Consider the following 288,358-nt stretch of genomic DNA (forward strand, 5'->3'; position numbering starts at 1 on the left):
GCAGCACAGAACTCAGGATATCACTACACTAGAGCTCAGGATGTAATCACACAACCCATTATTCAAGTCGTTACAACACAAAAGACTAATGGGCACACAGCCTACACCTCAGCCACACAGGATGTTACAAAACAGCTGACTAATCTGCAAACAACAACTCTTATCAACCAATCAAAATGTAACAACACAGCCAACCAACCCGCTTACAGCAACAAAGCCAGCACCTCACACACCCCCATCCCCACCAATATTTATAGAGAGACGGCAGCTCCGATCACGCTTTGCTCGCACAAGCACAAAGCCGAAGACACCAGCCTGAAGATGACAAGTGGGACCTCGTCGAAACGTCGCCAAGACACTCCACTCTCAGTCTTACACGGGAAAAGACCCGAATACGCCAACACACACAAACACACACACATATATATGTAATGTGTATTATGTATGGGTAGAGATATATATACTTTCTTTAGTGAGTAGGCAACAGAGCAGGCAACAGTAAAAAGACAATAAAGGTTATATATCTTATAATAGTAGATAAGACATAATAAACAATAACAAGCACACTGAATTATGTCCAGAAGCTTATTAGCAAACCAGTGCAACAGCTGCAGAATAGGTGCAAACCTGCCACAGTATGTTTCCTTTGCTATCAGCCTGACTGTTGTATTAGGTGTTAGTTGCAGCATCTGATTTATTTTCAAAGGCATCTTTGTAGAATGTATTGCCAAAATCCAGCTGTGGGGTGATGGTGGCGTAAGTTATCATTGCCATCCTCAACCAAAGGTCTCCCTGGCTACAGCTTCTGCTTGCTGCACCAAATCGTATATCAGCCCTTTCCAGGTGAGTGTAACCCTGTCAAAAGCAACTATGCGTGTCTTTCTTTCAGAATGTCATAGATATATGCTTATAGTCAGCAACTCTTTTCCTAAGGTTTAGACTGAGCTTGTGTATCCCTACTGAATCTCTGACAGCCTCCAGGCATTGGTTCAAGATTTGTAATGAATATAGAGCAGGGCTTTTCAACCTTTTCACCTATTGTACCACTTTTAGGATATGGCAACATCCGAGTACCACCAGTCGCATAGCAAGGTGTCAAAAACATGACCAAAAAAAAAAAAAGGAAAAAAGTGATGAAGTACAGGTAGTCCTCTACTTACAACAGTTCACTTAGTGACTGTTCAGTTACAATGGCACTGGAAAAAGTGCCCCTCAAGCCACAGCTGAGCAAGACACCTGCCTGCCCACCTGCCCGGCGGCGCTCTTCCTCCTGTCTGAGGTTTTCATTGTTGTGAGCATTTCTGTTGAGGATTGGCAGCGGGAGTGGGGTGGGGGGGTGTTTGGTTTTTATTCCCCCCCCCCCGTCTGCTGGGTGGTTGCAGCAGGTTTTGGTCACTTCACATGACCCTGGGACACTGTGACCATCATAAATAGGAATCAGTTGCCAAGCATCTGAATGTAAATCACAAGATCCTGGAGATGCAACATTCCAGCTGATCAGTGCTTCTTCTGGGCTCAGCAGAAGCACCGGCATCAGCGCCGAGCTCCAGCTGCATCCTGGCGCTGATCCTGGCGCTGATCCTGGCGCTTCCACTGAGCCCTGACAGCCCTGCAGCACCAGCCATCTCTCGCTCAGGCTTGTGCTGTGCTGCCACCGATTCAGCTCATTCCCCTCCCCTACTACCACTTTTCTAGGATGGCCACATACCACCTGCCAGGTGCCAATGTACCACAGGTGGTACCCGTACCACTGGTTGAAAAGCCCTGATATAGAGGATGGGCTTGGAAGGACAGAGAAAAGATCTGTTGCCAAGGAAACAATAAAAAGGTGGGAGCCCAGAACAAGAAAATGGTTTATGAAAACAACTTAGTTCCCCACCCCAATTCACAAGAAGATAAAAGGCAAATAGGCACTTTTAAGATTATTGTCAGCCCTATAAAATAGGCCAGATTATGAAAAAAGTAGATCTAAAGCTGCTTTTATTAGAACACCTAAAGTAACAGAAACTTTCAAATTTTGAATATGTATTTCATATTTAAATCAGACTTGGATTTAAATATCCTGGATATTTTGAAGAGAGGCTGCTGTGTATCTTACAATAGGGTGGGCCTCTATAAAAGTAAGACATATGACCATACTACCGGTATATGAGGTGGATAACAGAATCAGGTCTACAAATTTTGAATGAAAATACATACTAACTCTTTTCCCATAGCTTTCCCAAAGGAAGCAAAAAGAGAGCAAAGAAGGGGAAATCTATATGTGAAACAATGAATTTATAGAGGATTTTTGTTGACTGTATCATGTCAGGATAAATGTATGATAAAAGCAGATGTGGATAGCTGAATTTGAATATTCTCCAGAGGCTAACAACCAGAATTTTGCCAGAAAGCAAAACAGAAGACACGATAGGAACTGTTTGCTACCTTCCTCTATACCAGAGGTGTCAAACTGCCAGCCCACGGGCCGGATGCATCACAGCGAAACTGCGTCCACCCCATTGCCAGCAATGGCAAAAAAGTCGCAATAAGTCACGTCATGTGACATTGAGAGTTTGACACCCCTGCACTATACTATCCTAATTATGCTGCTACTGCTCATCTGTCCTTTGTAACAGAAGCAAGGAGTTATAGGAACTGTCAAAGGTCCCCAGATGAATCTAATATTTTTTCTTTATAATAATAATAAAGTTGGAAGGGACCTTGGAGGTCATCTAGTCCAACCCCCTGCTCAGGCAGGAAATCCTATACCATTTCAGTCTCTTCTTAAAAGCTTCCAGTGTTGGAGCATTCACCGCTTCTGGAGGCAGGTTGTTCCATTGATTAATTGTTTTGTCAGGAAAATTCTCTTTAGTTCTAGGTTGCTTCTCTCTTTGGTTAGTTTTCATCCATTGCTTCTTGTCCTGCCTTCAGGTGCTTTGGAGAATACCTTGACTCCCTCTTCTTTATGGCAGTCCCTGAGATATTAGAACACTGCTATCATGTCACCCCTCGTCCTTCTCTTCATTAAACTAGACATACCCAATTCCAGCAACTGTTCCTCATATGTTTTAGTCTCCAGTCCCCTGATCATCTTTGTTGCTCTTCTCTGTACTATTTCTAGTCTCTCAACATCTTTTTTACATCGTGGTGACCAAAACTGGATGCAGTATTCCAAGTGTGGCCTTACCAAGGAATTGTAAACTGGTATTAACACTTCATGTGATCTTGATTCTACTCCTCTGTTAATGCAGCCTAGCACTGTGTTGGTTTTTGGGGCACCTGCAGCACACTGCTGGCTCATATTTAAGTGATTGTCCACTAGGACTCCGAGATCCCTCTCACAGCTGCTACTATTGAGCAAGGTACTACCTATATTATACCTCTGCATTTGTTTTTTCTTGCCTAAATGTAGAACCTTACTTTTTTCACCATTGAATTTCATTTTGTTAGATAGCGCCCAATGTTCAAGTCTGTCAAGATCCTTCTGTATCTTAAGCCTATCTTCTGCAGTTTTGGCTATTCCTGCTTGGTGTTGTCTGCAAATTTGATGAGTTTCCCATCTATCCCCTCATCCAAATCATTGATGAAGATGTTGAAGAGCACTGGGCCCAGAACAGAGCCCTGGGCACCCCACTACACACTTCCCTCCATGTAGATGCAGTTCCACTGAGGACCACACGCTGAGTACGGCTTGTCAGCCAGCTACGAATCCATCTGGTGGTGATGCTGTCTAACCCACATTTTTCTATCTTATCAAGTAGTAAGTTGTGGTCTACTTTATCAAATGCCTTACTGAAGTCCAAGTAAGTTATATCCACAGCATTCCTCTGGTCCACTATTTTTGTCACCTGGTCAAAGAATGCAATAAGATTTGTCTGGAATGATCTGTTTTTGACAAACTCATGTTGGCTTTTGGTAACGACTTTGTTTGCCTCTAGGTGTTCGCTGATTCATTGCTTGATTAACTTTTTCAAGATCTTCCCAGGTATTGAAGTCAGGCTGATAGGTCTGTAGTTTCCTGGATCCATTCCCCCCCCTTTTTTTTTTTTTTGAATATGGGAACTACTTCAGCTCTTTTCCAGTTCTCTGGTAGTTCCCCAGTGCTCCAGGAACAGCAATCTCACAGGAAGTCAAGGACTCATCTTGGGTAGAAAAGAAACTTTAGTGAAACTTTAGTTATAGCAAATTGTTTCCACTGAGGCTCAGATTCTCCTTATATTCATGCACAAAGTTTAAATCTTGAGTTTCTTTCCCTGGCCTTTTTGTTGCAAATAAGTTGTTTGCAATCTGTTCCATCATGTTGGCTTGGAAGTAAGGGAAACAAAATGTACTATAAAATAATACTAGCCGGCCTGATTCAGTGAGTTTCTTAAGTTTTATATTTGCTAATAGCTAAGAAATGAGCTAGGGGGAGGTTAGGCTCCATATAGGAATTTCTGTAGAGAAAACAGGAAGGTTAAGATTGTATGTTGAAGAATTCAGACTGATATTCTGTCAAAGCTGTTCTAATGATTTTCCACTACTAGGCCTCCACACCAAACCAGTTTTGTCATGCATATATCATAGGGGATGATTGCCTACTTTCTCAGACTAGCCTTTTCTATCTCTACGAGATGAATGCTTACAACTAATAAGTCTACATGTCATTCTGTTGCTTCATCAATCAAGTGTGGGTACATTTCTATAAGATTCACATTTCAGCTTGTGCATACTTTACCACTTAATGGCCTGTCCTAGCAGCATGTGGAAAATGAAAGTATCAAGAAAAGAGTTATTCCTTACTTGCTAAATTTCTAGGTGCACCCAGTGAAAATATAAAGAACTATACATAAGCTACTATATGTATAGAATGGTTAAAATACAGGAGGCAAGGCTCTCTTATAGTTTTGTTCTTGGCAATACTTTCAAAGATGTGGATGCCAGAGAAATTAATTTAATTTGTCTAGATTCTAATAGTTAATGGAAACTTCATTCTACTCTGGTTGTTTCACATCAACAGTGTCTTTAGAACAGGCATGTTAAACTGCCGGCCCACGGACCAGATGCATCACGCCGAAACCGCGCCCACCCCATTGTCAGCAATGGGGGGAAAGTTCCGATACGTTGCGTGATGTCATGTGACATCGCAAGTTTGACATGGCTGCTTTAGAAGGATCCCAGGAAAATAAAATAATCTCAAGTGAATAAAATCATCCCTGGAGAAAAAGATAAAATCATAATGACACCTTGAGTTTGGCATTAGTTCTGCAAATTAAACATCGACCTGCTTTGTGTAATTCAGTCTACTTATTTTGGTTGTGAGGGGAGGAGAAGAGAATTTGCCAATCTGAAATGAAAGTGACAATTAGATTAGACTGGTTGGACATGCAAATACATGAAGCTACCACTTACTGAGATAGGTTGAAAGATGCTCTAGCCTACTATATATTGATTTGATTGCCAGCGACTTTCTAAAATATCCAAAATAGAAATCTTGCCTAATCTTATAGAAATCAGGATCACTTCAGGATCTGGATCATTTCAAGATCAGTCATATCATCAAAGCAAAGTGAGGTGATTACCCCAGACCACAGAGATTTGAAGGAGTGACAGTGACAAGGGGGTTATCCTGTATTTTCCATTTTCTGGCTAGCATAGCTATATAGTGGGAACTGCTAATCTGTTACTAGGGTTGTCTCTTACTAGTGCTTGCAATTATGGTGTAACTGGAAACAGGTGACTTCTGTACAAAGAAACGGAGAAAGCCAGATGCTGCAACATTATGAGGCATTCCAGAAAAAATGCACTAGTTCCTATATTAAGATTTACTAAACCTCCCTTGAGTTCAGGGCAGGGGGAATTCTGAAGAACCTTGTAGTTACATGGTTACATGTCATGGCAAAAAGTTTAGGAACCTCTGATATACTGGATTTCCTAATATGTATTTGTCAACTTAGAATCCAAGCTTTACTCCTTACATTTCAAATGGATTAATGCCAAGGAGGAAGGTTTCTTCAACGTGTTAACTTTTTGTAGAGCCTGTCACAACATTTCTATCCATTAAACAGCTTGTGCTTTGGTCCTTTCCTGTGCCATTTAGACCTTAGCTCCCTATTCACAAAACAACTTTATTTCTAAACTTGCACTCTTCCTTATTCCTTGGAGAACAAGTGCTATTTAAATGACAGCGTGAGTTGACAGCGGGTAACTCAAGGTCTAACAGATTACCCGGAAAGCTCCTGTGAAGGAAAAGTGTCATGTAGCTGGAGTCAGGATCCTAAATGTAGCTTCTTCTCTGTTCTGTCATATAATCTCTATGCTGGCCTTTCTCAGTGTGCTAAAGTTAAGAGGGTGGTTGCTTTGAGGACAGAGAAGCATCCTAACTACTGAGGCCTAGTTCACAGTCCAGAGTGTCTTCAGCTGATTCTATTCTTACATGCAAGATCTTAAATGCAGAAATGTATTGTTGTTCACTACTAATATGCTATAATTGTTCCTGAAACATGGTAAGTCCATGAAATGCAATCCAGTTATGGAATTTATCATGGCAATATAAGATCAAAGAGAATAGGATCCAGGGGATTCTTTATGATCAGCCTGCTTAACCTGATAGAATGGCTTCTGCCAGAGCTAGGTGTAGTTGTGGGCTTGTGGTTCTACTCAGTGCCTTTCATTCTCATTGCTACAACCTGCATAGGATTGATTTGTAGTGTCATAGTTACCTTATTCTTAGGTATTACTGGAAAATTAGGCTCACAGGCTGCACTAGGAATTACCAACAGATACCATCAGCATCTTTATTGATAAAGCTTTAAACGTCAAGGTTCTTAGGCTTCTATCACAACATTATTTTATTTTCAAAATGAATTAACTGCTCCATTCAGAGTCTTCGTTTATTCAAATCTATTTCATTTTTAAAAACTTACTCTTTCACTGTCCAAACAGAAGGCCAAGAAGCAAATAAACTGCAAGTAGTTCCTCATATTTTACATAGGACAGCAGATTTATAAAGTTACATTTCCAAAATATAACATGTGACTGGTAAAAGTTATCACATATGATCAGTTAGATTGCTGACATTAAAACCAATGCACTCTTTTGGTAAAACTTGGTAGAGGATTTACACACGATTCTTCCTATACATTATTACCATAGGTGCAATTTGCAAAACAGAATGAATTGTTTGAAATTCCCTTACGAGGAGATCTTATATTAATCCCATTGGGGAAATGAATATAGTTATTTCTGCGCTTTTTATATAATGTTGAAAGATTAGAGGCTCTGACAAGGTCAAAGCTACAAATGAAGTGATTTACCGTAATTCAGTTTCATCCAGCTCAAGCACTCTTCCATAATTTTAATAGAGAGGAGCCCCTAAAGGCAGAAGGCTAGTGGTTGGTTGGGAAAGAAGGTCTTGGTGAGGTCACTGGAACAAGTAGGAACTTTTGGAGAGCAAAGCAGAACAGGGAAAGTCAGATGAGAAGGATATAAGGAACTGTAGATCTTTCAAGCTTAGAACAGATATTGAAAGTGAGGAGAGAACACAGCCAATGACGGAGCACATACTCTGCATGCAGCAAATCCCAAATCCAATCTCTGTTACCTCTAGTCTAGTGAAAGGTCAAATAGCAAACAAAAGGAAATATTTAAATTAGAGAACTGGGAGAGTTACTATCAATCAGGATATACAATACTGGGAAAAATAGACAGATAGTCTGCTTTGGGTAAATCTGCTTCCAATCTTACCCATATACACAGGTACCTTGATTGCCTCCTTCATGACAAATCCATCCTGGCAGCCACTACTATGAACTCTGGTAACCTTGCAACCAGATAGGATCTGCAAAGCTTCTGACCTGAGCGGTACATCAGAACATTAGTATGTGAACAACTAATGTGAAATGATTCTGCAGTTTATTACAATTATATTTCAAAAGAGATCAAAATTGTATCATTCCCTTAGCTATGGGAACAGCAGCAGAAAGCTTTGTAACTTTTTGCCTATTTACAAATGAGAAATAGACATACTAGCTGATAATTTGGAAGGAATCCAAATAACAGAAGTTGCTGGAAAAAGTCTTGGTATTCACTGAACCTACTCAGCCTATCAGTTGAGACAGGCTCTCTCACATGTTTTGAATCTAATTTCCCACCTTCATTCTTTTAATATCTGTAAGTGACAAAATTATATTTGTAACCTTTGGCTTCTGTTTAAGTGATCAAAGTATACAACCTGGCATAACATGCTAAGTGTTCCAATTCTTAATTCAGCAAATTTTCCTTCAAATCTCTTCCTCATTCTCTGATTTATAACATTCTTGTTCAATATCCCAGTTTTTGTTATCAGATGCAAAAAAAGTCTAATCCCCCTCCATCTAATCAACGTCAGATGTACTCAACAGTACATCTAATCAACTCCAGAAGTACTGGCCTAATATTTCTTCATCTCTGCCTGTGTTGCTGAGGGATTATCTGGGATATGCCATGTTAAAGGTAAAGGTAAAGGTTCCCCCGCACATGTGTGCTAGTCGTTTCCAACTCTAGGGGCCGGTGCTCATCTCCGTTTCATAGCCGAAGAGCCAGCGTTTGTCCGAGGACGTCTCCGTGGTCATGTGGCCGGCATGACTAGACGCCAAAGGCGCACGGAACGCTGTTACCTTCCCACCGTAGTGGTCCCTATTTTTCTACTTGCATTTTTACGTGCTTTCGAACTGCTAGGTGGGCAGAAGCTGGGACGAGTAACAGGCGCTCACTCTGTTACGCGGCACTCGGGATTCGACCCGCCAAACTGCCGACCTTCTGATCGACAAGCTCAGCGTCCTAACCCACTGAGCCACCGCGTCCCTTTATGCCATGTTAGGGAGGTATAATTTAAGATTCAGTTCCTGATATGTTTTGCTGCTTTTTATGTGTTTTTCCTTTCTTCCTTTTGTTGATGAATTGATAATGTGCCAGCAAATTGTTTTCAGCTCTTAGCGAGCACACAGATAGATTTTCTCCATGACAATCTGTCCCTAACCTGATACTTTGGGTCTTTCAGAGTATACCATTGTAAATAAGACCATCCATTTTACTGCTGGTTGTCCTCTTTCTTTCCACCTTTCCCAACGTTAGAACCTTTTTCAGAGAGTTAGGTCTTTGCACAATGTGTCCAAAGTTGGATATGTTGAGCCTGGTCATTCATGCCTCAGGTGACAACTATGAGTTGATTTGTTTGATAATCCATTGTTTGTTTGTTTGTTTTTAGCAGTCCACAGTATTCTTAGGAGTCTTTTTCAATCTTCTTCAATCTTCCAATCTTCTTTTTACCCATATTTAAAATTTAGTAAAAGTTGTTTCATGCAGAATCCTCTTCATTTTTGCTTTTGCTATTTTAAAGGGTACTATACTCATAAGTAGTAAAAATCATTTCAAAAAGCATTAAATTGTTGTCAGGTGAAATTAAGATTTAAGATCTCTTGAATCAATTTAGACCAAATTCCTAAGAACTATATTCTAAATCTCTTTCAGTGGATCTAAGTCCTTATTATGTTTGAAATCTGGGTTTTCCTTCTTATGGCTGTATGAGATTTCTATGAAACGTATGCTACCTTAGAGTTTGGTCCACACTGATTTTTTTTTAATAAGGGCTCTTTTTCTTCCTTGATTTTACTGAATAATTATTAATTATGTTGATAAAGAAGCACTAGCCATTAGACAATATGGGCTTTCAAGCCTATATTTGGTCTTATTCATTCTTGAGGGAGTCAATTTTGAACTAAAGCATCAAATATTTAATTCTCATCTTTAGAATGATTGGAACATCATTCTTCTACACTTGATGGGCTGAAGATCAGTTGACTGTCTAACATCTTGTGCTAGCTGACAGAGCCTTCTTGCTTCTGTGTACCTGGAGGAAAGATCCAGCAACACGCCAATTCAGGATTAAATGTGCTCTTGCCAGTGAGAGATCCAGAGTCTATCACTTATATTATATGATGCTGCCCTTTTTTGGAGAGTTGGTGCTCAAGCTTAATAATACCTTATTGTTAAATTGCTCTAGCAGGTCAGTTGAGATTTTGGCAAATCTGAATGCAGAAACCTTGACAAAGCCATGTTTGCCATTATTGCATGCAAATATTGTGCAACAGGAGAGATACTTATAAGCCATCAAGTGAAATAACAAGAGATAGCAATATGTTAATGCCATTACCAGAATGTATCCTTGACATTTTTCCCTGTGGGAATTTAACATAAGTACTTGTTGCAAACAATTAAGTGTTACTGTACAACCAGCCTGAACATGTATATGAACAGAAACTAAACTCATGCCCCACCTTTCTATAGCAGGTTAATCTAGTTCCATGGAAGATTAGCTTCCTGCAGTTATACAGAATTCACAGGAATGCAAGAGTTCACTAACATATAAATATACTCTCGCTTATAATTCTAAAACAGATCACAATTGTAATGCTGTTAAAAACATGGATAGTAGAAAATGAAAATTCACTTGATTTTGTTAGGGAAATGGGGAGGCAATCCTATGCAACAATTACTGTATAAATTGCAGTAAATCTACTAGAATAAATCTCCCAGAACTTTCTAATATACTTATGAATTTAGGCTTCAAATGTAGTCAAAATTACTGGGCTGAATATAAAAAAACCCACTTACGTCTCTTTGTAATCAATAGACGAGTTTAATGATCTGTGAATTGCACCAAGCCAAATTTTCTGCTTTTTATATTTATTGATAGAGAAAATTGTATCCTGTTAACGCTAAATACAGCTTTGTCTATTCTTCAGGCTGGTATCATCCCTCCTCACTGTGGTTCTTATGCTTGCTCCAGTGTTCTGACTGCAGATGAGATACAATATAAAGTTGAGTAAGAACATCTGTAAGGGACGCGGTGGCTCAGTGGGTTAGGATGCTGAGCTTGTTGATCAGAAGGTCGGCAGTTTGGCGGGTTGAATCCCGAGTGCTGCGTAACAGAGTGAGCGCCTGTTACTCGTCCCAGCTTCTGCCAACCTAGCAGTTCGAAAGCATGTAAAAATGCAAGTAGAAAAATAGGGACCACTATGGTGGGAAGGTAACAGCGTTCCGTGCGCCTTTGGCGTCTAGTCATGCCGGCCACATGACCACGGAGACGTCCTCGGACAAGCGTTGGCTCTTCAGCTTTGAAACAGAGATGAGCACCGGCCCCTAGAGTTGGAAACGATTAGCACGCATGTGCCGGGGAACCTTTACCTTTACCTTTTAAGAACATCTGTAAAAGAAAGGCTAAAATGTTGGTCTTTTTGGCAAGGAAAAGCAGGTAGGTATAATTGGCAGACTATGGAAAACAGATGTTCTTTCGCTTTTGGATTATTCAGATCCATAATCAAGGGTCTCCATATCTCATATCAGGGCTGCAGATATTCTTGTGACTACTAGACAAAGAGTGAGCATCTGAAGGTTAAAGAAATGGCATGAGGGACCTGTGCCATCCAATGAAGCAGGTTGGAAGGAGATTTAGAAAAAACCCCCAAATAAAGTACTTTTTCATACAGCATATTATTTTTCTGTGGAATTTATTATCACAACGTGGTGATGGTGATAATTAAAAGAGATTGGATGCATTCATGGAGGAGAGGTCTTGTGAGAAAACAAAGTTTTTGCCTTGATTCAGCAGGTCTGTTCCTATATTTATTTTACCTACTTATTCCATTTATAAGATGGAGGTTCATGCTTCTTTCTGTGCATGGGTGTGTCTGCTGACGTCATTATTTATTTAGGGGAATTTTATCATAAATGTTGCTCTTAACATCCTGTTTTTTTCCTATAATTTTATAATTATTTTTCTCACAGACTGATACCTGGAAAATTGCAACAGACTTGCTTCTTGATTGCTTACCCTATTAGCAGCATTCTTAGGTTTAACAACTTTTGAAATAAAACCATTCTAGCAACTGAACTGGATGGGAGGTTAGAGCTTAGAGACTGGAATGGAGTTAAGGGCAGAGATCAGGAACTTCTCACTAGGATGGACTGAAATTTCCTGTTGCCTTACATAGCTCTACTTGAGCCACAGAAAAATATTATTTTTGTCCCCATTTGGCCAAACTTACTGCTGTATTACTAAGGGACATATGGGGAATTTAAAGAAAATTACTGGTAGGTTGTCTTAGTTTCGGTAGTTTCTTACCCTCCAAATTTGACCCCTTCTGTTTTATATATGCCCACATACTCTGGATTCCATTAAATTAGTTCCAGCAAATGGTGAGTGCTGAGGCAGGACCTCTCTGATTTGGATCTAGATTTTCCCTCAGGAGATTTGACTGCCTCTCCATACATTCAGTGTTATCCTTGAAGGAAAAACTACATATTAAAATGATAATACATTGATGTATGCTGAGCCACTGGCGGATCAATAAGACTCCTGTTCCAAGGACCACATAATAGAAGGATGGCAAGTGCAGAGCTGCTGCACTTGTGCCACCAAAGGATTGCAAGCATGAAGATGTTTGACAGCTGCAAGAATCTGCAGGATCAAAAGTACAGGAATCTCCTGGTCATGGTTTATTTAAAGATAAATAAATAAAATAAAAGTATATCGTTAACATCTACTTTCAGTGTAGCAAAATGATACATGGAGTCCATACCAGTTGAGCATCAGCAAGCAGCAAAAATGGGAACAGACAGCAACAAGGAAAGGCAATCTCCTTGTCCATGTGTTTTGATGCACTTGGGCTTGCATAATGGATGCAACGGAGCAATACAGGCATGATATTTCCTGGATAGTCATGAGCCAACTTTCATTTTGTCATGGTAGGGGAGACGAAAGAGGCAGTAAATATACTTATTCCTCCCATTGTCTTCTTAGAGGTTGCACTGCTTCACTGATAGAATTGACAATTAGTCTCAAATTTTTTTAAGCCCACAAAGGAATATAGTTGCTTGCCAATGGTCACTAATTGCAGTAGATTGTTGGCTTATGGGTCACAGAGAGCCTTACAACATGATTTGTAGGAGGGTGTAAGAACAAATCATGCTAATAGACTGTATCGGGTCATTATCAAATACCTGACATTGAATTGGTGAAGGTTGATAATGACAGCATTTAGTTGTCTTTTCTTCTCTGAAAGAAGTGATAAAGAAGATTGTTACTTGCACTCCTTTTTTTATAATGTAGAGTTTTCTTGTGTTGTTTATTTTGCTTTTCTCCACAGATTGTTTTTACCAGAATTTCCCCTTATAGTTCTAAATCAATATGACACAAGCCAGACATACAGGTCTCATTGCCAAGGTTATAATATGACTTTTGTAAAATCAAGGAATGGTGGGATTTGGTGAGGTTTTAATTTATATCACATCCTGGGCTTATTCAGTACAATGTACCAGAGCTTTTTAAAACATTTCCTCCTCTTGTTAAATTCACTAAGTAAAGATGATTGTAGCAGGAGCATTTAATTATATTAGCCCTTGATAAGGGAGAAAAATTCCCAAATGTCTCTTTTGAGAGGACCATTGGAACATTATTAAAAGCTTTTGTGGAATAATGTGTAAACAAACATTTTTAAATGTTTAAACTCAGCCCAAGATATAAAAATTATTTATTCATTAAATTTATATGCCACCAATCTCACTAGCCAAAGTGACTCTGGGGGCATTATAAATTTAATAAATAAATGTTTAATATCTTCTTTAAAAGCTTAATAATAGCTTAAATTTGGCTTCCAACAGCCTTAAGTAAACATGCTGCAATTTCTGATAATGAATTGTGTTCATTCTTATATGTACTACAATAATAACTCTGCCTTTACCAATATTATTTTGTCTACATTCCTCTCCAAGTGATCACCTATATAACCTTTTGAACCATCATAGATCATAAATCAGGAACTATTGGCTAAGGGCGGTTAATGGGAATTTGAAATGGAAAGGCAAAGTTTTAATGCGATCTGTGGCTTTTCCCCATGACCTACTTATTCCCTGCCTCCCTTTCTATATCTCTATGAAGCAATGTTCCCAATCAAATGGATTTCTTGAATGAGCTCTGAATTAATAGAGACCTGCGGAGAGAGAATTAACTCTATGAGAGGATTCTTTCTGCTAGTGGAGCATGGGCTTTCTATAGCATCCCAGTCACGCTCCAATTAACAGGATTTAAATTAGTAATTATATCTTGGAGCCCATATGATTATATGTTGTGTGTTGTATAGAACATGGTGCAAAGAGCCATGGAAAGATACATCCTCGACATTACAAGACAAGATTGAAAGACCTGCACATAGATTAGACAACAAATGAAAGTATACGATATCATCAAGAGAGTAAGACAATTGAAATGGAAATGGGCTGGTCACATAGCAAGAAGAACTGATGGCAGATGGACCAAGGCAGTCATAGAATGGAACCCACTTGATAAAAATCATCCATAAAAGAGACCTAAAACAAGACAGATCAACAACATCAGCAATTATTGCGGGTCCAATTGGCAAATGAAAGCTCAGGACCATATTGGTTGGAAACGTGGAAGAGATTTTCATTCTGCATCGGATAGAAAATGGCTAAAATTATGATGATGATTGTATAAAATGTAAAACATGAAGGAGTTTTGCACATTTTTACAAAGTCTTTGCAAAGGTTTGAAGTTTCAGGCAAAGCCTTTTAGAGCTTTGAAAAGATAGCACAGCTGTAAATCACATTTCTCAGCTATATTGAATTATATTTCCTATCATCTATTTTTATAAACTCCAATTAAACTTTCTGAAGGCCTAAAGTCAGCCCAAAGGGACAAAGGTTGCAATCCAATGTATATTTACATGTTCCCCCTCACATTACTGCTTAGGAGGAAATTCAAAATGTTGCAATAGAGCAAATTATTAACTCTGTTTCATGAAAATTATTAAACAACTTTTGTGACCTAATAAATAGTAACCTTACTAAATCAAGAGAGAGAGTGCATTCATCTAAGAAAGATGGTAGAAGCTTGCTGGCTTCTGTGTTAATGTTCTGAAGATGGTGCAGAGGAGAGGGAATCCAATTCTTAAAATTTCTAGTGTACACTGTTTCTTCCAATTGAAGGTTACAATCAAACAATCAGACACAAAAGTTTTAGTAGCATATAGATTTGGGATGGGGGAAAAAAAACCTTTTCCTGAATTCCTCACTTGATTTCAGGCTGTATCCACCAGGTTACAAAGTATACAGATTTTAAAAGGATGAGAACCTTTCAGGATCAAAGGAAATAAAAATGATCTACTAAAAGGCAGCCATATAGACAAGCTCAACAAGTGTTGAGCTTCAGATTTCCTTGTAATACAGGGAAATGTTCTCATCTTTTTATTCAACATCATTACCGTATTTTCCGGCGTATAAGAAGACTGGGCGTATAAGACGACCCGACTTTTGAGAGGATTTTCAAGATTTTTCGTCTTATATGCCGGAAAATACTTACATGCCAGTTGCCAAGTGTCCGACACAAGCCCGATTCAGACCCGTCTGATGCAGATGGTGCAAAGCCCTGCCGGTTCCCGCCCGACGCCGGACGGCTCCGCCAGTGCCGCCTCGAGAGGGAAGGACGTGAGGCGCCTGCCACGGCTCCCTGAGGACTCCTTAGCAGCCGGGGAGCGCGCGTGTGCGTAGGACTGCCCTGCCGGCTCCCGCCCGACGCCGGACAGCTCTGCCGATGCCACCTCGAGAGGGAAGGGCGTGAGGCGCCTGCCACAGCTCCCCGAGCAATCCTTAGCAGTCGGGGAGCGCGCACGTGTGCAGGACTGCCCTGCCGGCTCCCGCCCGACGCCGGACGGCTCCGCCGGTGCCGCCTCAAGAGGGAAGGGCGTGAGGTGCCTGCCACGGCTCCCCGAGGACTCCTTAGCAGCCAGGGAGCACGCGCGTGCGTAGGACTGCCCTGCCGGCTCCCGCCCGATGCCGGATGGCTCCGCCGGTGCCGCCTCGAGAGGGAAGGGCGTGAGGCGCCTGCCACGGCTCCCCGAGGACTCCTTAGCAGCCGGGGAGCACGCGCGTGCGCAGGACTGCCCTGCCGGCTCCCGCCTGACGCCAGCCTGCCCTGCTTCCTCCACAGTGAGAGGGGAGGGCATGCTTTCCCGGGCTCGTCGACTTGCAGCCACGCCAGAGCCGAAAGGGGCTTTTCCTTCCACCCACCCTTTGGAATAAACGCAAGAGCTCCCGGGGTCTGGCGTTTGCAAGGGGGAGGGGAAGGGGCTTACAGGCTCTTGGGGGTGGGGAGAGTCACGTTGGAGGGGGGATTGGACTAAGGAGGCTTGAAGTTGCTTTGCAAGAACGGGGGGGGGGCTCGATTGATTTATGTACTATTTTCCGGCGTATAAGACGACTGGGTGTATAAGACGACCCCCCAACTTTTGAGAAGATTTTCATGGGTTAAAAAGTCATCTTATACGCCGGAAAATACGGTAATTGTTCTTCAGGAATGCAACTGCCAATTGCATCCTATTATTATTATCTGAAATAATAAGATTTAAAATAAAATGGTAAGTTTTGTTCTTTGCAGCTGCAATCCAGTGAATGCTTTTTTATTTGAAACTGAAATATTTCCACTAGTTTCAATTGATATTTTTAATGTCAACAGTTTTCGTGTGGGCAGGAGTGAAGCAAATTCTATTCTTGTTAATTCCTAGTGTGAACAACAGCATATTCTCTCAACTTTCAGCTGTAGCCTAACCAAGCACGTCTACTCTTGTCATTTAGCCAGACAGCATGGTGAACAGACCTTGTGGCAAGTAGAGCCCTAGATATCTAGAAGTATTAAATGGGAAAAGTATAGTCTGTATAAACCTCTCTGGGGGAATGGAGTAAAAAATGGTAAAGATGGCAGCTCTAACCCATGCTAAAAGTTCCCCCTTTTTTTAGTATTTGGGACCCTGATGCACATACAGATAGTGCATCTGTGGGAAGTCAGCCCCCCAGAGAAGGAAATATTTGTTAAAAGGGCAGAAAAGTATATTTCCTCAAAGGATCTTAAAGAGGCAGAAAAGCATGTCCAGTTTTTCTTAATAGCCCCAAGTCTCCCTCCCCCAAGCAGAAACCAGCTCTATAGAAATGCAGATGTAAACCATTGGGGGTGGGGAGAGGAAGTTGAAGCTAGAAGATTAAGAAGACAAAGACACCTAAAATCTACATACCCTACCCAAAGTCTAAAACAGGACATAATAGTATTAACTCACAGATGCCAAAGGGACAAAGGTCAAAATACATGACACAGGAAATACAAAGCCTCAAAACAGGAACAGGAAACAACTCCAAACAAAAGGCTCCAGAAGGTATTAAAAACCCACTCCCTATATGTGCTCACTCTCTTTTCTTCCAGGGCCATCTTTCTGTCTGGCTCTCCTCTTCAATAAACTGCAACCTTTTTTCTAAAGCAGCCACCATGTTGTTTATCCCCGGCTTGAACTGAAACCAGGATGAAGACTTTTCCTTCAACACATCTTGGTGTACAACCGTTATTGAGTCTGGAATTATGATCGTAAGACATTGCAGTCATAATTGAGGCATCATGGGAATGGATTATGACAATTTAAGAGAACACCAGGGTTATTAAGTGAATGCTATGGTCATTAAGCAAATATGATGGTAGTTAAATGAATCCATTTTCGCTATTGGCGTTTTTGCTGGAAACCAGAAATAAATATTGGAAACTGGCAAAAAAGTCACAAATCATGGTTATGCTGCAAATGGCCATAAAAGTGGGCCAATTGCTAAATACCAAAAATATGACCGTGGATGTTTGTTTGTGGCTGTTGTGATTCTAAAACTGGGGCATAAGTTGTAACTTTGAATGATCATTAAGCAACTGGCTGTAAATTAAGGAGTGACTGAATAAAAGTAGCAGGGCTTTGATTGAGCAGTTGCAACTACCAACTTTTCACACACACACACACACACACACACACACCCTGTACTACTGATACCAGGAGGAAATCTCATGCTGATTTTGAATGACTGATCCTGACAAAATCTTGTCTCAGAAAAATATTGATCTCTGGATCCTCCCTAACGTCTAGTTGATACGACCATGTTGTTGTTAGTTGCGAAGTCGTGTCCGACCCATCGCGACCCTATGGACAACGTTCCTCCAGGCCTTCCTGTCCTCTACCATCTTCTGGAGTCCATTTAAGCTCACGCCTACTGCTTCAGTGACTCCATCCAGCCACCTCATTCTCTGTCGTCCCCTTCTTCTATTGCCCTCAATCTTTCCCAGCATTAGGCTCTTCTCCAGTGAGTCCTTCCTTCTCATTAGGTGGCCAAAGTATTTGAGTTTTAGCTTCAGGATCTGGCCTTCTAAAGAGCAGTTAGGGTTGATCTCCTCTAGGACTGACCGGTTTGATCGCCTTGCAGTCCAAGGGACTCGCAGGAGTCTTCTCCAGCACCAGAGTTCAAAGGCTTCAATTCTTTGGCGCTCAGCCTTTCTTATGGCCCAGCTTTCACTGCCATACATTGCAACTGGGAAGACCATAGCCTTGACTATACGCACTTTTGTTGACAGGGTGATGTCTCTGCTTTTTAGTGTGCTGTCTAGATTTGCCATGGCTTTCCTCCCAAGGAGCAAGCGTCTTTTAATTTCTTGGCTACAGTCCCCATCTGCAGTGATCTTGGAGCCCAGGAAAATAAAATCTGTCACTACCTCCATTTCTTCCCCATCTATTTGCCAGGAATTGAGAGGGCCAGATGCCATGATCTTGGTTTTCTTAATGTTTAGTTTCAACCCAAGTTTTGCACTCTCCTTCTTCACTCGCAACAAGAGGCTCTTTAGTTCCTCTTCACTTTCTGCCATTAGAGTGGTATCATCTGCATATCTTAGGTTATTGATGTTTCTTCCGGCAATCTTAATTCCAACTTTTGATTCATCTAGCCCTGCCTTTCTCATGATGTGCTCTGCATATAAGTTAAATAGGCAAGGCGACAGTATACAGCCTTGCCGGACTCCTTTCCCAATTTTGAACCAATCAGTGGTTCCGTGTCCAGTTCTCACTGTTGCTTCTTGGCCCGCATATAGGTTTCTCAAGAGACAAATAAGATGGTCTGGTACTCCCATCTCTTTAAGGACTTGCCACAGTTTGTTATGATCCACACAATCAAAGGCTTTAGCATAGTCAATGAAGCAGAAGTAGATGTTTTTCTGGAACTCTCTAGCTTTCTCCATGATCCAGCGTATGTTAGCAATTTGATCTCTAGTTCCTCTGCCTCTTCGAAATCCTGCCTGTACTTCTGGTAGTTCTCGATCCACATACTGCTGGAGTCTAGCTTGTAGAATTTTAAGCATAACTTTACTAGCATGTGAAATGAGTGCTATGGTGCGATAGTTTGAACATTCTTTGGCACTGCCTTTCTTTGGAATTGGAATGTAAACTGATCTTTTCCAATCCTGTGGCCACTGTTGAGTTTTCCAAATTTGCTGGCAAATTGAGTGTAGCACTTTTACTGCATCGTCTTTTAAGATTTTGAATAGCTCAGCTGGAATACTGTCACCTCCACTAGCTTTGTTGTTGCTCAGCTTTTCTAAGGCCCACTTCACTTCACATTCTAGGATGTCTGGCTCGAGGTCAGTGACCACCTCATTGCGATTGTCAGGGACGTTAAGCTCATTCTTGTATAGTTCTTCTGTGTAATTTTGCCATCTCTTCTTAATCTCTTCTGCCTCTGTTAGGTCCCTGCCATTTTGGTCCTTTATCATGCCCATTTTTGCATGAAACGTTCCTTTCATCTCTCCAATTTTCTTGAAAAGATCTCTGGTCCTCCCTATTCTATTGTTTTCTTCTATTTCTTTGCACTGTTCATTTAAGAAGGCATTCTTATCTCTTCTAGCTATTCTTTGGAATTCTGCATTTAATTGGGCATATCTTTCTTTTTCTCCCTTGCCTTTCGCTTCCCTCCTTTCCTCAGCTATTTGCAAAGCTTCCTCAGACAGCCATTTTGCTTTCTTGCATTTCTTTTTCTTTGGGATGGTTTTGGTTGCTACCTCTTGTACAATGTTGCGAACCTCTGTCCATAGTTCTTCAGGCACTCTGTCTATCAGATCTAATTCCTTAAATCTATTTGTCACCTCTACTGTATATTGAGCAGGGATATGATTTAAATCATACCTGACTGGCCCAGCGCTTTTCCCTACTTTCTTTAATTTAAGCCTAAACTTTGCAACAAGAAGCTCATGGTCTGAGCCACAGTCAGCTCCTGGTCTTGTTTTTACTGACTGTATAGAGCTTCTCCATCTTTGGCTGCAGAGCATATAGTCAATCTGATTTCTGTGTTGTCTGTCTGGTGATGTCCATGTGTAAAGCCGTCTCTTGGGTTGTTGGAAAAGAGTGTTTGCTATGACCATCGTATTCTCTTGACAAAATTCTATCAGCCTGTGCCCTGCTTCATTTTGTACTCCAAGGCCAAACTTGCCTGTTATTCCAGTTATCTTTTGGCTTCCTACTTTAGCATTCCAATCCCCCATGACGATAAGGACATCATTTTTGGGTGTTAGTTCTATAAGGTGCTGTAGGGCTTCATAGAACCGGTCAATTTCATCCTCTTCAGCACCGGTGGTTGGGGCATAGACTTGGACTACTGTGATATTGAATGGTTTGCCTTGGATTCGAACTGAGATCATTCTGTCATTTTGAGGATTGTATCCCAGTATTGCTTTTCCTACTTTTTTATTGACTATGAAGGCTACTCCATTTCTTCTGAGGGATTCTTGTCCGCAGTAGTATACCTGATGGTCATCTGAATTAAATTCACCCATTCCTGTCCATTTTAGTTCGCTGATACCTAAGATGTCGATGTTCAGTCTTGTCATCTCTTGTTTGACCACGTCCAGCTTTCCTTGATTCATGGATCTTACATTCCAGGTTCCTATGGAGAAAAAATCTTTACAGCATCGGACTTTCCTTTCACCACCAGACATATCCACAGCTGAGCGTCCTTTCGGCTTTGGCCCAGTCGCTTCATTCTTTCTGGCGCTACTAGTACTAGCCCTCTGCTCTTCCCCAGTAGCATATTGGACGCCTTCCGACCTGAGGGGCTCATCTTCCAGCGTCATATAGTTTTGCCTTTTGGTACTGTCCATAGGGTTTTCATGGCAAAGATACTGGAGTGGTTTGCCATTTCCTTCTCCAGTGGATCACGTTTTGTCAGAACTCTCTGCTATGACCTTTCCGTCTTGGGTGGCCCTGCACGGCATAGCTCATAGCTTCATTGAATTACGCAAGCCCCTTCGCCACGACAAGGCAGTAATCCATGAAGGGGGATACGACCATAGTTCCAACTAAATTAAGTTAATGTTTTCCAATACTGGCCCATCACAAGTTGGTGACTGGTATTTTTCCCTGCTGTTGTGTGTTGAGAGGAAATACTGTCTGGGAAACAACTGCTGCCCTCAGTTATGCAATGAACCTAAGCAGACAGTAACCTAAGCAGCCCAGTACCATTTCTGAGGTTCAATAAATTATCCTTTGGGAGCAGCAGAGTCTGTATCAGTTTATTTTTCCTCCAACTTCATGACAGCAGGAAAACATGAAAGTGCCTGTCTACTAGACCACAGCTTTTCAAACTGGGAAAACTGCAACATTCGAATTACAGGAAAACCTGATTGATTCTAAAAGGGAAAACAAGTTCACATGTACAGTGGCAAGGGCAAAAATGACGGCCTCCATCTTTACCAGGAAAGGTGCCTTGGCCATGGAGCATTCAAGAAACAAACACATTTTGTATACGATTGCCCAGCCCTCCCTACCGCTTTCTCTGAGCAAAGTCAGATGGAGGTGGGGGGGTGGGGAGGCCGGAAGAACAGGAAGTTTCCTTATCTGCTCCCCCCCCCCTTGCAATGGACCAATAGTTTTATTTAAATTTCTACTGGAAATTGGAACTTTATCTTTTGATCAGTTGTCCGCCTGGTCTAGATGAGGTACAAATGAAGTAGGTTCAGTTACCAGCAGCTTTCCCGTACACGCCGCATGCAAGATTTCCTGCTGTGATAGTATCAGGAAGAACTGAAGGATTGCAACCTAAATCCCACCCCTATCTATGGTTATGTGGGAGTAAGCCCCGCTGTACAAAACTTACTACTTCTTCAATTCAGGGAAGGCATACGAAGGGACCTTTTAGTGCTTGACCCATTCATTTGTTAGGTTTACATCCCCCTTTCCTACGAGAAAGTTTATTGTAATTCGAATGTCCATAAATATGACCCTTCCCACGTGGCTGATTAATGGGAAACAAACTGCTAAACTGGAGTGTGAAAACAGCACGTTCGCGCGCTCGAAAACCAGTATTTGGCGACGAAGAAGAAGCAGAAGGCGCTAGGACCCTCTCGGTTTCTAAAGCGCGTCGCGGCCGCGCTCTGCCTGTTGATAAAAGGCTCGCGGCGGCGTTTTGACGTCACGGGGAGTTAATTTTAAACCTGGACAAGATGGCGGAAGGAGACGCCGCTCGGTACGGGCAGCGAGAGGAACAGCCTCGGTTTCAACCGGACTTGACAGGTAACTAACCGCCTGCTTCAGCGATAAGGAGCGCCGGCATCTCTGTTGAAGGCAGGGATTTCTTCGCTCCGGCTTCTTTTTTCCCCGTAACGGCTGAGGAGGGCAGGAATAGCTTCCCTCGGGGGTCTCCGCGTGCGGGCGACGGGTGTCGCGCCAATTGCTGTGGGCAGAGTCTGGGCGAGCGAGAAGACAGCGGTTCGGTCTTCCCTCTCCCTTCTTCCTTCGGAGCGACCGTTTCTCACGCGACGGTGGAGTAGGAAGAGGGAGGTTGCCAGAAGGCCCCGTCCCACTCCCTGTGGGGAGGTGGGTGGGTGGGTAGGTGTCTTCTCGAGAGGGGCGTTGGTCCGTGAGTGTAGACCAGGGGTCGGCAACCTCGGCTCTTTTATGACTCGTGGACTTCAACTCCCAGAATTCCTGAGCCAGCTCTGCTGGCTCAGGAATTCTGGGAGTTGAAGTCCACGAGTCATAAAAGAGCCGAGGTTGCCGACCCCTGGTGTAGACTGTGCCGGTGGGCAGCAAGAGACGGGGAAGCGGAGAGGGGGAAAAAGCCAGCAGGCAGAATGAACCAGCGTGGCAAACGGCCGCCGTGACTGCAGCTGCAACGAGGGGAAAAGACCTGAACTGTCTCGTTGGCCTATTTAGCGGTAAAGGGGAGCGCCGTGGTATATATTTTGCCACTGGGCTTCACCACTAAGGAGGAAGAATAACGTATGGATAGGCAAGCGTGGGCGCGTGTGAACTTAACAGAAAGGGGGCGGGGGGAGTCTCTTCGGTCAGTGATCCACAGACGTGGGATCTCAGTACCCACGAGAGTGGGTTAGGAATTGCTAAAAGAGGCCCGACTCTTTCCTGTCTTCACTACTATATCCACTTGAAGTCGGGGCGGGCGTCCTTTGCAATGCCTCTGAGCTAGATTGTGTGGCAAGCATCAACCAGCGTGTCAAACGAGTGAAAGAAGGCAGTGTGACCCACGTGGTAGGGCCGGGCTGGTCCACGATGCCTGCCTGATTGTAGCTTTCATGAGGAGTACTTCTTGAGTAAATGTAAATCGTTTCAGAGCCTACTCAGTGTCACTGCTGTATTGCATTAGACTAGGAGCCACCAGTGTTTAATAAGGCTTTCAAGTCTCTTCCCTAGACATGGGTGATCAAACTTGGGTGTTTTTTTTGTTTTTTGCATGCAGAACATATGCTCTTTGTAATTAGAATGGATTTGGTTGGGTAGCTGAGTTAATTACGCAGGCTTTGTGCTGTTATTTAATAGTACTGAAAATAGTACAAATGACATAAAATAGTGGACATAGTGGGTTCTAGTGCATTATATCATGTAATATGGCAGCGTAAAGTATTACAAGTAAATTATGGTGCTGGACTATACATTGCTAAAATGTAGCGAAGTCTAACAGATGAAAGGAACTAACTATTTAAAGCAAGTATCTTCTGGTTGGCAACTCTGATAATGGTGGTTGCAGTATTTTATGAAAGGATTTTTTGAATGTATCCTTTACAGCTGGAATATGTGACCTAGTTTTAAATACTTCCAAGAATGTTTCTCCTTTAAGTACTGTTTGTGTGTTTTGTTGCCCTCTGTTTAGTTTTTGCAATTTGTTTGTGGCAATCTTTGCATGAAATAGAAAACAGAGGAATATGAACTTTAATTAAAAACTGGTGGCTTTATTTTCCCAACCAAAATGGTCTAAATTGAGAAATAGTCAAGAAGTTTTGCTTTTGTATTTGCCATGTGATAAATGTGTATGCATATTTGTTGTCAAGCCACTAGGGGAATATGCTTGTATAATGCTTGTTCCACATCTCTCCATAAATAAATGTGACAATTGATATTGAGTTGACACTGGGATTTGTAAGTTAGAGAACATTTCAGTATAAATTTTGTCCTACAGTAAATTAATTAAAGTGATTTTTTTAAAAGCATCATAAAACTCCTGGCCAATATCATTTTTATAAATATTTTCCTTTAGAAAATTTGTAGTGGTATATTTAGCTTCCTCAAAATGTATCTTTGTAATGTAGGTATGCTTTGTATCACTTAATTGAGAGTTGATGAATTTGCATTTATGGTTTTATTTAAAAAAACAGTATTTGTAAGCCTATGCTCAGCTCACATGGATAGGCCGTCTTGAGCACAGAGGACTGACTTTTCAGTAAACAAAATTTAACAATTATGTTCCCAGATATTGTTAGAGGCTATTCTTCTAAATTACTTATTGCTACTGCACAGAATGTATAAGAGCGGATAACAAGGTTATTCATCCCATCAAAACATATATGATTTTTGTTTACAAAATAAGTATTTGAAAATTAAATTAAATTCTGTCATTGTTTTATTTAACGTATACTACAACATGAAATTTAATTATTAAAAGTATTTCTTGCCCAGCTCTTATGCCAATAAAATCATTAATTTATTCATAAAGTGGATTGCATAAATTCATTTTTTTAGGAATCACAACTTTGTTTCAGAATTGAGAACCTCTATAGTTAGTTTCATTAATTATAGGTAAAATGAGTAGTGTTTTCTAGGTTTAAGAACATAATTTGTTGACTTGAAATTTTACATTATGCCACTTTTTATTAATATTTTGAATTTAACTAAAATTTAAAAATACCTAAAGATTGTAGAACTCATTTTTTTAATGAAAGTTTGAACAATTTTTTAAAGTACAGGTAGTCCTCTACTTATGACTACAATTGAGCCCAAAATTTCTGTTAAGTGAGATAGATGCTAAATGAATTTTGTCCCATTTTACAACCTTTCTTGCCACGATTAAGTGAATCACAGTAGTCGGTAAGTTAGTAACACTGGAATTAAGTAAATCTGGCTCTCCCATTGACTTTGCTTGTCAGAAGTTCGCAAAAGATGAGTATATGGTCCTGGGACACTGCAATCCTCATAAATATGTTCCAGTTGCCAAGCATCCAAATTTTTATCATGTGACTATGGGGATGCTACAAAGGTCATAAGTGTGAAAAATGGTCATAAGTCACTTTTTTAGTGGCGTTGTAATTTCTCTCACTAAATGAACTGTTAAGTAGAAGCCTACCTATAGTTTTAGTTTATATACAATATAAACTAATTATGTATGTCAAAATAGATTTCATATATATTTGTAAAATTAGATGGTAAGCAAATCACTTTTTTTTAAAAAGACACTGAAATGGTGAACAAATGATATTGTGCAAAAGCATTCCTGATCTTCAGTTGTTACTTGACTCATCTGAGAATAAGAACATGATCAGCTATAGGTAGATTCTCAGTTATAGTTTTGAGCCTTTTTTAAAAAATAGGGTAATACCATATCCAAAAAGTTATATAATAAATCAGTTATGTTTGTGTTGGTCAAATTCATTTATATTTTATCAGGATTATCAGTTCGCTATCTTTCATTTATCAATTATTGACCTAAAATATGAAGTCAGATGACCCTCTCTAAGAGATCTGTACTGATTCCTAATTAAGATCAACACAGACTTAGGCAGCAGGCCCTGTACTGATCAGGCAGTTAAAAATAAACAGTTGATGATGAAAACTAACAGGTCCAGCAGAGCTAACTAATAATCCATCCTTTCAAGTTCTTTTAGTAAATCATCCTCCTAGTGAGCAGAGAATAGTCTATATATTTACCACTTGTTTGCTGCATTTACTTACATACTTTGCCCCAAAACAGGAGTGAGCCCTTTTTCTTAATACTATATTTTGGGAATTAATGTCCTTTTTTTTCCTCTGCCAGAAGCCAGGCTATAAAGAAAAGACAGAGACGTTTTACTGGAAGTCTGATCTGCTCCCTTCTACAAAGGTTTTGAAATTAGTCCAAAGATCACATGAAAGTAGCTCAAGGGCTGCATGCAGCTTAAGATTGCAAGTCATCCATCCCTGTGCTATGTAAAAAGAAATAATTGTTTCTTAGCCTGTCACATATTGCAAACAGCTATAGAAAAACTGCTTGTTAGTTAATGCATTATTATTGTGCTTCAGAGCCTAGGAACCTGCCTCTTTTTTAAAGAATAAGCTAGGATGGTATTAATTTAGAAATCACTAATAGAGGAAATTAGGGCATATGTGAGGCATGGAAAGGAAAGAAACAACATCCAGGGAAAGAAAACAGGAATAAAGTTAGCTGGAAAGGAGGAGCAGGGGTTGTCATATGTTAGGACAGCGATGGCGAACCTTTTAGAGACCGAGTGCCCAAACCACAACCCAAAACCCACTTATTTATTGCAAAGTGCCAAGGCCGCATAAGCATTGTGGTGCCCTCAGGGGGACCATGGGGGCGTGGCCCACTGGGTGGGTGTGGCTGCAGTTGTCACAGCAGACTGGGTAGGCATGGCTGGGGTGGGCATGGCCACCTCGCTGTTGCTCATGGGGGGATGCCTGTGGGGGTTAGGCAGGGTTAGGGGAGATCTAGGGGGTCTCGAGTGGGGCGGTGGGCAGGAGGCCCAGCATAGATGGAGGAGAGGCATGCAATCCTAGCCGGGACTGGGGGGCCATGGTGCCGATGGGGATCCGGCCTTCCCTGCCCGGGGTGACCTTTGGGTTGCTGGGTGTGGGCATGCTCTACCACCTCTACTTGGGCTTGCTGGCCGGCCACGTCTTCTCCTTTGTGCTGGGTGGGGCTGCCACTCCGGGCGGCAGCCCAATGGACCTGCACAACAGTCATAAGTCATTTTTTTCAGTGCAGTTGTAACTTCAAATGGTCATTAAATGGACTGTTCTAAGTTGAGGATTACCTGTACTTGCAGCTAAACAATTACATTACCAAGAAGTATAATCCATGTAAGCCTTAAAATTGAATTCAGATACTTATCGTAGTTTCCGGCGTATAAGACTACTTTTTAACCCATGAAAATCTGGGTCGTCTGGGTGCTGAAACTTTAGGGACAGGGCTGGCTGGAAAACCTGGAGCGGATCTTCCATTTAGTCTGCGCAGGGAAAGCGGGACCAATTGGAGTAGAAGCTGCAGTCTGTGATTTTTTACAGGCTGGGGTCTGGGCGTCTTTCCTTCTAAAGTTGAAGAGCAGCTGTAGGCAGGTGGGGAATGCAAGAGCAACTTGAAAGGCAGGTGGGGAATGCCTAGCCAGAGCAGCTGCTTAGCTCTAAGGACACATTTGACTCAGGAACTGGGCGGGCTGGCTGGAAAATCTGGAGTGGATCTCCCATTTGGTCTTTTTTTTTTAATCCCATTTATATCCCGCCCTTCTCCGAAGACTCAGGGCGGCTTACAATTTAAAGCACAAATCAATGTGCCTAGCAATAGCCTTCATTCTATGTATATGCCTGCTTATTAGAGCTTTCACCCCCCCCCCCAAGCAGCATTATTAAAAAGTCAGCTTATTGCTCCCAACAATCTGAGTCCTCATTTTACCTACCTCGGAAGGATGGAAAGCTGACTCAACCTTGAGCCTGGTGGGATGAGAACCTGCACTAATTGCAGGCAGCTGGTGTTACTTAAGGCTCTGTGCAGGGAAAGCTTTAGAGTGAATTAGGAAAAGTGAAAAAGTGAATTAGGAAAATAGGAAACGGTTGCTGGAATTGGGTATGTGTAGTTTAACGAAGAGAAGGGTGAGGGGTGACATGATAGCAGTGATCCAATATCTCAGGGGCTGCCACAAAGAAGAGGGAGCCAAGCTATTCTCCAAAGCACCTGAAAGCAGGACAAGAAGCAATGGATGGAAACTAGTCAAGGAGAGAAGCAACCTAGAACTAAGGAGAAACTTCCTGACAGTTAGAACAATTAACCAGTGGAACAACCTGCCTCCAGAAGCAGTGAATGCTCCAACACTGGAAGTTTTTAAGAAGAGACTGGACAGCCATTTGTCTGAAATGGTATAAGGTTTCCTGCCTTAGCAGGGGGTTGGACTAGATGACCTCCAAGGTCCCTTCCAACTTCTTCTTCTTCTTCTTCTTCCTCTTCCTCTTCCTCTTCCTCTTCTTCTTCTTCTTCTTCTTCTTCTTCTTATTATTATTATTATCATTATCATTATCATTATTAAGTTTAATCCACTTGCACTGTTTTATGTTTACATGTTTGATGACAAACAGCCTTATGTTTATAAGTGACAGTTTTCCTACTAAGTACCTGCATGTCATAAGCATTTGAATTAAAATTACCATATTAAAATCAAATCTGATGTTTTTTAATTTTTATTTGGTGTGCATTGGAAGAGGGGTAGTCTTATACGGTGAGTATAGCCCAAACCCTATAATTTAACAGGAAATGTAGGGGGTCGTCTTATACTCTGGAAAATACGGTATACAAGAGATGGGCAAAACCTAATTAATTTTTTTAATTACAGCCAAATCACTTACTTAGGTACAACTGATGCAATCTTAACATGTACATAATTTGGGAGTGAATCTCGCTGGTTTATAACTTCCCTCTGAGTGGGAAGTGATAAGACTTGTAGTTTTAAATGCTGTGACATCCAGATACAGATAGTCCTAGAGTCATAACCATAATGGAGCCTACTCATCATAAAATGACTGACTCAATTTTATGACCTTTTGGTGGTAGTCATTAAGTGAAATCATCACATTCACAAGTGAATCTGCAATCATTAAGCAAACCAATGGTTTGCTATGGATGTGATTTTGCTGAAAACCGGAAGTCCCGATTTTTGGCAACATTGCCATAAAATGTTTTCATGTGACCGCAGGTTGCTGCAAATGGCCATAGATGTGGCCTTTTTGCAGAGCACCTAATATTTGATCACATGACCACCAGAGGAGTGACCATCAGATCTTTGAATCACATAAGTAGCCCCAAGATAGGTCCATCATAACTTTGAACAGTTGCTAAATGTCTGGTCATAAGTCAAGGTTTACATATAGATACAGTTGATCAGGCATGTCAAACTGCGGGCCAGATGCATCACGCCAAAACCGAGCCCACCCCATTGGTAATGGGGAAAAAGTTGTGATACATCATGCAACGTCACATGACATCGTGAATTTGACATTCCTGCAGTAGATAAAGAGAATAAAGACAATCCTTGGGTTTGTGATATTCTGTTATTTACCTTTTGTTAAGGTTAAATTCAGGTTAAGTACTTTAAGCATCTGATTTTAATGTGGTTTGTTCAAGTCTCATAGAGTCAGCAGGTTTCAGTTACAGGTTTCAAAAACTGACAATAAGCTACTTGCAGATTATCTTTATACTTGGAAAAATCTAGAGTATTTCTAGTCAATAGCCTGTATTGGATAAGATAGTACTCCCCTTGAAAATATATATCGGTTGTCTGTAGTATACATTTTAATTAACAAGAAATTTGATTAAACTAGGCTTACCAAAGATAATGATAAAAATAGAATTGAAATAACAATAATTTCATAAATAATGGTGTAAATGTAATATGTAAATGAAGATTTTATAGCTAAGTAGCATATATTTGTTTTTTACCTTTTTCCTTATGCTTTTGTTACACAGTACCAATCTGTATGCTTTTGGCTCCCATATCTGAAGTGAATGTTTTTAAAATATTCTGATATGACATTTTTGTTGTGAGTAAAGTCATGAAAATTAGTGTGGTAAAGAATAAGATTGTAGGTCTCTGTCCACTGGATAAGCTTGCCTTCTTTATGTTGTTTATTACCCCATTTCTATCCTCATTAAAACATATGTAAGCCAAATTAATTGTCCATTACTAATCATTTAACTTCTCATGGAACATATGTACATATATAATTTATTTTGTAGAAATAATTTTTCTAACAGTATATGTGATTAAAGGCATTGATTTCATTTAAGCAGCAAATGATAGTACTAATATGCTTATGTTCAGATAATTGTATATTAGCTTAATTCTTTGAAACAAGATTATGGCACTCTTAAAAGGATTTGTATCTATTCTGCTGTCCTTGATCTGTCTGAATCTAATCCTAAGTAACAGCTATAGCCAGGTGTATCTTGGCTTCCTTTAGACTGATGTGTCAGTAGTGTCAGAGGCTATAGATTAGTTTGTGGATGCATATATCACATTTTTTGTTATACATGTGATATATTTTAATTATATTTGAAGAGAAGCTATGGGATATTCAAAAAGCTATGTGATATTCAGTTGGCCGGATTGAATTTCAATTTGTTTCTGATTCCAGTTCAAAATAATGGCAATGATTTTTAAAATATTTTCTATTTAGGTCTGAAAAAACTCAGCATTTGTTAATTAAAAGAATATCCTTAGTTTCAAAGAGACTTGAATAGGATCTTTATGAAGTGAAAAGAATTTGCTTGAAGGAGCAATTTAACTTGCTCACTTAATGGCTTTATACTGCATGGTATCCTTTGTAAAAAAAAAGGTAAAATCCCTTGGATCAGGTACGCTTCAACTTTGTGGGAAATACAGGTAGTCGTCGACTTACCATTCATTTAGTTGACTTACAGTTCATTTAGTAAGTCATCGACTTACAGTTCATTTAGCTACAACGGCACTGGAAAAAGTTACTTATGACAGTTTTTCACACAACCGTTGCAAGATATCCCCATGGTCACATGATCAACTGACTAATGGTCATGTGGCAACTGACTTATATTTATGATGGTTGCAATGTTCCAAGGTCATGTGATCACCTTTTGCGGCCTTCTGACAAGCAAAGTCAATGGGGAAGTCAGATTCTCTTAACTGTGTTACTAACTTAACTATTGGAGTGTTTCACTTAACAACTGTGGCAAGAAAATTTGTAAAATGGAGCAAAATTCATTTAACAAATGTCTTACTTAGCAACAGAAATTTTGGGCTCAATTGTGGTCATAAGTATATATCTGTACTATTGCTCTATGTATTTTCATTATTTAATTCTGTTCTATTTTGTTAGAATTTTTTTTTAAAAAAACTGTTTCCAACATTTGTATTGATTCAGTTCCACTTTTGGAGTACTTGTTCCAATTCTGGGTGCCTCACTGGGAAAGCTGGAGTATCTCTGAAAGGATTACCAAGATCATAAGGGATCTGAAAAACGAGGCTTGTGAGAAACTATTATAGAAATTGGCAACTTCTAGCCTACAAAGGAGAACATTGAGAGAAATATGATAGCAGTTTTTGAATATCTAAAATGCTCCGACATACAAGAAGGGGCAAGCTTCTTCTATATTGAAAGTGAGGGCAGACTAAAGAATGGAAATGAAAAAAAGGGGCTTCCTGGGTGCAGCAGCTATACGCTATGCTGCTGGCACATTTCTGAGTCACACCATATTATTTCCCCAGTTTCCGTGAGCTTGTGTCACTTTGCAGTAGCCCCCCCCAACTTGTCCATGACCTGCACAGGGCTTCCCCCACCCCTCGTTACACTCTCATGCTTCTTACTTGGCATTCCTTCCACTTTCCACTTGCACATCTGGAGTTCACAAGCAGAACTGCCAAGACTGCTGTCACTCAGGGATGTCACCGTGTGACATTGCGCTTTATGACCTCATTGCCTAGTGATGGAAATTCTGGTCTCAGTTGAGGTCATAAGTCAAGGACTAACTATTTCTTGTTCTGTAAGGAACAATAGAGTAAACATATTACCGGTAATTTCTTTTGTGCTGCTTAGTTGCCTTGGGTGAGATGGGAGGCTACATAAATTTGAATATAAATAGTCTTCGACTTAAGACCGCAATTGGGACTGGAATTTTGGTCATGTTAAGGCATTCACATGATGGACCCAACTTTATAACTATTTTATGGTGGTCAATAAGTGAATCATATGGTCATAAGTCTGAGTCACATAGTTGTTAAGCAAATCATGTGGTAGTTAAGCGAATCCATTCCCCAAATGGGCAGTTTTTGCCAGAAGCTGACAAAAAATTGTTGCAAATTACAGTTTGAAATCAGTGCTACTAGTCCTACCTGTAAGCTGGCTGCCAGATGCCCAATATGCAGTTATGTGACTGTGGGTGGGGCAGTGCAACATTTTAAGATGGCTAGAAGTGCTTTAGGGCTGTAAAAAGTACCCTTTCTGAGGCTGTTGTGTAACACTAAACAATCATTAAGCAACTAGTTGAAATCGAGGGCTACCTATAAAACCAACTAATTTTGTAGAAGCATACTGTACTCTACATGGGGCTACCCTTGAAAAGTTTCCAGTAGCTTCAACTGGTTCAAAATGGGGCCGCACAAGTCAAGGTGTTGGTTATTATCTATAAAGCCTACATGGCATAGGGCCAGGTTAACTATGAAACTGGCTTCAGCCCATCACATCAGCCTGTCCCACTCAATCAGGCAGGGAAAGCATGCTACAGACTTGATCACTCAAAGAATTTTGACTGGCAGGGTCTAGGAAGAGGGCCTTTTCTGCCGCTTTCTCTTCATTGTGGAACATCTTGCCTTCAGAGATAAGGAAAGCCCCTAGGGCAGGGGTAGGCAACCTTGGTTCTTTTGTGACTCATTGACTTCAACTCCCAGAATTCCTGAACCAGCCAGTAACTTTGAACATTCAAAGTTACAACAGCACTGAAAAAGCTGACATCAGTCCTTGCTCTTATGGCCATTGAAGCATCCCCATGGTCAAGTGATCAGAATTTAGACTCTTGGCAACTGTCATGTTTCTCCAACATGATAGGTGGAGAATCCACGAATGGGTTAACTCTGTCTTCCTGCCCGATTAGACTAAGTCAGTCAAACGTGCCACGCCTCTCCTGGGCCAGGATACCTCCCAATCACGACTTAGTCTGTGCCCAGAATAGACGTGGTAATTTTGGCTCCCAGAATCTTGCTGAGTCATCTCTTCTGAGTAATTGAGTAGGTCGTATATATTTTTTCCCCTTCGTGGATTCTTCAATTAGATAGTATTCTTTTCAGGATATGGAGTTTGCTTTTCTCCTTCCAGCTGTAGCTCTGATTGAGCTTTAGCCTTCTGGACAACTGTTTCACTGTTGCAAGTCCCTGGGGAAGGTTTCATAATTAGATAGCATTTGCTGTAGTTCTTTTCAGGATCGAGTTTGCCTTCCAGAGGTTTCAACTGTTTTCACTGTTGCAAGTCCGTGGGGAAGGTTTTTTCAATTTGATAGCATTCGCTGTAGTTCTTCTCAGGATTGGAGTTTGCCCTTATCTTTCTCTCAGAAGCCCCAGGCTGTTCTTTCCTGACACCATAGTTGTGGCGGCCATTTTGAATTCTAGTTTACCAGCAGCTGGCCGGGAGGAGGCTCTTCATCAGAAAGTCTCTGCTGCCTTTTTAAGCATGCGGATAGCATCAGAGGCACGTGAAGACTCTCAGTACTGCCTGCCTTCTTTCCTGAATTAAGGGGGAAGGACAGGTTGCTTCTTTTTTCACCACCAGCAGTAGCGGCCGCCATTTTGGGCGCCACGATCACATTGCTTTTACTCTGAAAAGGCTTGTGCAGCCTTCTTTGCTAGCCTCTGAGAAGGGGGGGTAGATTTCAGCCCCCTGCCCCCCCAAAACCCCACAGACTTCAAAAGGGCTTACCTTGCCTTCCAGCTCAAATTGAAAAAACCTTCCCCACGGACCAAGAAGGGCATGGCCAGCACACATCTTCTGTTGGAATGGACAATGAGACAGCTAGGTTGAGGCCTAGAGCTACAGTTGAAGCCTCCTGTACTTGACCATCCACTTTGAAAGGTTTCGGGCAAGGCAAACAATGATTGTGCTACAGTCAGAAGGGATCTGAACTCAGAACCCTCTGCAATGATTGGGAGTGGAGGAGCCTGAAAAAGGACCCCTGTGACTGACCAGAGGCTATCTGGACGACATTCTCATCCAGTCCCTATTAGTCCAGGCAGCTCAATCGGACCTGGCTTTGTCTATCAGGACTCTCCAGGACCATGAGTTCTTGGTGAACTTTCAAGAGTCAGACAGTTCCCTCAACCCACCTTCTTCATTTGGGTGTGGTCATAGACACCGAACTGTGCAAGGTCTATTTATCTCAGGACCGTCAGGACAGCATCAGAGCCCTGGTCCTTCAGATCCAGAAGGAGCGTGTAGTCACCCTGGCCGTTCTTTCCCAACTGTTAAGGAAGTTGGTTTCCTGCATGGGAATAGTCCCATGGGCCAGACTACATTCCAGGGACCTGCAATGGTTTTTGCTCCCGCTTCAGAGACCGGGCACCAGCTCCTCCAACCAAAGGGTAAGGGTTCTGTCTCAGACCCTAAATTCCCTCCAGTGGTGGACCTTGCCAGCGGTAGCCAGGGGCTCTTTGTTCCAGGAGCCTGTTCGGTTCACCCTGACTATGGACGCCAGCCTGTTTGGCTGGGGGGTGCATCTAGGGTCTCAGTTGGCTCAGGGCCGGTGGTCCCGGTCCAACCTGAAGCACACCATAAATTGTTTGGAGCTCAGAGCCATACATCTGGCTCTACGCCACTTCCACAACAGGGTGGTGAGACAACATGTCCTGGTCCTCACAGACAACGTAGCAGCAAAAGCCCATGTGAACCAGCAAGGGGGTACCCGTTCCAGGTCCCTTATGGCCGAGGCCCAATTGTTGGGCTCTTGGGCAGAGACCAACCTCTCATCACTCAGGGCTGAGCACATCTCAGGGGAGGCAAATCAGCAGGCGGACTTTCTCAGCAGGTCGACAGTGGATCACTCCAAATGGCGCCTGCATCCCAGTCTCCGAGGAGATATCGGAGAGGTTAGTACTGGATCTGTTCGCTTCTCCGGCGAATTCCCAGCTTCTGAGGTTTTCCTCCCAGTTCCCCTCTCCGGGGGCAGTGAGGACGGATGCCCTCCACAGCCCTTGGCCCGGGGGGCTTGCTGTATGCCTTTCTGCCTCTCCCTCTGATCCCGGCAGTCATCCACATGTTACTCCAAGAGCGGGCAGAGGTGATACTTGTTGCACCACACTGGCCAAGACAGCCGTGGTTTGCCGACCCTGTGAGTCTGTCAATCTCTCCCCCGTGGAGGATTCCTCCAGATCGCGTTTCACTCAGCCAGGGAGTTCTGCATCATCCAGAACCCTAGTGGACCTCCTGGCACTTGAACGGTGGCTCCTGACACATGAGTCTTATTCATCGGAGGTAATTATGACGTTTCAGGCCTCCAGACAGCCTACAACAAACAGGATCTATGACTCCACTTGGAGAGTTTCTGTAGTTGGTGTGCAAAGAACCAGTTAGATCTTTCAGCTATTACTATCCCAAGGATCTTGGACTATTTATTGGAGAGGCTTAACAAGGGCTTGGCGCCCAATACCATCCGCCAACAAGTAGCAGCTGTCTCCACCGTACTTACTTGGGGCAATTCAGAGGCATTGGCTCAACATCCTATGGTACGCTCATTTCTCATAGGAGCGACCAACACCAAACCTCCAGTGGTTCACCGGTATCCCTCTTGGGATTTGTCACGGGTCTTGCAGGTCCTTACCTCTCCTCCATTTGAACCCATCAGGACCTGTACTCTGCAGTTCTTGACAATTAAGGTAGCCTTCTTGATAGCCGTCACATCGGCTAGATGCATTTCTGAATTGGCAGCGCTCTCTGTCAGACAGGACTTATGCGTTTTTCATGCTGACAGGGTAGTCCTTCAATTGGATCCCTCCTTTATTCCTAAGGTCAATACTTTGTTTCATAGAGTGCAGGAAGTCATTTTGCCGGATTTTTGTCCTCATCCATCTCATGCCTTGGAATGGCAATGGCACACTCTGGACGTCTGCAGGGCTTTACGCCACTATATTAAGCGGACAGCATCTTTTCGCAAGTCGGAAGCCCTTTTTGTTTCCTTTCAACCATCTACTATGGGGCGGAAGGTTTCTGCCTCCACTATAGGCAGGTGGATCAGGGCTTGTATTGCAGGGGCGTACCACTCATTCCCTGTCAGTTCCCAGGCACATCACTGCTCACTCCGCTCATAGTGCTGCAACTTCTGTGGCTTGGGCGACACAGGCATCCATTGAGGACATTTGTAGGGCGGCGACATGGTCCTTGCCTTCCCCTTTCATGAGGCATTATAAACTGGATAGGTATGCCTCTGCAGACACCTCATTTGGCCGGAGAGTGCTGCTGCCACAGGGTGGGATACGGCCCAGACTGATTCCCTCCCATAGGGACAGCAGCTTTGGTATGTCCCATTTGTGGATTCTCCATCTATCATGGAGAAGGGGCGTTGTCTTACCTGAACGCCTTTTCTCAGCATGATGATGGAGAATCCACACCCACCCCTTAGTGTCCGTCACGTCCTGTGTCAAGGGTATGGGAGCCAACACATCGGACTGTCGTCATTTGCTTCACCTTCATTGTGACTGGGAGGTGTCCTGGCCCAGGAAAGGCGTGGAAAGTTTGACTTAGTCTAGTTGGACAGGAAGACAGAGTTTACCCATTCGTGGATTCTCCATCATCATGCTGAGAAAAGGCATTCAGGTAAGACAACGCCCCATTTACAGCAGCTGCAATGTCTTGAGTTCATGTAATCACCATTTGCAGCCTTCCCAGCTGGCTTCCAACAAGCAAAGTTAATGGGGGAAGCTGGATTACCTAACAATCATGTGATTCAATTAGCAACTGCAGTTATTTGCCTAATTGTGACTGCTGCACCACCCCAGTAATCATGTAATCACATTTTGGGTGATGGCAACTGAGTCTCATTTATGACCGATTGCAGTATCCTGTGGTCATGCAATCACGTATTGCAACATTTGGTGCCATTTCCAGCAAAAAAAATCCCATTGCATTAGCTGGATTATGATTTATGACCATGTGATTTGCTTATAGACCACTTGATTCACTAATGACTTCAGTGAGTCCCTTAACCAGCATTATAAAAGTTATAAACTCAAGTTTGGTCACATGGTTGCTCAACTTACGACTGCAGTGATTTACAACCAAAATTCTCGACTCAGTTGTGGTCATAAGTCAAGGATTTCCTATAAATATTTTAAGACTTGTAACTTAATGCACATATTTGTATCTCATTCTATAAAAAACACCTAACACCTCAGGCCACAAAATGTACCTGTGTTCCCTGCTGGTTTTGTGTAATTATTATTCTGTCAGCATTACTTGGAGATAAAGAAAAGAAAGACTTGAGAAATGTTTGGCCTCCTAAAGCAGAAAGTTTGCTTTCTATGACTGCTTGATTTGCTTTTCCTCATAAGGTTTTGCTCCATAATATCATACAATTGTCCTAAAGATAGTTGGTTAACATTATGATTCTTAGATTTTTAGAATCCATATTTCAAAATTGGAAAAAAGTCACATAGATCATTGAATCCCATCCCCTATTCAGTGCAGAATCCAAATTAAAACATCCCAGGTAGCTATCTATCCTCAGCTTAAAATTTATCCAACAAACAATGGCCTAGCCCTAGCTCTTCTTTGCATAATTGGTTTCATTATTGAGCTGTGCTTACCTTTAGGAATATTTGTGACTGGAATTTTTTTTACGAGGCCAACCAGATTCCATCTTACATTTGGAATTAGTTGAAGGAGCTGCTACCACCGAAGCCATGTTATGACTTTTCATACTGTTTAAGTGATCTTAGTTTAATTAATACGTATTCACTATGCTGAGAATTGTAAACTAACATACTTGAAAGATGCCAGTATTTCATTTAGCTTGCTGCTGTTACAGCAGGGGTGTCAAACTGCCGGCCCATGGGCCGGACACATCATGTAGAAGCTGTGCCCACCCCATTGACAGCAATGGCAAAACTGTCCCGATACATTGCGCAATGTCATGTGATGTTGCGAGTTTGACACGTCTGTGTTAGAGGAAACGCATGCTTTTTCCTCACACTTAGGCAACGTACCCAGCTGCCTTGAAGCCTTTCTTTCTTTGATCTCGGTGCTCTCTACTCAGGGTAGGAGCTAGCTGGTAATTGAGCCAGTTGTCAGGTTAGTAAAATTACTTTTCCTCTCCTATGTTCTGATTTAGCTTCTGGAGGAGGTTTTTGGCTGAACCTTGAACTAGAACACTCCTGTTAGAGATGGTGTTGTTGTGAAAGCCTTGATAAAATTCCACTGAGCTATAAAAGCAGAGGTGCTGAGTAGCTTTAGAGATTATCTTTTAATATTTTATTAAATAATAGTAATAATATATTACATTTATATGCTATCTGACTCCCAATGACTATTTTTATAATAAAAAATACATTATTATAAAATGTATATCTTTTTATAAAATTATATTTAAAAAATTGCTTGCCAAATGAAATGCATCTATCTAATTTAGTAAGAAGTCAGTTTAAATGTAAAATAACAGATATGGTCAATTTACATGCAAAAAAATTAAAAGAAAGCATTTCTTATAATTTTGAAAAGGAAATAGAGATAATCCATCCTTCCATCCACATGGCAAGGAATATACGCTTGTGAGCAGCAACCAGTAAAAACATAGAACCTGGAATAACAGAGTTGGAAGGGAACTCTTGTAGTCCAAGCCCCTGCAGGAGACCCTATACCAGGGGTCAGCAACCTGAAACAGTGAAAGAGCCACTCGGAACCGGTTCTCTCACAAAAGGAAAAACTGGGAGCCGCAAAAAAATGTGTGTGCATGAGCGTACATGCGCAGAACAGGGTTTGACTGAAGAGTGGAGCCAAGGCAAGATATGCACCTACCCTGCGTATTTGAATTGATTGGTTGAACCTTTTTAGTCCCACTTTTTTTTTGTTTGGACTACACATAGCAGAGGACTGGGAGTCGCAGGAGACGGCTGAAAGAGCCGCATGCGGCTCGAGCCGCGGGTTGCAGACCTGTGCCCTATACCATTCTGGAAAATGGTTATCCAATCTCTTCTTGTAAACCTCCAGTGATGGAGCACCTTCAGTTTCTGGAGACAAGCTGTTCCACTGGTTAATTGTTTTCACTGTCAGGAAACCTCTTCATTCTAGATTGGGTCTCTCTTTGATAATCTTCTACCTATTACTCTTGTCCTGCTCTCAAGTGCTTTGGAGAATAGGTCAACCCTCTTCTCTGTGACAGCCCCTCAAGCATTGGAAGACTGCTATCACTATTATGATGATGATGATGATGATGATGATGATGATGTCACCATATCCAACTTTTTGGATAAGGTATTACCCTATTTTTTTAAAGGCTCAGAACTATAACTGAGAATATACCTACAGCTGATTATGTTCTTATTCTCAGATGAGTCAGATAATAGCTGGAGATCAGGAATGCTTTTGCACAGTATCATTTGTTCACCATTTCAATGTCATGCCACCAGTAGTTGTTCTCTTCGTTAGACTAGACATATCTTGTTTCTGCAGCCGTTCATCATACTGTACAGTTTAGCTTCCAGACTCCTTATCCTTGTTGCTTTTCTCTGCACTCTTTCTAGAATCTCAACAACTTTTTTGTATTGTAATAACTAGAACTGGATCCAGTACTTCAAGTGTGGGCTTACTTACTAAAGCGGTACTATTATTTCACGTGATCTTGATACTATCTCTCTGTTGATGCAGCCTAGGACTGCATTGGCTTTTTTGGAGCTGCAGCACACTGCTGGTTCCTATTTAAGTGGTTGTCCATTAGAACACTGAGATGCTTCTCACAGTCACTACTGTTGAGCCAGATACCCATTTTATACCTGTGCATTTGGCTTTTCTTGCCTAAGACCTTTTTTCACCACTGAATTGCATTTTGTTGAATGTTAAAATCCTTCTGCATTTGAGCATCTTTTCTAAAATGTTGGCTATTCTCCCAGCTTGGTGTCATCTGCAAATTTGATGACTTCCTCCCCTATCCCCTCATCTAAATCGTTTTTGAAGATGTTAAAGAATACTGGGCTTAAGACAGAACCTTGTGGTACCCCACTGCATGCTTCCCTCCATGTAGATGTAGTTCCATTAAGAACTACATGTTTAGTGTTGTTGGTCAGCCAATTACTAATCCAGCTGGTGGTGATGCTGTCTATCATTTTTCTATCTTACCAAGAAGCAGACTGTGGTCTTCTTTGTCAAATGCTTATTGAAGTCTAAGTAAACCACTTCCTCAGTATTTCCCTGCTCCACTAATTTAGTCATTTTGTCAAAAAAGGCAATAAGGTTTGCCTGTCATGATCAGTTTTTAACAAATCCATGTTGACTTCTAGTAATAGCTTGTTTCTAGATGCTTGCAAATCTGCTGCTTGATAATCTTTTCTAGGATTTTCCAGGTATTGATGTCAGGTCAATTGGTTTGTACTTTTCTGGATCCATTTTTTCCCTTTTGAAGATTGGAACTACATCAGCTTTTTTCAAGCCTCTGGAATTTCCCTAGTACCCCAACAGCTTTGAAAGATTTTGTTCGGTGGTCCCATGATCACGTCTGCCAGCTCTTTCAGAATTCTGGGATGTGATCCATCTAGTCCTGGCAATTTGAACTCGACTAGAGTGGATAGATGTTCTCTCACCACTTTCTTGCCTATTTTGATTTGTATTCCTGTTCTGTCTTCTATGGTACTATTTTTTTATTGAAAAGTTTTACAGTACATTTTATCTTTAACAAAACAAAACAAAACCCCTCCCAACCCCCTCCCCTCTTCCCAACCCTCCCCAACACCTCCCTCCCTCCCCCTTCCCCCTCCCCCACTTCCCAGAGCTAAATACAAGGTATAAAAGTAGAAACAATCATAATCTAACATATGCAAACAACAATAAACTATTAAATCTATCGCACTTTAACTCTTATAAAACAACTACAAGCAATATAAATATCACATCAATACTTATTCAAATGCTAAATGAAACTTTTTAGTCCCATATTTATTCTGGATGTAATCAATCCATTCTATGGTACTATTTTTGATAGGTTGGGCTCTTTTCCCCTTTTATGTAAACACGGATGCAAATAATGAATGAAATAGTTCCCCTTTCTCCCTGTTACTCATCACCTCCTTTCCATCTTCTCCCATTAGTGGACTGATAGTTTCTTTGACATTTTTCTTATTTTTCACATGTTGAAAGAAACTTTTTAAATTATTTTTGGCATTTCTTCAAATGCCAATTGTTTGGTTTAAAGGTGATTTCTAGACTTGAAAAGATTGTAGAGTCTTGCCTGTTTCATTTGGCAACATCCTAAATATACAGCTCTGAATTTTGAAATCCATAGAACAGTTAATTTTGAATAATATTGTCATTCAAACTGTAGGAGGGGGTACCAAATATTTTTTTTATGTTTTAGGCTTAATGTAGAATTAAGGTACTATTAGATTGAGTTGCTAAGTAGAAATGATTTTTTCCCAGCGTTCAGAAACAGAGCTCTTTATGATAGGAAGAGGGAATCCAATTGAAATGGTAATTTGCGTGGCTTATGCAGATATTCTAACTACCAAGTATATCAAAATAATATTACAAAGTAGTAATAAGCCTGCATTTATTTATTTGTGTGTGTGTGTGTGTGTGTGTGTGTGTGTGTGTGTGTGTGTGTGTATTTTCGTAGATTTTCAAGGGGACAGGTATGTAGGTCTTGGCGTATTTGGGTCTTTTTCTGTGTAAGATTGATAGTGTCTTTTCGAGGTTTTGAGTGGGACCTTGTCGATACGTTGCCAAGACACTATCAATCTTACACGGGAAAAGACCCAAATACGTCAAGACCCTTATGTATGTGTGTGTGTGTGGGTATGTATATATGTATATGTGTGTGTGTGTGTGTGTGTGTGTGTGTGTGTGTATACAGAGAGAGAGAGGATATCAAATGGAATGATGTATATAATATTATCCAATTATTTCCTAGGAGAGAGCTATGAGGATGCAGAAGAGGATGCCTCTTTGGATGCTGATGAAGTGACTACTGAAAAGCCATGCCCAGTACAGATAGTTCTTGCTCATGAAGATGATCATAACTTTGAACTGGATGAATCAGCATTGGAGAGAATCTTGCTTCAGGAACATATAAGAGACCTCAACATAGTAGTAGTTTCTGTTGCTGGTGCATTCCGTAAAGGCAAATCATTTCTCTTGGATTTCATGCTTAGGTATATGTATAACAAGGTGGGTAACTGAACTACTTTGAGAATAATTAACAAAAGTGTATTCTTCTTAAGATTTGTTTTATTGTGTTCCAAATTGTGTAAGGATTTAATATTTCTAAACATTATTGAGGGAATTTGAGGTATATATAATTAACATAGCTAATTAATGTTTATATTAATTAACTTTATAGTTGGTAACCATATAATAGAACTAAAAAGCAAAACAGTATACATATGCCAGGAATTATTTGTAACTACCGTGTTTTCAGGAAAATAAGACCTACCTGAAAATAAGCCCTACTTAAGAGCCTACGCAGCCATCCAACCTCCCATTCTGTCTGGTTGCCACATATGAGGTGAGATGGGGAGGGGAGCTGCCCCATGTGCCCCGCACCTGCTTAACTTGCCGCAGAGCACCCGTAGCCAGGCTTCCCATGCCCCGACACCTGTTGTGTCTTGCAGCGGAGGCACCAACAGCCCCGTCAAGGAGCCTGGCTGCTGCCCCACTTCTTCTGCGACCGCTTGCTGCCGCTCGTGCACGTCATTCCCAGCCTCCATTTCACCAGCAGATGCCTTCAGGAAAAGCCTCTGGAGCCCAGAACGGAACTCCGGGAGGATGTGCGCATCCCTCCCCCCCCGTCTCCGTTTCACCGGCAGACGTGATTATTTGAACTTATAATGGTTCTGAATTAGAGGTTTTGAGTTGTGCTTGTGTTTATGTCAATTGCAGTGACCCTGTGGTCATATGATTTCTATTCACAAGCTTTTTTGTTGGTTTCCTATAAGCAAAGTCAATAGGAAAGCAGGCAGGATATTTTAAATGCAAAGGTGCAACTATATGAATCCTTAATGATCTGCTGTGATTTGCTTAACAATGGCAACTGGGAGTGCTGGAATTTGTGTTGTTAAGGTGTAGGGCCACATGACATCGTGTTTTACAGCCACATTGCCGTTATTAAGTGAGGATTATCTGTAACGTAAATTGTTACTCCCGTTAAGACACCTAGTAACTTTCAAATAGACTACACTTCCTTTGACTTACCCTATCTCTTCTGACAAGAGACAGGCTATGTGTCATAAAGACTGTGAAGGATATGTTTTTCAGGTTCCTTGCCAATATTATCAGGAAAGAATTAAACTAAAGCAAAGGGGGAATGATGTCAAAAGTCCAAAACTAAATGTACTGTGAAGGACTGGGGTCAATAATGCAGGAGATAGAGGGAGAAGTATGAAGGTGGGAAGATTCACAAATAGAGCAAAATCCATTAAAAAATTGCCTGCATTGCTCAATTTTTAAGCTTTATAAAGCATGTGCCCTTTGTGTAATAGTATTAAAAATGGTTATCATAAATTTTCTTTCATAAACAGGACTAAAAATAGAACTAGAATAGTTTGTGAGCTAAGTGTGATCATTTTTAGGCCTCAGAATTATGACTACTCCTGGATTCACGGCTCAGTTTGGAAGATCATATTGGAGCCGTGACCAGGGGGGCTTTTGCCCAGGTTCGACTGATGCGCCAGTTGCGGCCCTATCTGGACCGGGATGCCCTACGTACAGTCACTCATGCGCTCGTGACCTCCCGGTTAGACTACTGCAATGCTCTCTACATGGGGCTGCCCTTGAGGACCACTCGGAGGCTTCAGCTGGTGCAGAATGCAGCCGCGCGAGTAGTAATGGGAGTGTCCCGATACTCTCATGTAACACCTCTTCTCCGCGAGCTGCATTGGCTTCCAGTTGCCCTCTGGGTGAGATTCAAGGTGCTGGTGATGACCTATAAAGCTCTAAATGGCATGGGTCCGGATTACCTTAGGGAGCACCTGCTACCAGCATCAGTCTCCCATCGTCCTGTGCGCGCCCACAGGGAGGGCCTCCTTAGGGTTCCGCCGGTTAGAGATTGCCGGCGGGTGATTCCCAGGGGGAGGGCGTTCTCTGTGAGTGCGCCCGCCCTTTGGAACGAACTGCCGATGGAGCTTCGGACTGCCCCCGACCTTCGCTCTTTTCGCTGGGACTTAAAAACCTGGTTGTTCGAATTGTCTGGCCTGGACTGAGGGATTTTAAATTTTAAAGTATTTAATTAAATTATATTAAATTAATTTTAAAATTTTAATTTTATTGTTATTAGGAATTGTGGGCCTGTACTAATTTAATTCCATTTTATTCTTTTTTGTACTGTTTTAATTGCTCTGTGAACCACCCTGAGTCCTTCGGGAATAGGGCGGTATATAAATTCAACTAATAAACAAATAAATAAATAAATAAATAAACTAAAATCATGAGCATGCTTAATGAGGGGGACTTTAAATCAGTCCATGAAGCTGCAACCACTACAGTATCACCATAGTCATATAATTGTAATCTGTGCATTCAGGTGCCCAGTTCGTGATTATGGCATAGCAGCTATATTGAACTTAATCCTTACAAATACAGAAGAAGTGATAGAGGGAATTGAAATTGCCGGAATTGAAATTGAAAGTCACCATGTCATACTGGAATTTAATATACTGCAAACACTAACAATAGAAAACAATCCAACCAGTGTCTTAAACTTCAAAAGAGCTGACTTTAATAAACTCAGAGAGAACCTAGGAAAGATCCCAAGGATGAAAATCCTAAAGGGGAAAACAACCCAAGAAGCATGGGTATCTCTGAAAAATGTGATCATAAAAGCCCAGTCCAGCACAATACCATTGGGAAAGAAAAACAAGAAATCCAAGAAGAAACCAGCATGGCTGCACAAAGATCTCTCCGACAAACTGAAAGACAAAAAGGACAATTACAAAAAATGGAAAGAGGACTACTTGTTAGTAATGATGCAGGTTTTTCATATTAGTCAAAATTAAGCATACAATATTAATGCATGATTGCCTTGGGCCTCCCACACTATTAAATATATACGTATATGCGTGTGTTCTGTTAAAGGAGTCATCTTCTTGGATAGGTGGAAATAGTGAACCTTTGACTGGCTTTACATGGAGAGGAGGGTGTGAGAGAGAAACAACTGGCATTCAGATTTGGAGTGAAGTATTCATAATTCCCAAACCTGATGGGACAAAGGTAATCCATTAAGCATCTGACATAATGCTTATTGACTTACTGAACAGAGCAAGCAAAAAGTGAATGCAAAATATTTTGATCCCTCTTCCTGATATGAGTTGATGTGATGTTTTAGATACCTCTGAAATAGATTGTCAGGATTCTCCAGGCATGGAATTTCATGGACTCAGCATGGCTAGATTGCAGACAGAAATAAGTTTTCCATACATGTACAGTCTACCTCCTGCTGCTTGAACTTGATGGGCGCTTGGCTGTTCTTTTCCTAGCTATAACAACAGCAATACTTTTTACATAATGGCCTGAGAATCATTGACTCATCAGTTTCAGCCTTACTGTATACTTGTTTAGTGTTGTAACTAATTGTAATGTTAAGAATGTCTAATATTATATACAGTATAATACATGGAATTGAGCTTTTGAAAATACCCAGTAACATTTATTCTCAGAATGATTTGTTTTTAACTCACTTTTATTATTTTTGTACATAACCCAAGGCAGAAAACATGCTCCTTCCTCTTCCTATTTTCCTTACAACAACCCTGTGAGGTAGGTTCGGTTAAGAGAGAGTGAGTGACCCAGTTGGCTTTCATGCCTAAAGTGAAACTAGAGCTCACAAGCTTCTGGTTCTGTCCTGCTGCCTTAATCATTAGATAAAGCTGTGTGGTCCATCTTCCCTTCAGAGAAATATATACAGATATACATATGTTAAATTATGCCATACTTATGTGTACAAGGTTTGACATTATTTCCATCCATCCATAGGAGGAATTTTTTTCTCTTTTTATATCATGTATATCCTATGAGGTATTTTCAGTTACATTGACCACCTAGAGGCAATCAAACCACCTTTCATTGGTTTCCCAGTGAGATGTTATTCTGTGGTGCTCAGAGTCTCAACCAGGAACTGATAATACCTAATAAGGATTAAAGCAATCCAGTACTGCCTCTTGGTGGTCTGTATAGCTAGTAATATTTATTAGCATAAACATGCTTCTTATACCCAATGACACCATATAGCATTATGCACATTTTCACTTATGAGGCTTTTTGCTTCATATTCAAAAAAATGAATACTGAGCTATTTGGTGACTTTTTAAACTTTTGACTGTTAATTAAAGTGGTTGTGAAGGTAAGTGTACATTTCCTGGTGGCTGAATGGAGGGAATGAAAATATAGTGAAACACTGCTGGTATCACACCTGCGTTGAACTCAATCTTTCAAATTTAAAGTGAAAAAAATGTTAATTCATTCTTTTTTTCTTAAAAAAATCCTCTGTAGGTTGCTGTATTACTAATGGATACCCAAGGTGCTTTTGATAGTCAATCAACTATCAAAGACTGTGCAACAGTATTTGCTTTAAGCACCATGACAAGTTCAGTCCAGGTAAGTCTGTAGTCATATCAGATGATGGTAGACTTTAAATATTTTCCTTATTTCAAAATACATATGTCACCTGAAAATATAATAGTAAAACCATTTATTGCTTTCTTGTTTTATGTTTTTCCCCACTGAGAGTTATTTTGATTATGACAGCATAGAAATATGTTTAATATATAAATCATGTATTATAGAAAGAACCATTATGCTTAATCTTTCGGTTGCATTACAGCTTTCAGACACTTAGAACATTAAGCTTCAAATATAATCTGAAGTATGATACAGATTTTAAAAGTTCTTTGTTTAGCTTTAAAAAGCCAATGCAGTGTAGAAGTGGATGATCTTGATTACAGTGTGGAAAACCAAGATACAAATATCCATTCGGTCCATATTTTTAATTTCAGTCTAATATAATTATATATTTAAAAAGATAAAATAGGGTCTGAAGTTCAAATAATGAATGAATGGTTATTAAATGATAATGACCTGTACAGGTTTTTCTGGAATGGAATCTGTTAGCAAATGCATGGACATTGTATATATGTATAAACCTAATTTAACTATTTTGGAATTTAAAAAGTCTCTCTGCAGAGGTGCAGAGGCAGATGGTCCTCACTTAAATGACCACTCATTCAACAACCATATGGACTTACAACAACAATGAATGAGTGGTACTTAAGGCTGGTCCCTTAAGTTGCATCTGTTGTCGTGTCCTATGGTCACATTTGCAATCTTCCTGTCAGCTTCCCACAAGAAATTCAGCGGGCAAGCTGGCAGGAAGTCGGAAGTTGCAATCACATGAGGTCCTCACTTAATGACCTTTGGTAATTCACTTAAATGATGATAGCCGGAGACTGGCAGAATTCCCATCATTAAGTGGCACATTCACATGACATTGCACTTTAGGGCCACATGACTTTAGTGACATAAATGCTGGTCTCAAATATCATTATTAACAAGGACTATACTCCAGCTTGTAATCAATTTCTCCCTAACAATATATTGATTATTTTAATTTATCAATAAATTATCAATACATCAATATATATTGATTATTGATTATTAATAATATATTGATTAATTTCTCCTTAGTAATATATTGATTATTTGAACGAAGCCTGCCTCCTAGTGATTGTATGTACAGATGCCCTTCATCTTCAATATCCCTAGTGACAGTTCACAACTATTTCAAGGACTTCGGAAGCACAGTCATTTTTTCTACTACAGTGAGTTAATACTCACTTGTAGGCTCTTCATAATAACTACACTGTGTGTAGAATATTTTTGTGCTTTCTCCAGATTTCAAGACCTTGGGCTGTATGTGAAAGTTATTAGTTCATCTCCAATCTGAAATGTTCACTATTGTCAATAAAATCCATATATATTTATTGCTGCTGATAGGGTATTAAAATATTCAAGAAGAAAAGTGATGTTCTTTACCAGGTTCTCCGGTAATAAAATGAGATACAGTTAGCAAACTAATTTAAATTAAAACCCCGGCTTGCTACTTCTGGGTATTTAAACATTTTTAAATTGGGCATCTTTAGTAGTGACATCCAGTGTTAATTACAAGTTCTAGCCTAAATGTCTTCCTCTGTTTTATTTTGCTAGGATTTTCTGATTGCTACAGTTGACCAGAAAATTCTGTTATCATAAGCATTCAGCTTTAATTATGTCTATGGTAGTTCTCACTTAACACCCCTAATTGGGACTAGCAATTCCACTGCTAAGTTAAGTAGTGGCTAACATAGGAAATCCTGTGACTGTTTTCCCATTGGAAAAAGGCAAAACTAGGCAGTTTCACTCCTTCAGTTTTTGTTTGTCTCCTAACCACTCTCCTGTTTGCTGTCTATTACACATTAAAAGCAATGGGATTATGACAGTAGACTGGGACTTGGAGTTACGAGCATGCTATGCAAGCAAGTTACAGCAATCTTGTGAAATCTCTTCTCCAATCTGTCCATTCCACTCTGGGGGGGGGGAAGGGAGGGAAAGTAAAACAAGAGATTTCTGTAAGCAATCTCTGCTTTTCCAGACCCTTCACTCCCTCTCACAGAGAGATTGAAGAGGAAATACTTTCAGTTCAAATTAGAGATTGAGGGAACTCTCCACCTAAGATGCTGCTTAGTTTGATTGGCAAACTGTTAAAAATCTAAAAGCAAATCACCTAATAAGTTTAATTAGGGTTTGGATCGTATGGCTGTTGCCACTGGGGGATGGAGTGGCTATTTATGGGCTCTTACACTGTGAATTTTTAATATCGTAGCTTCCTAGATTCAATATATGTGAGTTGGGCAGCCATATAAATTTGTTTAATAAATAAATAATTAATGTGAAAACTATTATATTTTATAGGTGTACAATCTATCACAGAATATCCAAGAAGATGATCTTCAGCATTTGCAAGTAAATATATTCTGATACGATACTAACTTCCGTTGCTAATATTTTAATAAGCTCTTTGCACATGAAAGATGTCAAGGGTCAAAAACATACTTTGAGAACATTTGTGCCTTCAGGGGCTCAATTTTGAAAGGTTCCCTATTGAGGGAACTCTTTAGGGAATGCAGGAAGTTGATAGAAGTAAGATGATGGGGCTAAATCCTCTTTAAAAACTTCATGTACATGATTTTTAATTACTGTTATTTGAAATGCACTTACAAACTTTTTTCCTCTATGGTTATACATTAAGTATATATATTAAGATTTGTAGTCTGTATTTGCTAAATTATTTTCCTAATTTTATCCTATAAAATTAGGAAAACTGTTTTATAGATGTAGAATTTATAATTACTATGCCACTGAAACTTTTAACTATATTCACTGGGGTCATTAGCACTCTTTCAACACTTATTGATTATTATCAATATTATTCTGCTGTTGAGATTCTTGAATTCAGAATGTAGGAAAGTATTTGGTTATTAATTGGTTAGGTTAATAATTAATAACCAAATTGGTTTGTTTAGATTTCTAAAGTTGTTTTGTGCAGCTATCTAACTTGATAAGTACACCACTTATACATGAGTAAATGTTTATTACTGTGTTATATATATTTTTGTCCTTTATGTATACATTCTTAATTTTGTTTAATAGCTTTTTACAGAGTATGGAAGGCTAGCAATGGAAGAAATTTACCAAAAGCCATTTCAGGTAATAGTATGATTATGATTGCTGTTTCCATGTTTGTTTATCTCAGGGAAGTTTCATATACTACAACAGAAGTTGTAAAATGTAATTGCATCATCTACCCTGCATGTGGCATATATACATAATTTTTAACCACTACCAATTTTTAAGAGTCCATTTTTTCATATTCATGTAACAATAGGTTTTCAAGTGTTGTAAATGTTAATTCATTTCAACTGCAGTAGAAGTGCTAGAATAGAATTGTATGCTTTATAAGATGGCAGGTTGTTCTAACAGGAAGTCCATGTATACTTAAGCAAACTGGTGACGATGGGAGGTTTAGTGTACATAATTTGCTGTTCTGACCAAGAGAGGGAGGGATGGAGGGACAGAGAGAGAGAAAGAGATCTTTGCCAGTTTACTGCTTTGTAGAAGTCATCTTTCCACTTCAGCAAATTGGCTAATAGTTTACACTTCTATTTTGTCTGAGGAGAAAGAGGTGGTTGTATTTTAATTCTTATACTTACTGCAGGCTAATAATTTTTATGCAGGATTTTTTCATGATTTAGCTTGCTACAAAACCCTTTTTGTGACTGTTGTAAAATAATATGTAAGTGTATTAGGAATGTGCATGAAATGGCTGGTTTCAGGTAGCCTATATCTGAACTGAAACATTACGTTTTAAGTCTTAACATTTATGAAAGAGATTGTTTTGGTTCAGGGTTGGATGATCGATAGAAAAAGCCAAGGACATTAATAGTTGAGGAAAGATAGAAAATTGGACAAGGAGGGAGTGTAGTGGGATATATTAGGCTAGGACACTGGTGTCAAACTTGATTGCGTCATGTGACATATAGTGATGTATAGTGACTTTTTTGCCTTTGTGCAGCTGGGGTGGGTGTGGCCTGCACATGATGCATCCGGTCTGCGGGCTGTCAGTTTGACACCCCTGGGCTAGGACATCAGCAATGGTGATAGAGGGAGGGAGGAGGAAAAGTGCTGGGAAGATCAGGTGATCTGGTAGGGTGGAGCCTTGGTGGAGCAGTGGGCTAATGCCTCCATAAGTAACACCAGCTGCCTGCAATTAGTGCAGGTTCGCATCCCACCAGGCTCAAGGTTGACTCAGCCTTCCATCCTTCCGAGGTAGGTAAAATGAGGACCCAGATTATTGGGGGCAATTAAGCTGACTTTGTAATAATGCTGCTTGGGGTGTGTGTGAAAGCCCTAATAAGCAGGCATATACATAGAATGAAGGCTACTGCTAAGCTTGTAAGCCGCCCTGAGTCTTCGGAGAAGGGCGGGATATAAATGGAATTAAAAATATGATGGCCCATCGGCCTCAGCAGAAGGGTGAGAGGGAAGGAGAAAGGTTGGAAAGATGAGAGCTAGGAAGCTGGTGGGATACGCTTTACTTACCTCATCTGGATTCGGTTTGTTTGAAACCCAGAATAACCAAAATATTCTAGAATTTGGTTCTGGCAAGTTATGTCTGATCAGAAATAGTTCAGCATAACTTTTAGAATGTGATGGTTTTCTTCCAGGGTAATGATTTTACTCACATTCTACAGGATAGATATTTTCAGAAGAAGCTGAGGTAGGTTGAGTTTAGAGTATTCTTTGCTGATTCTGGTTTTATATTAATAATATGTAGAGATTAAAAACATGCTTGTTGAATTATGGATAGTAAAGATTTTATAATGATGTATTCAGTGGTGTGGTGGTATGTTTGTCAATAAATAAGGTTAACTCATATTTTTGCATTTCTACATAGACTCTTATGTTCTTAATTAGAGACTGGAGCTATCCATACGAACACGCATATGGTTTAAAAGGAGGAAAACAATTTCTAGAAAAGCGATTGCAGGTAATTCATTATCATTAATAGTTGATTTTTGTTTAAGGGGAGCTAAGCTAATTGGAACATGCAAATACTTATTTTTGTGTTAGATTAGTTCTGATTTGTTGCAGAAGAATTTCATGTTCTAAAAATGTATGTTGCTTCTAGGTAAAATTGCACCAGCACGAAGAGCTTCAGAATGTAAGGAAGCACATTCACTCATGTTTCAGTAACCTAGGCTGTTTTCTGTTGCCACACCCTGGTCTTAAAGTTGCAACTAACCCAGATTTTGATGGGAGGCTAAATGGTAGGAGATTTTCTGTTTTATATAGCTAACTAAGAGGTGTTACTGACTTAAATGTTTTTTAAATGATTGCACTAAAAGCAATCTATATAGTATAGATCAGATATGTCAAACTTGAAACGTCACGTGATGTCGCACAATGTATCAGAGCTTTTTCCCCATTGCCGGTAATGGGGTGGGCACAGTTTCCTGGTGACGGGCCAGTAGTTTGACACTCCTGGTATAGATGAATATTGATGGGATAATTTAGATGGTTGTTGAAGGAGTATCAGCAGCATATTAGTTCTGTATAAATTCTTTGATTAAGAACTGTAGACAGTTTTCAGAAGAAATGCTATACATATGGAGGAGTGATATATCTCTTGTCAAACTTCTAAAGCAGCCATATCTTTTGCAAGACTTACAATAGCCACTTTGGAAGTTGCTCCTAGGTTGCCTCTGCAAGCTGCTTTGCTTTATTGGGAAGGAAGTGAAACAAAGTGGTTATGTATTTAGAAGCAGGAGCAATAGATGTGCCAATACTGCAAGTTTGATTCCTCTAATAATGAAAACATAAATCCTTTGTTTGGCTTGTACATATTGCAAAGTTCTTTCAATTGGCTTTGAACAGCGCTATTAAGAATACAGTTATATAATAAAAATGCATATGATACAAATTAATATGACAGGTTTGATACTGATTGATTAATGTTTCTGATTGAATACTGAAATTGATGTTGCTTGCCAACTTATAGAGCAGGCATCCTATCAAAGTTCAATGTTTTTTTAAAAAAATTATAACTTAGCTGATATTGGATAAGTAATCACGATTTCCTGCTGTGAAAATGAAAATTCCAAATTGTCTCTTCTCCCCTTCAACCTGTTTGAACAATTCACTACACTGTTTCCTGCAAAATAAGTTGGAATCTGAAGCCTGTTTAAACAACAAGAAGCAACGGTTTCCCATATCTTTGTTATGGTACCAAAAGATAGTTGTGAGAGGCCAAAGAATATGAAAGCCAGTTTTCCGTTTCGTCTGAATTAGGCTTTGGATTTGAGACCATGACTAATCTGGAAGTTTATAAACACTGTCTGCAGTCACAAAATGGCCTCTTAATAAAAGAAAACTAAATAAAAGAAAAGCCGCTGGGAGAGATCATCCATGGCTTCGGGGTAAGGTATCATCAATATGCTGATGATACCCAGCTTTTCATCTCCACCCCGAACCAACCCAGTGATGCCCTCAATGTGATGTCCCGTTGCCTGGAAGCGGTACAGATTTGGATGGGAAAGAACAGGCTCCGGCTCCACCCGGCCAAGACAGTGGCTTTACATACCGGCATCTCGTTTAGTCCAAGAGGTTCCATCTTTGGTTATAGGAGGAGAGATGTTACCTCCTGTTGATAGAGCACGCAATCTGGGCGTCCTCCTGGATTCACGACTCAGTTTTAAAGATCATATTGGAGTCGTGGCTAGGGGGGGCATTTGCCCAGATTCGCCTGGTACGCCAGTTACACCCCTTCCTGGACCGAGATGCCCTACACACAGTCACCCACGCACTCGTTACCTCCCGTATAGATTACTGCAATGCTCTCTACGTGGGGCTGCCCTTAAAGACCACCCGGAGGCTTCAGCTGGTGCAGAATGCGGCTGCACGGGTAGTGATGGGAGCACCCCAATACTCCCATATTACACCCCTCCTGTGTGAGCTGCATTGGTTACCGGTTGCCCTCCGGGTGAGATTTAAGGTGCTGGTACTTACCTTTAAAGCCCTACATGGCTTAGGACCAGGATACTTACAGGATCATCTGCTGCCAGGAACGAATTCCCATCGCCCAGTACGCTCACACAGAGAAGGCCTCCTCAGGGTACCGTCGGCTAAACAATGTCGGCTGGCGACCCCCAGGGGGAGGGCCTTCTCTGTGGGAGTGCCAGCCCTGTGGAACCAGCTCCCCCATGAGCTTCGAATGGTCCAAGATCTCCGGTCCTTTCGCCGCAGCCTCAAAACACTCCTTTTCCACCTGGCTGACCTGGACTGACAGGGATTTTAATTATGTTTTTAATTTTTAACTCTAACTTTTAATTTATTTTAATTTTAATTTTAATTTATTGTACAGAGGCCCTTAATTTTAATTTTTATCTTAACTTCTGTATTTATTATATGTTACTGTTGTTAGCCGCTCTGAGTCCTTCGGGAGATAGGGCGGCATATAAGTCCCAATAATAAATAAATAAATAAAACTTCAGTAAAGTGATGACCATCCTTAATGCATAATTTGTAGGTTTGCATTTTTGTAATAATTTTATGAATTAATACAATTTCAACTTACATACATTTTAAACCAAATTTATACAAACACACACACATTGTTCTCTTTTGTGTTAAGTCATGTGATACAAAGTACAAAAATGGAGTAAGAAATACTAAGCCAGATAAATTAGAATTGTGAGATAAAATATCTAAATCTAGATTATAATACTATTCATGATATCTTTCCATCCTCCCTTAGCTTTCGCCATAATTTTATACCCCTTTATATCTTTCTTTTGTTCTTTAAACTTTACATTTCTTTTTTGAATATCTCATCTTATGATCTCATCTAAATCTCATGATTCTAATCCTTCTCTCAGTTTTCCTCTTCCTATTGATGCATTCAATGTTCTTTCATAGAATTTGATCCTGATTTAGTTTCTATAATACAACGATCTATATTTACTATTTTCATCCTGGATGTTCAGTTAGTTTTCAGTCCTAATTCATTCATTTGCTGTTCATCCTTGAACCTTTCTCTTTTCGTTTTATCACATGCATTTCTGAAGGGTATTATTCCTACTTTATTTACCTTCTAAGTTTTTCCTGACATGCCCAACATTCACTTCCATAAAACAAGGTAGACAGAAGTATATTCTTATACATAATGGTTAAATTCACTAATTTTTTTTATAATTTTTGGGTTTTTTGGCTAACATTGTCTTTTTTGCCAATATTTACATAACTTACATATTATTTTCTATATATTTTCTCATTATTGATAAGCATCCTGTAAAGATATGCAGATATATCTACTTACTGAACTTGATGCATAACTTGCATTCACATGATTTGTACTTTCTTTTTCTTCAGGCATTCTACTTTTTGTCTTACTTTCTGAATATAAAAGATACTACATACCGTAAATATTTATGGGTAAGCCAAAAAGTTTAGGTATTAAAATATATCCCAAAAATTGGATTTGGCTTATCGATGAATGAGCTTAGCTGCAAGTATGTATAGTACCACTTTTTAAAGTACCCAGGTATTCCATATATACTTTTGTATAAGCCATCCATGGATAAGCCAGCCCTATAATTTTTAACCAAAACAGTATGAAAAATGTTTCATCCTTGGGTAAGCCAATTGTGAAAATTGAAACATGAACTTTGTGCTCTCTTGAGCTTGGTTATTTTCTTATAGACATTTCATTATTCAAACTAGGTAATATCAGTGCTAGTAAGGAGCTTACTCTGCAAGAAAACAGCCAAGCTCAAAGAGCACCAAGAACCCCTCATTTCAATCTTGAGCCACAAATATTCTCCTTTACTGAAACATGAACATTATGAGGCTCACCTTATCTGTGGGTGGCACATTTTTCTTGATATTTTGGTTAAAAATGCAAGAATTGGCTTATCTTGAGTTTATAGAGTATATATAGTGTCTTCTGATGATATATTTTTTAATGAAGAATACATTGTATATTAATTCTTTATGAAGATTTAATGTTTCATAAATTAGCAATCCACATTTGACTAAGTTTTCATGCTTTGGGGATGTTTTTAACAAAGTTAGGATAGTTCCATTAATATTACCTTGGTGATTTTGAAAAGAAAAGAATTTGCATTAATTGAATAAAATTTCTTACACCATTTTTATTAATTCCACCAGATATTGATGAAGAGTTTAAGAAAGAGTTGCGGAATCTGATTCCTTTGCTGCTTGCTCCTGAAAATCTGGTAGAAAAAGAAATTAGTGGCTCAAAAGTGACTTGTAGAGATCTTGTGCAATATTTTAAGGTACAATCATTACTCCATGCTTTAAATAAATTTATTTTCTTGTAAATTTTTAATCATGAAAGGATTAGATATGCTGTAGTATTCCATTATTCACATACTATGGTTAATATATTCAAAGCCAAGCCTTTCTGAATGCACTGTATATTCACAAAGGTACATTCTACTAGAGCAAACAATCAAAGAAATTGGTCAACAAAAAACAATAGACAACTATCCATACTTGAGAAAGTATTCAAACCCCCTTCACTTTTGTCATTTTTGTTATGCTACAGCCTGATTCTACAGTTGTTGAAATTCATTTTTTCTCATTAATCTACACTCAGTACCCCATAATGACAAAGTGAAAACAGAATTGTAGAAATGTCTGTACATTTATTAAAAAGAAAAAAAGTGAAATATCAGGTCAAAGGAACTGCATGCAAAGCTCAGAGACAGGATTATTGAAAGGCACAGATCTGGAGAAGGCTATAATATAAGAAGATTCTCTGGTCTGATGAAACCAAGATTGAATGGTCTGGCCTCAATTCTAAACATTATGTCTGGAGGAAATCAGGCACAGCTCATCGCCATCCCAATATCATCCCAACAGTGAATTATGGTGGTGGCAGCATTATGCTGTGGGGTGTTTTTCAGCAGCAGGGATTGGGAGACTGGTCAGAGTTGAGGGAAAGCTGAATGGAGCAAAGTACAGGAATATTCTCAATGAAAACCTGTTCCATAGCGCTTAGAACTAGGCCAAAGGTTCACTTTCCAACATGACAATGATCCTAAGCACACAAGCAAGACAACACACGAGTGGCTTAGGGACAACTCTGAATGTCCTAGAGTGGCCCAGCCAGAGACCTGTCCTGAACCCTATTGAACATCTCTGAAGGGACCTCACAATGGCTGTCAATCAGTGGTCACCATCCAACCTTATTGAACTTGAGAGGCTTTGCAAGGAAGAATGGCAGAAAATCCCCCTATCCAGGTATGCAAAGCTTGTCGCATCATATCCAAAAAGACTCAAGGCTGTAATTGCTGCCAAAGGTGCTTCAGCAAAATACTGAGTGAAGGGTCTGAATATGTATGCCAATGTGATATTTCAGTGTTTTCTTTTTAATAAATTCACAGACATTTCTAAAATTTTGTTTTCATTTTATTATTATGGGTACTTAATGTAAATTAATGAGAAAAAAATTTCAACAACTGTAGAATCAGGCTGCAGCATAACAAAATTGACAAAAGTGAAGGGGATCTGAATGCTTTCTGAATGCACTGTATACTGTTTTAGGATAATCTATAATGTACTTCAAATATAATTATCAATACTGTCTTTGTTGCAGCATTTGTCCCAAGGTTAGGCAATAATAACAATTATTAATCATTTTTTATTACAGTCACAGACCATCATTATTAATAACAATTATATGCAGTTATCCAAAAGAGGCAGATTTGGGGTGTTAACTGCCTTGAGTTTGTGTGTGAGAAACTTTACTATTTAATAGAAACTCTTTCAAGCAGCATACTAAGTACAGCAACATTATGAGAAGCAACTTTAATAAATCATAATTTTCTTGTATTCCTGCTATATTGTATATATTCAGTTTATGTTGACTATTATTAACAACACATTAAACTCTTGATTTGTTTAAAATAACATTGGTGAACTACTTTATCCAGTCACTTTCATTTAAATACATTTGAATTTAAATGTAAATTTAAATTTAAAAGATTTAGATTTTTCTTTGTAAAAGTATTGTTTTTAAGTCTAGACTGTAAAATACTTATTTCATTTTCAGGCTTATATTAAAATCTATCAAGGAGAGGAATTACCTCATCCTAAATCAATGCTGCAGGTAAAATTTTATATATAACTATCTGTGGAAGCATGTAATGTGAAACAATTTATTCATGGCATACCAAGGCAAGCTAGAGACATTTGAAATCTTATTCAAGAACAGGGGATCAGTAAGGTTAAATCTGATATTTCAGACTTGACTGTAGAATGTATTATGCCTTTCACGTGGGACTAATCCACATTTGATTACAGTTTTTAGTCTAAGCTTCAAATTGTAGGATCGTTTAGTTGTATGTCATTGAATTCTAGCTGCTTCTGGCATACTTGTAAATTTAAAGGAATGGCTGGATTTTTCACTAATTAATGTAGGATCTTGACAGAAATCTTTTCCAGTCTGCACTTTTAACTGAGATGCAAATATTGAAGAAAGAGTACATAGATGCCAATATTGAGCTTTGACTACCAGGACAAACATTGAAAATGTAATTTACAAGATGGCTTTCTTTGTGAAATCCCGTCAAGTATATTGAGATTAGAGATAGACAAAAGATAGATAAGGATCTTTACTTTGATAGCTAGTAGTAGATCTGTTCTGTTCCAGCCTACGACCGGCCCTGTTTGAATGTCAGGGACAACTCCTTTTTATAATCAACAGGCTGGAAAAAACCCAACCAAATTTTACAAAGAGTTCAAACAAAAGTTAAACAAAAAATTCAAACAAGACTTAAACCAAAAGGTTAAACAAGAGTTAAACAAGAATAACAGACCAGGACTCTAGCAGAAGATCTTCAAACGGTTGCTTTGAGCAACCAGCACCTCCCACACATTCCCCTTTTATCAGCAATCCCAAGGCATGGCTTCTCATTGCCTTCTCCCAAGTTGCCTCATTGCTTTCCTCTGTTCTGCTCTGCTAGATTGCCTCCTACTCCTAGCGTCCCTGAACAGAGCCAGCTGTGGATCATCTTCTTCCAATCCCTCGTGCTCACACAGCTGAGTCTGAGGAGGAACAAGACGAGAGGGGCCAGGCTGAGAGTTCTGCACTGCATCAGAACCTTCCTCTGACACCAAAGGCTTTCCAAACCCCTCCTCCTCCTCCTCCTCCTCCTCCTCCTCCTCCTCCTCTTCAGAATCATCAGACTCAGTTGCCGAAACCACAGGCTGACGCTGAATCACAACAAGATCATTAAGGATCTCTGGTCACCAAATTCTATAATATCAACATATCTCTCATTAACAGCAATGCAAATATCTCTTAGGTGTAAATGGCTTCCTGAATAATAGGCTTAGCCATAATTTTGAATCTGTCCCTAGTCTTCAGTAGTTTAGTAAAAAGGAATGGAGATCTTGCAAGCTTGAAGTCTATCTTTCTCTTCCTTTCAAGAAGTCTTCCTGTAAGGACCTACCTCAACTAAGCCACCCAAGAAAGCAGAACGCTTGAAACAGGCATTGTCTCAAAAGGAACTTTTATTAGGGGCTAGTGGCAGCAGGGAATCAAGGCGAGGTCTGAGATAAATACCCACAAAGCAGTATATTAAAAGCAACATTCAGTACTTTTCCCCCCAGTGTCCCATTGAATCCCAGCCAATCCACAGGTGGCATGGTGTTTTGGTAATTGGTCTTTTCAGCAGGCTCCTCAAGGTCTTTCTCACTTTTTTCCATCCCCTGGGGGAAGGGCATCATAGTACACAGTGCAAAGCAATCCCAAAGCTCCCCCCTCTCATCAGAATGGCAGGTCACAAAGAAAGGCTACAGAAGTAGAAAATAGGCATAGGGTTAAAATACATTTCTTTGGGGACCTGACATTTCCCCAGTTGTGGGGATTTTGTTGTTGTTAGTTGTGAAGTCGTGTCCGACCCATCACGACCCCATGGACAAGACCCCAGGCCTTCCTGTCCTCTACCATCTTCTGGAGTCCATTTAGGCTCACGCCTACTGCTTCAGTGACTCCATCCAACCACCTAATTCTCTGTCGTCCCCTCAACCTTTCCCAGCATTAGGCTCTTCTCCAGTGAGTTCTTCCTTCTCATCATGTGGCCAAAGTATTTGAGTTTCAACTTCAGGATCTGGCCTTCTAAAGAGCAGTCAGGGTTGATCTCCTCTAGGACTGACCGGTTTGATCGCCTTGCAGTCCAAGGGACTCGCAGGAGTCTTCTCCAGCACCATAGTTCAAAGGCTTCAATTCTTTGGCGCTCAGCCTTTCTTATGGTCCAACTTTCACTGCCATACATTGCAACTAGGAAGACCATAGCCTTGACTATATGCACTTTTGTTGGCAGGGTGATGTCTCTGCTTTTTAGTGTGCTGTCTAGATTTGCCATGGCTTTCCTCCCCAGGAGCAAGCGACTTTTAATTTCTTGGCTGCAGTCCCCATCTGAGGTGATCTTGGAGCCCCAGAAAATAAAATCTGTCACTACCTCCATTTCTTCCCCATCTATTTGCCAGGAATTGAGAGGGCCGGATGCCATGATCTTGGTTTTCTTAGGAGTTGTAGTTTAATATATCTAGAACCAAAGTTTGATAAAAGCTCCTTTTTAATTGAAAAATATTGGCATTCTAACTTACAAAATTACTTATAAACTTATTAACTGATTATTTATAAATCTGAGATTGCAAAGTGGCTATCAGAATTCACAGTGTAAAACTATAGATCATAAAATTTTTAAATATATTTGCATTTTTAAAGGATGTATGAAAACTATTACAGAAACTCATACAAACTGTCAAAAGTGGGGGTTTTTGTTAATATTATTAGCATTATTACTACCTTTTGTATTATTATTACCATCACTACTTTTATTACTACTGCTATTATTACTATAGGCAACAGCAGAAGCCAACAACCTTGCTGCAGTAGCTGGTGCAAAAGATACTTACAACAAAGAAATGGAACAGGTAGAGTTTTTATATGAATTTATTTGAAGTTATAAGGTAAAGGTAAAGGTTCCCCCGCACATGCGTGCTAGTCGTTTCCAACACTAGGGGGCGGTGCTCATCTCCGTTTCAAAGCCGAAGAGCCAGCGCTTGTCCGAGGACGTCTCCGTGGTCATGTGGCTGGCATCACTAGACGCCAAAGGCGCATGGAACACTGTTACCTTCCCACCGTAGTGGTCCCTATTTTTCTACTTGCATTTTTACGTGCTTTCGAACTGCTGGGTGGGCAGAAGCTGGGACGAGTAACAGGCGGTTACGTGGCACTTGGGATTCGACCCGCCAAACTGCCGACCTTCTGATCAACAAGCTCAGCGTCCTAACCCACTGAGCCACCGCATCCCTTATTTGAAGTTATAGGCTTAGCCTAATCCAGTCTTTTTCTGCTGGAATTCTGCAAAAACCCAGAGTTCTGTGAGAGATTGCTAGTTCAACAAGAGATTGTGATTTTTTTTATTACTTCATGTATTGTGCAGTACTTGCCCTCTTGGTAAGAATTTTAACATGCTGTGACCCAGCTACTTGGCTGCTGCTTTACTGTTGTTGTAAATGGTGGAAAGTGTTTTAGGTTAAAAGAATTGTGTTGAGAAGTTTTCACATTTTTCCCCCTATTTTTATGGAGGGATTCCCTGAAGCCTGAAAATTACTTCAAGGGTTCCTTCAGATTATAAAGGTTGAGAAAGGGTGGTCTAATCTAGGATATGGTACAGAAATAGGACTGTTCTGGAAAATATTATGAAATCAGCACTATAAACTGGATTATTAACTATTTTGTAAAGAACGCAGAGCAGTATAGTTTGGGTTCAGAAATTGATTTAAGCCATAAAATAACGTGTTTTGCTTTGGTTTAAATGTTTTTTGTGTTACCAGTCATATTCTCATTGAGGTCACAAGTGTACCTTTGGCATTTTAAATAAGGGTCAGATGCTGATTTGTTTTGGTTTGTATAGAAGCAAGAATATTTTTTTAAAAAAAATAGATTTGAATTTGTTATAACCACCCATTCTGGTATACTCAGGATGGCTTAAGGAATCCAAAAACAATAAAAACAGTTAAAAGCATACACACCTAGATTCAAACAGCTATTATAATAACAGAGAATAAAACAGGGACCCAAAAATACATTAAACCCAGGCTTCAGACTTCAGGACTTTTTGGAAATCCAGGAGAGAAGGCACTATCTGTATCTCTGGGGAGGGGAATGCTGTTCCAAAAGGTGGAGCCATGACAGAGAAGGAAGCTTCCTCTGTTCCATAAAATTAAATGGAAGGCATTTGCAGTGTACTCTCTGCTAGAATGTATAGGCCAGGCAGAAATAGTTGGAGAGAAATGGTCCCTTAGGTATCTAAATCTTATGACCAGAAAGAGTTTTAAAGATAACTGCAGCATTTTGAATGGCACCAGGAATCTAACTGGCAACCAGTGCAGCTGTTGGTCAGCTCCTGGGATGCCTTAAACCAATAGGGGCCAGATCTAACAAACAAGCGCCCCAACTAACAGACAGGAGGATCATATCCATTTCCTCAGGGGTCCAAATTGAACTCAGATAACATTACAAGATTGCCTAGGGAACTCGTTTACTTGCCTAGTTGGAGTCCAACTCTGAATCTGATTGACTTTATCTACCAGATAACATGACTGTTGTTCATTGTGGCCCTGCAGATGATCCTGCAGCCCAGCCCCTTCCCCATCATTCCAAACAGGGCCATTGGGTCACTATTAGCAGACCCAATAAGGGCAGAGAAATAACGTTTTGCCATCCTCATTACCACAGTGTAGGCTCTTGCTGATATTCAGATTCAGTTTTTAAACCAAAAATTTTATTATGAACAGAACATGGCTGGGGTTAAAGAAAATGAAAAGTGCCTCCTAGCAGTGTTATTAGAGAAACGTGCAACCCTATGTTTTATCTATAGTTAATGACTATAACTGTATCAACCCCTCAGATAACTTCCTCAGGTCATGCAGTTCTGATGGATCTGGATTGGCTATTTTGGTGATATTACAGATCTGTGAAATAAAATGTGCCTTTATTTTACAATGCATCCAATTGATTTAGTCAACAACAACTGTTTTTTAAAGTGCTCTCTGAATTTTCAAGCAATTATACTATGCTATGTTATGCTATGCTATGCTATGCTATAAGGGCAGTAAAGGAAAGCTTCACTCCTTTATTATTTTTATTTATTATATTTCTATCTCCTTAAGAACCTCATGGTGGCTCACCTGGCTTTTCACCTGCAGTTTATCTGGACTATGAAAATGGCTACAGATAGTCCTTGACTTACAAACATTCATTTAGTGACTGTTCGAAGTTATAACAGCACTGGAAAAAGTGATTTATGACTGTTTTTCATACTTACAACCGGTGCAGCATCCCCATGGTCACATGATCAAAATTCTGATGCTTGGCAACTGACTCATATTTATGACAGTTGCAGTGTCCTGGGATCACCTTTTGTGACCTTCTGACAAGCAAAGTGAGTGGGGAAGCCAGATTCACTTAACAGCCATGTTACTAACTTTACAACTGCAGTGATTCATTTAACAATTATGGCAAGAAAGGTTGTAAAACTCACTTAACAATTGTCTCACTTAGAAACAGAGATTTTGGCTTATTTGTGGTTGTATTTCGAAGAATGCCTGTACGTTGAGAGATACTGATTGGCCCATGATTCTGTACATGATTAAGGATTTGACCTTGGATCTCCACAGTCTTAGTCCAACATATTAATTTTTAGTGGTACTTAATATTTTTAGCAGTGCTGTAATTGTAGAACTGTTCTAGATTCTGTAAGCTAATAGGTCAATTCTTCCCAACAGGTTTGTGGTGGAGATAAGCCTTACATAGCACCTGCAGACTTAGAACAAAAGCACCAAGATCGTAAAGGATTGGCAATCAAACATTTCCGTTCTGTGAAGAAGATGGGAGGTGAGGAGTTCTGTCGTCGTTACCAGGACCAGCTTGAAGAGGAGCTTGATGAAATCTATGGAAACTTTGTGAAGCACAATGATGGCAAAAACCTCTTCTATGCTGCTCGTACACCAGCGACTCTATTTGTTGTCATGTTTGCTATGTATATAATCTCAGGACTGACTGGATTCCTTGGCATGAACTCCATAGCAACCCTGTGTAACCTTGTGATGGCCATAACACTTGTCTCTCTTTGTACATGGGCATATGTTAAATACTCTGGGGAATGCAGAGAAATTGGAACACTCATTGATCAGATGGCAGAAGTACTATGGGAACAGGTTGGTATCCATTTATCTACTCACTTGAAAAAAACAGAGTTTAATTGTTAGTACGCAAGCATTGATATAAAAGCCTATTCAATATGAATGTACGCCAAAGATAGAATGCAAACCAGGAGAAAAAAACCTTATAAAAATAACAGTTGAAATCAATTTAGAATATCATTCCTGGTGCTTAAGTATGTACCTAAGAAAACCTTAAGAAAAGAGATTCATGTATGTTAGTATAAAGAATGGAATTTCTGGAAGCGGACATTTGAAAGTCCATAATTGTGAATCCTTATCTAGTTATAGATCATGGTGTACAATACCCTCCCTATCTAGTTGGCAAGACTAGATATTGCAAGTCTAAGCTTTGAGAAAGTCATCAAAACGCTGCCCAGTACCTAGGTCTAAGAAGTGAGCGAGGGCAAATCTACCAAAAACAGCTGAGAGAGAAGGAAGAATGGTTAGATGCAGTAGTTGGTTTTTGTCTTTATAAAAGCTTCTTTTTGCATCTGCAGTAAAGGTAGAGCCCTTTCTTGAATTATCCATTGTTACGCTAATAGACGCATGTTTGTCTTTCTAGAGGAAGAAATTTATTGCTATGGCCAGCATGATGCTCTGAAGTGAAATCAAATGAAAATTAATGTAGTTATAGAAGGATCAGGCATCAGGGTAGCGAAAGATTCAATTCCAGACCAATTCTAACTTCTTTACAAACGTTGAAATTATTAACCTTTCTGCTTCTGTTCAAAAAATATTTATGTATTCATTTTAGTCCATCCAAACAGTACCTATGTATTTGTGTCATGGGTAAAGAATATTCAGAAGAACACATGAAGTCCATGAAGTCATGATAAATTGAGCAGAATTCTGATCTTATCTTTTATAGTGAAACCAGGGAATCGATTGTGGCATTTCAGAGACAGAATTATATTCCAGATCAGCCCTGGAATAGTTATTCCATTAACTTTGCATTATTTTTAGAAATTTGTTAACCTGTTTAAGAACCAGCCTGCAGAATTATTGTATTAAGTTTCAAAAAGGAAATTTATTCTTCTATAGTGTCAAACACACATATACGCTAGGCTATTAACTCTAAATCATCTTGTGTATTTTTTTCCCTTTCTTTTTTGCTTCAGAGGAGTCCCAGGAAGGTGAGAAAAATCAATGGAGGCTACTCACATGTATCTTTTCTGGTTTCTGCCAATTGTCTTTCTAATAACCTGCTTCATATTTTAGGTGTGTTCCAAACTCTTTGAAGTTGTTAGACGTCGAATGCTTCGCCATGCTCTTGCCTCAGCACAACGGCAGCGACTCTCATCCAACAATAACAGGAAGAAAAATTAGCCAGTATTTTTACCTTTTTCTTTATCTAAAGCATTCACAATTCGTAAGCAGGACTGTGCTGGGGCAATTTACACAAATGCTATAAGCATACCAGGCTGATGCTGCATTATAGGGTATGAAACTACACCTGCTCTTCTAGGAGCTATAAAGTTACATGGACTGTGAACTACCCAATGGAGGAAACCATTTATTGCTCTGTAAATTATTAACTGTAAGCTGGTAGCAAAACTCATTTTTTCTCTTGCTTTGGTACTTTTGCACTTTGGATACATTTCATACTCCCATGATTTTAATTTGTGTTTGTTTTCCATCTGAGATGCTTTTAGTTAATTTATTTTTACGCATTTCTTGTACTGCAGGTTATAAAACCTCTTGGGGAAAATATGATTGAGGATAACATGAGACAATCCGTTACAAACTCTATCAAAGCAGGCCTGACTGAACAGATGTCTCAGCATGCCAGATTAAAAACAAACTGAGAGCCCACCTCATCTCATCTGCCTGTCCATTCTAGACTTGCTTGCTGTACAACAAGAACTCAATAAACCAAAGTTTACATTTGACTATAAAGCAGTAGTTTAGTCTGCTTGGATTCCTAATTTACTGCCATCATATTGTGGGAAGATAACGGTGGGGGTACAAGAGAAGAAACTGAACTTTTTAAAGAGTTTATCTTTGATTTGCTCCCACAATGTCATGGAAAGGGAAGATCTTAACCACGGTTCTTTGTACCAGGGTCTGATTTATGGCATTATTTCCACTATAAAAGGTTTTTCAGGGAAGTATCAAAACTATACAGAAATCTTTTAATAGAATGTATAATCACACAAAGTCCCATTAAATGTTTTAATTTTCAGCATTTACGAGTCCAGTTGATATATCAGCAGTAGCAGTCAACTGAGAACTCATGTTTGAGCCACTTCATTTATCTGCTCTTGCATTATTGCCTTCTCTACCAGTATTACCCAGATGCATGTATATTGTTCTCCACAGCTGTTTCATTTAGAGATAACTATAACATTTTCCTGCTTTTTTTCAGTTTAGAGACCTTGTCTTGCAGGATATGCGTATTATGAAAAGAGCTGTTTTTCTCTGCAGTTTTAGCCTATATGTATATACAATATGCCATTATTACTGAGGGGGGAAAAATCCATCCAAAAATAACAAAATCCGTTTCCTACAGCTACAAAGCAATGAGTTCAGATTGTCTGTACAGTGTGTCTAGTTATTTTTTTAATCACAGGGCATGTATAAAATATAAATATATAAATACAATTTTGTATCAAAAGTTTTGTAGTTTATGGCAAAACCTGGTTCTGTGATAAGCTAAGTACAGTCCCTGTAAAGGAATGTTTGTGGCTCATGTAAATGTGTGGATGCATAAAAATAATTTAGTTTTTTTGATATATTTGTGATATTTACCTGCCTTGAACACTGCAATCTCATCCCATGGGAAATCAGTGGGAATGTTTGTTGTGATCGTCTTCAGTTACATTTTAAAGTTATTTCTTGTAATTTATTTTCTGGTACATTAAAATCAAATGTGTATATATGAAATTAAATTCATGATTTTATTTAAACACAATGTAATTCACTGCATTACCTACTGTTGTTTAGAATGTTAAGCAAACTTACAATTTTCTTATAAGTTCTTGTCATTAAGACGAGTACATCCTAACAGCTACCAGCAAGAATTAACTGAGGTTAGGTTTTTCGACCACGGACTATGGCTACAGACAACCAAGACTTAATTCAAGATTTAAATCATTTCTTCAAGACTTTGTGGATCCCCTGTGATAACATCACAGGCCCCCAGAGGTCTTTAGGGCAAGGTTGAGAACCACTGTCTGGGAGATTACTAAGGGGAAGCTTTAGTTCTTATACATTAGATGCCTGCTTCCAAATTTCTGAAGTTTAAATTTGAGTTTGTCATTTTCCTTGTGTTTTAATTCAATCTAATTTGGTACTTTCTATCCAGCTTTAAACCATCAGATTCTAGGTGATGCACAAAGAAACAAGTGATAACTACAGTACTCCAAAAAGCCACAGTGCCCATGTAGGTAAAAATTACAAATACAGATAAAATGACTGAAGACACTCATGCCTGGAAGTTGAGTCTCAGCAACTGGTCTTTTCTTTTTTGGTTTGAAACATTTCACTGGTTATCTAAGTAGCTTCTTTAGTTTGATCCAACTTCCAGACAAGTCTACCTGGATGGCTGAGAACCTTCAACATGATGGCGCATATGTACTCCATGTAGAAGCAAAAAAATATGAACGGTTGCAGGAAATGGGTATGTCTAGGGAAAAGGACTAGATATAGCAGTGTTCCAATATTTGAGAGGCTGCTACAAAGAAGAAGTCAACCTATCTCCCAAAGCATGTGAAAGCAGGACAAGAAGCAGTGAATGGAAAATGGGCCCAGAAGAGAGGCAAGCAATCAACTAGCAAAGAAAGAGTTCTTTAATCATTGCCCATTTTCTCCAAAAGCTCCCACAGAAGCTGGCAAGAGTTCAAGCAACATACACACAGGCAAGACAGATAACACAAAAATGTAAATAGTCCTTTTAACTCTCGGCTTGCCTGCAGTAAGGAAAGACTCAGAAATGTCTTCTGTGGTTGTGAAGCAGGAAACCGACCAGTCCGGATTTCAAAGTGACCAGGTTAGACAAGAGCACAATTCACATCTCCAGATAACACGTTTGTTCCCCGCAAATGCCCCACCGCACAGCGTCTCCTTATATCTTAGTCCTCAGGTGTGCGTGGTGAAGTGGGCCGGGACGCTCTCCTCCCGAGCAATTGAGCCTGCCATTCTCCTCTGCTCTCCTTGTTCTAGGATCAGGTGGGGGAGGGCCTTGCTCCTCGCTTGCACTATGGCTTTCCTGTTGCAAACCTGAAGGGCCCTGGCCTGCCTCAGCTTGCTCTTCCCTACAGTCCTTGGGATGGAGTCAGACAGAGGCATGACAGAAACTAATCAAGGAAAGAACCAACCTAGAACTAAGGAGAAATTTCCTGATAGAAGAATCAAGTGGGATGACTTGCCTTCAGAAGTTGTTTGTGCTCCATCACTGGAGGCTTTTAAGAAGAGACTGGACAGCCACTCGTCTGGAGTGGTGTAGGATCTCCATGAGCAGGAGGTTGGACTAGAAGGACTCCAAGGTCCCTTCCAACTGTTATTCAATACAAATACAATCATATCCAGCCACTTACACACAGCAAGGCTTCTAGTTAGTATGCTTTCCCCCAGCCTTGAAGTCACAACTGCTGAAACACCTGATAATCTGGTGGTCAAGTCTCCAAAATGGCATACACACATCCATTTCTGATCAGGTTTTGATTACACGTTAGTTGCACATGTTCCTCAATGATTTGAGCCATATATACCTTTCAGTACTTGTAACGGTTATGGTGCCCCCCAAAAATATAATTTCCCCTTTCCCCCAAGTAAGTCTTGAAAAACCTCACTTCAGTATAATGCAAAGTTCACATACTGTACCACAAATCAAGGGAAAAATGTAATAAACTTTATTCCAATACAGGTAGCTGAATTCAGTTGGCAAAGTTGAATAAATGGATGTACTGCCTTAAAAAGTTGCTAGGGAGCTAAATTAGGTATGTTTGTTTATTCTGTTTGCTACCAACATAGCTGAATATTATCTGGTGTCTTATTACCTACCCCAAAGGTAGGACACTTGTGCTTTGTCAGTGTGTTCTGTCCAAACTTTAAGGGTGGGAGTGGGAAATATTTTTAGATGACTCCTGATTTCATATAACTGCAGACCCAAATGGTTCATTGCTAGAGAACAAAGAATCACTTTTGTTGAGAGAAATGTGAGGAAGATTCCTGCTTGCCTGTAGAATAGGGGGCTGAATATAACCACTTTTGTTGCCATTAGTAATAATAATTCCATTTTATTTTTCTATTGTAATATATGTTGCTTTTCTGTAAGAAGGGTAATAATGACTGTGGCCATGTAAAAGTGGCATGTATAGGTACAATCCTCAGGACTCAAAATTGCCTACCACGTATTAAAAATTCAGAGTAGGGAGATGCATTGTGCTATAAATGCATTTCCCTACTCAGGACTAACTTGCAAAGTTCCATCAGAAATTTTGACAATTTGGCAGCTATTGGTTATGTGTCATCAAGCTATTTACTGATTCTACTGGTCATATAAATGTTTTTGTCGTCTTTTAACTAGATAAACAATTTAAAGTTAAGGCTGTTTTGGGGTCAAATTGGATTGGAAATCCTTAGTCCTATATTGGTAGGAGTAACCAATAATCATTTTAAAATTACTGCAAAATCAAAATTTTGCATCAATAGTGTGCAAAAATAAGTATGCTGGTTAGAGTTCAAGAGATACTAAGAGTATTTTCAGAAAAGATAGCTTGAATTTAAAGTTTCTGGATGATCTGTATTATTATGATCATCTGTACTATTCAAATGCACATTGGTATGCTTGTATATTTAAAAGAGAAGATAGAGAAGCAGGGTAATATTCTCCTGAATCTTGACTGGCAGTCTAGAAAACCAACTTACCAAGTAATATGTAAATAACAAACATTTGTTAAATAGTTGAACATCATTATTTATTTATTTATTTATTTATTTATTTATTTATTTATTTATTTAATTTATTTTAATTCCATTTATATCCCGCCCTTCTCCGAAGACTCAGGGCAGCTTACAAGCTTAGCAGTAATCTGCTTTAAATTTGTTTTCTATATTTAAAATGAAAAATCTGAAAATTGAAAACTTTTTAAATATTTAAAGTGGTTTAGTGTTAAACCCTTTTCAACCAAACTGCTGCTATAATATTTTTAAAGTTACACTTGAATTCATACGGTAAAGAAGAACTTATATATAAACTTTAATTAGCACTTCATTTTGACTGTTTAAGAATCTGAAAGATATTTAAAAAAACAAATCCCTTTACTTTGCTAATTAAAGGGATAGAGGAAGAAAAGAAAGCAATTAGCTTTAACTATCAAAATTGAATGGACAAATTATACGAAAACACAATTGTTTTAATTAGGAAAAAAAGCAGAAAACAGGATGACAATGAACTTATTTACAGAAATGCTTCTTTACAATCTCCATCAGGAAAAATCCATTTCCTAGGTTTCTGCAATTACACAACAAAGGTAAATAAAAAACACTAAGCACTTTGCACTGCTTCCAATATTATTTTTCACCAATCCTGATTAGCAGATGCCTAACCATTTTAAAGTTACACTATTATGGTTTTCAAGCAGGATCAGTAACAAGAAGAGTTCCAAGCAGCTCTTGTGCACTGTTAAAATAATGTATCACAGGTAAGAGGACCTTCTCTCTTCTGTCTAGTTTCTTCAAATAAGGTCAGCAACTAGATTAAAGAAAGAAACAGAACCGTGGTGTGAAAATCATGAAAAGATGGCAGGTCTTATGCAAATTCTCACTCCAATACAAAGAAAGCTACTAAAAAATATCAATCGATTACATGGCAGGCAGCACTCAGAAACAGCTTACAAATTGTACAAATTCAAGATTGTACATTGGCTAACCGAAAAGACCAAAGTTGACTCATAAACTGTGGACCTATTTAATTTGTTGGGTTCAGATTAAGCAAGCTCTGCTAGCTAACATTAATATTGTTAACTTGCATGGTTTAAAAGTGTAACATGCTGTTGTGATTCAGGGTCAGCCTGTGGGTTCGGCAGTTGGGTCGGACGACTCAGAGGAGGAGGGGGATGTTGAAGAACTTGCTGATGATGGCCTTGAGGCTCCGCAGAGCCCTCAGCCAGGCCCCTCCCACCTGGTCACGACGGAGACCCAGCTGTGTGAGCCTGACAGCGTGGATGAAGATGACCCACAGCTGGCCCTGTTCAAGGACGCCCGACGCAGGAGGCAGTCAATCAGGAGTAAACAGAGGAAGGCAATGGGGCACCTCGGAAGGAGGCAGAGAGAAGCCACGCCCTGAACTGTATAAAAGGGGAATGTGTGGGAGGGCTGGTTTGCTGAAGGCAACCGCTTGATTAGTTCCTGTTTCATAGCTCCTGTTTCATGGTTGGTGTCTTGTTTTGCTGTTTTATGTTAATAAATTTGGCAGGCTTAATTCCAGCCTCTTGCCGTTTGTAAAGGGGTTGTCCCTGCCTTTTCTGCAGGGCCAGTAGCAGGCTGGTACAGAACACATGCTTTGTGAACAAGGCAATTGTTGTTTGCTAAGTTATTAAAGCATGAGAGTGCAATATGTGCAGCCAGTCATAATTTGGATAATACTTAAGTGAAATATAACTTCAAAAAAATCCTATTAAACTGGCCATTCTTTTTGTGGATTTAAGTAAATTCAGTCAAAAGGAAGAATTCCTTTCAGTAGAAGAAATTTGGCCTTGCTTTGTTCTCCTGAGCAAGCAGGATAATCAGTTGTTTTTGTTACTGTTTGGGCTGTTTATGTTTATTCCTAATTTGGTGCCTAACATTGCTGATGCACTAAAGAACTAGCTGCTGTGGTTCACTGGCAGAAACATCTAAAGAATGGGTAAAGCCAAAAAGGCAGCATTTAATCCTCTTAAATGTATCTTGTTTTGCATGCAACATTTTTCCTCACCAATGAACTGATCATTATAATGTCTATAAAATCTTGTTCCAGTTTTTCACAACACTGTGAAGTAAAAGGTTTAATTATATGATTTTTCTAATATGCTGTGGTTAACCATCTTCTACAAGAAATTAGGACACTTACCGTTCATTGGCATTTCATCAATCTGGGTAGAATAGTATTGCTCAATGTCTCGCAGGATACGAATATCATCATTCTTTACAAAGTTGATTGCTACACCTTTGCGACCATAGCGGCCTGATCTACCAATCCTGGTGGGAGATTCAAAACCAATTAACATATGAGAAGCCACAGCAACTCACATTCAGTGCAGAATTCGTCCGTGTCCTTTATTGCCCATGGCAGAACCAACTACAGCAAAGAATTTTTGTGTCAGAGCCTGGGCAACTGCTTATCTTATATAATTAAAGGCAGAAGCATATTTCATTTTAACTTGATAGGACTGCTAGAAAATATCATTTCCCCCCCTCATTTGTTCTTCAGATAATTTTATTACTCAAACATTTAATGTTTTATGAATACATTTTAGAAAAATGATTTCAAAAAATTAAGAATTTTTTCTCTGGAAATATACATGTATGCCTACCTGTGTATATACAACTCTCTGTTGTTGGGCAAATCATAGTTAATGATCAGGGATACTTGAGGAACATCCAGACCTCTAGCCCAAACATCTGTAGAAATTAGAACTCGGCTGTAAAAAGAAAAAGCAAATATTGGACTAAAAGCAAGAATTCTTCAGAATTTGAGAAGTAGTAATAAACCCTTCTATTTTTATCTGTGCTAGCACAACTTAAAACACAAGGACAAATTTACCTACTCACAAAAGTGATACAGTGGATTGTACAATATTTACCAATACCAGAAATGGCACTTGAATAAAAACCTAGACACCAGGCTCATCTCAAACACAAAAAATAATAAACTCTGATAAAAGCTGACCCAGAACATTAGCTGTCTTTGTAAGATACTTTGATGAGCTAGAGAAATTCAAAAAGAGATGTACTTAACAATCTCATGTCACTCTCAAGCAACCATTGAGCAAAATCTAGAGCAAGGGTCCCCACACCCTTGTCCGTGGAGCAGTACCGGGCCGCGGCATGTCAGCAACCGGTCTGCACTAACAAGCAAAGCCACATCTGCGAGATGCAGGCAGCACACAATGGAACCGGTCCCTGGTGCCCAAAAGGTTGGGAACCTCTGATCTAGAGGATGGTTTTGAATTGTATTTTGGGAGAGTATTGGGAAACAAAAGTGCTGTCTTACCTTGCCCCAGATCTGAACTCTTTCATAATGGACTCCCTTTCCTTCTGAGGCATGTCACCATGCATTGATGAAACAGTGAAGTTGGCTTCTCTCATTTTCTCAGTCAGCCAATCAACCTGATCCAGGGATTAGACACAATTAGTTATATACTGACATGGTGTAATCTAGAAAAAAATGAACTTTCTCTATAATGCAACATGCATCTAATTCCACCCATTTGTTAACTTGAACAGAAATCATGCAATATTCTCTTGGAACTTATACTTGGCTGACATACCTTCCTCTTGGTATTACAGAAGATGACTGCTTGTGTAATAGTGAGCGTATCATACAAGTCACATAATGTATCAAACTTCCATTCTTCTCTCTCTACTGCCACAAAGAACTGTTTGATCCCTTCAAGAGTCAACTCATCACTAAGAAAATGGAAAATATATCCAAATTAACCTTGTTTACTATATAATTAAAGCATTTTTATTTTACTCTTCAGTCAAAATGACTCCCAGAACTGTTTAAAAGAACAAATAACAAGACACATTCTAAATGAAAATATTGGGAAAAAGGGGGAAAAAGCATATTCAGGCTGAAAATTAGCAGGCTACTGGCTGAACAAACACAGTAGTGTTTGTTCCTCTCTCTCTCTCTTTTATTGGAATATAAGATTGTTGTAAAATAGTTGTAAGAAATACTCTAATGGATCTATCAAACATTAAATTTTGAAAACAAAAACTTTCATAACTGAGTAATTGTTTTTACAATGTTTTAAAACTGAGGAAGAATTAGAGAAGGTAGGCAATCCAGTATTAAGCATTGAATTGTTGCTCTGGAAATTAAAAATTAAGAGTTCTCGATACACTATGGTGAAGATATGCTACAAAATTTCTATTTTAGCCATGAACTTATTGATTGCATGAGGATGTCTCCACCACATTTATAAAGAAGCAGAAAGTTTCTGTAGTTATGCATGTCCTTCAAACACTACAATGGAAATAATTACATTCATAGGTAACAAAAGCAATGTTCAAAATTTATCAATTTCAACTGGTCATAATTAGATTTAACCAGTTGTGTAAGTTTGGACAACATAGCAAACATTAATTAAATATATTGTTCTAGTTTAGATCTGAAGTATTATCAAATTCAAAACTTGACGAGATTGCTGGAGGTGTATTGCAATGGAGGTAAGAGAGCAAGAACAAGTAAAGCATTATGGTATGAACCATTACAAAAGGGTGGGCTGGGTCTTGCAAATGTTAGAAATTATTGGGTAGCTAATCAATTAAGGGTGGTCCCAGATATTATAGCAGTACATAGATATTTATTATGGAGCGATATAGAATTGAAGGAATTAAGGGAAATAGGCGATCCTATAGAAACATATTGGTTTAAAAAGGATATTAACAATTGTTAAGAGAATTCAAAATCCCTTTTTAAAAAAATGATGTAATTATGGAATAAATGGAGGTATTGGTTAATGCCAGGAATTTCTCCTTTAACACTGGTGGTAGAAATGGAGAAATTCCCTATGATTGAATTGAAAGATTGGATTAGTAAATTAAAAAAAAGAAATCATATATATACATGGGAAGACTGGAAGAACAAGATAAGGAATATAATACAATTAAAGAAGGTTTTATCAGATACTAAATTGAATTCAATACAATTAGAGAAATGGATAAAAATGGAAGAAAAATTTGAGGTGAAAGATAGTTAACAAAATTTTAAATAATTATAAAAGAAAGTGAGGAAAATGAAGTATATATAGGTAAAGGAAGAATTGGGAAAATATACAGAATATTAACTGGCAAAAGGTTTAAAATTAATCTGGGAAACAGATTAAGGAGAAATAAATGATAAAGATTGGAAAAATATTTGGAACAGAAGAGTATATAAGAATATGTCAGAGTTAAGGAAAATGGACATAAAGTGATATGGAGGTGGTACCTAACACCATGTAAATTAAATCAAATAGATGTTAAATATACAAATATTTGCTGGAGGTGTGAGAAAGAGATTGGAACATATAAATATATGTGGTGGGAGTGTGCTAGTGCACAAAAGATATGGGACATGGTGTTTAGGGAAATTAAAGAACTTTTGAAGGTAAATTTAGATATGTCACCGAGAATTGCATTACTGTTACTGGTAGAAAAACAAGATATAAATGAAGCAAAAAAGGAATTGATTGTAAATTTGATAATAGCAGCTAGATTAGTGATGGTTAAATATTGGAGACAGAATTGGGTTATTCAAAGAAACGAGTGGTATAATGAAATATGGAATATGGCAATAAATGATAAATTAACAACAGAAATTAAATTTTAAAAAGGGATGATTAAAGTAAATAATTATAATGAAATATGGGATGATTTTATAAAAACAGTCTTGGTGGAAGGCAAAGGGAATAAACCTGCTCAAGAACATATGCTGTTTTGGAGGGGATAAGGGCACAATTGAAATATATTGTATATTGTTAGTTGTTATATGAGAAGAAATATAGGTAATAAAAATGGTCTCCAGGGATGTGGGTGCACTATAATATTTGTATTTTTTATATTGTTTTTTATTTAGATTTATATGTGTTATCTTTGTATTATTTGAATAATTTTTTAAAAAAAAAATTCAAAACTTGACATAAAAGGAAGCTCAACATAAGCTGGAACATAATGTTAAAATTACTAACCGTTTCACCAGAATACGAATAGGATCAGTCATAAATTTGTTGGTCATTTCCAAGATCTCATGTGGCAAAGTGGCACTGATCAGAACTACCTGAGTGGCTGGAGGAAGGTATCTATACACATCATAAATCTGTTCTTTAAAACCTGTATAATGCAAATAACATAATAAATGATAATAAAATATGGAAGCCTTTTTTATTTTGCTTCTATGCATTGCAAAAATTGCTCTAATTTGCTCTATGCCCAAGAATTATGCTTGCGGTTTAATGCAGGCTGGTACTCACTAGAGCAAGGCTTCTTAACCTGTGATCTGCAGACTCCTGAGAGGGAGCGATTATCGTCACAGGGGGTCTGCGAAGGCTTGAAGAAATGTTACGATTTAAATCTTAAGTCTCGAGGGTCCATGGCCATAAAAGGTATTTAAAGGGGGTCCATGGGGAAGAAAAGGTTGTGAACCACTGAACTAGAGGCATCTGACATTCAACTCCAGTGTTAGCATTTGGCAACTGATAGGATGTTATTTATTTGTCATAAAAAGCTACCAAAACTGGTGCAGATTTAATTTTGTCTATAACAAAAACTCCATAACTACTAGACTCTGTATCCTTTAAAGTTTTTTCATGTTTTATTTTTTAAAAAAGAGCTAGAAACTTTTGGGATTTATATTTTCTTTACCTTTATTGAGCATTTCATCAGCTTCATCCAAAACCAACATTTTGATAGCACGAGTCCTTAGACTTCTGCGACGAATCATATCTGAAAGATTTCAAATTTCCACCAACAGTCACCAAAGATATTAAAACAACTCCTTGTCCCACAGACTGAATACTCATTATTCCTCTGGACATCAATCCTAAATGGTATCATTTCGGAATATGTCCTGAAAAGCTTCTGGGGCAAATTCTCATGCAAATGTTTATGTGTTTCTGAAGTAAAGCTGGAAGAATCAGAATCAGGAAGCTGGGAGCTTAGCTGGGAGCAAATGGGAAGAAAATTCAAAATCTGCAACAAAGGAAAAGACAATGCCTGCCTCCTATGTGAACTGGGAGCTAAAGCCAGATATGGCCTTCAGGCTATTTACTAACCACAACTGGTCTAAAATAATTAGCAGTTATCTTTCCAGATAGTTTCCAAATATAAAGGTCAAGGAAATTAAGTAACAAAACAATTTTGATTCAAATCTAGAGTATAAGATAACTGAAAACTATCGTAGTCCAAACAGAATTTTAACCAAAGCATTAACTGTGGGCATGGTACTGTACATAATAATTATATATTCACCAAATACACGACCAGGTGTGCCAGCAACAACATGTTGTCCATAATCCAACTTCCTGATATCTTCGCCAACATTGGTCCCACCAATACATGCATGACATTGGACATTCATGTAATCACCAAGAGCAAGCAGCCCCTGTAAAAATGAGTCCATACATTATTTAGGAGTTAAGAATTCTAACACCTCCTGAAATGTAATTGAGGCAGTAGTCCTAATAAGAACCATGACATCTGTAACAGTATACAAACAAAATGAATAGGCAAATCGTCATAAATGTGAATCCATTCTCCCTGGTGCTATTAAACATATTGTGCAAGAGTACCCACAACATGCATTCTCTCGTTCCCTAGAAGACCTGCACAAAGCCAGTGCCAGAGGCGATAGGCTGGACAACTGAACTGACATTGAGGCTACTGGTGTACCCCTGTAGAAGTTTTGTATAGAATTATGTGGATTGTGTGTATAGGTTTACTTCTATCATGTTCTCATCATGTGTTAAATAAATATTTCTCCCCTTGTAACTTGGTGCTTGATTCATGTCTATTATTATAATTGTGTCTGGGTTCTTTTTTAAAAAGATAAATTGCCATATGACATTAATTTATTGTATTTGTATCTTGGGTTTCTTTCACCATGGTACTCAAGATAAATTCTGCTAGGTACTGCTGAGAGCAAGCTATGCATGTGTCCTGAGAGTTACCAATGCTCTTAGCAGAGGCAGCTCAAGGCTATAGGAATCTGGGGAAAAATTCCTGTTGATGGGATGTTAGGTGTTTATTTGGCTGTTAGATCCAGTACATAATACTGCTCACCACAATGCCAGCCTGGCCATTGTATATCTAGGAGTGACCTCAAGGAACAGCAAATAATAATTTTATAAGCATGAATATGTTATATCACTTGTTGGAGAGATTGTGCCAACAGAAGATTCTCCAACACAACCAAAAACCACTAAGACTTCAATCTAACAGTACAGGGCTTTTCAACCTTTTCACCCATTGTACCATTTTTAGGATATGGCAACATCCGAGTACCACCAGTTGCCTAGCAAGGTGTCAAAAACTCGATGACCAAAAAAAAAAAAGTACAGGGAATCCTCAACTTACAACAGTTCGCTTAGTGACTGTTCGAAGTTACAATGGCACTGAAAAAAGTGCCCCCCAAGCCATAGCTGAGCAAGACACCTGCCTGCCCAATGGCGCTCTTCCTCCTGTCTGAGATTTTCATTGTTGTGAGTATTTCTGTTGAGGATTGGCAGCGGACGTGGGGTGGGGGGGTGTTTGGTCTTTATTCTCCCTGTCTGCTGGCTGGTTGAAGCAGGTTTTGGTCACTTCACATGACCCTGGGACACTGTGACCATCATAAATATGAATCAGTTGCCAAGCATCTGAATGTAAATTACAAGACCCTGGAGATGCTGCGACATTCCTGGCACTTCCGCTGAGCCCTGACAGCCCTGCAGCTCCAGCCGTCTCTCACTCAGGCTTGTGCGGTGCTGCCACTGGTTCAGCTCATTCCCCTCCCCCGCTACCACTTTACCACTGGTTGAAAAGCCCTGTAATAGTACATTCCGATTCTAAATAGGCATTATTGAGTTCAGGCTTTGAGCTGCAACTTGGAACAAAGAAAGAATTGGCCAGGGATTTAAGTGATGTAATATTCTTTTGCAAATATTATAATCTAACATTCATTTACCTTCTGAATTTGTACTGCCAACTCTCTGGTAGGTGCCAAAATTAACGCCTGGGTTTCACGAACCTAATTGAAAGAATGAGATTAATTATATAACATTCAATAGTGTGATCTCCTCAAAATATGTATTTTAAATCTCAACTGCTCTTTCTCAAAGGAATATGTCGTAGAATATAATCCAAAGGGTTGAAGTCTTTGCTCCATAATTTAATGTTTTCACTCAAAATAATATATGCATCTTCATAAAACAAACATATTCCAAAAGTTACCTGAATATCCAGACATTGTAGTACAGAGATGGAAAATGTTGCTGTTTTGCCTGTTCCAGACTGTGATCTAAAAAGAAACAACTGAATAGCTAAATCTGATTAAATACAAAAAAAAATTACTACATGATATAAGATTAGCTTTGTATGGGTCTATTTAAGGGGCCTTATATTTGTAGTGAAGTCCATGTTTGCTAATGCTAATTAGCAGTTAACCATCTGATACACTATTTGTAGATATTTTCAAATAAAATCTAGCTGATTTAGGTTTACCCAATTTATTAACAAGAACCAAGCTTGCTATGACTTATATATAAATGCGTAACAAAAAAGTTTTCTCATAAATGTATACCAATGAATACTAAAATTCTGTTGTCTATGACATAATGGAATCTAAGTGATCTGGTCAATTTTCATATATATAGCTATCTAGTCAGTAAAACCTCACTGACTTCAATGAAATTTATTCCCATATGTGAATTAGAATTGCAACCAAATTTACTACACTAGAAAAAAAATCATTTTCTAATGCATACAGTTAAGTTCAAAAAATTAAAATTAAAGTTTGATATACATAATAAAGTAGTCCAGTAACACATATACAAGGACACAGCCAAATTTACTGTATAGTTCTATATCGTTTAACTCCAATATCTATCATTGCATAAACCCAAAATTAAAATACCATGAAGCAAAATGTTCTTCCTATAAAAACACGTAAAGATTAGAGTATACCTTGTAGACATTAGATAGAAAAAATTAAACATATTAATATATTTCTGAAGATAAACATGTGAAAAAACCAAAAATTCTCTGACAAGCGTCAAATACAACAAATGAACAAATTAATGATTATTCACAATGAATGACGAAAACTTAATTACTCAACACAACTAGTATTCTCATTTTTAGCTACCTTAACAAAACTGAGAAATTGTTCTCTACTTTTTAACTGGAGAAAAATATAATTAAAACAAAATGAAGATCATTTGTCATTGTTAAGGGATCACTGACTACTACTTACAATTTTGTATAAGATCAATTGTATTAATGGATGTTATATATTACCATTTAAAAATCTAAACGACTGTGAAATTGCAGTATATATACTTCTGAAAAGTCGTTCCATGAATTTAGAAGGACTATTTTTGATTAGAATTATACCATTAAACGTATGTTAAATCTCTGCTTCCAAAGAACTCATTGCTTACTAATATTTATGAGTAAGAGACATCAAGAACAGTTTATTTTTTAACTATCAAGATATCACAAAACATACTCTTCAAACTTTCCTTTTAGAATATAATTCCACTTACTGAGCAATCACATCTCTTCCTTTAATTATCTGTTTAATTGCTCTCTGCTGGATAGCTGAAGGTTTTTCAAAACCTAGAAAAAAAATTGTTTTTAGATTACAATTTAGATTTTCCCTCTACAAACTAAACTATCAAAACTGACAAGTATTATAGTAAAGAAACATGAAGAAATGCAATGAAAACTAAACATACATTATTCAAAGTAAGCAAATAAACAGGCTCCCTAACACTTATTTTAAATAATTTTTAGTAACATTAGGGCCTGAATCTAATGGGAGGGCTACTTTATTTTAGGATATCATTAGGTAGCTACAGCCAGAATCAAAAGTAATACAACTCCAAGGCTGCAAAAATATAATCTGTCTAAATAAATTTGTTACTGCTCTTGAATAAATAACTTATCTAGTGATCCTACAGAAATGACCAAAGGATCTATTCCAATTATACCAGCAGGAATCATCTCTGCTGGTTTTCCTGTCTTTTTGCAGCTGAAGTTTATTACCCATGTTATAAATTTTATACTCAGAATTTCTTTTTTAAAAAAAGCAAAGTATACTGCCTAGAAGAGAACCATTCCTGAACAGCTGCTTTAGGCTCTAATGCTATATCTCCAAGGCCTGGAAGATGACTTTCTCTTTTGGTACATCAGTGCTTGACAAAGTAACATTTACCCTATGTATTACAGGTTTATCTGGGTAATAATAATGGAAACTAACTGATCTCTAGATTCACGTAATATGACAAAACTTCAACCCACTTAGGAATTTACCAAGAATGTGAGTGTGTTGGCAAAAGTTAAAACTACAAATCTCATTACCTCTCCATTCAACAAATACACTTCCTTTAAAACAGAAGGACAGAATCGGAAGCGAGAATGGCAGGCAGAGCTTCAAACATCTGCAGATTGCTCGGGGGGGGGGGGGATTATTCAGAAATGCCATCAACAGAGGCTTCCATAAAAATGATCAACAAATACCAGAGGGAAGCCCAATAATCCAAGTCCGTCCGACACTGACCCTTCCTTGCTCCATTTTCCTAGCGACTACATTTTAGGGCCCAGCTATCCTGGAACGAGGGACGTGTGAACAGGTCTAGAGAATGTGTATGTCTAGTTTAACGAAGAGAAGGGCGAGGGGTGACATGATAGCAGTGTTCCAATATCTCGGACTGCCACAAAAAAGAAGGAGTCAAGCTATTCTCCAAAGCGCCCGAAGGCAGGACAAGAAGCAACGGATGGAAACTAGTCAAGGAGAGAAGCAACCTAGAACTAAGGAGAAACTTCCTGACAGTTAGAACAACTAACCAGTGGAACAAGCTGCCTCCAGAAGTGGTGAACGCTCCAACACTGGAGGTTTTTAAGAAGAGACTGGACAGCCATTTGCCTGAAATAGTATAGGGCAGGGGTCTTCAAACTTGGCCCTTTTATGACTTGTGGACTTCAACTCCCAGAATTCCTCAGCCAGCTTTGCTGGCTAAGGAATTCTGGGAGTTGAAGTCCACAAGTCATAAAAGGGCCAAGTTTGAAGACCCCTGGTATAGGGTTTCCTGCCTGAGCAGGGGGTTGGACTAGATGACCTCCAAGGTCCCTTCCAACTTATTATTATTATTATTATTATTATTATTATTATTATTATTATTATTATTATTATTATTATTAAGGCGGAGGAAGCGAAAAAGCAGCTGGAAAGCTCTCCTGTTCTTTGTCGCTCTTGATCCTCCTTCGCTTCAATTACCGCTTTCGGAAGTTGCGCGGCCACACAACTCAATCCCGTTTCCCCTTTCTCAACCCATCCCTCCAGCCTCCTCACCGTAGGCGTAGATGCCGCGCAGCAGGTCCTCCCGTAGGCCCATGGTATCGAAAGTGGGGGTGACGTCCACCTCTTCGCTGGTCTCGAATTCCACCTTGGTCATGTCCTCCTCCTTCAACAGCCGCTTCCGAGCGGAGCCCGTCACGCCTCCCGTAGCCCCCGACATCGCTTCGCTTCTAGGCCCTGGCCACCACGCAAGACCGCCCGACTCCCGCCTCTACGCAGAACGGTCAACGTGCCGAAAGGCCCGCTTACGTAATTCCTGCGAGACAACCCCGAAGCCGCGCCTGCGCTTTTGCCTCTCTTCCGACGCGCCCCCGTGACGCACAGGCGGACGCCGAACGAAGCCCTACGCTCGTTATCTTAAGAGTAGAATAGCGTAGAGCAGGGATAGGCAACCTCGGCTCTTTTATGACTCATGGACTTCAACTCCCAGAATTCCTGAGTCAGCTATGCTGACTCAGGAATTCTGGGAGTTGAAGTCCATGAGTCATAAAAGAGCCGAGGTTGCCTACCCCTGGCGTAGAGTCTTTCTTAAGACAAGGATGTTTAGTACCATTCTACTTTTCCCCATTCCAGAGCGGAAGTGAGAGCCGTCTACAGCAGGAGTCTTAAAACTTGGCCCTTTTATGACTTGTGGACTTGTGGACTTCGACTCCCAGAATTCCTCAGCCAGCGTGACGGGCTGAGGAATTCTGGGAGTCGAAGTCCACAAGTCATAAAAGGGCCAAGTTTGAAGACCCCTGGTACAGTATTGAAAGCAACTGGAAGTGCAACGTGGGCTTAGTGAGCATATAGTTAAAGAGCAGAGGCTCCAATTACTATTTTTAAAGTTTGTGACCTAATGAATTTGATATATTTTAAACTGCCAGAAGAGTATTGTTTCTTGCACAAAGACAGTTTGTCTTCTTTTGTAATGAAAGTCTTACTTTATGTTAGGTACTGAGAAAAGTGGCTTGAGAAATATATATATTTAAAACTATATCTGAAACTCCTTAAAAGAAGAAAAATAGTATACAAGGAATTAATGAAAAAGGCACTTTAAAACCATATTTTTGAATCTACTAATCTCAGTATTGCACGTTGGTAAACTATATGAAAACATTTGCCTATTGCATGACAAACGTGATTGTAATATTGCTAATCAGAAACTGACTTTCCTTAAGAGTGAGATTTCCTCACATTTTTTTGGATAAACATCCATACTGCCCATATCTAGCAATAGAACTATGCAGACATCAATTTTTAAAATTGTATTTATTAAAATGTAAATAAAATTGAGCACCTAAGGATCTCAGTGGTTTTAAATTAAAACAATTAAAACAATCTTTTCTAAAACTGAATTAAGAATAAGCATCAGAAATATAAAAAATAGAAACATATTTGAATAAAATAATCCACACATAAAAAATTCTCCCCAAAATAATTATGTTTTTACACAATTCATTCACATACAAGATGTGCTGAGAAATGATAACTAGGAACTGGGATCACTTTGATTTATAGCTATCTGAACCATTTTTTCCCCATTGTTTTAGATTTTAATATCCCACCTTTATTATTTTTATGAATAGCTCAAGGTAGCAAACATATCCTTTTTCTCCTATTTTCCTCACAATAATAACTTTATGAGGTGAGTTGGGTTGAGACAGAGAATGATTGGCCCAAAGTTACCCAGCCACTTTTCATGCCTAAACCAGAACTAAAACTCAGCATCCTGGTTTCTCAATTTGTATCGTATACAGAATCAGAAACTGACCATTGATAGCAACTGAACCACAAACTAGACAATCTCTTCTTAGCATAACCTAGGTGCAAATCAAATTACTCTTAGATCACAATGTCTCATCTAATACGATATCCATGTAAATGCTAGGGGGGGAATGACAAAAGCAGCAGAAATAATAAGTTCCACCCCTTTTTGACAAGGTTATGAAATATGATAGCAGCAGAGCTCATTGTTTGATTCTGCTGTCCTTTATATACTATCCGATAGGTGTTTGTTGTAGCCTAGCCCAACATAGTAAGCTTGAGATATATCAGACTTCAACTTTCATTATTTCCCCCCCAGCTTGTGCCATGTTCTCATCAAATTCTCAACAAGAGCCAGTTTGGTTTAGTGGTTAAGGCAGCAGGCCAGAAACTGGGAGACTGTGAGTTCAAGTTTCATCTTAGTCATGAAAACCTGCTGTTTGGAACAGTAGTTGACATATACCAGTAAATACAAATATGAATTTACATTGACAAGTTACAGCCTTCTTTCCCATCCCGCTGCCCTCCAAATGAGTTGGGCTATTTACAACTGCTCCTATTATCCTCAAAAACCATGGTAGTTGGAATCCAAGACAGATGAAGAACACTAGCTGGGGAAAAACTGACTTGCCAAATCGAAAGAAGCTGTCAAGGCAGCACTCGCACAAATCCAGTAGGGAAAAAGTCATATCAAATAGAGAATATTTTCCTTCTGTGTAAATGGTATATCGGCCTTTCCTTCCGCCACACGAAACGAAAATATTAATTGCGTGTATGATAATAATAATAATAATAATAATAATAATAATAATAATAATAATAATAATAATAATAATAATAATAAGAAGAAGAAGAAGAAGAAGAAGAAGAAGAAGAAGAAGAAGAAGAAGAAGAAGAAGAAGAAGAAGAAGAAGAAGAAGTAGTAGTTGGAGGGGACCTTGGAGGTCATCTAGTCCAACCCCCTGCTAAGGCAGGAAACCCTATAACATTTCAGGCAAATGGCTGTCCAGTCTCTTCTTAAAAACTTCCAGTGTTGGAGCATGCACCACTTCTGGAGGCAGGTTGTTCCACTGGTTAGTTGTTCTAACTGTCAGGAAGTTTCTCCTTAGTTCTAGGTTGCTTCTCTCCTTGACTAGTTTCCATCCGTTGCTTCTTGTCCTGCTTTCAGGCGCTTCGGAGAATAGCTTGGCTCCCTCTTCTTTACCGGGCAGCACCCTCGTTCTTGCAACCGAAGCCATCTCGGGGAATTTGCCTACGGTAGCCCGGGCTTGCGCTCAGTTCTCGCTATTTGAAACAGCAGAAACCGAAGACCCGTTTGGAGCCCAGTTCGCCGCCTCCTGGTAACGCGCAGCAGTTGCCAGAGGTACCCGCTTGAGAGGAGAGGAGGGCGAGAAAGCTGCAGCTGGCTAGGCGTTGGAAGGCGGCTGGGAAAACTGGCAGCGAGGCCGAGGCGCCTGCGAGCCGGTGGCTGCTTCCTTACCGCCGCCAGGGGAGGGGCGCCTGAGGAGAGAAACCAAGCGCAGCCTGGTATTCAGACTCCCGGGAGACAAAGAGGCTGGGAGGGCAGCGGAGGTGCCTGCGCGGTGGCGATGCTGCTTGGCTAGTAAAAGGACCCCGGAGAAAGTAGGTGTGTTGCGCGGTCCCGGACTTTGGTGGATCCGAATATTTCTCCTTAACTCGAGAATGAAAGTGAAGCGAAGTATGAAAAACACCCCGGCCTCAGAGGAAATATTTTAATTCCCCATTGCGGGCAGTTTGGTTTGGCTGTGTGTGTGTGTGTATGTCTGTGCCGCTTGTTTTCGTCTAGATAGGAAAACACCGCTTTTGCTTTACTTATGGTTTTCACGTCTTCACACTTTTTATTTTACGGTAAAAACTGGCTTATTCGTTGTTTTAAAATCAGACTTTCCAACCCGTTCATGGAGACTGCTTTCTGTTTTTGCTTTTTTGAGTGGCTTGCTTTTAGCGTGTTTTGACATGAATTCTAACGTAAATCTCTTTGAATTACCCTCCTTTAACGCAGGGGTCTTCAAACTTGGCCCTTTTATGACTTGTGGACTTCAATTCCCAGAATTCCTCAGCCAGCAAAGCTGGCTGAGGAATTCTGGGAGTTGAAGTCCACAAGTCATAAAAGGGCCAAGTTTGAAGACCCCTGCTTTAACGTATCGGGGGCTGCTTCCCTTTATCTGTTATCACTTGGTTAACGTGCAGCCGTTTATGCTGCATAAACTGCAGAAAAAACATTCAGCAGAGACATTTGCTTTATGAAGATTCCTGAAATTTTTGGTTGCCCCGAAAGTTTTAAAGTAAGGGAATAATATTGCAGCTATGAAATGCTCCTTAGGCTTTCCTTTGTTTGGAGAAAACAAAAGGAAATCATTGCTACCTCTTTCATCAGACATTAGTCCATAATAATCATTAAAAGAGAGAGAAGCTATTAACCACAAAACGTTTGTGCTGAAGAACTTAAGATTTAAACCAAATTAAAGTTGTACAAGCACACTTGTGAAGAACTATATTGTTACCTATTTGCACTGATATATACTTAATCTCCTGTACAGTTTTCAACATATGTAACTTTGTTATAAATTATATAAACAAAGTTATAACTAGTAGCTAGCTCGGATTTGTTAAAAGCAAATGATGCCAAACCAAACTTATTTCATTTTTTGATAAAGAGATTAAACTAGTAGACCAGTGAAATGCTGTGGACATAGTATATTTAGATTTCAGTAAGGCATTTTATAAAGTAGACCACAACCTACTACTTGATAAGCTATGGTAGAAAAAGATGGAATAGACAACATCACCACCAGATGGATCTGTAACTGGCTGACAAACTGTACTCAACAACTAGTCCTCAATGGCACTACATCCATATGGAGAGAAGTAAGCAGTGAGGTACCACAAGGTTCCGTCTTAGGCATAGTACTCTTCAATATCTTCCTCAATGACTTAGATGAGTGAATTGAAGGGGAACTCATAAAATTTGCAGATGACACCAAGCTGGCAGGTGTAGCCAACACCCTAGAAGACAAACTCAGGATCCAAAAATATCTTGACAAACTTCAACAATGAGCCCTATCCAAGAAAATGAATTTCAATGTGGAGAAAAGCAAAGTTTTACATTTAGGCAGGAAAAATCAAAGGTACAAGTACAGATTAGTCGAGACCTGGCTTAAAAACAGTAAGTATGAGAAGGACCTTGGAGTCCTAGTGGACGATCACTTGACTATGAGCCAGCAGTGTGCAACAGCAGTCAAAAAAACCTAATAGAATCCTGGGTTGTATAAACAGAGGCATAGAATCAACATCACATGAAGTTTTAGTACCACTTTATAAAACCCTAGTAAGACCACACCTGGAATACTGCAGCCTGATTTTATGACCTTCACTGCAGCGGCTAATTTCCTATTAAAAAAAAATTCCAGTCATGTGACTGTTGGACACTGAAAACAGCTGTAAATACAGGCTGGTTGCTGAACACCCAAAATGTGGTCATATGACTATGGGGGAGGGGACATCAGAATTTCAAATCAGGGTCATAAGTATCCTGAGGGAAGTCTGTTGTAACTTTGAACTATTGCTAAATGACCGGTTGTAAGTGAAGAACTAACTCTCCTATACAGTGTGTTGCTCTCTAGTTCTGGGGCCCCCAACCTTTTGGACACGAGGGACCAGTTCCGGAGGGGGCATGGTTTTGCATGCTACCTGCATCATGCAGATGGGGCTTTGTTTGTGCGGACCGGTTGCTGGCATGCCATGGACTGGTGCCAGTCCATGGACCACGAGTTGGGGACTCCTGCTCTAGATGTTTAGATTTCAGCTTCAGTTACCTCTCATCATCTGGACGGCACTAGATTAAGGGCAATTTGTAAAATTTTGTATATTTGAGCTACCTTGTGCATTTCTACACAGAGGTTCAATTATATAAGTCATCAGAAATCAAGCTCTATTTGAAGGAGACTATTTTGATTGTATCTAAATTTACACCTAAGAAACTGAGCTTCAATACTATGGAAAAACTTGAATACCTTTTAACACATGTTGTCCCACCTTTGGCTTGCCTGGACTGAATTGGGTGAAGAGGAATTGTCTTGGGCCACATATAAAATATATAATATAGTTAATATATATACACAGAGACATATATATTGCTAAAAATCACATAATGTTAAAAGTTTATGATCTTGTGCACAGTAAAAAAAATGACAATAAAGACCACGGAGACATCCTCGGACAAGCGCTGGCTCTTCGGCTTTGAACGGAGATGAGCATCGGCCCCTAGAGTTGGAAACGACTAGCACGCATGTGTGGGGGAACCTTTACCTTTACCTTTTAATCTAATCTAATCTAATCTAATCTAATCTAATCTAATCTAATCTAATCTAATCTACTAGCTATCCAGGGCTGCATGAGGGCCACAATTTGCACATGCCTGTTTTAGAACCTGCCTTGGTTCTGCATGACTCTTACTTTGCTTTTCTTAGATCTTCGGGAGAAAAAAAAAGCAGCCAGCAGCTGGAAACTGGGGCCCAAATGAAATAAGAGATAAATGATAGCCTGTGGTTTGGCTCTAAAACATTGAAAGAAGTGTGTCATAAGCATTTCTGTGGTAGAAATGCTTATTCAGGCATTTTTAATATGCCTTCTAGCATTAGTACAACTGTTGTACTGCCAAGAATACTTTGGAGTCAACCTTTTTTCTCTATAAGATGAAAATCTGCTTGGATGAGCTTTGAGGATTTTGGGGGCAGTGGACTGATACAGTTTTCCATTTTTTCATTCATGTTTTTCTTGGTTATATTTCTGGAAAGAAATAGTTACATTACAAATTAAAAGACATTGATACTTCAATCCTAAAAGGCTTTGGAGTAGATTAGAAGGCACCTCAGGTTTGTTTTTGTTTTTTAAAGAATTGATCTACTAATGATCTCTTTTATTACAACATAATTTATGCAGTGCTATATTTAGACTGAACCAGACAGTTGCCCCAAACATCTAAAATAACACAAAATCTCAAAGATCAGCAAACTGATCATATATGGGAGTTACTCATGACAGCATATAAGAGACCAGTTCTCATTATTTGAGTTAGAATAATGTTAAATTCTTTTATATTGATTTCCCTATATTTGCTTCCCCACCCAATCTCTTATTTTCCTTTGGTATATCAAAAGATTGCAAGACTGAATTTTCTTTTAATAAGTGAATCTTGTCTGAGTTTTGACACAGTTGGATTTTGTAATTCACATTAGTTCAGCCATTTATTTATTTATTTACTGGGGGAGGCAGCCTTGTACATTTATATATTCCTCCATTAAGTACAATGCCTAACTAAATAATTCTTAATAAAGGATTACTCAGGAGAGAAGGACCTTTGGGAAGGGGCCACTGGATCAATGCTCCTTGTTGTTGAGGGGAGAGTTTCAACTTTGATAAACTTTAAGCAATTGTTAAAATCTTCTCTCTTCACTCAGGCTGTTTCTGTCTGGTTAGTGTTCAAGTTGAATATTGTGAATATATTTTCTGGGTTTTATTTATATATCCCACTATAATCTGAATTTATTTATTATTTATTTATTAATTTAATTTATATACCGCCCTTCTCTCAAGAGACTCAGGGCGGTGAACAGGGCAATACATAAAAATTAGATACAAAAGTTAAAATTAGATTATTAAAACATAATTAAACAATGCCCAGAAATAATACAAATTTAAAATTGAAGTCGTTAATAAAAATCCCACCCCGTCCCATCAGGCCAGGCCAGCTTGTTTAAAGAGATAGGTTTTAAGGTTGCGCCGGAAGGAGCGGAGATCGGGCGCCATCCGGAGCTCAACCGGAAGATGGTTCCATAAATCCGGTGCACCCACAGAGAACGCTCTCCCCCTGGGGGCCACCAGTCGGCATTCTTTGACCGGCGGCACCCTGAGGAGGCCCTCTCTGTGGGAGCGTACTGGGCGGAGGGAAGTTGACGCCGGCTGCAGGTGCTCCCCAAGGTATTCTGGACCCATGCCATGGAGGGCTTTGTAGGTCATTACCAACACCTTGAACCTCACCCGGAAGACAACTGGTAACCAATGCAGCTCGCGGAGCAGAGGTGTAACACGGGAGTATCGGGAGACTCCCAATACAACTCTCGCGGCTGCATTCTGTACCAGTTGGAGCCTCCGAGTGGTCTTCAAGGGTAGCCCCATGTAGAGAGCGTTGCAGTAATCAAGACGAGAGGTCACGAGCGCATGAGTGACCGTGCGCAAGGCATCCCGGTCTAGATAGGGCCGCAACTGGCGCACCAGGCGAACCTGGGCGAACGCCCCCCTAGTCACAGCTACAATATGATCTTCTAAGGAGAGTTGTGAGTCTAGGAGGACTCCCAAGTTGCGAGCCCTATCTACAGGAGGTAAAGACTCACCCCCCATAATGAGGGGTGGGATATCCTGAATATCCCGAGATGCCGGTACGCACAGCCACTCCGTCTTGTCAGGGTTGAGACGAAGCCTGTTCCTCCCCATCCAGACCCGGACCGCCTCCAGGCACCGGGACATCACGCCGAGGGCATCACTGGGGTGGTTTGGGGTCGAAATGAAAAGTTGGGTATCATCAGCATACTGATGATACCCAACTCCAAAACCACGAATGATCTCACCCAGCGGTTTCATGTAGATGTTGAACAGAAGGGGCGAGAGGACCGACCCCTGACGGACTCCACAAGCGAGAGGCCTCGCGGTCAACCTCTTCCCTCCTGCCAACACCGACTGCGAGCGTCCCAGGAGATAGGAGGAGAACCACTGAAAAACCGTGCCTCCCACTCCCAATCCCCTGAGACGCCGCAGCAAGATACCATGGTCGATGGTATCGAAAGCCGCTGAGAGGTCTAATAGGACTAGAACAGAGGAGTATCCTCTGTCCCGAGCCCTCCAGAGATCATTCACCAGCGCGACCAATGCCGTCTCCGTGCTGTACCCGGGTCTGAAGCCCGATTGGTACGGGTCTAGATAATCCGCTTCATCCAGGACCAGAGGGAGCTGATGCGCCACCACACTCTCAACAACCTTCGCAAGAAAGCGAAGGTTGGAGACCGGACGAAAGTTATTCAAAACAGCCGGGTCCAAGGCAGGCTTCTTGAGGAGAGGTCTCACCACCGCCTCTTTCAAGGCGGCGGGAAAACTACCCTCACTCAGAGAAGCAGATATAACCGCCTGGAACCAGCCTCGTGTCCCCTCCCGGGCTGCATAAACCAGCCAGGAAGGGCACGGGTCCAATAAACATGTGGTGGAGCTCAGCCTCCCCATGATCCTGTCCACTTCCTCCGGAGTCACAGGATCGAACTCCTCCCAGGTGACATTGACAAGACCGCTCGTGTCCTGATCGTCCGATACTGCCCAGTCGGAGTCCAAACCGGTCCGAATCCGAGTGATTTTGTCCGACAGATGTTGACTAAATTCCTCGGCCCGCCCCTGCAAGGGTTCCCCACTAACCTCCTGATTAAGGAGGGAGCGGGTCACCCTAAACAGGGCGGCCGGGCGATTATCTGCGGACGCGATGAGGGCAGCGAAGTAGTTAGATCTCGCTACCCTCATCGCTGCGAGATAAGACCTAATATGGATTCTTAGTCGCAATCGGTCGGATTCAGATCGGGTGGACCTCCAAACGCTCTCTAGGCCCCGTCTCCGACGCTTCATCTCCCGGAGCTCCGCGGAGAACCATGGAGCCCATTGGGATCTGCGCCGGGTCAGGGGCCGCAAGGGTACAACTCGGTCAAGTGCCTCCGTGGCCGTCCTTTCCCAGGCTTCCACTAAGGCATCTGCCGAGCTGTGAGCTGAGGAGGCAGGTGGGGACCCCAGCACTGCCTGAAACCTCTCAGGGTCCATTAAGCGTCTGGGGCGGAACCATCTAGTTGGCTCAACAACCCCACGGTGGGGAGTGGCAAAACGGAAGACCAGCCGCAGGAGATGATGATCGGTCCATGACAGGGGCATAACAATTGGGGAGCCCCCACCAAGATCATCTAACCACCGACCAGATAAGAAAACCAAGTCAAGGGTGTGACCTCCCTCATGAGTCGGTCCAAGAATTACCTGCGTCAGGTCCATGGCCGTCATGGAAGCCATGAACTCCCGAGCTACCTCAGATGCTCCTCCCAGGGATGGTAGATTGAAGTCTCCCAGAACCATAAGTTTGGGAAACTCAATCACCAGCCCTGAGAGGATATCGAGAAGCTCAGGCAGGGCTGCTGCTACGCGACTAGGCGAAAGGTACACGAGCAGCAAGCCCAACTGCGCCCTGGGACCAAACCTCAATAAGAGAGATTCACACCCGACTATCTGAGGAACGGTGGCCTCCTGCGGACATAAGGTCTCCCTCATAACCACAGCCACTCCCCCACCCCTACCCTGAGTCCGAGGCCGGTGTAGCACCCGGAAGCCTGGTGGGCAAAGATCAACCAGGGGGATACCACCCTCTGGGCCCAACCAGGTTTCCGTGATGCAGGCCAGGTCCGCTTGCTCACCCTCGACTAAATCCCGGACGAGGGGAGCCTTATTAGCAACGGACCTGGCATTCAAGTACACCAGTCGGAGCTCAGGTGGCTGCACATCCCCGCTCCCAGAACCTTGGGTCGAAGGCAGAGGGTGGGAGCGCCTCACCGCTTGTAGGTAGCGGAGAGGCCCTCCCGGAGGTCGGTACGGCCCTCTGATCTTACACCTGCTGCCATTCCCTATCGTCGTGGGAATTGGCATTCCCACGACCTGCTCCAGAGCTCCAGAGATGACCGACCCCGGCTCCCCCTCAACGCGATCTATCCTAGGCCTGGTCTGAACAGCAGTTGGCGGATTACCCCCCCTCTCCAACCAACCACAACCCTCCCCCCTCCCTAACCCTACAAAAAATCTGGCTAAAAAAGTAATCAGGGGCCTCTTATTAAATTTATATCTTAGGCCCCTGTTACTGCCCGGCCATCTCTCAGGGACCCAACAGTCGGACCCGTCATCAAGAGGCAAATTAATAGGTAAGGCGGGTCGCTCCCAGGATGGGGGGGCACCCCTGAGAGCGAGTAAAACCGTGCTGGAATACCTCAAAACCATGGTAAAATTGGGTAAAACAGCAAAAACAGACCCAGATCGAATAAATAAAATGGGAGGATCTTAAAAATGGAAGGAGAGTATCCAGACTGCAAACCCAGCTCTTCTGCCACTAGAGCTGGGTAACCCCGGGACAATCCCCGTTCTCTCACAACGGTAAGAACCGGGGAGCAGCCTGAGATATACGGCCAGGGAGAGAGATACCGCCTAGAGCTCTCACCTCTAAGACGGAACAGATGGAAACTCTTAGCTCATAACCACTCTCTCACAGTGGTTATACACCCGGCGCCTTCCACAGCCCAGGGGGAAGGAAAAAGGGAGGACAATAGGGGAAACCAGTCAGCGAGATGGATTAGGGTAAAAACCCGTAAAGTCACGGAGTGGGGCTCAGGGATATGGTCCAATGAACTATAATAGTCCATGCCTCCAGATGTCCAGGCATAAAAGTCCATACTCCACCCAGCCATAGTCACCGTGCCAAGGCGGTCGCGGCGCTCCAACTCCCTCACCGCCAACCGTCTCAGACGCCAACCAGGGCCGTCTCCACCACTCCAGCTTAAAACGCTGACGCTGCTCCAAACCGTAGTTCATAATAGCAGTTGTAACTCAACCAGCATCCGGCTCCTGAGCAACTGGAAGGTTCCCCTCAAGGTCACCGGCTCCGTCGAGTTGTCCCGGGATCCGACAAACAGCTGATCGGCGCCGCGGATCGGCGCCGCGGATCTAATTCTCAGATGTGAACTGGTGAATATTTTTATCTGTTGTGTCATTTATATTTCACCATTTACATTAATTTTAATCTCTTATTCACAGCTTCAAAAGATTTTTATGGTGACAGAGAAAGTGAAGGGGGACCCCAGTGACCAAATTTGCACATCATCGTTCCCCCAAACTCACCTTTATAGATTAATATGATGTATTAGTCCATCCGCTAGATAAAAAGGGTTACCCTAATTTATTTCTGTAAAATGCAGCAGTGGAAGTCAATAAAATTGTATTAATGCTGGAAGACTGCTAGAGGCGGATCAGGAGAAGGAAAATAGCTGAGTGGCAAAGTGCAAGTTTATGTGCAAAAGCTTCCATGCTGGCACCCAGGATTTGTAAAAAGCCATAATAAAGTGCTGTCAGTCCTCGTAGACACAATACTGAGTTGGATCAACCAATGATCTTGGTGTAAGACAATTCCTTATGTTTATATTAATTTCATTAGTGTTTGAGCACATTCATGAAGTTTATTCAGGTCCAGATCAACTTGCTGAGAATGTTTGGTCTACTTAATTTGTTTTTAAAAATCATTTGTTGAGAAATTGCAAGAGGCTGAGTAGTGAGTAGATATCAAACAGAGAGCGATGAATGGTCTGTCTTAGGTCGAGTGAATTCATGAGGCTGAACTCAGTTCTGAGCAAGTAATTTTCCAGGCTAAGGTCATAACAATTATGCAACACTTGTTAGGGATTGATCTCTGGCTTCAGGGGAATACCTGAAGACAGAAACTCAGTGAAATGTCTAATTTTGCAAGAGAAATGAAAAATAGAATTCTGAGTTCTTAGTGTCTCTAGGAGGTTTTGACCCATCATATTTGTAGATCATAAGGTTTGGGAAGTTGTTCTAAAGAATAAGAAAAAAGCAAGTTGTTAGTTTTAAAATATTTAATTGGAGTTTCATAATATTACATGAGGCGCATATTGACTGATTTTATTTGTAGACTATTACATTGTATATATATTTCAATTATAATGCTTATGATCAACAAATAACCCATCCTAAAATGCTGGTTCATTCCTCCTAGATTGTGTGCTATATACTATGGGATGGGTGACGAAGAGAACAGATATACCTCTCAGCTCAAGGATGTGTATGATAGCTGTGATGCTACAGGCACTGGGTATTTGGACAAGGAGGAGCTGACTGAGCTGTGCCACAAACTACATCTGGAAGGAGAGCTCCCCTTACTTCTGGAAACACTTTTGGGTAATAATCAGTTTACCCGAGTAAGTAACTGCAAGGCTTCTGCATCTGAATATTGCATTCTTGAGTTCCCAACACAGCATCTTTTTGGCATTTAGGTTAAAGCTGTATCTCTTTTCTCTCTTCTCCTTCCCATTCACCTTTTAAAAATCTAGTTCTAGAAAATCTCTTCTATCCCATCAGATCCTCCCAAACACAAGCACTCAGGCATGCTGGCGGTATTACCGGAGGAGCTTCAGAACTGTATGAAAAGCCGCAGGGTTGGGACTTGGCTAATCTCCAGGGGGATGATATTCCAAAGAATGGGCACCACAACAAAAAAGGCTTGCTTTCTGCAAGTGACTTAAATATGAGTCACTTGCAGCAAAGTGTCTTGGTTCAAGAATGGGCACAATTGGTCCACAATATGAAACTCTGCAGAAGCCCTCCTGGCTACGGCTATCATCTGTTTTTCAAATATAAGCCCTGAATTCAGAAGGACTGCCAGATTGTGCACTGGTTCTGTTCAGAGAAGTATAATCCTGTTCAGAACCAACAGTGGAAAATCCAGAGTCACTGAGTCCCCATCTAGATTCCCATAGTCTCCAGACACCAGGACACAGCTTAGTTTGAATAGAGTGGAGATATAAAACTGGGTAATATGTGCATACTGGTGTTACCTCACCTGATGCCATCAATGATCTCGCCCCATGGCTTCATATAAATGTTAAAGTAACAAGAGAGAGTAACAAGCCTTGCAGAGTCCCAGAAGTTCTAGATTTCTTCCCCATCAACACAACTGAAGCTGGTCGCAGAAGCTGAGCATGTTGGGTTAACCCAGTTGCAGTCTAAGTGGTAATAAAAATGGTATGTTTATTGTATTGGCTGAGCCAATTCCAGTCTACTGTATAATTTTTGCAGGTGGTGTTTGCTTTGAGACAGTACTCAAAGATAAGGTTTGGAGTTCTGGGATTAAATATTACCTTCTAGAATCAAGGAGAAGAGCTCAGATGTTTCTAATTCAACTTAATGGCATGTTATGTTATGACGTTAATTTATTCAAGTTAAATAGCTACCCAGCTGCCTGTCACTTATATAGTAATGCCAGTGCAATGCTATCTAGAATTAGAAGTTGCTAATCCCTTTCTCTTCATCACAAGAAGTGAGGAAAGTAAGTACTTGATCTTGAAAGTTGCTATAGTTTGCACTGGTTCCTGTGAACCATAATTCAGATGGGAGGATTGTCTGCAGGCAGTAAATATATTCTATTTTTTTCACTTTGGAAACAGTAATGTCAGCCAAATTCTTTTGATGCAGAACCTAAGTTCTATTCTTTAGGACTTTAGGTGGGCTTCTACTATTGAGACTAATATATTGTGTATAGTAATGTGTAATATTCCTCATTGTTTCCCACCATAGAGCTATAAATAATTGCCTTTTTTCTGTCCTAATTTGTGGTCTGGCCAATTGTTCTCTTGAACTGACTGAGATAATTATCCCCATACATAGGTGTTATCGAAAGACTGCTGCAAATAGAAGTAAACTTAATATTTCTAGTATGGAAATGGTGCTCCCCAAAGTCTGACTTTACCACCTTCTTTTTCTTGCTACAAAGAATAAGCAAAATAGATCTGATAAATGGTGGTGCCCTGGTTGCCCCTTACCCAATGGAATGAAAAATATATTAAGAAATAGGTAGTAATGTATTTTCAAGCAACCTTCAGAACAATGGATTATTTTTTTAAAAAAGATCAGTAATTGTGTAGCAATAAATATGCAGTGTGGCTGTATTGTTTCCATGAGAAGTCTCGGCATTTGCATATGATGCAATATGATCCCTTAAACTCAGTGATGGGATTCAGCCCGTTCGTTCACACCAGTTTGGCAGAACCGCTAGCTAATTTTTTGTTGCCCAGGCCTAGAATGGACTTCCAGAAGCAGCATCCACACAGAGAACCAGTTGTTTACATATTTGAATCCCACCACTGCTTAAAGTATATAGTACAACTAAACTGATCTATGAGAAACAACTCTTCTTGAAATATTGGTAACTGAAAGAGAAGCGAGCTAAGCTTAATTGATGGATTTTCCAGCTTTGAAAACTTTTTATAACCAAAGTATGGAACATTAATGGAAAAAGCATTAAAGCACAGCAGCCAGCATTCCTTTTCTATTCATCCAGTTTGTTCACCAACAAAGAAATATGGAAACTCTAGCTAGTTTGCATAATATAATAAATCAGATATGGTGTTGATCTTGAGAAAGTTACTTGCCCAGGGCTGGTATACTAGATCAGTGTTTTTCAACCTTTTTTGGGCAAAGGCACACTTGTTTCATGAAAAAAATCACGAGGCACTCCACCATTAGAAAATGTTAAAAAATTTAACTCTGTGCCTATATTGACTATATATAAAGTAATTCTCTTGAATAGGAATCAAATAAACACAAAGAAAGTAATTTATAATTACTTTTCAATTTTTCCCACGGCACACCAGGCAACATCTCGCGGCACACTAGTGTGCCGCGGAACAGTGGTTGAAAAACACTGCACTAGATGATGCAGCAAATCCTGCATATGGCAAAATTAGAAGAGGAGAGATGTTGCAGCCATCATTCCTTTATATCAGAAAACTGGAAAGAAAATTTAAGACAACTACCCCTACTCAAGCAGGGTCTAACTATATCACTGCCTAGTATGTTTGTATCAGTCAGTTCTTATGAGGTCTCATGAAGCCACAGGAAACTATGCTCAGCTTTTTTCTCTCTCTGATCTCTGCAATGTGGTTACATACACTGGATGTCATGCAAAATCAGCAATATTTGAATTCCCGAGATTACTGCAAGCTACAGTTGTGTTCCACTTGTAAAAGCTGGTGTAAGTAGTAAACATTGGTACCTGCAACTCCAAAGGACTTTAATTATCAGAAGAGAGGAGAAATGCAATGTATATTAAAAATGACAGAAAACTCTATAGTGTAAAGGTATAATCTTGGAGTAGCAAAAATTCATTTTGCCATAGTTCCTCTTGTGAAACTGTGATTTATATATGAGTTTTGAACTGATTTATTTAATGTAGGATTAGGTTTGACACTGCATTGTCCTGCTTCTAGCTTACTTTCTCTTATCCCATGTAGTATTACACATACTTATAATCACTCACTCATAGGTTACAGCCTATTGAAGCACTGAGATTTGTAAGCCCTCCTTACATTGTACTCAGATTCTCCAGATGGGTACAGCTAGAGTAGACAGGACATTGGTCAACAATCAGGAAATAGGGGTGCAAACATATCACTTCGAACTGAAGATTGAGACATATCAGGCTCATTGAAATACATAGAAACCCAGCAAATTTAAAGCACCATGAAAACTTTACTGGTCAAAACATACATTTGTTTTTTTTTTCACATGCACACATACTCATCCTACTTACCTACATCTTTCTCAAGTAGGCTGCCAGCACTAAGTAGAGGGACAGAAGCTCTATTGCACGGGTGTCAAACTTGCCATGTCACGTGACGTGTTGCGATGTATCGCAACTCTTTTTGCGTGGCTGGCAATGGGGTGGGCATGGCTTCGGTATGATGAAACCAGCCCGTGGGCCGGCAATTTGACACCCCTGCTCTATTGGATTAAAAAAAATGATCTAAGGAGTAGACAGGCTTCAGGATGCCTTATATCCCTAAAGGGATTGGTATTTTTTCCCATATGGTCTGGCCCAGCTTCCTTTGTCTGGTTCAGATGACATTTTTCCTTTTGTTTCCTTAATTTATTTTTTTTTCTTATCTTTCTCCCTGAAGAGATCTTCTAGACAGGATTCCTGGCTTTTTGACCTCTCTGCTTAAGTGCCTCCTTCACCTTTAGGTTATGGCAACTTCAACCTAGCTAGTCTCACAGCAGTGAGAATTTTTTTTTTAAATTCTGCTCAAGACAATTGAAAAATGTTTTTTTCCCTATGTCTTACTAGGTTAATTTTGAAGAGTTTAAGGAAGGTTTTGTGACCATATTGTCTTCAACTATCAATCTTGACCTTTCAGGTGATGAGAGCAGCTATCTGGAACCAGGTGAATGAATAATGAAATGCATGAAAAGAGGCTGTTTTTGAATTATGGGGTCCTTGGTGCTCTCTAAGCTTGGTAGTTTTCTTGCAGACTTGTCATTACCAAACTAGGTAACGTCATCACTGCTACGCTACTTAACTAATTTGGTAATGAAACGTCTGCAAGAAAACCACCAAGCTCAGAGAACACCAAGGACCCCACAGTTTAACCCCAAGCTACAAATATTCTCTTCTATCTTGTTTTGGATTTTCTGCTTTAAGTTTGACTGTGATATAGCTTAGCCACCAATTGAAGTATCTTATTATGACTTGCTGCCTGATGGATTACTAATGAAACAGTTACTATAGATTGCTTACTGAGATTGTCTGTACTAATTGATTTCTGAAAATGATGAAAAGTAAGCTACTGTGCACTTAAATCAATTGTCTTTCTATAATGAAATTGCCAGAGGTAAAAACAGAATAATTATTTTGGAGATATATATATTTCTCAAGTTCATGAACAAAAAGTTTAAATGGTTTTCTCTATGTCCTTTCATATCTGTCACTTAATATAAAGTTTATGTGTGTAAGTGGGATACTGTCAAGAGGATTATCTAATTAATTTTATATTCTACCTTTTCTTTGGGATGTCGGGGCAACTTAGCTGGGTCTCCCCTTGTTTCATCTCACAATATTCCTGTCAGGTAGATAACACTGAGAATGAAAGATTAGTACATAATGATCACATAATGAGATCTATGGTTGAATAGAGATCTGAACCTGGGTCTCCGCAGTCCTATTTCAACAGTTTTATTTACTGATTTCAACATTTACTTATTTTCTATGTCTTCTACTGTTTTAGCACAACAGATAAGAAAGTAAACTTATTAGTTGCACCTGAAAGAAAAAGGAAGTATAATTTGAGAAGGCAATTGGGTGCTGCTGTAAGGCATGAAATCCTTGGAACAGCAACTGGGAATGAGTTATACTAATAGTGGAAAAAGTGAAGGTGGGGCAATGGTGTTAGTATTGACAAAAAGAAAAAGAAAAAGGATCAGATCCAAATGCCTACTTACCCATCATTCTGTTCTACCTTGGTGAATTAGATGGCTTTAGAAAGTTTCCTGAGAGAATAAGCTTTAGGTTTTTACATGTGCTGTGTGACATCCTCTCAACTGTGCTCACCAGCTCGGGGCATAGTTCCATGATGAATGTTTTGAGTGAAAACTTTTATTACTATTAAACAGCACATAGGACTCACGTATAAGTAGCTTACAATCAGTATAATGGCCCACAATAGCTCAAGCTTTTGAATTCATAGTTTGTTGGTTATGTTTTTAAGAGCTTTATTTGGCATCAAGAAGAAGGTGGAGAGGAGGGGACCTATCCCTATTACTGTTTGTATTAGAACTGAAAGTATTTCCAATTCAGTTATTCCAGATGAAACTGAGCCCAAGTACATCGTTGGCTGCCGGACAAGGTCAGAACTCAAAAGTGCCATATTGGAAACCCCCAAATATTTACAAGAGGAGGAGAGAAATACAAATGTAAAAAGTCAGCTGAGACGTTCAACTTCTTTGGAGAGTGTGGAGGTATTTAAAGATCTATGTTCCAGCTATTTGAAATAGATGTGTTACATTTTACTACCTCTCATGTGTTGTGTTGTAATTGTTTCTTTTGTTACATTTGTGGTGCCTTGGACTTGATAAAATAGCCATCTGAGTCTCTGGAATTCTTCAGTATTCTGATTTCATCCAGATGCTCAGGAAATGCTCCAAGCCTGGCTGGTATTCGACAAAGGCATTGATGTTTCCTAATTTGACAGCCTCTGCAAAAATGAGTTATACAGATTTTGTTTGCTCTGTTAACAGCCATTTGGTGGTATATAATAGTGCTGAAAAAGACAATTTACAATTAGTCCTTGCATTTAATGACCATCACAGGGTCTCACACCGTCTCAAGGAAGGTCACATCTCCAACACATTGTCATTTGCCCTATATTGTATATCATGTTAGGGCACTGGAAGAAGTCAGATGCCAATGGGAAGCAGAGTTAATCTGAAGTTGTATTGTATTCACCCTTGCTTTTTCTTTTGTTGTTTTTCTATCCTTCATTCTGGCTATTAGGCTGAATCTATAGAATGTTAAATTCTGTTCTCTTTTTGTAGAGTCTCAAATCAGATGAAGAGGCTGAAAACTCAAAAGAAGAGCAGCAGCAGATCTTTGAAGGCCAAGGTGGGGCTCAGCAAAAGAATATGTAGTAAACACTGAAACCTGTTTTTTGTTGTTTATTTTCTGGAATTTCCACTTTTGCCATCTGATTCAGTAGTTGAGCTAAAGTTCTAATTAAAAGGCAGAGTATACTCCTTGCAGACGAAGTTTCTCTGATTCAAATTCTGCTCTCCAACTCTAGCTAGAGTGGATAGGAATGGATAAGGTAAACTTATAGACTGAATCCATGGAAGGCAATCCAAGCATAGCAATAGATCTATTTATCTAGCTTAGGTATGTGGGAATCTGTCGTCCATCTTGGCCATGTGGAAGCCCTCTTTCTTATGTCAGAGCAGACATGTCAAACTCGTGATGTCACGTGACATTGCGCAACGTATTGGGACGGTTTTGCCATTGCCAGCAATGGAGTGGGCACAGCTTCTGCATGACGTGTCCAGCCCGCAGGCCAGCAGTTTGACACCCCTGTCTTACAGCCTCTGATCTTCCCATTTTCTGCATATCTGAATTCCTATTCTTAGAGAGAGAAAAATCTCAGACAGAAATTAGTTCCTCTTTTCTGAACCTTTTTCTTAAGTATTGCCATGGGTGCTACAGCAAGGGTTTAAAATTGCTTCCCTTATGAGTGGGGACCATTTTAAAGTCTCACTGTGTAGAATGTGTGTAGGAAGGTCCAAAATCACACATCTGCAGGGATGTTGTCTCACTCACTTTGGACACTGGTCCCACCCATTATAGGCTGGTCCTCAGGCTGAAGTATATTCCCTATTGCCAAGCTTGACACTCATTAGTCCATTTTCCTCTGGGCTCTGTGAAAAGATCTGTGTTTTACATGTAGCTTGGAAAGCTGAGTTATTAAAGCTAGTAATGGACAGATCAGTATAAATTTGAATTGCATTTGTAGTATTCTGAACTGTTGGGTTTTCTAATGAATTAGCATATAAAAAGGATATCTACAATCACTATCTTCCACTTTTTTCTGTAATACAGTAGTTTTGAGTGTGGTTTCATTTAGTGTGCATAATTATTTCACATAAAATCCCTGAGAAAGTGTATTCTTACTTTGCATTTTTTGATGTTTACTTTCATAGCTGCTTTAATGTCCTCTGTTTCTCTGATGCAGTTTTATTTAATACAAAATATGGTGCTTAACTGCTCCAGAAAAGGCAAAATACATCCACCTGCATCTCTACAAGGGTGGGCAAAGCCAACCGTTTAATAGCCATCCAGCATTCATTTAACATTTTTAAAAAAGCGTTAGGGAAATATTTGTAATAAAGAAAGCTTACCATAGAATAGATTCTGGTTTACCATGTCTTGCAGATCTTGGTGGATTTCTTTTACATCCATATTTAGAATTAAATAAAGGCAGGAAAAGAGTGGAGATAAAATAATGTGTTTCTTATATTTTTGAGTACTACTGAAAAAATAAAATATTACAACTGAAATATGTATAATTAATAATTATATATTTAACTAATATCTTTGTTGCATAATATAAAAATATAAAATATTTTCCATGGATAATAGAAATACCAAATTAAGGGTTTAGAGAAAAAATCAGAATGGAGTGTAAATTTAATTTGATTTTCAGTTGAGGACTTATATAATCTTTGATAAGAACAAGAGAGTAATTAGAAGCACAGCTCTTTCTAATGTAAAAGTAATCTTTTGTAGGTCAATTGTGTACCTGGGATGATAACCTCATTGACAATCCTAGAGAAGTGTCCACCTTGTGTTTGAACACAACTGAGAATCAGATTAGGGTTACTTGTGAAGATCTTGGTATTGGAAATAATGGATATCTCAACAAACAAGAGCTGGATGCTGTTTGTAAGAACATTGGACTTAAAGAGATGGAAAAAGAGGTGGGCTAAACTTGGCTTTTGGAAGTTCTCATCTCAGAAAGTCTACTTGAACTTGATGACTGAATGAGAAAATGGTGGCTACATATGGAATATACAGCTAGTCCTTGATTTATAACAGTTTGTTTAGTGACCATTCAAAATTACAATGACACTGAAAAAAGTGACATGACCATTTTCACAATTATGACCGTTTTAGGATCCGCATGGTCATATAATCAAAATTCAGATGCTTAGCAACCGGTTCATATTTATGATAGTTGCTGTGTTCTGGTGTCATGTGATCAAGTTTTGTGTTCTGGTGTCATGTGATCAACTTTTGTAAGATCAATGGGGAAGGCATATTCACTTAACTGTGTTAGTAATTTAACAACTGCAATGATTCACTTAACAACTGGAGCAAGAAAAGTTGTTAAAATGTGGCAAAACTCAATTAATAAATGTCTCACTTAGCAAAGTAAATTTTTGGTTCAATTGTGCTCATAAGTTGAGGACTACCTGTTACAGCATTTTGGCAGTGCCTCAGGTGTATGAAGTATTCTCTGTGCACTGCTTTAACAATTGTAATTATTGCCTCCAAATAGTATATGAGTATTTTAAATAAATCTGAAGAAGCTTTATACATGCTATATGCTACATTTATATCTTGCCAGTTGCAAGCTGCTATTTCCCTCCTGTATTTCATTCTCACAGTTCTCTTCTATAGTAGGAAAGGCTGGAAAGAAGAGCAATGGTTATGATCATTCAGTAAATTTCATGATATGGGGATTGGAATCTAGATTGACTCGGAGTGGGAAACTGATTCAGGCCCTTGGTCTGGATTGTCCCTATTTCAGAAAGCTAGTTGAGATCAGGGAATGTGGCTTTGGAGAGCCTTTCTGTAATGTAGTGGGTCCGACGCAAGGAAGAGACGCCAGCCGGAGTACGTGTTCAGCTCTTTATTGGGGGGGAACGTACTGAAAAACAAGGGCTACCTAGCTTCCTTAAATACCTAGCCAGGTAGGCAACCAGCCAATGGGGTTGGCCCTAGGTTTCCTGCCGAAACTAGGTTTCCCGCCAAAACCGTCCAGGCCAACGCCCCCTGGTGGCTGTTGCTATGCGGCTGCCTGCATCAGGATACATAACACTTTCCCTCTGAAGGTCTTACCTCCTAGTCCTTCTGGCATGCAGGAAAGAATACATGACTTCTTTCTTCAGTTGAGGGAAGACAACGTCTTTCTCTGTGAATGAAGAAAACAAAAACTTTTCTCATTTTTATTCTATACAGAGAAAGGTGAGATTTTCAATCTAGTACACCAATGCTGGAAATCTTTTGTGATAAGAGCCCACTGCTAAACTGCTACAGCATGTGATGGTTAAATGTTTAACCTTGATTGAAGACCATGTTAGATTTTATCCTGGTTATGAGAACCAGAGCCTGCTTGTTGAATTAACTAATTCAATGAATTAACTTTTAGAATACTAATTTATGTTTTGTGAAAATCTGCTCTATTCCACAATTAATTCATTTAACTTAAATGAATACTTGTGATAACAATACATTAAAAACCCTATGTTTTCTATAGGAACTTGAAGAATTATTTTACAAGTTGGATAGTGATGGAGATGGCAGAGTAAGCTTAAAGGAATTCCAGCATGGCTTATTTAGCTGCATTCCTTGTCCTTTTTCTTCCACACCACTTAAATCAAAAAGATCACACCCTAATCAGGTAATTATTCTGAATAATATTTTCTTTATAAAATTCTTGGTTCCAAAGGGAAAATGTTTGAATGTTCAAATGGCTTCCAGTTATTGCATTTTCATACAGACTGGTGTTAATGATTTCTATGACATACAGGCTGATAATCTAGCAGAAAACCTATTCTTCCCATTGGTTGGATTCATAAACAGTGCTATTAAAGTGTTTTAAATAGAGCTCTGTGTAATAAGTTGTAGTAGCATGGTTCACGTGTAGCAGCAGATTATAATGGATGAATTTGCCTATCTTGCTAAGCTAAAATCAAGACAGATAATGATCTAGAACTGTCTTTCACAATGTTGGCATATTTTTTCATACTTCCAGAAGTGTATACCTAGAGTAGGACAGGCCTTGAAGTGTTATTTTAATAGAAGCATATACAGAAAGAAGGATCAACCTGGAGAAAGGAAAAGTGGTATAAATTATACAGCCTGACAGGATCATAGAAGATTTTGTGTTGGGTGCGATCCAGTGTGTGGCTTGGGCCCAACAGCCTGCAGGGGAAGTTTTGGCCAATATGATGAAATTATTGGACTTTCTCTTAACTTATTTTATCTATTAGATGCAGTGGATGCTTTGTATGTCATTAAAAAAACCAGATTTTAAAAGCTGATTTAAAAGAAAAAAAATTCCAAATTACACACACACACACACACACACACACACACACACACACACACACAGGATAACAGTATTTTTTACTGCATCTCAGTGGGTTTCTACAAATTAAATTTTGTAATAAAAGTTCTCTCAAATTAGGCTTGGCTCCTAGTGATAATTTCTGCAACTTTCCTGGCAGTAACACAGAATTTGCCATTAGTTTCCTTTAATATGTTTTTCCCCCCAAGTTCCTAATCTAGCCAATGAACCTGGAATTCACTGGTTGTCTCTCATAAAGCACATAACAGGCACAGCCTTGCTAAGTTCCCCATTCTGGACAAATTCAGCCAGATGTTGTAGCTAAATAATGAGTGTAGGATTTTCTGATGTACCTACATGTTGTTTTTAAATTCTTTCCTAAATGTTTATTCCCCATTCACCTAAAATGATTTACTTGCTTTTCCTCTCTTCAATGCTGTTTTATTCCTCCATCATGCAGATTTTGAAAGACAATAGACAACAAACCGCAACTCCATCTTTTTTATCTAACTCAGCGGCTTTGAATCTTTTCTCCAGCATTGATGATGGCAGTGGTTTTGCAAGTGTGGAGCAAGTCGTCTCCATCTGGGCCTGGGAAGGGGTTGAAAACTGCAAAGAGATTTTTAAGGTATCTGTACCTGTTCTTTGGTGATTTTCCTGGGAATTCTTAGCATGACGTTTTTCATAATAAGGGATTTAAAATATTGATAAGAAAAATGGGTGGAAATATGATTGGGACTGAGTGTATCTGCCATTGACCGGACATGGAAAGAAAGGAAGGCTAATCCACTCAGTCTGATTGATGAATTTGCCAAGGTCCCTTGACTTTTCTTGTGGGGAGCAGGCAGGGAAGATCACAGTGTTCTCATGATTGCAGGACACTGGAACCATTATACATTCAAGCCAGTTCCCAGATCACAATCATGTGACCACAGTAGTACTAGGATAGCCAGAACTTTGAGAACTGGTCGTAAATATCACTTCTTCAGCAATGTTGTAATTAGGAGCGGTCATTGAACTAATGGTAATTAACTGAGGACGGCCTGAATATGAATTAAGATATAGAATCTTATGCAACGTTAAACTATGAAAGTCATTTAATTTTGGTACCTCCGGAAATTCGCAGAATACAGGTAATCTTCGACTTATGACCACAATTGACCCCAAAGTGTCTGTTGCTAAGTGAGAGTTGTTAAGTGAATTTTGTCCCATTTTACAACCTTTCTTGCCACACTTATTGAATAATTGTTAGTAACATGGTTGTTAAGTGAATCTGGCTTCCCCATTGACTTTGCTTGACAAAATGTTGCAAAAGGGGATCACATGACCATCATAAAAATGAGTCAGTTGCCAAGCACCTGAGTTTTAATCATGTGACCATCAGAATGCTGCAGCAGTTGAGTGTGTGAAAAATGGTCATAAGCACTTTTTGCAGAGCCATTGTAACTTCAAATGGTCACTAAATGAACTGTTGTAAGTTGAGGACTACCTCTAATCCCTTTCTTACTTTCTCCGGTCATGTTCATACAAGCTCATTTGTTTAACTCATTTGCCATCAATTTCCTATCATAATCATTATGTCTTTAATAGTTTTATCTCAAACATAATAGTTTTATGTCAGATCTGCAAATCTGCAGTTTTTTTCCTGACAACTCAGATTTAACAGTTTGCACTTTTTACTGTCCTTTAGTCTTGTTTAATATCTTTCCTGGTCTTAAATAGTTAATCTATTCTTCTTTAAATCTTTAATCCAATCCCTTAACTAAATAGTCCAATGACTATTTCCCTTTAATATTCATGTAATGTCAACATTCTAATGCTATATCAATAATAATTTAAAGGATTGCTGACTGTTAGGATTTAGTTTCTCTTGATTTTTCAGACTTTGTCTTTTTATAGAGTCTTGATTTTAATGTGGAGGAACGAGTGAACCTTCTAGAGCTCTCTATGATCCTTGATGATGAATTAATTGCTTCCAAGAATGGACTTCAGCAGGCAGCTGTTGCCTCTTATAAGCATGAACTTCATCATCTACAGTAAGTAGTTTTTGCTTTGGCTTTTAAGAATAATGGTGTTAGTATGTATGTAGAAATTTCAGTCATCATTGTAAACTGCCTATTTATTTAATCGTTGTTTGCATCAAGACCACCTCTGTACGTACAAATGCATAGTGCTGTTACATGAGATAGCTGTTCAGCTAAATAGTTTCACATGTCACCAGTTGCAGATAGAGATTATACTGTATATGTTAGATTTATACTTATACTTATGTCTTATATACTTATACTTATGATATCTTAACAGAATCAGTGCAAATGGAATTTGGAGAGGTTGTAAATAGCACATTTTCTTTCTTTTTAGAACACAAGTGGAACGGATTTTCAGTGAGAGAAATAAAGCCAGAGCTGATCTGGAAAAGACTAAAAAGAGGAATTGGCAGCTTTTAAAGGAAGTAGATGATAATCATAGTGCTCTTGAGCATCACAGTGAGAGTAAACTCAGGTGATTATTGTCAAAAGAAAAATAATTATACTATATAGTTATACAAATAAAAATTCTAAGGGTTCTTATTATAGACAATCATGATAAAAATGATGATTCTATGATTCTCCAAAGAAGAGTTGGTTTGCTGTATTTCTATCAAGGCAGTCTTTCTTCCATACCTATCCCCTTTCTAAATAGTATTTATGGTGTCTTAATTGTTTTCTCCAAATTCTAGTATTCATTATCATTGTTATTTAATTTGAATTATATTTTATTCCTGAGCCAATCTCAATGTATACATGGTTGTACTTTGACAATAAAGGTTCATTCAATCATTTAAATTATTTCATAAAGTACTTATTTATACAATATGACAAAGTATAAATATATATGCATAAATATTTTATAAGATATCTAATTCTTATGGGAAAATAAATCACAAAATGATAATTATAATATCAACAGAATTTGATCTAATCATCCCAAAATCCAAGTTCTTGTTTGAATAATTTTAAAAAGTATTATCATTAAAAAAAAAGCCCTGATTTGATTTCTATAGACATTTCTTCACTTGAACTGTTTCTAACCTATGGTGGCAAATGGAGGGTAGGTTATGACTGATAAATAAAAATATTAAAATAATTTCTTTTATTTCAAAGATATTTGCAAAATGTGTTTCAGTTTAATATTTAAATCTGAGATCATAAACGGGCTTGCTATTCTCAGCAGTGATGTTCCTGAATTACAGAGCTCTTGAGCGAGATTTCAAAGGGAAGTTAATGGCGATGAAGTCTGAAGTCAAGATGGAACAGGAATTGCTCATGCAACAAATGCACCATCAGAGAACCAGATTAGAAGCAGATTTCAGTTACCTTCAAGAGGAGGACTGTATCCTAAGGAAGAAGCTGACTTTGATGATCAAGGTAAGGGGTTGGGCTGTTGTCTTGGGCTCAGAACAGCTAAGCCATAGTCCTAAGATTAAAGACTTTTGACCACAAGTAAAATATCACATCTAAGAAGGTTGAATTCCAAGGCTCGGAAATTAAACAGCTTGAGTCTATGTCCATTTTCTTTCAAGATGTACAATTAGGCCCACTGTTAATGGTAAGGAAAAAAAACCAAGATATAAGAGTAAACTATACTTCTTTCCCTATACAATGCAAATCTTACCAAGTTCAACTTCTGAAGTTTCACCAGCCAGTTATGTGTAGGTTCACAGCCACGAGACAAATATTGATCTAATTTTTTTCAGGAATGGAATTCTACATCCATTAAGGCTGCAGAATTGCAGCATATGCACAGTGTAGATGTGACAGGGAAAAAACCCAAACCACCCCACCCACCCCCCGACTCATTTACTCAGTTTTTCATTGTACAGCAGACATGTCAAACTCGTGACATCACGGCTTCCGGATGATGCGTCTGGCCTGCAGGCCGGCAGTTTGACACCAATGTACAGGCTCTCTAATTGTGCAAAAGTACATATAGTCTGCACTTAACCATGCAGTTACAACAGACTAAAAAAAAGTTACTTATGATCTATCCTCAAAGTTAAGGCTGCCATACCATCCTCAAGTCACCTGATTGCATTTTGGGTGCTTGGCAGTTGTCTCACATTTAATACCAATTAGTGTCCATGGTCATGTGACTATGATTTCTAGCAGAAAACATAAACACCCATTGAATATGCTGGATTTGCTTAACAACCACGTGGTTCAACAACAAAGCAGTGACTTGTTTTACAATTGTAAAAATAGTCATAAAATCAAGTCAGTTATATGCTGACCCCTTGAACAACCACAACAACTTAACGATTCTGGGCCAAATTGTGATTGTTAAGCAAGGACTACCTGTAGCAGGTCAAATACAGAGATATTAGCTTGCTTTTTCTTCATTCCAGTTCAGATACGGTAGATCATTGTTGCACAGAAAAGTATTCAAACATGCAACACTTTTTCTGCTTTGTAAACTGGTATGATGAGTAGCCACCCAACACTAATCAAAGTGCAGTTTTTGACAATATTAGTTTGGAACATAGATTTTCCTATATTTAGTGTGCTGCTGCTTTCTTGCTGAAGAGTTGCAAAATTTACTCTGACATCATGGATTTTATCTTTCTATCATTTTCTTTCATGTGAATGTATTTTTAAAGGAAAATAGTCGCTTACAGAATGAAGTTGCTGAAGTTGTTCAAAAACTGAGTGAATCTGAAAATCAAGTTTTGAAACTTCAAAGAGATCTTAATTTTATTTTGAAAGACAAGGTAATTCCACATTGATGAAAAGGGATCTTTTTTGCTTTTTCTAAGCCCATTTGACTCATGTGAAAATCAAGTGAGTTGAAGTCTTGTATGTATAACCTTGTAGCTATATTATCTCCTACATAAACATTCACTTTTTTGTTTGTCATCATGAAGAATTTAAATTTTTTTCAGTTTTTTGGCTGAAAAATGCTGCATTAAAAAGGTTTAGGCCTTCTTAAAATGTTTTTTAATAATGTCTTTTAAATAGTTATTCTGAATATGGTTACATATGTAATTACATAAAGCAATCTCTTACTTTTCTGGTAAGCATTGGTAAAAATGTCTGTAAGAACAATAAAAAGACCAAAATATTTAAAAAGCCCTTCCGCTATAATGATTTGTGTACATGTTTGACCTGCTTCTCAACAAAAACTCTGCTGTAACTTTGTTACATTAGATCTGATTTTACTCTACACTGCTCAGAGTTATTTTGTAGACTTGGATAGTATTATAAATGAAATAAATTAAAAATAAAATGTAGCGCAAGGTGTTTTTAGAGCTAACTTCAAAGGTTTTCTTTCCATTTTTGGAACAATCAACTTAAAAAAAATCTTATTTGCTTCAGCTGGGATTACTGGATCCATACAGTACAGAGCTATTTGATCAAGAAGCACGCTTTGCTGAAATCATTCAGGAGTATGAACTGCAATGCCGGGTAAGTGGTTTATTTTTAACCTTATAAATATGCATTGTAGAAGGCCAGAAATGAGGTGAGCAGGAAAGAAATTGTCCATATTTCACAACTTTGTCCCTCTTCCCTTTACTAACCACTGAATGGAACCTTTTTGCTAATTATTGACTATTGAATTAATAAATCTGTTGTACAATAATATATAACTAATGCTCCTGCCTATTGAGATAATCCACCCGAATCATGATAAGCAGAGCCTAATAGTTTGTTCTCAGATTTTTAGGCACCAAAAGAACCATAGATTCTTGACTTTCAGAAAGGAAAGCTATGTTTTCTCCCAATAATTTGTGGATGCTCTTAGATTGCCCACAGAATCTTAAAAGTGGACCATCTTACTCTTAATCTATAAAACCACTTAATGCCAAGAAGATTGTTCCATGCAGTCTTCTAGGTAAATTGCTTTTTTTCAGTCTAAGTCTCTTACCATGTGTACTTTTGCAGTCACTGACAGGATCCACGCTTAGAGTGCTATTAGTAGTTGCTACCTGGGAGGCAGTTATCTGACACAGAACTTTCTTCGTTGTAGAACCCATTTTATGGAATTCTTACTGATGGCTGGTTATCATCAGTTACATTTAATACTGTAGCTGCTAGGATGCACCTTTCATTCAGCCCTTGGATTCTGCTGATACTTTTTATTATTGTTATTGTTTGTGTATGTTTGTGTAGGATCTCACATTTTCTTTATTAACATCTATTTTAAGTGTATAAACAGCAGTATAATTTTTTTCAATGAAGAACAATATATACAGTAACTGCAAAAACTCAGTTTTGAAATAGGAACAAAGAAAGCTGTCTTATATCAGGTTTGTTTGTTAAATATTTACCCATTGAGCACTCAAATAATTTTCTTGGTATATAAATTTCATAAAAAGATTTCTTGTTAAGGCATCTTTAGTAAGATAGAAAAAGAATAGACTAGGTTATAAATTTTAGTTATATTGGTGCTACGTGCACCAATCCCTATTAATAATGACAACAATAATAATCAGTTTTGGCACTCCTTGGCCAATAGGCCACGAGTCCAACCAAAGCTAGGATTTACCAATTAATGATGCCACTTTTCAGGCCAAGCTAATATTTAATATAGAGGCTACCTTGAAAACTAACACAATATTAACCTACCTCTGTATATGCATATACACTTAGGATACAAAACAGCAAAAATAGCTGTATGGAACAGTATAATTTTGCCCACTTTGTTATATGAAAATGAGAGTGGAAAGCATAAAGGTAGGTTTTATGGAGTGGGAATGGATTATTCAAGACATTTGTGTGATATGAGGACATGGGGTCAAGAATAAACGGGTGCCAAATGAATGTGGATTAAATCAGTAATCCATACAAAAGAATCTTTGAGACGTGATGATATAGAGAACGAAGGAAGATCACACCTCAGATGAGTGAGGAAGGAAGAGTTGAGGGGAAGAAGTCTAAGAAAGCTGTGGTATAGGAATGTAGCAAAGATACAGGAGATTAAGATAAACGTTGCACATGTCAGTATCTTTTGGATGCAAGACAATTTACGCTCTGTATATATCACTTGGAGGTTCCTGGGATGAAACAATGAATAATAAATGATGTCCCAAAGGTGCTTTTTCAAAAGGCAACTGGACTTTGTTTTTCCTTGAAGCAAAATGTTCAGTTGCCTTTTGAAAAATCATCTTTGGGACAACCGTGACCTGGATGACTGAGAATTTCCATAGACGATACATGACGTGGTTGAAATCAGAAAATGTATAAATGCCCCGATACCTAAAGATTTGCAACTCTCCAATTTTAAAAGCTGAAAAGCTCTAATAACATATCAGCTGCTGCATAAAAAAACCATATTTTATTACAACAGTGATTAAGAAAACTGTGCCTAGTTGTTTGATGTATATCTGGAAATATTCTATTACTGTTATTTTCATTCCTCTGCTTTTTGCTGTAAAGAAATCATAATGATCCATTGGTAAGTGGCAGGCTGATGGAGAGTTCCATAAAAAGAACCCTCTGTGTATTATTTCATGCATTCCATCATCCACTCAATTCCCTTCCCTTTTTTGTTTCCCCATACATTCAATTTGGTGCTGCCTACCTAATCATAGAGGGTGAAGGTGAGCATTGCATTTCCAAGTGTGCTCATGTTCTGTGTTTGTAATGAATATGCCTTTCAATCTGACAGTGTTACGATAAACTTGAAAACTTTGCCATTTTTTAAATAGTTGTGTATATCATAAGTACCTTATGATATACACAGCAATTGAATACTCTTTGCATTAAATGTAATCAGCTTAACATTCAGAAACTCCAGCTATATGTCCCTTGCTATATAAGGAAATAACCAATTATTTCTAGGAAGTTCAGACTCCTCTGACAATTGTTTGGGTTTGATATTTGAATATGTGTTTTTGGTTCTTGTGGGGCCACATTACTAGCTGTCCAGGGCTACATGCAGCCCATAGGTTGTGAGAGTTTTTTGTTCTGCAGCCCCCAATGCCCTTCTTATACATGATTGCCAAAAATGAGGGTACTATCAGACTCACTAAAATTGTAATGTGTGTCCTAAAATAAACACCAATTTTATTCCCCCAATCCTGAAAGAAAAAATAAATGAATTACTCTCCCGGTCAGCCTATCTTGTTAAAATTCAACCCATAAAAAAGGGGAGAAGTATGGCTTTATGTTATGCTGTATCAATGAGTTTACAGCTTGAATCTGTGGCTCTTTGTTCTGTGATTGCTGAATTTCCTCTCTTCTTTGTGGACGTTTTTAAGTACAATTCTGGAGTTACCAATTCTGTGTTATCCTAATTGAATAAGCATGATTTATAAGCAAATGTGGATATTCTCTTAAGTCCTGGAATTGCAGTTTATCCCACCACATATATCTAAGAGTAGCTGCTCTGTGTGCCTCACTGTCGTTTTCTGGCCTGCTTATAGGAACTGCATGACAAGAATGATGAGCTGCAGATGGAGGTGGAAAAACTGAGATCCCTGCTGCTGCGTGCAAAGAAGCCTAACCTAGCATCCTGCAAAATGAAGACCGACAACATTGGAGAAAGGCCCTTGACTGGAAATGAAAAAGCTAGCATTAGAGGTGGGTAATGCAAGTCAGGCATGGTTCTTCAGAAGAGCTTTCTGCATCCTGCTGAAATCTGGATGTATTGCATGCCTGATCCCAGAGTTGCCCACATAAAGGGACATTCTAGAAGATGATCCAACACATCTGGACTTCACCAGGATGGGAAAGACTCTTCATGCAAGGAGACATTCAGGGCCATTCAACATGGTGAGAAGGGTTTTAAGCCTTTAAAGTTTTCTGTTCTATGACACGTTTCTTCCACTTCAAGTTAGGGAAAGCGGTTGAGCACAGACACTACTGTGTTACTGTCTGGGTGTCCTGCTGCTACAATTCAGTGCTAAAGCTAAAGATGCATTTATTTTATTATTTATTGCATCCAATCTTGATTTGCTCTACGGCTAGAAGATGAAGGCTACAAGTTCTCTTTTCATATTAAAACAGTTTTTAACTATATTTAATAATTGAATATGTTTCTTTTAAGACAACATTGAAAAGGACGATCATTTTCTTGGCTACCAGCACCTACCAACTACAGGCCAAAATGGTAAGGGATGATTGTCTAAAATCTCCCAAGCACTATAGCATCCTAGAATTTAAATAACCCTAATCTAATCCAATTCATTCCCTTATGAGTAAGATACCAGTATCAAAACCATAATTTATAATTTTTTCTTGATTCTTCCAACGTATAACCCTTATGTTTTTCCCAAATAACATTGTTTAGGGCTGTGGTTATTTTCCCCCCCCATAGATGTGATATAACCTCCATAATTTAAATCTTGTAGTTAGAGGTTAACCAGTGTTTATTTTCTTGTCTCTCATGTTTTTCTAATAATAAATTTACTTATAGATGACACTTTCATAACATCTGAACCCTATTCAATAAGTATAGAAACAGAACTTCTGGTGGAACAGTTAAAAGAACAGAATCAAAGTATGAAAACAGAGCTAGAAACTAAGGTGAGTAGGAAAACTCAAAACTTAGAATCCAATCTACTGTATAATCAGCAGAACTCAAAAAGTTTGCATGAAATATCTCCACAGAATAGTTTCAATAGAGGCACTGTTGAATTATCCAGAGTCTTCTAAGTTTTGTTAGTACAATGGCAATCATCATTTCTCCAATCTGAGTAAAAATTTGTATCTTAACTCATTTATACAAGTTGTTCAGCTTTTTGAAATCACTCTGATAAATGAGAGGATTTCTGAGTGTAATTTCATAATGGAGAATAGGTATGGTCTAAACAAATTGATAATTAATTCCTGCAATCCATACAAATTCCAGAAGAACAAAATACTGTTTTTTTAAAGATAGCTATTGATTTGTATATAAATTCTATGCACTGGAAATGTCAAATTTCTTGGGTAAGGAAAGCATTTAAACTTTAAATAAATATTCTGAAATGGTTTCTGGTCTGTTTTTAATTTTTTTTTACTGTTCTAGGTCAATTATTATGAATGGGAAATACAACTATTAAAAAATAATTTTGAGAAAGAAAGGAAGGACATTGAGCAAAGTTTCAAGATCAAGATTAGTGAACTGGAAGAACAAAAGAATGCCTTGGAAGAACTGAATGTGAAATGCCAGGAAGTGATTGATGGTTTGAAAAGCCAAGTTCAGAAGCTAGATCCTATCCAAGAGACGAAGAGATTTGAGAAGGAGAGGGCAGAAATGGAGCAGTGCTATGCTAAAGAAATTTCAAACTTAGGTCAGAGGCTGGCCCAGGAAAGGGAAAGATTGGAAGATGACTTGAAGATAAAGCATGAAATGGAGATACATTTTATGAGGTTCGGAAGCATTATATTCTTAGGATTCTAAATATGGGTACTTGCCAGTACCAATAGTAATTCTTTATGCATACATAGGAAACGTTCTGCTATGTTAATACATGAAGTTGAATCTTTAAATGGAAAGTAAAAGTATACTTTCTGTATACTTTTGTATACAAGTATAATTTCTGGTGTCTTTGAGGACCCATTGATGTAGTTTTCTTGGCAATAATAAAGAAGCAGTTTGTTACTGGTTTCTTTTATAATGCTTTTCAGTTTCCCAGCCTAGACTATAGCCCTGACATTCCTTGGTATCCTCCTTGGTTGTATAAACAGACACAACCCTGCTTGGCTTCAAAGCCTAGCCAAGATCAAGCAGGTGCTACCATTTGCTGATACAGCTTAGGAAGAGAGCAATAACATAGCAACATCTTTCCTTAGTAATAAGACAACTGTCTTTTCATCGTGTATCAAAATGATTGTGAAATGTGATAATCAGAACTAGGAAGTTGTTAGTCGGTATTTCTTTGAGTTATTCTTTATATACAGCCTAATTAACTTTTGTATTTTCAAAAAATAACAAAACTCAGTTCACAGAAATTATCTTTTACTTGTTATAAATTGTATGCTGCCTTTTTAAGGTGGCTCCCTAGTGACTACCTTGGCTTATAATTAACTCTATAAAGCGCTTAGAGTTTTTAAAAGCCTGCCAATAGAAGTTAGACTAGGTTTTATGAAAGCAGAGGCTTTCAACATACAACTTGAAGTTTGACTCGGGAGAGATGGGGGGGCAGAGCACACAATGTTTACCTTTAATTTCCTATTCCATGAATATTAATCTTATACAGGCATCCATTGTCAGATAGAAATCTTAGCAAAAGGAATACAAGTAGTCCTTGACTTATGACCACAATTGAGCCCAAGATTTCTGTTGTTAAGTGAGACATTTGTTAAGTGAATTTTGCCCTGTTTTATGACCTTTCTTGCCTCAGTTGTTAAGCAAATCACTGCAACTGATAAGTTAGTAACCCGATTATTAAGTGAATCTGGCTTCCCCATTTACTTTGCTTGTCAGAAGGTCGCCAAAGGGGATCCCATGACCCATTGATGTAGTTTTCTTGGCAATAATAAAGAAGCAGTTTGTTACTGGTTTCTTTTATAATGCTTTTCAGTTTCCCAGCCTAGACTATAGCCCTGACATTCCTTGGTATCCTCCTTGGTTGTATAAACAGACACAACCCTGCTTGGCTTCAAAGCCTAGCCAAGATCAAGCAGGTGCTACCATTTGCTGATACAGCTTAGGAAGAGAGCAATAACATAGCAACATCTTTCCTTAGTAATAAGACAACTGTCTTTTCATCGTGTATCAAAATGATTGTGAAATGTGATAATCAGAACTAGGAAGTTGTTAGTCGGTATTTCTTTGAGTTATTCTTTATATACAGCCTAATTAACTTTTGTATTTTCAAAAAATAACAAAACTCAGTTCACAGAAATTATCTTTTACTTGTTATAAATTGTATGCTGCCTTTTTAAGGTGGCTCCCTAGTGACTACCTTGGCTTATAATTAACTCTATAAAGCGCTTAGAGTTTTTAAAAGCCTGCCAATAGAAGTTAGACTAGGTTTTATGAAAGCAGAGGCTTTCAACATACAACTTGAAGTTTGACTCGGGAGAGATGGGGGGGCAGAGCACACAATGTTTACCTTTAATTTCCTATTCCATGAATATTAATCTTATACAGGCATCCATTGTCAGATAGAAATCTTAGCAAAAGGAATACAAGTAGTCCTTGACTTATGACCACAATTGAGCCCAAGATTTCTGTTGTTAAGTGAGACATTTGTTAAGTGAATTTTGCCCTGTTTTATGACCTTTCTTGCCTCAGTTGTTAAGCAAATCACTGCAACTGATAAGTTAGTAACCCGATTATTAAGTGAATCTGGCTTCCCCATTTACTTTGCTTGTCAGAAGGTCGCCAAAGGGGATCCCATGACCCCCAGGGACACTGCAACCATCATAAGTATGAACAAGTTGTCAAGCATTAGAATTTTGATCACGTGATTATGGAGATGCTGCAAAGGCCATAACTGAAAAATAGTCATAAGTCACATTTTTTCAGTGCCATTGTAACTTTGAACAGTTACTAAATGAACATCTATAAGTCGAGGACTACCTGTACTTGAGAATATTGCCAGCTCCATCAAAATTAGACATGGCTCAGTTAAACCTGTCTTGAACCAGTTCAGTGTTGTAAACTAGAATTATAGAGGTACAGCAAAGCCATGAAAGACCATTTAGAGTGATTCCAAATCTCATTTTAATATTGATACACAAAGTATGCTTCATTTAATTATTTTTTTTTCCAGAAAGCACATTGATGAATTGAAAATGGAAAAAGAGAAGATGATGTCTGAAATAAAAGAATTAAATGACTTGGTAAATATATAAAGTGGCTAGAGTACCATTTGATCTGCCTTCTCACAGAGCCTGAATTTGAAACAGTGCAGTACTAGAAAGCTCAAAAGCCAAGAAGTTATAAATTTCAGTCAAAAATAGGTGGAAAGGGCAGGGGGACATTTTAGAAGGATGAAACCATTATATGTTTTGCATGATTTATCTATGACACCTTTTTTTTTTAAAAAAAGGATCCAGTAGCAGGTGATGAGAAGGATCTGTACCTGAATTTGTGAAGAACTTGTACCAGCTATTGAAATATGGAAACTGGCTGTTTTCAAATGGGACTCTTGCTAATTATCCAGGAATTTAAACAGAAGCTTTTCCCAGTCATATTTGGACATTATCAGGATTGAAACAGGGACCTTTTACATGCAATATATATGGGTCTTCCCAAGGATTGATAGCGCTGGACTTCATGGAAAAAATAACTTGTGTGCATATAAGGTTGATTGCTGAGTTCCTAGATACATTTCAGCAGTTATTTTTCTTGCATCTTCAGTCAGGTGATAATTATCCAGATACAAACAAAACTAAAAAGAATTGGGCAATTTTAGAAAGTGGTTGGATAATCTAAGTATCAGTACTTCTAATTTTATCCATGTAACCAATGCTACCAAGGTCCACTTGAGAAACATTGGCTGGATTTGTACATTGTATTAATCCATAAGGTTTTTGAGTTTGATTTGGCAGTTTATAGTTTATTGAATAATCCATGGTTAAACAATTAGTGGATTCATACACTATATGAATACAGTCAATGTGTTGCCCAGTAAAGCTGTCTGATGAACTGTTTGAATTTCTAGTGCTAAAATGATCGCTGTGTACTTTCAAAAGTTTATCATTAAAAATAATATTTACAATCCCCTAAAGCTTTTGAGAATTAAGAATTATAGATTTTGCTTTAATACTTTGTATATAGGTTTACATTACTTGCCCTACCATCAAAAATTCAGTTAATGTATTTTTTTTTAAAAAAAGCAATGTCCTTTAGTTCTAGGAGTTTTCCTCTTTCCTCCCATCCTTTCTCCAAGAAATCTCTGTAGCAATATGACCAACCCCTACTGATCTAAAACTTGAATATAGGAAATCCCTACCTGATCCCTTGGGTAATTTATAATCTTGTTTTGTGTATGCACAAATGTGATTACGATGAATATCACGACACTGAATGCCTGAAATCTTGTTTCAGAACAAATGCTACAAAGAGGACATCTTACAGCTGAACGCTAGGTCTGCTCAGCTAAACCATGAATATGTTGAATTAAGCAGCAAGAATAAAGCCGGTCAGAAAACAATCAAGATACTGAATCAGAGGTTTGTTGAATTGGAGAGACAAAAAGAACAAGAAGCTAAGATAGCCAAGCAATTTCGGGAGGCCTCTGCTGAGCTGAAAAAGGAGCATTTTCAGCAGGAGTTGACATGGCAGGGTGAAAAGGACATGCTAGATCAAGACCTGAAATCAGGAAAGGAAAAGGTAAGGCTGATCTAGGAGAGGTCACTGTGTTGTAAGATGACACTTCATAATGTTGTACTACAGTGATGGACAATCTGAGGCCTCAGGGCTGCAGGTAGATGTTCAGTCCTTTTGCAGCCGTTTTAGTTCCTCTGGTCATGATTTCTAAAAATTGATTGCACAGATACTATTTTGTGGTGGAGAGCAGATGAAAACCAGTGTAAGCTCTAAAATAGCCACATTACAGCTGAGAAAAAGTAAATTTCCCAAATTTCCATCTCAAACGTGTGATATGGCCCTGCCTACTTTGCCCCCAAGTGTTAAATGTAGCCTGTGGCATCAAACAACTGGTCACCTCTGCTGTAGTATTTCATGTAGAAAAATCTGTGTCATGTTGGACAAGGCAAGGTAGCATTTAGGTAACATATCTATTACGGAGATCATGAATATAAGACTATTTTGCCTAACTATTTTGACTTTTAGCCTTGCTTTTTAACCTGGTGTAGGATTATGATGATTTAGTTGATTGAAGGGCAATATTTGCTGCCAGAGATAAAGTAAATAATAATACAGGCAGTCCTCAACTTACAATCATTCATTTACCAACTGACTGAAGTTACAACAGCAATGAATGAATGGTGCTCACAATCGATCCTTGGATTTCTGGCTATCCAAGCACCCTTGTAGTCATATGACTGTAATATGGATGTTTGGGAAACCTGTTCACAAGAATGACCGGTTGCCAAGTGCCCCACAATCGCATTTGCCACATTCCTAGAAAGCCAATGAGAAAATTGGTAGGCAAAATGGGAGATCACTGGGATAAATCTTCCCCGCAACAAACACTACCCAGCCCCTCTGCACTCACTATGCCAGGCATTTATGCAACTCCATGTACCCTCCTTGACCTGTGCAGCACTTCTCACGCATCTTCATGCACCCTCCTGGACCCACACAGCACCTCTTGTGCACTCCACATACCCTCCCTGACCTATGTGCTCCCCCCAGCATATAGTCTTGCATCCCCGTGTACCATTCTGACCTGTGCAGTGCTTCTCATGGATGCCAGCACACCCTCCTTGACCTGTATGAGGCCTCTGGCACACTCTCACTTACACACATCAACTCATGCTCTCCTGCACACCCTTCTTGATCTGTGTGGCATCCCTGCATACATCTCCTGATCAGTGCAGACCAGTTTTCACACCTGCCCACCTACTCTCCCCCTACCACATCTCTCACATATTGTCTCTGACCTTCCCCTTGCTCCCTCTTCCTCTTGCTCCCTCCCAGCAGCAGCCAGTTACCTGCTTATGGTCCTTCCAACTTCCTCCTGACTTCCTCACTGTTGTGTGAAGTTGGCAGGAAGATACCTTGCCTAACAACCGTGGGATTCAGTTAACAATAGTAATTGATAGATTGATAGATTACTGTTGCTAAGCAGTGCAGTTGCCCTTTACAACTGCATCACTTGCTGACAGAAATTCCCAATTCTCATTGTAAATCGAGGACTACCTGTACACTAAAATATTACTATAAATAATGTTTAGACAATATGCCTAATTAAAATACAAAGAATCCAAATTTGGGTGTAGCACTATTCCATGAGTTGAGTTGTAATCTAGAAATTGTTTCCAAATAAGATTATATATCAGATTTAATTTTAGATAAAAAGTTAATTTTAAAAAATTAGCATTTATTTTACATATTGAGTGGAATTGACTTTTAGAATGATTTTTGTTATGCAAATATCTTGACTTGTCTTTTTCTCTCACAATGTAGCTGTCAGAAGCTAACATCAGATTAAACCAAGCTGAGTCTCAGCATGCCCATGAATTGCAACAACTAAAAACCCAGATGGACAATACAGTACCTAAGGATCATCTTGTTGAGCTTGAAACCAGATTGGCAGAAGAACAGAAAACAGTCAGAAAGTTGCAAGGAGATCTATACTTACAGGCCGAACAAATGAAATGGCAACTGGCTATTTATCAGGTAAGAAGGAAGTTTATTTAAGCCTTCGTTTAGGTTCCTACCAAGAATGCAGTTGCTGATGTGATGAATAGAAATAAACTGCTTAACTTGTTTTACCATGGTTTGTTGAATAAGTCATAGTGGGCCTTTTAACACATGTCTAAGGCTTAAACCAAAAGTTACAACTGCAGTGGCTAGATTCACACAACACATTGAGCTTAAACCAGAAGCAATGTGGTTTCTCTCATTCTGAGAGAAGTCTCAGACTGGTACATTCTCCTTTTCCTCTCCTTAGGAGAAATAATCTACAAATCAATCTCAGTAGCTACTTTTTTACTGTGATTTTAAATTGTGGTATAAATGCTGGGCAATTGCTTAATAGTTAAGGGGATAAAAACCTCTGATGAAAACAGTGTAGGTAACTAAAGCTTGCTTTTACAAGGAAACTCAGAAACAAATGTTGTGGTTAATGTTTCTTATCTAAAATGACTCATAAATATTTATAGTGCAATACCAGAAATTTGGGACTACCTTCACTACTAAATTTACAAGTATGATGAATAGCTTAGGGCACATGTCGGCAACCCGCGGCTCCGGAGCCGCATGCGGCTCTTTAAGCCGTCTCCTGCGGCTCCCAGTCGCCCAGTGCGCGCGCACCTCTCTGAATGGGCGGAGGTGCGCGCGCACCACTCCAAAGGTTTGGAGAGCTGCGCGCCCACCTCCGCCCGATAACCCGTTTGGAGACCTGCTGCTGCTGGTTTAGAAAGCTGCCGCGGCCCGTTTGCAGGCGGTGGCTTTGCAAATGGGCCGCGGCAGCTTTCTAAACCAGCGGCAACGGGTTATCAGGCGGAGGTGCGCGCGCACCTCTCCAAAGGTTTGGAGAGCTGCGCGCCCACCTCTCCGAACGGGCCGCAGTTTGGAGGTCCCGGGGGGTGGCTCCGGCAGCGCCCGGCCTAAGGCGGTGCCGCAACCCAGCGCCCGTCACCAGGGAGACCTGTCGCCGCTGGCGTGCAGGTGCGTCCACATAAAAAAAAGTGGGAGCCGCGCGCATGCATCCATGCACACGCATGCGCAAAAAACAAAACATTTTGTGCATGCACAAAATGTTTTGTTTTTGCGCATGCACGTGGGTGGATGCACGCGCACGGCTCCCACTTTTTTTTATGTGTGATGGAACCGGTTCCCAGTGGCTCTTTTGCTTTTTCAGGTTGCCGACCCCTGGCTTAGGGCTTTAGGCTATTCCTTTTGAAATATAAAGTATCTTGTAGCAACTTTGCAATCAGCAGTTGTTCTCGGGCCATTCCTTTATTCATTCATGGTTAAATTGTGTTGGGATGTACAGTAAACGATGCTCAGAATTTATGCTCTTCTTTCTGCAGGAAGAATATGAAAACTCACATAGATTAATGGAGGAGAAGTTGGGGGAGGTAGAAATGAATTTGAAGAATACACAAATGTTGCTTCAGGAAAAGATGTCCCAACTTAAGGAACAAGTGAGCGCAAGAGTGGTTTTTTTGCTTTCTATGCATGGAGCAGAAATAGATTGTTAGAAATGGACAAATCGTTGTCTATTGCTTGCAGTTTTAAAACAGTATATAGACAAAAGTTTTCTGGAGTGCATTGCAGTATATACATTAAATTACCCTAAAGTATTTGCCTTCCCTCAATCAACAGACCACATTGAATATTGTGCAAGCAGATTTCTAACCATTCACTCTACATACTCACCTGCACAAGTTCCAAATTAAAGAACAGAGAATGAAAAATTTATTTCATTACCTATCCCAAACATTATTACTTCCTTTTAACATATTTCAGCTTGTATGTTTGTACTCCCAGTCATTTTCTGAGCAACATTGTTCAGTAGTTGCCACTGCCTTCTTCCTAGGCTTAAGAGAGAGTGATTGGCCCAAACTCACCCACCTGGCTTTGTATCTAAAGCAGTAATAAAACTCCGGCTCTTCTGTTTTCTAGCCCATGCCTTTAAACACTACCTCAAACTGTCTCTCCTAACTTTGAAATTGGTTACTAATTATTATTGCTCAAAGTTTCATCTGAAGAACCATTATTTTAATAAACTGTGAAATAAAGTGGTTTTTTCAGGATTTTTAGGGGCATAGCATAATTTATTGAGTTACTTTACATGGAATCTCTTCAGAATGAATCAATCTGGCAATGAAGTTTAAAAGATCTTTTTAATTTAGATAAATATTAAACACACTGTAAACTGCTGTTTTGTTACTGGTGTATCTGAATAGTAATTAATAGTAATTAATGGAATGTTCATTCCCTTTTCAGTTTGAAAAACATGCCAAGTCTAATCTATTGCTGAAGGACCTGTATGTGAAGAATGCACATCTGATGAAAATGCTGCAAGTTACAGAACAGATGCAGAAGAGCACAGAAAATAGGAACTTAATTCTAGAAGAAAAAATTTCATCCCTCAATAAGCTAGTTGGGGAAATCACATTTGCATCTCAATGAATTATTCATTTAAATGAATCAGTTTCCATGAAGCTGTTTTAAGTGGCAATCAGTAGTAAAGATGTTAATTGGTCACATTTGTTCTACATATTTCAGACTGAATACAAAAAAAACTATTCATTTCTCATGGACAGCACTCTATGAGATATCCACTACTTCAGAATAGGGAAAGTACAAATGCTGGCTAAAAAAAATTGGAGAAAAGCAAATAAATATCTCAAAGGTGCTTTTTCAAGAGGCAACTGGACTTTCTTGTTTTTCTTTGAAGACATTTCGCTCCTCAAAGAAAAACAAGAAAGTCCAGTTGCCTCTTGAAAAACCACCTTTGAGGCAACCATGACCTGGAGGACTGAGAATCTCCATAGACAGGTAAGCAAATACATTTTTTGGAATTCTGAAGATGGAGAAACACAAGGTTTACAGCAATAAACACCCAATTTTTTCCAATGGAAAAGTTTAACCATTTAGTGTCTTATGGATAATTTTCACAGAAACGAGATCTCGTATCATTTGGGGACTGGACATTTCTTGTGATTTCAACTTCTTGTCCCTCTGTCTATACACTGGCTAAAGAGTATGCAAATGTGTGTGTACATACACACAGTTTTATGCAAGTGTAAAATATTATTCATTGAATTAATGTGGTATTTTATTTTAACAGAACTGTAAACAAAAACCCAATGAACCACCCCCCTTATTGTTTTTTTTTGCTTTAGGTGTCTGGAACATTTTAATTAAACAGAATCTCTATAGTTTGTTCTCACTTGATGGTTTTTTATTGTATAAATGGCTTTGCTACGGAGACATATGTTCCTTTTGCTAGGGTGGCAAAAAATATTCATATTCATCCTCTGACTTTAATGGCCACAGCAGATACTGTGTGTTGTGCCACCAATGCACTCTTCATATCTTTAAAAGGAATTTGCTACATTTCTCCTATTAGCATAAAGATATGATTTCACCTGAATAACCAATGAGGCTCCCCTTTTCAATCTAAGATAAAGTGCTATATTTTCATTAGGAATGTTAGACTTGTGACTAACTGTCACTATAGGCAAACTTTTGAAATAAACTATGAGCTCAAAAGGGGATGACTGTGTATTACTAGGGCTGGGAGAAAACGGCTGTAGCTAACTCCCATCCCCAGCTTGAGTTGATATAGGACCCAAACCTGGATAAATAGGTTTCAGGGAAAGCAACATTGCTATTTTTGCCAGCCAAGTCTCAGTAATACATCTCAAATCCATCTCCTTGTCCACCATCAAATCATAAATGGATGCACTCATTGCATGCAGTCCTTGCATTTTCCAGTAGCACTTTAGGACCAGTCTAGGGATTCAAAGTTAGAAGATGAAATCACCCTAAATTGGACATCACCTTGTCTGGAATGGCCTAATTCAGTTGTATTAATACCTTTGAATTGCAAACTCAAAGGCCACAATACTATGCCTAGTAACTTAAATCATCTACAAGAAGTGCTATGTTTGCTAGGAAAGGCAGAGACAAATAGGGATAATCATGCAGGCTGCCATTTCTCCATTCTCAGTAATAACTTGCAGAGATTGATAAAAGAAGCTACCCCGGTGTGGGAAAGCTGTTTACAGAAGATAATCTCAATGCAGTCCAGGAACCACAAAAAGGCATAATGAGGTTTATTCCCTTAGCACTTTTTTTAAAAAGCACTCTACACATAAATTACTGTTTTTCATAGTTCCTTGATTAAACTGGAAACATTCAGTTCAACCTGGGGATGTAGAATTTGTGCCTTATCTAAAATCACACTTGCAAGGAGAGAAAAACAACCCACCAATTTATATTTTATGTATTCATCAAAGAAGGGAGTTGTCAACCTGTGAATCTACACTTGATTTAGAATCTGCAGAGCGATGATAATAATAAACACTAAGGGAGATGCCAGTAATAAATCTTGAGAAAGGTTTATTAAGAAATTGCCCACAGATGCAGCATCAAGAGGATACAACCTCAAACAACTGAGTGAGCCCTAACAGCAGAGAAGGTTTATGTTCCAGAACTTGGGCTCGCAAGGAAGCTTTGAAAAAGAGATCAATCTTAGCCAGTCGGCCCCCCCCCCCAAAAAAAATTAATAAAATAAAATAAAAATAAAAATTTCCTTATCCTTTGAAATCCCTTCAGTTCTGGGATAATTAGCAAGGGGAAATTAATGTATAGCATTTGTACTAATTGGAGAGGATGAGACTACAAGAGAGTAAGCAAGCACATCACGGGGAATATACACTGAAAGGAATGCCTTTATGCTTTCTATTTACTTAGCTCCTGGCTGGAGGCAAAAGAAAAACTTTAGGCTGAAACTGATTAGGATCCTGCCAATTTTAGATAACAGTGGAAGCTGGCCCAGGGTGCTATTAATTAATCAAGGTCACTGAGCTTGTTAACACTAAGGGAGATGCCTGTGTTTAGGAAAATGCTGTGCTATAAAGAAGAGCAGTTAAGGAGCCGGCAAGTTGTTCAATCTCTCCCCTCTGCAATGGAGGAAATTCTATGAAAAGAGGGAAAAGGAAAAAAAATACAGAAAACAGGAGTTGGGCAAACAGGCACAAGACAGGAGTATATTATTACTTGGGATACAAACCTAAATACATTTTGATAAATTAATTTGCCATTTCAGTCCAGCATTTCAGTCTCCATTTGGGATGGAGCTCACTTTGATTACTTTAAAGTAGGGGTGTCAAACTGCCGGCCCATGGGCCAGTTGCATCATGTGGAGGCTGCGCCCCACCCCCCAGCTCTGGCAATGCGGGAAAAAGTCAGGATACGTCTCGACACATCATGTGACATGGCGAGTTTGACACCTGTGCTTTAAAGGATACTACACTTTGGGAACTGTATATTCAAGTTTGTTCTCCAAGAACCTATTTTTTGGACTGCTTGGTTGGAATGAAGAATTAAAGACACTGTTTTATATAGTACTTTCAAAAGATAAAATATTTTAATTATTTATTTTTAAAAATCTGCAACACTCAAAGATGCCTTAGCGTGTTTCCTTTTTGTCTTCCTATTGTATTTAATTTGTGCTTGAAATTATTGAAGTCATAAATTTTAAACTTGTTTCATTATATTAACGAATGTGCACTAACAAAACACATCCTTTTTTCATCTAAAGCAAAATAAGCCACTCGGATTGCATAGTTCTGATGTCACTAATACTACTAAGAAACAGATTCTCTTGACCAATTAAAAACGTATTAGGAAAATTTCATTATACAACTTTGAGTTTGGGTGAATTCCGCCAAAAATCCATTGGTACTTTTAAGGCTTAGCATGGTAACTGAAAACATCACAAAGGTGGCTATAGTCATAGCACTCACATCTACTATAGAAATCACATGTAACATAACATCATATAAAAATATTTAAATATTTACAAAGGATTATTACATGATTTCAAATAGCACAAAGCAATATATAGTAATTACTAGTGAAAGAGTTACAGCATTTGGTCAATTAATTTTTTTTTAATATAAAAAGTCCAGAGAGGACCAAAACAAAGTAACTTTAATCCAAAAAGGTAATCAAATAAAAAGGTAACAATTGAGGCAATGAACAAAAACAACCTACTTATTTTGGGAGAAAGGTCTTGTACATATCACATCTTCCCTCTTCACAAAATATTATTTGTGTGTTTGTAATAATAACTAAACTTATTTTGTGTGTTTCAAAAAAGATTATCAAAGGAAAAAAATGCTATTTGACCCTATTTTGAAATCTGCAAAAATATTTATGTGTATTTTAGCAATCTTGTACACCCAGCTCATGATAGGATGTGCTCCAGAACTCCTTGCCTGATTAATTGTTCACATTTCCAGCGTGGTAAGAAATGCTAAAGGGAAAAAAAAAGAACCCATTTTCAAATCTAAGGAAATACATTTATCTTTTTATGCACCACCTAAACCCACAAGGCAACATCAAAAATAACATGAAATTATATAGGTATTGTCTGCATTAATCCCACTGTACTATAGCTAATCTATATAGCAGTTTTCTCAAATGTACCTCTAGATCAGGGGTGTCAAACGCAATTTCATTGAGGGCCGCATCAGCATTGCGGTTGCCCTCAAGGGGCCGGGTGGGTATGGCCAGGGTGGGCGTGGCCTACTGGGTGGGCATGGCCAACTCTACATCGTTCGCATCAAAGGTGCCTATGGGGGCCTGGGCAGGAGTGGGACAGATCTGAGGGTCTCTGGGAGAAGGATGGTCTCTGGGCCAGGGCCAAGGCAGTGGGGGCCGTTACCTCATTGTTTCCAGGATGGCTTCGCGGGCCACGTGAAACCACTTCGTGGGCCGGATCTGGCCCCCGGGCCTTGTGTTTGACATGTCTGCTCTAGATACTTAGGCTAACATCAGCCTCCAAAGCTTAACCAGTAATTGGATTTGTAAGGGAAACTCCTTAAGAACAGCAATGAGATTTTGCGTATTTAATTCTGCATTGAAAAATATGTTTCCCTCAATTATCTTCCAATGAAAAAATATTTAGTTCATAAACAGAATTATAATAATTTTTAATTTAATATCCATTCATTCAAAATGAATTGCTGGATTTAATATAACTTCCTTCTAAGTGCATATGGAATTACAATTTAAATGCTCAAGATATATTAGAATGATATGGCACAGAGGTAAGAAAGGTTTCATAGATGCGCTGTGGCCCAGACTGATCAAATTTTCTCTTCTGCATACATTTTTTTCTTATTTATGGGAAATCGAAAGAATACTTTCTGATGCTGCTTGGGATATTCATTTACTAATAGGGCAATAATAAACTCTACCACTCTTGATAAGACAATATAGTAAATCTCTGGTCATTCAAGGACAGTCTTTTAAATCTATAAATCCTTTTTTTTGCCCATCAATGTATCCTTTGAAGCCATGGCAGCAGAAGTTCAAATCAGCAGCATTTCAAGATTAAAGCCAACCTGCCAGCTTCCCCACTGTTTGTAGGAGGCCTAGGAAATTGCCTCACTTAAACACTATGAGAGTCAGCAACAATGGCAACTTGAACTATAGGCATTATCATTGCTAAGTGATGCAGCTGTGCAACTGCATTGCTTAGTGATGAAAATTTTGAGCCCAATTGTGGTCATATGTTGAGGACTGCCTATACTGCCTTTTCTTCTAATCTACTGTGTCATGGGAGATCTTCCTGATTCATTTATCTGAAATTAATAATGAAGAAGTTCAGAAATTTGAGGAAACTATGGCACCTGAATGGAGTCCTTGCTCCAAAACTCCAGTTAAAAGATTCAGATTACAGGTGAAGCATAGGATCCTCCTGTTATCTGAATTGATTATAGATGGAGTTTTTTGTGTACCAGAGTCACTCTTGATTGGTGACCAGTCCACACAACTTTCCTGACAACATTTTCAGAAGTGGCTAGCTTTTACCAATGGCCTAATAAAGAAAAGGGTTCTTGTGTTCCAAACTTCTAAAAACAAAAATTAACTGTTTCCATCTTGGTCATTAGTTAACTACACCATGTCTACTTATAAATACCTGGCTATTCTTCTTCAGCAGAATTGTTGTGCCATCATCAATTTCAAATTCTCCATAATCTTTCAAACATCGAACCTGAAGGAAAAATAATATAAACAAATAATGTACATACAACATCATTGGCAAAAATTAAGCAGAAGCCTGTATTAAGTTTTTCTGTTACATATATTATGCTCTCTTCTGAGCAGTCTAATGAACTAAATTTAGATTGCAGTGATTATATTAAATAATTTTGTATATTTTGAAGTCTGATAATGAACCAGTTTTCTTCTTTTAAAAAAGTATATAATCCTCAGTTTTACTTACTTCGATGTACAAGTTTTTGGGAGGTTTAATGTCTTGTGTAAGATCAAGGCCATCTCCTCCTCCTAATGATCTCATATAGGTAGCCAATGACTTTTTATATTGGTTAAACCAAAGCACCTAGATATAAAATGTTTAATTATTCATGAAGTTAAATACCACTTATATACTGTCAAATACCACTTATATACTCCCAAACTATTAAAAGACAATACAAAATAACAGAGTGAAGTCTGAAATCTCAGAAATTTTTAACAACTCAGTGATTTCTAGCTTCTATAGGTCATGTATTGAAAAAAATACATAACTGACACTGAACTTCATCTGAGAGTAAATTTCTAAACAATCGTGTATTCTTAGTATGCCCGAGAATTAAAGGTGATTCCATCTGCCTAATATTTAAATCCAAATATTTTGGGACATAAATGTTACAATAGGTTTACACATTACACAAAGTTATGGTTTATTGAACTCTATTCTACTGAATAAACCATAATTAGCTATAGTTACATATGAGACTAAGTCATAAATTTTGGTTTATAAAACCACAATTATTGGCTTTATACTATATGCTGAGCCAAAATCAAGTAATCATATCAGGGTTAATGTGTTATGCAAATCCAACTTTGGTGTCCAATACCAGTTACTCCTAAAGCTTCCGTCTTTAGTGAACCATTTCCTCACTGAACTAACATAACTGCTAAAGAGATTTTGTGAAAATTCTATGTTTAAAGATGCATGGTGATTTTGAATTAATATCTGTAGTTAATATACTCTTTTTTATATTCCTATACCTCCAAATTGTTCCCAATCTTCTGAAGCTACACAAACACATGCATAAAAACATTTAGCTTACTTCATCCGCTGACATGTGAAATCGGACAGCATTTGGCAAGACACTACCATATTCCCACCTAAGAGCCCGGAGGCGAAGTAAGCGGTCATACCTAAATATAATAACAGTGGAAACATATTTAATTCATTACTGTACACTGTTTCTAATAGAGCTATGCATTACTTTGAATGTGAAAGAAAAAGAGGTGATTTGAATTGGATAGAGTGGCAAATGCAAGTTATATCTGCAGTTCATTAAATCAAATTGTTTTCCCTTGGGATTGAAAGCAGCTGCAAAGAGTAATTAATAGTGAATGAGTCCCTTACAATTTTGTGTGCACAATCACTTCAATCATCAAATAACAATAAGCTGATAAATTATAGATAAAATACATCAATCCTACATATTAGCTCCAATTAAAGTTATTTACAGAGTATTTACTTATGACCACAATGGAGCTCAAAATTTCTGTTCCTAAGTGAGACATTTGTCAAGTGAGCTTTATGACCTTTCTTGCCACATTTGTTAAGTGAATCATTGCAGTTGTTAAGTTAGTAGCATGGTTATGGTTCCCCATTGACTTTGCTTGTCAGAAAGGCACAAAAGATGATCACATGACCCAGCAATTGTCATAAATATGAGTCAGTTGCTAAGCTTCTGAATTTTAATCTTGTAACCATGGGGGTGCTGCAAATGTCAAAGTGTAGGTGTGAAAAGGTCCTAAGTCACTTTTTTCAGTGTCTTTGTAACTTTGTAGTGACTAAATGAACTGTTGTAAATCAAGGACAACCTGATCTGCCAGATATATATAGTTAAGAATCTGAAGTCTTGTACAATTCCATTAAAAATATCAATCCCAAAAGTGAAACAATCTGATCTTGGACAAATTGGGAATTATTTCCCAGAGGATCACTAGACACTTACAAGTATGCAATAATACATCTTCGGTTTCTCAGCAGAGAGCAATGGCGAAATTTGATTGTTGTAATCAACTCACTGTGACCTGACTTGGCTTCATTTCTGGTAATAATAGTAGAATTACATTAGTTAAATATATTTTGAACTCAAAATGAACATACAATTGGCTCATGCTATTAGTTTATACTTATTTTGTAAGCTTCAGATATCACAGACTTTTCATCTCAATTTCACTATGAATTGTAAGGAATTGCAAGGGAATTGGATCAGAATAGAAGGCAGTATTTTCAGTATTAAGCAAAAATCAATCAACAAATCAGCATAGCTTCAAACTGACAGAAGGGAAGTTCAAAAGTAATATTAGAAAGTATTCCTTCACAGAAAGAGTAGTGGAAGCTTTGAACCAACTTTCAGTGGAGGCAGTCGTTCAATCATCAGTAACTGAGTTTAAACATCTTGGGATAAACCAATGTCCATCATCTGACAAAAAATTGTAAAAAAAAATGTAATTTAAATACCTCGGGGTAGACATGATAGACCACTAGATCTTTTTCTGCTTACAGTTTTCTCTGTTTCTAATTTAAGAAAGGATATTTTTGTACTGAAAATAAATCTATAGATTGTTCCCACAAGTCCTCTAGCATGCAATTACTGTATACTCTTTTAGGCTCTGGATTCATAAAAGCGAAACAAAAAGTATACACTGCCTTGTTTTGTGACAAACATATCTTGAAGGAAGAATCATTTATTTTGCAAAGACAGAGAGACTTTACAAGCAGTCTAAAGCAATTTCACCACTTTTATTATTCTGTAAAATTCAGTGCAAAGGAAGCATATTTATTTACAGTGACATGTCATCTAGGCCATATTGTACATTTGCTAGATAAGGTGGCATTGGATATTTATGTCTATCTTTCCCAAAAATGTTAGTCTGTATCAGATGTAATGTAGTTTTTTATAATGATGAGTCATCACATTTGTCATTATTAGCCTGAGACAGTTATTGATTCCTGGCAAAAATATGAAAGTGATTTGACATTGCTTTCTTTTGGGAATTTTGATGATCTGTTTTACATTTCCAATCTAGTTTACATGCTTAGCATTTCCTAGTGGTTCAGTCTAACCAGGCTCAATGCTGCTAACCTGAGCTCAAACAAGCTGCTGCCTGCTTGGATCTGGCAGCTATATTTAACTGCATTTCTTTTCCTGCAAAATGTGAGTTATGGCTTCGTTTTTAAAATATTTTATGTAGACAAATTATTCTTTTATTGATGAAATTGTCTTACACATCAGTTTGGTTCTGCTCATACAATGCTTTCATCTCTTCAAGTACTTGTCTGATCCCATCTTCCTGGGAAAGAAAAACACCAAATACAATGATCATTTAATTACTAACCTAATTCAAGAAAAATGTTTCAACAAATAAAAATATAACTTTTAAAATAAAATGTTTGTTTAAAGATTTTGCATAAGCTTAAAAACTACAAAAACAGAAAAGGGAAACAGAAAAAATAAAATTAAAATAAAGAACAAAAAAGAGAAAAATATTTAAAGTCACTTCTGATTTTCTTTGTAGCAGTTAAAAGCTTAATTATTATCATCTTCACCTTCTCAAATTATGTACCAAGGTTCTATATTCTTCCATCTTTATGCATACAATAATCTTGCTGCAGTTTCCATATATAAAAACAATTGCCCGTGAGAATTTTCCAGTTGACTGTCCATAAATACTAGTAGGAAAAAATCTGGTTTCATCTGAATATTATTCTTTAAAACTCTCTGCATTACTACAGTATATGTATGTGTGTCCAATATCTATTTTACAAGCCTACCTAGCATGATAAAGTATCCTTTCGTGTTTTTCAAATTTCCAACAGTGATTGATTGAAATAAATTATTGGAAAAATGTAGAGACAGGACTGAATGCACTAGCAGAGGGTTGGAGCGAAGGAAGGGATGCTAAAAAGCAAGCTGAGTTAGTGCCAGCTGCCCAACCCTGCCACCTTTGCTTCATTAGGACTTATAAGCTGCTTCTTGACAATTATTAGCAGGAGAAAATGAGGTTTCAATGGGTGCTGAAAATACGGGCCAAGTCTGCAACTGGCGAAGGGTAAGGGATCTCTGTTGCTGTTAGCTGCGAAGTCATGTCCGACCCATCGCGACCCTATGGACAATGTTCCTCCAGGCCTTCCTGTCCTCTACCATCTTCTGGAGTCCGTTTAAGCTCACGCTCTCTAAGCCAACTCTAGAAAGAGTACAGAGAAGAGCAACAAAGATGATTGGGGGACTGGAGGCTAAAACATATCGGGAACAGTTGCTGGAATTGGGTATGTGTAGTTTAATGAAGAGAAGGGCGAGGGGTGACATGATAGCAATGTTCCAATATCTCAGGGGCTGCCACAAAGAAGAGGGAGCCAAGTTATTCTCCAAAGCACCTGAAAGCAGGACAAGAAGCAACGGATGGAAACTAGTCAAGGAGAGAAGCAACCTAGAACTAAGGAGAAATTTCCTGACAGTTAGAACAATTAACCAGTGGAACAACCTGCCTCCAGAAGCGGTGAATGCTCCAACACTGGAGGTTTTTAAGAAGAGACTGGACAGCCATTTGTCTGAAATGGTATAGGGTTTCCTGCCTGAGCAGGGGGTTGGACTAGATGACCTCCAAGGTCCCTTCCAACTTCTTCTTCTTCTTCTTCTTCTTCTTCTTCTTCTTATTATTATTATTATTATTATTATTATTATTATTATTATTATTATTAATTATTATATTAAATTATTATTATTATTACTCCCGGGAGAGGCTGGGTTGGACAACGCTACTGTATTAGATCTGGGTACGATTTTACTAGGAGAGCCTTCTGCACAAATAACGAAGCGAGGTGATTAAATACTGTAAATAAAATGAAAAGGCTGGAATACTATCAGTTCAAGGCTGACCCTCACTGTCAGAAGAACGAATCGGTTCGCGCCTCGCCTTCACGCCAAATCCCTCAAAGCTTCCGCGGACTCCGCAAGTCGGACCGTGGCAAGGCGAAGAAGCGAAGCGCGCGCAGAGCAAAAACTTACGTTGAAGGCAGGAAGCTGCCCATCTCTCACGCGGTAGAGCTCTCGGACCAGCTCGGTCGCTTTCTCACAAAACATGACAGCCACCGGAGCGACCGAATCTCCTTAGAATTCGGCGGGCGGGCGAGTAGTAAATCGCGCTCGTACTGCTCGGCCAATAGGAAGACTGGATTCCTGGGAGGGATGGGTAGGGAAAAGAAAAATCCCGCCTTCAGCAACTACTTATTACGGAACGGGGCAAGGGACAAAACAAGGAACTTCGCAGGAAACTGAAGAATCGATGAAAGTCAGAGCGGTGCTTGGAAAGATTTAGGATGCACAAGAATTCATTCTTGTGATTTATGAGCCCTAAGTGAATGTTGAACTATTTTCACTAAAAACAATACTTTTCGCTTCTTCCCCCAATAAAAAGTTTGCAGGTAGACGCATTTCAACTACATTTCTCTTTTTAAAAAGAGATGCCATTGAGTGGACATTTGATGCTGATCTCATGTTGTATTTACAAGCTTTTTAGAGCCATCTGCTTGGCTACAGTCGAAACAGAATGCTGTGACTAAGTCTAGTTTGATCCAACTCTATGTTTTTGAGATGCTACAGATCTCTTCGTTGTTTTTCTGAAGTAACACTTGTAAGGGCATCTAAACATTAATTTGGAATCCAACTGATACCAAAATTACCTTTGCAAGAATGTGTTCTTGGCTATTTCACACTATTCTAAGTAAATCTGCTCAGTAGTGACTCCAACCGATTGCTTAGTTAAGTGTCTCAGCTACTGGACATAGGATTTTTAGCTTTCCCTGCATAAAGCAATCTGCTTCCACCTTCAATCTGCTTTCATGGCACTGCTTTCCTTTTTAAATAAAATTATATGTAATATTATTTTCAGGTATAAATATTTCTTATCATAGATATGTAGTCTTTTTTAAACATTTAACCAAATATTTTATCAGAAAATAACGCACCTCAGGCAAGATGGAAAACTAGCAGTTCTATCAAAATTCAAAGCCACATCTTGCATTTTTCAATAAGAATCAGTGAAGTTGTTTTAAAAAAAGTTTTATTAATTTTCTAATTTTACATTTAAATATTTAAAAAGCAATGTGGTAGCTGAGTTAATCGATAATTCAATAACATACAAATATCTTTAGTACAAATCTCAAACTATTACGTTAAGTATTTCCTCTCTTTTCCCCTTAGTATTTACTGTCTCATGTTAAAACTAATGCAATTCTTATTATATCAATTAAATAAAAATAACTTTACTACATTTATCAATAATTTTTACTTTATCCTGGTTATTTTAACGTTTAATCTTTATAGACAATCTAGTTTTTCCCAATTTTTAATTTTCCATTAATATTTAAGTTTAACATTTAATATTTATAATTTCCAAGTTTTAAATGACCACAATTCCCTTTATCACAATTCATCACAAAATCTAATATTCAGAATACACGTCTTTCTATTTAAATATATTCTATTTCTCACCATCTTACATCAACTAATAATATAGTATAACATTCTTATATTTTATTAATTTCCAAATGTCTTAAATTTAGTAACCAAATTTTTCTCTTATTTCAACATTAAATACTTCCTCTCTTTTTCTCTTGATATCTACTATCTCATATTTAAGCTAGTAATTTTTATTATTGTTAGGCATATGATGATAGCCTACATAGTTGGGTTGAAAATATATTAACCATGATATTGTGACTTTAAGACGTTAATTGGCCAATGGGTGTGTAAGTGTTCTCATGGCCATAAGAGGGAGCTAGAAACGTAGCTTCTCTCTCTCTGAATTCACTGCTCTCTACTATTACTGTTTTTGCTCTGTTTTGCTGTACTGTTGGTTTACTACTGTGATAAACCTGAACAACTGTGTATTGACCTCTGGACTGGTAAGAAGACTTTGTATTTGGAATACTCCTTGGACTGTTACTATTGTGTATGACCTGGACTGTTTATTTTTGACCGTGCATTTTTGCTCTTACACCACCTCAAAGTAAAATACTTTTTGCTTTTACAACTCAGTGTACTCTTGTGGTTACTGTGTGATTCTTACTGCTCTCAGTACCCTTCCTTGTCTGTGCAACTCCTTGGTAGCACAAGGAGCCCTCTGCACAACAATTCATAACAATTATAACAGCTAAGTAAAGGCATATTTATTACATTTATCAATAGATTTTTAGCTTATATATATCTTAATTACTTTTACATTCAACTCAAGTTTAACTTTTAATATTTATACTTCCAAGTTTTAAATGACCAAAGTTTTCTTTATCTTGGCTCATAACAAAATCTGGTATTCAAAGTACTCATTTTATTTATTTGAATATGTTCCATTTTAATTCTCACTAATAAGTCAAAACCCCAATTTTTTCAGCCTTATTTTAGCTTTTTTTCTTTGTCAACTCACCTTCCATGTCTGTGCTTTTAAGTCATCCAATAGATCTCCCTGTGTTATTATATATATTGTTTGAAGTAGAAAAGGCCATCTGGTCACCATTTTTTTGGAAGGACTAACACATTGTCTCTATTTTTCCATTTCGACGTAGTTGTCCTGAAATATTTATCATCCCTTCCGTCTGTTCTTGTTCTTGATCTTCAGGCTTCTTCTGGTTTATATAAAAGTCTTTTCCTTTTTCCATGTTGTCAGTCTTTCTGGGTTTTCCATTAACTGTGTTTGTTGATCAACTGAATCTTCTATCATAGTATTTAATTCTACTACTTCTATTACATTCAGTGTAGTTGATTCTTTAGTTGTAATAAAAGTTTGAGTTTGTATATCTGGGCTGACATCTTGTTCTTTTCTGTAGCTTCTTATTTCATCAGTAGCTGTAAGAATAGTTTCATAAATTGCTCTCAACATGAAAAGAATCTGTTCCTGATCCTCATCCATGTTCCCTTAGTAGAGTGTTAAGTTAAAAGCTTTACAATCAGAGAATAATATTGTTATTGAGTATAGAACACAGCTGGGCTTCTCTCAGCTGATATCTGTCAAGGTTGCAAAAGTCTTATCTATAGTCTGGGCGTCGAGCCAAGTCTCTTTTAGACAATAACAAATTGTAATATTAGGTTTAGCCACAAGATGTCGCTCATACCATTTAGGATTTTTTTTTAAGTCCAAAATTTTTATACTCCTTTTTCCAATTTTACTTCTTTTTTGTAGGTAGAAACCCAAATCTTCAATAAGAATAAAAAATCTTTTAGTCCACAAATTTTAGAAGGATAAAGCTCCAGTTACAATCAGGTTATTCTTGCAACGTAAACTCCCCTGGATAGTCAGTCGCTGCTGTTTTTAGAGGGTGGGATAGAGTCTCCCTTCCCTCGGGGGGAAAATACTTTGGGCAGCTTATATAGCTAGAAAAAATAAGTAGGATTGAAGAGAGGTAGATCTCACCCAGTCTTATCCGTGCTGCTTTGTAGATGCCTGATGGTAAATTTGACTTTGGCTGTCAGCAGCCTAGTGATGGGCCATATTTCTATGGTCGGTCTTCCGTCCACCGGTTTGGAGGGCTGCCCCGGATCAAGCGGAAGGGCTACCACCTTCCCGTGATCAAGCGAGGATCCCCTCCTTGCTGGTCACCCCTACAGGGTGACTTTTGACCCTTTCCAGGGTCCCCTAGCAATGCAGAATTGGACGTGGAAGACGGAACTTGCCTTCCAAACATCTATGGCGGCTGCGGCAGCAAACTGGAAGCCAAGAATCAGTGAAGTTTATTCTCTCCCATGGACTGTCCTTTTAAATCTTTGCCTACAATCCTATGCTATGCAATTAATCCTCTGCCCATCACAAAATTCATGACTTTGTTCAGTCATTATAACACCAAACAATGTTGTTTGACAGCAAGTCAATATGAACTAGGCCACTATGACTTCTGCAATTAATTATGATTAAATAAGTCACTACTTATTTAATTTATGTCATTATTGCACTAAACACATTAATATATTACATCACATATAGTTTCATTACATTATAATGTATTACATTAAGCCTTTTGTGGATGGATTCTGAGTTCCCCGTTATAAGCCTTTCACTTTTAATACATTTTAATGACTTGTAAATTCATTGTCTTTTTAGTGTGTTTCAAAAGGAATCAATGTATTTCAAGAGCGCTTTTCTACTACTTATTTTAGTATATTTGGGAAGCCTTTCTTTTATCAAATGGTGCAACACCTCAGATTGCATGTTTCTCTAATAAAAAAATGTAAACAATCAACTGTTCCAAGCTCTTCTTCAATTGGGGCTTAGCTGCAACAATTCCATTAAGCTGCAGTGAAGTGAAAGAAAGCAGCACTGTTCAAATGGGTCACCAACATTGACTTTTCAAAAATGATATGTAGATTGGCTTTTATAATACCAGGAGTTCCTATTATAGCTTTTAACTATATTAAACATTTTATAATCTGCTTATAATTTGTATAGGTACTTTAATTGTTATCACTTCCCCATTTTGATACCTTTTTACATGCACTGTAAGCCATAAAATATTGTTTTGTAGGCCAGACTGGAAGTCCTTTCTATTAAATACAAGAGTATACGTGTGGGAAGAATCCAGAGAAAGAAATATTTTGGGAAATATTAAAAAGGCAGAATATATTTCCACAAAAGATCTTAAAGGCAGACACCCCCCAAGTCTCTCTGCCCCAAACAGAAACCAGGTCTGTAGAAATGCAATGTGATAATCTTGTCAGAAAGATTGGAGCCAGGAAGCTTGCATTAGAAAGACAAAAGATCCCTAGAATCAACAATCCCTCACACCAAAAATCCAACAGTCATCAGCCAAAGCCCTAGGGAAGCAGGATATGACCTTTGGGACATAATAGGATTAACCCACCACCATCAGAATACCAGAAAGACACACTCAGACTCAGGTCAAAGTTCATGCCACAGGAACAACTACAAACAAAAGCTCAAGAAGGTATAAAAACCCACCACTCCCTACTTCCCAGAGCCAAGCTTCTGTCTGGCTTTGCTCTTCAATAAACTATAACCTTCTTTCTAAAGCAGTCTCCATTTTGTTTATTCCCAGCTTGGAATGGACCCTGATGTAGATTTTTCTTTCGACAAATATACTTTTAATAACTTTCCTTGAATATTAGGTGTAGTGACACAGTACGCACAAAACATTGTTGGCAATTTATTGAAAATTATTACAGGTTATAGCAGATTATCTTTTCTTTCCATTCAACCGTTACATCTGCAGCAGTCTGCATCGTGTGCAGCATGACCCACTTTCCAATACATCACTGTGGAATGAAAAAAAAAATCTCATGGTTTATACATTTAGTGATATCCGATCTGGGCTACAAAGATCCCCACGACTGCTAGAGATAGTAAGATGATGTAAACAACTCCATTGCTGTCATCATTTTTCCCGTGATCCGAATTTTTGCACGTTTAGATCTACAAGCTTATAAGATTCAACGACAGACAGGAAAGTGCAAACGCTATTAAAAAATAAGCATGGGTTTTCACCTGCCTTCCATAGGCTGTATTTGTATAGGTGCTCGTAATTATTTTTAGGAGAAAAGTAATTGTCGTTTACCGCATCATACCTTACCCCCCCCCAACACACACACAAGAGCCATCTTTGATGTGGGCAATTTAGAAACAAGCATTCCTTCTAGCTACGTTGATATGTAACGCGTAGAAGGTCACGTGAGCCTAGCCTTTTCTGATTGGTAGCAGGCGGGAAGCGCCGCTATTCCCTCGGTTGTTCGGGCTCTTGTTGGTATAATGTAGGCGAAAGAGGCGTCGGGTTCGGGTCAGAGGCGTCTTCCCTTAGGCGAGTGGAAGTGGCACCGCCCGTGCGTTGGCACCGCCGGCATGAGAAAGCGGAACGAGACCGTCACCTTGGAGCATGAGCGCTTTGCCTCCTCCGCTCCGGCTCCAGCCGCCGCTGCGTCTTCCTCTTCCCCTTCGCTGAATAAGGACTTCAGCTTGAGACCCAGCCCGCGTTTGTCAGGCAGCGCCCGGCCCGCCGGTGACTCTGCTATGAAGCGGGCACTTGGCAGGTGAGACCCGGTCAGGAGAACGGCCATCCCTCCGGCTCCTGGCAGCCGGAGCAACCCACCCCTTTCTCTGCCGGCCTTGCACCGCGGTCCTCGCCAGCGTTGACCTCGGTCTTGTCTCCTTGGCAACGGGCAGACAATCCGTGCCGCCTTGCCACCGCTGGCCGCCTCTTCCCTTCCTTCTTCCTTGGGCTTTGCTGTTTGCAGTGGCTGGGCCGCCGAGTCCGCCGGTTTGCAATTTGCGGAAGAAATGCCCTTGGCGGTCTCCCTTTGTCTGTCCGCCTTTCGGTGCTCGTCGTGGAGGTTGGCAGTAGGCTGGATTGGGAGGCGGGGGAGGGCGATTCCAGCCCGAGGATCAGCAGGAAGGGACCGAAAGCGCCGCGGCCCTCCGTGGAGTTTGTGCTGTTGCTCCAGAGCAGGGGTCTTCAAACTTGGCCCTTTTATGACTTGTGGACTTCAACTCCCAGAATTCCTCAGCCAGCAAAGCTGGCTGAGGAATTCTGGGAGTTGAAGTCCACAAGTCATAAAAGGGCCAAGTTTGAAGACCCCTGCTCCAGAGCGTTCCTGCTCCTAGTGCTGCATTCGGTTTACAGATTGCGACTGCAGCAGGTCAAGGAGGTGATTCTGTACTGTGTGTCGGGTTTTTGGCCAGGCGGGGGCTGTATTTTGCCACTGGGTGACATAAAGTGGCTGGGATGGAGCATATGGAAAGCTTCAGCCTAAGGAAAAGAAAGATCTGACAGTCTCAATGGATACACGGTCGAGTTTGTCTTTAGTTTATAGCCTGGGATTGAAAGAAACGTGTATTTACTTCCATATCAGAGGACCCAGATTGTTGGGGGCAATAAGCTGACTTTGTAATAATGCCGCTTGGGGTGTGTGTGTGAAAGCCCTAATAAGCAGGCATATACATAGAATGAAGGCTACTGCTAAGCTTGTAAGCCGCCCTGAGTCTTCAGAGAAGGGCGGGATATAAATGGAATTTAAATAAATAAATAAAATAAAAAATAGTTACATTTTGAGGTGAATAAAACTCCTGAAGCTTTCAAGATTGGCTTAGGCATCAGACCGTATCGAAAAATAAAAAATATCGGAAGGCGTATAAAAACACATAAACGATCTGTTCTTAACACTTTTTTATGTGTCTGTCAAATCTTATGTCTTTCACTAAATTTCTTAAACCTCATCTTTATTAAATTTATAACTCACCTTTCCTTCATGAGCTATAGTGGCATACATCGCAGACCTTTCTCCTATTTTTCTGCAAATTGCATCAGTAGAAAGCTGGATGAAAGCAAAGACATATCCCCTGTTTTAAAAACACTTAGATTAGAATGTTTATTTTTTCAGGTTCCACAAACATAAAAAAACATGTTCTTTAGAATCTCTGCTCCTTTTTCCCTTTGGGTGGTACAGCTTGGGTATGTGTTCCTCCCATTCTTGGATATAGTCCCAAAGGTCTGGATACAGAATTGGTACTTAATAGTTTATTTTTTTATATTTTTACTGTAACAAAAAGAAATTAACTGGAATAGTTAGGTAACAGCTGCCCAGAGTTACTTGATATTGAAATGGGCAGCATATAAATTTAATAAAACATTTAACTCATTTAATTGTAATTTGGTTTAAACCATTTTTTCTTGGTGCCACATTTTGTTTCTGTCCTACCACTCATTTTTTTGGTCTGTGGACCTAAGCAGCCCTTTAATGGGCAAAAAGAGACAACGTACATAGCCAGCTTTAAAACTGTTGCTACTAGATGTTATTATTAGTAATCTTTGTTATAGAAAATTTGTTTTTTTTAAATCTTGTGTTGTGCATCTTCAGATCCTTACTTTTTAATATTGACCCAATCGTAGGATATCATAGGTTCATGTTTTAGCAAATTAACATAGATAAAGAATTCATAACTATATGCAACAAGAAATCAAGGTTACATGGAAATAAGCCCTACTCAACTCACTGAAACTTATTTATATTTAATAATTATATTTATTTTGTTTCTAATTTTATATAGGTTTTCTCTGTGGTTGTTGAAGTCTTCATCTTTATTTCAAATTCTGTTTTAAAGGTTGCATAAAATAAATGTCTTTGGGTTGCTAAGATGAGCCAAAGAAAATAAACCTAACATTAATCTCTGTGGCTATATTCTTTCCATCCCAAAGGTATAATAGTTGTAACCATCACTGGGAGTAATTATTCAGTGTTTATACAAAGAATTTTAAATAATTAGAGCAAGTGTTTTCGCTAATAATTATAGCTTAGTAATAGGCACATCTTTTCTATGTACAAGTTCAATCCCTTGGTAAACTCCTGTTTTTTTAAAAAAAAAACACAAAATCCCTTATGTCACCGTTTTAGAAAATAACTGAATCTCTAGAGAACCTCTTTTAGTCTCAGTAAATAGTATATTGGCTGATAATCAAATGCAGATTCAAAGCAGAGCAGAATTCCTTTGTGTTGTTTTGGGAGTATTACTTCAGGTTCTCTTTGCTGTTGAAAGCATCCTTTGCTGGGCAATTAGACTTTAGGATTATACACCCTACTACAACAAGGAAGCAGTCTTTTTTTTAATAGAGGCCAGTTTATCATTTTCTCACAAACTTTTATTCAAGGATCTCTTGACACTACCCTTTAAAGTCAAAAATCTTTTTGAGAAGAATGGAACTCAGTTCCTGATGGATAAAGACATGTAGCTTCACTAAATATTTTCCTGGCAGTAGCACAGAAGTTTACATATGCTTATACATTTCCTGTTACATTTAAGGGGCGTAGTAGATCCCTTTATCTTTATTATTTGTTGCAGAACTAGAGGCTGTATCTTTCCTCTCTTATTTTTGTAGATTCTTTGGGAAAACTATCCTTTCAAATATCTAATGGTTAAGATTATTTCTTGGCACTGAGAACTTTTCCAATTATGTTGTCCTGTTTTAAGTTTATAACTGTGTATAACTTACTGAGAGGCTGCTACGTTTGGAGCCATATGTAAGCTTGGTAAAAAAGCTAATACAAACATCCTTAAAGGAATGATGAACATTGACATGAAAATACATTAATAGTCTTACAGATGAATGAAGTATAGGCTATACTGTATGTAAAGTTAGTGAAAATAGCTTCACATTTTGTTGTTATTGTGGCAGTACTCCCAGTTTTGGCAGGGATCTGTTGGTAAGTCACAAAGAAAGTAGTGATTTGATGAGGGGCTTAAGATCTGTAATTATGATATGGGAAAGAATCTTGTCTCTGTTTCTTTTTAATGCGACTGAAAAGATATAGCTGAGAGGAGTATAATGTTATAAAAGATCTTTATTCCATCTCTTCTTTCAGTTTTCCAAGATTTTGTATTTTTTAAAATTGACCAATGTTAAATAGTTGCTACTTAACTCTGCCTATGCTTCTTAATTCTACTAGTTCCTTAAGCTTAAGAATAAGCATAGATTTGGAGACCATTTTTATGTTGCCAAAGCCTCTAGGCAAAGAAGTGTTAAAGTTAGCTCCTCTTCTTCTCTATAGATACTTGTAGCTTTTCTGGCGTGATTTATACAGCTAAATTAGGTGACCTTTCAGGTCCCAGATTTTCTGGATTGAACAGATAGTTGTGGTTCATTGTTGATTTATTTGGCACAAGGCAAGGCCTCTGTGAACTTATTTGCCTTGTAGGTTTGATGTGAAATCTAAATTAGGACTGATAATGAACCTAAATATATTAACTAAGGGCTCTCAAGATGGGAGTTGCAACTAATTTAGAAGGGTTATTTTAAAATCAGTGTCCAGGTCCATGCATTGTAGGAACACAAAACTCATTCCTGCTTTCCCAGATAAGCTATAGCATAATTGTTCTATAGGCCAAACAGTAAGCCATGCTTGTATAATTCAAGCAGTAAGTGTGTTTTGAAAGATGGCATCTAAATCTAGCTGTCTTTTAAAATAATCTGCCATTCATACCAGCAATTGTCATGGTATTCAAAGTTTGAAAATCTCTGCAATGATTAGATACTTGGAGAAGATGGGTGCAAATGAGGCTAGAATGTAGTGACTAATCAAAATAAGTAGGAACGCATAGCTTGACTATTTGCAAAAATAAACTTTGATTTATATGAATAAAAAGATAGAGCTAGAGGGAAGATAAGAAATTTTTTTGAAGGTGGAGCAGAGAATTCTAAATAGAAAAGGCATGGATAGTCAGGCATGGCAGGAATGAGCAAGGCTGAAGGTCAAATATGTTGATGAAATAAATAGCAAAGCATTTGACTTCAACCTAAAAACACAATACATTACAAAAAATGTAAATCTTATGACATATATTATTTATCTATCTATCTATCTATCTATCTATCTATCTATCTATCTATCTATCTATCATTTATCTGTCTACACGTATACTTTTTCTTCCAAAATATTTGTAGCATTCTATAAGACTAAAGTTAATACTTTCAGTAAGGCTGCAGTCTTATGCAAATACAATAATTATATATAAGAAGGACTTACTTTTAAGCAAATATACAGTGATAGTATTAATTGCATAGTAATGCCTTAAAGCTTGATTTTATGGATTATTACCTTGTAGTTCTGAAAAGGCCTGCTATGCAAGAGATGTTATGAGCTAGATTGTATACCCTCAGAAGGATGACCCATGAGAGACACAGGATAGGTGAGAGTTTAGACTAAATACAGTCCATTTTAGAAGGAAATGGTAAGCCATTCCAGTATAGATAGATCTTGATTTACATCATTATTTGTATTAATTACATTATTATTTGTGTAATAATGATTTGAAGTTATAATGGCCTCAGAAAAAGTGACTTACAACCTGTCCTTGCAGTTATGACTGTTGTACCACCACGGTCACATAATCACATTACAAGCACGAGGCAACCAGCTCACATTTATGACAGTTGCAGCATTTTGTGGTCATGTGATTGTGATCTGCGATCTTCCCAGCTGGCTTCCAACTAGCAAAGTCAATTGGGGAAGTTGGATTCATGTAGCAACCACTTAACCATGTCATTATTTAGTACAAATTAGATCTGATCAAGTGATGACTCCCTTTAGGACTGTACATCTTACGATGGAAATTCCAGTCCCAGCTGCAGTTGTAAATCAAGGATTACTTTGACTTTCTTTCTTCCAAGAAAACCAAGTATACATTCATAACCAGAATAATAGAAACATGACACTGGAATATGAATCTCCCAAATCGAAGGTATCCAACAAGAATAAAAACAGAAGGCAAGAACAAGAAGCACTAATGCTATGGATGTACTTGGATTAAAACCATGTCCAGCTGCAACTGATGTGCCGTTCTTGAAATTGGTGAACTGAAGTGAGCTGAAATAGATCACTTTGCATCAGAGGAGCATCAGATTTTTTGTTGCAGAAAAGAAAATCATAAAACAAATGGAGTAGCATTATTTTATTTTATTGAAAAGTTTTAACATACAATTTTTCCCTTTAAAAAAAATCCCCCCTCCCCCTCCCTTCTCCCTCCCCCCTTACCTCTCCCCCCTCCCCCCCTCCCCCCCCAACTTCCCAGAGCTAAATACAAGGTATATATAAAAAAACAATCATAAACAACCATATACTAACAACCATAAACTCTAAAATCCAACACTCTCTAGCTTATATAGGATAAAACAAACCTTAATAATATTAAATATATATAGAAAACAAAAATAGAAAAAGAAGAAAAGAAAGAAGACTTATTCAAATGCTACATGAAACTTCTTAACCCTATACTTGTTCTGGATAAACTCAATCCATTTTCTCCATTCCATAATATAGCGTTCTTGCGAGTGATCTTTTAAATAGGCCGAAATCTTCGCCATCTCAGCCAGGTCGGAAACCTTTAAAGTCCACTCTTCTATAGTCGGCAGTTCCTCTTTCTTCCAGTACTGACCTATCAAGAGTCTTGCTGCCGTAATTAAATTCAACATCAACTTAGTGTCCACAACTGTAGCATCTATAATTATTCCCAACAAAAAAAGTTGCGGACAAAACTTTATCCTCTGTTTAAAAATCTTCTGCATGTTCCACCAAACTTTTATCCAAAAGGCCTTAACCTTTTTACAAGTCCACCATATATGAAAATATGTTGCGTCTTCATCACCGCACCTCCAACATTTAGGCTGATAATTCGGATACATACTTGCAAGCTTTTTAGGATCTAAATGCCATCTATAAAACATTTTGTAAAAATTCTCTCTTAGATTTTGAGCTTGTGTAAATTTTACATTCCTCACCCAGATCTTTTCCCACGTGTCCATTGTGATAACTTCCTGGATATTTTGGGCCCATTTTATCATACAATCCTTAACAAGTTCTGTTTCTGAATCAATCTCTATCAACGCAAGATATATCCGTTTAATATGTGCTGGTCCCTGATTTCTGATTTGCTTTATCAAATTTTCATCAGTCATTGTAAAACCATTTTTCTGGTCTTCTTTCCACCTGGCCCGTAACTGAGTATATTGAAACCAATTTTGAACAACCTTCTCTTCTCGCAAGAGGCTATATGATTTCAAACACCAAACATTTCTTTCCAAGCTTAGGATCTCCTTATACGTAGTCACATCATGTTTGAAACCAGCATGTATATTTTCTATTGCGTGTTTTGGAATTGCCCACAGTGGTATCTTGTAATCTAACTTATGTCTATACTTCTTCCAAACTCTCAACAATGCCTGTCTTAAAATATGCACTCTAAACACATTGTCTACCTTCTTGTCATACAACAGATATGCATGCCAGCCAAACAACAAATCGTGGCCCTCAAGATTTAATAATCTCTCTTGTGTCAAATTAATCCAATCACTTATTCCTGCTAATGCAGCAGCTTCATAATATAGTTTAAAATTAGGCATTTTAATGCCTTAAAATGGAGTAGCATTATTAACTAAATGCTGCCAAGTCAATTCTTGAAAACAACACCAAAATGATAGAATGATCTCAATTCAAAACCAAGTGTTCTTCTTTGTCAGTGTTCCTCCACTCTGAAATAGCGTTCCCCTTGTGTTCTAAATGGCGATAATCTTGTTGTCCTTCTGAAAGACCATAAAGATTTGGATATTCCAATATGCTTTATGATCTATGACCTATTACTTGCTGTTTATATGTACACTGTGAGCTTATGCACCGGAGACAAATCCTTTGTGTGTCCAGTCACATTGGCCAATAAAGAATTCTATTGTATTCTTTTCCATTTCCATTTCTATTCCATTCCCTGGGCTGAAGGGTTTTATGATTCCATTATTATGCCATGTTTTAATTATTCTATTCCCTGGGCAGTTGTTTACTATTTGGTTCTTTTTTCAGTACATTGTGTTTTTAACTTGTTCTATGCTTTTCCTTGACTTGTTTGATGACTGGCATTACAAAGCTGGTAAATTAATAAAACCAACGTTCCAACTATAGGTGCAGAGGTATCAGAACTTTAACAGTCTTATTAGAAAATGCAGTGGATTGTTAACATGACAGTAAAGATGTACTAATCATAGGCGACCAAAATATTTTTTTTTATTAAAGAGTTTTACAAAAACAAAATTTTACAATATATCCCCAAATCCCTCCCACCCCAAACCCGCCCACTTCCCAGAGCTAAATACAGGATTATAGTTACAATAATCATATTCTAAATAAAAATTATGCATAATATACAATTAACCAAATTCATAATGTGCTTTAACTCCCCTTTAACATAACTACAAACAAAGTACCAATAACAATATCCCACTAAAATCTACTCATAAGCTAAATGGAACTTTTTAGTCCCATATTTGTTCTGAATATAATTTATCCATCTCCTCCAAACTGAAATATATCTTTCCTGTGAATGATCTTTCAAATAAGCAGAAATCTTAGACATTTCTGCAAGATTTGAAACTTTAAACACCCATTCTTCTATAGTGGGCAAACTATCCTATAGGCGACCAAAATATTAATTAACATTAGAAGTAAAATAACATCTGTAACCAAAGGACATTTGGTTTCAATAAACAAAATGAAGCAGAAAACATACAAGTAGTTCTCATTGAATGCCAGTTGCTAAACAGAAAATCAGGTAACTATGATAAGCTTACAATGCCATTCCCATTCTGCAACCAAATTACCATGGTCATTAAGCAAAGCACCATGTGATTGTAACTTGCAGTTTTACTTTCAAATTCTCCATTAAATCTGCTTGTTGCAAGCTGGTTGGGAGGCACACAAAAAGTAGGCACGTGATTGTGGATACGCAGTGGTCTTAAATGCTTGGATAGATCACACAAAGATATTTTTTTTCATACCATTGTCATCTTGAAGAGTTGCTAAATGAGGTAGTCAGTAAGCAAACATGACCTGTATTTAATCCCACAATGAAAATTCATTTATATCAAATACCTCCTTCCAACAATAAGACAACACTGCAGCTGGACATCACGGACTGGATTCAGAAGAGGCAGAGGTATCCATGATCACATTGCTACCATCAGAACAATTGATGAAGCAAGGGAGTTGCCATGATTTCCCTTTAATTATTTACCTTATATGCAAAATTAATATTGGGTGTGTGAAATAGAAGAAATAATGATTGGAATTGCTATTTCTGTAGAAAACATCAATATCCAGTGATAGACTTGCGATACATTAACTGAAAAAGGCTTAACAAAGTTCCTGTTGAAATTGAAAGAGAATGCAAAAACTGATCAGCTGCTTAGTATTTTTTTAAAAAACCCAAAAACAAATCCAGGATCATACTAATAATAGGCAATGCCAAACCAGTGCAAATCTGCAGAGAAGTTACAGTAAATCCAGTAAATAAATAAATTTTATTTTTTTTAAAAAATGTAAATAAATAGGTTATTTATGATTTTCATCCTAAGTGTCAGGTCAACTGCTGATCATAATATGCTTTATTAAGCTTATAAATGAACCCCAATGCAGTATTGAGACATGCCAAGTAATAATTTAGAATCATATTTGATTCCACAGGCTTAATAGCCCTGCTATGGTATCTCATTGGCAATCTCATTGGGACCATATTTGTATAGCAGAACTTTGCAGTGTGAACTTCTCTCCTGCATAATTAGGGGAATTAACCCTGGAGAAGGACAACTCAATAGTAAAAGAGAGAATCAGGGACATTGATCATCAAAATGATATCACTAGTGCCCCTGAATTCTATTGCCAATGTTAGATAGTCGTAAGCACTCTCCTGCAGTGTATCTATATAATCTGTTCCTAAGCAAACATAGATGGGTCTTTTCCAGAACCTGTGTTAATGCCCTGCGGTCAGCTCTACTGATGGGAAGATTTCATGGGATTCCTTATTTGCAGAAATTTTGCCCTTGTGGATCCAGGGACACAGAAATTCTCACTCACGTCCTCATACAGTGGCTTTTCTATGATGCCCTATAACATGCTCCGATTACCCCAATGATTTCCAAATATAAGGGTCACATAGATTAATTTTGTATTTATTATTTTTTAAAGGAATGCTTACTCCATATTCACATATCAGATAGCCTAATAACTTTGACAAGTTGTACAACTGTATACAACTTTTTATTAGATATATTGTTTTATTGCCTAATATTTTTTCTCTTTCCCTTTTTATTGCAAAGGCTGGTCAAAGACCACAATAAAAATATTTGATTTGCTTCTAAGGGAAGGATAATGATTTTATAAAGCAAAAATACTGAATAATTTTAAATTCTGCTTACTCAATCTTTTTTTTAAAATGACAGCTATACAATAATAACAAAAGTACAGTTTGGACATCTTCCAGAGTATGTGTTTAGAAATAAGAGTTACATTTACAGTACAAGAATATCCATGATCTGTTTGAAAAGGAGAAATTGTTCTGATTATTTAGGGGGAAACTTTGAAATAAAAACTGTTTTTAGTTGAATCTCACTCTACTAGTTAGGCAGGGACTAAGATAAAAATAAGTTTTAATTTAGCAAAGGCAGTTCCTAATGAAACTGTATCCCAAAGTGAGTTTGCAGTAACTCAAAACAAAGCAGAATTGTCTACAAATGCTGATTAGTAACACAAGGTCTTATCTATGAAACACATGAACAATAACGTTGCTGTGATAATCATATGGTTGTATAATCATATGGTTGTGAATATATCTTCATGTTTTCTTCTTGATTTCTTTATGTATTTATTTTGGCTGCTGTAAAAAGAACAGTTTCAAATTTTGATAATTTATCAGTGAAATTGACTTTTCTGCTCTATCTAATTCAGACAAATCTGAAAAATGTTGAAGAATGTAATTTTACCAAATTACGAAAATTGTCCAACATGTGCTACCTCACCAGAAAAGGAATTGTTTTTTTTCTCAGAGAAAATCAGTTTAATTCCAATATCCATGTTTATTTATTATGAAACTAAATAGGATATGTGACTGAAGTTTCTTTTGTAAGCAAAACAGTGTAGGGGTGGTAGTTGATAGCTATAGATATGAAATCTACAATAGTTATATTTGGAATAGATGCTTCCCTACAATAGTAATATTGTATAAATTTCACATTGCTTCCAGTTATTAGCAAGGTATGTTAATTAGAGTTTTATTATGTGCTTTTAATAAGCAAATAATAAAACATTCTTTAGACTGTCATGCATATACTTGTTTACTTTGTAAGAATGTAGTTCTCCTTTTAGCAGGCAGCAGTCTCTCTTTATAAACCCCCTGCAATGGGGCCAGGAGATAAGCAAGCTATGAAGTGGAATGCTTTCTCTGCTCAAAATGCAGAAACAGGAATACCATCATCCACCCTCAGTACTTCATTACTATTGCCCAGAATCCTGCTACCAAACTGAGGCAAAAAAGCTGCCATGTTCTCCACAGAACTCTTTTCCCAGGGAAAGCTCTTTGCCAGGGCACAACAAAGCTTAAGAACCCCTGTCATACAGGATTACTGTGGCACAAGGATATTACAGTAGCGAGATTTGAACTTTACTATTGTAGATTCTAGTTTAGGATGTTTATCAAAGCATTAACGGACTAATAAAGTATTCCTTTCTTAAAAGTTCTAGAAGAGTTCTGAGAATTAATGGCATTCTACTGAGGGTCAATTCAACACTGATAACACCTTTCCACAATTATAATTTGTAGCCAAAAAAGGAAAGTAATTACTTCCAAATGAGAAAAACAGTTTTGGATCTTATTTTTCTTACTTATTGCAGCAGGAAGTTAATTATAAAGTAGTTGCAATATTGTATTGCAAACTGCATGTCAAAGGAGCAGGGGTAATGATGTTGGTGGAATCTTCCTGAATGGCAGTTTGGGTATTTAGATATTAGCTTCTTGTTTATTATCATATTTCTAACATTTTATATGACATCTTCCCTCTTTAGTTATATGAATTTTATCATATTAATTTTCAGCATTATTAACCATAGTAATGGTAAGAGAAAACATACAGTATCAGATACTTTATTTGGATAAGAGATCCTTCTATTTTTGTTACATTATTCCAGTCTTTTTTAAAAAAAACTTTGAGAAAATTAATTCTAGGTATTTTTAAGCATTAGATTGAGGGAATCGTTGTAAATGTTGTGTTGATATTAATATTGTCCTTCTCCTCTGTCTCTTCCTTTGGGACTCCTTATTAGTCAAAGTGCAATTTTGTATATTTCCTAAATGCAGAGGACAGGACTTCTTCATGTTACTTTACAAAGCAGAATGTCAAATGTTGATTTGTATATACCGTATTTTTCGGACCATAAGACGCACCTGACCATAAGACGCACCCAGTTTTCAGAGCAGGAAAACAAGAAAAAAAATATTCTGAACCAGATAGTACCGGTATACTAGGAGGAAAGGAGGGGAGAGAGAGAGAGAAGGAAGGAAGGAGGGAGGGAGGAAGGAAGAAAGAGAGAAAGAAAGAAAGAAAGAAAGAAAGAAAGAAAGAAAGAAAGAAAGAAAGAAAGAAGAAAGAAAGAAAAAGGAGATAGAGAGAAAGAAGGAAGGAAGGAAGAAAGAAAGGAGGGAGGATGGAGGGAGCAAGGAAGAGAGAGAGAAAAGGAAGGAAGGAAGGAAGGGAGAAGGAAGGAAGGAAGAGGGAAGGAAGGAAGAGAAGGAAGGAAGAAAGAAAGGAGGGAGGGAGGGAGGAAAAAAGATAGAAAGAAAGGTAGGTACCGGTAGTTTCTTTTCCCTGAATAAGTTTTCTAAGATGCCGAAGTAATTTCAAACAATTAGCAGTATTATCTTGCAAATGGGAAATCACTTCCAATAAACTTTGCAGAGAAACCTGCAGGGACAACTCCTCACGGCTTTGCCTATGAGGTTTAGTTTAGCAAAAACTTTCTTTAGCAGCGAGATAAAAGAAAGAAAATGTGCACGCGCAGGGAGGGGGAGGCAGTCAGAAGGCATGGCAAGCACGTCCGTATTTCCTCCCCTGCCGACCAATCACAGGGGCGGGGTGGAGAATTCCATGTCTTCATTCAATCACATCTCTCCAATGGAGCTGATGGACTGTGCTGACTGAACGGGAGACAAGTGTTTTCGCTTACCTTCAGACCATAAGACGCACCTCGTTTTTCCACCCACTTTTGGGAGGGGAAAAGTGCATCTTACGGTCCGAAAAATACGGTAAATGATAATGTAGCAGTTTGTAAATCTTTGCAAAAATACATCCATGTTATTGTAAAAAAATTCTATATAAATGAATTTATGAGTTGGACTTGATGCGGAGGAGACTACCTTTATTGAAAACAGGAAGCTATTACTGTGATTATTTAATAATTGAGACTATATCCACAAATAAATGGCCTACATTTTGGTAGTGATTATCATCCACCATGGTTCTCTTAAGCCTATAGCAAAATGTGTTCACAAGAATTCACAAGAATTTTGTAAGTAAAATAAACTTACATTTCCTCTCCTACCCTTTTTTACAGGAGACATGGAATGTGGGTTCGATTGCGGAAGGTAGTGGTCTGGTTGTTGGGAATATATATAGCGATTCCATTTCTAGTTAAAATTTGTCCAGCTATTCAGGCAAAGCTTGTCTTCCTAAATTTTGGTAAGAATAATGCTTCATTTAATATTTATCTTGACTCTATGCTAATATTTTAATTCAAGATTAATAGGTGCTCATACCTTATCAGCCTACCCTTTCTTTAAAGACTGATTTCTATTTAATTACTTAAAAGTCAATGTCAGTACCTTGCAAGAATCTTGGAAACTGCTGCCATCAAGTTCCTTGGCTATAATAATTATATATTTTTGTTGGTAGAAAATCTAGTATATTTATATTTGATTTGAAGTCGCATTTGACTTTTTTCAATTGTTCCTGCATATATTAAATCTTGTGTCACAGATTTAAAGCATATGAGATCACAATTTGTCAGCATCTGATTATATTTCATTATTTCTTTGTGAAGTGCTGATGAAGGAGAGGCTTGATACTGCTGCTTGCAATTTTGTTACTGTTGGCATCTGCAGAGAATGTTCTAATACCAAACAGTGAAAAAGCAATTGTTTCCTTTCAGCACTCCTCAAAAATACCATCTTTGCTATGCTTGGTGTGACTATTCTAATTATCATGTCTGCATATTATGTAGAATTTGCTGCTGACTTTGCAAATGTTTTATAAAGTTGGGATAGAAAACCAGCATTACTCAATGAGCTGAAACTGTGCCTTACAAATTTAATTCTACGATTTCCTAAATTAGTTTTAAAGATACAATCTATAATTGACTGTTGGAACTAGGACAAACAGAGTGTATTGACAGTTAACAATTATGATTTAATAAGTATGTTTGGGAATATGGCAGTAGAAGTTGGAAAACAAATTACACACCAAAGAAGGTTAATTCTAATCTTTTCCCAGATGAATAGCAAGAAAAAACAGCAAAGAGTGTTATCATACCTTAAAGATACAGTACATACATTTAATATAGCCTAATATCTTCATTGGAGACTTTGTACATTATCCTGAGAATATAACGTACAAACTCATGTTTGGGACTATATGTGGAAATAATGAGCAATGATGTCAGAGGGAAATGACATATAAAAAATACCATTCATTTCTTTCTGGCCTCTCTCTTTACTGTTCATGCTCTTCCTCCCAAATGGCTGAGTATATATTTACATGCCTCTGATGAAATGCATTGCAATTCATGCAGACCTAAGCTATTATATATTTGTTAGTCTTTAAGGTGCCAGAAGAGTTTTTAAATTTTTTCTGTATCTCTGACTAATGGAAATAATTTTTAAAGAATCCTCCCCTCCTTGTTGACATTTAAACATATCTAGTAATTTATAGCAAATTTAATTATGCATATGACCCAGAAGTATTATTGTGCAAGCTTATGGTTGCTGGTTTTAATTACAGAAATGATTACTTCAATAAGGTAAACAAAATGTAAAAGGAATGCTATCCTTCTATTCCAGTAAGAGTGCCCTATTTCATTGATCTGAAAAGACCCCAGGATCAAGGCTTAAACCATACCAGTAACTTCTATCTGCAGCCAGAGGAAGATGTAACTATTGGAGTTTGGTAAGGAATATTTTATTCTTCTCATTATACATTGATGTCCTTTTATAATTAGAACAAAAGCTTTGCTTTTTTTGTGAATTTAGGGGGGGGGAATCAAATAATGCAATCTACATTGCAGTTGTGTGCAGTATTATGCTGAAAGTTGTGCTTTGGACTCGAGTCAAGAAGAATGCAGTTTTAATATAAATGGTGTGGGATTGGTTTAGCATGTGACTTTAGTCTCTGAGAACAAACCATGGGAACAAGGAAGAAAAAGGTAAACAACCTCGAGGATGACATGAATCACTGCTTAGTTGCAGATATATTTGCAGATGTAGCTTTCAGGTTTCATCTTTGCCTTTTTTTTTGTATAGAAGGTATCCCAGATCTTTGATTGATTACCGTATGTGCCATCAACTTGCTTTCAGTTTTTATTGACCACAAAGATAGATTTTCTCCATCATGACATGTCTCTATTATGGTCTTTTAGATCTTCCAAATGATGGACTCATTACCCTTGTAACTGAGTCTATTCGCCTTGCTGTTGATTGTTCTCTTTTTCCTTCTATCTTTCCCAGAATCAGGGCCTCCTCCAGAGAGCTAGCACTTTGCATAATGTTCCAAAATAGGTTCATGTGTGCCTCAAGTGAGAAAACCTTCTGGGTTGATTTATTTGAGAACCCATTTGTTTATTTTCTTGGCTGTTACTGATGTTTACAGGAGTCTTCTCTAACACCAAAGTTCAAAAGTGTCAATACTCTTCCTATTCTGCCTCTTCAAAGTCCAACTTCTATAGCATATCAGAGCATAATAAGACTTGCACAATTGTGATTTTTTGTGGATACAGACACATCATTTGAATATCTTTTCCAAGGTTTGCATGCGATAGTGCTAGTTTGTAGCATGTTTCTTTACTAATTGTTACTTTACTATCGATGGCTAATTCTAAAAGGTAGAAGCCAGCACCCCTTTGATATCTTCGTTAGCAATTCTAATCCCAATATTTAGTCTCGGGTAATCATATGGACTAACAAATGTTTTTGCATCATGATGCAGAATTGTCAAGTTCTGTCAGATGAAACTGATTATTAGGTAGCAGAATGAAAACTGGATAGCGAGTCCTGAACTTTTGAACTTTTCCACTGATAACAAGAATCGTCTCAATAAATTGCACTTGCAACCAAACATTGTGGCTTACTCTTAATTAGGATGAAATTCTACCTTTGGAAGGATACTCAATTCTGTCCTCCCAACTAGCCTAGTTTTTCTTCGTTCCCTTTCATCTGTTTGAATTCATATTTTTATTTTTCTTGTCTCCACGTCCTTATTTTATTTTTTTCTTGTAAAGCAGTTTTATTCTTCTGTAGTTATTTCATTTTTTCAATGCTATCACAGTTAAATAAATATGTCAATTTTGCTTTTCCAATATTATTTTTTTTAATTGTTATGTTTGAGAGATTCAATCTGGACTTTTTCACTAAATAACTTTGTCATGATTTTATACTGCTCAAAGAAATGAATCAAAGGACAGTAAAAACAATACCAGAACCACCAGTTTGTTTAATACAAACAATAAAATAAAAGTTAATGATATGATATAAAATATCCAAACCGTTGCCATAATTAAGTATGTTCTTTCTAACGAGAAAGCTATAATGGGGGGGGGGCGAAAGCCCTAATAAGCAGGCATATACATAGAATGAAGGCTATTGCTAAGCACATTGATTTGTGCTTTAAATTGTAAGCCGCCCTGAGTCTTCGGAGAAGGGCGGGATATAAATGGGATTAAAAATAAAAAAAATAAAAAAATAATAATTGTGATGAACAATGAGCTGAGACTCTTGAAATTTAAAGAAAAACTAGGATTGTTATTATATCTAATTTTTACAACTCTTGAACAAGATAAGAACAATGATAGGCAAGTGCACACTGATGCTCCACTCTACATAAGCAAACAAAATGCTCAGGGGCCCTCATATGAGGAAATTTTATCAGGCTTCTTATCTTAGAAAAAAGGTAAGTAAGAAGATGGAATGGCATGATAAAAATATATGAAATTATTTTTTGTAGATAGTGAGAAAAAGTATTTTCCTTTCTTAACAGCTAGATCAGGGTCCTTCTATTTTTTTGTAGATAGTGAGAAAAAGTATTTATCTTTCTTAACAGCTAGATCAATTTCCTTCAATTAAGATTAAGACTTTGAAATTGAGGAAATTTTTTTAAAAAATGCCTTTCCTCCCATAATAAACTGAAGTTGCTAGTTCAAGATTTGAGGAGTTTTAAAAGGAGATTTAAAAATAACATGAATATTCAGGTTTTATTTAATTGATTCTAGTTTTTGTGGTAGTATGTTTCTCTGGATTAGTTGTTGGAGAGCACTTGCTAATCATTTTGCATGGACTACTGGGTTAAGTGGCCTTTGGCACTGTTTTTATGCTCTTAGGCAATTTCTGCAAGTCTAAGTATGATGTAGAACTGAGTAGCAACTCATAATGCCAATTCAGCACTCTATTAGTAGAAGTAAAATGAGTTTCAAAAGTGATTTGCAATTTCCTTTTTAGTTTATATGTATCTAACCACTTTTCAGATTTCTTTAACAACAGTCCAGACTGGAAAAGCACAGCAAAGAAACAAAAATCTCTTTAAGTTTTGAATTAATAAGATTTATTTTTTTAAAAAGGTTGAAATGATAATACAAGAATTGTGGCAAATAATTTGCTTTTAGATGTGGAACCATTTGGAGCCATTAATTTCTGGCTTTCTTCTTCTTGCACTTTTAGCATAACAGGGAGAATACCAAGCTCTTAGGTTTTGTGTACATAATGGTTACTTACCGCATTGTCAGCATGAGAATCCTCTCTTACAGCAGTTATGTCTAAATGGTGGTACCTTGCTCAATAGTAGCAACTATGAGAGGGATCTTGGAGTCCTAGTGGACAGTCACTTAAATATGAGCCAGCAGTGTGCTGCAGCTGCCAAAAAAGCCAACACAGTGCTAGGCTGCATTAACAGAGGGATAGAATCGAGATCACGTGAAGTGTTAATACAACTTTACAATGCCTTGGTAAGGACACACTTGGAATACTACATCCAGTTTTGGTCACCACGATGTAAAAAAGATGTTGAGACTCTAGAAAGAGTACAGAGAAGAGCAACAAAGATGATCAGGGGACTGGAGGCTAAAACACATAAGGAACAGTTGCTGGAATTGGGTATGTCTAGTCTAATGAAGAGAAGGACGAGGGGGGACATGATAGCAGTGTTCCAATATCTCAGGGGCTGCCACAAAGAAGAGGTAGTCAAGCTATTCTCCAAAGCACCTGAAGGCAGGACAAGAAGCAATGAGTGGAAACTAACCAAAGAGAGAAGCAACCTAGAACTAAGGAGAAATTTCCTGACAGTAAGAACAATTAATCAGTGGAACAACCTGCCTCCAGAAGCTATGAATGCTCCAACACTGGAAGCTTTTAAGAAGAGACTGGACAGCCATTTGTCTGAAATGGTACAGGGTTTCCTGCCTGAGCAGGGAGTTGGACTAGATGACCTGCAAGGTCCAACTTTTATTATGATTATGATTATGATTATTATTGTTGTTGTTATTGTTATATCATCATCATCATTAAATCTACCCATTGTCTTTTGAATATTGTAAGATTGTTGTAGAACTGGAATGGGATACCTTTGTCCTAAAATGACTCATGTGGTGCTCATGGTAGGTAGTGTTTACAGATATCCAAAATTGCATTGTTCTCTATTTTACTCCCTGCCCCACCTTCATGTCTCTACCCACTGTGTTTCCCCGAAAGTAAGGCCTACCTTGTCTAACCACTACTTTAAAAGTATCAAAATTGTTGTTTAATATTCCTTTGTTTTCAACTTGTAGAAATAAGAGCCAGTTTGATGAAATACTAAGGAACTTCAGTGTTAAAGAAATAACTTGCAAATTGCTAATTGCATCAGCTTGGTAGGAAGAAGGCTGATAATTAACAGGATCCCAGTAGACATGCAGAGGCAAGGGTTGGAAGACAGGATATATCCCCATGGAAAGCAAGGTTACCATCCATACTGATTTTGAATTTATGAATTGCATATAAAACAAGTTAGACAGTTAGTTCTCAGTACACATATTTTTTTTCTTCATTGATCTTTTTAAGTGTTTGGAATATAAATAGTTTTGCTTGGAATAATATTAAGGCTTGAAAATAGGGGCTGGAAATAAAATATAATAAAGCAGTGTCTCCAAATTCTTTAATTTCAAAGGTTATTTTCAAATTTATATTGAACTGCTGCTCCCTTGCTAAATCTTTGGCATTCATCTTCATGTATCTGTGCTATTGGCTATACACATAACTTATTCTGAACCATAATTTTCATTTTAAAATACATATTCTGTATTTTCTACCCTATTTAATTATATTAATTATGCATAATATAATTAAATAGGGTAGAAAATACAGAATATCAGTCACCTCTTTTCCTAAGTATGGCAGGTAAGGAAGCAGATGTTTGCTGAGAATTGTTCTCATCCTTGTTTGTTAGACTGCACTCTTTTTCCAAAAGAAAACTGAATTAGTTATACTGGTGTAAACTAAATAGGTTTCTAATGTACTGTGTATGCATCCTATTTACTTTCAAATGTTGTTCAGATATCAGCAATATGCATAGATGGCAGCTTTGGTCACAGCTAATTAAGTTATTTAGTATAAAATTAAAAAGACGCGGTGGCTCAGTGGGTTAGGACGCTGAGCTTGTCGATCAGAAGGTCGGCAGTTTGGCAGGTCGAATCCCAAGTGCCGCGTAACAGAGTGAGTGCCTGTTACTCGTCCCAGCTTCTGCCAACCTAGCAGTTCAAAAGCACGTAAAAATGCAAGTAGAAAAATAGGGACCACTACAGTGGGAAGGTAACAGCGTTCCGTGCGCCTTTGGTGTCTAGTCATGCCGGCCACATGACCACGGAGACATCCTCGGACAAACGCTGGCTCTTCGTCTTTGAAACGGAGATGAGCACCGGCCCCTAGAGTCGGAAACGACTAGCACGCATGTGCGGGGGAACCTTTACCTTTACCTTTTATAAAATTAAAATATAGATGGTAGCTCATGGAAAAATGAGCATGTTGCTTTAGTAACTATGTTTGCCCAGTAATGAACACTGACTGGATTTGAGAAGATCTAGAGCTTTAGAAACAACAACAACAACAACAAAGTTGGAAGGGACCTTGGTGGTCAGGCTGTCCAGTCTCTTCTTAAAAACTTGCAGTGTTGGAGCATTCACAGTTTCTGGAGGCAGGTTGTTCCACTGGTTAATTGTTCTAACTTCTCAACAGGGTTATAAATTATAAATTAATGATGGATGGATGGATGGAAGGAAATCGGCAGGATAGTATAAGAAAGGAACTAAATTTATGAGATTTATACTGCACAAAGCTGGCCCTAATTGGCTCTGTTGATTTAATAAATTACTTACACAATTGCCTTAATTAACTGGAATTACTGTGACAATTATTTTGTCACATTGGTCCTATGCATGTTGGGGAAAAACAAGCACCAAACTTTAGTGTTAGGAGCAAAGGTAAGAAACATTTCAGAATATATGAAAGGTAACAAATACTTTTCATGAGAAGACTGTTGGGAAAGACTCACTCATCTATATATACAGACACAGATATATGTAGAAGAATATAGGTAGTTCTCTACTTGCAACCATCCCTGCTGGCTTCCACATTGATTTTGCTTGTCAGAAGCCAGCTGGGAAGGTCGTAAATGGTAATCACGTGTCGGCCACCCTGGGTAAACCAGATAGGAAACATGACTAGATGAGCTAACTCTACTTTATTGTAAGGTTACATTAACCTTGCAAGTCTGAAAGTACAAACTACCCACCTGCCACTTTTAACCACTAGACCCGTTAGGGTGGGTCCTTCCTAAATTTCTTTCTTTCCTAGGCAGCATCTCCTCTCCCCTTTCCTCAAGGTTATCTGTGCATTCCATTACATCAGGTGATGGCAGGGACACTGTGACAGTCTAAGTGCAAGAATCAATTGCAAGTCATTTTTTTTCATTGCCACTGTAACTTGAAATAGTTGCTAAATGATTGGTCATAAGTTGAGGACTACCTGTAATCAATGAACAAAAACTGCAGGATGGTGCCAGAGTGTAAGCTAGAGTATTTCCTGTGATATAAAAATATATAATTGCATGAAATCAAACTGGACTTTGAATTTTTGCTACAGAAAGCTAACATGCCTTTTTCTACATGGAAAAGTTATGAGGCTGTTCAATATAAGCATTTTTAAGGATAATGTTTGCTTGTTTGTTTTGTTTTTATATTTATTTCTACCATGAAATAAAAATCCATCTCTGTTCATATGTCCAGGCAGTTGCGCATTTGTGTGAACAGATAACTTACCTGATTTTACTGAGTATGATGTGGAAAATGCCATAAAAACAGTTTTCTCCCAAAGTTATGGAAACATTTTGGAAATTTGCTGTAAATAATGATTATCTTATTTAAAACTTGCGTGGGCTTCTATTTTATTCTTTAGTGTGATGAGCAATTCTTGCAATATATTGTCAACAGCAGTTTTCATTGCAAATGGATCTACTATCCAGGCCACAATTACCATATCCACAAGATCATAGAAACAAATTTCCATATCATTATGCAGCTACTTAAATGATCCATCTATATGAGTGTCAGAAAATTCCTGATGTCCAATATTGTGTGTGTATAATTTCAGTTTTTCAAGAAATCTCTTAATCTTCTCTTTCCATGATAAAAGGTCACAATTTTTCCCCTGCAATTGCTTCTTTAACAAAGAAAGCTTTTCAAAAATATCAGAGAAAAGTAAAACATTGAATTTAGTAAAAGTGATCTCTTTTTTGATTTGTTTACTATTGAAAAATGCCACAACCATTCCCACAGAGGATCAAAATGAAGAATGCAGTTACTTTTCGATAATGATTTCTGTATGCAATAAAAAGTATTTAAATCACTCCCATTGCAAGGCTGTTGAAATAATTTTGACATAATTTAATTTATGCAGTTAACTGCCTTTCATATTAAACTTCTATATTGCTCTGTACTTTGATGAGCAGTTCATGCAATGTAATATCAATGTCAGCAGTATCTATTGCAAAAGGATCACTGTCCAGGCCAGAATATTCAGCCCTTCCAAATATTTTGAAATCAAATGGTGGTGGTTTATTATGCAGTGAAAACAAAATATTTCTGGCACCACATATTTCAAAAATGCGAAAAATTTTCTATGTAACTGTCATGGAAGCTATAATATTGTCAAAAGGGGTATCATTCTTATTGAAATAACTCTTCTTCAAAAATTATTTTCCATTTAATAACTGTTTTAAGTTTTCATGTGAAAAGTATTTCTTCTCTGAACTTGTCAGTGACAAATATCTTACATAAGCCATAAGTATTGTTGTGTTATCTGGTAAATACGCTTCAGCAATTTGCTGATCAAACTTCTTAACTTTTAACTGGGACACTGGGAATCTGGCTTCAACAAGACAGTATCTGTATTACTCTATCAACAAAAGTGCGTATAGTCAAGGCTATGGTCTTCCCACTTGCAATGTATGGCAGTGAAAGTTGGACCATAAGAAAGGCTGAGCGCCAAAGAATTGAGGCCTTTGAGCTATGGTGCTGGAGAAGACTCCTGCGAGTCCCTTGGACTGCAAGGCGATCAAACCGGTCAGTCCTAGAGGAGATCAACCCTGACTGCTCTTTAGAAGGCCAGATCCTGAAGTTGAAACTCAAATACTTTGGCCACCTAATGAGAAGGAAGGACTCACTGGAGAAGAGCTTAATGCTGGGAAAGGTTGAGGGCAATAGAAGAAGGGGACGACAGAGAATGAGGTGGCTGGATGGAGTCACTGAAGCAGTAGGTGTGAGCTTAAATGGACTCCAGAAGATGGTAGAGGACAGGAAGGCCTGGAGGAACATTGTCCATAGGGTCGCGATGGGTCAGACACGACTTCGCAGCTAACAACAACAACATCTGTATTACTACCGGTATATAATTTCTGTGCCGCCTCATTATATGTTTTTTACTTATAGCTCCCTTGAAATATCCTATGGTTCCCAATTGAGAACAACTAAATTAAAACACTAGAAATTCTGGAAGGAATTCAGCACACAATCCATTGCTGATGGTTTGTATACTAATTCTAGACACTGTATATAATTTACTGCATATTTCTTATAGGCTTCTGAAGCAGGGAAGTTATTAAGATAGGATGAAAATATGCAAGGAAACAATACAATTCTTGTTACCATTTTTTTAGGCACACGGTTCCCACAGTTTTATGGAAAGCTGCTCAAGGGAAGGACCAACTGTGGTATGAGGATATTTTGGGGTCCAATAACCCTGTAATCCTTTATTTGCACGGAAATGCAGGGACTAGGTAAGCAAAACACAGAAATGTAACTAATGCTCATAATTTAAATCTATTCAGGGCTCATTCTTCATTAGGCAGGGCAAGTACCACAATACACACACGTGTGTGTGTGTGTGTGTGTGTGTGTGTGTGTGTGTATTGAAATGAAATCAAATTCAGATGTGAATATAAGACTGCAGAGTAGAAAGGCTTTTATTAAAGGACTTTTATTTTGCCGCATCTATGAGGGAAAAACTGGCATTTCACTTGTCTGATTCATTTTAAAATGTGAAGGGGAAAAAGGAAGAAATGCTCTTCTTTCTAACAACAGTTTGGGATAGAATTAGTAATACTCTTGCTGAAGCCAGCCTATGTCTTGTTTACTGTAGTTAATTTTTCAATACATTTCTCTTACTGTCTTTTCATCAGATATGATTCCATGGCATTGTACCACAGTTTAGATCCCAAGATTAGACAACATGGTTGATGGCAGCAGCCGAGCAGGGCCTCTTTCATTAATGTTTTCAGTAACTAGGAGTTCCGTTGATTAATGTTTCTAATTCTTGGAGGAACAAAAAAGCTATATGCATGCAACCTGATAAGAGAACTGATTTAAACCTGTGAAGGGCACTGACCTGAACTTTAGTTACCTGCAAACTCATAATGTGAGAAACAGTTTTCCTGAATGTGAAGATGACCATTAACAAGATCATACCAAGAATATTATGGGATGCTATGCAATGTTACTTGCTACATATTAGTTACTGAGCATGCTTGCTGCATCAGAGATGTATCAAATGAAAGAACTCATTCGAAACCCAATATGTTTGAACTGTATATAAAATGATTTTCTGCCTTTGTAAACCGCTCCTCTTGAGTGAGGCAACTTTCCTTACTTGTATGCAGATTTTAATGTACCTTTCCGGCTTGGGTTCTGTTAGAGCAAGGGACAGCAGGCTGATAGATCTGCTGGCATTGACAGCTAACATGGTGGATTGTTCCACAAATTTGAATGGAATTTATTGTTAATGTGCAGTTGTTTACAGATTCCAAGTAAGGAAACATTGAATATGATAGATGTAGAAAGTATATTCACTCTTCCAGTCAGTACTTAGTAACATCTTCTTTGGCATAAGTAATAGCTTTTAAGTTTCTTATAGCCAGCTAAAAGACCTTCTATTCTTGGTTTTTTTTAAACTTCCTTGCAGAGGTCTTCTAGCTCAGAAATATTCATTGGTCTCTGTATATGTTTTATATATTTGAGATCCACTTACAGATTTACAGTACAAGTCTGGAGACCTTGAAGGCCATTTCAAATGCAAGAATATAAAGAATCTTAGCTGGCTATATGAGTGAAGCATTGTAATTACAGTTGGACACAATTTAGCTCAATAGCTGCAATTCAAACTTTGATTTCTGAGGAAGTGGCTGACTTCTGAATGACATGAATAGAATTATCATGTAAATTCCAGTTAACAGTGCTTCTGCCATAGCAAGTAACTAAGACTATGGTCTTAAGTAAGGGTTTATTGAAATCATCGGCTCTTGAATTATTTCTAACAACAGTTTTTTCATTAAAAGCCAGCTCATATTTATGCTGACATTAGAAAATTATGTAACACAATGTTTTATATTGATTTTAACTTTATTTTCCCAACATTTCTTAACAGAGGAGGGGATCATCGTGTGGAACTTTACAAGGTAGGAATTGTGGTGGTGTTACTTATATGTTCTAAATACTGTTATGCATTGCTATTAAAAGCAACATGAACCTGTAGTGGTCTTCTATAGTTTACATTTAGTTAATTTATATGCCTTATTCTCTGATAAGGTGAAATAAATAAGAGTTAGAAATATAAGAAGAAGGTACACAAAACTGTGCATTACGCATCAGTGTCAGTCATATTGTAAGCCTTTTATGATTTGTTCCCTTCCACAACACAGTGAAATATTGCATCTTGAATAGTTGCCACTTTCCATTAAAAATGAAAACCTTGTATATTGCCATGTCAAAGTGAAGGAATTTTTTAGCGTATAGTGAATATTATTTTAAAAGTGTTTCTTTAATTTATTTGGAGTTGCTTTTCTTCCCTTACAGGTTTTAAGTTTTCTTGGTTACCATGTAGTCACATTTGATTATAGAGGTAAGATTGTTAGACTACATTTTTGTTCTTAGACTGCATTGTTTATCCTTTTGTTCCCAAATATGGCTGGCTGTTTAGTTTTAACCAACCTATTGGCTATTTCTTGAATTTCATTAACCACATCGTTTGCAGGAGTTTGTGTGTTTTATTATTACCCTAAATTGTGGTGCATGGTCTGTTAATACTCAATAATTCCCCATTTTTATAAATTAATAGTAACTAAATTATAAAAGTATTACAGAATATCTACAAATGAATTGTTTAGTTAACAGTATGCAAAATGTTGGATCTCAAATGAAAAAAATTACAAAATAATCTATTTTGAAGCTGCTGTTTTGAATGTGAAACAAGAAATTCTGAGCCTAAACTTTTTGAATGCAGAAGTGTTCTGCTCTCAGCAAAAAACACTCCAGAATGGTTGAAACAGTCCATTCAATAGCACAGCAGCAGTTTCACACTCCATAGATTGTTCACACTCCATAGATTGTTCATGCTTGAAAACACTTAAAAATAATATTTTTTGCTTGTACCTAATTAGTTTTTTTCAAACAGTTATTCAAACTACTTAGTAAGCAGTGAATCCTGTGCCAACCCTTTAAAAATCTTAGTTTCTCTAATACATTTTGACTGAATACTTTGGGAATATTTTATACTTCCAAAAATTGATCTTCCCATTAATGTTTAATGACAACTTTACTTGAATGACTTCAGCAGTATCTTTGGTGAGATAAGGAACTATTGTGAGCTGAACAGTACAACAAACAGTTGTAAATATATACATTTCCACAATTTCTAGATGCATTAAAGTTCTTCATGCAGTATGGCTTGCCTTTCTGAAATTAAATCAGCTAACAACAATAACAACAACAACCCTGCTGTTTTGTATGGATACAAGCCAGATGTACTCAATCTGCTAACGAGTGAAACTCACTACTGCTTAAACAGAAGATAATTTTAGATTTCCTAAAAACCATGTAGGCTTGAATATTAAAAAGTAGCATAGGAGGCATCTGGTTCCTAAAATAGGGCATTTGCTACATATTGTTGAACATTTTTTTCTGCCAGGAAGAATCAGACCACAGAGGGACAAACAGTCTATTTCAAGTGTAATTTTCTTGAGCAGTACTTCATTTAAAAAAAGTTTATTATGAACTTTCAATTATCTTTGCAGTTTTCACAAGATAAAGTTTTTTTATTTTAGTTCAGCTTTTAAGTCAGTTCCATTTCTCATTGTTGTTGTTGTTGTTAGTTGCGAAGTTGTGTCCGACCCATCGCGACCCTATGGACAATGTTCCTCCAGGCCTTCCTGTCCTCTACCATCTTCTGGAGTCCATTTAAGCTTACGCCTACTGCTTCAGTGACTCCATCCAGCCACCTCATTCTCTGTCGTCCCCTTCTTCTATTGCCCTCAATCTTTCCCAGCATTAGGCTCTTCTCCAGTGAGTCCTTCCTTCTCATCAGGTGGCCAAAGTATTTGAGTTTCAACTTCAGGATCTGGCCTTCTAAAGAGCAGTCAGGGTTGATCTCCTCTAGGACTGACCGGTTTGATCGCCTTGCAGTCCAAGGGACTCGCAGGAGTCTTCTCCAGCACCATAGTTCAAAGGCTTCAATTCTTTGGGGCTCAGCCTTTCTTATGGTCCAGCTTTCACTGCCATACATTGCAACTGGGAAGACCATAGCCTTGACTATACGCACTTTTGTTGACAGGGTGATGTCTCTGCTTTTTAGTGTGCTGTTTAGATTTGCCATGGCTTTCCTCCCAAGGAACAAGCGTCTTTTAATTTCTTGGCTACAGTCCCCATCTGCAGCAATCTTGGAGCCCAGGAAAATAAAATCTGTCACTACCTCCATTTCTTCCCCATCTATTTGCCAGGAATTGAGAGGGCCAAATGCCATGATCTTGGTTTTCTTAATGTTTAGTTTCAACCCAAGTTTTGCACTCTCCTTCTTCACTCGCAACAAGAGGCTCTTTAGTTCCTCTTCACTTTCTGCCATTAGAGTGGTATCATCTGCATATCTTAGGTTGTTGATGTTTCTTCTGGCAATCTTAATTCCAACTTTTGATTCATCTAGCCCTGCCTTTCTCACGATGTGCTCTGCATATAAGTTAAATAGGCCGGGCGACAGTATACAGCCTTGCCGGACTCCTTTCCCAATTTTGAACCAATCAGTGTTTCCAGTTCTCACTGTTGCTTCTTGGCCCGCATATAGGTTTCTCAAGAGACAAATAAGATGGTCTGGTATGCCCATCTCTTTAAGGACTTGCCACAGTTTGTTATGATCCACACAATCAAAGGCTTTAGCATAGTCAATGAAGCAGAAGTAGATGTTTTTCTGGAACTCTCTAGCTTTCTCCATGATCCAGCGTATGTTAGCAATTTGATCTCTAGTTTCTCTGCCTCTTCGAAATCCTGCCTGTACTTCTGGTAGTTCTCGATCCACATACTGCTGGAGTCTAGCTTGTAGAATTTTAAGCATAACTTTACTAGCATACTCAGCCTCAATGATTGAAAAGCAGATATCCCAAGAAAGTTTGCTCCAATTGAAGGTCATCTTTTTCGTGTGACTCCCCGCAGCCTGACACTTTTTAGATGTGTTGAGATGGCAACTCCCACAATTCCTATTCAGCAGTCTTAGCTGTGTGTGTGTGTGTGTGTGTTGGGAAGAGAGTTGTAAGAATTGGGATCCTGAGAATTCCAAGATGCTTTAGGTCCGATGGAACTAGAACCAGCATAGCTGGCAGGTAACTGAGTTTGTTTTCATATGGTAGTTTTTAAATGCAGAAAAATTCTCCTGTAATTGCACTCCCCCCCCTCCAAGAATTCTTAAAATCTATTTGGAGATAGGGAAACTCTCAAGAAGTTTTTACTGTAATTTTAAGATTATGTAAAAGAAATTGTCCCACTCAGATCCATTAGCAAAACAGTCTTATCAGTCAGAAATTCTCCTTGAACATTTAAAGGCATACTAGAATCCAGTTGAATAGGCCTGGTACAACTTTAGTTTCTACATTATGTCAACCCCATTTTATTTTACTGTGTATTTTAGCCTGTTCCAAGAAAATGAAATGTAATTGAGAATTTACCTATTCATTTCCTATGTCCTGACTCATTGTGTTCTTTGGTCTTAATTGAAAAATGAAACCAAATCCTGTATTTTGATTAGCAGCTTAAAGTATGATTCTTGGAATATTTATTTCTATCTCTTTCAGGATGGGGAGACTCTATAGGCACTCCCTCAGAAAGTGGGATGACCTATGATGCTCTTCATGTATTTGACTGGATAAAAGCAAGAAGTGGAGACAATCCAGTTTATATATGGGGACACTCCTTGGGCACTGGGTAAACATGTATTTTTCAGATGATCTAAGCAGAATTTTAGATTAGTGGCATCATTTAAGGTTTACATTCTGCTGGCGAAAATATCCCCAAGACTCCACACAAAATGTTCCTATCATAGAAAAGTGGATTATTACAGAGTCAACTGAATACTTTTGGAATATTTTGTACTTCTGTAGATTGATCTTCCCATTAATGTCTTTACTTGAAAGACATTAATGAAAGCTATATCTTTGCTGATATCAGGAACCTTTTGCTTATTCAGCCTTCCATTCTTCTGAGGTTAGTAAAATTAGACCCATATTGTTGGGGGCAATATGCTGATTCTGTAAACCAGTTAAGAGAGTTCTGTAAAGCACTGTGAAGCAGTATATAAGTCTTAAGTGCTATTGCTAAATGCTGTTGCTATAACGTTTCCTAATGAGCTTAGACTTGCATGTGCTGTAGCTATTGTCTTTTCTATTACACATGCTTGAACTCCGTTCTCAGTGCATATGCTGCCAAAGACCCCAGTAAATTCAAAACTTCATTGTTGTTAGTAGTCAAAGGAGGCCAAACGGCTGGAGGAAATAGATTTTTTAGAGTTTAAATGGAAGAATATGCAAATTGGTTTTTTTTTTCATTTTAAAAAGAGGAGATAGAGCCACTTCGAATGGAACTATGCCCATTAAAAATAGAAATAAGAAATGTAATCAGTAAATACCCCTTTATAAAGTTTTAGGTTTTAGATTAAGTATCCCATATGTAGTGGTTTCTTATTGTGTTATTTAGTGATAAATGTGTTGGGTGCCCCCCTCCCTCTGGGGGGTTGGACATAAGTTGCCTTTCAATATATAGAAAGACCCTTCCATTCACAAAAAGACTCCAATCAAGGGGTTTTTCTCTTCTTTTCTTTTTTCTTTATTAGTGCAATGCATAAGCTCCAAAAAAGTAGGTTGGGGTTGCAAACCAGAGCTGCAGGAAATTTATCAAAATTACTTTGACAATATAAATATCCCATATTCAGTTTGGGTCCACTGAGAAGAACTTGGAATCCAAAGCATTTTAGTTTTAAGATAAGAGGAAGTCATAAGCATTTAGATTTACGCAAATGCTTCTTTAGATTGACAAATAAAAGACTAGTATCATTCAGGCACCTTAGATTTGAGGTTATACATTGCATTACAACTGATGGGCAGCAGTTTACTGTTTACTACTTTAATTTCTACTGGAGCAATTTGTGAAACTGATCTGATGAATTGTGTTTTATTAGCGATCCATGAATAGAATATACGGTACTTTTTAAAATTTAGATTAGAGAGATAGAGCTGTTATTTATGCCATGTCCTCATATTAAACGTTCCAGAATTCCATCACTCATTGCTGCCTTCTTATGGTGAAGTGATGTATCAAACCATAATGTTTTATGATATGTTTTTCAAAGTAGGAGATAAGATAAATTAAGTAGAGTTATAAAGAAGGTTTAAGAAGAGAACTAGGTGAGAGCTCTCTGTAATCGACATTTAACTCTGTTTTGCTTCTAGAGTTGCAACCAATCTAGTAAGACGTCTTTGTGAAAGAGGTAAGGTAACTTTTTCTACATGATGTTATCAAAGAGCATTTCATATCAACCATATTTTCTCTTGTCTTTGAGAAAAGTTTAAATAGGTCAGTATTTAGCAGTAAAACTGCCTTTTTATTAAAATGTCAGAGTGACATTGACTCTATTATGGTGTGTAGTTTTTTGCAGGCCAAGTCTCACACTTGACTGTTGATAGGTGTGGCATTGAAAGAGGAGACCAGAAAAATGAATGTTTTATTTAAATTTGATTAACATAATGTAATTATTTTCTTGTTATACATTTCATAGGATTCTTCTCTCATATGTAGTTTGATAATGTTTGAAGTTCTCTGGAGGCTGTAGTAGTTCTTACCAGCTGCAAAAAGCCTCTTTGCTCAGCTCTTCTGTGATGTATGGATTTGGCTAACAATTTTCAAATCTAGCAGAGAAGTTAACATACTGCATTTGTATCTTCAAAAGATAAGTGCAGTTGTTCAGCCTGTGACATTTTATTTTAGAGGTTTTTAAATGCTATCAGAGTTCAGGATTTCACACTCCTTCTGAACTCTAAGCCAGAGTTTATTCATTTGGTAGTTTGTCTAAGTGGCTTTAAGAATGATGTAATAATACATACTGTTTCATCCAGATATAAATCGAAAATAATGGCATATTTTGAACACCTGAAAGTCTTCTTGTGATTATGCCTCTATGTGTAGTTCCAACTTTGGATTTGCATTCCTCCACACTACTTATATGTCCTTCAAGGTAGATGCAAAACATATTCTTGTAGGGATGTACCAATACTTTGGCTGAAATGGACAATGCTCTATATTTTTCAGAAACTCCCCCAGATGCCTTGATACTAGAATCACCTTTTACAAACATACGTGAAGAAGCAAAAAGTCACCCCTTTTCAGTGGTAAGTACAGATTTACATGCTAAAATTCCCATCTTATATTATCTTATTTAGGTTTTCTTGAGAATTCCCAACATATCCAATAAGCAACACATATCAAGATTTTTTGTTTCATTTCCCCCCCCCCCCCATATGTGCAAAGTATTGTTTCCTCTTCCAGGAGGTTTTCCAGCCCAAAAAGACTGAAATCGTTCCATGTATGAAATGAGTATATCCAGCAAAAAAAAAAAATCTGTGTGAGATTTCTGATAGTGTAGTTCCAGGTAATTGGCCCTTTTTGGAATGAGGTCATTTAGAACGGAGTGTAAGAATATATGTAAGCATTAACCCTCTGGAAATACGCTTCGATATTTTTACATTTTACATTTTATAAATTCATAGCCAGAAAGAATAAGTATTAAAGGAGTTGCAGATACATTCTTGGTGGAGCAGTGGGCTAATGGTGAAGTGTATCTTCTCAGATACAGCCTTGGTGGAGCAGTGGGCTAATGCCTCCTTAAGTAACACCAGCTGCCTGCAATTAGTGCAGGTTCGCATCCCACCAGGCTCAAGGTTGACTCAGCCTTCCATCCTTCCGAGGTAGGTAAAATGAGGACCTAGATTGTTGGGGGCAATAAGCTGACTTTGTAATAATGCCGCTGGGGGGGGCGAAAGCCCTAATAAGTAGGCATATACATAGAATGAAGGCTATTGCTAAGCGCATTGGTTTGTGCTTAAATTGTAAGCCGCCCTGAGTCTTCGGAGAAGGGCGGGATATAAATGGGATTAAAATAAAATAAATAAATGTACATTCCAGAAGTTGGAAGTGACTGTTACTTTATACTTTGAATAACTTTTGAATAAACTTTGAAACATTAGCTAATCCTAACCTCATAGTTCACCAGAAACTAAAATGCATCTTTTAGTGCAGCACCTTGTAAGGACTCTGCTGAAAATAGAGGTGCTGTAAGTTCAATACTAACATCATTGGAATACTGGTGCTATTTAAAAACCGTGTCTGACGTAATCATTAGATTACTAGTTCCACCTCTGGACTAGTTGGACGAAGTGCATATTTCTATTTAACGTTCTTTTTCCATTTATAATGAATTACTGCTCTATGCTAATGAAAGTGTGAAAAAGGAGTACTGTGAAAGTATAACAGTGATCAGACAGAGTAGAACTAAAACGTAGAAGGGAAAGCTGCCTCTTCATATCAGACTGGTCAGTTTTCAAAAAGTACAAGTTTTTTTTTATCAACACTTAGATGAAAAAGCTTTTTTACACTACAATAGAATGAATCCCCTGATAAAGATAATGTACGGTATTTAATCTTAATTTTAGAAGAAAGAGTTGTAATCTTTCCTCCCTTTTTCCTCCTCCCTTTGCACTCAAGGACCCAATATGATCCCAAGAAATATTTCTTTTCTCTACTACAGGAGAGTAAAATCATCTTCAAATCCAACTTAACTCTTGGTAATTTCATGGATACATCCAAATAGTTTCCTTAGTAGTACTATGGAAGTGCTTTGCCACTACCATCTTCCATAATGTGTTTTTCTTTAAAAACAAAAGTCCCAGCTACAGTCCTGATATTTCTTAGAAGCTTATTTCCAAGTAGTAAATAGGCTTGACCCTGCTAAGGTCTGTCCAGTTCTACCACTTGCAACACAAGCACAAAAAATAGAATAAGAATTCCTGCCCCTCCCTTCAGGCCAGGTAATCTCAAGAAATGTGGGCCTGTCTAATGAAATAACATAAAATCAAAATGTTGATATAGACTTTTGAAAATACTTTTGTAAAAATACGTTTCATATAACGTTTACTGTATGTACTTATTTTTAAATTATATATTCTCCTGAATTATTTGACAGAGCAGCTATATACAGTATTTATATCAGTAAGATACATTGCATGATGATGTTACCTAGTTTGGTAATGAAACATCTTCAAGAAAACAACTAAGCTTAGAGAGCACCAAGTATCCTACAATAAGATACATTATTATGTTTCTTTGTTTTAGTATCACTATAATTCAGTTTATGTGCGAAGTTGTTGCTAAAGGAATGTACCTTAACCGCTTTCCTAAAGGTGGAAGAATAGGGTCCAAATGTAAAGAACCAATTTAGCCTGATAGATAGGCGTCAGCAAGTGTGGGTATCTTGAGAAAGGGCTATTCTGTAGATCTTAAAATATTTGTACAGGTTTATAATGGCAGAGATGGCCACATCACATTATCAGGCCTAAATCTTTTAGCCCATATAATAGCATCACATTAAATTAAATTGTCCAGAAAGTAGTTGACAGTCGGTTCAAAGAGTTAAACATGGGTATCAAGTGAACTCAGTGTTATGCATTTGTTACCATTAGCATTAGTTAGTAAACTAATAGACATATTTTAGCAATTTAGCTTCCAGACACTTTGCAAAGTGAGCCGATGTAGAGTGTATTGCAGTACAGGGAATCTTTACTTAGTAACCATTTGTTCAGTGACTGTTCATATTTACAAGAGCACTGAATGAATGACAGTTATGACTAGTCATCAAAGTTGCAATCATTACAACACCCTTGTGCTCGTGTGATCAAAATTTGGGCACTTTGCAAGCCACCACAATGACTGCAGCATGCTTTTCAACCCCCTCCCCCACTTATTTTTCCGATCTGCCTTATTGGCCGCCCTGCACTCCAGAGTCCCTGCTGCCCTCACCACTTTGCACTCCTCCTTGCACTCCTCTGTCCTGCACTCCGCTATCCCTGCAGCCTCCTGGTGCCTCCAGCTGACCTTTGCCATCTTCTTCCTTGCAAGGCCACTGTAATACCTTGCGGCTGGGCACACCTTGTTAGCAGCAGAGAAAGAAGATGGTTGAGATCAGCTAGGGGTGGTGAAGGGCCATGGGGCTAGGTGGTGGTGGTGGAGTCCTGGGCACACAAAAAGGCCAAGATGATGGGAATTAGAAGCTAAGGTGAGCATGGCAGGGCAGCAGACCCTTCCTGCCAAAGGAAGCTTGCTAGACCAGGCCAGGAAGGAGGCAGCAGAACAGGAGAAGCACAAGGCCTCAGGTAATGACTGCAGACTATCAGGACTACCATTGCTTAAGTGGTACAGTCATATGATGTTTTATCTAACAACTTTTTCACCTAGCAACAGAAATTCTGGACCCAATTTAGGATCATTAAGTGAGGACTACCTATGGTGAAATTGGGATATAAACAAGGCATGAAAAATGTGTGACTAAAGACACAAATTGTGTCTATGAATTCTTCAATTACAGTTCTTATACTCCTATATACCTGTGCCATAAATAGAAAATTTGCCTGTGACATCTTGCATACTTTTTCCAGATATATAGATATTTCCCGGGATTTGACTGGTTTTTCCTTGACCCTATCACATCAAGTGGAATAAAGTTTGCCAATGATGAGAAGTAAGTAAATAAAATATCTATTGACTCCCTCCTCCACCACTTGCAATTTGAGGTTTTCAGTGACAGGAAAAAAAACAACCTGTTATTCTGAAAGGTTTTCACAGAATTATTGCGCCATGGATGAACCTATCCCTGCTTTTCCTGTTCAGCTATCTTGGCCTCAGGAAATTGTAATTTTTTCCAAAAAAAAAAGCGAACAGTTCATTGTAACAAAGTAAAACATTCTGTCTAACAGAGGGCTTTTCAACCAGTGGTACGGGTACCACCTGTAGTACATTGGCATCTGGCAGGTGGTATGCGACATCCTAGAAAAGTAGCGGGGGAGGGGAATGGGCTGAACTGGTGGCACCATCGCACAAGCCTGAGTGAGAGATAGCTGGAGCTGCAGGGCTGTCAGGGCTCAGCGGAAGCGCCAGGAACAGCGCCAGGCTCCAGCTGGAGCTCGGCGTTGATCCTGGTGCTTCTGCTGAGCCCAGAAGAAACGCCGATCAGCTGGAATGTTGCAGCATCCCCAGGGTCTTGTGATTTACATTCAGATGCTTGGCAACTGAGTCATATTTATGATGGTCACAGTGTCCCAGGGTCATGTGAAGTGACCAAAACCTGCTGCAGCCACCCAGCAGAGGGAGGGAAATAAAAACCAAACACCACATTCCCCCCACCCCACCCCCACTGCCAATCCTCAACAGAAATGCTCACAACAATGAAAACCTCCTACAGGAGGAAGAGGGCCGGTGGGCGGGCAGGCAGGTGTCTTGCTCGGCTGTGGCTTGGGGGGTAATTTTTTCAGTGCCATTGTAACTTCGAACAGTTAAGCGAACTGTTGTAAGTCAAGGACTACTTGTACTTCATCACTTTTTTCCTTTTTTTATTGTTCATCAAGTTTTTGACACCTTGCTAGGTGACTGGTGGTACTCTGATGTTGCCATATTCTAAAAGTGGTACAATGGGTGAAAAGGTTGAAAAGCCCTGGTCTAACAGAAATACAGCGTTTGGTTTCTTTGGAAAATTAAGATTTGTATTCTTTCACCTATTCCATTTTTAATTGGACAGCAGATTTTATTTTAGCCATTTTTTCATGAATGTAATTGCACAAATGCAAATAATCTGCATTGGAAGACTATTGCAAAAGTACTTATTTTTCCAAATCCTCAAAACAGTGTAATAAAATAATGTACAAAAGCATAAAATTCTGTGATTGTGAACTTTCCAACAGTTAACCTTGAATAAAGTAGTAGATAATTCATAATTTTGTTCATATATTTAAAATATACCCGATTAATTGTTTGGTGTGTGCTGTCTTTACAGTGTGAAGCACATTTCATGCTCTCTGCTTATTCTTCATGCTGAAGATGACCCTGTGGTTCCATTTCATCTTGGAAAAAAGGTGCTGCTTCATTTTTAACTCTTGCCCCGTCATAACTTTATAAATATCCTGAAAGAGTTAGAATAGTATCCGGGCTTGAATAATTGCAATTTAATTTATGTGGGGCGAATCAATATATCAAACCTTGACTGCTGCTATTGGAAGAAATGCATTTTCAGAGAGTGTTGATGGAGACAGATAGCTTAACTGTGTCTTACTCTCCTTTTATATTGTCAAGGAAGCTACTTTTAAAATGTGTTTTCATTCAAGTATCAGTCATCCTAGATGAATTAGAAAAGCATGGAGCAGATCTCTATGTTCCTCCTTGATAATCCTTCTGCTCCTTCTTATTCTAAGATCCAGAGCTGCAGCCTTGTCTGTCATTTTCCATCTCTGCACAGTAGCCTTTAAATTGCTGAGAATGAGATGGTATATAGTGTCTTCAACAGAGGAGGTATCAGAGAAGAATGTGAAATACATTCTTCTGTAATTTGGAATTATTGCCATGACTTGGTTTTAGTCATCATTGTTGGAATTGGTGAAATGGGAGCTGACAGCTGTCCTGTAACAGTTAAGATAGTGCAATCAAAACAGTTAAGATAGTGCAATCAAAAAGATTCTTTGTGTACCACAGAATGAAAAGTCAGGACAATTTATACAAGAGAAAATTTGAATTTTAGTTTCAACTTAGTGTCAGTCATACATATTAGACAGTAATTCTCATCATTCCATGGCCTTTGGCCAGGATGATTGGTCTGTTTATCATATTTATGTAGCCACAGATCTCTCATATGTGAGCTGCATACACAGTAAAGAAAAAATAATGAACTAACAATTAAAAGTGGAACCATTAAAACATAATCAAAACATATTTTCATTATAACAGTGCATTAGTGCCATTTTGATGAATGCTAAGGGACCCTTTTTCTGTAATTATCAGTTTTGTTGAACTTCTTAGGTCCAAAGACTTGTACAGTACAGCAAGTCCCCCAGGTTAAGAACACCCTGGTTTTAGGGTGACCCATAATTGAGAATGGAGTTTATAGTAGCAAAATTCAAGTTAAATATACAATGGTTTAACTTAATTACACAGTACTGTTTATACAGTATTATGTATAATAGTACTGTTCCAGGTTACATACAAATTCAACTTAATAGTTGAATAGACCTTGAAAATAGAATTTGTTCTTGAACTGGGAATTATCTGTACTATCTTGTATTTAATTTTAATATGGTGAAAACATTTGCTTTTAAATATCTTTACAGCTATACAACATTGCTGCCCCATCTCGGAACTTTCGTGATTACAAAGTACAGTTTGTTCCATTTCACAAAGAGCTAGGATATAGGCATAAATACATCTACAAGAGCCCAGAGCTACCTCGAATATTACGGTAATTCATATGTCACATAATATTAGTCTGGGATGAGCTGGTTGGCAATTCTAGCAAATGTAGTCTGTCACATCTGAAGAGTAATTTTCCCAATGGTTTTGGAATTTGTATTACAGGGATATAAAAGAGAGATACTGTGGAAACTTTTGACATTGTTTTTACGATGTGATTGTTTAGAAGTAGTAGAAATGTTTGCGTGTGAGCTTCTCTTCTTGTGAGTTGTCAGTTTATATCATATTTTTGTCTTAGAGCAAGTCAATCTCTTGGGAACAATCTCTGAACTTTTAGTGTCAAGATGAAGTATCTGATCTTTTATTTTTAATCTTGCTAGATGTAGACCCTGGTTTTTTCCCCCAGAGTGCATTCTGTATGTCCCAGGGTCCCCCCAGCTATATAAAGGCAAATAACTCCTACAGGAGTTTACTGTTAAAGATCAGATCACAGATTTGATAAGCTTTCCTCTTCTCACAGCATTAAAAAAAACTACTATTGAGCCATCCAGGAAAGGAAATAGTTGTTATATGCTGACAGGCATGGGGAGAAGAGGAAATACATGAACCTAAAATAGCAAAATATTTGACACAATAAACAACTGTTTTTTTTCCTTCTTAGGGAATTCCTGGGAAAATCTGCACATCATCATCATCATCATCACTGATGACTGAAACATGGTACACACTTAAGATCATACCATCTTTGAAAAAGAGAAAGAAAAAATGCCTGCTATTATTGAAACCCAAGCACTGGATATGCCACTGATTCTGGCTTCAGTTCTAAAAGATACCTTAAAATCCCAAGTTCTGGGACAGTAGATATGAAGAATGAATGTAATTGGCTTCTGTGTCTTTTTCCCCCTCTAAAGAATGAGGAAGCAAAATGTTGGAACAATTAAGTTGAAGCACAATAAAAACTTTGTAAACCCACTCCCCCCTCCCTGCTTTCTCCCAGAAATTATAAACATTCTCACAATATTGTGCCCGATTGTTACAGCAACTCTTTACAAAACAAAAGAACTTGCACTCAACATAGCTGGACTATAGTTATCTGCAAAAATGCAATTCTTACAACTTTTCAGCGCTATCTCTATTTTATTTGAGTTGCAGGTTCTCTTCTAGAATTTAGTTTGGCAAGGTACCGGTATATTTTTCTCCTGTTGGTTGTAGAAGATAATGTGGATTTTAAATTAATTTTAGAAACCAGAGACAAACATAGACAAGACTACATTACAGGAATGAATTGAAGGATGGCTCACTTTTTTTTAAAAAAAGGTGCCTGTTTAACAATTATAATGTAATAGTGGTCATTTTTCCCTTTATTGCTTTCCTTTCAACTCTCCCAGACAAGAAATATACAAAAACCTTTATTATACCTCTGTTTACAGACATGCCTCTACTTTTCAAACCATTTTTTATGTGCATATCCTTTAAATGAAATACATCATATTAATTAAAATTATCCTTGGAAGTTGTTTGAAGTAACTTTTCTGTTAACAGATGTCTTTAAGTTTAGACTCGTGGGAGAATGTGTGTTTTCACTGTGGTAAAGATGTCTTCCAGTCTCTTCTAATCATAGAGAGAAATAAAAGCACTTTGGGAGTGGAAAAAAAATGATACCATTTTAAATAATTGTGATTCTTCAGACATCCCAGCCTAACCATTTCCTCCAAAATGCTCAGGTATGCTAGAGGTGGTCAAAAGTTTCCTTTTTAAATATAAGGGAAATAAATTAACCCTTTGATTTCTTTTGATGTGCATTTTCTTTGGGAATCATTCTGAATTCTCAGCAGGGAAATTATTCATACAGAATTCACCATGGAATGCTGAAATATCACCCAAGTCAACCAAAGGTATTGAAAGTGACACATTCTTGTGTTAACAATACTTCATCTCTGATTCCTTTCTACTGTAAAAACTGAAGGTTGGTTTTAGTTTGCTATGTGTATTATTAAAACCTGAGATGTATGAAATCTACCTTACTAGCTTTAAATGTTCCCTTCAATTAACACAAGGTGTGAATAGAGAATGTTTTTCTTTTATTACAATAAAATTATACTTTCTGTACTGAATTGAGCAGACAATGTAATAACTAGCTTTAACAAATACAGAATTTGACTTTCATGTACTGCTTTTGAGACTGACCAATTCTTGTATTTTATGAAAACCTAGTCCCTTATCCTAGTTTTGGCTTAATCAACAGCAATGCAATGCATTGCTTCCCTTTTGATTAGAAATAGGTGATATGTTAAGGCCTCTACGAGTTTTGCAAGGGAGGTTTCTGCTGTCACCATATGCTCCTGGAAGCAGACATGTCTTCCTGACTGAGTTGAAGACTGGGGCTACATTTGCAGTGCTATGCATTCCATACCACTTCTTCCAAATAAAATCTGAAGTATTTCATGGCTTTAATAAATAAAGATATGTATAATCCTCCCACATGCACATAAATGTTTTGCTTTTTATAAGGGATGAAAGAAGCCAGAAATTTCAGTGAACCATAGTTGGGTTGAGAAACTATGGCTAGTATGTTTCAAACAAGATGAATTAGGAAACCATTGTTTAAAGATGGATTCTATATCCTATCTTGTTAGACACCATTAGCACTGATTCCCAATTGGGATGTTGTAAGAGGCTGTGGTTTACTTGTTGATTTGAACACATGAAGGAGGAACAAAGTTGATTGTTCATGAATGCATAACATTCCAGCGTAACTTTGTTTATTAAGCTGGGACATGATCATCCAAACGCTGCCATGTGATTACCAAAATCCATTTTTGAGATTTCTAAAATCTCTCTCTTATGACAAAAATGATAGCATGGATGTTCATTTAGGTCAGTCTTCTTCAATTTGGAAATCTTCCATGTATGTTGGGACTTCAGTTCTATATTAACTAAGAATGGAAGAGGCTATATGTTAGGGAGGAGGCTAGAGATGGCTGATATTTTGCTATTTGCACATACTTAGTTTTGCTAACAAAAATCAATGCAGGCATGGCATGGTGAGCAATTAAAGCAAAGGAAGTATGAGCCAGTGTGGTTGGTGGGCATAAGCAGATTGCTTTCCAGTGACCCCCCTTCTTGTGAAGTCGGCCCTGAAATATTCATGTCTTAAACATTCAATATTGGACACAATAGACTAGGGACTGATGTTCAGAATAGTTTTTTTAGTCTGAAAGATATAGCGGGTATTATTTACTAATATTGTCTATATATTACTTTTTTGGCATGTATCGAACAAATTACAGATTCATTCTGCAAATATTTGCTTGTTCTTTGCATTGAGACTTCCTGCAGTTAAGTAATCTTATCAGTTTTGATTCACAATAACTTGCAAAAGAATTGTGCCATATAAAATTTAATCTTTTCTCCCCTTCTCATGTTTAGGATTATTGCATTTAAGAAAGGCAAAAATGCTATTTTAGCTCTTTTGAGCAAGCCAAGATAATATTCTGTGTAGCACTGCTCCTGCTGTTACTACTTTAGTATTGATAAAATACAGACTAATGTGGCAATGTCAATTGCCAGTGCAACAAAAACTATATTCCAAAGCATGTACAGTGCTATTTGTTCTGACACGTTTCAATTGTTAGGCCAGTAACATGCATTGAAATGGAAATGTTTATCTAAAACAGTGTGTAGTTTTAATAAAAAAATGATTTTGACTTCTTTTGGAGATAGCTTTGTTTTGTTTAGTATAAATCACGGACTGCTGGCATTTATGCTTATATCCAGGAAATTGTCAGAAATAACTTAAAATAGTCACATATTGATCGGGAACCAAGCAACTGTAGACATGTGCATATGAGCACATATTTACTCACAGAATTCTTTATGTGAGGTGCTCTGGGCTAATATAGGAGCACATTTCATTATTTCAATTTTTGTCAGAGGAAATATACTATGTAATTTGCGAGTTACATTGTGGCCAACAACTTGCCAATTTTTCTTTGACTAATTTTGCACATTCAGTGAGATTACATTTGGATCAGATTATTTGCTTGAGTTCAGGGAAATTCTAAAAAATTGAATTTCCAATATGAATGGAATAGGAGATTTCTGTATGCTTTGAGACGTTAAATTATTTAGATTGCTGTCTATGACTTTAATCATTTTTCTTACTTAGTACCATTCACATATGGCAAGTGTTCTATAGATATTCTCTATAAAACTGTGTAGAATTTTCATGATATTTGTCATGAGCTCTTCCAGAAAATCTTGGATGGTGGTTATATAAAAGACCACCAAAAACAAGCATTAATGTAAGTTAAAAATTGGAAATTCTGAATGTACAGGAAACAAAATGTAAATATTGAAATAATGTAACAAAAACACGAACAGAATGCTGGCAAGGAAAAGCATTACATGGCCAATTTCTACAAAAGTTCGAGGGGAAAGTGGATAAAGACAAAACCTTGGCAGTGGCTTACAACGAACATTAAAAAAAGAATTTTGATTACTCAGGAGCAAGCTATTCAAACTAATGCAATTAAGGCCAGAATTGAAAAAATGTCAAATGATTTAAAGTACAAATTGTGCAAAGAAGCAGAAGAAACAGTAGAACATATACTCTGCAAGATCAACAAACTGATTATAAACAACAACATAACTTAATCGCCAAAATGATTCACTGGAACATCTGCAAAAAATTACTTATCACTAATGAAAAATTGGTGGGAACTTAAGATTTGAACAATAGTTGAAAATGAGCAGGTTGTAGGATTTCTGAATACGAACTGATAGTCGGGACATAACACACATAACACACTAGATTTAATGGGTTGAAAAGTGGAAAGTGTGAATAATTGATGTGACAATACCAGGGGATAGTAAAATAGAACAAAGAATCAAGGTTTGATATTCAAAATTTAAAGATTATGGCCTAATCTTTTGTGGTTGTCCCAGTGGTTATCGCCACACTGGATGTCATAACAAAAAATGTTGGGCACTTAGAAAATCTGGGTATTGACAAATTTCCATCTGTCAATTACAAAAAGTCTCACTGCTTGGATCCACATATATACTATCCCAATATATGACTATATCCTAAGTTCTTAGAAAGAACTTGATGTATATGAAGACCTACACCAGCTAAAGAACTGATAGCTCTGATTTCATATTGTTGTGTATGTATGGTTTCAATTTTTGCAAACTCTGTCATTGTAATTTTTACACCATTCCATAGATCTACCGCTAAGGACTTAAGAAAACCAAAAATTATTTTGCAATTATCTGTCTGCTCCACCAGTTATAAAAGACACCACCACCCATAACCACTGCTTCTGTGGCCACAAGACACAAAGAGAGGAAATTTGCTCAAATCTCTCTTGAACTTAGTAGAGAATGTGGGAACTGGAAGGGATCTTTTACATCACTGTCCACCCCCTACTCAATGCATTCAACTTTCATTTGAAAAACTGAAAAGGAGTGGAGTCCACTGATGGTTTCTTGGCTGAAATAATTGAAATTATTGTTGCTCATCTATTTTATTTATACTTAGTTTATTGTTTTTACTATTTTTGGCTGGCCATATAAATCAAAGAAATAGGAAATAATTGTAAATAATATGTGAAAATTTAAAATAAACTGAATTGTTAAGGGACATCAATCACTCTGATCCATTCACAAGACAGCTCTGGAGATTGAAACACATGCTCTCCCTGAATTCAAAATAAGAAATTGGGAGCCTGTCAACTAATCTCAGGACAGTATCATCCTAAAATGACAAGTGCCTTCCAGGGGATTTAGGAGAGGGGCCAGCTGATATAAAATGCAACTTTGCTTCAAGTAAACTAATCAAAATATCTGCAGATGAAGCTAGCTATATTTCATATATATTTGGTATCTTAAGAGGAGTACGTCTAGCGTCCACATTTTCATCATACTACCTTTAAAACCCAACTGCATTTCTTTTTCTAATTAATCATATTGTCCCTCAAAACTATTTTTTTCTCATGAGCGGCTTAAAATATGCAGCATGGATCCAGTTTATATAAAAAGAAATCAGAGGTTTCATTCTTAGTTGCCCAGGATTCCCACTCAGTTTGTAAAACTCACTAGACAAATTTGGTTCAATCATATCCTTGCAGGATAGCCTACTTCACAGAATAATTTTGATAACAAAATGAGAGTGAGTGGAATAAGTTATACTAGCTTTAAATTATCCTGCATTTTTGTGACTCGTAAGATACATAACCAATACAATATAAAACTTGTTATTGTCTGTTCAGCTATGTAAACTAATTTGCCATCCTTGTAGGGGTACCTTTCAATGACTATCTTCCCCATGCCACTGTTGTGAACATTAAACCTGAGAATGGCCATTTAACAAGTCCTTGGCGAAAATGTTGGGCTTTTCAATTACATTTCAGTCAAACTAGACATAAATAGTATTGTATTAGAAATTTTACAGATTGGCAGTTGGGAGCCCAACTTCAGTTGGGATTGTGGCATCAGAGATGGTTTCAACCCCTCCTCATCACCCCAATTGGAATGGGCCACTTTTCAGGAACCAATCTGGGTCGGTCACTGGGATCAGAGGTTTAGTCTTTCAGACTCATGCTGGAGCCCATCCTCAGGGAACTTCCCTCTACTAGAATGTGTGGTAGAGAGAGGTTCCCCGAGGATGGGCTCCAGCATAAGTCCAAAGACTGGGAAGACTAAACCTCTGGTTCCGGTGACCGACCCAGATTGGATCCTGCAACATTATCATGGACACATATATTTACCTTCATTCACGGACCACTTTTCCTATGACTGCTATTTAATGTGGGAGGAGAGAGAAGTTTAGAAAGAACTACTTAAGGGACAAGTGTTAAAAGATCATCCATGGTCCTAGTGCAGCTCTAGTACTTTGAGTGAATAAGAGAACTTCCACTGCTCCAAACTGATTGAGACCCTGAGTTATTTAGGCCAAGCCCAGCCCTATAATGGAATTCTTTTTTTGCTTTGGACATTGCTCTCATAGCTATTGTTGTGATTCAGGGTCAGCCTGTGGGTTCGGCAGTTGGGTCGGACGACTCAGAGGAGGAGGGGGGTGTTGAAGACCTTGCTGAGGGGGTTGAAGATCTTGCTGATGATAGCCCTCAGCCAGGCTCCTCCCACTTGGTCACCACAGAGACCCAGCTGTGTGAGCCTGACAGTGTGGATGAAGATGACCCACAGCTGGCCCTGTTCAAGGACGCCCGACGCAGGAGGCAGTCAATTAGGAGTAAACAGAGGAAGGCAATGGGGCTTCCCGGAAGGAGGCAGAGAGAAGCCACGCCCTGAACTCTATATAAGGGGAATGTCTGGGAGGGCTGGTTTGCTGAAGGCAACCGCTCGGATGGTTCATGTTTCTTAAAGCTCCTGTTTCTTGGTTCGTGTCTTGTTTTTGTAGCTATAAATTTGGCAGGCGTAATTCCAGCCTCTTGCTGTTTGTAAAGGGGTTGACCCTGCCTTTTCTGCAGGGCCGGTAGCAGGCTGGTACAGAACAGCTATCACATCATAGTTATTATACTGATTTTAATAATATGGCAATTTTATAATTCCATTCCAAAATAAAAGATAAATCAAATGCAATGTTCATGGAAGTTTAATGTTTTGAAAATACAGGAGAATAACAGTACTATATCATAAGCACATCACACACATTAAAACAAACTCAAGTTTTGTAAATGACATGATTGTGACAAATACATTTATTTAGCAAGCACAGTAAATTTGCTAATTTGCTTGCTTCAGCCTCCTGCCTGGCTAATTGTTGCTTGAGGAGATATCTTCTCAAGTGTTGCTCACAATAATTTTACAGACTATGAAGAAAAATAACCAGGAATAGAACACATTCTTAAGAGTGTAATGCAAAATACATGTGAGATGGGAATGCTTGCGAACATGCAATATTTTATGTACAAAATTCAAGACATGATAAGACTTCCTCAGCAGAAACCTGTGATACTTTACTTGGATTTAAATAATAACACAATCCACACTATTTAGGGAAAATGTTCTGTATATGCTGAAAAGAGTACTGTAAATCAACTTTGTTTCCTTATTTCAAGTATTTTATGGCAGTAAGATGAATCATAGGAACACCTAGCTGTAATCAACTTAAAAGCAATTCCTACCAAAGAAAAATTTAACAGCACTTCTTAAACACAATATTGTGTTCCCTGGAATTCCTCCATTATATATATTCTGCCTTTGACAAAAACGTAGGAAAAAGATTTCTACCCAGCCAATATCCAGAATCTATGAGCTTTAAAATAGGAATGGCCAATCTATTTTCTTCAATGTGGGGATAAATTGGCCATGCAGTGGAAGGCAAATGGAATGGTTATTTACTAAGAGCAACAACCAAATAAAACTAATAGGTACAATGTGTTGTGCAGACTAGCCCTTGTTCCACATACATTTCAAGACGGCTTTCAGGTGCAGCCTGATAACAACATATAGTGAATTTCTCAATGCTTTTTCAATAGAGCTTTCATATTCAACTACTTCTTAGTTGTGAATCTGGTATCTAACTGCACAATTTTCTTAGAACAATTAAGGTGACGCCATTTTTGACAGAAGCTATCGGCCAGCAAGGAAAAGATAGACTTTTTGAGCTTATATAAACATTTTTAAGTGTTTAGTGAGAAATGAGAACTTGCTGATTCAAACTTCAGCTAGTTAAAGACTAACTCTTAATTGTCATTATTTAAAAGCTTTTCTCTGATTTTGCTTATTTATTCCTATTTTATGCAACTGGCCAAACAATTGCTCAATCCAATTAGTTAACTGCATTCCTTTCATCTTTAGTAGACATAAATACCACTTAACTTATTAAAGAATAACATTGATTGGATTGGGACGAGACTAGCTAAAGAACTATTATGATTAATTTGGAATACTGATGTACAGTTTTATTTTCATAAACTGATAAGGGAATCTCATACCTTAAAGTAGGCCCTGCTTAATTCTCTATTTTCAATGCTATTAATAATAAAAGCAAATAATAATACCAAAGCAAGAATCTGAAAGACTATATAAATATTGCTTCCTGATCTGTTTTATAAGACAAGTGATTTGAACTTTTGCTTGTCAGCATGATGTGCAAATGTGCAAGAACCAAGGATTTAAGCAAATCCAGTTTTGTAGAATTATTTATTTCTATTGTTTAATGTACTTGATGATCTGTCTTGATTTTTTTTTAACTTGGCTGGCTTCTAAAGTGCTGCATTTGTAATTATTTGAGTGTATAATCCACAAAAAAATCTAAATATTTTATTAATATCAAATGACTATTTTATTCATTTGCAGCATGCTTGCCCTTCATGATTAGGCACAAGAATATATCTAAGAAACAGGAAATAGCTGTAAGTGCCAATCAAGATGGTTTGAGTCTAGGAAGCAGGAATCTGCAAGGGTTAAAAAAGCAAGGCTTCCTAGTGGTATGGGCTTTTAATGATCAAAGTTAAGATACTTTATGACAGGCATTTTCAAACAGTGAATTAGGCAAGCTCTTTGGGAATTCCTCAGTTAGCCAATGGGGGGGGCAGACATATTCTTGCCAATCTCTGGTTAATCATCTTTCATTAATGCATTCTAGAACACAACCCAGAAAGACATGGATATATGATGGTACTGCTACAAAAACCAAATGCTCCCTCACAATTAGAGCCTTGGTGGAGCAGTGGGCTAATGCCTCCTTAAGTAACACCAGCTGCCTGCAATTAGTGCAGGTTCGCATCCCACCAGGCTCAAGGTTGACTCAGCCTTCCATCCTTCTGAGGTAGGTAAAATGAGGACCCAGATTGTTGGGGGCAATAAGCTGACTTTGTAATAATGCCACTTGGGGGGGGGGGCGAAAGCCCTAATAAGCAGGCATATACATAGAATGAAGGCTATTGCTAAGCACATTGATTTGTGCTTAGATTGTAAGCCGCCCTGAGTCTTCGGAGAAGGGCGGGATATAAATGGGATAAAAAAAAATTAACTCTGAAAATACTCTACTACTCTATACATTAAAACTGTAGCCACATTGGTATAATCTCAATTTATAAATCCAGATTGGTAGGAATAATTTTTCCACTGATATTACTACTGCCTTTTTTCCTCATTCTTTTACAAAATGTAGCAATCAGACCAAATAGATTCCAATTAATCACAGATTCCAATTTCTGTGAGCTGAGAAATGGTGGTCAGTTGTTTTAGAACAAGTTACAATTATAAATAAATCTTAAATTGTGGTTTAACAGCTTGGCTTGTGCTATGGATCTTTCTAGTTTGTATGAGCCTGGAAATTACAATTGTATAAGTATGGCTATATAGCACAGCAAATTAAAAAAAGAACAACATACTTATAAACATCTTGAGTTAATAAGGTATAAACCCCCAAAGTCCATCTGAAATGAGGTACTATAACTGTAAACAAACCAATATATTCTATAACATACTTAAATGCTGCATAAACCTGGAAGAACTGAACCTTTAGCAGTTATTTAGTGAGTTACGGCCTACACAAATATTACAGTTTTGTTTTCACAATTTGTTGTTTTCTGGAATAATGCAAGCATTGAAATTTTGTTACTTTATGGCTCTTGAAATTTATGAAATTATTGTTTCATGCTTTCCAATGGATATGGGTACAGATTACTCCTGGATATCGGAAAGGGTTGTTTATCTGCGAGATCTTGGTCCTAACTTCTCAACAGATGATCAGAGTATCAGCTTTGATCAAACTGTCATCTGATTTTGACAGTCTTCCTCCTGTATGTGAGGGGGTGATATTATTATTTTTTAAGTATTTTATTAATTTTATTATTGTGTGCCTATTTGCTGTCTGTTCAGAAAACTGTTCCTACATTTGATGGATAAGGTTGTATTGCTTATCTGTATGGGGTGACCCTAAAAATTAATCTAGGGAGAAGCAGAGATTAGGCAGCTGTTTCTGGCCTCCTTATCCTATGTAACTTTGTGACGGTGGGGAATTGCTACCACAGGATATTTGGAGGGCATCAGCTTACAGAAGGAATACTTTGTAGATTATATTCATGCAGCTAGCAAATTTTCACTCTTGACATATTTCTTTGACCTGGTATTAGACTGATAATGCCTCTTAAGAATTCTGAAAAGGAAAGCAGCATGTTTGTTTAACTTTTTGGTTCTGGAAACTTATAGGACATACATTCATTTCATTTTGTCATTTACAAACTAAATTCCCATTTAAGGATTTATTGGGCTCTAAAATACAGTCATTTTCCTCAGCATTTGCAGAAAAGAAAAAATTATCTAATTAGCAACCCAGGCTAGAAGACCTGATAGATCCCCAAAATGTAATGTTATTGCCTGTTATTAAAATTCATGGTGTTTCCCAATGTACTATTAAAATACTAAAAATGTGACCTCTAGAAACAACACTGACTCAAGAAAAATTCTTGGATAGCAGTGGTTTCACTATGAGAAGTGATAGCTATTTCAATGTCTGCTCTTTATATAAGATTATTCTAAATAATCCATATAACTGCACAATTTGAAACATACAAAGTTTAGCAATCTATCAGGAGGCTAAGCAAATGTCTTAATTTTTTATTTATTCCCACTTGCTCAGAAAATTATCCAGAATCCAACAGATCACAAAATATGGCTGGTAATCTGACTTAATTTGGGCTGACTGGGCAGTCAGTCAGTCAGTCTCAAGTTGAGGGCACCAGAATGGATGCTAACTTTATGAATCACATATTCAAGAACCCTCATTTTAGAGGAAAGCAAACAGGTTCTTTGGCGCCATTAACTCTCTTTGAACTCCATGTCCCTACAGGAAAAAGTATCCTGATTTTTATGTTTGTGATAATTGGTCACTTAAAATGATTCTGTGTTAAAAAGAACTGTCCTGGGGATCAACAATGGTTCTCCTAATGAGCATAGATATGTGGGGGGAGGGGAAGAGAGGCAAGGAATGAAATGTGTGTCAGAATGCTAAACACACAACTGGACATTGTGTTAGTCATCAGAATACAAGTACCTAAAAGCAACGTTTGTGTCATTATGCCACCATGTATGTGTCATTTTGATGCTACCTCAGTTTGCTGCAGGTACCACTGCAATTAAGAGAGAGAAGTGACTTCAAGATGAGTTAGGGTTAAAAAGTATGTGGGAAAAGTATTCTCCTTGGTTACAGAAGGGTTCCAGTCTAGCTTCCATTCCAGAAGGCAACACTTATTATCCCTGTGGAATCACATTTTTCATTCAGTTCTAGACTTTGTAGGCATCTTCTGACTGACCAACCAGGAATTGCCAGAGGAGCCCTGCAGCATATACTGCTTGAATACATATAAACCCATGCTGGTGTACTGGATTTTTTAAAGAGTGCAAGATTAGAACACTTTTTTTGCTTAAGCTTTCTGTTTCAGATCTTGAATCTTATTACAGCCTACGTAGTTTTGGTCAATTATTTCTTACTATTTGAAGCCTCAGCTCTTTTCATTTCAGCTATATGTTTATAAAGATGAAACAAGCCAAAGCGTGGTAAAATACATGATTGAATTCATCTGCAGAAACGTCACAGGGAAGCAGGTATGTCTTAGCAGCAGCAGCAGGAATCCCATCAGAGTAATTGCATGCACCTTCTAATGGCAGATTTACTCCCTAGGTATGTTTGGAGGAGGAATTTTCACAGCAGACGGTTCCACTCCCCAGATCTCTCTGGCATATTCAGTAATTGTCCTGTCACTGGAAAACTTGCCAGAGCATGCAATGTTCTTAATTACCTTTTTAGTCCATTCCCTAGGATTCTAAGAAGAAACAGAAAGTGATTAGGCTGATATCTTCAGAGCTTTATTAGTGGAAAGATCATTTCATTTATTGGACAGCCAGCTCTTTCAGAAGTATAAATTCAGACCCAGGATTCGTAACTTTCAGTTTCTTGGAGCTGCAATAAACTTTAACTCTGAATTCTCCTCTTTGTTGTCTCCCTGTTCTTGTTGTCTACTCTCCCCATGGCCAGGGGGCTTTTGCACAGATTCACCTTCCGTGCTGATTGTACCCATTCCTGGACAGGGAGGCCTTACGTTTTGGGCACTTTTCAGATGTAATGGAATATACACCTAACGTATCGGGATGATTTTGCCATTGCCAGCAACGGGGTGGGTGCGGCTTCCGCATGATGCATCCGGCCCATAGGCCGGCAGTTTGACACCCCTGCCCTAGAATCTCTCTGGATATATCTAATAGGTTATATTAGACAGCTTTAATTAGGCAAGATCCTGTCCATTAGGTGTAAGCAAACAAAGGATTAGACTCAATTGGCTTTCACTGTGTTGTCTTTAATAGCTAGACCACTGAAAAACACCTTACGTGGGTGCCCTGAAGTGTGCTTGGAAATTACAACTGGTCCATAATGTGGCAGAATGGGCAATGTTGGGTATGTCTCAGTTGTATACATTATAAAACTATCATGTGAGACGCTTTGGCTCCGTTTCTTTCAAGGTGCAATTCAAAGTGCTGGTTACATGGCAGAGGGCCAGGTTATTTGTGGACCACTTCTCCCCAAGTTTTTCCTTTCCACCAAGCCAGATAGATCAGGCTCCAGGTCCCTTCCCATTAATGTTGCCATCTAGTGCAGGGGTAGGCAACCTTGGCTCTTTTATGACTCATGGACTTCAACTCCCAGAATTCCTAAGACAGCTGGCTCAGGAATTCTGGGAGTTGAAGTCCATGAGTCATAAAAGAGCCAAGGTTGCCTACCTCTGATCTAGTGGGACCAAGAAATATGCCCCCTCTGTAAGGCTCCTGCCCTGTGGGACACCTTTCCACCCAGGATCTGGCAGCCCCCTTTAATTATTTGAAAGGCTTCAAAGAGCTGGCTGTGCCCAAGTGCTGGAATAAGCTAAGGTGTGTATGCTAATGTATGTATGAACCATATGTACATCGTGACTACCCTTTCTCAGCACTGTGCTCACTCTTGGAGATAAGAGTTCTAGTTATAATTTCCAGTTATTTCATTAAGAAGCCATTTTTACCAATCTGCAATCGATTTAAACTATGAGCAATTTAAACTCTTACCATGTATACTTGGTCCACTTGCCCTTGACATTTGATGTAGGCTTCATAATCAGCAAATACTTTAAACCTAAACAAAGTACAGTATTAGTGCAACCATGAACACCATTTATTTTGTTAACTGAGAGTCGTAAGGAATCAGTGGTAAACAAATAGGTTGTAGCAGTGCTTTAGATAAGGCAAGCTTCGATGTGCTTTTCTTTTCCCTTTGAGAAGTTTAAGTGAGGCTCTCTCCTAGGAGGGGTCCTTGGTGCTCTCTGAGCTTGCTTGTTTTCTTGCAGACGTGTCATTTCACCCTGAACTACAAATATTCTCCTTCATTAGTTCTCTCCTATGTAATTTCAAAGGACCTCTTCTGTGGCAGTTACCTCTCTGAGGATGCCTTAAGTCAGGATTGCTTAAGACAGTGTTTTTCAACCTTTTTTGGGCAAAGGCACACTTGTTTCATGAAAAAAATCACGAGACACTCCACCATTAGAAAATGTTAAAAAAATTAACTCTGTGCCTATATTGACTATATATAAAGTAATTCTCTTGAATAGGAATCAAATAAACACAAAGAAAGTATTTTATAATTACTTTTCAATTTTTCCCACGGCACACCAGGCAACATCTCGCGGCACACTAGTGTGCCGCGGAACAGTGGTTGAAAAACACTGGCTTAAGATAACCTCATTTTTTCATTAGTTGACTAATTTCACTGCATTTCTCTCTCTCTAAATTTCAGATACCTTTTAAAAATAAAAATATGTCCAAAGAACAATTCATGCCCAGAATACCATTTGGTTAGACTACAGTAATGTGCCGTATTTGGGGTTGCCTTTGGAAGTGACTTGAAAGCTACTGCTGATTCAAAATGTGGCAGCAAGGCCATTGATAGGCTAACTCTATGAGAGTAGAATTACCACTATCTTGAAGCTGATGCATTGGCTGCTGGCTTCCTTTTGAGCCCAATTCACACCAAAAAGGAATAAGCCAGGGCCTGTATGTTATCAGTAAAAAGTGTGTCATGTCCCTGGGTTTACAATATATAGTAGTCTTCCCCAATGTGGTATGCCTCCAGTGACGAACCACAGTTCTTGTACCTTTCAGCAAGTATAGCAATAAATGTTATGGCTGGGGATGTTGAAAGTGATATTCGAACCCACACTGAAAACATTAAAAGAAAGTCCATAATAAAAGTACACTACTGCTGCCTCTTACCTGTCATTATACATCAACATATTGATGACATCATGGAAACAACTAGGATCACCTGGCGAGAAGAAGCCACTGTTTATTTGATCAATAGCTTGTCTGAGTTCTGGAATCCTGTCATAGTATTCCTTAGCATTGTACCTGAACAAGAAAAATAGGGACACCCTTAGCCTTTTCTACTTCTATTATTATTTATTTCTTGCATTTACATCCCATCTTTTCTCTTGGAATAGAAGGCAACATATACAAGGGTTTCCACAATGAGTGAAGAGTGGCTGAAAGTGAGTGGCATGTGGTAGAGACTGCTCCATTATCAAGAAGGACTTTAAATTCAACACTTTAGCCACTACATGATATTGGCTGTACGGCAATACTCACCCAGGCAACCAAATTATAGGTGAGTTGGAAATAATACAGAAGGCAGACTTAAGATGTCAAACTAAAAGGCTATTTGGTAGATATTAATTCTTAATAAAGGGATGATCAGTATTGGATCTTTTATAATTTATGAAGAATAATTTGTAAAAATTACAAGCTATTTGAAAAATGTTCCTATTTTTGATAAAACGAGTATGTAAGCTCTTTCCAATGCTGTAGCAAGCTCTTCTTATATTAATATAAATGGAAAACAAAGAGTTTTGTCCGCCTGTGTGACCCAATCTTTCTATGACAAGGATGCTCCATTTCCTGGAGCAGTTTTCAATGATTGAATTTTCTAATTCAGAGAAATTAGAGAAATCTCCTTGTCAAAATAGAACTGAATTCTGACTAATTTCTTTAGGTGAGGCTGTTTTTTGAGGAAGCTCAGGAGAACTTTCCTGCTGGTTCAAAGAATCAATCACATACCCACAGCCTGTTTCTATGGCATCTTCACCATGGCGTTCAATTACAAACCTTTTCTTATCCATTGCCTCAACGTCATCCACCCGCATGCCAAAAATGAACAGATTATCCTTTCCAGCTTCTTCAGCCATTTCCACATTGGCCCCATCCATGGTCCCAATGGTGAGGGCTCCATTCAGCATGAATTTCATGTTTCCTGTCCCTGAAGCTTCAGTCCCAGCCGTTGAGATCTGCTCAGATAGATCTGCAGCAGGAATCACTGGGGTGGATCAGGGAAAGAGAAACAGGTAAAACTGTATTTTTCCCCTCTACAAACAAACCACTTGTATTTGCACTAACGTGAGCAAGCCTTGTGTGGTCTAATTTTACTGTTCTGAGTACACCAAGCAGCTCAACATCCTATGTGTTTGCTTCATTGATGCAGCTGTATTGGCATGCAGGACTGTACTTATACAGGTAGTCCTCAACATACAACAGTTCATTTAGCGACCATTCAAAGTTACAACAGCAATGAAAAAAGTGACTTATGACCATTTTTTCACAGCTACAACCTTTGCAGCATCCCCATGATCATGTAATCAAATTTCAGATACCTGGCAACTGGTTCATAGTTTTGACTGTTGCCTTGTCCCAAGATCATGTGATCACCTTTAGCGACTGTCTGACCAGCAAAGTCAATGGGAAAGCCAGATTCACTTAACAATCGGGTTACTAACTTATCAACTACAGTGATTCACTTAACAACTGTGGCAAGAGAGGTTGTAAAATGGGGCAAAACTCACTTAACATATGTCTCACTTAACAGAAATTTTGGGCTCAATTGTGATCATAATTCGAGGAATATGTGTACCTCTGCATCTGGAAGGGACATATTTTTTGCACAAGGGCCAGTCAGCCATGGCCTCACTCACAGTATGCAACTCTTTAGATGTGACTTCCAACAGCCTCAATCAGCAACAGCCATAAACAAGGTACCCAAGAAAAGACAGATCAGCAGAATCTGGAAAGGCACAATTTGTGCACTAAACTAGGCCAACTTGCTTCCAAAACCAACTTACCTTTTTCAGCAAGTGATACTCTGTAGTTCTCCAAGAATATGACTTTGAGTCTATCTCCTACGTAAGGGTCATTATTGATGATTTCTCCAATAGCCGTGATCAATCTGATAATCTTTTTTGCCATGTGGTAGCCTGGAGCTGCCTGGAGGAAGAGAAGGAAAGACATCTTAAGAGTAAAAAAAAAAAAAAGGAGTGATAGAAAATCACAAAGCAAATGAATATCGAAATATAGCATCTGGATTTCTTTTTTTTTAATACAAGTTTTATTGATTTTTTAATATTTACATATAGATGTATTTGTGAAACAATATGGTGGTTGGGTAGTTAAAATAAAAAATAACCAGTTGTAAATAGTTCAGGTTACATCAACAGAGATGCCCTCTCTAATTCCCTTAGTGATTACATAGTCAAAATAAACAAGTTAGTATATTTCTAGTTATAGCCAAGTCAATCAATAAAATTCAAGATATATTTTCACTGATACATATCAATATCCTGTTTTTAAATTTTATCTACTTGCAATAGGATATTCTAGAATAGCCTATAGTATATAGAAGAAAGCTTAATTTTGGGAGACCCACAATTCCCTATTTCAATAAAGAATAGTTCTTTTGTCTACAAAACCTATATTGGTCATTACAAAACATTCTTATGTTTTACCATTAAAGTCTAGTTTTCATCTTAAAATTCTAGATTCTATACTATAGTTCAAAAATAGCCACTGAATATTCTATAAATCATCTTAACCGTACATCATTAACATACTATCTTTTAATATATCATTCCAAATTCTATAATATGATTCAGAGTTATATTTCCTTTACAGATCTAAAAGCTAAATGTAAAATCAGTGATATTTTTTGAGATTCCCTTTGATCCATAGAAAGATATTTTTATAGTCTATCTTTAGGAATCCCAAAAAAGAAACACGTTCAATTTTTAAAATCTAACTCTTGACTTCCTTTTGTACCAATCATGCTTCGCTCTCGTTATCTTTAAATTCTCAAATATATCTTCCTTTCTTCCTATACCCCTTATTTGAATCCAGGGAACGTATCCAGATGTCAGTTTTGCAAGGAAGATGTCCCCTTTGTAACCATTGTATTTTTGCTTTGATAGTTCGATTTTTGGTGGTTGATATAATATAGTTGTCATTAAATCAGCCAAGTCTTTTTGAACTTCCAATTCTATCTGGGTTAGGTAGAAAGTAGTAGCTGGTATTATGGTTGTCATTTGATTAATTGAATTCTCAATATAGTATATTTGGAGGCCTTTAGTGTCTTCACTCTTGATGTTGCTTTGTTCAGGTGCTATTGCTTTTTGGCTTGTAAGTTTTGTAGTTACCATTAAAGTTTGGACTTTAAGGTTTTCTGTAGGTTGCTTTTGTTGTTCTTTAAAATCTCTTATTTTGATGTTAGTTTCCACTTCTTCTATTTGGTTTTGGGTTATCTTTTAAATTCAGAGTTTGATTTGGTGGCTTTAAGTTGTCAGATTTTTCTTGCAGTTTGGCTTTAATTTGCTATGTCATTGCCAAGATCATGTCCAGTATCAGTTTATAATCAAGTGGCGGGATTTATTCATCCATTTTGTAGTTGTTTGCAGTTAAATCTTCCATGGAGGCTGTTTTAATAATAGTCAAAGATTTTCTACCTCCTGAAGAGTTGTAATCAGTGCCAGGTGTTCCCACACTTATCTTCAAGGACAGCTTTGTTATTCAATCAGCTCTCACAACAGAGAAAGGAATTTTACTTGCTGTACCAGGTTACACCACAAGATGTCATCAATAACATATAACATGCAATGTAAGAGGTTTTTCTTTTCCCCCCCCCAAATTAATATAGAACTTTTGTAAAATTAGTCCAAATTTTTTCTTTAATTCACAGTTTAGAGAGAAAATGGGATAGTGAATCCCCAGTAACAAATAGAAGCTTTTTAGTAGATACAGATGAAATTGCTTAAATTCTTTGCTGAATTAATTGAATTTCTGTTGTAACTTTGAGGCTTTAAGATTTGTTCCCAAAGTAGATATTTGCCGTTTTCTCAAAACAAGGGGAAGGAGATTGTCAGGAAAGTCCCACAGGAAGATGATTAAGGAAAAAGGAAAGGTAAAAGCTCACCCAGATCCTCCAGATTGCTAGGTAGTACTTTTTGGCTTTCAGCAAGAAGCGGCTTAGTGATTGGCCATCTTTATGGCCAGTCTCTTCTTCTTCGGGCCAAAGGAGATGATCCCAGATTCCAGCGGAGGGCTGCCGCCCTTCTGCGATCGCAGGGAAGTCCTCCTCTCAGTAATCGCCCCTCCAAGGCGATTTTTGACCCTTTTCAGGGTCCTCCAAAGGAGAAAGAAATGGACGGCAGGAAGCAGACTGTCCCTGCGCGTCCAGAAGCGCCGCACACGCAAACCGGAAGCCACCATCTGGATTTCTTAATAAAAATCCTCTCTTTAGAAGTTATTTAAAAGCCTCCATCACAAGAAGCTTTTAAGAAGAGACTGGACAGCCACTTGTCTGGAATGCTATAGGGTCTGCTGCTTGAGCAGGGGGTTGGACTAGAAGATCTCCAAGGTTCGCTCCAACTCAAGTTATTTTGTTATTATTCTGTTGTTATTATTAAGTAGAAAGCCATCTTTTGAATTTGTCAGCTGAAATAACTAATTCCCAAACAGAATATCACAAATTGATGTATGTGAACACTTCTATAAATAAAATCAAAGGAAGCTTTGACCTATCCCAGTAGAGCAGGGGTTCCCAACTAGGGGTGCTTGCATCCCCTGCGGGTGCGAGACAATATTCCAGGGGGTGCAAAAACATAGGTTTAGAAGTTTTAAAATTATGGTGTATATGCATAACCAGATATTACTTTTGTAAGGGGTGCAAGAATATATCAGAAGCATTGTAGGGGTGCGGGATATAGAAAAGGTTGGGAACCACTGCGCTCTCTCTCTCTCTCTCTCTCTCTCTATATATATATATATATATATATATATATATATATATATATATATATATATATATATAATATATAATGTTTTCTGAGGTTTTTGCGGGTGTTTGTATGTAGATCTTTGGTCATTCGGGTTTTTCCCCACGTAGAATTGAAGATATAAGAGCAACGTTTCGACGAAATCTCATCCGTCATCCTCAGGCTGGTGGCTTCAGCTTTGTTCTTCTGGGAGAAGTTCTCACTTCTCACTTCTCCCAGAAGAACGAAGCCACCAACCTGAGGATGACGGATGAGATTTCGTCGAAATGTTGCTCTTATACCTTCAATTCTACGTGGGAAAAAACCCGAATGACCAAAGATCTATCTATCTATCTATCTATCTATCTATCTATCTATCTATCTATCTATCTATCTATCTATCTATCTATCTATCTATCTATCTATCTATCTATCTATCTATATGTGTGTCATATGTTAACTCTTAGATTACCTTGCTAGGCCCCAAACATGGGGCAAATCTTTATTTCCTGTTTTCAGCCTTATCTCAAAGGCCATCGAACAGGCTGTAGTCACACCGGACAGTTCATATATTTGTGTAAATTACTAACAAAGAATTTAGGGAGGCTGATATGCATTTTGGACTCATTAGTCTTCATCAGTCAGTCATACCCTTCTGAGATTCGAACCTGGGCTGCTTGCACGTTAGGCAGTGTTTTTAATCTCAGAAGGGTATGACCGACTGATGAAGACTAATGAGTCCGAAATGCATATCAGCCTCCCTAAATTCTTTGTTAGTAATTTACACAAATATATGAACTGTCCGGTGTGACTACAGCCTGTTCGATGGCCTTTGAGATAAGGCTGAAAACAGGAAATAAAGATTTGCCCCATGTTTGGGGCCTAGCAAGGTAATCTAAGAGTTAACATATGACACATATTTCTCCCCTTGCAAAAAGCTAACAAAGCGAGAGAGAACCTGTGGCTCAAGAAGTAAAAAGTAAAAACACTGCCTAACGTGCAAGCAGCCCAGGTTCGAATCTCAGAAGGGTATGACTGACTGATGAAGACTAATGAGTCCGAAATGCATATCAGCCTCCCTAAATTCTTTGTTAGTAATTTACACAAATATATGAACTGTCCGGTGTGACTATATATATATATAGTCGATCAGAAGATTGGCAGTTTGGCGGGTCGAATCCTGAGTGCCACATAACAGAGTGAGCGCCTGTTACTTGTCCCAGTTTCTGCCAACCTAGTAGTTTGAAAGCACGTAAGAATGCAAGTAGAAAAATAGGGACCACTACGGTGGGAAGGTAACAGCATTCCGTGCGCCTTTGGCATCTAGTCATGCCAGCCACATGACCACGGAGACGTCCTCAGACAAGCGCTGGCTCTTCGGCTTTGAAACGGAGATGAGCACCGGCCCCTAGAGTTGGAAACGACTAGCACGCATGTGTGGGGGAACTTTTACCTTTACACACACACACACACACACACACACACACACACACACACACACACGTCTTTTTGTTCTTAATCTTTGCTGGGGTTTGCAACTCGTAGATACCTTAAATAAGTCCACATCACAATGGGAATTGTCCATTTCCTGAAGTTCTTATTTCAACATGCTAAGTTTCCAAGTAAGTTTCCAGTGTGTTTGAATCACATGAGGAAGCAAAAGAATACTGAGCATGAGTAGTTCTTACTTTTGCATGCTTAAATAATTCAACATTTTAACATAAAGGTGAAGTGTGCAGGCAGGCAGTGATGGGTGGGAGGAAGAAATTTGTACATTGTCTTAAGTACTAAGAAGTAAACTTAGCGTCACATTGAAATCCTTTACCTTTCCTCCAATCATAATTGTTCTTGGCACATAGGATTTTTTAGGGTCCTTTCTGATGCCTGAAAAAAGCAATACAATTAAGATGGGGGAGAATGGTTTTTTAAATGGATGACTTTAAAAAAAAACCTAACACAAAAATAATTCAACAAAGTTCCTTTCTGTGACCTCTGTAATTCCTATCTTAAGATAAAAATATCACTGAGGAAAAATAGCATTAGCATGATGTAAAGTAGAGGACAAATCTATATTCTTTTTCCCTAGACCAATAAGGGAGAATGTAATTTCGGGAACCTTTATCATATTGGTCACGAATAATAGTGTGCCATTTGTTGCATGGATACAGTATTAAGATCAATCTCTGTTGGCAACAATATTTATACAAAGAGCATATTAATGCTGTACAATTGCTTTTGGACTTTATTATCATAAAGTGAAAGAGGAAAAACCCAAATTTATGAAATGAAAAGCTCAGTTATCCAGTCTAGCACTGGGTTCAGAAAAGTCCATCACTCTGCTTGTTGACTAGCTTCTGCATATACTGTAAAACCATAACACAGAAGGAAAGTCGGTGCTCTTTCAAGCAGATCTTTGGGGTTTCAAGAGGAAATACATCTCTCCATTTGCTAATAGAGATGTTGATCTCACCAAGCTTTCAATTATGTGTACACAATTAGGCTCAGGTTCCTGAATATGCTTCTTTGTTGTTAACAAAGGCTAGTTTCCAGGAATCTCAATCTCAAACTTGCTGGAATATTATATATAAAAGCACAAGACTGCTCTACAAACATATGCCTGCATGCATGCACGCGCGCACACACACACACAGAGAAACACATACACTACCATGATCTCTTCAAATTACAAGTGTTATTTCTGCTTGCTTCCCAAATCCTCCTTTCATATAGACATATTTTTTCCATACTGATGTAGGAATATTATTGTTAATGTTATCTAGAAGGATTTAAAAGCTTTGATGCTGGTAAAGACTCACGGTTATAGAGTGTGATTATATGTAGGCAATTGAGGAGCTGCCTCTTGTATTCATGAATTCTCTTGACGTGCACATCAAACATAGAGGATGGGTTAATTTTCACTTTGTATTGTTCTTCCAAGTATGCTGAGAACTTCAGTTTGTTCTCCTGGAAAAGGACATTTTAGGTTGATCTTGGAAAGTTTAAACAGACATTCAACTTAAGCATCTGGGCTAAATGGAAATTAGAAAAAGATACTATCTATTATATAATAGAAATATAGTTTTGCTAGGAGGTAGAATGCAAATGAATATAATAAATAAACACAGCTAGGTAGATATAGGTGGTCCCTGATTTACAACCATCCTAAGTCATTAAGTTGAGTTGGACTTGATTTTATAGCAATTTTTATGGCGGTTTTTAAGCAAATCTCCATGGTTGTTAAGTGAATCACACTTCCCTATTGGTATTTTTTTGTCAGAAATGGGCAAAAAAAGGTTGCAAATCACAATAATGTGATTGCAGACTTCTGCAACTGGTTGTAAATGTGACCCAAGTGCTAAGCACCCAAATTATGACCATGTGACTGCAAGAATAGTATGAAAGTCGTAATTGTGATTATAAGTTATAAGACATATTTTTCTGAGGCTACTGTAATTCACTGTGTTGAGAGGTTATATAAATTTGTTTAATAAAGAAAACTTCGAACAGTTGTTAAACAAATGGTTGTAAGGTGAGGATATCTATCTATCTATCTATCTATCTATCTATCTATCTATCTATCTATCTATCTATCTATGATAGAGATAAATGTGTCTGTTGCAATCATTACCTGTTTAACTTTAGCTACATCCCTGATGAAGGCTTCATCATTTACAAAATCCAGCAGCTTCTTTAGCTGGCTAAGATCAGTTAGGAAATCTTCCCCAATTCTCTGTATATTAAGGGAACAAAAATTATAATTAACAGCAGAACTGATATATTTTTCACAGCTGAATTCTTCTATTACTATGTACATTTCTCGTTGCTAACAGTCACATACAGTGGCAATGTTGTGACACTGAGATGAAATGTGGCTCATTCTTCTAGGTCTTCTTGACAATTAACAGGCTAATTTAGGACTAACCACTGACTTGGATATTGGATATAATACAAGATGATTCTGCAGAAATGGAAAAGGAGAGAGAAAAAATGGAAAAAGCAGCTTCTTTATCCTCTGCTTTGGTAAAAAAACTGCTTCCCCTTTGGTGTCAAATAAATATTCATCTAATGTCCATCGTCTGAGAGGATCCACTGACAATTGCAGTATTTGGGCAATCTATTTGGGAAAAGGCATTTGGAGTATATATTTGGAGTAACAATGCTAATTAACTGACTTGTTTTTATAACTATTAAGGTGGATAAATGCTAATAACAACAATATTAATTGTTGTTATTTTCATGAGCAGCCAACATAGACTTAGAGGTTAGGCCCTCTGCTTAAACTCTATGTTTCAAAGGAAATCTTAAGTAAAGAGAAGTTATACTCTGCCTGATACAAAGTTGAACATGACTTTCTGCCAATCTGAATGCAGACTTACTATTTATCTTACTATATTCAAAATCATACTCCTGCCAGTCACCATACTGTTATGCTGTACTCTAGAATCTTCCTAGGTATCAGACCAGATGGTCTGTACTTTGCGGTCTCTTCTTTCCCCCCCTCTTTTTGAAGACAGGGATAATCTATAAGCACTTCCTACTGGCTGATGAGTCTTGTATCTTACCTCCACAATGACTTCAGAGAGTCCTGGGTTACACAGTAGAAGCCATCGCCTGGGAGTGATACCATTGGTTTTGTTTTGAAATTTTTCTGGCTCTATTTCGTAGAAATCTTTGAATCTACAATGTATAAGGGTGAGTTTTAAAAGGAACAGAATGTAATATATATTATTTGGAGCCAGTTAATACTACAAACTCTTTAGCAGCTCAATGCAACCATTAAAAAAAGAGAATGCAGTCATGGGATGCATTAATGAAAAGCAAAGTCTAATCCAGATCTTAAGCAATGATAGTTCTGCTCTGATCCACGTATACACCAAAGCATTTCTTTTCTGTTGCACTGACAAGGTGGAAGCAATTTATAATCTTCCAGATAATCAGGACTACAATTCCAAAAATACTTTGCAACAGAGCACTGAGTGATAGATAGAAACTGAAACACAAATCACCTGGAAGTCACTAGATTAAATGCCCCTGAAATGGGATTATGCCTAAGAAATGTATCAAGGTGAAGAAATAGGCCATAAAATAATAATAATAATAATAATAATAATAATAATTTTATTTATATACTGCCCTTCTCCCGAAGGACTCAGGAAAGCTTGCAAGTGTTGGAGAAGAAAAGATTAAGGTGAGACATGATAACCATTGGATAAAGTAGACAGGTTCTCTGTACCTAGCAAAAGATAGGATGTTATGAACTTTTAACATCCTTTTAAAATTCTGTCTGTAAAAATGGGGAAAAATGGACTAAAATAATACTTAAGAATACCAGAGAAAGGACTATATTAAATCCCTTTTCTAGACTTATTAGTTTTCTATATGTGGGGGAGTTTTTTCTTTCTTTCTTTCTTTCTCTTTCTTTTTCTTCCCCTTCCTTCCTTCCTTCCTTCCTTCCTTCCTTCCTTCCTTCCTTCCTTTCATAATTTGTTGAATCTCAATGTCTATAATTTGTCCTCTCACTACTACCTAAGCATTTCTGTTTTCCAGGCTATATATAAAATGAATGAAATCCTTCATTTTAATAAAAAATAAATCAATTTGGAAGACAGCAGATACGTATGAAAAGGAATGGCACTGACTGCTTTCTTAATCTATGAAGAACACCAGGGCAGATAGCTTACTTACAACTAAGTAAGAGAGAAACAAGCAGGACTCACACAGAATTCTTCACAATCTCAGAGTGAATCTGAGCCACTCCATTGACTGCATGAGAACCAATGACACACAGGTGGGCCATATTGATCCTCTTGCAGTCTCCTTCCTCAATCACAGACATCCTTCGGAGGCGGTCAACATCTCCAGGAAAGAGGGAAGCCACATACTGACAGAATGTATAAAATGATAGGAATGTTAGGAAAACAAGCTAAATCATATGTCACAATGAATTCTTTTAAATTGAAAAACATGATCACATCCTTACTGGTCTTACCAAATAACCCCTTGCATTTTTTAAAAAGAATATCACCATCCTCCTGAGACTCCAGCTCCACCAGAGTTTGACACCCATCATTTAGCACTCCTGAACTGTTGCAAATGCAGAGTTTGAATACTGTACCCTCTAACAAAAGACATCAAGATCTATCTAAACAAGGATGGTATCAGTGACAGCAAAAAAGATATGTTAGGCCATACTAACAAAGATATCCTTAAATATATTTACATGTCAATTCATCAGCTTCTAAGCCTAACAATTTTAGCAGGGCTATGTAGACTGCTGCTTTCCAGAAGTTTGGTATTGTCAGCAGCAGTGAATTGTGGGCACCGTAGCACAAGAAATATGAAGGTACTAGATGGATGACTGATGTTGTTTTACTGATCATGGTAAGGCCATACGGATCTGAACCCTAAATATGATTGATTCTACCTATGCTATGATTCTACCCACTTGCTAGAGCTGAGAACTGGCTCTTTGCTATGCAGCAAGGTGGCCAGAATGAGTTCAACATGGCATACAAAAGGATAGCTAAACAAATTCAATAAAACTGCTAGGTTTGATGCATTTTATCATTCAACTACAAATCACAAGTTACGTCTCTTTTGGTGTGCCATTAGATATCTCAGCGAGCCTCATTTGATGCTAGCAATGTAGGGTCACATACATTAAGCTTTTATCACCTGCCAAAATAATATTCTAAGCCGCACAAAATGATTTTTTTTAAATTGCCAAATTCTTACAAGATCATCAAAACTGAGGGTTTTAATGACTTCACCTGAGGTTAGTGAAATCTTATGAGAGCACTAAGACTTTGCAATATCTTGAGCTTCCCTTCTTTTCTCTGGGCCACTGTGTGAGATCAGGAAACTGTCTAATTGCCAACCTCTGGTATCCTCTCTCTGCCTCTCCCAAGTCCCTTTTTTCCCCTCATTTGGATAACTTACATCCAAATGCTTTTGGTTGATAGCATAAATGATCTCCAGGTGCCTTGGCAGGAGCTTTTCAAACACAGACACCGGCCAGCGCTCCAGGGCTTCAGGCAGCACTGTATGATTAGTGTATGCACAGGTTCGTTTTGTGATTTCCCAGGCCTAGAATCAAGGACACAGATGAATTAATGTGAGTAGAAGCAAGTTGTACAGGCTGAAAATAAATGGCTGCAGTATCAAATAGCACCAATTTCCGATACTTGCCATGGAGATTACATTGATGCTGAGTTGAAACTTATCAGTTGCAGCCTCATTATTAGTGAAAAAAGCATATTAATGAAACTTGAAGTTCAACTGATGATGGTAGTTGAACTAAGCAGGGAGCTTGAAGTATTGTAGGAGTACGGCAGTTACTGCATATAGAATCAAAAGCTCTCTCTGTGTCTAGTTGCTTTGGCATGCAATGCCCTGTAGCAGCATCCCAAGGGGAGGAATTGAAACAGTTTATGTCCAGAATGTGAGGGGTCTGTAGATAATTTCTCAGCCCTCCCTCTGACCCATGCAATACTCAGGTCCTCAATAGAAGGCAGTCAGGTTGCAGTTATTTTTTCTGCAGCCCCAACTATCCGTTGAAGTCTGTGCCTGTCCGGTTCAATTGCTGCACCAAACAAGACAAATAACAAATGACAGATGGATAATAATTCCTCTGTAGAATTGTATCAACAGCTCCTGGGGCAGTATGATTTTTTTGAACTACTGCTCAGAACTACTCTACTGTTGATACTGCTTGTCTAGTATAGTAAGAGGTGGTAGAATAGGAGGGATCCTCCTACAATCTCTACAGTTTTAAACGTGTTCAGCTCCAGATTGTTCTGCGTGCACTACAGGGCCAATTGTTCAGTGTCCTGTCTACATGCAGACTCATCACCATCTCGAATGAGACCAATGACTGTTGTGTTATCGGTAACTCTAAGAATCTAGCTTCTCACCATCCCATCTAGGAATTTTGGAAAATGCAATCCCATGATATCCGGGGGGGGGGGGGGGAGAGGGGAGAGAATCAAGTTGAAGGAGGAGGACCTCTTGGCAGTTTCTGAAAAAACTTGTTGGGGATCAAAGCTGTATCTATCCTGCCTCCCATTCAACTCTTTACCTTTTCCCAATCCATATGTTCAACATCAACAAAGATCCTCATGAGCTCAGGAATGGAGAGAGCTGGGTGAGTGTCATTTAGCTGAATGGCAACCTGTGAAACGGACAACATAAACTTTAATAGAGGACCTCCAAGGTTCCTTCCAACATCATCATCATCATCATCATTAATATTATTATTAAAATCTCCATTAATTCCATCCAGAAAAGGCCCAGTGAGCACAATGGAAAATCTGATTTCATTGTATGCTGATGGCCATTTGGTGATCCCAGACCAGCTACTCTAAATTTCAATTCCTAGATATAAACAGCAAACAAAATTAAGGATTCTGGGGGAACTACAGGGTTTAGTCATACATAATCTGGCCAGAGGCAATGTCTTGGACTTGATATTTTCAAGTTTTAAAAAATAAACTTTAATCCCCTATTAAAAGTAAAGAAACAGAAAATATGTTAAAGTATTTAGGGCTGCTACTTAGGAGCTTTTTTTCAATTGTTCATTCATTCCAAGAACATAATCTACCAGATTCCTGCTCTTATGAAACCATATCTGTTCACTTTTCTAAAGACCTTAGCTATTCTTTCCAAGCTGTCACAGCAAGAGAATATAATAACATAATAAAAATGGCACAATTTCTTTTGAAAAACCAAATCATTCAATTATGGAAATTGGAGGAAGATGAAAATTAAAACAGGTAAAATAGGTTATCCAATGTTCATTACTGGTACTTATTGCTGAATTTGTGTTTTGTGAATTTGATACTGTATTGCAGACAGTTTCACAAACCCCTTCATATTCATGATAACCAACTCATAAGATCTAAGACAAAGATGACTGTAAAATCTATAAAATCTGATTAAATGTAAAATATTCTGAAAGCATTTGCTAATATGGGGATAATTAATAATTTATTGTCACTAAGCAATTAAACATCATGGTATTAAATAATAACAAAAAATAAAAACAATGGCATAATTCTATGCATATACTATGCATAATTCTACTAACAATACTGTAAAGGTCAGTCCAACAGGACTTCAGGACTGATGGGAGAGATTCTAATGTTGAACAACATTCTCCTTTTACTATTCTTAACATTAAAAGACTTCCAAACATTGTCTGAGACAGAGAAAGGTATTCTTTAAAGTTAAAATTTATTTCACGGATTTGTATAAGCTCTTATCTAAAATGTTCACCTTGTCAGGAAAGGTTTCAAAACAAGTCCTCACTGGGTCACGACATCCAAATTTGGAAGACTTGAATCGTCGTATGATGTCCTGGAGAGTGGCAGCTACCACAAAGTACTCCTGTTTCAGACGCAATTCCTTTCCTTCAAAAAACTTGGGAACACAGTGAGGAAAAGGGGTTATATCCGACTATGTCTAATAACGGCAATGATTTGAGGGATCGTCAAAATCAAGCTCCTTTCCAGAGTGAAAGAGATGAGAGGGACTTTGCCTAGTTTAGTTTAATTAGTTTAATTTAGTTTAATTCTTTTTAACTTTTGCATTGCTGTATTTTTATTGTTGTTAGCCGCCCTGAGTCCTTCGGGAGATAGGGCGGCATATAAGCCCCCAAAATAAATAAATAAATAAATAAATAAATAAATAAATAAGTAAGTAAGTAAGTAAGTAAGTAAGTAAGTAAGTAAGTAAGTAAGTAAGAAAGATTTAATCTTCAGTGGTTTCCCTATCTCAGGTCCATATTTTACATAAAAAGCAGTCTTCTTTTAATAAGTTTTTACAGAGGACAAACATTCACAGTTGTGGTGTATAAATCAGCGCTGATCCCAAGAACATGGAAAACCTCTTAATTTCTTCTGAAAATAAACGGGACTTTAAGGACACTTAATTCTCTCTGCATTGTATATCCAGTGACTTGGGTCTAGTCCAATAAATGTAAAAATACTACTGCAAAGTGCTATGTATATCGTGCCCTTCCTGAATGAAATTTATTCAGAACAGAGGAGGGAATGCAGGAAGATGGAACTAAGGAAAATTATACCGAATAAATGCACTCAAGCCAAACATCACTTGTGCCTTTCATATAATTTTCATAATTTCACTCTCTTACTATACCCTCTGTATTTCTCTTTCCACCAGGAGTGGCGTTTTGAAGATTTTTTATTTTTTTATTTTAATTCCATTTATATCCCGCCCTTCTCCGAAGACTCAGGGCGGCTTACAAGCTTACAAGATGGCGAGAAGTTCATCGAAGAAGTGGAAACTGGAGACTCCCACCCAAAACACACAAACAGATAACTTCTCTTAAGACAGTCAGCAGAAAAGCATCCAAATGAAGTCCACAATTCGCTTGTGGCCAAAAGAGATTTAATGAAGCACTGAAAACTGTACTTACACTGCACAATGCAGCAGATACTTACATTATCATTGGGGTACAACACTCTGGATATGTTTTCTGCTAGGTTTCTATCCAGCACAGCTTGGATATAATCACCAACATTAACTATGGAAGAGAATGAAGATATATCTCAGTTATAGCAATGAAATGGAATACTCTGTATGTGTTTATCACTGCATAGCAGTCATTTCATAACTTCTCCCTACACTATACCTTTGTTCACTGAGGTTTTCAAAACTTTCAACTTGTAATTCATATTCTGTTTACAAATTCAACAGGAAAAATTCCAGGTTGAATTTATTTTAAATGTGAAGTAAATACCGTGTTTCTCAGAAAATAAGAGCTAACTAGAAAATAAGCCCTAGTATGATTTTTCAGGATGCTTGTAATATAACCTCCATCCCCAAAATAAGCCCTAGTTAAGATCGTCAGCCAGATGGACACATTTAGTACCGTATTTTCCTGAAAATAAGCCCTAATGTGTCTTATTTTCAGGGAAACATGGTATATGGATTCTTTGCTCAACTGTCTGTCTAGCTGTCAAGAGTGTAAGCTGCCTTACTCTGGATTTGGTTGATTTCACCAACTTTTTTATTTTGGAAAAAATAATGGACTGTACATTTCTAAGGAGGTGTGTAAAAGACCCTCTCAGTTTTCAGTACATCAGGTAATTAGTGAGGCTTGATTTCAGAGGTTAGATGAAGCCTTCTTCATTGTGTTTATCTATTATGACCTATTCTCAGGAAAAAAATAAAAGGAATACCAGCCACCAAATGGTTGCTTTGCACACATTTTATTCAATTTACTGGAAGTGTAATTTTTGTTTCTTAACAAAAGCAGAAGTTTGGCCCATGGTGACTGGAATTTAACACTTTCTTCCTTCATTGCCCCTTTTAAATTCTCCCTCTCCAAGCCACTCAGCTACAGAAAAGAAACTGCTTTCAGTGCCAATAACCAGCTTCCAGATTTGGGAAGCGGATTTTCATCAGAACTAGGACAAGGGGTAAAGAATTACGAGTCTCTTATAAGCCAGATTTCTCTTTTTGATTTTTCTCATTACTTCAGTTGAGATAAAAATACAGTACTTTTGCACATGCACACATGCATTCTATTCTATAAGAACAGAAATAGATAAACTGGTCTCAACTTTATGTTCTATTAAGATTTCCTTTTGTATAGCAGATCCTGAAGAGAAGAGGGTTATGTCATCTGGATTATTTAGATGTCCCTTGAACATACTTAGAAAGTATTCAGATACTTTCTTTTATACATGCTTAGATTCTAAACAGGTAATGTGTATATATGAAAGATTTTAATATAGAATAAGAAAATAACAGGGTTGGTGGTAATCAAGCCATAATCAACCCCACAGATTATCCCTTTCTCCTGTTTCATGTGGGAACAAACGATACAACAAAGAACCTGAAATAACAAGAGACTATGAGCAGTTAGGCATGAAAGCAAAAGAGTTAGGAGCACAGATAGTAGTTCCCATCCTCTGTACTTTAAACAGATGGTCAAATCCAATGGGGGGAATGGAAGATTTTAAAAGTAAACTACTGGCTTGAAGGATGATGTTGTTAAAAGAACTTTGGTTTCTAGATCATGGTCTAGATTACCTACATGAAGGGCTTCTGGAAGGGGACTGGCTGCATCTCTCAAGAACCAGGAAGAATATCTTTGGAAAATAACTGGCTCAGGTTATCTGAAGGGCTTGAAACTAAAAATGGGAAAGGGAAGGAAACCAGGCCTTAGGACCTAATCCCAAACATAAACCCCAAGATATCCAATCAAACAATGAGGCAGGTAGTGATGAGAAGGAAGGGGAACTCAGATATAAAACAGGAGACAGCGGGGGGGGGGGAAATGCAGGAACAGCCATAAAGACTTCGATGCCTACATACTAATGCTCAAAATATAAGGAATAAACAGGCCAAAGCTGAATTTAAATATCCCAAAGGTGCTTTTTCAGGAGGCAACTGGACTTTCTTGTTTTTTCTTTGAAGACGTTTTGCTTCTCATCCAAGAAGCTTCTTCGGCTCTGACTGGATGGTGGGGAAAGAAAAAAACAACAAAGTCCAGTTGCCTCCTGAAAAAGCACCTTTGGGACAACTATGACCTGGATGACTGAGAATCTTCATAGACATTTGAATTTAAATAACTAATGAAAGAAAGAAAGAATTGCTGGAAGAACATTTTTTCATTATTAAGACTACTTACACTCTTCAAGGTTGAAATCATTAGGTGCCTTGGCTGACCACAATCTCATGGTATTAACTGTATTGTTCTTGTATCCTGGAACGGGTGTATCATAAGGCATGGCAAGAACAACCTAGTATGGAGCAAGAGGTCAAACAAAGGTGGGCTAACACAGTGACTTAAGAATGATAACAACCTGTAACTAAAAGGCACTGGAATTGATGCTCAAGTGTGTCTTGCTCATTTTGTTAAAAAATTTGATTTACAATTCTAAACAGCCTAACTTAATATACTGCAATAACATGAGAAAAATAAAAAAATAATCATATTAAACAGCAAAATAGAACCTAGTATCATCAAAAGTAAAGCATTCCCAACAGAAAAAAAGCAGAGGAGAAAAGAAGATAATTCACGCCTTTCTTTAACTTGGCATTTCAGAAAGTTCAATGCTGGAGCTCTCCAGGTCTTGCTAGGCAAGCACTTGACAGAACAAAGAAGGATCTGATGTTCTTTAACCTGCGAAAGAACTTGGCGCTCAGTCACAGATGTTATTAAATGAGGCTTTCAGAGAAGACTGTTCTTTGAAGGGGCTGGAAGTGAACTTAATTATGTAATTCTCTCCACTCTTGGCAGTTTAGCAACCTTAACTTTCCTCTCTCAGAGTCTCCATTATCTCCTGAAGAATGTCTTTGTTAGCAGAACAACATAAAGAACAAAGACACCACTAGGTTCATGCTACTCCAAAGGGCTACTCCAAAGGGCCTTGTGTGGGTCAGAGTAAACTACAACACAATCCCCAGATCCCCCCACCCCATTCTCTGTCCTCCTCTGCCCATCTAGAGTTGTATTTCCCATCTGCTCTTGACCAGACTTTGTTTACTCTAAATGTTGCCCTGTTGACCGTCTATTTGGGTCATCTTTCCTACTCACCCACTCTTTCTTCTTTCCATGTGCCAAATTATTATTTTTTCCCATTAGTGTTTGCTGATTAGTGTACATTCAAAGTGACAATAAATTTATTATTCTATTCTATTCTATTCTGTTCTGTTCTGTTCTGTTCTGTTCCTGTGCTTTTCCGTCTAGCTCTGTTAATATCCTCTTTTTTGGTTACTGCAAATTCCTTCTGACATGCATGAACCAGCCTTTCCTGCTAACTAGGCCTGATTCTTTCCAGTCTATTCGTTCTCCTCCAACCGCCACTTGCAGCTCTCTCCAGCCTCTGTCCAATTATTCTATCTAGCATGCACAAACAGAAATGCAAACACGCACACACACAGATGCACAAAACCTCATTGACCTGCTTTCACTGCTTTTCTCCAGCCTCCCTGTGAAATACTCACTTACTCGCTTGCTTATAGGCTGCAGGTTCTCTGTTCCTTCCAAACGGGAAAAAAAATTGTAACTTTTTTTTTCTTTTGATGGGGAACCATGAGAACAAGACTGTGTTTTACAGCCTCTTCTAACTATACTGTAAAAATAAAAACACGTCCTTTTTCTGGGTTGGAAGGAAGAAACAAACTGCTTCTTTCGTTTGTTTCAAAGCAAACAAAAAAGATCAGTGCTTTTTGCATCAGTAGAAAAGCTTGGAAGTGGCAGCTTCTTTTTTTAGTGTAGTCATCATAATTTCTTCTAAAATTAGTAATAAAATTTAAGAACAAATATTAGAATATAAAGGAATAAAGTTAAATATAAAAAATAAAGTATAAAGTAATTCAAAATAATAAAAAGAAAAAATAAATAAAAACAAAAACTAGTAGTAGATGCAATTAAAAAAAAAATAAATTGCTGTTCCCAGCCCCTTTTGGAATATGGCTTTCAAGATGTGCCATAAAGCCCAATGCAGTTCTGTAGCTGGCAAACATTGGGCGTTATTCCATATATTGCTTTATTAGTTTATTGAATAAATCTTAAATGTTTAAATTCATAAAGCAAATTAAGCCAGAATAGAACAAACTCTAATATGGCAGGATTCCAGGACATTGTTTCGATTTATATAACAGGCTTATGTTTTAATCAAAGGAGGGCAGATCAATCAGTATCAAAAGTGATACAGTGTGCTACATGCACATGTATAAAAGATATTTCAGCAGAATATTCTAGTATGCCCTCATCACCTGTATCAGCCATCCCAATCTGGTGCCCTGTGGATAGGTTGCAACTAAAAGACCCAGAATGTCCAGATCTCCATGACCCAGTCAAAAGAATGTCTTGAACACATAATGAAAACAATCAGATACTTTTGTATGAAATTATGCTAGAACCATCCCTTAAACTAACACCAAAGAAAATCTGGCTGTATAACTATGGAATTTATTGCCCTAAGATGTGACAATGATCACCAGTTTAAATGATTCAAAAGCAGATTAATGAAAGATCAGGTTATCAATGTCCACCTCTCTTAGTGGCAATTTACTGCCTTCTGAATCATAGGGAGATGACCTCAAATATCAGCTGCTGGAGAGCAACAATCAACAAGCCTCTTATCTTCCTCGGTATGTTTGTGAGATTTCAGAGGATAGTGTATCTATGTGATACAAAATGATGGTTTGCTGGCTTGATTCAACTATGCTCTTCACAGGCACTTAAGCCACATAGATTTGCTAGACTCAAGGGGCATAAAAATGTTTGTAATACACAAGTAAATAAGTGTAGAAGTCTGTTCAAAGTGGGATCAAGTTCTGACTGACACAAGCTTGGAAGTTGCTTTGTCCAAATCTGATCTGCCTCATGATAGCATAAGGCTGTTGCATGCACCAAATGACTTGATTTTTAAAAAAAATCAAACACCCATGGGAAGTTTATGGGTAGTCACATAACTCCTAACAAATGAAAAATGAAACACTAAAGAATTACAACTATCTATGGAAACTTGTGTACTCCTAAACAGTTGGAAAATGGCACCAAATTTCAGTTTTCAATGTCTCTCTAGCAAAGAACAGTCATTTGTTCAGTCAATCTCTTCAAGGATCGCTGCTGTTTAAACCAACTAATATGCTGCTCAGCAACAAATGTGGAACACTGTGGCCCAGTGTCTATGAGGAAAACATAGAGACACTGCAGCCAGAACAGGTCCAAATAAGGTTTACAAGCACAGAAGCCCATGTTCTGAAGTACTCTGAAGGCTTCTTATGTTTGCAAGAGCTCATGCTGGAACAAATCCATTTGTTTCTGAAGTGCCATAGGATATTCTGCTTTCAGGGCCATGTGGCATTCAGAAAAATATGACAGAACCTGTTCTTTTGAGAACTGAAGAATTATCCAAGCATTTGGCTTTAAAGACCTGTAGTCTCGAACCAGTTCCCATTCATTGCCATGGTGTTTTCACACCATTTTACAGAGATGTTTCTAATGGACTGAATCCATTGTTCTTCCACCTGCTTAACAGGGTTTTTCCTCATCTTTTTTTCTTTTTTAGGTCAATGACTCAGATGCAGCTTTACAAATTTGATGTTCTTATGTGCCGCTTATACTTTTGGGAGATTATGAGGATGGTATTCTCAATATATCTGGAAAGTGCCAGATTATGGCAGTAAATAAAATCAAATCTCTGCATCAATTGCACAGAAATTGATCTGATTTGGATCAATTTATACAATGAATTGATAATACAATTTATAAAACCTTTGTGCAAGCATTCATATATAACTAAAATTCAATTTGAGTCAGAACTGACTCAGTCTGATTCCCAAACAATTTAGAATAAAATCAAGTTAAAAACTAGAATAATTCAAACTGCATTTTGACACATTCCTAGTGTCTCTTTGATGGCAAACCTATTTAGGCAGCATTTATTGCTTTTGCCTCTACTTTCTTCAATGCTTCCATATCATTACTCTCCTAGATGACTGTTCTCACCCAACCCTTCAATGTGAATTGTAATCCAGAAAACTGAGGAAGTTCTTCTGGATTATTATTCTTGTAACATGGAGGATAGGTAGACAAGTATTCATTGCTATTGTTAAAGTCTCCAAATAAAAGACTACCGCCATATAACATATCCCTTTTGGCTCTTTTGTCCTTGTAATTAATGGCTTATCATATGAAACTTTAAAAAGCATACCTGAGTATCAACCCATTTAGCCCCATTAGGAGCATGTTCTACTCGACCATAGAAATGTACAGGAAGCATGTATTCAGGGCGGGCTTTTTCCCAAGGATTGCCATAGCGCAGCCAATCATCAGCTTCTTCCACCTAAAACAAGGAGAAATGACTTACTTCTTCGGCCAATGAAGTGTGATTAATGAACAAGAGCTTCTTAGTGGCTGAATGGAAGTGGGGGTACCCTCCCCAAAGATGCTCACTTAATACAGCACTGCAGTCATTCTGATGTCAAATAATGATCTTTTTAATTTTTCCAGTTTCTCTAATTTTAAATATATATCTTTGTTTTAATTGTCACAATCAATGCAATGGGAAATATATGGATATGAAAAACAAAATTTACTGTGCAATTGTTGATTTTGAGAAAGTATATCATAAACCTAACTTAATTGCTTAGAATAGCAATAGCACTTAGACTTATATACGGCTTCACAGTGCTTTACAGTCCTCTCTTAAGTGGTTTACAGAGTCAGCATATTGCCCCCAACAATCTGGGTCCTCATTTTACCGACCTCGGAAGTAGGAAGGCTGAGTCAACCTTGAGCCGGTGAGGATCGAACCTCTGGCAGTCAGAAGAATTAGTCTGCAATACTGCATTCTAACCACTGCACAACCACGACAAGAATTCTTTCCACAAATACAGAGTTGAAAGTTGATTCCTAAGTGCAGTAAGAGTAGCATGTGATAGAAATAAAGTATGTATGAGAATGGATAGAATGTTTAACAAATGGTTCAACACTGCACACAGATTAAGGCAAGGATAGGTGATGTCTTCTTGGTGTATTTAGGAGTAAATGTACAGTATAAAGGAAAACTTCTGGTGATGTTAAAGATAGATCAGTTGGGGACATGAGTGTGTGTGTACCTGTGTACGCCATGTTGTTGACAGAGAACCTGAATAATTTGTAGCAAACATTAGAAATGATTTTATAATGCGATTAGGAGAATGCATCTGAAAATCAGTGAATCTGACTCCAACAGATAGGTCTGACAGGGAAATTGCAATGAACAATTGCCAGCTGTATATAAATGGCAAAATATAAATAAGAATATGAATTTATGTTTCTTGGTAGAATATTTTACAAAAGTTGAAAAAATGGAGAAGTTTTAGTAATTGCACAGATTGGAAGCAATATAGTGGGTATAAATGAGGCATGTGGTGAGGAATGAATATGAAAAAAAAATAAATGTCTGCATATAACAGCATCTCCAACAAGCTCACTTCTAATGAAAGTATCTTATACATTTCTCAGTACATGAACTATGACAATTAAAATTCTTGAGGCTAAAACCTTAGAAGATGCTGCCAGCATTGATTTTATTATATTAGTTTACCTACATAGCTTCAAAGACTGGCATCAGGAAAGTAGCATTTTAGGATGCTAGTAATCCATAAAGGTAAAGGTAAAGGTAAAGGTTCCCCCGCACATGCGTGCTAGTCGTTTCCGACTCTAGGGGCCGGTGCTCATCTCCGTTTCAAAGCCGAAGAGCCAGCGCTTGTCCGAGGACGTCTCCGTGGTCATGTGGCCAGCATGACTAGACGCCAAAGGCGCACGGAACGCTGTTACCTTCCCACTGTAGTGGTCCCTATTTTTCTACTTGCATTTTTACGTGCTTTCGAACTGCTAGGTGGGCAGAAGCTGGGACGAGTAACAGGCGCTCACTCTGTTACGCGGCACTCGGGATTCGACCCGCCAAACTGCCGACCTTCTGATCGACAAGCTCAGCGTCCTAACCCACTGAGCCACCGCGTCCCCTTAGTAATCCATAGGATAACCTATTTAGTAATCCATAGGATAACTTAGTAATCCATAGGATAACCTATTTAAATATGTTTTTAACCAGGCTTTTCCACAAGATTTCTCAAATTTGCCATTATGGACAATACCTAACCTAGAACACTGGTGTCCCCCAAGCTGCTATCAGCTGTTGTAGCTACTGCTTATAGCTGGCAATGCTAATTACTTACAAGAAGTAGTTGTAAAATATATTTTGTGGGCTATATAAGGATGAGTCAACATCCAGCTACCTCTACAGGTTAATTTCAGTTTATATTAGTTTGACAGCAGACCCACTTTCTAGGGTAGTGGGTCAACCTTCACTGACTGTGTTCAAGCTGAATCTATAATCCTGGACTGAGCTGAAGGTTGGAACTGATTACCTAAGTGGCTCTGTCCAAACTCAATGGTTTTATGACTTTTAGTTAGCACAGCCACTTCACAGGAACTGCAACCTAACAAATGATGATGTGACCTCATGATGCAAGTACAAAGATCAGTCATAAGTACCTTTTGTTCAGCACAATTGTAAGTTTGAACTGTTGGTGAACTAGTGGTTGTTAAAGAAGGCTTACTTGTATACCCTTTGTATACAGATAAGACTTGGCTTCAATTTTGGGTATCTGTGATTAGAAGGTTCTCAGACAGTAGACTTATGCAACTGACATTCCTTCTTGCTGTTTTTCCTAAGGCTTTAGATAAGCTTTAGCTACCATCACAGTCCTCTCTCAAGATCAATTATCTCTAGGAGTACCTGACAAGACAGATAGAAATAAGGAGTGATCCTTCCCTCACCTGCCAGCCATTGACAATCTTTTGATTAAAAATGCCAAATTCATAGCGGATCCCATAGCCATAGGCTGCAAGTCCCAGTGTTGCCATAGAGTCCAGAAAGCAAGCTGTCATGGAAAAGAACCAATGCACGTTATTATCAGTCAGAAATAAACAGCCAGTCAAACAGCTGTTACTGATGCAACTCACTGTGTTTGTGTTTATAAGACTGCACAGCCCCCCTCAAACGAAGAAGGATGGGGGTGGAATGGTGGCTAAGAGAATGAGCCACCATGAAAGGTCTAGCTTTTATTTCAGCTCTTCCATGAACTCACAAATGGCCTTAGTAAAGGCACTTTTTATCAGCCCCAAACCCCATGTATTCAGGCAATACGATTATGTTAGGTTTCAAAATTGTTAGGTAAACGTTATTACTAGGTTAAAATAAATAAGTTTCAACACTTTAATTCATATAATATAAATTCTATAAAAAGGGCTTTGTAGACTTTGTATCTGTATAGAAAAAGCTCTCCATTTCATCATAGATTGTTACAGCTCCCTGTAGAATAATCTAAGTGCAGCCATGCCGGTAAAATTGACAATGCAGAGTTCAGCTTCTCACACCCACCCAGCAAGATGCTTATTAAGGCAGCTGGTTAACTGAGAGCCTTTCAAACTCTGCATCCTATTTTATCAGCTCTACACTCATTTTTTCTGCATCCTCTTATCCCCCTTATTGCAATACGGATGGTCTTCCTCCATAGAAATATACTGGCATCTTCTCATCAACAGTCATTGCTCACCTGCCAGACGCCCCAGTCCTCCATTGCCAAGGCCAGCATCTTCCTCAATCTCTTCCAACTCTTCTAAGTCAAGGCCAAGCTATTGGGAGGAGTAAGCAAAAGCAGAAAATACCATGATATATAAGGTTTTCTACTTGGAATTTCCATTTTTTCCCATTCTAATAAAGGAAGAACAAAGCTGCTTCTTTCTGATCTTGGAGTAAGGTTAATTTCTACACTCTATAATTTAGAATGGATTTCTATGCTTTTTATGAATATTGAAAAAATGCCACTGAATGAATGAATATCTGTTTGTGTGAAATACCTTCCAGTTTTTGTCTCTTTTCTGGCAGGATTCTTAAAAGACGCCATGGTCTCTCAAACTCTGATACATTTCCTGGGAAAATACACCCCCAAAACAAAATATTTTTTTAGCAGCTTTTATTGGAACTGTTTAAAATATTTATTACCGTAATCAGATTTAGGTAATTTGCTCAAATCACCTTTAGTAAGCCAGAGCAAATTTTAATCAATATGGTCAATCCTGCCATGTTACTTTATCAGAGAATGAAACAGAAAATTATTTATATCAGCAATGATAATAAAATTAGCTATATCATACTTTTAACATAACAATGTAATTCAAAATTAAATAGAATGTTTCAAAATTTAGGAGACTGCATAGGCCAATTACTTGGGTAGAAATTTGGTGTTGTTCTAACTGAATGGCAGCTGCTCCCAGCTGGATGGTAGTAAAGCATCAATATCTGCCTTGTCCCATTGATGTACTCCAACAGAATTTACCTAACACATCTGAATCTAGTCATCTGTTGATTTGGAAAATGCACATTTGTGTTATCAGGATTGTCCCTATCAACAACTTTGAGAGATAAGTCAAGTTGAGAGACCGGCCCAAGATCACCCAGTAGGTGTTTCATTTGAGATGAAATTTTAACTCAGATTTATTATACAGGTTGCCTGTCATGAAATACATCTAAGGGGCAGCTGGACCTGGAAAGCTTATTTTGGAAAGCAAAACAATATGCCCACAGCCTGATCTAACCATGTTTAAAATACTGCAGTTTAAAATAGAATATTCCTTTGTTTCTACCAAGATCCTCTTTCATATATATCTCCCTTAGCATCTGCTGTAATTTTTGCTCAATTTGTTGATGGCATTCCTATCGGTTGCTACAGAACCCATTCTTTCAGTTCCATGGCTTTTTCAAACTCCTTAAAATTACACGTGGATTACTTATTGTTGCTCATCTGGAATTGAGGACACAGAAGGTGGGGATACAGAAGTCCGATCTGAAGGTCTGCTTTTAATTAGACCGGGAGGGCAGTTAATCTTTTCCCTCCTTTTCATCCAGATCTTAATTGCTCCCAGCTTACATGCTAGCACAAAGTTAGAGAAAACAGCCAGAACTGTTTCTGGTGGGAAACTTAACATGGATGAAGTGAAATGGAGTGGATGGAAGAGGGGAGGGGAGAGGAGAGGAGAGGAGAGAAGTTGAATTTTCTCCTAGCATCACTAATAGCTTCAGATCCAGTTTAAATTAGGGAAGGCATGGGGAAGCTGCTAATTCTCACACCTCCCCAGTTCTTGTGTTCAGACCAAGAATGGGCATCCTCTTTTCCCTTGCAGTTGCTTTTAACCAAAACCTATCCCAAAATCCGATCATGGATAAGGGTGAAGGTTTGTTCTCAGAGTTTGTGGGTTGGTTTCTGACAAGCACCCACAAGCTTGGAGAACGAACCTTCACCCTCATCCTAACCTGAGATACAGATATTCGCCACTATTTCAAACCGATCATAGATCTCATAGGTCTATATCAGTGGTGGTGAACCTTTTAGAAACCGAGTGCCCAAACTGCAACCCAAAACCCACTTATGTATCGCCGGGTGCTGGGAGGGTGTGACCCGCTGGGTGGGTGTGGACCACCCACATGGCTACGGTGGTCATGGCAGACTGGATAGGCGTGGCCAGGATGGGCATGGCCAGCTTGATGTTGCTCCTGGGGAGGGATGCCTGTGGGGCCCGGGCAGGGTTGGGGGAGATCCAGGGGGTCTCTGGTGGGTGGGGCAGTGGGCAGGAGGGTGTCTTGCTCAGTTGATGGCTTGGGGGGCAGCTACACCCCCCCCAAATGCTGCCGTATCATGAAAGCAGGATGAAAACTCCAAAAAGCGACGAAAAAAAGTTAAAACAGAAGAGTGTCTCGTGATGGTTTTCTTCCCTGGGGGTTGGGAGGCATTGGGGGAGGCTCCTGAGCCCCACAGCTCTTCCAAGTGGGGGAGGAGGAGAGTGGGGAGGGGCTGTGCTGGGATTGGGGGTGCTCGTGCCTTTCACTGTCTGCTGCTCTTCTGCTGCAGATGCCGAAACTTCACTTGCCTGGCAGGGTGGGGATGCGCTCGGGCTCGGGGACGCATGTGGGGCTGCTGCCTCACTTGCCATGCCAGGGCTGGGCTGGGCACAGAGCCTCCTTGCCGCTTCTCCTGTGGAAATCGGGAACGCCCACCCCACCTACCACTCATTCCAGTGCTCTCCAGCCCATCACCAGCCAGCCGGGATGCCTCCCTTTGGGCTCCCTCGGCCTCTGCCCCCCCCTCCAGGCTGGGACTGGTCAGATTCCCCCGGTGGGGAGTACTGCTTCTGTCTCCGGCCAGCCCTCCTCCTCCATCCTCCTCCTCCTTCTGCGGGCAGACTGCGGCTTACTGAGCCAGGCAGCACCTCTCCCCACACGCGTCCTCAGGCGGAGAAGCTGGGTAGTCGCGGCTCTCACTGGAGAGCGGCAGATGGCAGTAGCCAACTTGGGATGAGGGGTAGGTTGTGGGCGCCCCCAATGTCCACAGGGAAAGAAGCAGCGTGGAGGCTCTGCACCCAGTCCAGCCCAGCCCCGGCACAGAAAGCAGGCAGCAGCCCCACGTGTGTTCCCATGCGCAAGTGCGCCCCTGCCCTGCCAAACAAGCGGAGCCACGGCATCTGCGACAGAAGAACGCAGGCGGGTAGCCGCAGTGGCTCTCCTTGCCTGCCGTCCTGCGATCTCTAGCCCGTTGCCGACCAGCCGGGCACGCTGAGCTCAGGCCTCGGGCAGATGGAGACCGGAGCGAGAGCCACGGCTGCCCAGCTCCTTCTCCTGAGGATGCATGCAGGGAGAGGTGCCACCCAGCTCGGTAAGCCGTGGTCCACCCGCAGGAGGAGGTGGATGGAGGAGGGCTGGCCGGTTACAGGCGCAGCGCTGCCCACGGAGGAATCTGAGCAGCCCCAGCCTGGAGGGTGGGAGAAGCCAAGGGAGCCCGAAGGGAGGCAGGCATGGTGCTCGGGGGTAGCTGCTCTCCCCCCTCCCTCCTGCAGAAGGGCTGACTGGCTTCGGAGTCACCTGGGCAGGCCTGGCCGTGCATCTGCCCAGCAGTGCTGGCGGGCCTGGCCTTCCTTCTTTCTTTCTCCCTCCCCTCATGTCCTTCCCCCACTAGCCTTCTGCAAAGCACAAACGGATACTGCGTTCTACTTGTCTTCTCCAAACTCATGCCCACCATCACTTCCAAAGTGATGCTCACTCGCTGCACTCCTGTCAAAACCTGCTTTTATAGCTTCCCCTCTCCCTGCCCAGCTCTTGCAGCTGTTCCCGCGAGAGCGCTGATGGATTCGGTTTCCCTACCTTCTCCAGTTCCCACTAGTCAGGCGCATGTGAAGAGGGGGAGGGAAGCGTCCCTCTGGCGAGCGTGCCGACAGAAACAGCTCCGCATGCCCAGTCTGGCATGCATGCCATAGGTTCGCCACCACGGGTCTATATAGTTTGGGTTGCTGTTAGTATGTTCATTTCTTTATTTTCCATGCTAAACATTCTCAGCTTGGTTTCTTTCCAAATGAAACAACGGCTCCTTGCCCAGAAAGACAATCTGGCTCTTAGTGAATTTGATAGCAAGGTAACTGTCCAGGGCTAAATCATATTAGCAGCTCTGCCAAAAAGCCTGGAATCCGTGAGTCATACTGCCTTCAGCAATAAACATTTTAAAGAAGTACTGTGGGAGGATTAGACTGAAACCTTACAAGGCTCTAAAGTTATCAGTCTCTTTATTAATATAGTTTGCATCTAGATATCAAACGGATAAGAATATTGTAATGAGAGTAAGAAAAAGAAGAGAGAGAGGAATGGTGCATTTGCACTGTGAGGTAGGGCTCATAAATATAGTTTATACAAACTATGGCTTGGCATTCCTTTTGAACAGGTAAAAGTTAGTGTCTGTTAAGGAGGAATGCTCCACTCTCAAAAGGCTATGGATTAATCCTTCAAGGTTCTCAGAGATGGAATAACAAGAAATCTAACAAATTAAGGTTTATCTGATGGTTTGGGGAGGAAATGGGATCTGAAGTTTAAAATACAAAAATAGCTTGGCATTATGCTTAAATCTGTCTATTTTCTTCAATTTGTGATTCAGTAGATTAGCAGCAAATATTGAAGAGGTCCCAGTAACATAAGTAAAATATCTGTGGAGTTAGCTGGGCTCCGTGTACAGTGTAAAAATTTGTAGTTTTTATTTTATGTCCACATTTAAAGGAATGTGATTGCTAATGATTTGCTAATTTCCTTCCTTGTTTCATTCTGTATCTTGCAGATCCTATGACTTTAATTTCTATTCTGTTATCACCAGAACAAGAGGAAGAAAGTTTTTTAGGAACTCATATTCACCTAATTTGCAAAAGAACACACCTATGATTCTTTGGTTTTATAAACCCTTTGTGATTTGCTGAATCATTATATTGGATTCTATATGCAGATCATCCTTTCTTTGTGAAATTATTAAAATTGAATTTATTTTCCATAAAAATGGGATTACATAATTAACTAGATTTAATCTTCAAAGCTGATACTGTAGAATCAAATACTATTTATGTCATGCTCAGGTATTACCCAGGCTGTTTTTTTCACTTTGTTGTTTTCCAATGATCACATCAATGCCCCACTATTTTAAAGGCTCATGGCAGATGATTATATGTGTAATATAATTTTATATTTTCCTGAAAAACTAGGAAGGGAAGAACCTTCTGTAAAAAACTGAGACTTTCTGAATTTTAACATCATTTATGAACTGTCCATACAAATATTATAAATACCTCCTGCTTCCTTATGTACACAAACTGAATAGCACTAGTCCAAGCCTCAAAGGCGGAACACACCTGATAAATAGCTTCATCGCAGGCATTCTGCAGACCCAGGTTCAGCATCGTGTTCTGAAGTGTTCGGCCCATGTAGTATTCCAGAGACAAGTAATAAATACGCTAGGAAAGCAGAGAAAAAAAGAGAGTTTATATAGTCTAATATGTTTTGCACCCTGAGCCATGCAGTAGGTGACAGCTCTATTCTTATTATGTAACCCTTAAAGAAAGCCTAGGAAAAAGATCTCTGATGTTTGGATCTCTCCTATTTCATCCTCAGATCCACTTTTGAGGTCAGTGGGATTGAGAGATGGCTAGTCCAGACTTATCCTATGCTTGAGTGGGGATTTGAACCAATGTCTCGCTAGTCTCAACCCAACGTTCCAGCCAGTATATCATACAGACTCCAGCTTGGGACCACAGAGAAAGTAACGATGCAACCCTTCATTTCATTTTTGCCAACTAGGGCAGGACTACTATATTGTATATTCTGTACTGTAAATTCCATAAAGGTACTACAGAATTGCAGCTACATTTCAGCAACCTCGAAAAATTACTTCCCTGCATATATGTTCCCTCTGTGTGTCTGTGGATATGTGTATGCATTGTGTGGGTGCCTGAGAATCAAATCACGTCAGGTCTGGATGTGCTGCCTTTTTACATGGGTATTACTATCTTCTCCCTTGTTTCATCTATGTGAACTGGTATGTATGCGTGCCCTGGGAAGGCCAGAGTTGACTGTATATGCTCCATTCTGGGTCATATAACTATGGGGGGCTTAGAATGGAATAGACAGGTTGCCAATCCTGCAGCAATACTTTGGGATAACTTTTCAAGAATTTTTTCTTTGTAATGTTTGGCAGGACCCAACTCATTTACAAGTTCAGTCTTTTGCTAGCTTCTCCTGCCTTACCTAATTTGGTCTAATTTTGGAGGGTTTTTTTTTGCAGGGGAGGATTTTTCTGCTGATTTAGTCTCAAGCCCCTTTACACATTATACATATCATAGTTACCCATTCTTCCCATTAGACTGGGAAGTATTAAAAGTGGGGGGGGGGAGGGTTGGAAAGATTGTGATAATTATAATAACTCCCTCCAAATTGACTACATTAATTAAAAGTCATTTTCTTTCTTTGTTGAAGAATCACTTAACTTACATGTTAACAAAATAAGCATATTGACAATTCACACCTGCGCACCAAGTATACTGTAGATTCATCTGTCCACCAAAGAACATAACATTCCTTTTGGACATCTCCGTGAGCAAAATAGGTCTTGATCTACTCAGAGTGCAAATACAGACATCTCGAAACCATGATAATTTGAAATACTGGAGACATAGGTACAAAGAAACTATGGGTTTTTGATATACAGTGGTCATTCTAAAGCATATTAACAATTCTGTGAATTTTTGTACAAAATGTGGTAACAGAGAGCAAGGCCAAATGACATGAGTTAACTGCTGAATTGTAATTCCAATAGCATAGCAATTGTACTCAACATTATAAACTTTGGCCGTGTCATGAAAGGGAATTCATTAGAGAAAGCAATTATGTTTGGAAGAGTTAGGAAACCAGGCCATCAAAAGAACACAGTGGCTGGACACCATCAAAGCTGACACCAGCCAGAATAAAGAAAAACTCAAAAGTGGTGCAAGATTGGAAGATGTGGCAGACCACAGAATCACTAAGAGTCAGACTGAATGGATATCATCATCATCATCATCATCATCAAATGTATAGACAACTTTCTGGTGTTCTTAAGCATATTTTAAGACCTAAAGGACCTAACTTTATATGTTTAAAAGCAACGTTCAGAAATCTATAAAAACAGGACATTCAAGCTCATTATTCCACAGCCTGAGTGTTTAAAAGTCTCAGGGGTTAGATTTAGCCCAGAGAGATCCAGTTTCATGTTCTCATTTGACTACAGACCTCAGTCAGAACTTTAATCCACCAACTCTCTCTGATCATAATCTAATGTGTTGTGGGAATAAAATTAATAGGAAGCCTATATATGAGCTACTTTTTTCTCAAAGAGAAAAAGTGTTCTATACACACAGGATATAAGTACAGTACTTAAGTAAAAAGTAAATAAGGAGAAAATTTCTTTGAACTGTTCTGCCCTGACTTCCCTAATGTACAGGTGAGAATAACCTGTAATAAGTAATAATTTACATATAATTTGCACAAGATGAAGCAGGTATTTTTTTCATGTTGCAAAGTCTGGGCTACAATGTTGTAATGTAATCATTTTTAATACACAATCTTGGATTAGCATGACCAGCAATGAGTTCTGAAGGAAAAATGGGAGCATTTTTGCTCATGCAAGATGCAACAGAATATATGGCTAGCAAAACAAAGTCAAGGTCAGTGTGGTGCCTGAGTGTACAAGAATAATAGAAATCATTCAGGAAAATGCTACCAACGAATTGCCTGTAATAGGGATTTTTAATCTATTAGGCTCAGTCTAATATGATAGTCTGAGCTCAAAGAAAGGCTACCACAAAGAAGAGGGAGTCAAGCTATTCTCCAAAGCACCTGAAAGCAGGACAAGAAGCAACGGATGGAAACTAGTCAAGGAGAGAAGCAACCTAGAACTAAGGAGAAACTCCCTGACAGTTAGAACAATTAACCAGTGGAACAACCTGCCTCCAGAGGTGGTGAATGCTCCAACACTGGAGGTTTTTAAGAAGAGACTGGACAGCCATTTGCCTGAAATGGTATAAGGTTTCCTGCCTGAGCAGGGGGTTGGACTAGATGACCTCCAAGGTCCCTCCCAACTTTATTATTATTATTATTATTATTATTATTATTATTATTATTATTATTATTATTATTATTATGAGATGAAAACTATAGGCGGCCTGTCTTGTAAATAAAAGACAAGGGAATAAAGCAGAATTATTTAGCCTCCCCCTTTAAGAAAATGATCAAGATACTAATGATGAGATCAATATTTCCTGGGCTTAAAATTATACCAACTGTGTTTGTTTTCTTTCTTTCATTGGAAATGGAACTTGATTTAGCAAGGTTCTTAGAGGAGAAGAATATTGTAAGTAAAAAGGATTTTACTAGTGGATTTTACTCCACTAGTCGCTGCCGACTATAGGGGGCAGTACAGAAGGGTTTTTTCTCAGCTTGTTTGAATGGCAAAAACTATGGATATTGACAACTAGAACTTAACAGGGTTAGTTTTTGGCCTTACCATCTGTCTTCTTTTAACATATGAAAGGGTGTGTGGGAGTAGGGTTAATTTGAAACTTTGCACTGTAATTTTAATTGCTATAAACTCTCTTGTATGGTGTGGTATTACTTGATCAAGGAGAAACACAATTGGGTGCATAATAATGAACAACAACCCCACAACATTCATCTGTGCAAAGAAACTATGGTCAGAATTTACCATGTATGAAAAAGAAACTGCTCACTACCATCATACATCAGTGTACTCATTAGGGTTTATTCACAGAAAAAAGTATACTTCAAGATATGCAGCCCTAATGTAGGAGAAAGAGAGGCAGAGCCTGGAGGTGGAGTCAAGAGAGGAATCAGCCTGGAGTCCCAAATGGTCCAAATCCAGCTGTTCTTGAATTCTGTTAACTCTTATCTAGCACCAATTTAGTGCTGACCAATAGTTGACTAAAATAGGCATCATGGTCCTAACATTTTGCAACTGGCACTAACAAGGGCCAGACAAAAATACAGAATGTAGATCTGAACAGCCAACCTTCTCTTAGTTTCCCCAGCATGAAATACACTTCAGGGTCATGAGAGGAGAAAAATGGAGTCATCCCAATAACCAAAAATTTTCACTCTCAAGTTTCTTCACAAATCTTAGCCTTTCTGCTTAGATCTAATAAATATTTCAGAATGGTTCAAGGGATCTATTTCCGACAATTTTATTCTCTTTCCTCAGGATGCGATTTATTTTTAGTCACTTGCAATATTGGGGCAACGCAGTGGCTCAGCAGTTAAGAGCTAGCAGCCCAGGTGCGAGACCCAAGCACCAGGCGATGGGGTGAGCTCCCATCCTTGCCCCAACTGCTGCCAAACTAGCACTTTGAAAGCATGCAGATTCAAGTAGATAAAAAGGTACTACTATAGTGGGAAGATAACAGTGCCCTGTGGCATCAGACTGGCCACCTGACCGCAGCCAATAACTTTGGACAGCGCAGACTCAATGGCCCTGAAGCAAATTATATATGACAATAACTATCAGTGCAGCATTCTGGGTCACCACAAACAAGTGGCTCTTCCCCCAGCATCTACTGCTTCCGCAATTATGAGGTGAGCACTTTCTGTTTACATTCACATTCTAAACAGTTTGGCTCTACAGTTTGCTATGTTCCTACAAAGCCAACCACATTGCCTGGTACATAGAAACAGCTCCATGATGCTCCAGTATCTGAGTCTTTTACATTGTCTGGGGCTGATGGTGGTGATGGATTAAATAGCTACCAAAAGCTCTAGACTCAAGTAATTTTATTTGCATGTCTAAAAGGCATCATTTCACAGTAAGAGCTGGAATGACAAATAGGAACACTAAGTTCTTGATGACCCAGCTCCTCAGCCTTTAATAGTAGCTTGAGATTAGTGAACCATTTCATTAATTTTTCATGCTAAATGCCTGCATGCTAGACTCCCTTGTATAAGAACAGGTCCAGTTTTTGATTTTTAAAAAGTTTTCATCTTAATTGCAGAATTTCTTAAGCAGGTTCTTTTTTGTACCATGCACATTTAGTAAGTTCTGTCCAAGTGGTGGGTGCATGAACTGTTTTCCTCCAAAAACTGGCATAGTCATAATTATTGTCATTCAGATTCCAGGTCTGACTGGGGAAAAAAAATCCATGTAATATCTGTAGATACTCTGGTTCTTTTCAGATCACATAAACCTAACTAGAATACATATAGCCAAAAATATTCATGCATGGAAAGGATGACATTTTAAATGCTGGAACTCCAAATATTCCTACTTGAATATTTGTGATCAAAACTGGGGCAGGCCCAATGTTTAATTCCTCTTGTGTCCAAGCCTAAGGGAGCTCATCTGAACAAATCTCATGCAAACCAAAAAAGTCGATTAATTCACTACAGATCAGGATAGTGAGTGCAAGAGGTGAGTTCCTCTTGCATTCTCCAATCACCCTATATTTGGATAAAAAGACTGAGTTCTCAAGACCGTCCAATGAACTCCACTGCTGAGCAAGGATTGTATGTAGGTAAAATGGGTATAAATCTCTCCCATCTCTTCACAGTGATAATTTCAAAATTGTTCCTAAGTACTAGGAAGTGGATTTGTACAAACTTAAATCAGCTGTCCTGTGATTGCTGGGAAGCAATCTCTTTTCCTATAGCTGGCAGGAGATGGTAAAACCATTATCCAGTTAACAATTGTTTGGGGCTTCACACGACTGTGGATTTTGCCGCAGAAGACCTTCTACAGTCTTAATAATCTTGGATTGTACATACACATCACACACACTCATAAATATAAAAACGTGGCCTACTGGATGGGTGTGGCTGTGGTGGTCATGGAAGATTGGGTGGGTGTAGCCAAGGTGGGTGTGGTCACCTCAATGTTGCTTGTGGGGAGGGACACCTGTGGGGGGCGGCTGGTTGAAGAGGGACAGTTGTCACCTCCGAGGCATGGTGCGGGTGCCCACAGGGAGGGCTCTGAGTGCTGCCTCTGGCACCTGTGCCATAGGTTCGCCACCACTGCTCTAAGCATTTACAGTGCCTTGAAAAATGCACAAGAGCCAGTTTTGTGTTCCCCTCTTCCTCATCTTTTAATATTTACTGTGGTTGCTATTGTTTTATTATTTTATCTGTACTAGTATTAATGTTTGTAAGCTGCCCAGAGTCATCTCTTACTCAGCTGGGGGGGGGGCTAGATAAATTTGGAGGATGGTTACACGTATCCACTGTGCTGTATACCATATGGTGCTTTTCAAAAACATTTCATGATAAGGTAGTGGTTGGCTTAAAGCAGGGGTCTTCAAACTTGCCCCTTATATGGCATGTGGACTTCAATTTCCAGAATTCCCCAGCCAGCATGCCTGGCTGAAGAATTCTGAGAGTTGAAGTCCACAAGTCATAAAAGGGCCAAGTTTGAAGACCCCTGGCTTAAAGGAACAGCTGGAAATCACTAAGCTTTTGCCAAAATCCCAGTTTAGCATTTTCTGTATGTTTGAGATAAATGTGTAAAGGCACCAGTCATGTCTAACATTTACAGAGAAGAAGACATGCTTCTAAATAGAGCAATGCCTCACGCATCTCCCAGGGAGAGGAAATAAAGCTCTCAAATGTTTCTGCTTATTGACATGTCTTCTCTTTTCCCCCTTTCTGGGTAATGGTAACATTTTTTGAGTAGAAACCAATTTACTAAGTCAATATATTTTTGATGGAATCATATTTTTAATGGCTCTAACTTCCACAGAGGGAGTCTTATAACAATATAGTAGATGTCTTCCGGTGGCTCCGCGGCGACGGAGACAGCCTTCCCGGGCTGCCTGCGGCTCAGCTGTTGTTTTTTCGCCCGAAACAGCGCCGATCAGCTGTTCGGGCGAATTAGAAGCCCCCTCCTCGGGAGAAGAGGAGGGGGTGAGGCCCCAGGTAGGGGTAGAGTTCTCCAGGGCCGCCTGAGCTTGGAGCTTGGGCGGCTGAAGGATTGAACTCCCCCGAAGCCTGGGTTGCTCCCAGCTGGCCAGCGTCTCTGCTCCGGATTTCTTGGAGCAGAGCCAGCCGTCTGCGACCACCCCTGCCTGAAGAAAGGACTATGGATTAAAGGAGCAGGCAGAGCGGTACAAGAGGGAAAGGTGAAGAGGATTATTTTATTATACTCTCGAGCTTGATGGACTTTTTAAACTTTAAGTGAAAGTGCGTCACAATTGAAAAGTAAAAGATGGCGGCTAAACCTCCCCCTAAAACTCTTCGGAGTGGTGGATCTTCTCCGGTGCAACAATCATCGTTACAGGCGCTGCATCCTCCTGATGTACTGACACCGAAGGATTTACGAGATGCGCTGGATAAACATGCCCAGGTACTTTTGGAATCAATTAACCAATCAATGGGTGATAAATTTGCACAGATGGAGGAGAAATTGGAGAAACTGGAGGAGAGATTAGAAGAGAGGATGGAACAGAAGTGCAGCGTGATGAAGGTAGACATTCTGTCCTCAGTGCATAAAGTGGCGGAATGTGTGGAGGATTTAGATGAAAAAGTGGATGATCTGACTCAAAAGAATGCAATATTAGAAGTTAAAGTACGGGAGAATGAAAATTTAAGAGACAAAATGGAAAGGGAGTTAAGCCTGGCTCAATATTACCAGATGCAGTTTGCTGTTAGAATCAGAGGTTTAAAAGAGAACATTAAGGAAGATTTAAAGCAGCTGGTTTCTGAGGCTTTTGAAGTGGTGTTGAACCAGCCAGCATCTGAAATAAGAGCAGCTATGGATAAAGTGTTCCGTGTTAACTCATGGATTGCCAGACAGAGAAAGTTGCCTAGAGATGTGGTGGTTTACTTTGCAAAAAGAGAAATTAGAGATGAAGTTATACGAGCTGCCTATGATGCTAAAGTTGTGATTGCTGATCAAGAAGTCTTGGTTTTAAAAGAAATCCCTCCAAAGATTTTAAGGAGAAGGAAAGACTTCACATTTCTTGTTCAAGAGCTCAAGCAACGAGATATAAGGTTCAGATGGGAGATTCCAGATGGGCTGATGGTGATGTATGAAGGCAAAAGGTATCGGTTGATTACTGTGAAGCAAGCGCGTGATTTCTACAATACATGGCCTGGGTCCGGGATATCTGAGGGAACACCTGCTGCCGGCATCAAATGCCCTTCGCCCAGTGCGCTCCCACAGGGAGGGTCTGCTCAGGGTCCCGCCGGTAAGAGACTGCCGGCGGGTGACACCCAGGGATAGGGCCTTCTCGGTGGGAGCGCCTGCCCTCTGGAACCAGCTGCCGGTGGAGCTGAGAACTGCCCCCAACCTTCGATCATTCCGCCGGGGCCTGAAGACCTGGCTCTTCGAGCTCTCGGGCCCAGACTGAGGAGGAATTTTTAATTTGGGGTTCTTTTTAACTGACTACAGGGTTAATTTAATATTTTTTAATTTGGTTCTTAATTTTTGTATTTTGGATTTTTAATTCCCTGTAAACCGCCCTGAGTCCTCAGGGAATAGGGCGGTATATAAATATAACTAAATAAATAAATAACTAAATAAATACTGTTTTAAAAGCAACCCCATTAACACTTCTGGAAGCTGCAAAGGGATCTGGAGAAGGTGAAGGAGAACATCAAGAGGAGGAAACAGAGGAAAATGGTGCTGGAGGAGATCAAGCTATAACTTCTTTGGATGATCCTAGAGAGCAAAGGGTAACGCGTGCTGCTTTAAAAAGAGCAAAGAAAATAAAAGAACAAGACCAGCAAAAGTCTTCAGAATCTTCACAACGTACTCATAGCCAAGCAGTGGGAGGAGCACGGCCTAAAGAAGATAGTCCTATCAAAGCAGTGCTTCAAGAGCTTTGGGAGGATATGCATGGCAACTAAATTTTTGACTTGGAATGTTAATGGACTAAATTCACCACAGAAGAGAAAGAAAGTTTTTCAATATTTAAAACAATTCAAGATAGATGTTATATGTTTGCAAGAAACGCATATTAGGGCTATGGACCAAAAGTTTTTATTGAACTCAAGACTGGGCACGCACTTTGTTGCCTCTGCAATGAATAAGAAAAATGGAGTGGTTGTTTATGTTAAAAGTGCCATAACAGCGGACTTAATTGAAGCAGACAAGCATGGAAGATACGTATTGATAGATTTGTTGCTAGAAGGCAAAAAGACGCTTTTAGTTGGACTGTATGCCCCTAATCAACAACAACAACAGGCTGACTTTTTTAGTTTACTTCATACAAAACTTACCCAGTTGGATTATAAATCTTTTATTTTTATGGGGGACTGGAATGGTGTTTTGGATGTACAGATGGATAAGGCTGGAGCTTTTAAGCGCATTCCAAGTCATGCTAGACTGCCTAAATCTTTTTTTGAAATGAAGGATGACTTGGAATTGCGAGATATTTGGCGTGAGAGACACTTGCGGGAAAAGGATTATACTTTTTATTCTGATAGACATCAATCTTTTTCGAGGATTGATTTTATTTTGGTGACTAATGACTTTTTTTTGAGGACTAAAAAGGTGAAGATTTGTGCAAGAACTATCTCTGATCATAGTCCAGTTTGGTTAGAGATTGATAAGGAGAAAAGAGATAGGCGCTCGTGGCGCGTAAATGAGAATTTGTTTAGAAATCAGAGAAATGTGGAAGAATGCAAACAGCGGATGAAGGATTTTTTTGTAACTAATATGAACAAAGGTACCTCTATGGATATGGTGTGGGATGCTAGCAAGGCATACATGAGAGGGGTGTTGATATATATGAATAACAGACATAGACGTGTTGTGGAAGCTAGGAGGAAAGAACTGGAGAACGAAATAAAGGAAAAAGAAAAGGCTTTGATTTTGAACTCAGAGGATGTGAAGACTAAGGAGGCTATTAAATTGTTAAGAGGACAATTTGATAAATTAATGGCTGACCAAGTGGCAACCAATATGCGGTTTGCCAGGCATAATACTTTTTGCAACGCAAATAAACCAGGTAGATGGTTAGCTTATAGATTGAGGAAAAAACAAAGGGCTTCTAATATAGACAAGATTGAGCACAAAGGAAGGGTTGTGTTTCAACAGGACCTTATCAAGGACGCTTTTGTGGATTTTTATTCTAAATTATATGTTAAGGAGAAAATTAATGAAAAAGACATTGATATATATCTGGAAAATGCTAGCATCCCGGTTCTTACGCAAGTACAAAAAGAAGGGATTAATCAACTGATCACAGAAGAAGAAATTTTTACAGCAATTAAGGAATTGAAGGTGGATAAAGCACCAGGTACGGATGGCTTGACTGCGGCCTATTACAAAAATTTACAATTAGAAATGATAAAACCGTTAAAGGAACTGTTCCAGACAATTCAGAGGGGGGGAAAGGTGCCACCGTCTTGGAGAACTGCTTTTATTTCTTTGATTCCGAAGGAAGACCAAGATGCTACTCAAGTTAAAAATTATAGACCGATATCGCTTTTAAACACAGATTACAAGATATTTGCTAAGGTTTTGGCTAATAGACTGATGAGGGTTCTGCAACAGGTGATTCATGGGGATCAAACGGGGTTTATTAGTGGTAGGCAAATGAAAAATAATGTGAGGCATATAGTTGATGTGTTAGAGTTTTTGGAAAGGAACAACCAGATTGCTGCGGTGCTAATTTTTTTAGATGCTGAAAAAGCTTTTGATCAATTGAATTGGAAATTTTTGTTGAAAGTTTTAGAAAAAATGGATTTTGGGGAAAATTTTTTACAACCGATTAGGGCATTATATCAAAAACAAACTGCCCGAATTATAGTTAATAATAGCTTGACAGAAGCATGTAATATTGAGAAGGGCACAAGGCAAGGGTGTCCGTTATCGCCCTTGTTATTTGTGTTGACATTAGAGATATTATTGGTTAAAATTCGGAATTCGGAAAAAATTAAGGGGATTCAAATTGGAGATCAGGACTACAGATTGAGAGCATTCGCAGACGATCTGGTTGTTACAGTGACCCAGCCAGAGAACTCTGTTGTGGACCTGATGGAGATAATAACACAATATGGGAAGGTTTCTGGATTTAAGGTTAATGTACAAAAAATAAAAATTTTGGCCAAAAATATGACATCACCGCAAAAGGCCCTCTTAGAAGGATTAACTGGATTTGAGATTGTTAAAAGGGTTAAATATCTGGGGGTGATTTTGTCGCCCTCTAATACAAAGCTATATAAAAATAATTATGAAAAGCTATGGGGGAAAATTCAAAAAGAATTGGAGAGTTGGGAAAAATTGCAATTGTCTTTGTTGGGACGGATTGCAGCAGTAAAAATGAATGTCCTGCCTAAATTTTTATTTCTGTTTCAAATGATACCGATTCTTAAGAAAGATTCTAATCTGGAGGAATGGCAGCGAGGTATCAATAAATTTGTGTGGGCAGGGAAAAAACCACGAGTTAAACTTAAGATTATGCAGGATACTCGTGAGAGAGGTGGCCTTAAATTGCCTAATTTTAAATTATATTATGAAGCTGCTGCATTAGTAGGAATAAGTGACTGGATTAATTTGACGCAAGGGAGGTTATTGAATCTTGAGGGCCATGATTTGTTGTTTGGCTGGCATGCATATTTGTTGTATGATAAGAAGGTAGACAACGTGTTTAGGGTGCATATTTTAAGGCAGGCATTGCTGAGAGTTTGGAAGAAGTATAGACATAAGTTAAGTTGCAAGATACCATTGTGGGCAATTCCAAAACACGCAATAGAAAATATACATGCTGGCTTTAAACATGATGTGACTACGTACAAGGAGATCCTCAGCTTGGAAAGAAATGTTTGGTGTTTGAAATCATATAGCCTCTTGCGAGAAGAGAAGGTTGTTCAAAATTGGTTTCAATATACTCAGTTACGGGCCAGGTGGAAAGAAGACCAGAAAAATGGATTTACAATGACTGATGAAAAATTTGATAAAGCAAATTAGAAATCAGGGACCAGCACATATCAAACGGATATATCTTGCATTGATAGAGATTGACTCAGAAACAGAGCTTGTTAAGGATTGTATGATAAAATGGGCCCAAAACATCCAGGAAGTTATCACAATGGACACGTGGGAAAAGATTTGGGTGAGGAACGTGAAATTTACTCAAGCTCAGAATCTAAGAGAGAACTTTTACAAAATGTTTTATAGATGGCATTTAGATCCTAAAAAGCTTGCAAGTATGTATCCGAATTATCAGCCTAAATGTTGGAGGTGTGGTGATGAAGATGCAACATATTTTCACATATGGTGGACATGTAAGAAGGTTAAGGCTTTTTGGATAAAAGTCTGGTGGAATATGCAGAAGATTTTTAAACAGAGGATAAAGTTTTGTCCGCAACTTTTTTTGTTGGGAATAATTGCAGACGCTACAGTTGTGGACACCAAGTTGATGTTGAACTTAATCACGGCGGCAAGACTTTTGATAGGCCAATATTGGAAGAAAGAGGAACTGCCGACCATAGAAGAGTGGACTTTAAAGGTTTCAGACCTGGCAGAGATGGCGAAGATTTCGGCCTATTTGAAAGATCATTCGCAAGAACGCTATATTATGGAATGGACAAAATGGATTGAGTTTATCCAGAACAAGTATAGGGTTAAGAAGTTTTATGTAGCATTTGAATAAGTCTTCTTTCGTTTTTTTTTCTTTTCTTATCTTAGTTTCTTTTTATACATATTCAATATTATTAAGGCTTGTTTTATCCTTTATAAGCTAGAGAGTGATGGATTTTAGAGTTTATAGTTGTTAGTATATGATTGTTTATGATTGCTTTTTATATATATACCTTGTATTTAGCTCTGGGAAGTCGGGGGGGGGGAGGGGGGGAGGGGGGGAGGTAGGGGGGGGAGGAGGGAGGGGGAAGGGGGGATTCTTAAAGGAAAATTGTATTTTAAAACTTTTCAATAAAAAAAAACAACAATATTGTGAACAGTTAGTCTGAAAGATAGTAAGTGATTCATATATACAAAGTGATATAAATAAAAACCTGGCTCTTTGAGCTATCTGGTCTGGACTGAGGGGTTTAATGTTTTTAAATTGTGATTTTATTTTTTGCGGCTAGACTTAATTTAATTTTAATTTTATATTGTATTGTTTTTAAATTTTGCCTTGTAAACCGCCCTGAGTCCTTTGGGAGTAGGGCGGTATATAAACCGAATTTTTATATATGTATGCATGTATGTATACGTATATGTATACACACACACACACATATTATATATCCCTTCAGAGTAACAAGTAGCAACACACCTAAGTAAGCATAATCATTATAGGTAGTTTTCAACTTACGACCAAAATTGAGCCCCAAATTGGTGTTGCTAAGATTGACATTTGTTAAGTGAGTTTTATTTCATTTTATGACTTTTTTGTCACAGTTGTTAAGTGAATCACTACAGTTGTTGAGTAACACAGTGGTTAATTAAGTGAATCTGACTTCCCCATTTACTTTGCTTGTCAGAAGGCCGCAAAAGGTGACCATATGACCCTGGAACACTGCAACCATCATAAATATGAGTTAGAGGCCAAGCATCTGAATTTTTATCACGTGACCATGGGGATGTTGCAATGGTCATAAGTGTGACAAATAAGTCATAAGTCACTTTTTTCAGTGCCGTAACTTCAGTCACTAAATGAACTTTTGTAATTGTAGGATTACCTGTATTTTCATTCAGTGGTTCTCAATCTTTTCTTTACCACAGACCCCCTTTAAAAGCTTTTGTGGCCACAGACCACCAAGATTTAACTCAAGATTTAAATCATAACATTTCTTCAAGCCTTTGAGGACCCCTTGTGACAACATCACGGCCTCCTAGGGTCCATGGACTACACGTTGAGAACCACTGATCTAAAGTATTTTCAAGATATAAAAGATCTGAATTGTTTCAAGAATTTGGCTCCTGCTACAAGATACACTTACATTGAATATACAGCTGGAATTTGTTTTAGAGAATTAATACTTCTGGGGTTCCTGACAGTGTCTGGTTGCCTTTTTAAAGAGCAGAAATGTGGCCAAGATGGAAGTTGCATCTAATTCAGCAGTCACTAAAAAGGCAGCCAGATAACAGAATCTCAAAGAAGATAAAATGTAATTAATTGGATATTTGTAAGGAAAAGAATGCAGGGCTAAATTTTAATGCAGTGACTTAATACAGAAAATGCCACCCTTTCAACATAGTTTATCTTCCAATCTATAGGAACTCTTATATATTGCAAATATTTTGAGGTGATTCTCTACAAGAACCATCAGCATGGCCAAATCTGAGGAGCTGGTTATCATGGGATCCTTTAATGCCCCTTACTTCAGTTGATAGCAGCTTTCCTCTGGTTAAATCTATATGTATGAAAAGGTAAGGTTTTTAAGCTATAGTGATTTGTTTCAAATATAAGTTATAATGGGTAGGTTCACATACATTAATCTAAACTTGACCTTTTAGGAAAACTAGATTTTCTGCAAGACAAGGAAAGAGTCTATTTGATAAGTAGGAAATTATCATGCTAGAAGTTGTTCTGGACATTGTGGGTTCGAGGAATGCTACTTGCTGAGAATGGGCAAGGCTGTGGCCCAAGATGAGCTAACTATACACATCAAAGCATATCCAGAAGTAACCTACAGAACACACACTTAGTAAGAAGTCTGATCATGGCAAATAAGACCTCCATTTATATCCATATACACAACAGGTATCAAATTATTATAAACATTCAGTTAAATTCTACAACACTTGCTGAGAGCAAACCTAATGGAAATTTGTAGCGCTTACTTTGAAATCAACACTTGCAGCCTAACCCTGATAATTTCTTTCTTTCTTTCCTTTCTTTCTTTCTCTCTCTTTCTCTTTTTCCTTTCTTTTCCTATCAGGTGATCACCCTAAGCCTTCTTTAATGCAATTCTGCATCAAATCATGCATCATTTCCCACAGAGAGGGCCTCCTCAGGGTGCCACCGGTCAGAGAATGCCGTCTGGTGGCCCCCAGGGGGAGATCCTTCTCTGTGGGCGCCCCGGAGCTATGGAACCAGTTACCGGTTGAGCTCCGGACGGCGCCCGATCTGCGCTCCTTTCGCCGCGATCTGAAAACATACTTGTTCGAGCAAGCCGGCCTGGCCTGAGGGGGGATTGGTGGGGTTTTTTTATCATTCTTATTGGGGTTTTTTACTATGTATCAATTGTATTTTAATCGGGCATGCATTTAATTATCTTTTAATTTTTGTAAATTTCTGTGTTTTATTCTTGCCCTGTACACCGCCCTGAGTCCTTCGGGAGAAGGGCGGTATAGAAATGATAATAAATTAAATTAAATTAAATTTCTCTCCCAATGAACTATACTGACAAGTTTCTATCATTCTAATGATTACCTGAGCATTTTTTGCCTAGAGCAAAAAGACTTAAAAATAAGATCTTTTCTACCTGGTATTCTCTCCCATTCAATCAGGTGACATCTGTAGTATAAATGAAAGCATATGCTAACTTGACCTACATTAGGTTTAGGAAACAGAAGGTCTGGACTCTACAATTAAGCTCCACAGCACAACTCTAATCCTTGGTATACATATTTGAAGTATACGCAATGATGCATTACATCTATACTCTCATCTGAATCAAAGCAAAGGGGCAAAGGCCTATTCACATTTTTCAATGTGAAGAGCAAAGAGAGGCTTTGATAGGGCTACTGCCCTGAGGTCACACATCAGCTGCTCATTCACATGCATAAAAGTAGGGACTGGGTATCTGTGGCTAAGCTGTTTACAGGACTCTGTCAAAGGTTCTCCTCCTTTGCATACTAGGGGAAGGACGAAAAGAGGAAGAATTGGAGTCCTTTATCTATATCTTAACTGACATGGGATTGACTCACTGAGCAAAGCCAATGTTTCTGCTGATCTTTACACTCTAGCTAAGTTGATTTTAGGAGTTGAAAGAATTAGTAATTGATCAAAGAGGCCTGAAACATTGTGGTTCCATCAACTCAGAAATGCTATAAGGAAAGGAGTTGGGGCAGGCCTCCAAATATAGTACAACTGGGCTCTTTAGTGAGGTCAGAAAAAATGTTGTTGTTAGTTGTGAAGTCATGTCCGACCCATCGCGACCCTATGGACAACCTTCCTCCAGGCCTTCCTGTCCTCTACCATCTTCTGGAGTCCATTTAAGCTTACGCCTACTGCTTCAGTGACTCCATCCAGCCACCTCATTCTCTGTCGTCCCCTTCTTCTATTGCCCTCAATCTTTCCCAGCATTAGGCTCTTCTCCAGTGAGTCCTTCCTTCTCATTAGGTGGCCAAAGTATTTGAGTTTTAGCTTCAGGATCTGGCCTTCTAAAGAGCAGTCAGGGTTGATCTCCTCTAGGACTGACCGGTTTGATCGCCTTGCAGTCCAAGGGACTCGCAGGAGTCTTCTCCAGCACCATAGTTCAAAGGCTTCAATTCTTTGGCGCTCAGCCTTTCTTACGGTCCAACTTTCACTGCCATACATTGCAACTGGGAAGACCATAGCCTTGACTATACACACTTTTGTTGACAGGGTGATGTCTCTGCTTTTTAGTGTGCTGTCTAGATTTGCCATGGCTTTCCTCCCAAGGAGCAAGCGTCTTTTAATTTCTTGGCTACAGTCCCCATCTGCAGTGATCTTGGAGCCCAGGAAAATAAAATCTGTCACTACCTCCATTTCTTCCCCATCTATTTGCCAGGAATTGAGAGGGCCAGATGCCATGATCTTGGTTTTCTTAATGTTTAGTTTCAACCCAAGTTTTGCACTGTCCTTCACTCACAACAAGAGGCTCTTTAGTTCCTCTTCACTTTCTGCTATTAGAGTGGTATCATCTGCATATCTTAGGTTGTTGATGTTCCTTCTGGCAATCTTAATTCCAACTTTTGATTCATCTAGCCCTGCCTTTCTCATGATGTGCTCTGCATATAAGTTAAATAGGCAAGGCGGCAGTATACAGCCTTGCCGGACTCCTTTCCCAATTTTGAACCAATCAGTGGTTCCGTGTCCAGTTCTCACTGTTGCTTCTTGGCCTGCATATAGGTTTCTCAAGAGACAAATAAGAAGGTCTGGTACGCCCATCTCTTTAAGGACTTGCCACAGTTTGTTATGATCCACACAATCAAAGGCTTTAGCATAGTCAATGAAGCAGAAGTAGATGTTTTTCTGGAACTCTCTAGCTTTCTCCATGATCCTGCATATGTTAGTAATTTGATCTCTAGTTCCTCTGCCTCTTCGAAATCCTGCCTGTACTTCTGGTAGTTCTCGATCCACATACTGCTGGAGTCTAGCTTGTAGGATTTTAAGCATAACTTTACTAGCATGAGAGATGAGTGCAATAGTGCGATAGTTTGAACATTCTTTGGCACTGCCTTTCTTTGGAATTGGAATGTAAACTGATCTTTTCCAATCCTGTGGCCACTGTTGAGTTTTCCAAATTTACTGGCAAATTGAGTGTAGCACTTTTACTGCATCGTCTTTTAAGAAAAAATACTGTAGTATTATTTAAACTACTCCTCCTTCTCACTATAAACTCCAGAGTTTCAATTTATCTCATAATTCTTTGTTTCAGCATCCATTCTTCACTCTTTTTTCTTCTTCTTTGGGGCTTCCACTGGAGATTATTTCTGGGATTATAGTACTTTTTCACTATCTTTCCAATTCTGGCTCCTCTGGAATTGTCCCTGTGTCAGAAATTTATTTATTTATTTATTTAATTTAATTTGTATACCGCCCTTCTCCCGAAGGACTCAGGGCGGTGAACAGGGCCATAAATACCAAAATAACCAAAATACAAAATTAAAAACAAATTAAACCCTAGTTCCCAAATGTAAAAATAAATTATATTAAAACAATAATTAAAACCCAAACCCATCAGACCAGGCCGGATTGTTCAAACAAATAGGTTTTTAGATCACGTTGGAAGGAGCGAAGGTCGGGAGCCATCCGGAGCTCGACCAGTCAACAGTTCCAAAGGTCAGGCGCACCCACAGAGAACGCCCTCCCCCTGGGAGCCACCAGACGGCATTCTCCGACCGGTGGCACCCTAAGGAGGCCCTCTCTGTGGGAGCGCACTGGGTGGAGGGAAGTTGATGCCGGCCGCAGGTGCTCCCTAAGGTATTCCGGACCCATGCCATGTAGGGCTTTGTAGGTCATTACCAGTATCTTGAATCTCACCCGGAAGGTAACCGGAAGCCAATGCAGTTCACAGAGCAGAGGTGTAATATGGGAGTATCGGGAGACCCCCAACACAAGTCGCGCGGCTGCATTCTACACCAGTTGGAGCCTCCGAGTGGTCCTCAAGGGCAGCCCCATGTAGAGAGCGTTGCAGTAGTCTAACCGAGAGGTCACGAGTGCATGAGTGACTGTACGCAAGGCATCCCGGTCTACATAGGGCCGCAACTGGCGCACCAGGCGAACCTGGGCGAAGGCCCCCCTAGTCACAGTTACTATATGATCTTCTAAAGAAAGCTGTGAATCTAGGAGAACTCCCAAGTTGCGAGCCTTATCTACGGGGGGGGGGGGTAATAACTCACCACCCATAGTGAGAGATGGAATGATCTGAATTTCCTGAGATGCTGGCACGTACAGCCACTCAGTCTTGTCAGGGTTGAGCTGAAGCCTGTTCCTCCCCATCCAGACCCGGAAATGAATAATTCAGAAATGAATTACCCTTCCTTGAAATCCACCATTTTAATGAATCTGCGGTTTAGTATTTTTAATTCCCAATCAGGAAAATCATATTAAACAATAAACTTATATTAAACTGTATCCATATATATTCTTCCCTTGCTATTTTTCTCTTCCCTTTGTTGAATCTGTACACTATACATTCTGCAGCACAAAGTTGTGTCCCTGACATATCATTCATTCATTTTATCATGGACATCATTCATTATAACTGAAAGATTAATAGAGACTTCTTTAATTTTGTTGCTTTTCTAATATATGTATTAAACTATCAGTCCTATTCAGCAGGGCTAAATGTTAAAGGGGTGACGGAACCATAACCCAAGATTTCTGGAAACATCCACATTGGCTAAGGTTCTGCTAATGTAACAGCTCCATTCTGTACGTTACAAAAATGTTATTTTCAATGCCATGAATATCAAAACCTAAAAATACATCTTTTTTTCTTGTTGGTGTTATAAGTCCAAATAAGTTAACAATGATGATATTATAAACAGATTTAATCAAGAGACAATATATGAAGACAGAAACAAAAGAAATCCTTGTAAACATTCAAAGTTCAGTAACCTTAATCATTCAGAACCACAAATAAAAGTAGGACATGCTTCAAAGACACAAAAACTGCTAAGTGAAAATTTAAGGATTAAGATATAGAGTTTGTAGTATGAAAAGGTAATTAAACTGGAACTGAATTGAATCTAAATTAATGTAGATTGAATTACATACTATGGTAATATAAATATCTCAGTTTCCTGTGAGAAACTTCCCACTTTAATATCTCTATTGCCTAACATTGCCAGGAATATATCTAACTGAAAGTTAAAGTTTTACATTCTGTCCCATTCTTGTACATGGTTCTTGTAGATGACAAAATTCATTGTGATCATGTCAAGCAGACACTGCGGTTTAATCTTGTACACTGCCCAGAATCACTATTGTGAGTGGTCATATAAACAATTTAAATAAATAAAATAAATAAGTAGTGAATTGTAATTTCACTACTTATTTTATATTTAAGCAGCACTGACAGGCTAGGATATGAGAAAAATTGAATTGTGATAAATTATTCTTACAAAGCACTAGAACTTAGAATTATCTAGTTAAGCTCTTGGCCTAGCAAGTTCAGCATAAATAATTCTTTGATTACCCCAAATTATAATAGTAGCTGTTGAAACAGTTGGTAAATGTCATAACTCAGGATATTTAATGTGGGGAACAATATAATTTCCTTGTGGCTTTTCAAGAGTTCCGGTTGCACCATGCTTCCATGCTCTTCAAGTGATTTTTTTTCAAGTGACAGTTTGAACCACTGGGTAATTAAATAACTTTAGGCTCTAGCTTTTCTTTTATATTTCTCTCAAACACTTTCAGAAACTTCAAGATACTGTTTACACATGTACTTCATTTAAAAACATTTGCATTTTAGGAATTAAGCATTTCTTGGTGAACCAGACCCACACAAAACAAAATTCCAGTGATTACTCAGAATTTTCAAAGGGGCATAACTTACAGAATCACTAACATGTCATTAGATCAACAGATTTTTAAGGTACAGATTTTAAAACCCTGATCTACAGCATCTCTTCCTTTGAAGATAGCTTTTTCATTCTCCCAGGTTCTTCCAAAAACTCTTCCTTCTGAATCAGGTGTATGATATCTTAACAAGAAGCCTCTTCAGTGGTAGCTATTAAGTTAATTACAATTGTATTATTATTATTGATTGGGAGAAATACTTTTGGGATTTTTCCTGTTTGGGTGCTGAAATAATCTTACATTTTTAAAAAAGATTGATTTATGACGTGGGGTATACTACCATATTAAGTGGTGAGCCTGAGGCAGCCCTTTCTTCCAAACCAACTTCTTGGATTTTATTCCTAATTTTAGTGCCAAGATCCTTCTTTATAAACTACAATTAAATCATATTGGTTACTGTTGGTTGAACTGTTTTCTATACTTTCTTAAACTGACAAAATATTTTTACTGATATATGCCAACTGTTTTTAGCGTCCTGATATGAAATTTGCTGTCCCTGTTGCCAGTCCCAATCTTGCCTCCATTTTGGCTACATGACTTAGAGGATATTGTGATAAAGAAAAAACACTACTTTAACACCACCATTTAAGAATGACTTAAACTATTTCAACATACATAGCAGCATTCTGTAGTCACTGAAATGATTGACCTGTATTAGGTTGATTTTAGCAGAACAATGGCTGGATGACTCTAAAAGATGCTGTCAGGAGCTAGTGACCTTGTCTCATTCCAGTGGAAAAGAGGAAGGGAGTGTCATGGGGAAAAGACAGAGAAAACTGTTATCAGACATATTCCTGCCATGGTTAGGTGCAAGTGGAAAAAGATTTATGACTGCAGAGAGATCACTGCATTCAGGAATGAGAAAGAGAGGGCTTTTAAAAACCTTTTGCAGCAAGCAGTGAAGTTCATTGGTTCATTAAAGCCTAATATATTGGTATAAGTAAACCTTTCCCAGCCTGGTACCTCAGTCTAGACTTCAAGCCCATCAAAATAGCTGGTGGAAACTAGCCCAGAAGGGCTCCAAAGTAAGGAAGGCTAATTTCAATGTGAATGCAGCTCCTTGTCTTTGTCAGCCCCCCCTCTCCCAATTCGTTGCCTACTGAGGATTCTTTCTAGCCATGATCTAATTGCTCTTTGGTGCACAATTTCGCTGCAAAGACACCCACACAAGTTCTCTAGCAGAGGGGAAATTTCCACATTCTGTATCTGCAAGGCCTCCCGGCGTCCCTTTGCCTACGTAAATCTGGGAATACTTGGTGAAGGGGGGGGGAGAGATGCATGCACGCTCGGAGTGGCAGGTCCGCATCTTTTACCTTGGGGTCCTTCTCGTAATAATATTGCTGGGTGCGGATCCACCGTCCCACCAAGTGATCTCGCACAGTGTGCGCCAAGGCGAAAAAATAATCCCGCGGGGTGGCCACATTCCGGTCTTTCACCAGGGTGAAATGGAGGTGCCGATTGAAGCTCTTCCTGATCTCCGCCACATCACCCAAGCCGGCGATGCCCCGCACGCTGATCTGTTTCCTTTTTTCGCTGTCGCTCAGTGGAACGGCCATCCCGGCTAGGAAGGTCGTCTGTCTGCAACGGCCCAGGCGTCGAAGCAGCTGCTGCTCTTTCGGATAAATTTCTCTCCCGCTCTTCCTCCGGTTGCAGTCGCTCGCACGGCTAGCTAGATGCGAGGTTCATCAGAGGTGAGGGGGTGGGGGGAGAGCGAAGAGCTGCAGCCCCGATCCTCCTCCTCCTCCTCCTCTTGCTGGCGGCTCTGGCAAAGCCCGGCCCGGCCTCGCTGCGGCAGCGCCTGCGCTGTGGGAAAGGCAGCCGGAGCAACTTTCCAAACAAGAAGAGCCGGCGGCGGCGCTTCTATGGCTTCCCGCTCCTGCTCCTTCTCTTCTCTGCGTTGGATCGTCCTAAGCCGGCCAGGATATTTTCCCGTGAGGCGCAGAGCAGCAGCGGGCAGAGCGGGGGCAGCAGAAGCGCGAGGCGGGTCAGTCAAAGATTATTAAAGCCATCCCTGTGGCCCGCCCTCCTGCCTTTGCAAGCGTAGCTCAGTGATGTGGAGTGTGCGCATGCGCTCTTTGAAGACCAGCTTTAAGCGCGGTAGCGCTCTGTTTACGGCAACGTGGCTGGAGATCGGTGGGTGGCTGAACTCCAGGGGATTTGATTCTGCGTCTCTCTTTGCCCAGGGCACTTAAGCCTTAAACCGGCTGAAAGTTAAGCTCTGGGCAGGAACGGAAAATAAGCTAAATAGTTACCCCTTAAAGTAAAGGTAAAGTTTCCCCCGCACATGCGTGCTAGTCGGTTCCAACTCTAGGGGCCGGTGCTCATCTCCGTTTCAAAGCCGAAGAGCCAGCGCTTGTCCAAGGACGTCTCCGTGGTCATGTGGCCGGCATGACTAACGGAATGCTGTTACCTTCCCACCATAGTGGTCCCTATTTTTCTACTTGCATTTTTACGTGCTTTCGAACTGCTAGGTTGGCAGAAGCTGGGATGAGTAACAGGTGCTTGTCAAACTGCCGACCTTCTGATCGACAAGCTCAGCGTCCTAACCCACTGAGCCACCGCGTCCCTTAGTTACCCCTTATGCAGGGCTTTTTTTCTCATAGAACGCTCAGAATGGAGTTCCGGCACCTTTTTTGGATGGAACCTTGTAGGGTAGGCAAAGCGGGTTGTATGACATGTGTGAGTTCCGGCACCTTTTTGTTTTACAAAAAAAAAAAGCACTGCCCTTATGTAAATTATACGGACTCGGTTGCAGAGGCCATGAGTGCCCCGCTGGAAGAACTGAAAGAACAAGTAAGGAAGAGATCTATCCGGGTGGTTGTTAGGAATCAAAAACGACTTGGATGTCGCATCATCTTCAGTTACCAGTTGTATTAAATCCGTTCAAAGAAATGGCAGGAGCAGCCTCTGATGAATCTTCTCTGCAATCCTCTATGCTCGCTGTTCTGATAACAGAATACAAGGTTCGTCCGTCGAGCGGTCTGATGTTCTCTCGTGACATTTTAATTTAATTTAATTTAATTTAATTTATTAAGGCATCAGCACGTGGACTATCGTTTAAAGTGGATGTGGCTCGTGCCAATTTGTTAGCCTTTAGGACATCACGACTCAGTTCAGTTAACTGACAAATGTCTGCAAATATTTGCTTTAATTCAATTTATAGATCACTTACTTGACATATGACTTTGGGTGGCACCCGAACAAATTAATAAAAGCATCTACAAGCTCCCAAACCTGTGGTATCTGTATACTGTATCGACAACTTCCCAAACTTGCTCATATTCCACAGATATCCTGGCACCAGTAGGAAACCACTTGCCCCCAAAGTCAGAGGAAAAGCTGCAGAATTATTTAGTTTTCCTAGAATCAGGAACCAGTTTGGCTTAGTTCTGCATGACCCCCTGCCTCAGGAGCACATACCAGTCTGATGGAAGGGGTGTAGAAGTGTCTGTAGAAGGGAAGGGAGGCATACAATTGCACAAACAGAGGCTTGCTATTTGCCATCTGCCCTAAGGGAACCTTTCCTGAACTTTCCTGCACTTTTTGTGTAATTGGCAAATAATATATTCAGAATATTAGTGAACTAAAATAATTAGCCATTTCCAGGATTTGAGGGAATGTACCTCATTCTGAATTTTATACAGATGAAAATAGGAAAAACCCTTGCCTGCTTAAAAAAGGGGGTGCTATTGTCACAGCAATAAGCATTTCTTATCATTTTACTATCATTTTATTGGGGTTTTTATTAATGTACCAACTGTTTTTATGGGCATGTATTTAATTATCTTTTAATTTTTGTAACTCTGTGTTTTATTCTTGCCCTGTACACCGCCCTGAGTCCTTCGGGAGAAGGGCGGTATAGAAATATTAATAAATTAAATTAAATTAAATTTCAGAAATGGATTTAATTATTTGCTTTACCAGGAGCTACAAAGGTTAGTTGATTATCAGAAGAATGGATTCCTTTCCATTTCCCCCAACTTCTAACTTTCTTAGAGAAACAGCCAATGAACATGGAAACAGAAACTGCATTGGAATGAAGTGGATATGTGCTATTGTGAACTGTTAAGTGGGACAGGTCAGACAGACAAAATTACTATGGCCAAAAACCAGCATAAAACAATACAATATATATTGTAAAAGGTATAGAAGTATAAAACTATAATATGAAAGGCAAGGAATGATTTTATATGGGGGGAAATACGCATAAGATTCATCCTAGGCAATCCAGGCCTAAAGATTAAACAATGTTTCAAATCGAGATTTTTACAGATTTTATATACATTTTTAAAAGGCATATATAAAAATATACAAAACAAGTAGGTATAGAAACAGTTGGTGAGGGCAGAAGGAAGCCAACACGTAAGCAAATGAAATAAAAGAGGAGGAAAGAAATATATGTTGCTAACTCTTACAGGCACTAGATTTTACATACTGCCACTCAAAATGTTGCTACATTGTATTGTTTAGCAGTAGGGCAATAGAAGTGGTTTCTGAAATGCCTGGGACAACCTGGAAAATTACCAGCAAAAGTATAATATACGTGCTGCATAGATAACTGTAATATCGGCAAACCAGTTGTGTCTGTCTACTCACTTGTTCCCAACTCCACAATGGCAGTCATTCTGACAAAAGTTCTTTTTATGCCTACTGTAATAAAGGAGAACATTTGTAGCTCAGGGTTGAAATGAAAGGTCCCTGATGCTCTCTGAGCTTGCTTGTTTTCTTGAAGATGTCTCATTGCCCAAACTAGGTAACATCATCAGTGCTACTTTGGATAATGAAATGTCTGTAAGAAAACAAGCTCAGAGAGTACCAAGGACCTCTTTATATCTACTCTCTAGCTTCCGTGAGGGAAGGGCATCACAACTTGCCAGAGAGCAAAGGCTTAAATAAGGTGCAGTCTTAGCCATAGTTATTAAAATATAAGCTCATTTGAACTTACTTCCTTCAATATACACAATATACAATATACACAGGCTGCCCTCCATCGTCCTCCAAGCCTTGGGTGCACCCTGAACCCTGGCCTAAAAATTTTGCTCATGTGAGAATATAGTCAGAGTGAAATAACCTAATCATTTTCTGTCAAGTAACAGGAGATGGCATTAACACATAGTTATTACATCAATTGCTGGAATGTTGAGAGTTAAAACAATTCAATTTACTAAGATTTAAAAAGTGGAAGAAGCTTTAATAATAAATTTGTTTAATGTCAAATTTCTTTCTTATCTAATTTGCAGCTGAATTTTCCCAGAGATATCAAATTACTTTTGAGCTTAAGCATGCCGTTCACTGTATTGTCAATTTAGCAAATGTTGTTTTACGAATACACGTACTGAAAGGTATTCTCTTTTTATATAGACAAGAAGGACTTCCATTAAACTGGTGCAATAAAACTCTAGACCCTAAATTTTTATAATCTGAAAAATAATCCTAAATATCTCTTACAAGGTGATCCTTTTTAATTCATTACAAAAATCAAAAATCCAGGCCGGATGAAGTTTTATGTATTTCATATGGAGATAAATACAAAGGTGGCACAAAACAATAAGGAGCAATGGCTAAGCTAGAATCTCTCTTTAAATTTTTACTTGTCAAGCACAAATAGTCTTATGATGACCTTTTTTCAGAAAACAATGTGTACCTGCTCTTGTAACAGTACTGAGAATACTGTATCAGACTAGGTCACATCTTATATGCTAATTAACTTTTTAATACAATGAAATCCTTTGTTCTATTTGATTTCAGAACCTTATTCTTAGTACACAGCTATAAACTGTTTCCAAACTATATCTGGAATCAAACCAAAATGACATTCTGCAGGTATCACTAAACTCTATTAGCTTATTTTTCAAGGACATACATTCTTTTCCAGTTCAGTGTTTGATTTATCTTAACCACTGTCTTAGTTGTCCTATTTGCTTCCTTTGAATAATTAATAGAACATTAGTCTTTTTATTACCCTGGGGAATTTCATCAGTGCTCAACATTGTTTAAAAGGCAAGCAAAGGCAGTTTTATAGCTTGCTTCCATCTAAAACTCTTTATTTGAAGGTCTTTTGGGTTCAGTGGGAACTATAATTTATCAATTGAGTATAATTGGGATTGTTCACTGCATTGGTCAATACTTTTTCATACTTTCTGTTTCAAAGGACATGCCAAAGAGAAACAGCAATTAATAACAAATATCTTTTGAATTTTCACATATATTAACTAGAGTGGCAGGTAGACCAACTTCCTTAATGCCAGAATTAAAGTGCTGTTAAATTATGTATAAATAAAATATAATAATATATATTTGGATAACCTGTAACTTTTCACTTCCACGATAGGCTACTAATATGCTGTGTCTACCACGTTTATTCTATTGCAAGTGTTACTGTGAACCATTTCAGTTTTAGACAACAAAATAAGCAAATGCATCTTTAAAAATCAGGACCGCAGTAGTTAGGGAGGGCCGGAATCATTCCTTTCTTTCCTGCTATTTCAATTCATTGTCCCTGCTCTTAGTTAAAAAAAAAAGGCCTTGGCTGATATCAATTGATATTTTTCTCCATAGTTATATATATTGTCACTATGACTCTTAGCAGCAGAGGTAAGTGTTATTCCTCCTTTCCTTGCATGCTGGAGTTCTAACAATCCCTGCAGTGGTCTAATGTGTTTGCAAGACTGGCACAGTTTCTAAGAAAACACAGATTTCCATATTGTCACTGTTTCCTAGTATCACAAAAGCACTTTGAAGTTCTTTATGGCTTGGGTCCTAGTAACATTACATATCATCCATCCCAGACACTATCTGCCAGTCATACCCTAAAGAAGTAAGAGATTGGAAATGTCCCTTTTCTGTTGCTTTTCCAGCCTTTTAGAATAATCTGCTGCCCATATAAATATAGCCCTCTCTCTATCGACATTTAGGAGGCAACGTATGACTATGTTCAGCTGAACCTTTCGGTCAAAATGTATTTGGGGTACTGCTTTATCTTTTTACCAAGGATATTTATTTAATTCCTCTATTGCAATTGTAAGTGGGGTAGCACAAAAATAGTGCTAAATAAATAAATGGTACTTATAAACTTCAACGCCATCCAGCCAGCTTTTGCCTTAGAAATTCTGCTAAGATTGCTGACGTCTTGGAACCAAAAGGTAGGATGATGCAAAAGTTTCTGCAGATGATAAAAAAAGGATCACCACAGAGTTGCACTGATTCAAATAAAACATTTTTACTGCAGTTTCAAGTACATTTCAACCTATCCAATGATAAAACTAGCTGAACTTTCAAACCCAGCTAGAAAACATGTTTTTGAACAGAGTCCTTGGATGGAAACAGCCTTTATATTGTTTGGAATTCTACTCTTAATCTTCATATAGTTCACCAATCTTTGTTTAGTGCAACAATATATTTACTTGTTTAAAAGAAAAGACTGTGAAGTGATACTTTTAAAAAATATTTGAAGTTTTCTTAATAGCTAAAGGAACCTTAAATATACAAACACTTTATTGAATTGATATATACAAAATTTGGAACATTCATATTATTTTAAACATGACCTAATATTTAAACCAAAATTAAACAAATGCATATAATCATTATTAGAACATTCAAGCATTTTTTCTGAATTTCCAGATTATCTCTCAGATATAGGCATAAATGTTGGGAGTAGGAAGCTTTCTGGCTTTCATACAAATTTGTACAATCAAAAATTTCTTCTACAAGTATTTTATAACTGATTAATATATTTCAAAAAACATGTATGGCATGATCCAATACTGCCTTGCTTTTAGCTCATGCCAAAAAACTCATTCACTACTGCAATGACCCATATTAAAAGATTCTTTCATCAATTCTGGATATAGAGTCCTTGTTTAGCAACTTCAGATACTGACTGTTCACAAATACAACAGTAATAAATAGTAAAAACATTTTCCAACCAATGCATGTACTTTTGCCCACATTTTTGCACTTGACCATAATATACACCAGAATGAGACTAATGCTTGTGTTGCTACAGGAGAGAACTTTATCAAAATGGCAGCAACCAGTGATGTTTGTGGTGTCTTTCAGTCATGTAGTTTATTTAATGTTTGTATCACTTAGTAACTATTTCACTGGAATCAATTGTGACTGCTAAACAAGGACGGCATGTAGCAAGATAATATCACTGTTATCTTTTGCTATTTAAAAGTGAAAAAAACCATTACAGAATGGAATAAACACCAGAAAGAAATAAAGCTTAAGGCAGTCAAAAATCAAGGGGAAAACATCAACTGAATTCTGTGTGGGAATAGGCATCTTGCCCAGTTTATCTCTTCCAAAGTAAACCAGTAACCCAAGGCTCTGAAGGATTAAAAGCTGATTTTCAAAAGGCAATCTAAATATGTATCAGTAAGAATTTAACCAAGCACAACAAAGTTTTTAAACAAATACCTCAAATTTTCACATATTTTAAAATCTGAATGCCTACAGCATAACATTCAAAGGTACAGTTAAAAAGTTGCTTGCTTCTGATGTTTTATATGCTTGCATCAAGATGGCAAAACACCCGCCTAAAGATTAAGTGCTTTTCTCATAAAGTACATCAAATAAATCAAAGATCATCAGCAAATGTTCTTTATAAATCAAAGGATATTTGTTATAATAATTTGGTTTGATTTCTGATATGCTTCTGCTTTTAGCTGTTATGGATTATTTTTTTCAGAATAAGTGTTACTGATTATGTGTGACACTAAAAAATGTTTGTGATCCCAGGACAATACTAGGCACCTTAAACTAACAAACTCAACCACTAGCCTCCCTTACTGAAAGATGTCAACATTTTAAAAAAATATATTTTACTTGTAGCCCTTTTTCAAAGGAACCAATGGGGTCCAATTTCCTAGATTCATTTTCCCCAGACAGTAAATCCCTAATATTATAGCATGTGAAGTGAATCCATATAGTGAAGAATTGCACCTAAAGCCCAGCTGGTTTCAATGTTGTTAATCTTCTGGGCCAGCTATAAGGAAAAGAAAACATGATTAAATGTCTTGAAAACAGAGACATTTTTGTGGGCTGTTTAAAACATTGTGATCTATACACTTCAAGAAACTGCATAATAACCTTCCACATAGTACACACATACCCAATTTGTATGCTCCCTTAGTTTTACTAAGTAGCATTTGGAATCCCTGGGCTCCCAGATTTTATAATGTAGCGGGAAAAAGAGGAAAGAGTATTTCTTGGCTGTAATATTTATATTTGAATAGCAATAGAACTTAGACATATACTGTTCCATAGTTCTTTACAGCACTCTCTGAGCAGTTTATAATGTCAGCATATTGCCCCCAACATTCTAGGTCCTCATTTTACAAACCTCAGAAAGATGAAAGGCTGAGTCAACCTCGAGCCAGTAAAGATCAAACTCCTGACTGTGGGCAGAGTTAACCTGCAATACTGCATTTTAACCACTGCACCACCACAGCTCCTACAAGGACGGCCACGGAGGCACTTGACCGAGTTGTACCCTTGCGGCCCCTGACCCGGCGCAGATCCCAGTGGGCTCCATGGTTTTCCGCGGAGCTCCAGGAGATGAAGCGTCGGAGACGGGGCCTAGAGAGCGGTTGGAGGTCCAGCCGATCTGAATCCGACTGATTGCGACTAAGAACCCATATTAGGTCTTATCTCGCAGCGATGAGGGTGGCGAGGTCTAACTACTTCGCTGCCCTCATCGCGTCCGCAGATAATCGCCCAGCCGCCCTGTTTAGGGTGACTCGCTCCCTCCTTAATCAGGAGGTGAGTGAGGAACCCTTGTAGGGGCGTGCCGAGGAGTTTAGTCAACATCTGTCGGACAAAATCGCTCGGATTCGGACCGGTTTGGACTCCGACTGGGCAGAGTCAGACGATCAGGACACGGGTGGTCTTGTCAATGTTACCTGGGAGGAGTTCGATCCTGTAACTCCGGAGGAAGTGGACAGGATTATGGGGAGGCTGAGCTCCACATGTTTATTGGACCCGTGCCCTTCCTGGCTGGTTTATGCAGCCCGGGAAGGGACACAAGGCTGGTTCCAGGCGGTTATATCTGCCTCTTTGGGTGAGGGTAGTTTCCCCGCTGCCTTGAAAGAGGCGGTGGTGAGACCTCTCCTCAAGAAGCCTGCCTTGGACCCGGCTGTGTTAAATAACTTTCGTCCGGTCTCCAACCTTCGCTTTCTTGCGAAGGTTGTTGAGAGTGTGGTGGCGCATCAGCTCCCTCTGGTCCTGGATGAAGCGGATTATATAGACCTGTACCAATCGGGCTTCAGGCCCGGGTACAGCACGGAGACGGCATTGGTCGCGCTGGTGAATGATCTCTGGAGGGCTCGGGACAGGGGATATTCCTCTGTCCTAGTCCTGTTAGACCTCTCAGTGGCTTTCGATACCATCGACCATGGTATCCTGCTGCGGCGCCTCAGGGGATTGGGAGGCACGGTCCTTCAGTGGTTCTCCTCCTATCTCCTGGGACGCTCGCAGTCGGTGTTGGCAGGGGGGCAGAGGTTGACCGCGAGGCCTCTCGTTTGTGGAGTTCCTCAGGGGTCGGTCCTCTCGCCTCTCCTGTTCAACATCTACATGAAACCGCTGGGTGAGATCATTCGTGGTTTTGGAGTTGGGTATCATCAGTATGCTGACGATACCCAGCTTTTCATTTCGACCCCAAACCACCCCAGTGATGCCCTCGACGTGATGTCCCGTTGCCTGGAGGCGGTCCGGGTCTGGATGGGGAGGAACAGGCTTCGACTCAACCCTGACAAGACTGAGTGGCTGTGCGTACCGGCATCTCAGAATATTCAGGATATACCACCCCTCTCTATGGGAGGTGAGTTATTACCCCCTGTAGATAGGGCTCGCAACTTGGGAGTCCTCCTAGATTCACAGCTTTCCCTAGAAGACCATATAGTGGCTGTGACTAGGGGGGCCTTCGCCCAGGTTCGCCTGGTGCGCCAGTTGCGGCCCTATCTAGACCGGGATGCCTTATGTACGGTCACTCATGCGCTCGTGACCTCTCGTCTTGACTACTGCAACGCTCTCTACATGGGGCTACCCTTGAAGACCACTTGGAGGCTCCAACTGGTACAGAATGCAGCCGCGAGAGTTGTGTTGGGAGTTTCCCGACACTCCCATGTCACACCTTTGCTCCGCAAGCTGCATTGGTTTCCAGTTGTCTTCCGGGTGAGGTTCAAGGTGTTAGTAATGACCTATAAAGCCCTACATGGCATGGGTCCGGAATACCTTGGAGAGCACCTGCGGCCGGCGTCAACTTCCCTCCGCCCAGTACGCTCCCACAGAGAGGGCCTCCTCAGGGTGCCACCGGTTAAAGAATGCCGACTGGTGGCCCCCAGGGGGAGGGCGTTCTCTGTGGGCGCGCCGGATTTATGGAACCATCTTCCGGTCGAGCTCCGGATGGCGCCTGATCTCCGCTCCTTCCGGCGTGATCTTAAAACCCACTTTTTTGAACAAGCTGGCCTGGCCTGATAGGATGGGGTTGGGTTTTATAAATTGGTCTTAATTTTTAATTTGTACTAATTTATTACGGGCATTGCTATTTAATTACTTTTAATAATTTTTAATTTTTGTATCTTGTTTTTATTATGTATTGCCCTGTTCACCGCCCTGAGTCCTTTGGGAGAAGGGCGGTATACAAATTAAATAAATAAATAAATAATAATAATAAATAATAAACTCTAAAATCTAAAATTATGCAGGTAATGCCTGATTAAATAGGAGAGTCAAAATAAATTTTGTACAATTTAAAATCTGAAAATTTATTTTGCACATTTAAGACTATTGTACACGATTCATGGTAGGATGCAATGTCTGGGGCACAGTTACTCTCTTCCTGTGTCTCTTTAAGGTCCTTTACTCTGTCTCTTCCTCAGTGTCTATTTCTGCTTTTTCAAAATCTTTCTCTTAACTCAAAGTGTCATCCCAAAATTCTAAAGAATAAATAATATTTCCAAAGTTGAAACTGTATTATTTTTTTAAACAAACTGCCTTAATTTATTTTTGATAGATGTTTGTGAAACAAAATTTTATTCCTTTTCCTCTACTCTTTGTATACTGCTCAAAAAAAATAAAGGGAACACTTAAACAACACAATGTACTGTATTTAATAGTAGGATGTCTTATCTTGTGTTCCCTTCATTTTTTTGAGCAGTATACTTTCAATATTGATATTATAATTCTATGCCAAATATTGACGTTAAAAATTACCTTAAGAATGTGATTCTTTGGAAAGCCCAGTTCTTTCAGCAACAAACTGATGTAGGTAAGATCCATGCATAAGAAAGGATGCTTTTCTTGTTGAATCTCCATTGTTTTACACACTGGGTAATTGAAATAATCAAATAAATGTAAAAGCAGATCATTGCTAGAACTATTCCCACATAAACACTTTGCTTTGGATACTAAAGAGCCTTTGTTAGGTTGTATTTTATAAAACTTCCTTAGATCTTGAGGTAAGCATATAAACAATGGTGCTAATGACTTACCTTTCTTTGCTGCACTTTCAAACTTCCTGACTGGTAGGATCCCTCCTTTTTTCTTATCTAAAGAAAGAGAGGGGAAAAAACAGTTCTGCAGTTCTAGAACAGAAAGAGTGCAGTATTGGCAAAACAGCTGCCACTCTAAAGGATTAATAAATGGTTAAGTAGACAGTACTGTGTGCATTTCAAGCACAACACTTTAGGTTTAGTGTTGAATGTGTCTTATTTTCAGAGTCTTTAACAGGGAAAAATATCCTACAATATTCATAGAATTACAGAAATGAATAGATATTCAATTGGAATCTTTTTGTATTTAAGATTTCTATGTTCTGAGAGAGGTTTTTTTTTTTACAAATTATTGCACTAAACTAATGAACTTACAATGCAAATACCACATTAAAGAATTAACATAATCTTGGGAAGTTTCTGGTGAGCCATTATGGCAAACTGACATTCCTGTAGATTAGAAGAACACATTGCAGCTGAAATTGTACCAGAGTGCAGGATTTGCGGCTGAAATCTGAGATCCCAAGATTACCCATGTGTATTCTGTACAGCATTTATTTATTTTTTGGGCAAGCAGATGGCAGGAACTGCATTTTTGTGTTTGGCTTGTGATCAACTGGGAGTCAGGGGATTCCATCATGCTTGTAGTTGCTAATGTTGCCTATATGGACTTTATGTTTGACTGAATCTCACCTCTTAAATCATTCTGGATTTATTTTTTTACTGTTTTTTTAAAGATTAAGAACCTGTAGATTGGCAAGTTTTACTGATGCATGTCTCCTTCAATTCTTTTTTTTAAAATTTAACTGTGAGTTAAAGATTTGTACTTTGTGGAATATATAGCAAAAAAGATGATTACTGTTGGCTCTAGAAAGTTTTAAATGTATTAAAGGCTGAGATGACCTTTAGATTTTATTTAATTAATTTACAGTTGCAAGAAAAAGTATGTGAACCCTTTGGGATTACGTGGAGTTTTGCATGAATTGGCCATAAAATGCGCTCTAAACGTCATGTAAGTCACAACAATAGAAAAACACAGTCTGCTTAAAATAATACTACACAAACATTAGCTGTTGTCATGTTTTAATTGAACATAAGATGGAAACATTCACAGTGCAGGGTGGAAAAAGTATGTGAACCCCTAGCCTAATGACTTCTCCAAGAGCTAATTGGAGCCAGGAGTGAGCCAACCTTGACTCCTATCTGTGTGATGATATTGGATGTGTTGCTGACAGCTGTCCTGCCCTTTAAAAACACACACCTGTTTTGGGTTTACTGGTCTCAAGAAGCACTGTCTGATGTGAACCATGCCTCGCAGAAAAGAGCTCTCAGAAGATCTACGATCAAGAATTGTTGACTTGCACGAAGCTGGAAAGGGTTACAAAAGTATCACCAAAAGCCTTGATGTTCATGTGTCCACGGTAAGACAGACTGTCTACAAATGGAGAAAGTTTAGCACTGTTGCTACTCTCCCTAGGTATGGTTGTCCTGTAAAAATGACTGCAAGAGCACAGCGCATAATGCTTAATGAGGTAAAGAAGAATCCTAGAGTGTCAGCTAAAGACCTACAGAAATCTCTGGCACATGCTAACATTTTTGTTGACACATCTACAATAAGGAAAACATTAAACAAGAATGGAGGACATGGGAGGACACCACGGAGGAAGCCATTGCTGTCCAAAAAAAATATTGCAGCACGTTTGAAGTTTGCAAAAGAACACCTGGATGTTCCACAGCACTACTGGCAAAATATACTGTGGACAGATGAAACCAAAATTGAGTTATTTGGGAAAAACACACAACACTATGTGTGGAGAAAAAAAGGCACAGCACACCAACATCAAAACCTCATCCCCGCTGTAAAACATGGCGGAGGGAGCATCATGGTTTGGGGCTGCTTTGCTGCCTCAGGGCCTGGACGGATTGTTGTCATTGATGGGAAAATGAATTCCAGAGTTTATCAGGACATTTTGCAGGAAAACGTACGACCATCTGTCCGCCAACTGAAGCTCCGCAGAGGATGGGTGATGCAACAGGACAATGACTCAAAGCATACAAGTAATTCAACAAAACAATGGCTTCAACAGAACAGAATACGCCTTCTGGAGTGGCCCAGTCAGAATCCTGACCTCAACCCGATTGAAATGCTGTGGCATGACCTTAAGAGAGCGATTCACACCAGACATCCCAAGAATATTGGTACACTGAAACAGTTTTGTGAAGAGGAGTGGTCCAAAATTACTCCAGATCGTTGTGCAGGTCTGATCTGCAACTACAGGAAACGTTTGGTTGAGGTTATTGCTGCCAAAGGAGGGTCAACCAGTTATTAAGTCCAAAGGTTCACATACTTTTTCCACCCTGCACTGTGAATGTTTCCATCTTATGTTCAATTAGAATATGACAACAGCTAATGTTTGTGTAGTATTATTTTAAGCAGACTGTGTTTTTCTATTGTTGTGACTTACATGACGTTTAGAGCGCATTTTATGGCCAATTCATGCAAAACTCCACGTAATCCCAAAGGGTTCACATACTTTTTCTTGCAACTGTATATGCTGCCCATCTTGCTGTCCAAAGCGACTCTTAGCAGCTAAGAGTTTAATAAAAATAGAAATGAAAACAGTTATGAATATAAAAACAATTAACATTACGGATGATTAAAAATCACAGGCTCAAGTGGAACAGGGCTGGCAACTTCTCTGTCACTGCATCAACTTTTAAGTTATTTGAAAGGCTACTTTCTAGTGAGAATTTTTTTTTGGTTACACTGTGAAATTGGTAAGATGACATTGAAAGCTTACAGAAAGAGGGCACCGGATGGCTATCTTAAAAGAAATGTTTTATCTAAGAGGTTTTTGAACTATTAATTCTACAGAAGAATCAGGTGCTAAGGACATGATAAAAAATAGAGATTTTTTTAACCTTATTTGTTGTAGATTTGTAGTCCATTCCTCTAGTGCAGGGTAGGCAACCTTGGTTTTTATGACTTGTGGACTTCAATTCCCAGAATTCCTGAACCAGCCATGCTGACTCAGGAATTTTGGGAGTTGAAGCCCAAAAGTCATAAAAGAGCCAAGGTTGCCTACCCCTGCTCTAGTGCACGGGAAGAGGGGAAATCCCCTGGCATGCTGGCAGAATGGACTGTAAATCCAACATCCCCCTCTGCTTGCAACTTTCTGTGCTGGTTTCTCATTGACTTTCTGTGGAAGCCAGCAGAGAAGATGGCAAATGGTGATAATTGCTAGGATCATGTGGCCGGGGGTGGGAGGAGGGGCATGATGTTTTATGAGAAGAGTTTTTAAATGACTGTCAAAGACTGCCTATATGCCATACATGGATTTCACACCAAAGACCATGCAAAATAATGTGAAAAACATGTAACTGTTTTCTTTTTCTTTCCTAAGCATTGTTTTGGACACATCTAATTGATTAATATTTTTAATTTTGTTTATTTCTAGAATAGCTATTCCATATAGTTTTGGATAGTGTACAGATAAACATTCTCCACATCTACCTCTCAGCCTATACTTAACCAGCTTGCTCCTCAATGTCAAAGGATAGCTGGTCAAACTCTTTGCTGGTCGACATATATTACGTTCATAGATTTCTTAACCTTGGCCTGAGAAAGATACACTTATTTGTCATCATTCTTGCACAATACCCTCCCAGATGGATGGACTGGAAGACTGCCCAAAGTTAAGAAAGCATTCACATTACTGACAACACTTTCAGCATGTTTCTAACAGCAAATGGCTAAAAAGTTTTGAAAAAGTAAAATTTTAAAATATGTCTTCTCTGTGTTATAATAGCAGTTGATACATAATGTATACTATACCTCTGTGTTGGAAGCACTAAAGTACTTTCATGGTGAAGGATTAGCCGGTGACATCACTGTTGCTTGGGGGACACCCAGTTGTGGACTTTTTTCATGTCTACAATAATGAGCCCACCAAAGTGGTACCTGTATATCTACTCATGCTAGCATGGTTTCGAACTGCTAAGTTGGCAGGAGCTGGAGCAAATGATGGAAACTTACCCCAGCACACAGCAGCACTTGGAGTTTGAACACAGATTTGCAAATTGTCAATCCAGCATCCTAACCACGAGCCACTGCATTCCATATAATTTAGGATAGTGTGACTTTTCAGCTATGATATGTATTAATCTGGCATTTCAGCAAACTAATGTGGGGATCTGTCCTTGCACATTTTTCCGTCAAGAATCAATTTTCCATGTGAAAAGCCTACATGTGCCAGAATAAACTGACAGCAGTGTGAATAAACTTGAGTGCCAATCTCATTTGCACTGTAAAACTGGAACATAGTGCTTTCCTGTACGAGTTTATTAGTTCCACAATAATCCTCTAGGAGTTTATTCAACTTTATTTATTTATTGATGCACTCAAGGCCTTACCAAAGGTTTATATGTAGGCAATGCCAAGACATATGTGAAAGCACTACTGCCATCTATCACAGGCTTGGAAAGCTATATTTATTTGCTTGTAGTGCTGCAGGCTGATGTTCTCAGTGCCACTTTGGCACCATTTATATATATTTTTAACATGACAATTGTGGGTGATTTCACAGTACCAATGATGTACTTAAAAGAAATGGATCTTCAGCTTATCTTTGGCTTTGAGAATATCAAATATACACAAAGTTTTTAGAATCTCAGAATCTAGTTTTGCACTCAGATCCAACTTTTATCTGAAACTCAAATTCTCTTTCTCCCTTTACACCTTCCTTGTAAGGTACGGTGGGCAAAACTCAGCCTTTCAATGCTATAGGCTTCAACCTGTAACCATCATGTCTAGGCAGTCTTTTGGATTCAGAAAGGTTCAGGAGTTCATGACTTCCATAGCTGCCATGGGCTTGTCCCAAATAATGCTTGGCTTTGTGTATTCACTGGCCATCCTTTTTTTACTTTGGATCAATTATGGAATGATATGGATATGGAAAAAACTATCTGGTGTTCTACCATGGTGAAATCATTTCCTAATCCAGATAAAACAAACTACAGCAAACGGACTTATTACATCTTTTTTTTTTCTACTGAAGATGTATTACAAAAGACTGTCCCAGATACATGCGGAGGGATTTAATGGATGCTTGGGAATTTCCTAATAATCAGGTGGGCAGTAACATTTATTGCCTGATCAGTTTGACATGCTGCCTAGAATATTACTTTATGGTCATCAATATTTTGTAAGTAAATAAAAATTTTGGGTTAGTTAAAATTACTGATGTTTAAGCTTTGTCCAGAATGTATGAGAAGAATCTCTGATGGCAGAGAGAAGAAACAAGTTAGATTCTACTTTCTCACTTGCTTTGACTAATTAGTATTAATGCCCTGTGGAACTGTTGTTATTGCATTTGTGTGAACTAAAGCCAGCTTTGTAATATGACATTCACACTGTTTTTATTGCCTTATTGCCAAATTACCTATTAGACCAGCATCTACTGCCAATTCATAATAGTAGGAAAAAGCATAGAAATCCAAGTCCTTTATTCTGGCTGTTTCGTGAATTTTCTTGTTCAGCACTTTTGATATTTCATTATGACATGATTCAAAAAGTGGCCTTCCTAAAAGAAAAAAGGGGGGAAAAAGACTGTAATGAAATTCATATTTGTGAGATTTTTTATTTTTCAGTATGTTTAGCAAATAATTATCAATTAGCATCAAGTAAGAAATACGGTAAGCAAAGATACAGGGCATTACATAGGCAATTACAACATTGTATAAGGAGCAGGAAGGAATGGAGAAATAGTATGTAATTGTTTAAGCATCCACTGATGGAAGCAGTTAGCCGCTGAAACACCTTTCCAAGAAAGGTTCTGAATTAATGGAGGCTTGTCCTTTTAATAGTAGTATACCTTCAGTATACTACGGCAGGGCTTTTCGACCTTTTCACCCATTGTACCACTTTTAGGATATGGCAACATCCGAGTACCACCAGTCACCTAGCAAGGTGTCAAAAACTAGATGACAAAAAAAAAAGGAAAAAGGGATGAAGTACAGGTAGTCCTCGACTTACAACAGTTCACTTAGTGACTGTTCGAGGTTACAATGGCACTGAAAAAAGTGCCCCCCAAGCCATAGCCAAGCAAGACACCTGCCTGCCCTCCCGGCGGCGCTCTTCCTCCTGTCCGAGGTTTTCATCCTTGTGAGCATTTCTGTTGAGGATTGGCAGCGGGGGTGGGGTGGAGGTGTGTGTTTGGTTTTTATTCCCCCCACCCTCTGCAGGTTTTGGTCACTTCACATGACCCTGGGACACTGTGACTGTCATAAATATGAATCAGTTGCCAAGCATCTGAATGTAAATCACAAGACCCTGGAGATGCTGCAACATTCCAGCTGATCGGCGCTTCTTGTGGGCTCAGCAGACGCGCCGGGATCAGCACCAAGCTCCAGCTGGATCCTGGCGCTTCCGCTGAGCCCTGACAGCCCTGCAGCTCCAGCCATCTCTTGCTCTGGCTTGTGCGGTGCTGCCACCGGTTCAGCTCATTCCCCTCCCCCGCTACCACTTTTCTAGGATGGTCACGTACCACCTGCCAGGTGCCAATGTACCACAGGTGGTACCCGTACTGGTTGAAAAGCCCTGTACTACGGCACATTTTATATTTTACAGTTTTTGAAATCTGTTGACTTTTGTGGCTATTTCTGGTTCAAACTTGTCCTTTGTTAGATCAGTGCATTAGACTTTATTCTGAGCTGCCTTGAAAGATATATTTTAACTGTAATCATGAGTTGCCTAGAAGGAATAAAATGTTTCCATTATACTTCTGCACTCTTTCCTAAAAATGAAGTATTTCAGAAAAATGTCTGATTACTGGGACCATGTTTGGAAAGGAGGAAGATAGAAAAAAAACCTCTAATTGTTCTTAATTTCAAACATCTTTAGATCAGCACAATAGAACTCTTCCCTTCTGTATCTGAATTCTACCACAAATCACTTGTGGATCAAACAATATTAAAAAGCTGATGTGCCACCTTAAGTAGGTTTATGAGTCAGCCTTCTGCTGTGATTGTTTTCAAACAACCATCCTTATTCATGTGTGACTGCAGAAATTTGGTAAAACTGGTGCATATGGGCAGAATATTGTATGCACTCCTTTGTTTAGAGGAAGAATGTGTACAAATGTATAATTTTCATTCAAAAGACCCATTTGTACAAGTCAAAAATAAAAAAGTATATAACATATAGTACATATTGTATATAGCATGTTTATATATGTGTTACGTACATGTACACTTTTGAAAGCAACAGAATTTCATTTTTAATGTGTGCTAGTGTGCCCACAGTAAAAAATGACAATAAAGGTTATCTTATCTTGTACCTGTTCTCTGCCCTTTAATTTTGTACATTATCTTTGCATGTTCCCATTCACCTTGATAATTAAGGGATAAGCAGGGGCTTGTTAGTTCTTCACCTTCTTTCACTGTTAGAAAAAATATATAGAGAGAACGAGTTTGCTTGCTTGAGATACAGCAATTATTTTGCGTAGGCAAACTGTTTTCCCACCCCCATTATTCCCAAGCTAAAGTTTTCTATTTGATAATTGAATGTATAGTTCAATTATCAATCAGACATAAATTCAGGGTAATAAGCAAGGCTAAGGTATCTAATTCTCTAAAGACGGAATAAAAGGTAAACTCTCCTTTGAATCAAGTTCAATTCTGAGTGATTTCATAGACATACGTGTAGTTCTCTTGACAATACAGAGGAGATTGGTATTGCCTTCTTCCACAGTGGATTTAATTTTCCAGTCTAGATTGCAGCACATTTCCTATTGCTGACATTACCAATAGATTTCCAGATACTATTTAAAGCCTCAGGATGCTGATAGTTAAGACCAGGTCTGTTTGCAATAAGACTATCTTCATCCATGACTTGGTATTGAATCAAGCAGCACACACCTGTCATCTATTATTGAAACTTGGATGCATGAAGTGACAATGTAGCCTTGTCAGAGATTTACCCTACCCGATTTCAGCCCTTCATCTACTTTGATATTAGGATGGGAGAGGAGGGATGGTTCTGATAATTAGAAATACCTTACTGGTGGTCAGGGGTGCTGTTCCTAAGATATAGCTGTGTGGATGGCTCTACGTTAGGCTAGGTTGTAGAAACAGGTTTGGGAAGATTGGAAGAGAACATAATGAAGCTGAAGTCAAATAAGATGAGTTATTGTTTGTGTATCACATTTTCTTTCAACTTGTTCAGGCAGTTGCCAGGAATCAAGAACAAGAGGAAAACAATACACAGAGGGGGAGAGAGAGAGATGTGTATGCAGCTTCTCAGTCATCCAAGTCATCCAAGGCCCATTGGATGGGTAGGAGCTATTCCATGAAAGAGCAGGTTTGCAATCTGGGGACCCTTTTAGACTCAGGGCTCCTGCTATAACAGCAGCTAAAATGTATGCTAAAGAGCTTTGCCCAGCTGCAACAACTGCTATTTTACAGGCTTGCTCTTAAAGACTATTCAGAAATTTCAACTAGTCCAGAACATGACATTTCCTTGTTTCTGGCAACGACAACATATGACACCAATTTTGTGTGCTCTGCAATGGTTACCATTAAATTTATGGAAGCAATATTAAGTGCTAGTCTTTCTCCTTAAAGCCCTTTAAGGCTTGGCATCTAGGACTGCCTGCATCAGAATTAGCCCCACCTGATCTTGTAGGGAACAGCTTCTAGTTTTCCTGCACTTCTAGGTGAAGGGAACCCAGGTTAAATGGTGCTGCTTTTGTACAACAGCACTACTGTTTCAGAATTGTCTTGGCAATCAAATATATATACTGATCTCCCAATAGTAACCAGATCTCACTTTCCTTAGATTTTTCAAGATTAGCCAAGGTTGATGTTCATAGTCTGTTTCCTGACTAGGCATAGCATTATTTTGAGTTTTATCTGTTTTAATTATCTTTAATTATGTTTTACTTGTGCATTCCTTCTAATACCTTGAAAGGAAAGAGAAAGAAACTATAGATTTTAATTGAGTGGTATATGTCACTACATATTTGGAAGCGTGAACTTTTTTTTAAAAAAGAAGCAATTTAGGATTCTTGTAGATCATTCATATTAGATATAATACTTACAAGCTTGGCCTTCAACTCCTCCTAAAATTGCTAGTCGTGCCGACATTAATCCAAATCCCAAGTAACTAGATAGATTGAGAGAAGTAATTCTGATAAAGACTAGATTCTTTTTTTTTCTGAATAGTACTTATGAAGTAGAGCATATCTATCAGTGGCTGACTATAAACAACAGATACAGAATGCATTGGATTTTGCGGCCATTGAATTGTGAAAGAGTAAAAAAAAATGAAGTCACCTTATTGCAGTCTATAAGAATATACTTACTGCATGTATAAGAAAGGAGATTTTGAATATGGCAGATCTACTGTTAATTTGCACCTTTCAGTTATTCTAATACTTGTAATAATCATTTTGTTCTAAATATGGTTATTTTCTTTATTATAAAATGGCCAATACTTTTATAACTAGCAACTGTATGGTCACGTGCTAAATTTGAATTGCCCATAATCTGCTGTTATTCCCCAAAAGATCGTCTTTGAAGGAAGGAAAAGGTATTTTTTTAAAGTATGGGAAGGATATTACAAATATTTAACACATCAATGTGTTCAGTACCTTTGTCCAAATTTATATTTTGGTTTTCTAGTTCCTGGGACTCCTGGCTTATAAGTAACAGTCTGAAAAATCTGATCTATATGGTTGCCCAGCCAATCTAAATTGCTCAGACTTTTAGGAGAACAGTGTCAGAAATGTGGCCTATAAAATATCTTTTGGTTTTCTGTGTATAGAAGTCAAATAATCTCTTGGCCTGTTGCTACTCTAGAATGTGTTTGGGGTAGATTCTTACAGCCCTGCATATAGTTTGTGCCAACTCCATTCTAGACAAAAATCAGGTAGCACAATATCTTATTTCTCTATTAAATTTATAATTGACCCTGGATATAAATGGGGTTTGATCTTAACACTACCATATCTTAGATCCTGAATAATTGAGAATACCTCTATTTCTCCCCTAAACCAAATTTAGGACTATCAAAAGGCTGTTCTCCAGAAACATACAGAGGTGCCTAAATGTTTGCATGCAACAATGTATTACATATTTTTATAAATAATCAATTACTAGGAACATTTAACAATCTTTAAAAAATAATTTACTGCACCATATGAAAAAGCATTCTGACAACTAACCTGTGTGAATTCAGTTTATATGTAGTATTAAACAAATTAAATGAAATGATATGTTCAGCAGTTGAATTCTCTATAGATGCCTGTAAAGAAAGACAAAATAATTGATATTCCATAAAAAGAAAATAGAGCAATGTTGTTGGAGAGCTACTAAAAAAGCTATATTTAAATGTTCTTAAAATTATGTGTTAAATCTCTATTCATCGTGGTCAGATAAGAACAAGTAGAAACATCCAAGATTGGATACCACAGTACATAGACCAGAGGATGATCTTCCACTTTATATGCTACTATTTCCTGATTAAGCCACTAAGCCTAGAATCTTACAGATACTTGTATCTATGAAAATTATGTGCCTTATGTCACTTAACTACAGTGGCATCCTACAAGACAACTAAAATACTGCTATGTTGCTTGTTAATTGTAAGCTACATTCATATCAACTCTGTCAGGGTTATGCAAAATACAGAAAAGCAGTAAGAAATAGGAAGCCAAAAGGGAAAAGATGAATTAAAAACCAGTTAATTAAAGCTAATTAAAAAGCGAGGGGAGGGTCTTTAGGGCACTGACCAGGCCCACTGTTTTGTTTGCGCCTCTGTGAGCCCCAAGCAAAGTTGCAGTCATGTTTTTATATCTTTTATAAGACAGGCCAGGAGAGGGAAGGCCTGTCTTATCTCTGAGGGAAGAATGTTCCACAGGGCAGGGACAATGGCAGAGAAGGCACTTTTCCTGGACCTCACCAGTTGGAATTATTTAGCTGACAAGGCCCATTATACACTTTCCTTGCTTGACTGGGTGGGATGGACTGATGTGGCCCCATGCCATGTAAGGCTTTCAAATACCTTGAATTGTACCTGGAAGCAAAATGGCACCCAATGCAGTTTGTATAGTAAAAGTATTACATGGGCTCTTCTTTATGTTTGCCCGCATGGCCACATTCTGTACCAGCTGAAGCTTCTAGATACTTTCCAAGTATATTCTGAAAAGACACTGCCTAGCAGAAATGTTGTCTGTCAGCCCTTGATGGCCAGGAGCTTCTAGAGATCAAAAGCAATGCTGCCAGAGGGGCATTAGAAATGTGCTGCCTGGCAGAATTTTTCCAGCTTTATACTTGTTGTATACTGTGAATGAATCAATGAAATGACAGGTGCTACAATTTTTTTTAGCTTCTAAGATTTGCAGGCATATTTCTAGATCTGTATCAGATCTAGAACAACGTATCAGAAAGATTATTTGGATAATATCCAAACTATATAGTTTTGGATTTTAGGCAACATTCATAGCCATTTATATAGCCAGTATTAGCCTTACACTATTCTTCTCTTCAACACTACAAGTCATATATCTAAAAGTAATAGTCGCTGACAGCCTTTCTCCTCTTGAGTAGAAAAAAACTACTACCATTAAATGTCCAGTGGAGAGTTAATTAAAGTTTTAAATCCATGCTAAGCTAGCATGTTTTTATACCCCAAATCAAAATTGAAGCAAATCAACAGAAACAAAGAAGTGTAAAATATCTTGTGATCTCTTGAAAGAGTTGAAATAAAAGGGACTTGTATTCTTCTTACTTCCGTGCTCGGGCGAAATGTGATTTGAGTAGATCCACCACCCAAATCTAGCATTCCTACACATTTCTTCGTTGGATTATTCAAGCTATCTGAAATGCATCATTTGATAAAGCAAAGTTAATGGATTGTTTATTCAAGAAATGTAATTATTTTTACAAACAGTTCCAAGTAAAACACATGTACCTTGCCTATGTTATCATGAATATATATATCAGGCTTCTAGTTTCAAATAACAAACAAGGAACATAAAATACATGGAAATGTTTTAATTTGTTTTTGCTGAAATATATTTAAAGTAAGCATAGGTTTTAAATTCAAACTATAACTGGAGTTTTATCTGAAGCAAATGTGTTTTATGTCCTGGGAACTGCTACACTGAATGCAATAGTACTTACATAAATGTTGTAGTTTGATATAGCAAATAACTTTAGCAAGTAGCGTTTAGCAAACTATATACTTTGAACTTTTCAAGAGAACATAAATTGCATTAAATTGGGGTCCCAATGGGGATGGGCACTTTGGAGGTGGTTTATGGAGTACATAATACCCCACCCACCTTCTCCTTTTGAGCACTTTGTTCCCTCCCTCTCCCTCGTTTTATTTTAACTGAATTTTAAATGTATGATCCTATTACTGTTTCAATATTTTATAGTACATTTTAACTGAATGTTTGTAAGCCACTTAGTCTTGCCATTGACAAGATGGACGATTTATTAAACTGGCAAGTTTAATTATTATTAATAATAATAATATAGAATATAAATGGGTAATACAAAACACTTGCAAACATACCTGTTAAAAAGTTGACTGTGATCCATGCCGAAATACCTGATTTTAAAAAATGCAATTAAGTACAGATTAGGTTTCAATTTTCCAGCTCCTGTGATTTATTTATCAGTAAGAGCAAATTTAATGGTCAAAATCACTCAAAACAGGATGAGTGAGAAAGTGGCACAGGAGACACATGCTTGTTACAACGATTATGATACAGGTATCTTACTAACACTAACTGGAGCTTAGGTTTCAAACTGGTTTCTACTGTATCAGAAAAAATGAGCTGGATCTTTAGAGGAAAGATATATAGAAAATGTCAGTTCAGTGTGCTGTTTGCAAGCTAAAAGATCTTAGTTAACCTGGAGCATTATATGATACATGCTTTTTGCCTCCACTTGCATATGGAAATGGTCATTATGAACTTATTCAAAGTATCTGCTAGAAAAGTATTGTATAGTATAGAAAATTCTTTGACCTAGATAGTCACACAGTATTCTGTGTCAATACTGTGTTTAGCCTACAATTTATAATAAAATAAAAAAATAAATACAGTAAGAACTGAAAAACTTATCTACAGAATTTTGTTTCAACTGTACTTCCAGTTTCAGAATATGTAAAGCCTAAAAGCCAGTAAAGGCTAAATAAAACTGCAAACAATAAATTTCATTAACTAAATTCCTCGCTCACTCTGACATGAGCTTGCCCTCATTCTGTGGAAGATGGATACTTACAATTTTACCTGGAACTGAATAAACTGAATTAACTCCATTTTCTTTCTAAATGAAGAAGTCAATTATTCTCAATAAAAGAGATTAGGGCACTCCTCCAGGTGCCAGGCTGTGACTAACATTGGAACCAAGTGCTACTGCAAATGGAGGAATTCCTCAGAAGCTAGGTGAAAACTGCCATAAATGCAAACAGCAGTTTCTTGTTTATTAGTACAGTAGGACAAGCACTGGAAACCGATCAATCTGTTTCCTGAGGGATGAATTAAAATCTTGCCATTAAGGCAGGAGTCTTCAAACTTGGCCCTTTTATGACTTGTGGACTTCAACTTCAAGAATTCCTCAGCCAGGCACGCTGGCTGAGGAATTGTGGGAGTTGAAGTCCACAAGTCATAAAAGGGCCAAGTTTGAAGGCCCTGCCCCTTAAGGCATTGAAAAAGGTGCTGAGGAAATGCAGGATTTTTTTCTCCAAAATTTTACTATTACCTCATCCTTGATAGTTTAACTTTAGACTTTGTAGAGTCTCTGGTGTTCTCTGAGCTCGGTTGTTGTCTTGCAGATGTTTCATTTCCCAAACTAGGTATCATCAAAACTGATGATGTTACCTAGTTTGGGTAATGAAACATTTGCAAGAAAACAATCGAGCTCATAGAGTACCAAGGACACTTCATTTCAACTCTGAGCTACAAATATTGTCCTCTATCAGTTTAGATTCCATGTAGTCAACTAGATATTCTCTAATAAAATTTCAGTGAATGCATAGTACCTGACAACTGAGAATTTTGCATAGATGACAGGCTAATGTCTTTTTCTTGTGTCAGTTGCCTGCAGATATAATAATAGGAGTCATTTTGATTTCTCTATAGAAGGATAGGAAATCATAGAGTACCTTTTGGTTTCTTTATGGACTATAAAGCCACTATTTCTATGTTTCACGAATTGAGAATGACTGATTTTTTTTCTTTTAACTAAAATAAAAAAATAACATTCTACAAAATTATTTTTGGAGCAGTTTAATTCAAGAATACTCAACTGTTGTGAAACGTGAAGTTCAAATGCTTTTTTTTTCTTGACATATGTGAAACAGAATTTTTACATTATGATTACAATGAAAAATAAGTGCAGAAATTCTTAACCAGACACCAAGATTTTTCTAGCAATTCTAATTTTAAGTTGATTTATGATCACCAGAAAAAAACATTCCTCCTGGTAAAGATTTTGGGCAAAAAATGGACACTCAGCCACAGCATTCCTTTCAAGTGTGGTTTGAAATTCTTCACTATTCATTTTTTACTGATTCATTTTCAATGAACTCTAACCAGTTTCACCTAAGTTTAAAAATATTATCTCTTTTATACACACACACACACACACACACGTGTGTCTGTGTGTATGTATGTATGTATATATACATACATACATATATATGGAATTTGGGAAACGGTACTTTGATTTAATAGAACAGAAGTAGATGATCTTTATATTATCAACAAATATTTGCAAGCAGTTAAAATATTGTGGGAGAGCCAGTTTGCTTCTATTGACTAAGGCATCAGATTAAAGAAAGGAAGACCATTCTTTGTGCCACTTTAGGCACGAAGCCAGCTGGATGACTTTGGGCTAGTCAACTTTCCCTCAGGCCTAAGAAGAAGGAGGCAATGGCAAACCATTTTTGAAAAACCTTGCCAAGAAAACTGCAGGGACTTGTCCAGCCAGTTCTTAAGAATTGGGCATGATTGAATGAAAGGGAAAGGGAAAAAATATTACAGACGCATTAATCAAACAATTGTGTTAGCCCTTAGTTTGACAAAAATTCTATCTGCACAGGAAGGTTATTTTAGAAGCAAGAGCAAGAAGAGCATGAAATTATTGAAAAACAAATTCAACTACCTTCATCTGATCCATCCATTATGGAGACACAATCATTTCCTATAAAGAATGGAGACTCTTGAAAAATGTCCTTTACCTAAAATTAAAGGAAGATTGATACAAATACATTTAAAACTCAAAAAACACTGTCATTCATTCTCTGCAGTTGTATATATGGTGTCATTCTTCTTATTGAACAATTTACTGTTTTATATTTAAACTACCGGTAGAGGACAGGAAGGCCTGGAGGAACGTTGTCCATGGGGTCGCGATGGGTCGGACACGACTTCGCAACTAACAACAACAATTTAAACTACCTCCTCCATAATGAGTTTCCATCAAGAAGTAAAAATATTGCTGTGTCTAATCAGAGATAAACAACGGATGATAATAGAAAATATGGCATAGAGATATTACTGATTTCACTCTTTATTTTTATCAGGATTACAGACAGTCCTTGACTTACGAAAACAATTGAGACTGGAACTCTGATTGCTAAATAAGGCAGTCAATAACTGAGTTATGCCCAATTTTATGACTGTTTTTGCCACTGTTATTAAATGAATCACCTCTGTTGTTAAATGAATCTTGCAGATGTTAAGTGAATCTAGCTTCCCCCACTGACTTTGCTTTTTTGGAAACTGGCCAGGAAGGTCACAAATGGAGATCACATGACCCTGGAATGCATTGTAAATACATGCCGTTGACAAGAGCCCAAATTTGTATTACATGACTGTGGGAATGCTGCGTGGTGACAAGTGTAAGGACTGGTTATAAGTCACTTTTTTCAGCACAACTTTGAACGGTTACTAAACAAATGGTTGTAAGCCGAGGACTATCTGTACCAGTGTCTCCTAACAGCTGGTCATTCTCAGAGGATATACCATCTGAGCGTGGTAGAAAATCATAAATCAAATACACAGTAATCTTGATACTCAGGAGCCATAATGGAGCAAGAAGCACCCCCCAAATTAAAAGCATTTAGGGAGAATGAACCCCATCTAGAGGTCAAACTATTTACGCATTCCAGGTGCAGAGCTCTTCCAAATTTGTTATCTGTATTAAGCTTTTTGATAAACCTGTTCAAATCATCCACTGCTTCATTGGAAGATTTAAAAGAAATCACACCCATCTTCATAATTCTGGATGACAAACTGTAATGCAGCCCCCTATTAATACTCTTAACATTCATCAATAAGCCTGAAGTCTAACCATTATCTATTAGACTAGAACACATACTGCAAAAGATTTAATAGAGATTCCTACCCTGATACCAAATTAATTTAGGCTAATCAAGATAATAAGAGTAAAGACCAAAGTACCTTATCCAATAATTTCTGTGCCTTTTCTTCTGGCAGCAATCTAAGGCCAGCGGTTGCTTTAAGAACCAAGGGAGTTGACTTCCACAAATGCATAGGGACAGTTTCTTTAGCAACTGCCAATAGCTCATTTATTCCTTCAGCACTCTGACAAAATAAAAATGTGTTGCCTTTTTATTTAAGCAGGGTTTGGGTTGTTTTGTGTGTCTGTGCGCGTGCGCGTGCACAAGCATACAGTATGTTCTCTTATTTTGGCTTCTAGCCTGGTGCCTTAAACCACTAAAAGAGTTATTCAAGCAGTTAAAAAACATATAACTATAAATATGGATGATGCAGGCTATTTCTTTATTTTTAAGATTTTGAGATTGCCTGACTTCTTGATGGCACTGAGAGGCTTAGAAGTTTAAAAAAAAATATTCAAAGTACACAGCATTTTGCTTTCTGTTGCCATGCCTGTTCTATAGAATAACACTCTCCCAAATGGATGATTTCATCTCTATTTGCCTTTTGGAAGATTTTCAGGACCTGGCTTTCCCCTTAAGCACTAAGTCAGGAGATTTAGTGCCTATCTTGAATACTTTGGTAGATGAAGTTATCTCATATGCATTGCTTAGACGTGCTAGTACCACATGAAGAGCCAGGAAAATCCAGGATTCAGACAGATCTTACCCCTATATGACATACAAACAAACCGACTGTGATGGAGTCAAGAGCTGAAAAGAAGGAGGCCCTGATAGGGGAATTAAGAAATATGCTACCTTAGACTCTCTAGGGAACAGGTGGCAAACTCGCGACGTCACATGACGTATCGTGACTTTTTTTCCCCATTGCTGGCAATGGGGTGGGCATGGTTTTAGTGTGACGCATCCGGCCCGTGGACTGGCAGTTTGACACCCCTACTCTAGGGGGTGAGAAAGCATATGAGATCAAACACTTAGGACTATATCAGGCTTTCCCAAGGGAAGGCAGGCAGTCTGGCAACTGAACAATAAAGAAACCTCTTGACTGAAACTTCGGAGATGTTCTGGTTGCTTTTGCCTAACATCCATGGTCCTAACTTTGGCACAAGGTATGCCTACCTGTTGAAGAATTATTCTGTAGATAAGATACCTTTTAAAAATGGAGACAGAACATAAAAAATGTTTAAAACCTTACCTAACAAATAACATAGATGTATATTTCTTCAACAACTATACACCTGTAAACCTGGCAATACTATGATATGCATGTTTCTTCAGAAAAAATTTCTATTATTATAATTTTTATAATTTATAATGTTAATATTTATAATTTATATTTTTATAATTTAACAATAATTAAAAATTATTTCCAGGCAAGCACGGCCTAAAGTGACTTATTTAAGTTCAAATTACCTTATCCACATTGTCAGCATATGCAGAGAGTCCTGGTTTTAATGCTTTGAATGTGGTATCAATTAATCTAGGAAGCTCTGCTTTTAAAAAAAGAAAAATTAACTCAATGTAGCAAAGTGATTCTATACATAATTTGCAGTCTGCAAATCAAAGACACAGAAAATTAAGTTAATTAATTAATCAAGAAATTAATGTGAAATCTTTCTTCTAACTTCTAACTGCAGAAAATAGTATACCCAGCAAAATTATCCCGTTTCCAACTCTTATGGGAAAAGCTCTTCATAGTATGATGACACTATTTATGTGTGATTCTGAAAAAAACATATACATGTTTCTTATGTATTGCTTTCAACAATTTATAACCTGAAGGATGGGATATAAATATTTATATTCATATGAAAACTATAATTAGACCATGATCTTTGCATCTGTTGCTTCATCTTTAAACTAGATCTCAAAAAACCCATCACCCTTCTATAAATATATAAATGTGCCACAGCTTTTATAAAAATATAAGCTTTGGAAGTGGTATTGGGCCAGCCAGCATCTGAAATTGAGGGAAGCATGGATAAAAGTTTTCGTGTAAATTCATGGATTGCAAGACAGAGGAAGTTACCCAGAGATGTGGTGGTCTATTTTACAAAGAGAGTAATTAGAGATGAAGTCATTCAAGCTGCTTATGATACTAAATTGGTAGTTGCTGAGCAAGAAGTCCTGGTTTTAAAAGAGATTCCTCCAAAGATTTTAAGGAGAAGGAAAGATTTTGCATTTCTTACACAGGAACTTAAGAAATGTGATATCAAGTTTAGATGGGAGATTCCAGTCGGACTGGTGGTGATGCACGAAGGTAAAAGACATCGTCTGGTTACTGTGGCCCAGGCACGTGATTTTTACAGCAACGTGTTAAAAGCAACCCCCCTATCACTTCTGGAAGCTGCAAAGGGATTTGGTGAGGGAAAGCCTCAAGATGTTGCAGATAGACAGACAGAGCAGAATGGTGTTGGAGGGGATCAAGTTACAGTTTCATCGGCTGCTGCTGGAGAGCAGAGGATGACGCGCGCCTCCCTAAGACGAGCGAGACGAGAGCAAGAGCAAGACCAGCAGAAAGTCATGGAACCTCCAAAGTGTACTTACAGTGAAGCTGTGGGAGGGGCGCGGTCCAAAGAAGTTATAGGGGCCATGTCAGACGTGCTCCAAAAGCTTTGGGGCATCAAGATTGGTGACTAAATTTCTAATTTAGAATGTCAGTGGATTAAATTCATCATAGAGGAGAAAGAAAGTTTTTCAATATTCAAAACAATTTAAGACTGATGTTATTTGGTTGCAAGAAATGTATATTAGGGTTATGGATCAAAAGTATTTATTGAATTTAAGATTGGGTACGCAAGCTCCTAATTAACAACAAGTTGATTTTTCTTAACTTACTACATATAAAGGGTACTTAATTGGATTATAAAAATTTTTAAAATTTTTTATTTTATTTTTTTTCATTGGAGATTGGAATGGTGTTTTAGATGAATAGATGGAAAAAGTGGTGTTTTTTTTTAAGCGTGTCATGAGTCATGCTAGATTGCCTAAATTTCTTTTTTATTTGAACTTAAGGATGATCTGGAATTGTGAGACATTTGGTGTGATATATGCAAGAACTATTTTTGATCATAGTTCAGTTTGGCTGGAGATTAATAAGGTTAATAGAGATAGGCGCTCTTGGCGCGTAATTGAGAATTTGTTCAGAAATTAGAGGTAAATACTAGATGAAAGTTTTTTTTTCTTTTTGAAATTAATATGAATAAGGATTGGGACTAAGAAATTTCATTTAGCATTTGAGTAAAGCTCCTTTTCTGTTTTCTTCTTTTTTTATCTGTAATATTAATATTGTTTGTAATCATTTTACATGAGCTAGAGGGTGATAGAATTAATAGTTTATTGTAGATAGCATATGGATGCTTATGTTTGTTTTTTGCTTCTATACCCTGTATTTAGCTCTGGGAAGTCGGGGGGGAGGGGGGAATGGGGGAGAGGGATAGGGAGGGTTAGATAGGGGTGGGGGAGGGGGGATTGACAAAGTTAAAATGTACTGTAAAAATATTAAAATATTTGATCCACCATAAGCAGCAAATTCTGATATGAGTAAATGATGAAAAAAGAAAACAGGATAAGGACAGCACAGGTTGTCCTCATTTAGCAAACACAATTAGAACAAAAACTTCATTGTTAAATGCAGTCACTAAGCAAAACATCACATGATTACGACAGGCTTACGATCTCACTTCCTCTTTGGTCATTAAGCAAATCACTAGTTATTAAGCAAAATATCACACGATCGTGATGTATGATTTTAGTGGTGATCACACGATCATGGAACACTGTAATGGTCGTAAATGCATACCAGTTTTGAAGTGGCCAAATGGCAATCAGGTGACCATGGGACACTGATAGTTGTAAATGCAAGGATCTTTTTTTTAACATCATTATTAACACTGAACAGTTCTTAACTGAGACAATCAGTTAATCAGGAAATACAGTCCATATATACAGAAATTTATCCTTAAAATATCGATTAAAAGTTTAAAATTTTAACCATGTCTTCACATAAACTATTTCTGCAGCTGGGTACTCTAGCTATTTTACTGAATGTTTCAGTTAAGAAAAAATGGTGTATTATCTTGTTGCTAAATATATTACCCCCACTTTAAAAGTTTTTAACATTGTTTTATTGTTGGGCTATTAATTAATTTAATTCTTTTTAATTCTATTTTTATCTTAATTTTATATTGTCTTTTAAATATTGCCCTGTAAACCGCTCTGAGTCCTTCGGGAATAGGGCAGTATAGGAAACTAATTAAATAAATAAATAAATAATCCTAGGATTTTTTTGCAGATATTTTTCTGATTATGTTAGAAGGGAGCAACCCCAAAAAATTCCTTTTAACTTCAAATACAACCTTAATAATGCAACTTGTTTTTTGGGAAGACTTACTCAAATAATTTTTATTAAAAAAGTTATAACATGGGTCAAATGGGTTATTTCTATGAAAGAACTGATGTAATCGATTCTTGGTCTAATGTGATCAAAATTAAAGTTTCACCCAGTGCTAATGCAGAAAACTGAATCAAACAGGAAGCAGGATAGTGAGAAAACCAACATTTGGTTAAGGACTAAAGACATTATTGTGACATTACTGCTTGCTTGTGCAGAGATATTAACTTTAAGTAAGTGTTGTTATGAGCATACTTCAGGTCACTGAACATGGAGGAATTTGTTAATACCAATCATTCCAACTTTTCACAGTATGTGGGTTTCAAATGGAAACAGTCAGAAAGAAATTAAACATGTATTGGTAATAATATTCTAACTATTTTAAACAAATTCACACATCTTTTACTATCATAATTCTTCACAGAAAGCAAAATTAGCTTCAGCATCCAGGACACTACAGGCGATCCTTGTGTGAGAAATGTACATGTTGTAATTTTCCAATTCTGTTAAAGGAATAGGCATATAGAGGCACTTACCTAAGATACATTTAGGAAAGGACATATGATAAAAGGAAGAAATAGAGAAATATATATACTGACTTAAAGGATACTTTTAGAATAGTGCACACTATTGTAGAATAACATATAGCTTATGAATTCATTTTATATAAGGCTTATTCTTTATAAAAATTGCTCAGAGTTAGTATTTTAAAGTATAATTAAGTACCAAAGTGCAGCCATGTTTACCCGAAGCATGAACTCTGTTACACACATAGCTTCTAGATACAAAGCAGGCATTCTTATAGGAAAACAAGGGAAGACATAAATCTTTTATAATTGCAATTATCCAGCTTGGGTAACAGTTTACCTTGTAGGTAAGGCTATACCCCAAGTTAGCAGGATGTCACAGAAAAGGGAGTGAAGATAAGATAGAAGCAAAAGGGCATTTGATCTAATAATTGGAGGGTTTGGTAATTGTAATGGTTGCTGGGCGGTTGGAAAGCATGTGACCAGGTGGGCCTATCAACTGGACTCACTTTGGAAGGATGTGGCGTGATGTACGGAACAGGGTATAAAAACCTATGCAAAAATTGCTTCAGGTGTGGACTCTGGGATTTGCCATTACAAGAGTTCCACCACTTTTGCAAAAGCTTTAATAAAACTTGTTTTGTTTTCCAACATCCTTGGAGTTGAATTTTTTTTATTCCTCACACTTGGGTTATGATAGCAATTGGGACTGGGTTTGCCATCACAAAGAGATGCAGCCACACAGTATGCCACATAATTGCATTGCAACAGGGGGGGTGCTGCAGAGGGGTGGTGGGAAGACCTGGGTGGCCCAGTTCAGGCTGCTACTGTGTGGCAGTCAAGGGAAAGACAGCATGGCAGTGTGTGCAGGAAGGCTGGAAAGAACTGACCAGCGTGATTTATGACCTTCCCCCTGTTGTCTTCCCCATTGACTTTGCTTGTGGGAAGCTGTTAGGGAAAGTTGCAAATGGCAATCATATGACCACGTAATCGTCTTGAGTGCAAGCTGGTTGCCAATCTCCCAAATCATGATGGTATGACCACAGGGATGATGTGATGGCCACAATGTTGAAGGCAGGTTGTAAGTACCACTTATTCAGCACTGCTGCAATTTTGAACAGTTACTGAACAAGTGGTTGGTAAGTGAGCGACACCTGTATTAGCAAAATTATGAACTGAAGAGCTTACCTTTTGGTTTCTGTGCAAAATGGAATACATGTATACGGGTGCCAGTGCTTCCAGCATCAAACATAATTCCATAAAGAACTGCCTCATCTTTTCTTGAGATCTCAGCACCAAGCTGCTTTTCCAAACCTTTGTCAACACCTTTTCTTCTGTAGTAAAAATTCCACTTGGTATACACAGCATATATAGCAGCACATGTGAAAATTGCAAACACGTAGAATAGTTTTGGGATCTTCATGGTCTCCATTAGACTTTTTCTTTCACTTTTTTGAGGAGTTCTCTATGATTTCCTGTAATATAAAAAAATCAAATTGTCTCATAAAAGGAAGTATGAAATTTTATTTGAGAAAAATGGAGCCATAGAGCAAAATATATAAAGGCTGCTTAGACACTAACTTTTCATTCTGTTATATTAATGATGTGGCAATGCGTTTTAATTTGTAATTTCTACCTTGAAGACTTTAATATGATGATATTCCTAAAAAAGGTAAAGGTTCCCCTGCACATGCGTGCTAGTCGTTTCCGACTCTAGGGGCCGGTGCTCATCTCTGTTTCAAAGCCGAAGAGCCAGCGCTTGTCCGAGGACATCTCCGTAGTCATGTGGCTGGCATGACTAGACGCCAAAGCTGCACGGAACGCTGTTACCTTCCCACCGTAGTGGTCCCTATTTTTCTACTTGCATTTTTATGTGCTTTCGAACTGCTAGGTTGGCAGAAGCTGGGACGAGTAACAGGCGCTCACTCTGTTATGCGGCACTTGGGATTCGACCCGCCAAACTGCCGACCTTCTGATTGACAAGCTCAGCGTCCTAACCCACTGAGCCACCGTGGGAAGGTAACAGTGTTCCGTGCGCCTTTGGCGTCTAGTCATGCCAGCCACATGACCACGGAGACGTCCTCAGATAAGCGCTGGCTCTTCGGCTTTGAAGCGGAGATGAGCACTGGCCCCTAGAGTCGGAAACGACTAGCACGCATGTGCAGGGGAACCTTTACCTTTATTCCTAAAAATACACAATGTAATAAAAATCTATAAGAACTATCGTTAAAAACATGTTTCTCCAGAAAAATTATATAAAATACTGCTGAAAGTCTTAAACCAGATTTTACAATTCTGTTGATACTATTACTGTAATAAACTTTTTTTTGGCATGAGGAAAATTCTGTGTAAAAATAATACAATAGATTATTGAGATAAATACTGACTTAAAATTTTGAATTCAGTCAGTGGCGTAGCGTGGGGGGTGCAGGGGGGGCCGGCCGCACCGGGCGCAACATCTGGGGGGGCGCCCATTAAGCTCGCCGGAGGGGGACGATTCTGCTTCACCGAGGGTCGGAGGAGCGAGCGAGTGGGCGGAGCATAGAAAGCAACCGCATTCGCTGCGCCCAGCTAGAGCGGAATCCCGTCCTCTCGCGGCTGCGGATCGCCTCCTTTCTCGGTTGGGGGTGGGGAGGCTTGGCGGCGTCTCGCCTCCCTCTCTTTCTCCCGCCGCGGCTCTCCTCCGCTTGGCTCTCAACCTGCAAGCCCGCCCCCCCGACCCAGCTCCCGCCCCCGTCTCCTCCTTTCCTGGAGGTAAAGGTAACAACTGCAGCCGCCACACCTGCGGCTGCTTGCTGCTCCTCCTCCTCCTCCTTCTCCTCCTCCTCCTGCCGTATTGACTCTCTGTGGCCACTCGGTTCCCCCTGCAGGAGGCGATCAGGACACCCCCCCCGACACACGTCGCCAGCAGCGAGAGTTTCCAGCCAGTCCGGCGAATCTTTGGGGCGAGGTGCCAAAGAGAAGGAGGCGGCTTGGCTTGGATAAGCAGCGTCTGGGCAGAAAATAGGTCAGGCGCCACAGCAAGTATGAACTCCTGGGGTTCAGCCTAAGCAGGCAAAGCTGCAGGGTGGGTTGGTTGGCTTTTCCGGCTTTGGAATAACCTTGTGAAGCTGAGGCATTGTAAGTTGGAAGTCATTGTTTGTTGCCTAACATGTTGGGTCACCCCACACCACATACTAAGCCATAAACCGTGGTTGGTATCCAGGGTTTAGGACAAGATGGAGAAAACTAGCCAACTGTGGGATCATAAATCTTGATGAAGCCCATCATCGCTCCATGTGATGTATGCACTCAATCTACAAACGTAGTCCAAGCCTATTCACATCTGTTGTAAGGTCATTCTCTCGTGGGGTTTATCTTGACATCCACTAAGAGTGGAACAAACATGCCCCATTAACCATTTTCAACGCCATGTCCTCTCTTTGTCTCATCCTAAATCACAGCTGAGGCACCTTAAAGTTGCCTTGTTTCAGTTTTAAACTAGCATTTTCCCTCTTCTCCAGAGACCCTTTTTTGCCTTGAACCTAACTCAAGGGTAGGCAACCTTGGCTCTTTTATGACTCATGGACTTCAACTCCCAGAATTCCTGAGCTAGTGGAAGAGACTCGAGTGCTAAAATCCACGGGTTAGGAGGCGCAAATTACTTGCCTTGCCCCGGGTGCTGACAACCCACGCTACGCCACTGAATTCAGTTCTTTGACAAGGAGTAAAGAGTGAAAGCAGTAAAGTACTTCTACCAAAGCAAACACTGATGTATTGTTAAACTAATGAAATTACATTAGATATAAATATAAAAACTAAGATATGAGTCCCACAGAAATTTTCCTCACTTGTCAAAATGAGATTGTTCTACAATTTATTTCTTTTAAAAATGTATTATATTTCAAAGAATTATATAATATTCAGCTTGACTAATATTCTATAATGTAGTTTTTCCTTGTGATGAATCATCATACTTTAGCCAGGTCTCTTATTACAGCAACAGCAATAATATATTCAAAGGAAAGTTTTTTTTAAAAGTAAACAAGTTCCTAATTCAGATAAATTCCTCATAGAAAATTATTGTATGGGGCGTATGGTATAATAACCATTTCCTCCTGAATTATGTGAACTTTGATCACAGTTAATCTGAATCATAGTAAACTGAACTTTACATTATGTATGAGCACATATATTCAACTGTCACGAGTCAGCAAATACAAAATACTGATAAACTTAAATGGCTGAATTAAAGAAGAATTTCAAGTAAGAATTTTACCTGGTGCTTTGACACTTCCCTAGAGTTTTCAGCACTACACAACAGTAAATATATTTTTTACAACATGGTGAATACAGTATTTTATTCACAATTGCAGCAGACTATTTAAATATTTTCTACGAAAAAAATTGGAAAAGTGCTCTTTAAAAGATTAATTTAAATCAAGTGTTGTTCAATTTAGTTGTTTATTTATTTCGAATTCTGAGGTTTACCAACCAAAGCCAGCTAAGGAATAGTAAGTCAAGAGAAAAGGCACATGCTCTTAGACTTAATAAACAAGTACAGAATATGCCTCTCAGCACATGGACAATCCAGAATTATTTTTTTATAACTGAACTTTCAGTGTTAGTTGCTTTTCTCCCAAGAGTACTTCAGCTTTAGCGGCCTTGTTTAGAAAAAGGGTGGGGAAATATTTGATGTTGATGATGGCTATTGACATTTTGAACTACTTTCAGAACTACTATAGACAACCTAGAAATTTACTGAAACCTCTTAACCACCTTTCTGCCTTTAACTTCCTATTCCTTAGATATGCTCTGCACTTCTGTCTTATAAAGGAATGAGGATTTCTTATAAAGAAATCATTATGCAACCAGATTCCTTAATGCTTTACACAAGTTTCCGCTAAATGTTTTTCTTGTTTCTGTAAATTGAATGTTATTTAACTGTCCTTTTTTCAAAAGTAATATATACAACTTAGTAATTAGCTGGGAGATGCTGGCTTAAAAAAAGGGATCTCCCACATTATTTAGGGGGAGAAATTCAAATTCATTTATAATTTCAAGACTCATGGTATAATGTTAATAAACACTTACTTAATTATTAATAATCATTTGTTCATCTCAATAATTAATACTTACATTCTAAGGGAACAAGAATGTTTGCCTTTTGTATTGTGAAAATAAATAATCCAGTAACTAATGACCAGCCTTGCTTGCTCCAGAAACACTGTAGGCTTAAGGGTATCCAAATAACCAGGATAGCAAAGAGCAATAGTTAAGATTATTAGCTTACAAAAGAAGTGGGATTCTCAATTATTTAGTATAGGAGCAGGAAGAAAAGTAAAGTAGCAATATTGTAAGAAAGCTATTAAAAGATCTCTAATTATCCCATTTAATATTCTCTTTTGTACTTACACTATGCACAACCTAGGTGTGTAAAATGTATGCCTTCATAGATACAATACTAGAGGATTATTTCTGTCTTTCATTAATGTCAAAATATGGCAAATGTTCAGTTATATTTTAGGTTTCAAACTGGAATGCACCATTTTATGTTAATCACTAAAATACGTTCACAATCCTAAATGATTAATATAAAAAGATAGTGAAATGACAGTTTCATACCCAAGATTTATATTTTGATAAACTAGTTTTTAGAGAATGTATCACCCATTAGAAAAAGCAACAAGTATAGGTTTATAAATCTGAGAGAGAGTTGCATAAGAACGATGCTACTTTTAAAGTTGTCCTCCAATAAGTATACAGACAATATTTTACAATTAGAATTATGAAGAACAAAGAAGACATTGTTGAACTACAGTATTAAATGTTAAAGATAAGGGTAATTTATTTATTTATTTATAAAAATTATTGCCCCGCCCATCTTATCACAGAGTAGCTCTGGGAAGCTTATAATATGGTAATAAGTTGAAGAGACTCTGCATTTTTAAAATTATATAAGAAATATAACAGTATTTCTCTTTTTCCTACCCACACAAAATAAACTGCACTTTGAAAATGTTCTTCATTTCAATAGAACTGTAGCCTTTTGCATCTGGCCACCTAAAAGGAATGAAAAATATCTTAGTTCATACAATACATAAATGAATAATACAATATAGCCTAAATCATACAACCTGAATTGTGGTTTGATTTACCCAATGCATTAAGAAAAAACCAAATAAACCATATGTGAGAACCCAGCTAAATATTGTATTATACTAGGTTTCGAAGGAAGAGAGAAGGAATACAGAAATGATTCAGACCATGACTTTAGACAGAGCAATTCTACTGTTTTCTATTGCTTAGCTTTTAAAAGAAGCTTAATGTAACAGGATCTGGGCTAACATGTACATGATTATTTCTAGTACATGTTTAGGTTTTTACTGCTCTTCTAACCAATTCTGAACACAGCAGTTAGGACCATTTCCTTTGTTTCTGGAAATATGAAATTATATTAACTTGCATAACTCAAACACATCTTTTAAGTATTCTGCAGAAAATGAACCACCTTCTGAGGCAGGAGGGAGGCTAAATGGGGAAAGAAAGGTCTCTGCAACTCCTTCAGTTTAACATCAGACCACTACTGATTATTTGGCATAGTCGTTCCCAAATCTAGTGGTTTTCAAATTTGTTGGACTATTATTTCGAGAACCCTCAACTCGTATAGCTTGGTGCCAATTAAGAACAATTAAAAAATCTTGGCTTAGTTCATTCATTGTGTTAAACCAAGATATGGTTTGGCTTAGAGTAGGATATTCCATCCACAATATACCGAAGTGATATGATAATCCTGATAATGACATCTTAATCCATTAATCATGGTTAAACTACAATTTAGATTATTAAAGCCAGTCATCATAAATTATTGTTATATATGTAATTAAATAAAAACCTGGACCATGACTGAAATTGTAGTTAAAGAATGATTATTACTGATTTTAACTTGGAATTTTTTTATTGTCTCTAGACCTAGAACAAGTGCGTTTTTAATTGTTTTAAAAAATAGCAAAAACATTACTTATCAGAAATGTACTTTAATTCTCCCTTTTTGCCTATAGGCAGAGATACAGGAAACCAGCTGCATTGTTTATCTTCATTGTCTTTTTTTTAAAAAAATATTTTCTCCACAGTCATGTATGATAAAACAGTAGACAAAAATGGACAGAGAGAAAGAAAAAAAACTTCCCCTACATTATTATGGTGCTCTGATATCAATAAAGTCTTGTCAGTTTTAAAAGTCAGAAAATGGCAGCTATTGCAAAGATGGCTGATACTGATCAAAACCGTTTGCAAATCTTCGGGTACCAGAATACTAGATAACTAAATTTCCTGTGACTGATTCTAGAAGTTGCTGAATGTGCTATACAGACTTTTTCAGTTTTCTCATCATCTCCACTTTAATAAAGTTTTTTATGTGCAACTAAAGGATATTTACTATCTTTATAAACCATTTTAAGAAATAAATGTGTGTGGGGGGGGAGGGGGAGAACTGAGGCACAGTTAGTCCCCGATTTACAACAGTTCATTTAGTGACCAAAGTTACAATGGCACTGGAAAAAGTGACATGACCAGTTTTCACATTGCACCATCCCCATAGTCACATGCTCAAAATTAAAACTCTTGGAAACTGACTCACATTTATGATCATTGCAATGGCCTGGGGTCATGTTACCTTTTGCGACCTTCTGACAAGCAAAGTCAACGGAAAAGCCAGATTCACTTAACAACCATGTTACTAATTTAACAACTGCAGTGATTCACTTCACAACTGGGCAAGAAGGTTGTAAAATGGGGCAAAATTCACTTAACAAATGTCTCACCTTGCAAGAATTTTTTTTGGCTCAACTGTGGTCGTAAGTCGAGGACTAACTGTACACCTGTACTGGGTATTGCTCTGTGAACTCTATTGGTTCACTGCTGGAAAGGCAAACTGGTTCTTAGCATTTCAAAGTCACAAGGTGAAGAGAATCACTGGTTGAAGTGGAAACATTGACAATATGTAAAGGTCCTAGGTATCAAATTCTGATTAAAATACAAGACATAATGGGCAGTATGGTACTTTTTTTTTAGTATGAGCGTACTGTAGTGCTGGTTCTAAAACTGCTGTATAACAATCTTAAATCACAATCTTAAATAAAGGTTCATAACCATTCCTTTTGGAAACATATTTACACCAATCACACATCTTTTCAGAGAAGGACAGGAACAACACTTTTTACATTTGCTTATGGTCTTGCTTTAGCCTATGGTGCAATCACTTTAATCTGCTTTAAGCATTACGCAGTGGAAATATGGGATTCATATTTTAAAATAATGGAAGACAACAACCCTCTTCTGCTGCTACTTATGATCAGGGTGCGTATAGACACGAACAGATTCAATAAGGTTAAAGCCGTCAAATATTCGTTAAAGTCATCTTAGTTACTGGCTGTTGCTACAAGTTCCCCAGTGGGAAAGCCCTCTTTATCCAGGACCCAGAATTAAGCCACGCTCGCTCAAGTACCACTTCAGACTCGACAGTGGCGTTAAAAGGGACCAAAGCTTCCTCTGGAAATTATCCATTATAAGTGTGACCCCCACCATGTCATCATCATCTTATTAATAACGACTGGTTTTCAAGGCAGGTTTACTTTCAAAAAGCCTCACTAAATTCCTCCAGAGTTCAGACGAAACAAGAGCACAACCCGGAAACTGGCTGAGACTCCCCACGTCTTACTCTACCTTGGATTAGCCCAGGGGTAGGCAACCTCGGCTCTTTTATGACTCATGGACTTCAACTCCCAGAATTCCTGAGCCAGCTTGGCTGGCTCAGGAATTCTGGGAGTTGAAGTCCATGAGTCATAAAAGAGCCGAGGTGGCCTACCCCGGGATTAGCCCAAACTACTTACAGAAAGAAGCGCCGAGCCTAACAGCCGCGCGAGCCTCTTTTCCGTCTGTTAAAGCGCCGCCTGCAAATCCCTTCCCCGCCCCCCCGCCCCCCATTTCTCATTTGAGCCGCGGGGAATCCTATAGCCCCGCGGGGGACCAGGATGGCCGCTCCCGCCAGAAGAAGACGTGGAGCGGCTGTCCCCTCACCTCCGCTCGTAGCGCGTTAGGCAGCCGAGGAACCGCATGCTGGAATCGGGCGAACTCGTGATTGCCCAAGCCGCTTTCTTCTCAACTTCGCCGAATCCGAGCGCTTCTTTTTCTTCTCATTTTAGGAGAACAGTTATCAGCGGGGCTGCCCTGGCTGAGGAACCCGCGCGTGCGTAAGACGAACCCGCCGATTCCTACGGCAGGCCCTAGCGCCGCCGTTTCAAGTAACAAAGCAGTCTTCCACGTGAGACGAAGGTGGGAGGGTAGGGAAAAAGCCAACCTGGAGGGCAGCCCGATTTGCCCCGTTTTACAAACTTTCTTGTCACAGTTGTTAAGTGAATCACTGCAATTGTTAAATTAGTAACACATTTTTAAGTGAATTTGGACTCCCCATTGACTTTACTTTTCAGAAGAGCCAGAAAGTGATCACATGACCATGGGAGACTGCAGTGTCTCTTGCCACCCATCTGAATTTTGATCACGTGATGCTGCAATGGTGTAAAAAACGGTCATAAGCACTTTTTTTCAGTGCCGTTATAACTTTGAATGGTCACTAAATGAACTGTACTTATTATATGTTTTGTTGTTAGCCACCCTGAGTCCTTCGGGAGATAGGGCGGGATATAAATCCCATCAATAAATAAATAAATAAATAAATAAACTGTTGTAAATCAAGAACTGCCTGTACTCTATAATTAAGATTTTGTATTGGTATATGGCGTGGGACGTGGTGGCTCAGTGGGTTAGGACACTGAGCTTGTCGATCAGAAGGTCGGCAGTTTGGCGGGTTGAATCCCGAGTGCCATGTAACAGAGTGAGCGCCTGTTACTCGTCCCAGCTTCTGCCAACCTAGCAGTTCGAAAGCATGTAAAAATGACCATGGAGACGTCCTCGGACAAGCGCTAGTTCTTCAGCTTTGAAATGGAGATGAGCACCGGCCCCTAGAGCTGGAAACGACTAGCACGCATGGGAACCTTTACCTTTTATTGGTATATGCATTTTGATCTTTGTAAATAAAGAATAATCTATGCTTTTAACTATAAAATGAAAATAGTTTAATAGCCTATTAAAATCTAACAAATCTGTAATAACTTCATATTTTACAACCCATCTCAACAACTGCATGTAGTTATCTTGAGAATTGAATAAATAGTCATAGTTTGAGGAGGAAAAACTAATTGCAGCAATTAAATACATAACAAGCTAGCTAACACCAAATTAGCCCAACAGGTTATAAAAATGTAACCCTTATATTTATTTTGTTTACGGTTCAATCCAGAAAGATGGGTTAATTATAAGCCTGTTGGCAAAATCAATCACAGAAGACAATTTACCCTGTTTACAGATCTAATCACACACATACATCATTAATAGGATTGCAACTTGGGCTCTAGCTTATGCAAAGATAGCAACTGCTTATTTCAAGGCATTGTACAGGTAGTCTTGGGTTACAAGTACTTACCCACTCTTTTAGCAACTATTCAAAATTACAATGGCAAGAACTGGTTCCTGAAGTTTCAGCTATTGCAGTGTCACATGGTCACATGATCATGATTTTTGGCCCTTGGCAACTGGCTTGCAATTAAGAAGTATCCTGTGGTCACATGTTCACCATTTGTGACCTTTCCTGCCTGTCAGTGGGGAAGCTGGCAGGTTATAAGCCACTGCCATTCTCATGTTTTCCACCCATCTGATTCTTATATATCACTAACCTGCTTTTCAAGTCTTCCAACTGCTCTTGTGAAGTGAGTTTAATTTTTCCATATTTCAAATTTATGAATGAGCTTATATTTTGGTATCTGTACCTTTCTGGAATTTTAGTGATTATTTCAAAAGCTTTTGTAGTCAAAATCTGTTCTCTTCGATATCATGGTAGGAGTATGGCTCCACTTTTACTGAAAAAATCATTTGTTTTTTTTCTGCATTTAAGGTTGCAGGATGTATTTGGATATTGGTCAGATTTGTTCCTTCTTGTTGTTAGTTGCGAAGTCGTGTCCAACCCATCACAACCCCATGGACAACATTCCTTCAGGCCTTCCTGTCCTCTACCATCTTCTGGAGTCCATTTAAGCTCACGTCTACTGCTTCAGTGACTCCATCCAGCCACCTCATTCTCTGTCGTCTCCTTCTTCTCTTACCCTCAGTCTTTCCCAGCATTAGACTCTTCTCCAGTAAGTCCTTCCTTCTCATCAGGTGGCCAAAGTATTTGAGTTTCAACTTCAGGATCTGGCCTTCTAAAGAGCAGTCAGGGTTGATCTCCTCTAGGACTGACCGGTTTGATCGTCTTCCAGTCCAAGGGACTCGGAGTCTTCTCCAGCACCATAGTTCACTTTATGTCTGTAAAGTGATTTGAGGGGTGTGATTGCTTGGATTATGATAGAAGTGTTAAAGTTAAGTAGGCATCAGGTTTCTTGGTAAAAATGGATTTGGGAGGAAGGAAGGAAGGAAGGAAGGAAGGAACGAAGGAAGGAA

General features: G+C 38.5%; 7 protein-coding genes and 1 long non-coding RNA gene across 14 annotated transcripts; 3 read left to right on the forward strand and 5 right to left on the reverse strand.

The window, feature by feature from the left end:
• Nucleotides 1-22,334: 22,334 nt before the first annotated feature.
• Nucleotides 22,335-66,864, forward strand: ATL2 (atlastin GTPase 2). Of its 3 annotated transcripts, none has more exons than XM_081312693.1 (14): nt 22,335-22,427; nt 42,025-42,281; nt 45,183-45,317; nt 46,596-46,700; nt 49,050-49,100; nt 49,788-49,844; nt 51,592-51,684; nt 51,826-51,964; nt 55,863-55,990; nt 57,772-57,828; nt 60,591-60,662; nt 63,522-63,953; nt 65,178-65,398; nt 65,645-65,783. In XM_081312693.1, the coding sequence occupies exons 1-13, from the start codon at nt 22,358-22,360 to the stop codon at nt 65,283-65,285; spliced, it is 1,704 nt and encodes a 567-aa protein (XP_081168819.1). In that variant the 5' UTR covers nt 22,335-22,357; the 3' UTR covers nt 65,286-65,398; nt 65,645-65,783. The 3 variants fall into 3 exon arrangements, with proteins under 3 accessions (XP_081168819.1, XP_081168818.1, XP_081168820.1); XM_081312694.1 differs by lacking the exon at nt 65,178-65,398 and adding an exon at nt 39,251-39,380 and having other exon boundaries at nt 22,372-22,427; nt 65,645-66,864; XM_081312692.1 differs by lacking the exon at nt 65,178-65,398 and having other exon boundaries at nt 65,645-66,864.
• Nucleotides 66,865-70,294: 3,430 nt separating this feature from the next.
• EIF4A3 (eukaryotic translation initiation factor 4A3) lies at nt 70,295-82,454 on the reverse strand. The gene is made up of 12 exons (XM_081314715.1): nt 82,195-82,454; nt 80,387-80,459; nt 79,074-79,140; nt 78,808-78,870; nt 77,115-77,247; nt 76,509-76,589; nt 75,836-75,977; nt 73,430-73,568; nt 73,153-73,268; nt 72,473-72,580; nt 72,010-72,137; nt 70,295-70,653 (listed from the first exon to the last, which is right to left on the reverse strand). Exons 1-12 carry the CDS (start codon nt 82,358-82,360, stop codon nt 70,637-70,639), a joined length of 1,233 nt encoding a protein of 410 aa, XP_081170841.1. The 5' UTR covers nt 82,361-82,454; the 3' UTR covers nt 70,295-70,636.
• Nucleotides 82,455-85,493: 3,039 nt separating this feature from the next.
• Nucleotides 85,494-124,924, forward strand: NINL (ninein like). Its single transcript, XM_081313710.1, has 22 exons — nt 85,494-85,569; nt 94,817-95,018; nt 98,942-99,038; nt 100,448-100,608; nt 101,185-101,251; nt 102,923-103,113; nt 104,676-104,819; nt 105,949-106,116; nt 107,388-107,524; nt 107,850-107,990; nt 108,721-108,895; nt 110,125-110,235; nt 110,840-110,929; nt 113,890-114,046; nt 114,513-114,575; nt 114,882-114,991; nt 115,476-115,819; nt 118,171-118,240; nt 119,451-119,735; nt 121,497-121,709; nt 123,068-123,181; nt 123,987-124,924. Exons 2-22 carry the CDS (start codon nt 94,839-94,841, stop codon nt 124,170-124,172), a joined length of 3,204 nt encoding a protein of 1,067 aa, XP_081169836.1. The 5' UTR covers nt 85,494-85,569; nt 94,817-94,838; the 3' UTR covers nt 124,173-124,924.
• Nucleotides 124,925-125,835: 911 nt separating this feature from the next.
• GINS1 (GINS complex subunit 1) lies at nt 125,836-134,997 on the reverse strand. Its single transcript, XM_081315404.1, has 7 exons — nt 134,825-134,997; nt 133,045-133,109; nt 131,765-131,860; nt 130,862-130,952; nt 130,009-130,125; nt 129,703-129,777; nt 125,836-128,031 (listed from the first exon to the last, which is right to left on the reverse strand). Exons 1-7 carry the CDS (start codon nt 134,897-134,899, stop codon nt 127,963-127,965), a joined length of 588 nt encoding a protein of 195 aa, XP_081171530.1. The 5' UTR covers nt 134,900-134,997; the 3' UTR covers nt 125,836-127,962.
• Nucleotides 134,998-139,955: 4,958 nt separating this feature from the next.
• LOC308659897 lies at nt 139,956-140,424 on the reverse strand. Its single transcript, XR_014024638.1, has 2 exons — nt 140,311-140,424; nt 139,956-140,077 (listed from the first exon to the last, which is right to left on the reverse strand). It is a non-coding gene; the product is annotated as an uncharacterized lncRNA (long non-coding RNA).
• Nucleotides 140,425-140,533: 109 nt separating this feature from the next.
• ABHD12 (abhydrolase domain containing 12, lysophospholipase) lies at nt 140,534-181,461 on the forward strand. The gene is made up of 13 exons (XM_081313992.1): nt 140,534-140,845; nt 153,728-153,852; nt 155,229-155,334; nt 163,615-163,734; nt 165,378-165,408; nt 165,806-165,851; nt 169,063-169,192; nt 170,713-170,750; nt 171,569-171,648; nt 174,967-175,049; nt 176,358-176,436; nt 177,682-177,809; nt 178,422-181,461. Exons 1-13 carry the CDS (start codon nt 140,658-140,660, stop codon nt 178,465-178,467), a joined length of 1,200 nt encoding a protein of 399 aa, XP_081170118.1. The 5' UTR covers nt 140,534-140,657; the 3' UTR covers nt 178,468-181,461.
• Nucleotides 181,462-190,284: 8,823 nt separating this feature from the next.
• PYGB (glycogen phosphorylase B) lies at nt 190,285-244,649 on the reverse strand. Its single transcript, XM_081313991.1, has 20 exons — nt 244,291-244,649; nt 223,130-223,231; nt 217,972-218,050; nt 217,193-217,296; nt 214,578-214,709; nt 210,539-210,650; nt 208,341-208,423; nt 207,154-207,297; nt 205,958-206,050; nt 204,820-204,966; nt 203,598-203,761; nt 202,443-202,557; nt 201,509-201,610; nt 200,697-200,844; nt 199,706-199,764; nt 194,923-195,064; nt 193,916-194,123; nt 193,028-193,162; nt 191,828-191,894; nt 190,285-190,557 (listed from the first exon to the last, which is right to left on the reverse strand). Exons 1-20 carry the CDS (start codon nt 244,531-244,533, stop codon nt 190,405-190,407), a joined length of 2,532 nt encoding a protein of 843 aa, XP_081170117.1. The 5' UTR covers nt 244,534-244,649; the 3' UTR covers nt 190,285-190,404.
• Nucleotides 244,650-250,175: 5,526 nt separating this feature from the next.
• ENTPD6 (ectonucleoside triphosphate diphosphohydrolase 6) lies at nt 250,176-286,047 on the reverse strand. Of its 5 annotated transcripts, none has more exons than XM_081330155.1 (15): nt 285,887-286,047; nt 282,804-282,871; nt 278,018-278,304; nt 273,323-273,402; nt 271,953-272,096; nt 270,652-270,727; nt 268,055-268,090; nt 267,263-267,351; nt 265,698-265,777; nt 264,573-264,637; nt 262,812-262,913; nt 260,916-261,056; nt 255,475-255,531; nt 255,197-255,309; nt 250,176-251,969 (listed from the first exon to the last, which is right to left on the reverse strand). In XM_081330155.1, exons 3-15 carry the CDS (start codon nt 278,259-278,261, stop codon nt 251,886-251,888), a joined length of 1,311 nt encoding a protein of 436 aa, XP_081186281.1. In that variant the 5' UTR covers nt 278,262-278,304; nt 282,804-282,871; nt 285,887-286,047; the 3' UTR covers nt 250,176-251,885. The 5 variants fall into 5 exon arrangements, with proteins under 5 accessions (XP_081186281.1, XP_081186283.1, XP_081186280.1 ...); XM_081330157.1 differs by having other exon boundaries at nt 273,323-273,399; nt 282,800-282,871; XM_081330154.1 differs by having other exon boundaries at nt 282,800-282,871.
• Nucleotides 286,048-288,358: the final 2,311 nt, after the last annotated feature.

Source organism: Vipera berus (assembly GCF_964194415.1).
Source record: "Vipera berus genome assembly, chromosome: 1".
In the NCBI taxonomy this organism is placed as follows: domain Eukaryota; kingdom Metazoa; phylum Chordata; class Lepidosauria; order Squamata; family Viperidae; genus Vipera; species Vipera berus.

Coding starts and splice junctions, on each gene's coding strand:
- GINS1 (XM_081315404.1), bottom strand. CDS start 134,899: ATGTTTTGTGAGAAAGCGACCGAGCTGGTCCGAGAGCTCTACCGCGTG. Junction 130,126..130,861: donor TTCACATGTCAGCGGATGAA/GTAAGCTAAATG, acceptor TTTTATATCTAG/GTGCTTTGGTTTAACCAATA. Junction 129,778..130,008: donor CCAAAAACTTGTACATCGAA/GTAAGTAAAACT, acceptor TTTTTCCTTCAG/GTTCGATGTTTGAAAGATTA.
- ABHD12 (XM_081313992.1), top strand. CDS start 140,658: ATGAGAAAGCGGAACGAGACCGTCACCTTGGAGCATGAGCGCTTTGCC. Junction 155,335..163,614: donor GATGTAACTATTGGAGTTTG/GTAAGGAATATT, acceptor CCATTTTTTTAG/GCACACGGTTCCCACAGTTT. Junction 169,193..170,712: donor GGACACTCCTTGGGCACTGG/GTAAACATGTAT, acceptor TTTTGCTTCTAG/AGTTGCAACCAATCTAGTAA.
- PYGB (XM_081313991.1), bottom strand. CDS start 244,533: ATGGCCGTTCCACTGAGCGACAGCGAAAAAAGGAAACAGATCAGCGTG. Junction 194,124..194,922: donor AGTATCACTTGCTGAAAAAG/GTAAGTTGGTTT, acceptor GATCCACCCCAG/TGATTCCTGCTGCAGATCTA. Junction 190,558..191,827: donor AAGTGGACCAAGTATACATG/GTAAGAGTTTAA, acceptor GTTTCTTCTTAG/AATCCTAGGGAATGGACTAA.
- ENTPD6 (XM_081330155.1), bottom strand. CDS start 278,261: ATGGAGACCATGAAGATCCCAAAACTATTCTACGTGTTTGCAATTTTC. Junction 265,778..267,262: donor CATTTCGCCCGAGCACGGAA/GTAAGAAGAATA, acceptor CTTTCTTTACAG/GCATCTATAGAGAATTCAAC. Junction 251,970..255,196: donor CAAAGAATCACATTCTTAAG/GTAATTTTTAAC, acceptor TTTTCCTTATAG/CTGGCCCAGAAGATTAACAA.
- EIF4A3 (XM_081314715.1), bottom strand. CDS start 82,360: ATGTCGGGGGCTACGGGAGGCGTGACGGGCTCCGCTCGGAAGCGGCTG. Junction 78,871..79,073: donor TACAATGTCTGGATATTCAG/GTAACTTTTGGA, acceptor TCTTTCAATTAG/GTTCGTGAAACCCAGGCGTT. Junction 75,978..76,508: donor TGATGAAATGCTCAATAAAG/GTAAAGAAAATA, acceptor TGCATTATACAG/GTTTTAAAGAACAGATTTAT.
- NINL (XM_081313710.1), top strand. CDS start 94,839: ATGGGTGACGAAGAGAACAGATATACCTCTCAGCTCAAGGATGTGTAT. Junction 103,114..104,675: donor TTAAAGAGATGGAAAAAGAG/GTGGGCTAAACT, acceptor TGTTTTCTATAG/GAACTTGAAGAATTATTTTA. Junction 114,576..114,881: donor ACCAACTACAGGCCAAAATG/GTAAGGGATGAT, acceptor ATTTACTTATAG/ATGACACTTTCATAACATCT.
- ATL2 (XM_081312692.1), top strand. CDS start 22,358: ATGGCGGAAGGAGACGCCGCTCGGTACGGGCAGCGAGAGGAACAGCCT. Junction 57,829..60,590: donor ATCCTAAATCAATGCTGCAG/GTAAAATTTTAT, acceptor TTATTACTATAG/GCAACAGCAGAAGCCAACAA. Junction 63,954..65,644: donor CAGAAGTACTATGGGAACAG/GTTGGTATCCAT, acceptor CTTGTACTGCAG/GTTATAAAACCTCTTGGGGA.